Source organism: Melanerpes formicivorus, unplaced genomic scaffold (assembly GCF_026170545.1).
Source record: "Melanerpes formicivorus ecotype bairdi unplaced genomic scaffold, bMelFor1.0.p_v2 SCAF_10, whole genome shotgun sequence".
In the NCBI taxonomy this organism is placed as follows: Eukaryota; Metazoa; Chordata; class Aves; order Piciformes; family Picidae; genus Melanerpes; species Melanerpes formicivorus.
The window spans coordinates 6,713,477-6,996,383 of NW_027142362.1; the positions used below are offsets into that span (position 1 = coordinate 6,713,477).

At 48.2% G+C, this 282,907-nt stretch overlaps 6 protein-coding genes and 2 long non-coding RNA genes across 11 annotated transcripts; 5 read left to right on the forward strand and 3 right to left on the reverse strand.

The window, feature by feature from the left end:
• The first annotated feature begins 11,483 nt into the window (after positions 1-11,483).
• ABHD17C (abhydrolase domain containing 17C, depalmitoylase) lies at positions 11,484-43,607 on the forward strand. Its single transcript, XM_068143446.1, has 3 exons — positions 11,484-12,658; positions 38,230-38,409; positions 41,929-43,607. Exons 1-3 carry the CDS (start codon positions 12,123-12,125, stop codon positions 42,146-42,148), a joined length of 936 nt encoding a protein of 311 aa, XP_067999547.1. The 5' UTR covers positions 11,484-12,122; the 3' UTR covers positions 42,149-43,607.
• An 8,806-nt stretch (positions 43,608-52,413) lies between these two features.
• On the forward strand, positions 52,414-174,675 carry CEMIP (cell migration inducing hyaluronidase 1). Of its 3 annotated transcripts, none has more exons than XM_068143448.1 (29): positions 52,414-52,787; positions 115,028-115,135; positions 118,664-118,816; positions 119,477-119,615; positions 120,603-120,839; positions 121,582-121,761; positions 126,145-126,215; positions 127,252-127,347; positions 127,979-128,100; positions 130,265-130,406; positions 131,173-131,364; positions 140,646-140,821; positions 141,401-141,610; positions 146,941-147,146; positions 150,244-150,313; positions 151,130-151,258; positions 151,923-152,008; positions 153,952-154,083; positions 156,827-156,862; positions 156,953-157,108; positions 158,583-158,763; positions 162,030-162,245; positions 163,129-163,340; positions 163,812-163,997; positions 165,088-165,292; positions 166,795-166,881; positions 167,185-167,342; positions 170,205-170,305; positions 171,033-174,675. In XM_068143448.1, exons 2-29 carry the CDS (start codon positions 115,060-115,062, stop codon positions 171,158-171,160), a joined length of 4,083 nt encoding a protein of 1,360 aa, XP_067999549.1. In that variant the 5' UTR covers positions 52,414-52,787; positions 115,028-115,059; the 3' UTR covers positions 171,161-174,675. The 3 variants fall into 3 exon arrangements, with proteins under 3 accessions (XP_067999549.1, XP_067999548.1, XP_067999550.1); XM_068143447.1 differs by lacking the exon at positions 52,414-52,787 and adding an exon at positions 110,015-112,967 and having other exon boundaries at positions 113,050-115,135; XM_068143449.1 differs by lacking the exon at positions 52,414-52,787 and having other exon boundaries at positions 110,015-115,135; positions 118,667-118,816.
• Positions 52,816-107,751, forward strand: CEMIP2 (cell migration inducing hyaluronidase 2; the record flags this gene model as incomplete). Its single annotated transcript, XM_068144336.1, has 22 exons — positions 52,816-53,482; positions 53,623-54,184; positions 54,468-54,637; positions 54,929-55,117; positions 55,486-55,655; positions 56,513-56,722; positions 60,393-60,598; positions 63,382-63,451; positions 64,004-64,132; positions 65,133-65,218; positions 66,516-66,647; positions 66,755-66,790; positions 67,609-67,761; positions 69,589-69,766; positions 75,401-75,616; positions 82,265-82,473; positions 97,025-97,207; positions 100,156-100,369; positions 101,124-101,228; positions 103,400-103,560; positions 104,771-104,880; positions 107,405-107,751. Coding segments are annotated over 22 exons (4,377 nt in total), but the record flags the coding sequence as incomplete, so codon positions are not given.
• Positions 174,676-179,048: 4,373 nt separating the features above from the next.
• On the reverse strand, positions 179,049-188,252 carry MESD (mesoderm development LRP chaperone). Its single transcript, XM_068143451.1, is given in 4 exon segments — positions 179,049-182,082; positions 182,085-182,323; positions 183,014-183,246; positions 188,019-188,252. Coding segments are annotated over 4 exon segments (813 nt in total). The 5' UTR covers positions 188,184-188,252; the 3' UTR covers positions 179,049-181,906.
• Positions 188,253-198,796: 10,544 nt separating this feature from the next.
• Positions 198,797-202,043, forward strand: TLNRD1 (talin rod domain containing 1). Its single transcript, XM_068143452.1, has one exon. It carries the CDS (start codon positions 200,104-200,106, stop codon positions 201,169-201,171), a length of 1,068 nt encoding a protein of 355 aa, XP_067999553.1. The 5' UTR covers positions 198,797-200,103; the 3' UTR covers positions 201,172-202,043.
• Positions 202,044-203,469: 1,426 nt separating this feature from the next.
• On the reverse strand, positions 203,470-213,971 carry LOC137443631 (uncharacterized). Its single transcript, XR_010987960.1, has 4 exons — positions 213,378-213,971; positions 211,706-211,914; positions 205,298-205,393; positions 203,470-203,945 (listed from the first exon to the last, which is right to left on the reverse strand). It is a non-coding gene; the product is annotated as an uncharacterized lncRNA (long non-coding RNA).
• A 16,171-nt stretch (positions 213,972-230,142) lies between these two features.
• Positions 230,143-246,080, reverse strand: LOC137443632 (uncharacterized). Its single transcript, XR_010987961.1, has 4 exons — positions 245,904-246,080; positions 237,387-237,537; positions 231,791-231,864; positions 230,143-230,218 (listed from the first exon to the last, which is right to left on the reverse strand). It is a non-coding gene; the product is annotated as an uncharacterized lncRNA (long non-coding RNA).
• Positions 246,081-264,364: 18,284 nt separating this feature from the next.
• Positions 264,365-271,331, forward strand: CFAP161 (cilia and flagella associated protein 161). 2 transcript variants are annotated; one of them, XM_068143453.1, is made up of 7 exons: positions 264,365-264,451; positions 264,586-264,678; positions 264,843-265,078; positions 265,848-265,932; positions 266,690-266,848; positions 267,965-268,038; positions 269,719-271,331. In XM_068143453.1, the coding sequence occupies exons 1-7, from the start codon at positions 264,389-264,391 to the stop codon at positions 269,900-269,902; spliced, it is 894 nt and encodes a 297-aa protein (XP_067999554.1). In that variant the 5' UTR covers positions 264,365-264,388; the 3' UTR covers positions 269,903-271,331. The 2 variants fall into 2 exon arrangements, with proteins under 2 accessions (XP_067999554.1, XP_067999555.1); XM_068143454.1 differs by having other exon boundaries at positions 264,589-264,678.
• The last annotated feature ends 11,576 nt before the right edge of the window (positions 271,332-282,907 follow it).

Here is a 282,907-nt window from a genome sequence, read left to right on the forward strand (position 1 = left end):
CCTTCAGGTAAATGCCCTGGGGCTTTTCTTTCAGGCGGGCAAGCGCTGCTGCCTTCTTTCTCCTGGAAGCAATTAACATTTCAATCCCCCTTGTGTTCCAGCGGCGCAGTCCCTGTCACAGTGCTGAAGCAGTAAGACACCACCGGCACTGCCCCATGCCTCCACACTGCGAGGCTGAGCCCTGCGGCGGGGACAGGCTGGAGCTCCTCATTTAGTGAGATGCTGGGCGAGGAAACACCTGGGAGCCGGTGAGGACTTCTGGCATGCCTGTGCAAATGAAGGCTGTGCTGTGCTCTCCGCTGTTTGATGGCAATATAGCAGTTTGTATCTGTCAGTGGAGGGGGTTAATCAGAAAGCAATCAGCGTTTGCAGAGGCAGGCTTTCAGTCCTCGGCTGCAGTCAGACTGAACATCTGCCAGCCCAGCCAATTGTTCTAGCATCTTCCTGCTGAGCTATCCACTGCTGGGAAGAGGAAGGGGGTGTTCAGCCACCATCTAACCCCAAGGGTCAGGTTTCCTTGTTGGTGTAAATTGGGAGCCTCCTCTCAGTCCAGCAGAGTCAGGAACGAAATCCCCATCAGAATGGGCTCTGCTTTTGCCCAGCCAGAGCCCAGAGGGGAACTGGGTCACACTAACAGTGCACATGAAGGGAAGGAGGCTCAAGGGGAACCTTGTTCTTGCACTTCACCTTCCTCTTGCCACTTGAATTCTAGTCCTTGAACACTTCATCTCCAGCTGTGCTCAGCTCCTTTATCACTGACACCCCTTTCCCATCCTGTTTGTTCCTTTGGCCAGAGCTTTCACTGTGGTTCATTGACCTGGATTCACTGACTGCTGTGAAGGCCAAGCCTCCCAAGCTGCAGAAGTGGGTCACTGTGTATGGCCTACACCAGGGCTTCAGAAGGAGATTGCCCTGACTCCCTCTCAGCTGAGAGCCTTTCTGCTGACATGTGAAGCTGCCTTTTCACCTCTGTGTCACCAGACTATGGCTGGCTTCTGCAGGAGGAATGCCTGGGAAGTGGTGTGAGGAAAAGGAGGGCCTGGTGACTCAACAGCTGTGTGAACCATGGGTATGTTGTTTCAGATAAATTTAACTTGGGGCTTGCTCTGCTCGAGAAGCTTCAGGCAGAAAACAAACCCAGCAGCTTATAATTCCCCAATGAGGGGCTGTTGCCAAATGGATCCACTGCATCAAGTGCTTACAAGAAACAAATTTATCCAAGAGGGAAGAATAATCCTGCTGCTCAGAATCACTGCAAACAAAGCTGCAAACGTTGCCATCGCTGTGGAAATTTGAACTGTGACAGGATGTAATTTCCACCCCTCAAAAACACTGCCCTTTGGGCCCAAAGTGGGGAGCAGGAATCTTTCTGTTAAAAAAAAACCCCAAACAAACAACAAAACCAACCAACAGAGCCCAGAAGCCACAGGAGCTACCCTTTAAACACCTTTTTCTCTTTAGACCAGGCTAAAATTGTGCTTTGAGTTGTATTTATTAAGCTCAGTGATCAACTCTAAAAAGACACAGGTCAGACAAACAGGAAAGTAACTTAGTGTATGGAGACAGCTGTATTCATCTCAGTGGAGGTCCAGGACTGCTTCAAGTTAAGCACCAGATTCAGTGCTTGATCAGTGCAGAGCCAAAACTCATCCCATTCCTGTCAGGGAGAAGAAAAAATCAATCCCCTCGCTGCAGTACAACTGAAGAAGTGCATTGTACTTGGAGCAGTTTCCCTCCTGAAATATAGAGCACAAGAGCAGCTTGTGCAAACAGACACCTCCCAGCCTGAATCACAGAGATGCTTGGAAATGAACAATAAAATTCTGGTAGTGACATTCTATGTGCTGTAAAACAAAAGGGCCCCACTTGGCCCTGCTGCTCCCACAGTCCACTGTGATGCTGCTCCCCAGGGCACAGCTGCAAGTATTTTCCTTAGTGCAGTGTGAATGACTCAGCCCAAGGGGCTTTTTCCTCTCTTACCCCCCAAGTGACCAATATGCAGGAAGAGGAAAATGCTGTGTTTCACATGGGAAGAGTTCCAGGATCTCCCTGAGCTTGCCAGACTTTCCTCCTCTGCTTTGTAACTCTGCAACAGAATGGAATCATGCAATGCTTTTACTGCAAGCTGCTAGTGGCCATGAGTGGACTGAAAAGGGGTGGCTAAGTGGGCCAGCAGATGGACAGAGCTAGGTACCACTCCTGGCCCACCTATTCCACAAAGCCTTCACTCTGAAGGGAATTCCAGTGTCAATATGAAGCTAGCAGCATATTTGGATGCAGCTCCAGCATGGGAGCCAAGAGCCTTGCTGATGGGAATCAGGCTGACAGCCTGGGGGAGGGAAAAGGAGAGAGAAAGGGGAGAGGGAGAGGGAAAGGGAAAGGGGTGTGTTCTCTTGAGAACCAGTGCAGGAAGTCCTGCCAGCCTGGTCACCACTCAGAAGGCTTGTGAGGCATCACCTCCTCTGGCATTTGGAGAAGCCAGGCTTTGTTATCTGCTGGCAGAGGCGAGCACCAAATTCTCTTTTACTGCTGAGCAGAGCGAAAGCAGAGACATTTGGGTTCTGGTGGCCACGGGAGATTAAGGAACGTGTGCTTAGCTCTCAGCAAATTGTGACCCTCACAGAATTGTTCCTGTCACACCATCATTATACAGACAGTTAATACAGGAGAGCCAAGGCAGGCAAACATATGCCTTGGGGTTTATCTTCTGCATAAGCCTCTAATCTTTGCTCAGGAAATGACCACGTAGTTTATCAGAACCTTGGCGTTCCTGTTTAAAACCTCAAGGCTTCAGCTAAAAGGAACTGGCCAGGTACTGGGCTTTCTTTGTTACAAATGTAGTTGTTACTGCCTCATTAACTATTTAGCATCCTGCCAGATTATTGCAATGAGCTTAGCTTGGCAGAACCCAGAAGCTGTAAACCCTGAAGGAAAATGTCCTTGCTCTCTGTGCCCGCTGGATTTTGGTCAGCAGAGATTTAAAAGCAGTGATAACAGAGCCTTAGTAAGATGAGTTTGGCAAGAAGATACCAAATAACCATTGAGCTGGTGTACCTCTGGTTCCTTGCTCGTTCATTTTGCCTTATCTAATTGCATACTTAACATTAATCTGCTGTCACAGTAACTGGGATTATTTTGTTCCTGGGTTTAGCCTCCCCCTCGCTGTCACTGAGTTTTGCTGCTTCACCAGTAAATAAGGAGTCTCTTCAGCTGTGTACCCAGTCTCCTGCTGACAAGGTGAGGTTTTAAGTAATGGCAACAGTTGCAGGGGGTTGGTGAGTTAAAAAGCCAGAATGTGTCTTTGCTGCTGCCTTCAGTGACTGTCCTCCTAGAGAGGAACATATCTGCCCATCTGCCTGTGCCCTAAGCAGTTGTTCTTCCACTGGTCCCACACGCTCCATCCATCAGCCAGTGCTGCACACAGAGGGTACTCAGATTAACCACAGCACTCTGGCAACCTCACCTCTGTCTTCCAGGCTCATTTTGCCAGGGAATCTGTTCACTCAGTTCTCAGGTGCCAGGAGATAAATTCCAGTATCACAAGAGCAAAGAGCAGGCTTGGGACGCACAGCGGTTCTTGATGTCTTGCTGTGGTTGCCACAGGAGGCAAAAAGAGCATCACCAGCAACTAGTGACAGGTATAGTGACCCCCCAGCAGCACCACCACCAGAGAAGGAATTTGTTCCACAGTTCAGTTCCCTGCACTGAGATGTGACCAGAGCAGGTTTTATGCTGCCTTTCTAGGGAGAACAGGGGAGATAACAGCTGAAAGGGAAGGAAGCAAGGAGCAGGGAACACTTGAAAGTTGGGCTGTCTGGTTTGCAGCCTCAAGTGCATGCCCCAGGTGAAAACGTGTGACCAGCATCTCTGAGTGAGCCCAGGGATGGGCTAAGGCTGCTGTCACTTCTTTGTTCATTTGTTTGACTTGAGGAAATTGAGTTTGAGCGCCATTGAGAAGGGAAAATCGATACACCGCCCATAAACAAAATCCCACCCTTGGCCCTTCCGTGCTTGGACTCTTCAGAGATTCAATTCCAGCTGGTTCTCACAGGTTTATTCTAGCTGGAGAACATGCTTCAGAGCTTGGATGTGCACACTGCCTTCACTTGACAGGCAGCTGGAAGGGTACAGATGCCTCAGTAAAGCACTGCTCTTTCTGACAGCACACATAAGCCTAACTTATTTTGCTGTTTTAATTACATGACCAGGGCTCATGAGTGGGAGCCTGAGCTTTATTTCCACTGACCTTGAAAATCCCCTGGAGCTTTCTGAGCAAACCAAGCATCTGTTTGCTGCTGATTTCTAGAAAATGAAGAACCAGCAAAAAAAAAAACCAACAACCAACCACCACCCATGTTCTAATCTGGATTTTATCGTTCCAGGAAGCTGTGTGTTACACCACCAGAACTGAGGAGGACCTGGAAGTTCTCCACTTCAGTGCTGTGACACCCATGGGCTTTGGCAGTTGTATGCAGATGCTCAGGTCAGGATTTCACACGTGCCAGGCTCTCCTCTGAATGGTTGCAGGATTGTAAACCACATGGACAGTAGCTCTGGGTCTTGCTGGTAGATCATCTTAACAGACAGATTATTTCAGTGGATGAGAAGGATGTCTGCACCTCAGCCACAGCGACTCTGGAGCACTGCAGGCACACAATTGGCTTTTAACTGACAGCTTGATAAGTGCTCTGGGCAGAGTGACACAGAGCTCTGGCTCTGGCCAGATCTTGTGTGGTAGCAATGCCTCAGTTCCAGACCTGAACAAAGGCTCCAGTTCTAGCCTGCACAGAGAGGTCCTGAAGAGTCCTTTCAGTGCTTCTGTAGCACCCAGGCTGAAGGCATGGATGGCAGTACAGTGTGTGCCAGCTGCCCAAAGGTCACCAGTGCTGCTGGCAGCCCAGCTGGGCTCCCAGTGAGCACCCTGGGTGTCTGTGCAGGGGAACCATTCTTGCCAGGGGATAGGGTGGGAAATCAGTGGGCAAGGGCATGCGTGCAAAGGGCAGTACAGCTCCATGGATGTGCTCAGTGGGACCTGATTTGTCTTTCACACCAAATATTAGGTGAGTACAAGGTAGAGAGATGAAGTGGGTTTGATGCGGTTGTCTACAATTAGTATTCTTTTTTCTTTCCCCCCTGTGGGTTTCCTATTGTTTTCTTTTTTAATTCTCTCTCTCTCTCTCCCATGCAATCTCTTCACATCCATATCTCACTATTTTTCAGACTTCTTTTCCCTAAGGCTTTCGCTGTGCTTCATCCCAGCTCTCCCCAACACAGCTACGCAGATTTACAACCCCTTTCATTTCCCACGACACTGTTTACATTCACAGAGCAAAAATCAGCCTTTTCTTCCCAGGTTAGGCAGCCTTCCTCCTCAACACTCCTGAAGGAGTGCAGACTGCCATTCCCTTGAGGACTAAACTAGATTGGGATTTATTAAACCCTTAGCCCCCCGTTGATCAATGATAAATGGCCTTGGGCAGTGGCAGCAAGGTGAATGCACACTGCTGCTTTGTGAAGGCACAGCAAACAGTGCTACAGAGTGCACTGCCCCAGGCACTCCTCAGCTATCTTGTCCTGTGTCAGCAAGATGCCTTAGGAGCTCTCTATAGAGCTTTCACTGCTCCATTCTCCCTCTGCTCCCACCCTGTGCATTTCAATACAGTAAGGAAAGGATTTCATCCTTAATTGAAATTCCTTTCATCAGCCTAGATATAGCCTGAACAAAGATACTGACATGAAAAAAGCAGTCAGGAACATATCTTTAAAATGTCAATTTGCCAGTGACAGGCATAAAATGCAGTCACTGCAGATCCAGGCTCTAACCCTCACTGTGGATCACATAGCTGCCACCTCCCTCCCCCCCACGCTATCCCTTCCTTAGCTTTTGATGCTTGTACATCTTTGTTTTCATTTCCACATTCCTCTCATACTGTATTCACAGCAAAGCTGAGGATAGCTGGGTCTTGATTAAACTCCTGCAAACCTCAGAGCAAGCTCTTTTAAAGCCTGAATGGTGTCATTTATCTTCTGAAGAAATCCATCATTCAAGCTCTGTGGGTTTGCTCTGTTTTCCCCTTTTTTATTCATTCTGGTAAAGTAATTGATGCACTTTTGTCCACACAGACCTGGAAGTTTAATGCTACGTGGGTTTACAGGGCAGGAAATTGCTACAGCTTGCTTGGCTGCAGGAAAAGAAAGAAGAAATCAAAGTTCTTTCCACTGGCATAATGCAGGGAAGGATACACCCAACAGAAAAAACAGAAGTATGGGCCTAAAGGATTTAGCTTCCTTACCCTGGGTGACTAATTCAGGTGTCACACCTTAAAGTCCTGACAATGCAGGGCCTGGCACTCTTGCACTTGTGGAGGCATTCACCACTCTCCAGCTTCAAGACCATGCTAAGCACAAGGACCCATTTAAGCTATCTGCAAAGGAGGCTGCTGTCTTGTCCTGCTAAGGATGGAGAGGAGCCATGGCCCCAGTGCCTGTGCCTGCTTTGTTCATGGAAGCATCTTGGAAGAGCACACAGTGTGCTGCTGCCAACACGAGGCTGCTCTCTGTGAGGAGGACCTGTTAGGTCCTTGGAGTAGCAGCTGCTGATCTGACCCTCCCTTCCTCCTGGCAGTAGGAGCAGCAAGGCCAGCCTTTGAAGGCTTGCTGTCTGGCTCTCCTTCCTTGCTCCAGCCCTTCCTTCTGCTCTGTGTTCCCTCTGCAGCAGTGGCTTAGCCTTAGTCCACCTTTCTTCTTCTTCTCACAAGCACCAGTGGTGCACATCTCCAGTAAGTTCTTGATGCCACCAGCTGTTGCCCACGCATTGTCTCTTTTGGACACAGCCCTTCCTACCTCATCTGCTTCTCTTGTGTTTGGGAGGGTCCTCTTCCATCCACAGAGCAAATGATTTGTTTCTCTTTTTGGTCCTTCCTTCAAACACCTTTACCCAGAAACTGCAGAGAACTTGATAAGAACTTGGCTGATGAGGACAGCACCAACGTGCTTCACCCTCATACCTCAGTTTGGCAGACTCCAGGCCGATCTCTTGCCTCCTGCTTCACCTGGAGGAGACGTTGCCTTTCAGCATTGCTGCTGCTTTCACATGGTCTAGAACAGGCCTCTGATACACAAACACTAAGCCAAGAGCAGATACTAATTTCCATGGGCAGTAAGAACTCATCCTTGCACTCCTCATGTGTCCAGGAAGTAGGAAAAAATGCATTGAGGAACTTCCTGGTCTGCCTCTGGCATCCGTGCCCAGTCCTGCAAGCAGACGATGGTCCCACGTGTGCAGGTAGTAGATGTGGACTGTTTACACAGCTGGCAAGCAGCAGCAGGAAGTCAGGCATGGTTCATGTTTAAGATACACAATCTTCACAGTGCTGCTGCCAGGTGTCTTCTCTGGCCTCAGGCTCCCTGTTTTCTTGCCTATTCTTTTGTCTATCTGGCGTTCAGGAAAAGGAAGTGGAGTGCAAAGTGCTCTGCCCTTGCCCAAGCAGGGTGAGACTGAAGGACACAGTGGGAAGAATCAAGCCATAACCAGGCACTGTGTGCTCTGTTTGTTGTGTTTACCTCTTTGAAGACTTCCCTTGCTCACCTGAGGCATCCTTCTAGATCCATCAACAGTTAATTAGAGGCTGATAGTAAAAGTCTCACAGAAAGCCTCTTTTCCTGTGGGTTGATTCCCATCCCTTAGTGAGTGTGAAATGTTGTTTATTAACTGCTTGCATGTGCCCTTGCAGTCCATACATGAACGTTTAGTGAAGGGGCAGGCTACTTGACTCTTAAGTGTTGTGTGAGTCACAAGGCACAGCAGCAGGGCCCTCACTCACAGATCAAGAACAAGATCCTTTGGTAGCAGAACAAGCTGAAATGCTTGGGTTTCTTCAGCATTTTCAGGGTATTTGATCAAGAGAAAACTATGCAGATGCCTGCTGGCTGAAAAATGAAAATGAGAAGAGCAAGCAGAGGAAGTCTGGAGTTGGGAGTAAAGGGGGGACCACTGGACTGAAGCAGCAGTACTGAGAACACAGAGGAAAGATCCAAAACAACCAGTCTGGAAGCAGCTATTTCAGATGCCAAGCATGAGAAATCCCGGCATGCCCCCTGTCTTGTGGTCTTTCTGTGCCCACCATAGCTGAGCACCTGGACATAACAACGTCAGATTTGCACATCCTAGAAACATCCTCATCCCAGGGAAGGTGTGAGGTCTTTATCCATAGGTGGCTGAAGGAAGGAGGGAGCAAGCTATGAGGAACCAGAGCGATTTACGGTGGTGGTTGTTTGGAGGGCTGCTGTAATTAGGACAGCTCTGCCACTTCTCTAGAATGGTAGAACAAACCAAGCTGCAGGCAGTGCCAGGGACAGGGGGCATGTGAGAGGCATGAAGCTGTCTGTGCCCAGCTCTGCACAGCCCAGCAAGCTGCAACACAACCCCTCAGGACTACCATGGATCCTGGAAGGGTAAGGATGTGGCTGCTGCTGAGGCAGCACACAAATGGATGGATAAAAATTCATGGTTTTCACTTGTGCATTACAGGCCTCTCTCAGCAGCTTGGGCTGTATGACACAAGGCTGAAGGAGAGCTCAGTTTGAGTCCTGATTGCTTTACTTTCTTGAGCTACAAACTCATGGCTGCTGTTTTCAGCTTGCCATGATGGCAGCAGTATTCAGGAGCTCCTTTTTCTTATTCTCTGTCCTTCTCCTCCAAAGTGATTTCCATTTCAGTCACTCCCTCCTGCTCCTTTCTTCACTTTGTTCTGCAAGGCTCTGGCAAATGTCACCTTTCTTCTGGAGTCACCCACTGTGCAGGAACTGGTCTGTTGTATGAGAGACTGAGATTAATGTAAACTACAGCATGCATACAGTGAGAACAATGGAGAGACCCTGGTTAGGTTTGCACAGCCTGGTTCACTCGAGGAGCAAATTTCATGACATTTCCCCTTGGATTCAGAGAGGACACTTTAATCTCACCACTATAAACATGACCTCAGGAGTGGGCAGGGTGGAGCATGGGAAATGTTGCCCTTCTAATTGTCTATTCTTTGGAGCAGCAATCTACTGAGGATGTAACAGCTCTGCTGGCTGGCTCCAGGGGAGTCCTACAGCCTTTGAAAGGCTTCTGAGAAATGTTAGTTTCACGAGGTGCACCATGCCCAGATTTCAGCTCTTATCTCAGTTTCAGTGTGTGTGTCGTGACACAGACATGCAGTGGCAGCACCAGATGGGCTTTTCCCAGCCCTCATCAGCTAGATCACTGCTCAGGGTATACCCTGAGCTTTCTCAGGGCTGCATCAGTTCCTGCAGAGTATCAACAGTGCCTCTTGTCACAGCAGAGGTGGAGCAGTATCAATAGTGCCTCTTGTCACAGAAGAGGTGGAGCAGTATCAATAGTACCTCTTGTCAAAGCAGAGGTGGAGCAGTATCAATAGTACCTCTTGTCACAGCAGAGGTGGAGCTTGGGGCATTTGTAATCCTAAAGGAATTTCACAGGGGTCCTCATTGTGACAGTTTCAGGCATCACTACCACGCTCATTTATCCATTCTGTGGTTTTTTAATCTAGATTTCTCTATCATGTTGTGTGGAGTAGGTCTCCATTTCATCAGACACCCCAGTGCAGAGCATGTCAGCTGCTTCTGCCACCTGAAGGAACCCAGTTTCAGCAGGTGGGATGTGCTTCATTACCCCACCTGACCTCTGGGCCCTGCCCCTTTCCCAGCAGGACGTCCCTGGGACACAGGGAATGAACTGGGTTTGCTTTGTCCTCCAGAGGAACCACTCCAGCATGCCAGAGGCCATGCTTTCAACCTGCTTGGAGAGATACAGCACTCACTTTCTCCGTTCAGTCAGCACAAACATGGTAACTGCTGGCTGGCTTTAGGGTTCCTGAAATTGCCGCTGTGAACAAAATAAAGGACTGATGTGGATGGGGGCTGGTCTTACTTTGGACATTCCAGGAGTGTCCCACATGACTAAACTAACCTTAGAGATGGCAAATGCTAGTACAGGAAGGGAATTTTCACATCCATATTCACCTTGAGTTGTGGCAGTTTTGTTGCTCAGGGGCAGAAGCTGGGCAGTGGACACCCTAGGAGAGCACCATGGACAGCCGTGCCATGCCCCTAGCCAGGGCACTGGTCGGATGTTCATGGTGTGGTAAGCAGAGCTGCACAGGTGTCACTTTTATAGTCACTTGGGCTGTGTTACAGGGCACTTTTCATCAAGCACACGGTGCTGGTTACTTAGTCTCAGGGTTCAGTTGTGCCCTATGTTGGTTACAGAACATTAACACGCAAACATGCCCGGTTGTCTCTTGTTCAGACTTTTGCCTTCTGCCCTCCAGGTCACTGAATGCAGCACCACAACCACTGATTGCTGGGTTCTGCCACATGCCCTGAATGATTTGCTGATTTATTCAATTCGTTATCTGGGATATGGGTAATTAGCCGGATTTTCCAAGGAAATGAGGCTTCCACAGTTGCACCCTTTTCTTTACATTCTCGGTGGCATCTCCTGCAATCGCTAAGCAATTTCAGCTCAGTCTAACAGGCACAGAGGGCTGCGCAGCGCTCGGGCCTGGGATGCACAGGACACTGGCACCAGGTGAGCACAGGTCTGGGTGCCACCAGCAGCGGAACTGCTGCTCGCGTTGCGGCAGGACTACATCGGCGATTCTCCAGGTGGCCATCGGGTACCCCTCCTGCCATCGCTCTAGGCTCAGGCTTCCAGAGCCACCGTGACCAGCAGAGCCGCCCGGGCGGGACGCGCCGGGCCCGCCACGCGGCACTGGGGGACGAGCGCGGACCCAGCAGCCAACAGCCCTTCCTTCCCTCGGGCTGACCCGAGCGCTCCGGCGCGGGAAGCCTCTGGAACAGCACCAGGGCATCCCGAGGGCTGCGGCAGGTCACCGGGGTCGCCCCGAGCAAGGCACAGCGGCCGCGGCAGCCAGCGCCGAGAGGCCCCAGCACTGCGAGCGGCGCAAAATGGCCCCCGACCCCCCGCCGGCCCCTCCGCCGCTGCCCCCGGCTGCGCCGCGCGTGCGCCAGAGTGGGGTGGACGGCAGGGGGAGGGGGCGCGAACGCTCCCGCTGCACGTGACGGCGGCGGCTGCCTTAAAGGGCCAGGAGTCTGCTCCCGCGCGGCTGGCGGCAGCCCGGCCCGGCCTGCGGCTTCCTCTCCCCCTCCCCGCCCCGCCGTTCCCCCTGCTCCGCCCCGCCCCGCGCACCTGCTCGGCGCCCCGGCGCCACGCCTAGGGGGCGGCCGCGAGCCGCGCCGGGCGCTGTGGGCAGTGCCGGGCACCCGCCTCGTCCCCGCTGGCACCTGCGGCGGGCGGCCCCGCTCCGCGCCCGTAACCCGGAAGCGGTGCGGCTGCGAAGAGGGGAGAGCGCCGGGACATGGCCGCTGCCTGCTCCTGCCTGTACGCCGCAGCCGGCATGGCCCTGCCCGCAGCGACGCGCAGCTGAGCCTCGACCTTGCCTTCTCCTTGCTCTTGCTCGACGGACTCTTCTTCTCCTCCTGCCGCCGCTCGGACGCTGCTAGGGCCGGGCTGGGGGTGGTATCGCTTAGGGTGGCCCCTTGCTGCCGTGAGGGGGCCGTGGGGCCGGGCGTCTCGGGGCTGGGGCCGGTAGCGGGGTGGAGCCGGCCAGGCGCCGGGGGCCGCGTGTGGCGCCGGTGGGGGAAGGGCCCTTGCCTGCTGTGGGTGCATGATCCCTGCTGGGGGGCCGGCTCCGGCTGCGCTTAATTCTGCTGAGCCGTAGCATCTGGGACTTCATTTCATAAATGCATCCACGTACGAGCGATTTATCTTTGAGGGCATCTAGGGTGGTGGTCTAGGGCCGTGCGTTTACTGGGGCTGGGGGGATTTCAAGGGCTGGCCGTACTTGATTTGTATTTTGTGGGGCTGGGTGGGTTTTTCGTGGGCTTGGATTTTTTTTTATGAGCTCGTTGTCAGGCTCTGGAGAGCCGCGCTCCTTGTGCTGAACTGTGGTTCCTCTAAGGTTATCGTTGTTTGCATTTTGGGAGGGCGGCTGCTGGCCTTGCAGGAAGGTGCTCAGGTTGTGTTGGGGGAGGGCTCCGGGTCGGTTTGGTTTGACTTCCTTCCAGCGTAGGTTAGTTTTTCCCCGGTGTCTCTGATGCCAGAACAAGGCCCCAGAATGAACGGTTTCTCTCTGGGCGAGCTGTGCTGGCTGTTCTGCTGCCCGCCCTGCCCCAGCCGCATCGCTGCCAAGCTGGCCTTCCTGCCCCCGGAGCCCACCTACACCGTGCTGCAGCCCGAGCAGCAGCAGCAGGAGGCCGGGGCGGCAGCCGGGGCAGGGACCCCGACGGGCTCCGGCACCTGCAGCCTGCACTTGAGCGAGCGGGCGGACTGGCAGTACTCGCAGCGGGAGCTGGACGCTGTGGAGGTGTTCTTCTCCCGCACGGCCCGGGATAACCGGCTGGGCTGCATGTTCGTGCGCTGTGCCCCCACCGGCCGGTACACGCTGCTCTTCTCGCACGGCAATGCTGTGGACCTGGGCCAGATGTGCAGCTTCTATATCGGCCTTGGCTCCCGCATCAACTGCAACGTCTTCTCTTACGACTACTCTGGCTACGGGGTGAGCACCGGCAAGCCCTCTGAGAAAAACCTGTACGCAGACATTGATGCAGCCTGGCAGGCCCTCAGGACAAGGTAAATGGATGCTGGGGTATTTCTGTATCTCTGCGTAATCCTAGTAAGTCCCACGTCTGCCCAGTTAACCTGCTGAGAGGTGGAGAGGAAGAGTTTGGGGATGGTCTGTTTTGATAGCTGCACCAGATGTTCCATCAGCAGCTGCAATGAACTTTGCTGGATGGCTCCATTTTTTTTAAAGGATGCACCAAACCATCATCCTTGGGTTTCTAGATTTAGGGGTTTATTCCCCTGTATTACATGTTAGCTATTGCTTCACCGTTGAAGGTCTCCATCTTGAGCAGGAGATATTGCACAGGTTGCAGTTTGAGCTTGCTGGATCCATAAAACCTTTTGTTCAAGACTTGCCTGCCACTGGTTAGACTTGGAAGTAACCCAGGCAAGTCAGAGCTGTGACTGAAGTTGGCTAGTGCTGACCAAGAAACTGCTGGTCTTCTGAGATGCATTTGAGGTTTCATGCAAGCCTGTGCAACACAGACATCTTTCTCTTTTGGCAACCACACAGCTGTTAGTAAGTTGGGATGACGAAGTGTTGACAGGTGGAAGCGTGGGACAGGTGGAAGCATGGGGACAGGTGGCCATTCCACCAGGCTGAGATGCCAAAGTAGGTGGCATCCAGAGGGATGGAGTAGCAACAAGAAGACTTTCACAAGGTGGCCTGGCTTGTAGGAGCAGCAGTCCTCTGGTTTTTAGGAAATCTTGAGCAGAGCTGCTGCTGACTCCCTGCTACAACTGGTTGCCATTTTTGGGCCTCTCTTCTGTCCACATGAGCCTTGAGCTCCTTTTGCTGTTGCATAAATGGTGCTTCAAGTAGGACCTGCCCTGGAAGAGGGAGTTTTCAAAAGCTGAAATGGCTGCAGTAGGGCAGGAGGGAAGAATGGTGGTTGATTCCTGTGCTTCACTCTGGAGTTGTGCAGATGAACTTGGCTTACGTGAAATGAGCATTTAAGGTCTATCCTGGGGATACGTGTCAGCTTCAAAAATAGTGGCAGGAGTTGTTACTAATTTAGATAATTGGCTTTTCAAGGATCTGGGGATTGATCAGCCCTGGAGTCCAAAGGGCTTTTGAGATTGGTCTGCCCAAGTCAGGTTAAAAGCGTGGGGGTGAAAGGTACAGGGGGAGGTTCCCCTCTTGCAGCATGTGTGCTGGCTGTTTGGGGAGCAAACCAGATTCTGGGTTTGGCTTACAGGACTCTCAAAACAAAAGGGAATTTTGCTTCAGTATAAAATGACTTTGTGCAAAGAACTCATTTTGATGTGCTGTATGTAAAATCAATCACAGAATGCCACTATTATGCATGCAAATTAAATCAGGTTGAAGGGAGGAAAAAGTCTACAGCTAAGCCAAGCCTGCTTTGGCCTTCAGATGCTGTGTCTTCTGTTTCACTTCAGTTGACTTTGGTTTTTCTGTCTTTAAAACCTTCTGCTTTCAGGTTTGTCTTGACAGGCACTTAGTGTAAGGTCTGCAAAGGTCCAGTAACCAGGGGTTCCCTTCACTTAAGTCTTGAGAAGCCTGATCCAGTGCAGAGTGCCAACACATACCCAGCATGCTCGGAAAGGATTGGTCTCCTAATCAGAGTGTGACTGGAGGAAGTTTGTAGTTGTGTTTTGATGTCCTTTGTGTAAATTATGCAAGATGTAGGTTCTGCTCTCCTCCTCAAACTCAGAGATTGAAATTTGCCAACTGTTACTTGGCCATAGGTGTCATCTCAGTGCTACCTTGAGAGTAATGTGAAAGTGGTTGTCTTATTGTTAGATTCTCAGCAGCCAGAGGAATTAGTGGAGTATTTTAGGTGCCTGGTAAAGAAATTGGCTACTGCAAAATGTAAGCTTATTAAAAAGATATGAATCAATCCTCTTACAGATGACTGTCTTCATAACAGGTGGGAACTGCAACATTCTCTAAGCGGTAGTGTGAACTTAGAGGCTGATCATTTCCTATCCCTTTTTAACAGCTCCAAGTGGCTCACAATTAAGTGAAGTACTCTGCTGTAAAAACACAAATCTGCCTCTTGAGGTAAAATGCCATACTCTAGCATTTCTGCTGCAGCTCTTCATTGGTAGCTTCCAAAAGTTGGTCTGTGCTTTCATTCCAAGTGCCAGTTCCCAGCACTTGGGCTGTAGTCAAGTGGCATTGAACTGTAGCGCAAAGGTAAAAATGAAGCCTTAAAACAGGAGAGGTTCACTCCGCCACTGAAAGCATTTAGTCATCCCTGCTAACTTCTGTGGGAAGCTGCTGCTCTTCTGAAACCAGCATAAGGCCCACCTGGCAGCAGTGTGTTTTGAAAGTTGCCCTGAGTAAGGCAGGAATTAACCCATTAGCCTCACACTTGGACAAAGCAGGTGGCTGAAAGACTCTACAGCTGAGGGTGACCTGCCTGTGGTTGCAGACATGGCTGCAAATATTGACTGTATTTGGTTTTTTTTCAAGGTACTGAAATGAGGGTCTTGCTCTCACCATCCAGTTTAGGTACCAAACTTCACATAACAAATGATTGTAAGACTGCCTTGTAAGCAGTGGATGAAACCAAACATGATCCAGGGGTTTTGTCCAGTTTCATTGTCAGCCTGGCTTCGGAGAATCGGTGTCAACTAGCCTCTGGTTTTAGTCCTTGTGAAGAGCAACTTCTTTGCCTTAATTCCAGTGAAAGCATTCTGTGTCCTCATGTATAGAGTCTGCTCTTAAATGATAATGGTACTAATTATTCAGGTTGAATGCTGTCTTTCAGCCAGGGTGAAGACATTGACACAATTTTATTCCCCTGAAGCACATTTTAGATGCTCTTTCAGCCATCTAACTGTAGCATTGGTTGCTCTACTTTTTCAACATCAAGTATTAATTTGTATCTTTATTTCCACTTGATTAGCAGATTTCCATCTGGTATTTAAATGTTTCTCAAAAATAATCTTCTGTTTTGCTGCTTCAGATGACATTTTCTGTGAGTGTTTTATTTTAGGCAGGTTGATTGATTTCTGTTGTGTTCCAAAACTGGAATCAGCTTGAAGAGAAGCTGTGTTGGACTCTGTCTTCTCCAAGAGTCCATCTGGTTTTAAGTTGCTGGGTTTCATTCAGATGTGGTTAACTCTTATCCTAATACCTGGTAGACTTGGTATGACATCTGCACAGAATGATTCCATTGTCATCCTCCTCCCCCCTTTCCTGATTTCCACATGGGAAGGTTAAACTTTCTAACACTTTTATGTTAAGACAATGTACAGTGCTTAAAAACAGGATACACACCAAGGTCTGAATGCAGCACTTGAGCACAAACCCCTGACTGCTTTGTTGACTGCATGTTATGTATGTTAAAATTAACCTGTGAAATGCTTTAACATTTCAATTGAGTTAAGGGAAGGCATAGCTCCCCCACCCTGCTCCTGTAGTGCAGTATCAGAGAGGGGAAACTATTGGTCTGGCTTTTGGGTATTGAAAGGAGCTGAAGAAAATGGAGTTAGTAAATAGAATCATCCTAGAATGGGTTAGGTTGGAAGAGGCCTCAGAGATCAGCTCCTCCAACCTCCCCACCATGGGCAGGGACACCTCTCAACTAGACTCAGCTGCTCAAAGCCTCATCCAACCTGGCCTTCAACACCCCCCAGGCAGGAGGCAGCCACAGCCTCCCTGGGCAGCCTATTCCAGAGTCTCACCACCCATTTTATTTCTGGTGCTGATTATCATTCTCCTGTTAATGCTGAAGTTGGTAGGAAAGTATTAGTTTGCATTTGAGTAAAATTAGGGAACACACCTGATTGGGTTAGACTGGAGTGGTAACTAATCTGAGGTTGTGTCAGTTGAGTTTGTCTCCACTCAGCTTTGCTGAGGTGGTTACTGCTTCCTGGGTGAAGAGCAGCTTCAAGGGCTTCTGCCTTCATTTATCTAAATGCTTGATTTCTACTTTGATTCCCTTTGCAGCAGAGTCTTCTTTCACTAGCACTATTTCTGTGCATGATCTAACCCAAGCACTGACCTTTCAGTGCTGGGTCGAAGGTTGGACTGGATGATCTCGGAGGTCTCTTCCAAGCAGATACATTCTGTGGTTCTTTAGATTGAATGCTTGAAGATACTGATATAAAAGTTACCAACTAAGCTGCTGGCATGGCCAAAGGCAGTGCTGGGCAGAGCCATGATGAATAGTCTTGGAGTAAAGGGTTCCTCTTTATAGATGCTGGGAGGTTTTTCTGTCCCTGGACCTCCATAGCATATTTCCCACTCCTAGGGGTTTTTATAATGTTGCTGTGATGCCTATGGAGGATGATTTAAGGAGGCTGTTCTCCAAAGCTTATCTTCTTCTACCTGCTCTAGTCAGTACTTCAGGAAGGGCTGTCTGCAGCTTTGCTCAGGAGCAGTGGTACAGAAGAGTCTCCTGTTTGTGCAGTGAGCAGAGATTACTGCAGATGAGGAGCGGGGCAGGCACAAATAGCAGCAGCTCTTGAAAAGAGGTGCTCTGATGTTCAAAGTGACTCCAAACGTTTGCTGAGCTTGGGTGTCTATTGCAGAGTTTAGTCACTGAAGCAGAAGTACTTCTGGTAAATGTTTCCTGACTTCTGTCAGAGCTGCAAGATCAAAGCCTGTTCTCAAGACAAAAAGTTTGACTCTCAAGAGTGTTTTGCAACGGGTGCTAGGTGGGCAGAAAAAGCAGCTCCCCAAGAGCCTTTGGCCAACAGTGCTTGTGATCCTGTGTGTAGTGTGTGTGTAGTCCTGACACTCAGCTGTCTGAGCTGGAGGTGTTGGCTTACACAACAAAAGGTTGTGTGGTTCTCAGCATTGTCAGAGGTCTGTAGGCAAACATGTTGAGCGTCCCACGTGCTGTAGTAACTAAGAGTTCCTGCCTGCTTTTCCCCTTCCCACAGAAGTGTGTCCCCTTTGAGACTGAGCTGATGCTCCTCACACAGTGGCTGTTTGACCTGAGCATGTTGCTGGCAGCACTTAGATTTGTTCAGTTTGCTCTTACCAGTGGAGCATGAGCTGGGCCATGGAAACCTCGGTGGGGTTTGCTCTGAAGCCAGGGTTGATCTGCAGTCCACTGCCAGCTCAAAGCCAGAAAATAAAAAAAATCCCTCCAGAATTCAACCTCTATCCTTTATTCTCTGCTGTTTGGGAGCATTTCCAAGTGCCAGGCTAAATTTACACCAGTTTGATACTTGGGAGCAGAAGTAAGAACAGCAAAGCAATTAGCAGAGCTGTCCAGGGCTGTGGATTCCTGTTGGTATAGGCAGTGAACATTTCCAAGTGTGGAAGGTAGTTACCTGCCAGCAGCTGGTTTTGTGAGGAGCACTGACACTTCTTGAGCAAGTGGGTGTTTGTATTTTCAGACTGAGTGAAGGAAAGAGGTTCTTGGTGTGTTTGCTGGGGTTTTTGGTCCTGTGGTGCTTCTTCATGTGGACATAGCCTAGTGCAAAGGCAGTGCCAAGCTTTCTGGAGCCTAACTTCTGTAACCTATGTCTGAATGTCACATTTTGTTATAATATGACTGATGGAGAGGGCAGTGTGATTATAGTAACCTCTAAATCCTGCCCCAAAACCCACTTGTGAGCAAAGTAGAGAGCAAGAAGTTCCTCAGTTGCACTCTCTGCCAATGTTGCCTTTAAAGTCCACAAATAACATAACACTAATAAATGAAATCAGCAAAGAATATAGCCCTTGGGTTTTATCCTTAAAGCTGGTAATAAATGTAATGAAGAACTAACACTCTTTGCTCTCCCTCCCAACCAGAAATCAATTGCAAGGCTGCTGTGGAAGCAGTTGGAATGAGTCATAGAATGAGCTGTGAGTGTGTTGTAACTAACACGCCTGTGCACACACAGGCTCGCTGCTACCAATTAGCCCCTTCCAAAAGGGCAGAGATCTCTCTCTCTCAGCTGGGGGATAGCTCCAGTTCCCACTGACCTGGAGAGAAATTGAAGGCACCTGCCTGTGTGCAGGAGCAAGGACTCCTTATGCTTCCTTTCATTTAGGAGAGCCAGGTCTTCGCAGGAATGCTGGTGCCTCTTTGTCGTCTCTTGAGGTTAGTTGGAGTATTCACTGACTGTTCATACTGATCTAAAACAAGCCCCAATTCTTAATTGTTTAAATACTCAGGTTTGTGTGGTGGACAAACCTCATGGTGGGTAGCTGGGATTGCTGGAGCCCAGTACTTGTGAACTGAAGAAGCAGTTTCAGTCACCCATTCATTGCTGCTGTATCTTGGCTGTCCTGCTTTCCAGTTTGGAGATGAGTGACTTACCCTGGTGGTGCATGCTCAGCCTGACACCTGATGATGAAGGTGAATTTCATTCCTGCTCTCAAACTGAGTGTTTTCTTGGTGTGGGGCTTTTTAAGGTGGCAGGTTTTGTGATTGTAAACTCAGGGAACTCTGGATGAACAGAGGAATAAAGGTGTCTTTAATAAAAGGCTAGCCATGGAGAATGGAAAGAGCAGTGCACAGTGTCACAGAATCAATAAGGTTGGAAAAGACCTCAGAGATCAAGTCCAACCTGTCCCCCAACACCTCGTGGCTAACTAAATCATGGCTTCAGGTGCCACATCCAATCCCCTCTTGAACACCTCCAGGGATGGGGACTCCACCACCTCCCTGGGCAGCACATTCCAATGGCTAACAGCTCTTTCTGTGAAGAACTTTCTCTTCACCTTGAGCCTAAACTTCCCCTGGCACAGCTTGAGACTGTGTCCTCTTGTTCTGGTGCTGCTTGCCTGGGAGAAGAGAGCAACCTCCACCTGGCTATAACCTCCCTTCAGGTAGTTGTAGGGAGCAAGAAGGTCTCCCCTGAGCCTCCTCTTCTCCAGGCTAAGCAGCCCCAGCTCCCTCAGCCTCTCCTCATAGGGCTTGTGCTTGAGACCTCTCCCCAGCCTCGTTGCCTTTCTCTGGACACAGTCTCAATGTCCTTCTTAAATTGAGGGGCCAGCTTAAGGCATTCTGTATTCCAGAGGCTAATTGGAGAAAAATGCATCTTTGGGGAGGGCTTGCACATTAAGAGTCACAGAAAGGTGCAGGTGTAGGCCAGCTGTGCAAGCACAGTGTTACACTGCTGTTGTCTGTAGCCACATCTTTGTTCATTAGGTTTGCAACCTCCATGTTAGCTTTGCAGAACAAAGCTTCTCCCTTTGAACGTGATGGTTGGATTTGCTGACTGTGAGACCTAACAATACAGAGACATAAAGCTGGCCTAAGCAGCAGGATCTGGCTCAGTGCCCCCCCCTCCACTTTCCCATCCTTGGTTTGTGGCTCCTGATGAACACAGGCACATCTCTGGGAAAATCCCTCCAACCATGACAGAAATCCTTAACATCTCAACTTCCTAAGAGGGGAATTCCAGGTGGGTTTGCAAATGAAGGATGATGCTGGTGTGGAAGATGAGATTTTTTTCAAGTTAATACACCAGCCTCACAGTCCAGAGGGAAAAACTTCAATCAGAGGTGATGCTGAAGTATTGCTTCAGGGGGTTATTTATGTGTATGGCAGAACTTATCATGGAATGATACAGTCTTGGTGCTTGAAATTCTGTCTGGGTACAGCTCTCAAGATAAAAAGTGCTTTTTCTGACTGTTAAATTGAAATCAGTTTTTGGTTTGGACAGCTGTGGGTATCTAAATCATCATCTGTGGTACTGTGCCTGGTTAAAAATCCTGCTTAAATAGAGAAGTGTTGCTTTAAGAACCTTGACTCCTCTGGGCCTTGTTTGTCAGCCAAGGCATGCTGCTGAAACAAGCTGCACGCATCAGTGTCTGGCAAACAAGCCTTCCATGGCATGCAGTGGCACCTGCTAGCTCAAATGGTTATTATTTTTCTTTCTTTCCACTGGACACTGCCAGATTTAACAGGTCTGACACACCTGGGAGCTTAGCTTTGTGACATGGCACAGTCAGTTCTTTGTGTGTGCAGCAAATACAGATGTGTGGAGCAGTGGGTGATGAGAGCCAGCGAGCCTGAGCATTCTGGGGCCAACGTCAGCATGCTTCTGGAGAAAGAAGCCTTTAAGTAGTGTGCCTGGAGGTGTTTCCCTTTCAATAAGGTTGTTTAGAAAGGGGTTGCTCAGAGCAGAGGATCACAGAATGGCTCAGGTCAGAAGGGATATCTCAGATCATCTGCTCTAACCTCCCCACGATGGCAGGGACACCTCTCAGCTAGACTTAGCTGCTCAAGGCCTCATCCAGCCTGACCTTGAACACCCCCCAGGGAGGAGGCAGCCGCAGCCTCCCTGGGCAGCCTGTTCCAGAGTCTCACCACCCTCCTACTGAAGAACTTCTTCCTCAGATCCAACCTAACTGTGCTTTCCCTTAGCTTCAAACCATTCCCCCTTGTCCTGTTCCTGGACACCCTCATGAAAAGTCCTTGATTCTGGACATTCTGCCTCTCTAATGACTTTTGGTTAGCTTTGCTTTGGATGTTCTCATAGTACATCCAAACTGGTGTTCAGTGTTGGCAAAGAAGCAAAACCTTTCTTTTGTTGGGTTTTTTCCCCTAATGTAGAGATAAACATGGCCAGAAATGGAGGAAGGGGATTCTGCCCCCCTGCTCTTCTGAGACCTCACCTGCAGTGCTGTGTCCAGCTATGGGGTCCCCAACACAGGAAGGACATGGACCTGATGGTGCAGGTCCTGAGGAGGCCACAATGATGATGGGGAGGCTGGAGCACCTCTGCTATGAGGACAGGCTGAGGGAGCTGGGATTGTTCAGCCTGGAGCAGAGAAGGCTCCAGGGAGCCCTTAGAGCAGTCTCTCAGGTTGCTCGGGGAGGTGGTTGAGGTCCCTTCCCTGGAGATACTCAAGGTGAGGCTCAAGAAGGCCCTGGGCAGCCTGATCTAGTTGGGGATGTCCCTGCTGACTGCAGGGGGGTTGCACTGGGTAACCTTTGGAGGTCCCTTCCAGTCTGGACCATTCTAAGATTGCAGTACCTGAAGGGATCCTACAGGAAGGCTGCAGAGGGACTGTTTGCAGTGACTGTGCAGTGAGGGGCAATGATTTGAAATGAGAGCAGAGGAGGTTCAGATTGGATGTGAGGAATAAGTTCTACACCAAAAAGGTGGTGGAGTACTGCAACAGGTTGGCCAGGGAGGCGGTTGGGGTTCCTGTACCTGGAGATATTCAAGATCAGGCTGGACAAGCCTCTGAGCAACTTGATCTGGTGGAGGATGTCCCTGCTGCCTGCAAGGGTGTTGACTGGATAACCTTTGGAGGCCCCTTCCAACCCCAACTGATTCTATGAATAAATGGCAAGCCTTAATAATATGCAAAGTAAAAGGCAACAGTCAGGTGAGGGGAGGCTTCTGTTCAACATTTTCCAGCCAAAGTGGTGCTATGGAACCACCTCTATGTCAGGGAGATGCTGGGTAGTTAACTGGCTCCCTGAAGCATCTTGTGTATAGAGATCTTAATCTTTGTCCTTAGACAAAGGTGTCTTAGCACCTGCTAATTCATTGAAGGTGGCCAAGGAAATGGTCATGTTTTGGAAGCAGGTTCTCCAGGGCACACCTGCAGAAGCCTTCTCCAGCATGCTGTGGGTTCTTGATGGCTCCATTGCTCACAGCAGTGTGTGTGTGCTTGGATGTGTTGGTTCAGGGCTTGTGTTTTGTGTCTGGTTTGTAATGAAATGGCTAATTCTGTGTAATACTTATTTTGGAGGTGTTCCTTGGACAGTTCTTACCTCCAGGCAGCTGATCAAGAGGAGTCAGCCTCCTCCTTTCCCTTAGACTGCAGTGTACCCCAGCTGGCACATGAAGCTGTATCACACATGTTCCTCCTGGTATTGCTCTGTTGTCACTCCTGTGAAAGCTTGCCCGTTTTTCTAGGAAGGGGTGGGGTTAATACTGCTCCAACAGAAAGTTCAAGTTTCAGCCTAGGTCTGAGCGTCTCCCCACGCTGGAGTAGAAGCACCAGAGGTGTGGGAGCATGTGAGGTGGTGCTGCAGCTACACTTCTGTTATTCTTACGCATACTAGTTTCTGAAGGAGTGACCTTTGCCTCAGACTGGTTAATGATTGCCCTGTGAGCTAGCACAGGCTGCAGGCTTCTCTTTCTGAGGCAGGAAGCACCCTTTCAGGAGGCGATGCAGGACTTCAGGCTGTGGCTTTAACCTTACACATCAGGCTTTGGCAGCTTGTTAACTCCAGTAGTTTCAGTGGTGTTCAGGCCTGACCAGTGTGCCTGTAAGATTTGACTTCTGCAGAATCTCTGCCAGCTTCCAAACTTGCCTCTCTCTGACCTCTGCCCTGTCCCCTCAACTCTTGCTCATTATTGGTGTAATGTGATGTTCACTTCTGGAGCCCCCTGTGCATAAACCCAGTACAGTTAGGTCTGTATCCTGGTCTTTAAATTTGTGCTACAGATCAATCTAATGGTGCAGACACTGCTGCCTGGGAAGGCACAAATACAGTGCTTTAACAAAACAAATGAAAGCTGACAGTTTGTGTTTGCATTCACAAGGGCAAAGATGCTGGAATGGACTTGAATTTAACTTGGATCTGAACTTGGGGTATGGAAGACAAGGCTGTCATAAATCCTCAGCGTTGTAGAAGGTGTCAGGGTTGAAAAGTCTCCTTGGTTTACTGGGTTGTTTCCTATGCTGAGGCTGAGCAAGCTGGTGCCAAGATAGAGCATCCTTCCAGATTGGGTACCCTTCTGTCAGAGCTCATCTGAGATGGTTTTGCATAGAGCATTGGGCAGACACTACTGAGAGAAATGAGGTCTGGCACCTTCCAATTAGTGCAGGAAATCACCCTTCCCATCCAAAACTCCACTCTAATAATGTTCACAGTGAAGAACATGAAGCCTAAGGATCTTGGCTGTTTGTTACCTGGATGTAGTTCTGACCTCATTCTGTTTTGGCAGCAGGAGACTCTGAGCCAAAGATCATTAGGGTTTGGGCATGCACAGTCATTTTCTACCTTCTTATTATGAAGTGAATGGTAACTTGGAATAAAGGAAGCAATGTTAACTTAAACTTAGCTGATTTTCTTACTGAGGTTTTTGAGGAGGAGAGGAGGAGCTCAGCTTAGCAGGCATAGTTTGGCATTTCTCACTCTCTTTCTTCCTTCCGCCGTTCCCCTTGCTTCTGGGCCATGGTTTAAGGTGAGCTCTGTTCCCCCCTGCTCTTCCCTGCAGAGCTGCTCAGGCTTCCTCTTGAAAGATGTCTTTAAATTCTCATGAAATACTTCTCTTTTGCCTCTTGTCTTGGAGGCTTTGTGGTGCTCCTAGGAGAAAGGGAAGCACTCTTAGCTTCACAGTATCACCAAGGTTGGAAGAGACCTCAAAGATCATAGAGTCCAACTGTCACCAGAGACCTCATGACTAGACCATGGCACCAAGTGCCATGTCCAATCCCCTCTTGAACACCTCCAGGGATGGGGACTCCACCACCTCCCTGGGCAGCACATTCCAATGGCTAACAACTCTCTCTGGGAAGAACTTTCTCCTCACCTCCAGCCTAAACTTCCCCTGGTGCAGCTTGAGACTGTGTCCTCTTGTTCTGGTGCTGGTTGCCTGGGAGAAGAGACCATCCCCTTCTTGGCTACAGCCACCCTTCAGGTAGTTGTAAAGAGCAATGAGGTCTCCCCTGAGCCTCCTCTTCTCCAGGCTAAGCAACCCCAGCTCCCTCAGCCTCTCCTCACAGGGCTGTGCTCAAGACCTCTCCCCAGCCTCGTTGCCCTTCTCTGGACACATTCAAGAGTCTCAATGTCCTTCCTAAACTGAGGGGCCCAGAACTGGACACAGGACTCAAGGTGTGGCCTAACCAATGCAGAGTACAGGGGCACAATGACTTCCCTGCTCCTGCTGGCCACACTATTCCTAGTGCAGGCCAGGATGCCTGTGAAATGTGAGTGTGTGCAGGGCCTGACATGAAAAATGGGGGAGGGGAGACAGCAGCAGTAGCAAAAGGTTACTCTCCAAGCTGGCATTTGGCCACACTGTAGACGCTGCTACACCTACTCTGTGATCTGTTGTAGCAGAAATAGAAACTCCAGCAGTCCAAGGTCCTCTGTGCTGGGCTGTTGGGAGGCAGTTAAGTGCTGGTGTGGCACAGACTGGCATTGCTGACATTTTTTCCTGCATAACCAGTTGTTGTCTGGTGATAATGCAGTCAAGTAGGGAGCCTGTCTGCTTTACAAGGGCTGATCCCAGAGAGAGGCTGAGTAACACCAGGAAGCAGCTGCCCTTTTCCCTTTGATGGTTTTTTTTTCCCCCTTCATTTTCTGAGATGCTTCTCCAGGTCAGTTTCTACCTTTAGCATCAGCTGAAATAATGCACTTAAGTGATTGCATTAACAGTTGTCCTTGATCCACTGCTAGGTATTTCTGCTTCTTGTGGAGCAGCTAACTGTTAATGGGTAAGAGAGGCCTTTTTTTGAGGGGGGGAAAAAGGTTGCCTAGCAGGAAATCTTTCACCAAAGACTGCTAAAGCAGTTGGACCTGTTGGCTGGATGTGTTGGGAGAAAACAAAGCATGCAAGCATGTTGCTGGACTCTCATTAAAACCTCTTGATTTGCACAGTCTGAGCAAAATGTCTTTTACTCCAGAGGAGCTTGGATGATCCCAGATAAGACAGCTGGATAAGCTGAACAAGGAGATATGACCTGGTTTCAGGGCTGAATTTCTGTTGTTTGGGTTAGGAAGGCCATGAGAAGGTAGTTAGTCCTTCCCTTAGTGTGCAGCAGCACTGTTCCCTTTCCTGAGGTGAAAACTGGCTGCTTCAGAATGCACTTCATGGCCCTGCCTGGGAGGAGGTGCAGGTGTCTGTTTCTGTAGTGAATGCCTCTTTTGTGCTGTCTTTGTCTCTACAACTCCCTGAAGGGAGGTTGTAGCCAGGTGGGGGTTGGTCTCTTCTCCCAGGCAACCAGCACCAGAACAAGAGGACACAGTCTCAAGCTGTGCCAGGGGAAGTTTAGGCTGGAGGTGAGGAGAAAGTTCTTCCCAGAGAGAGTCATTGGTCATTGGAATGTGCTGCCTGGGGAGGTGGTGGAATCACCATCCCTGGAGGTGTTCAAGAGGGGACTGGACGTGGCACTTGGTGCCATGGTCTGGTCATGAGGTCTGTGGTGACAGGTTGGACTCGATGATCCTCGAGGCCTCTTCCAACCTTAGCCATACTGTGATACTGTCTTTGCAAGTTCCTGGAGAGCACAAGGCAGGTTTCAAGAGCACTTCAACTGAGCAGGAACTTTGTGCAGGAGGAACTCTCTGCAAAGTTTTGTTGTTCACAGTTCTAAGTACTATTCACTGGGAGAAGGGAGGAGGGGTTTAGCCACTTGGTTTGTAATGATGAAGGCTGTGGCTTGGAAATTTGATTTTCTTTTAAGCTCTGAACTAGTTGTCTGTGCTCTGCTGGTTTGGAACATCTGGTGCTGTTAATCCTGGTGATTGCTATATGGTTTGTTTTTAATCATCTCAGCTTTACATTGACTGCTGCTAAGGCTTGAACATTCATTGTGCTGCAAGTTCATTAAAGGAACGTGTGTGAGAGGGAGATGGAGTCTAAAACTGTGCAGGTTTAAAGGTTGGCTTGGTGATGCATTGGTTCTGTGGAGCAGCAGATCTTTAATCCTGATAGAGTCAAGACAGCCCATCACTGAGTGAGAAGAATGGAAGAACTTGTGGTTGCTCAGGGAGAAAGGGGGTTAAAAGCCAGAGTGCCAGGATAAAAATGGCCAGAAAGGAAGCACTGAGGTTTCCTTCTTTCTGAAAAGGTGCTGGAAGAATCTTTTCTAGCAATGGATTGCTTTCATGGAGTGACTGTCTTCTCCCAGGAATCATTCTTGGTATTTGTTAGTGTGTTTAACAAGTCTAGCTGAGGATGGAGACCTGAGAGAAGGCGGGAGAGACCCATGAGGAGAGTGGGGTTTCTGAGGCTGTGCATCTGCCACTTCTTTGTGAGCGGATGCTGAGGGTTGAGACTGATAAAGCTCAGTGCTGGGAGCAATTACCAAATTGGTTTGTGTTTCCCCCACTTCTCTGGGGCTGGGGGAATGTAGAGGTAAGGGTGGTGCCACTGCTCATCTGTGGCTCACCAGACGTGTCAGTGCAGTGCTGTTGAGGTTTGTAAATCAAAAGCAGAATGCTGCCTTCCTTCTGCAGCTCTGTGGGAATGGGTATAGAGAGATGCTTTGAGAGAACAGAGGGCTGTCCAAGCAGGGTCTGCAGTTTCCTGCATAACAGACCAGGACACTTCTTCACTTGGCTTCTGCACAGAGCCCTGCAGTGTGTGAGCTGTTGTATACCTGTGGAAGAAGCCCAGTCTTGTTTAGGAGCTGTTCTTCCACAGTGCTTGAGCACTCTATTAGCTGAAGGGAGGTTGTAGCCAGGTGGGGGTTGGTCTCTTCTCCCAGGCAACCAGCACCAGAACAAGAGGACACAGTCTCAAGTTGCACCAGGGAAACACATCACAAAGTCACATTAGTGTTTGATGTGAGGAGGAGTCAGAATGAGAGTGGTGTAATAAACAGATACTGTAATAAACAGATGGGAGTGCTGCAACTGTAGAATAGAATTAACCAGGTTGGAAAAGTCCTTTGAGATCATTGAGTCCAACCTCTCACCCAACACCATCTAATCAACTAAACCATGGCACCAAGTGCCTCATCCAGTCTCTTCCTAAACACCTCCAGTGATGGTGACTCCACCACCTCCCTGGGCAGCACACTCCACTGGCCAAGCTCTCTTTCTGTGAAGAACTTCTCCCTGCCATCCAGCCAAGTGTAGTGCTGCTGGACAAAAGAGCTGTGAAAGCTGGGGGAGAGCAGCAGGATTGCTTCCTCCAGGCTTGTAAACCTTCAGTCTCCCAGTGCTGAGCCAGGGGTGGTGGGCAGGGTTATGTGATGAGCCTGGGGGTTAAGCCAAGATGCTTTGGCTGACTGTGACTTTTCAGCCTCAGGAATAAGGCAAGGCTCTGGTTTGGGAGTGACTGAAGTGAGAACCAGCCATGAAAGCACAGAACTTGTGGGACTGCAGAACCAGTGCTAATATTTGCACTTGGGGTTTTGGAGTTTCCTAGGGAATCAGAGGAGGCTTCTCAAGCACAGTTTCTGTGTTAGCTGACCCTTGTTTTCCCTGTGGTCTCTATCTGAAGATATTGTCTGTGGGGTCATGGACATCATCAGATCTTGTTCTTCACAAACCCCCTCACAGGATTACACTTGCAGGGAGCAGTTTCTTTCACTTGGGTGCAGGATATCCCCAGTGAAAGGGCAGATTTTTGCAGCAGCAAGAGGAGTGTCAGATTTCTCATGTCATGTTGTTACCTGCTGTGAGGAGCACACTCCTCTGTCAGCACTCAGATGTGTTATGAAACACAGAGTGATACCTGCAGCTGAAATAAAAATGCCACACCAGGGTGCAGAGGGTACAGCAAAGGGCTGCAAAGGTGATTAGGGGGCTAGAACATCTCTCATGAAGCAAGGCTGAGAGGCTTGGGGCTTTGTAGCCTGGAGAAGACTGAGGAGGGATCTTCTCAGTGCTGATCAGTGCCTCAAGCCTGGATGTCAGGAGGATGGGACCAGTCTTTTATCAGTGGTGCTCACCAACAGGACAAGAGCTGTTGGGCACAAACTTGAACTTAGGAGGTTCCATCTAAACATGAGGAGGAACTTCTTTACATCGGGGTGGTGCAGCACTGCAGCGGGCTGCCCAAATAGGTGATGGAGTCTCCGTCTCTGAAGTCATTAGAGCCCACTTGGATGCTGTCCTGTGCAATGTGCACTGGTGGGGGTTGGACTAGATGATCTGCAGAGGTCTCTTCCAACCCCTGTCACTCTGTGATAGAGATTAGATGGGAGCTGAAGGTGAATTCCTCACTCCAGAGATGCTGTAGACTGAGCTGCTCTGTGGAAGGAACAGGATTTCCCCTGCTGTCCCAGGCTGGTCAAATGCACCTCAGAGCCTGACTGGATTTTGCACACTGGTTCCAGTAAAGAGTGTAGCATGGAGTGTAGCTGACTGAGCCTTGGTACATTATTGATCCTGTGGTCATAGAAGGTACTTCCCAGTGGCCAGTGAAGGCTTCCTGTCTTTGATTAATAAAGCTTAAGACTCTCTATTCTGTGTTTATTTGCTACAGAGCATCTTAATTAAATGCAAAATCTGTTGGTAAAGCTAACTCCAGGGTGCTGCTCTTAAAAGAGCTGCAGTGAGTGAAGCATTTTGGTGTGCTGCCTGCCAGTTATAGCTTGGGACTGAGTGATGCAAAGCAAGCCTTCTCCAAGAAAGCACTTTGGGAGAAGCAAGAGACCATAAAGAGTAGAGAGTGTGGCTGCAGCTTTGATCCATCAGCTTGTGACACAGGGCTGGCTCCAGACCTCTGGGCATTTCTGTGGTTGCTAAAGCAAAGCAAGCTGGGGGTGTGTGGGAATTGCCCTGAATGTATCCATGTGTTTAACTCCTCTTTCTGCTGTCACTAGCTGCTTGTCTTTCCATTCACAGTGGGGTTGGGTTGTATTTCCTCCTGTGATGAGGGACATGAGGTCCCAGCATTTAGGGGGACTTCATCTAGGAAAGTGCTCCCTCACAATCCCTCTGATTGTGTGAGTGCACACTGTTACCTTTTGCCATAAGGGGTTGGTCTCTTCTCCCAGGCAATCAGCACCAGAACAAGAGGACACAGTCTCAAGCTGCACCAGGGGAAGTTTAGGCTCAAGGTGAGGAGAAAGTTCTTCACCAAGCAAGTCACTAGCCATTGGAATGTGCTGCCCAGGGAGGTGGTGGAGTCACTGTCCCTGGAGGTGTTCAAGAGGAGATTGGACGTGGCACTTGGTGCCATGGTTTAGTCATGAGGTCTGTGGTGACAGGTTGGACTTGATGATCTTTGAGGTCTCTTCCAACCTTAGTGATACTGTGATAAAGGAGTGGAAGGTGAAAGGTAAGAGTGCAACCAGAAGGCTCTGCCACATCGGTGCTCAGTTGCTTTGGATGTCCTACAAGAGCCTGGTTTTACTTGTCAGTGGCCTTCTTGCTGACTTTCCCATGACAGCAAGGGATGATGGTAGGGGCAGAGTTGTTCTGTTCTCTTCTGTCAGTGTGCCTAGGGCAGGAGTTCCTGCTTCAGTTTCAACAGGCACTTAATGAAAACTCCTTCCCTGCTCTCTAGGGAAGCCCAAAGCACAGCACACCCTCAGTCAGGCACCAACAGCCCTTCCCAATCTGTTTGCTGTTTACTCTTACAACTGCTAGTTCCTGTGGTACACAAATTAGTATCCTAATGTAAACCAAACACCACAGTCCAGTGTTCTGTGGTGGGGAAGTCTTGTTATACATACAGCTGAGTTCAGCTGGTCAAGAGAAAATGAAGGAGGTTTTACTTTGTAGCTCGTGTGTGTGTGGGGGGGAAATTGCTCTACAAGCACAGACTGCATCTCTTCTGTCCCTTCTCTCTCTTGTATCACAGCATTTCACTGCTGGTCAGCTGGCTTGGGAGAGATTTCTTCCAGAATATGAGCTTGCAGAAGTCTTCTCCTGGCTGAGCATGAATACTGTCCGAGTTCTTTATGCTCTTAAGTTTCACTTCTCTTTTGATTCTTTATTTAGAATTTTAGAGTAAACCTTTATTTAGAATAAACCAAACCAGATTGGAAGAGACCTTCAAGATCATCACCTCCAACCCATCAACCAATCCAGCCCACCTAAACAACTAACCCATGGCACCAAGCACCCCATCAAGTCTCCTCCCAAACACCTCCAATGATGTTGACTCCACCACCTCCCCGGGCAGCCCATTCCAATGGGCAATCACTCTTTCTGTATAGAACTTCTTCCTGACATCCAACCTGAACCTCCCCTGGCGCAGCCTGAGACTGTGTCCTCTTGTTCTGGTACTGGCTGCCTGGGAGAAGAGACCAACCCCCACCTGTCTACAACCTCCCTTCAGGTAGTTGTAGAGAGTGATAAGGTCACCCCTGAGTCTCCTCTTCTCCAGGCTAAGCAACCCCAGCTCCCTCAGTCTCTCCTCACAGGGCTGTGTTCCAAACCCCTCACCAACTTTGTTGCCCTTCTCTGGACACCTTGCAGCAAGTCAACCTCCTTCCTAAACTGAGAGGCCCAGAACTGGACACAGAACTCAAGGTGCAGCCTAACCAGTGCAGTGTACAGGGGCAGAATGACCTCCCTGCTCCTGCTGGCCACACTGCTCCTGATGCAGGCCAGGATGCCATTGGCCCTCTTGGCTGCCTGGGCACACTGCAGGCTCATGTTCAGCCTACCATCAACCAGCACCCCCAGGTCCCTCTCTGCCTGGGTGCTCTCCAGCCACTCTGACTCCAGCCTGTAGCTCTGCATGGGGTTGTTGTGGCCAATGTGCAGCACCTGGCACTTGGATGTGTTCAATCTCCTGCTGTTGGACTCTGCCCATCTGCCCAGCCTGTCGAGGTCCCTGTGCAGAGCCTCTCTACCCTCCAGCAGATCAACTCCTGCCCCCAGCTTGGTGTTGGTGTTTCTGAGAAACACTTGAAAAAATCAGAATGGGTAGATCCAGTCTGATTGTGGCTGTCAAATGATCTCTGCTGTAAGATCATGAATAGCACTTAGAGCCTGGTCTGTGAGTAACAGCAGGCAGACTGCAGGCTGGAGCTGCTGCCTGCTGCAGTGTGTGGCTGTGGCACAGCTGGGCTGGCAGTGACTGCTCAGAATGGGTGGTGCAGGTCAGGCACATGAAGTGCTGCTGTGGTCTGGCATGAAGTCCTCTGCCAAAAGGACATTGAAGGAGGAGAAAGAACTCTTCTAATGGTGAAGCTGGGGGGAAGGAAGGAGGGGAATGGATTTGCTGTTGAGGAGTGCTTGGTTTTCCTCGGAGTCCTGAGCAGATTTGCTTTAGGAAAGATGTTTCCCACTTGGAAAGATGGCAGCTTTGGGAGCCTGTGTTCAAGGCAGATGAGCACAAGGTAGTTGGTGTCTGGAAAAGGAGCAGTGTTTGAGAGCAACTGCTATTACTTGAGGTTTATCCCCAAAGCCACTTGGTTTAAATGAGCACAGTTCAGTTGATTTCAAAGGTGATGGCATTGCAGTCTGACCACAGAATGCCAGGCAGTGGCCTGCCTCTGCCTGCCCTGGCTGTTCAGGGCAAACTCCAGAGGGCTTCACTCCTCAGCAGTGTGCAGGTCACTTGCTGCTGGCACGGCTGCTGGAGCTCACCAGGGATACTTGATACTGATAGCCTTGCTAGGCTGTGGTTGAACTTTCAGCACAGCTGTCAGTACTTTGTAACAGAGCAGCGACTGTCGCAAGGCAGCGATCAAGGAGGAGTTGTAGTGATTCATGCTTGGGTGTAATTAAGTTACTGCAGTGCAAATGATCACCCTTACAAGTGCCCTGGAGCTGCTTCCACTCAATCCACGTGTATGAAAAGAGGAGCTGGCCTAGGAGGAGAGGCTGAGGGAGCTGGGGTTGCTTAGCCTGGAGAAGAGGAGGCTCAGGGGAGACCTTATTGCTGTCTACAACTACCTGAAGGGAGGTTGGAGCCAGGTGGGGGTTGGTCTCTTCTCCCAGGCAACCAGCACCAGAGCAAGAGGACACAGTCTCAAGCTGTGCCAGGGGAGGTTTAGGCTGGATATTAGGAAGAAGTTCTTCACAGAAAGAAGACACAGCCATTGGGATGTGCTGCCTGGGGAGGTGGTGGAGTCACCATCACTGGAGGTGTTTAGGAAGAGACTGGATGGGGTGCTTGGTGCCATGGTTTAATTGATTAGATGGTGTTGGGTGATAGGTTGGACTGGATGATCTCTGAGGTCTTTTCCAACCTGGTTAATTCTATTCTATTCTATTCTATCACTGGTTAGTGCTACAGCCACACAGTCCAGCAAGCCTGTAGTAGTGTGATATTTGCAAATGCTGAACTTCCAGAGCAGCCTTTGAGAGGGCATCTTCAAGTCATGGGTTCATTCTTTAACTCCAGTATTAGTTTGCCTGTGCTGATTCGCACTGAGGTTTCCCCATGGCATAAGCAAATGTCTGTCTGGTGTGGCAGCAAAATAGTAGTGATGCAAAACTCTGAGCCTCCTCTTCTGCAGGCTAAGCAACCCCAGCTCCCTCAGCCTCTCCTCCCAGGGCTGTGCTCCAAACCCCTCCCCAGCTTTGTTGCCCTTCTCTGGACACCTTCCAGCAACTCAACATCTTTCCTAAACTGAAGGGGCCAGAACTGGACACAGGACTCAAGGTGTGGCCTGAGCAGTGCCGAGTACAGAGGCAGAATGACCTCCCTGCTCCTGCTGGCCACACTGTTCCTGATACAGGCCAGGATGCCATCGGCCTTCTTGGCCACCTGGGCACACTTTCTCTGGAAGCCACTGAAATGATTTTGAGCATGCCCACTTGTGGAATTACTTCTCTGTTGCAGTGATAGTGTGCTGGGATGTATGCAGACCCCAAGGAGTCTCTGTTGCAGCGTTGTGAGCCAGAATGCCACGCAGTGGTTCTTGCTGCAACGCAAATGTGAAGTCCAGGTCTGCTGTACCTGCACTCGAATCACAGAGGACTTGCAGACTTGCACAGGAAGGAAGAGGGGGAAGAAGATGATGACCTGGCATCACTTAAAGAATCAGTGTCAGTCTGTTCTGCTCAGTAAAACAGTGCAGAATGTTAGACCTATGTTTGCATGAATTCAGGGAAGCTGGAGCGAGGAGCTGGCACAGGCACTCTTGCTGCGTGCCAGGGCTCCCTGTGCATCTTGAAGGAATTCTCATTTTTCTCATTTGACAGTTGCTGTTGTGGTTAACACCAAAAAAAATCCTAAACCCTAAGGCCTTGCTCTCGACTTACTGTTGGCTTTCAGGCTGGAAATGTGCTGTAGCTTCTGTGGCCTTCTGGCTGCCGTGCTGGAGCGGTGCTGAAGCACCACCTGAAGCGCAGTGTTTTGCCATCAGACTGTAAATTGCCTGCAGTAACACTCCTTGACAGAGCTGCTTGTGTCGACTCTTGTTCAAGGCATACAATCTGCATGTAGGATTTTTACTTACTTGAGGCTTTTGGGGTTTCCTTTCTACCCCACCCCCCCAAGTGGATTTTTCTGTTCATGCCAGATGGAATGGCCACTTGTTTGTGAAAAGGCAGATGCCTGTCTGATGGAAATGGCTAATGATGCTATGGAAAAGCCCCTCTGTGTTTCTCAACAAGCAGTGTCAATTTCTCTGGATTATGAGGTTAAGAGACAATGCATTTTGAAAAGGGAATGGATAGCTGGTTTTGACAAATGGGGTTGTATGGGCAGGAAGAAGTAACCTCAAAGATCTTCTGAAGAAGCCCTCTGAAGATCTTGCCACTAAGCACATGTACACTCCAGTGAGAATACTGTAGGAGTCAGTGTGTCCTCCAAAGGTGGCAGCAGTTCAAGAGCAGCTCCTGACAGCACTATGAAGTGGAGTTTGTGCAGTCAGAAGCTCTGCCTAGGTGTTTGCTGTGACTGGTGGGAAAACCAGCTTGCTGCAGGTGCTGCATCCCTGCTGGTCAACAGCCTTTCTAGTTCAGGCATGGGATGCTGGGACAGCAAACCCCAGAAACCTTCAAAACTGAAGATGTGAGAGGTGTGGTTAACTTCACTGTTCCAGTAAGCCTGGCCCCATAATATGTGTTCAGCACTGTGGGGGCTTGGCACGGATGCTGTGGCTGTGAGGGCTTCAGCTGTGTGACACCTCTGTAGTCCCTGAAGCAGCATTCCACTGAGTGAGGGAAGAGTAAAAATAGCAGTGGTAAACTTTCCATCTCTGTCACTCAAAGCTGCAGCCCTGAGGGGGAGGGAATCAGTGCCTTACACTCATAGTGAAAGATGCTCTATGGTGATACATGCTCCGTACATAGTGCTGCCAGCCAGGAAGCATTAGGTGCTGTGCAGAGACAGTTAATGCCATCATCTGTGTGCTCTGAGCAAGCAGAGGAGGGGCATGGCCTAGCCCATCACCATTCAGCTAAGCAGACCCAACTAGAAGTCACTGTGTCCCACCCTCCTCTGCTGTGCTCAGTCAGCAGTGTTCCCCATCTCCTCTGTCCCCCTCACCTGCTGCTGGGACTGAGGCCTTGTGTTACTCAGGCAGAAGCAGCAGCCTGCAGTGTGGATTCTTAATAGCCAGCTTCTGAGTGCATGGCTCATGCTGTGAGGAGGGCAGAACTGCTGGTAAACCCAGGTTGTATAAATTGAGGCAGTAGCATGAGGAGTGGAAAAATCCTGTTAGTGGTAAGTGTGGAATGTGGTGGTGCCTCAGCTAGAGGTGGCCTGGGCTGGGAAGCTGTGAGTGCAGAGAGCTGTGCTGCTTGAGAAGGTAGCTGGGTTTCTTTCTGCACACATGAGGAATGTAATCCCTACCTAATCCACATGATCTGCTCCTGGGTTATGGAGAGCAGACTAGGCTGGAGAACTTTGCCACCTGGTTAACTGTTAGTGGGTAAGAGAAGCAGGAGTGCTTGCATCATTTTAAAGGGCAAGAGCTCTGCACTCCTGAGTGCTGCTTGACCCTGGGGAAAAAGCCTGCCTGCCTTGTTTTCCTTTATTTCCCCCCCTTGTCAAGTCAGTGTTTTACATATGCCCACAGTGATTGTCTGAAATTGCTTCCTGCTTTGGCTTTGCTGCAGGCTGGTTTCCACATGTCAGTGATGCCCTGCTTGTTTTGAACATAGAAGTAGGAGCATCCCCCAGACTGAGCCTGGGGCTCCTGCTCTGCTGGCTGGAGCTGTTTCCACAGAGACCACAGAGTGTGTGTGTGTGGCAGAGAAGGTATTTTGGGAAGCTGCTGTTCAGCTGGTGGAAGGAATTTCTTCCTTAATAGGAGAGCAGAGTGTGACAGGATTCCTTGTTTCTCAGAATGTCTTTTGCCTTTTTCTGTCTCATTCTTTCCTCTTTCTGTGTCACTTTCACTGCTGACTTCCAACCCATGTCTGCTCTTTCCCTGCTCTTTCACTTTCTGTATCCCTGTTGTGCAAGTAGGTAATACACAGGGGGTTTTGTAGAGGGGGAAGGGGCCTAGCCTTTGCTTAAAGGACACTGGGTGTTAAAGGGAAAATCCCCAGAGCATTCTGAACCTCAGCTGAGTGGTGCTTGCTGAGTCACCAGCTGGACCATGTTGGTCAAGATGCAGAGCACCATAGAGCCAGGCTCTGGCATTCCCTTCCAAGAACATCATACCTATCAGTTCCTCATGGCTCTGGCTTATGAGTTGTTCCTTGTCCTTTGGCCTTCAATAAAGAGGTTCCACTTGTAGCTGTTTCTGCTGATGTTTGTGGTAAGCTTGATATCTCACTTTCTGATTGGTGGCCTAATGGTAAAGGGTTATAAAGATAAATCTGGTGCAGTAACTCTTCTGACTTGGAAAGCTGGCCTGTTCCTGACTCAAACAGCCCCTGAGCTTCTTTCAGTTGTCAGTCAGCAGGAGCAAAAGACAGAAGACATCTGAGCTAATGGCAGGCTACAAGTGCACCAACTCACTGTCTGATACCCTGGGGGGGTGGGGTGAAAACTGTCACATTGCCTGCCTGTGGAGTTAGATGCTGAAGAGCTGTAGCATTTATTTAGTGATGAAGGGCTACTTGGAATTCAGATATCTCTGTGCTTTCAATGATGCTGTAGACTGTCTGAGTATTTATTGCCTCCACTTGCAGTATGAGCAGCTTGCAAAGGCAACATCAAAAGATGCGGACCCAGAGCAAATCAGTGCCATGCTAAGGCAATTGTGTGTCCTGAAGGTATTCTTGCTCCCCTCTGCTGGCCTGCTACCCTGTGGTTCCCACTCAAGCATCTCTTTTCAGATCCTGCTTAGACTGTAAATCTTCTAGAGAGGGCACTCCCACTGATCATGCTACTGCAGTTGAGGATGGTATTGCAAAACCTGCCACCTTGTCATCCCATCCCTGCTCAAGAGCCCTGTGGAGGATCTTGTCCCATTTTCACGTATCCCCTGATGTTGATGCATCTCTGCCTGTCTTTAATACCATCAGCAGGCTGGATGCATGTGCTACCTTCAAAGGTACCTGCCTCCAGCCTTCTCCATCCAACAGCTGCAGTGAAGGCTGTGAGGACAGGATTTTGCTCCAAGAGCCTCTTAAGATGCATCCCAAAACCAGCTAGGCTCTGCTGTGTGCTGGACTGTTTGTCACAGTAGGGGAGACAAAAAAATCTCCCAGAAGAGCTTCACATCTTTTAAACACCTGAGGCCATGGCTGTGGTGGCAGACCGCCACCAAGAGCTGCTGCCTGCTTACCAAGGGGGTAACATTTTCCTTCAGGGAAATGTTTCCATCCAGTTACTTATTCCCATTAGAGCAGATGGCCAAAGCAGCCCTGTGCTCAGCACTGCAGAGGTACTCATTGCGTTCCAGCTTCACAGGGGCTACAAGCCAGCCTGCTTTTGCTTCGTCACAAAACCAGCCTCAAGTTAGGTGATTAGGCCTGGATTATTCTGTTGCTGTTTTAATTATTACTAGCTGATTGTTCTCCCATTATAATTCTCTCTTTTGCACATTCCCAGTTACTCAGCAGCTTGACAGTCAGACACTCTCCAGCCCTGCCATACACCTTGCTCTCAGCTTGGCAAGGCAGTTGGAACCTTCCAGTCTAAACTACAGGGGTTTTGTGGTCACAGCAGTGCCAGCAAGGCTGTAGGCAGTGCAGGGTGGCAAAACCACATTCTGCACAGGTTATTTCCTACTGGAAACATGTCCTCTTCTGCTTTTGGTTTATCCTTTGTAGGGCTTGCAACAGCAAGTGGAGTTGTACATGAGACCTTATGGGTATATATTTTATGATTGAACAACAGCTTTGGATCTGCAGCTTTCCTAACAAACTGTGGTGGCTGGGTACCATTGTAGTCCTCCCTTCTTCCTAGCCACTATCACCTCCTCCTTTGTATTTTTCATACTTGATGTAAAATCAGAATTGGCTTCATCCCCAATCTTTTTGCAGCTGTGAAACAGCAGAGAAGCTAGGACAGTTCTGAAGACTGGATGGAAATGTTGGGAAGCCATCTAGGACTCCTTAGGAACCCTGAATTTTATGGCATGATGTGTCTGTAGTTACCAAAAAAAGCTTGACATGTGTTAAACTGGAAAAGGCAAATGAGGAGTCATTGACACTGCCCAGAAATGGAAGACAAGGAATAAAGCCATCCCCTGTCATGGGTGTCCTCCTTGGTGTCTTTGGCTACACTAACAAGGCAGCTTGGTCATCTTCTTCCAGCTGTGTGGAAAGGAAGGTGGTCAGGGCAGTAAGTGCCTTGTTTAATGGTGGAAAGGTTGGTAGCCTCCAGAGCATGGAACTGAAATTCCCAAGAGGGACTGGAATGTGTCGTTGGCTGTGCTGTGGGGTGACAGCTAAGAGAGGTTGGGGAAGGTGGGGGAAGATCAATGGACAAACTGACATTCCTTCTTTAATGAAAGCTCTCTTCAGCCTGTCTAACATTTTGCTTATTTACTTTCCTGGACTGTTTTGAAGTTGCTCCTTGTAAACTCCTGTCTCCTGGGAGGAGATTGCAAGGGCTACAGTGGGCAGCAGAGACGCTTTGGGGTGTACCTCCCTCTCCTTTTGTTTGCTGTGCTTGTGTTTTGCTGTTGTGAGGGGAAATGCATTGTGGGTTTGAGGTTTTGCTGCTCTGTTTTATTGAAAGGATGATTCTTTTCTCTGCAGGTATGGTGTGAGTCCTGAGAACATCATTCTGTATGGTCAGAGTATTGGTACTGTCCCCACAGTGGACCTGGCATCTCGGTACGAGTGTGCGGCAGTCATCCTCCACTCTCCCCTGATGTCTGGCCTGCGGGTAGCTTTTCCTGACACCAGGAAAACCTACTGCTTCGATGCTTTCCCAAGGTAAGGAATTAACACTGCCAGGGTGCTGGTTCTGTGCTCAGCACACTCTTGAGATGTGCCAGGGGACTAGCTGTGTAACTCTCCAGAGAGCTTTATCGAGCTGTCGCCTGCGCTTTAAACTGCAGCCCTGCAAACCTCCAAAAGGCAAGCAGCGACTCACCCTATGAGAAAGAGGCTGCTGTTGGTTTCAAAGTGGCATAGTCAGCTAGCTAAACATAGGGTTAGTGTTTACAGCTCTCCCTTCCTTCCTGTGCTAGGGGTTGTTAATATCAGAATTTGTATGCTGTCAGTTTGAGGAGCAGTTTAACAACTGATAACACAGGACCACACCCTGCACGCTAGTGGCCGACATATCAGTGACTCTGCACTTCCCATCTCAGTCAGCTTTGACTGAGAAGGTGGTAGGTTATGAAATAGATTTGCTGGTCTCAATCTACAGCAGAGTTAAAAAAAGGTACAGAAAATTGCAGCTTTTAAGGGAAGAAAACAAGAGAGTCAGAAGCTGGTGGTCAGGCTGGTGGTGTCTACATCTCAGCTTGGGTCTGCATTTCTTGTTTCATCTCAAGGAATGCATGCAGTGTTTCTTTGCCTTTGGTCCTTGTAAGTGAAAACCACTTCTGCACCTTTGGTGTGCTGTCCAGATAAAATCACTAATGGTGCCAGGGCTTGCATTTGTTCTTCCCTGGTGGAGGCTGTGTCATATCCTCACCTCTGTGAGCACAGTGAAGTAAGTTTGCCTTTATAGCCTAGTGCTTCATTTGAAAGCAGCTGCAACAGGCCTGACTTAGAGTGTCCAAATGTTTGGGGATGGTAGGGGTTCTGGGAATGGCAGACATTCTAGGAATCTTTTCAAGCTTCTCATTTGACCCAGTTTAAATTATGGGAGAGTATGGAGAGGAAGCCAGTCTCTTGGTAGCAGTGTCTGTAGACTGAGGGGGTGAGAGGAGACAGGTAAAAAGCTGAGTGGTCTGTGGAAGGGAGGAAACAGACTCACTCAAGTCTTATACAGAGTTTGGCTTTGCTTCAGAAAGTCCTGTTTGCAGTGAGTGTAGTAGGGATATGCATGACATCTGTTACGTTTCTTCTATTTTTGTTACAACAGATTAAAATTAGAAGGTGGGGGGGGCCCTAGATACAAAACTGTGCCAAAACAGCTTGAAGGAATAGTGACCAAGGCATAGTGGCTCTCAGGATCTGTCAAGTCCTTGTGTTTAGACTTCTTCCAAATAGGTTATTCATTAAATAATTACATTGTTGAACTCCAACTCATCCATCATCCTCAAACCTGAAACACAGCCTTAGACAGACCTGCTCCCAGAAGTGATCAGCTGGTATCAGCCACAGGTTCAGAAAGTGGGAGAGAGGAGCAGTGGCAGCAGATGCACTGTACCACTGGAGTGGTTTGTGCTTCCCCTGCTGAGCTGCTCATGGCTGCCAGGCTGCCTTCACTTGTGCTCTAAAGCCTGCACTGCTGTGTTTGCACTGAGGGGAGGGTGTGCAGCTCGACTGCCTGCCTTCACAGTGGGAAACAAACCAGTTCTGTGTGCACCTACAGTGAACTGCTATTATGTGCGTTTTATGTTGGGACTGGATGAGAACTTGGTCTCTGTAGCTGTGCCTAGCTGCAGAGCAGTGTGGCTGAGAATACTAAGTAAGCCTAATGTGCAGTTTAAATGGGGCCTTCTGAGACGCTGAGCTGGCACTGGGATGCTTTCCAGCTCTCTACCAAACACAAATATTATCTGGCTCCATGGGCCATGCAGGGCTGAGGAAAAGGAGTTTCATTATCTGAAGTGAAAGGGGTTGCTGCTTTCCTACAACAAATGGGAACTTAGTATCTAGCCCCTGAGCTGCTCTATAAACATCTCTGTGGCTGTGTGCAGTCACATTGTGGAAATGGGAGCGCACCCTTCATGGCCTGAAGACTTCAGTTGCCATAGCGTGCTGCTGATGAAGTATTGACATGTGGATAGGAGATTAGCTGGGGGTGGAAGTCATGGGGAAAATCGTCTGCGTTATTCTGATGTCTCTCCTGTGTTCTTAGGGTGCTTTTCTGTATTCAGCATGGGTGCACACAGCTCAGCTTCCAGACAGGAAAAGTGAAATAAGGCTGCATTTTCATTTTACATAACATGGAGCCTGGGGGGGATGGGGGGTGGGGTTGGGTTGGGTTTGTTGCTGTTGTTTTTAGGAAGTATGAGACAGAAATGTGTTTGCACTCAGCTGTTGCTGGCAATACCAATGCCAGTTCTCCAGAGCACTGACTGCTGAGCTGTGTGTGTGAGAGGCTCAGTGCTTCAGTCTGCCTCTTCATTTGAAATTAATTCTGTATTTTAATAAAGCTTTTTCAAACCTGTGTTTAAGACACTGTATCTTGACTTGTGTGTTTTGAAATAATTTTAAGCTGTCTTGCTCATGTGGTAAGACTCTAGTCTTACCAAAATGGCATGTTAGCTTCTGGAGCAGGAAAGTCCAAGCACCTTCTGTAGATAGTGTAGAGAAACAGACTTCTCCTTCTGTCTACGGACACTCATCTTGCCTCCCACTTCATTCCATACTCTGCATAATATGCTGAGCTAATTCCTCCCTTTGTTGATCCAAGTAGAGCTGATAGGAAGCTGAGTTAATTAGCACTTGGTGTCTGTATGCTGATTTGGAATTACTGGTAACTACCAGAACAAAGTGGCTGTCTGGAAATCAGAGCTGGTGCCTGCACGAAGGCAGGCAGAGGAAGCTGCTGTTCACCACTCTGATGTGCTGCCAGGGTGCCAGGGGCTTCCTGGCCTGAACACATAGGTTTGAAAGTGCCTTGGTTGCTTCTCTTTCTTCTGAACCTGCTGTCCTGTGGGAGGTGATCACCAGCCACATTGGTCTGCTAAGTGGAGCTGGAAGTAGAGGGGAAAAAGCTTACTTTAAGAGCAGTTTGGAGTCAGAGCTGGTGAAGAAGTTGGTTGCCTGAGGTCTTTTGGTCTGCAGTCACATCCCACAGCTGCCTGCAGTCCTGTGAACTTCAACTAAACCCACTAGCAGAGTGGTTTTCTCCAGCTAAATCTGCTGAACTTGGGAGCTTCAAGACAGGCTCAAACCTCATGAGCTGAGGCTTTTTTTAATGAAGACTTGTGACTGGGCTGTAGTTAATTAGTTCCTAATGTGTTAAGTTGGAAGGTGATAATGTGTAACGTGTGCAGTTCATGCTGGCAGCACATCCCGTGGCACCTTTGCCACCCACCTCCATGGGTTCTGTGGTAGATATGCTCACAGTCTGGGGGGTTGCATGCTGCCCATTCAAGCTTGTCACTAGAAATGGTGGGATGATGGTGGTGGCAGGGCAAGCTCCTGCTGACTTTGTGTTTTGGAAGGGAGCCTTGCTCCATGTGACTTGGGCACAATTCCAGCGTTCTGCAGCCATTTACAAGCAGGCCTTGGTAACTGGGCCGTATATCAATAGCTAAACTTTCCTTAATGGTATGGAAGTTACACCCCTAAACTGAGCTGTGTTTTTTCCTTTGCATCCTCCAGCATTGACAAGATCTCCAAAGTCACCTCTCCTGTGTTGGTGATCCACGGGACCGAAGATGAGGTCATCGATTTCTCCCACGGCCTGGCCATGTACGAGCGATGTCCACGGGCGGTGGAGCCCCTGTGGGTGGAAGGGGCTGGGCATAACGACATAGAGCTTTATGCACAATACCTAGAGAGACTAAAACAGTTCATATCCCATGAACTTCCCAACTCCTGAAGAAGCCTCCCTGGTTTTACCTCAGTTACTGTGAACGGAAGGAATGCCCTGGTTTTGCACATGCTTTAACTGGATAGCTGTCAGAGCTTTATACTATGAAGAACCACCCTGGCTCCAGGGTGTTCCAATCCAACAGCCGGTGACACTTGTCTTTTATATCTGGAAACTGCTCCCATGCACACAGAATATGGTCAACTACTGTAATTCCAATTTTTAGCTTCGTTGCCCTGGAGGAAGTGGGAATCCTAGCTGCTTATGGGGACACTTTGTACCTAGTGCTGTGCTAATCAAAGATCGGTTTTCCTCTGGCTCACTTCAGATCCTTTCTAATTCAGTCCTACAAAGACTTTTCCTCCCCCCACCCCCCCCCGCAGTGTTCTCAGGGCGGAGAACACGACTGTTAGGAGCTGCAGCTTGTTCTGAACAATCAGTCATGGGTTCAATCCAAGGGAGTGCTTTCTCTGTAAAGTTTCTAGCTGTGGTATTGTAAACTGGAAAGTTATTGTGATGAAGTTTTCCCCCTCCTCCCTTCTAGTGTTCTTTTGTTAACTCACTGATCTTCCCCAGTAAATTATTTAAATATCCCTTTTTGTTTTCCCCCCTCCCCCACCCCTGCAAACAAACAAACTACTCTATGGGGCTAAACTCTGTAACAACCTCTCCATTGTTGTATAAAGGTAACTGGAAGACTCTTAAAGGAACTAGGGAGACAAATTGCTGTTTTGTTTTTCTTTTTGGTCTAAAAATAACTGTGTAAATTTACTACTAGAGAGAGAGAGAGAGAGGAAAAAGAAAACCCACCCAACCCAACTCATTTTTACTATTCAGCTTGTCTGAATGATAGCCATAACAGCCATTTCCTTCTGTAAAGCATTCCTGTAGACTTTTTAAAAGTACTTGTACATAGTGGAATTTACCTTGTGCATAGGTTCTTAATGGGTAGTTTTAATTTAAAGAAGCCTAGCTCCCAGAAGCTGCAGAATTCCAGTTTGTATATGATTGAATACATTTTGTTAAGATATGGTTTTTAATCCCTACATTATTTTGCTATCAAGAAGTTTTATAAAGGGTTTCCAGGATGATAAATAATAATAATAATAATAAAAAGCTTAAAAAAAAAAAAAAAAAGGTGTTTAAAAAAAAACTTACACATTTCTGTTTTGATGAATTTCTGTAACTGAACTTTCATTGAGCTGATCTTTTTAGTTGAGGAGACTAAAGTTGATGTTTTGATTCTCTTGACACTGGAATCGCACAGCCGAAGCCTCAGAAATGCAAGGCACTTACCAATTGTTACACTACTAGCATAGGTCGGGTTCTACTCCAAATTTCAAGGCCTTAAATGTACTGTAAAGCCTCAGATCGTTGTATACATTGATCATGGTCGACTGCAGTCTGTGTCCTGTTGCTGGAATGCAACACTAGTGATTGTAATGGAATAAAGGATGCATGGATTAGAGCTTGGCGGATGTTTGGATCTTCTTTGGGGCGCGACCGTCGCACGCGAGGAGAAACGTGGAGTACAGCTGGGCAAGAGTCACTTGGATGGCATTAATTGCTTCCTTCCAAGGAAAACTCCCCTGCAGAGCAGAGCCACGTTTTGGTGAAGCTTGGTATGTAAATCACATGTAAAAAGAGATTTGCTTTTCAGTGGTGTTCAGCCGGTTTTATGTAATGAACGACCGTGATTCACTGCCTAGAAGAAATGCTGGCGCGCTGCTGTCAGCAGTCCTCACCAGGCCTGCAGTTAATTTCCAGCACAGTGTCTATTGTCTTTGACTGCTGGCTTGGCCCCATCGCCGTGAAAGGAGACAAACTGGTATTTGCACTTACAGTAGGGGCAAATGAGGACACCCCTCCCACTGCAGGGCATCCGGGGCCTTAGGATCTGGATCTGTGCTGTCCAGTTGTCAGTTTGAAAGGTCCCGAGCAGCAGGCGCCCAGCTGTTCTCGTGGTGACTGTTCAGGCACAACTGGCCGGTTTTGCCTCATCGTGGCCTCAGAGTTGCTGCTCCTCTCTGCTGTGCTGTAAATAAGCAGCCGGGTGTGTGTCTCACGGCTGCTGTGGTTTGCCATCTCTGACAGCTGCTGCAGCCGGGTGATGCCCTGCTCTGGCAGGGGGGTAGGATGTGGACAGCTGTGCTTCTGTCAGCAGCTGTCTGCTGGTTGCACTTTGAAAAAGCTGGAGGAAGATAAACTTGTTACAGCTTTCAAGGCCGCATTTTCCAAGGGATTTGATCACTTTGGGTATTCTGTAACTGTTACAAACTTGTGTTCACTCCGAGCTCTGTTACCTGTGTTGCTGCTGCTGCGTTGTCCCTGCTTTGTTCTTCGGTGTCATTCCTGGAACTTGTGGCAGCTCTGCTCCGGGTGCCGGCCCTCCAGCCTTCTCAGTGCCCAGAGCTGTCTTTACACTGGGTGTTGCAGCTTCTTTTATGCACTCTGCATGGTATTTCCTTTTTCTAAAGGATGCTAAAGACAGGAGTAGAGAAGCAATGCACTTTCTGCCTCTGCTTATTTATTTAGCAGTGAAACCTTGATTGTTCTCCTTTGGAAAATGTTTTCTTCCCTCGGTCTGTTCTCCTGTTGGTGATCTTGTTTAAGTCCATTTGACTGTTTTCTCTCTATCTCTCTTTGTGGAATTCAGCAGGCTCGTTTTAGCTCAGGAAGTTCTTGTGCTGGAAAGGCAGCGTTTTGTACTCGCAGCGCTGGTTAAGGGTAGGGTGGCTCTTTGCTGGTGGGCACTCTGTTCCTGGGAACGAGGTCAAGTACAGAAACTGCCTGCTTAGTATTTATTGCTTCCAAAGTCTGGCAGTCGTTCTTAGATCCAGGTAGGTGTGAATTTCCAAGCAGGAGGTTGTGTTTCCAGCTGTGCAATATTTGGGTCTCATAACTTCGCTCGTTCTGGGCTGGTTCACTCGGTCCCCTGTGCGTCGCCTGTGTCCTTGACTGGGGGCTGCTGAACCCAGAAGTGTGTCGGCTCTTCTACTCGGCGTGGGACGTGGCTCGAGTGTTTCCCTTTGGCACAGCCCAGAGCATCTCTGCTCCTCCTGTGCCACGGGGCAGCTTTGGACGTAACCGACCCTGGTGTCCAGGTGGGGAAATCCCTCCCACCTGGGCTCCCCGCCGAGAAGCCCCTCCCGCTGGGCTCGCAGCGGGGCCGGGCAGCCGTGAGAACGCCGCCAGCTATGCCGCTCCGCCGGGCGCAGCCAGGTAAGGAGCCGCCGCAAGCGGCGGTGCGGGCAGCGCGGGAGCTGGGCGAGAGAAGCTCTGCGGGGCTAACCCCGCTGTTTGTGTTGCAGGTGCCCTCCCCGGGCAGGGCCCCCCGAGGAGCTCCGCCGCCGCCCGGCTGCTGCCGTCGCTGCTGCTGCTGGCGTGCGCCCGGCGCGGAGCGCAGGCGACAGGCGTCAATAGTCAGTAGTGACACAGCGGCCGTGTCCCCGCGAGTGACGGGCGCGGGGTGGGCAGCGCTGGCGGAGGGGAGGGGACGGCGGTGCTGCAGCCGCCCCGGGGCCGAGCCCCGACTCCCGCAGCCTTGGCCCCTGGGATTTGTACTGGCGAGGCTGGGGGCGGAGGTGCCGCGCTGCAACCGTCCCGGGGAAGGGGAGGGAGCGTGGCTAGGAGGGCGCAGCTTTGCTTTTGTTCGAGGCACGGCCGGAGAGAGAACACTCTGCTTCCCGGTTTGACTTCAAGACATAGATGGCATGGCTCGGCAGTGGCTTTGGCAGTGACCGCATGCCACGGGCTCTGAATTTCTTGTCTCCTTTAGATCCTCAGGCTTGTGGGGTTTTTTTGCCATTGAAGACAAGACATTGATCCCCGGTTGTTTTGTTTATTCTAAATAACTTTTTCCACAGCAGCTTGTTCTCTAAAGCTTGCAGATCCACTAAAAGACCGAACATTGCTTGCTTTTCAAGCTATTCTGCTGCAGCACTGCCGTTAGGTGCAGTTAAGGACACTTGGGGTCTACTCCAGAGCCCTTTCCCTTTGGCTCAGCCTGGCACCAGTCAGACGGCAGTGGCATGTGCAGCCCTCTTGCGGAGACCTTCTGCCACCCTAACACATCTGTGCAGGGCAAGTAACATGGACCCCGTATTAGTAGGGTCCTCCTGGAACAGCTCCTCCATCCTCTCTCCCTGTTCCTCCGGAGGATCTCACACAAGCAGTTTGCTCCCCTCCAGGTCAGCCCATCAGGGGCAGAGCTGCATGAGCACAGGGCCCTTGCTCCGACTGACAGCCACAGTCGAGGGGCAAAATGCTGCTTCCACCATGAAGTTCTGAGTTACTCGCTGACATCTAGTCCTAGCAGTAACGGTTTTCAGTTTCAAAGTGATTAATGGTTACATCTCAGGGGTGAATTGCAGCCATAAATGTGCATTTTGATATGCACAATTCCAACACAACAGCAGAATACTTCATGCAGTTGCAATGCACAAGCAACCCCCTGCACTGTAACTCACAACTACTTCAAGCTGATCATCTTGAATCAAATTTCAAAACACATACCTGAGGCTTCTCAGGCAAGCTGGACTGGGCTCCACCTCTGTCTTTAAAATCTTGTTCTCTGCTTAGAAATGAAAGCTGCAGGCACATTCCAGGGCTCCCATGAGGTGACCTCCAGCCTTTAGCTACAACATTAACTCTTTCCAATGCTTCTGGCAAGATACTCTTAAGGGTTGGGTTTTTTGCCCCTTTTAACTATGCAAGCTTTCCTGTGTATTTGCAGCCCTACTTATCAGGAAGTCCCAGCTTACTTATGTTGCATTTGTCTGTTTTATTGATCAGTTCTCAAAGTGGAAATTGAACCCTCAGGCTCAGCCTGGGTGAAGCAGAGCTAGGTAGGGGCACTGCCTTAGAAGCAGATAAAAACCCCAGAGTCCTGTTTCTCCCAGGCTGGTACCTTCGTGTCTGCAGGATGAAGATACTGCAGGCTTTGAGCAGCCACAGCTTAACCCTGTCACACTAGGCTGATGGTTTAAATCAGCAGGCAGAGACCAGGGAGATCACCTAGAAATCAAAATGGAGCCTTTTGCTTAAACCCAGCTGATATCCACTGGAAACCTGGAGGCTCTGCTGGGCCCCGGTGCAGGACCCAAAGTGCAAATGGCCCAGGAGGAGTGTGAAAGTTGCCTTTCTTAGTCATGCATGGAAAAGGCTTTTAGAGACTCCAGAAAAAGTCATTATTTTTGTTAAGCTTTCTCTGAAAAATGTCCATGGAATAGTACCCACTCTGGTGGCTGGGGTTGTCCTCAGGAGTCTGTGCACTCTGGAGCGTGGAGAGAACTAGGAGTTTCCCTGAGCATTAGAGGAACTATTAGTTGAGCTGAAAACTTGGAAATACACATGATTGCATTGCAGTCCCTAACCCCTGGCCTATGGCACATCTGTTACTCTGGCCTGTCAGAGCACTCAGCAAGTGCAGCAATCTGCACTGTATCCAAGCTACAACAGAGCACTGATAGATGTGAGAGATAAATATCTTAAAGAAACAAAGCCCCTGGGATCCTTTGCTGTTTATGTTTCATGGCTTTCACTGTATTTATCTGATTATTTCAGAATATAGCCTGAATCCCAACAGTTCTTTGTGGGACATGGATTATGAAAGGCTGCTGCACAGTAAGAAAACCCTTCCTGGGACCACAGGCTCTTATGAACCCTCCAGCCTGTTCAGGAGCAGCTCTCTCCTGAGTCACCGGGGAAGAAGTTTGCTAAGTCAGAACCTGGGCCAGAACCCACAAGAAAAGCAGCTTTCCTGTGATGTGCTCCTTAAATTTTCCAGGTATATTTTAATGGATGCCTTTGGACCTAGCTTGGCCTGGAACCTCCTCCGGTTTTATAACTGTGATCGAGAAGCCAACCGGCCCAAAATTCAGATCCATCCTCTCAGGCTGGCCCAGCACAAGGTGAAGCCATTCCTGCTGCGCAGGGTGCTGCAGCTCCTCAGGAGCAGAGGAGTGTTGTCTGAAGCACAGCAGTCCAAGGCCGCCTCTCTGCTCAAGAAGGAGATGTTTAAACCAAGAGAAACACCATTAAAGCCCAAAGAGGACCAAAGTGGTAGGTATACAAGGAGGAAGTGTGGTTTGGGTATCTCAGATGCATTCCTGTGCTGGCTGAATGACAGGACCAGGCTCCTTATTGCCAGGGCAAAGGGTGCTGGCAAGGGTGGACATCACTGGGTGCAATCCAGTATGCAGTGGTCCTGTGCTGTCCTGAGAGCTTTCACTCAGTATACAGGCTGAGCTAGGGCCAGGTCTGAGCCCTAAGCAGGTGGTCTGTGTTGAGGCAGGGAGAAAGCAGCTGCTGTCTGTGGAAGAGGAGACACTAGACGAAGGCTGGTTTGGTGTGAGAGGGCAGCTGCCACAGATGGGCCATTATAGGGAGACTTCTGTGGCGGTCAGGCACTAAAAGCTGTATTGTGGTAATGAAGTATTTGGCTTGGTGAGGCTGCCAGACCCACGGCAGCCCTGAGCACAGCTGTAATGCCAGCATTAGCAGGGTGTTGCTTGCTGCTCCCCAGGGCCAGTGTTCCCAGCTCCCACCAAAACCATAGAACCCTAGAATCATTTCCAGTTAGAAAAGACCTTTAAGGTAATTGTGTGCAACTATTATCTGCCAAGCCTGGTGCTAAACCATGTCCCTTAGCACCACGTCTATGAGTCTTTTAAACAACTCCAGGGATGGGGCTTCAACCACCTCCCTGGGGATCCCATTCCAGTGTTTAATAACCCTTTCAGTAAAGAAGTTTCTTCTAGTATTCAATCTAAATGTCCCTTGGTGGAACTTGAGGCCATTTCCTCTTCTCCTATCACTTGTTACTATGGAGAAGAAACCAACCCCCTCCTCACTCCAGCCTCCTTTCAGAGAGTTGTAGAGTACAATGAGGTCTCCCTTCAGCCTCCTCTGCACCAGGCTGAACAACCCCAGTTCCCACAGCCACTCCTCACCAGCCCTGTTCTCCAGACCCTGCAGAGGGTCGCTGCCCTTCTCTGGACCTGCTCCAGCCCTTCAGTGTCCTTCTGGGAGTGAGGGACCCAAAACTGAACCCAGGACTCCAGGTGTGGCCTCGCTGGTGCTGAGTACAGGAGGACAATCACTCCCCTACTCCTTCTGACCTACACCATTGCTGATCCAGGCCAGGATGCTGGTGTCTTTCTCGGCCACCCGGCCACACGCTGGCTCATCTTCAGCCGGCTGCTGACCAACCCAGGTCCTTCTCCGCTAGGCAGTTTTCCAGCTACAGAGCGGGTGTGCTCCGCTCCCCTGCTCCGTGCCGGGAGCAGCCTGTGGCAGTACCCCTCTGCCGTGATGACATCGTAAAACGAATGCAGAAACCAGCAAGGCGGAGCCCTGGCGGAGCCGTGGCTGGGGACCTGGGCGCAACCCGGCAGAAGTCCCTGACCTGCCAGTCGGGGCAGCGCCGGCGCTCGGGGCCGGGCCGCCCGGCGCCGAGCCAGGCCGGGGCGGGCAGCTCCTGTGCAAGGGCGCCACCCCCCGGCCGACCGCGGCGCCGCAGGAGCCCGTGTGGCCCCGCCGGTCGCTGCCCGCGGGCGTGGGGAGCGCCCCGGGCAGCGAGGGGCAGCTGCTGCTGCGGGCACTGCTGTTGTCCCGCTGTGCCGCCAGCTCCCTGCGTGGGAATGGGATGTTGCTGGGGGCACGCTGACTCCTCGTCTCCTTCCTTCCCCTGCGGGTGAGAGGGCAACAGGAAAGCCGCTCGGCGAGGGAGTGTGCCCGGGAAAGGCACCTGCGGAGGAGGAGCCATCCTCCCTGCTCCCTCGTGCGACATCAGTGGTCTGGGAAGAGCTGCCTGTACTCTGGGGCTCCGGTCGCCCACCGTTGACTCATCCGGAGCAGATTCGATTTTCTGCCCTTGACTTGAAACGAAATCTTTCCAGGCGAGGGTGTTTGTTGCTGAAGGCAAAGTGTTAGGGGCATTGCGACACGCCGGGTGAGGTTGCCTCATACCTGGTAGCCCGTTACAGAAAATGACCCGGGTTTGTGTGTGAGGAAGGTAAATGTCAGTTTATACCCAGCAATAACACTCGAAGGAGGATTTGGGTTGGTTATTTTTGCGAGGGAGAGTTACACCAGCCCTGTATTGCAGACGGCAAGCGTTAGTCATGGTTTCCCACTTGCAGATGTGAGGATGTTTGGGAATGTTCTTGTGCTGTGGTTGCATCCTGTAACTGAGTGCTGAGGTGTAAGCTTCGAACTGGTGCTGCCGTGGAACAAAAATCGCCTTGAAAAATGGCATTTGGAGAAGAGGGGAAAGAGCTCAGCTCCTGAGCACCAGGCTGCAGGTAGCAGAAGGTGCTTTGGTATTTCCCTTGAACAGAGACAGGAGTCTTCAGGGGAAAAAGAAACAACAGAAGGATATGTCCAACCTCATTTACTCTGAAATTGTCTTTGTCAGGCTACTGAAAGCCTATTATGGGGGTCAATGGCACCGAAGTAATTCACCTGAACATTCTTTCAGGAAAAGAATGGCACTGGTGTATTTCTGTGCATCCTGAGGCTGCAGGGAGGCAAAGGCTTTGGAGGATTTAAACAGAGCTCACAGCTTTTCTTGTCCAGGAAAAGTCCATGAGAACAGGCATGACTTTAGCTTTGCTGACTGTTTTGTGAGGCCTAAGTTCAGCCCTAAGCAAAGCCTCTGTTGTGTTCCTGTGTTAGTTTAACCATTGCTGCCTTTATTTAGGTTAGTCCATGAGATCTTTTGCATGGAGTAAACACTTCAGAGATTTCTAGGGTGCTGGCAGGTGTAACATAAAGGTTCAAGTCCTCTTCTGTCTCAAGTTTCACACTTCTAGAACCATCAAATTCAGGGAATTTAGTGTGGGTTTAGACAAAATGCTCCTGTTTGTCTTGTCTTGCCTGAAACTTCCACCAGCAGATAAATTGTTCTTCAAAAAGAAGTAGAGCACAGCCTCCTATACCTCTGATAACAGCTCTGCTTTCCCATGACCTGCATTCATATATGTCATACTCAGATAAGGAGGAGGCACAACGCTGACTAACGCTGCCTTTTTGGAAGGAAAATGACAAAAGCTATTTGAGACAGGAATAGAAGTGCCAGCAGTACGTGATAGATGAACAGCCGGTAGCAAAGGTGGCAGCTCTAACGTTTCCCTGTATTTATGGAGCACTGAAATGACAAGTGTGATCCGGATTTGTTTCTCTAGGCTGGATGCTTATCTTTAGATTCGGCAGCTCTGTGGGTTCTAGGACAGGGTGTAAGAGAGTGGATGGGTTTTGTTTAGCACAAGTGAGTGCTGCTGCCTCTCTGGAGCGTGGGGTGTGGGGCATGCTGTGTCCCTCCCCAACCTCCCTGCTTACAGTCTGTTCCCATATTTTGTCTGACAGCCCTTGCTCCTTATTAACATGACTATAGCCTCTTTGTGCCCTCTGTCAGAAGAAATCCTGCACCAGAATAAATTTCAGAGGTGACAGATTGGAACGGTTTGACCAGATGATGGCACACAAATGTCTCTGAGACTGGCAGCACCTGTGGCTTTGCCCCTCTTTGGCTTCAGCCCTGGGCAGGGGCAGCAGTTGGCACTGTTGCCGTCCCACTGTCCTCTCTGGATGTTGGGCTCTGGAGTGGAGATGATGTGCAGACTAGAATGGAGCGGGCAGGGGCCACAGTAGGGAGTTACTTGTCTGTATGCCACCTGGAAGCTCAGTTATTGGTGTAGTTTATGTGATATTCAGGTTAATGGAAAGCAAACAAGCATGTAGTGGTCCTTCCATAGGCAGTGCCATGTCCTCTGAGACTGGAGCTCAGACAGGAACCTCCAGAAGCCAGGAACAGACTCCCACGCCATGGGGGTAGAAGCACATAGGTTTATTTGAGGCCATGTCTTGGCAGAGCACCTTCTAAGGCTTTTCCTCTTCCACTGCAGGCTCTGATTACAGGTTGATTTGGCAGGTGATAGGAGGTGAAGTGGCAAATACCTTTCTGCTCACCTGCTCTTAGAGCAGCTTTTGCAGCCACTCTGTTGCTGTGTTCTCTGTACATCTGCCAGATGCAGGACAGCACAGAGCCAAACGACCCCTTGCTGGAAGGGCTGGAGGGGCCACCTGCCTCCTAAGAAGGGCCAAGGTGTGCCAAACCCTGGTGACCACATCGGAGTCTGGCATGCCACAGCCCCCTGCCCTTCTTGAGGAGACAGCTGGCATCCCAGCCGCATGGAGCTTCCGTGTCCAGCCGGGTGCTGTGAGGATCTGCAGTCCCCAGGGCTGAGACTAGTCCCTCTCTCCGTGACCGCGGGGAGCCCAGCGGGGAGCTCGCAGTTCCCAGAGGCTGGGACCTGGGGAAGACCTTTGCGTGCGGGCAGCGGGGCTCCTCCCGGCCCCGGGCATCTGGGCGCCGGTCGCAGATATACGTCCAGGCTGGAAGGATCGTCCCCGGCTGGGAGGAGCCAGCAGCTCCGTTGCTGTAAACAGTGCGGGCAGCGCCAGCGGTTGGAAGATGGATATAAATAGGGAGGCGGAGGGGAGGCAGCCGGAGCGGAGGAGCGGGAGCTGCCTGCGCCTGCCTGCCCCTGCATCTGCCGCTTGCAGTCGGGGTGCCCAGCAGCCCGGATCGGGAGCTCCCGAGAGGCAGCGTACAAAGTTTGCGGCTCGGCGCTGCCGAGGATAGGTAAGCGAGCTTTGCAGCCGAACTTTGAAACCCGCCGGTGTTTCTCTTCGATCTGCCGCCGGTGTTTCCTCCTCGCCGGCTCGCTCTTCGTACTGCTGTTGTGGTTGCCTCGTCGTGTCCCGGGTTATGTGGAGCCGGGGAGGGGGTGTTCTGGTTTCGGTATTGCTACGTTAAGTGGAGGAGGGGAAAGGAGGGGAAAAAAAAAAAAAAAAGGAAAAAAAATCCGAAACACATCAAAAGTGAAATATGCTTTGGCGCCGTCTCCGTGCACAGCCGCGGCCAAGGAGCCGGCGCGGCGCACGTGTTGCGGGCAGGGGCTGCCCCGCGGCTGCGAGCAGCAGGTAGCGGCTGCGGGAAGCCCCGGGGAGCCGCGGCTCCTCCTGCCCTCCGCGTCAGACCTGGACTCGGACTCGGCTCCGGTCCCGGCGCCGCCGAGGGACGCGTCGGGCAACAGCGAGCGGCGGTAGCGCATCAGGTCGGTACCGATCCCCTCCGCGCCCTTCCGCGCCCCTCCGCACCTCACCACTGCTGCCGCCGCTCCCCGTCTCTTGCAGGGCCCTGCCCGGAGGCCGCCCCGCACCTCGCCCCGTGGCGACCTGGCTCTGACACTCGCCGCGCCGTCGTGGTGGGCCGGGGGGCGGCCCTGCGCCTCGAGAGCTCCGCCGCCTTCCACTCCCTCGTCATCCGCGATGGAGGTAAGTGAGGCTGCCCGCCCCCTCTTTCGGGGCTGCCGGCTGCTCCCCGAGCTCCTGGAGCCCGGGCTTTGAGGGAGGGCGGCCCGGCTGTGCTTTACAGTTCCCGGCTCCAAGCCCGCTCTTTCCTCCTCGTCCCCCAGGGAGGCTGGTGTTCGCCGACCGCCCCCACGGGCCGCCCATCACTCTGCGGGTCCGCTACATCCTGATCCACGACGGTGGGGAGCTGCACATCGGCTCGGAGCGCTGCCCCTACAGCTCGCGGGCCACCATCTCGCTGTACGGTCGAGCCACCGAGGGGGCGGTCGTGGAGGGCTTCGGGCAGAAGTTCGTGGGCGTAGGTCGAGGCGGCGTCCTGGAGCTTCACGGCCGACGGCCCCGCTCCTGGACCCTCCTGGACAAAACCCTGTACCCTGGAGGGCTCCGTCACGGCCCCTACTCCTCCGAGAAGCGGTGGGGCAGCCGCGGGCTCAACCTCCGCATCCTGGACGCTGGCACGGCGCGGATGCTGGCGGCGGGCCGCTTCGACACCCACCTGCGGCCCGGCGAGTGCCGGCGGCTGCGCACCTTCCTGGCCCAGCAGCCCCGCGGCGCCGTGGTGGCGGCCGCCGTGGGGGACTCGGCCGCCCGCAGCCTCACGCTGGAGACGCGGCAGCTGCTGCGGGACAGCCTGGGCAGCCGATTCATCGCCCGCCTGCGCTACAGGTGAGGTGCGGGGTTGGGGAGGGGCCGGGGCCGGGCCCGCGGCGCCACCATGGACAGCTCCGCGCCGCGGCCGCAGCGCTGCCTCTACCGCCCCCACGGAGGGGCGCGACCTGGGGCTCGGCAGGGCCCGACGAGCAGGACTCGGCCGGTCCCCTTGGGTCGTGGGAGACAGGGGTGGAGGGAGGACAGGAATGGCGAGCTGCGACCTCTCCATCTGCCCAAGTTCTTTGTGGGTGAAGTGTTCGGGATCTCACTCGCTTTGCTCCTTCCCGGTCTCCTTCAGGCAGCCCTGGGCTCTGGTGGGGGTCCTCGGAGGGGATCATCTTTCCACGGCAGAAGACAGACGGGAGTATAGCGGGAATGGAACAACGGGGTTAGCTGTAGCCCAAAGAGACTTCCTCACCTACGATGGCACCCGGTTTACTGTCACTGCTTTCAGCGGATGGTTGAAAGGTTTAAAGTCTTCCCTGACAGTTGCTTGTCTTCTGTTGCTTTGCTCTCTTTTTGTTTGTTTATTTTCCTGTCCATTGGGAATCAGTGTAGTGATAATACTGACTCTCACCAACTAATGCTTTAGCTGCCTGCACGGAGATGCCACTGACCCATTTAATGGCTAGGGCACTTCTATCCAAACCACAGTTACCTAGACAAAAATGCAATTGGTGTGCTCTTCAGCTAATTGCATGAGGCTGTCATGTGCAACTGTAAAAACAATTGATTGCTTCATTTTATTTTTTTCCCCAGGGGTGCCCCATAATGGATTTAAAGTGGAAGTGTCCAAAGGAATAATTCTTCATTTGGTGGATGAGGTTGCGAGTTGGTTACCTGGTGACCGGATTGTCATTGCCAGTACAGATTATTCTATGCACCAGGCTGAAGAGTTTAATCTCCTTCCTTGCCCTGAATGTAAAAGTAATCAAGTGAAAATTGATGGTATGAAACAATTTTATCAAGCTGCTCGTTTGTGGTAAATATTTGCATCACCTTGGTTTGTTTTACATCCCATGTTTCCTTGTCTCTTCAGCTACTTTTTTTTGTGTCTTGTTGTTACATAAACTCCTAAACACATGTGAGAACTGAAGGGCTCAATATTACATTGGAACTTGAAAGTTTGGCCAGAGGCAGCAGTCCTTTGTAGAAGCCAAGGGAAGAGCTGAGCTCCCCTGGGATCAGATACCAAGCACTGGGCACGTCCCCAGCCTTGGCTGACTGCCTGGATGAGAGATGTGCTCTTTGCTCAGAGCAACACAATAACAGAGATGTTGTGCTCACCTGAATAAAAGCATTTCTGATTTCCACAGGCAAGCCACTTTACCTTCACATTGGAGAAGTCATCGATGGCATAGATATGAGGGCAGAGGTTGGTCTTCTGACCAGAAATATACTTATTCAAGGAGAAATGGAAGAGTCATGTTATGGACAAAATCAATGCCAGTTTTTCTCCTTTGACACGTTTGGAGGGCACATTAAAGTGAGTAATTTTTAATGCTTATGCCTCTAGGTGCTTTCAGAGAGTTCCTTTCCTGGCTTGTAAACAAGTAATATAATGCATGAAAGTACACTTGCACCAGGGGGAGAAATACACTTTTCAAGGAAGAAGGAGGGAAGATTTTGATGGCCTGCTATGCAAAACTAGACTTGCACTGAGTCTGTGCCAGTTTCTTTACTGCTTATGCAAAGATCTTCCTTTCTCTGGGCCAGAGGGAAGGAATCCTGCAGCATCACTGTCAGCAGGGTCAGTGTGAGCTTACAGAGTTCACAAGGTGTCACACAAGGTGCAGAGCAGACCTGCTCCCTTCATGGCTCAGAGAAGATGTGGGTCTTGCCCTGTTGTTCCTTGCCTCTTATTCATTGCCCCATGTCTCCTTTGGTCTTTGTTGTTGCAGGGGCTTTGTGTGACATTGCTCCTCTACCAGCTAGTGAAAATTGAGGTGTTGTGCAGGTCTGGCCTAAAATCACTTTGCAGAAAGAGAGCTGCCAGGAAACGGAGGTGGGCGGTAGATGCCACCCCTTCCTGCAGCGGGCAGGACTACCTTGCCCATAGCCATGTCACACACAGCTGTTGCTCAGTCCTGCCCATGCTGCTTGGCAGCTGTTCCTGGACAGCCTCTGGCTCTCAGGTGCGCAGCAGCTGGCACACTGCTCTGCAGGTACTGAGCTGCTGTGAGTCAGAGCAGGGAGTTGACACCTCCTTCGGGGATCAGGCCCTGCTTCACTCTGCAAACATATTGCCTAATGAGAGGGGGGGTGGAAAAAAAGAGAAGTGTTTTTCCTTTTGCCTGTTTTTTTCTTGTAATACCTTACTTGGATCTGCATTTGTCTCAACAGATCCTAAGGAATTTTAGCTCTGTGCACATGTCAGGAGTGGAATTGAAAAACATGGGGCAGCAAATCCTGGGCAGTTACCCTGTGCATTTTCACTTGGCTGAGGATGTGGATGAGAGAGGAGGATATGACCCCCCAACATACCTTGACAACCTGGCTATCCACCACTGCTTCTCTAGGTGTGTTGCCATACATGGAACTCATGGCCTTCTGGTAGGAAATGTTTTATTAGTACCAAGTTCATGTCTTTTTCTTAGGCTCTGCTGAACAGTAGGAGCCATTTGTGATGCAAAGAGAAATCAGATTATTGAAATGAGCCATCTTTCCCCCAGGAAATGTCCTGACTTGTCAACTCCATTTGACTGGTGCTCAGGCTAGGACTGTTGCTCTGTTGGTGCAGCTCTTTGAAATGAGATTCAGGTTCTTAGTATTGCCTTATTAATATTTTTAATGGTGTAAAGACGTGGTGAAATCTTTGCCATGGCTATTCTGGAGGATTTGTGATAGCAGGAACTTTCATTTAAGCCTAAAGCAGTGGACTTTGAATGGACCTGACTGAAGCATTGGACCTTTAATTTGCAGAGGAGATAGAAAAGACAGGGGTTGTTTGGGTCAGAGCAGTGTGAAATGTATCCAGAAATATTCACATGACAAAGGAATGAAACATGAGAGGGTCAGACCCAGATGGACACTTCAGTGCCAGAAAAGCCCTCAGGAACTTGGCTTTGGCCTAGATCCTTGCAAAGGCATTGTGGAGAGGAGCTTAGTGGGGGGAAGAAAAGAAAACAAAACTCCCCAACAACAGAAAAAAGCCTTGCAGATCCCAGCTGGGTAAAAGATTGCTGCTCCAGTCCTGACATGTCCAGTTGCTGCGTGCTCTGCAGGACCCTGAACAGTGCTTTGGCGTCTGTGAGCATTTCCTCATTCACTTGATACATGCTCAGACACTCCCTGAGCTGCCCATGACCTCCCACGGTTTTCCTGACCCTGGACATAGAGCAGTGCCATACATGACACAGATGCACTCTGGTGTGAAAGGGTCCTCCCAAAAGGATGTGTCTGTGAAAATGTGGTGGTGGGCTTGTACACTGGGGAAAGATGTCCTGAACTGGATCTTTATTGTCCAGATGACTCAGAATCATTGATTGCCTTCTCATTATGTGGTGTGCTGTGGCTGGAGAGCCTGCTTTTGAGTAGAGTCCTTGCCCAGTGTGGGTGGATGTAGATTAATTCACTTTCTCCTCCCTTTTCTATTAAACCACTGGAATTGAAGGAACCTGCCTGTGATGAAAAAAAATTAAGCCTTTTGTTATTATTTGTCCTGAGAGGAATGATGCACTTTACCTGAGCTGAGGTCATCCAGGGTTTGTCCGCATAAGTGAGATGTAATAGTTGTGAAAGTAAGAATGCAAATGTGAGATCCAGTCCTGCCACCTGTGAGTCCATGAGGCAGTGAGCAGGTTTCATAGCAAAGGTTAAGTAGGTGATTCTGTGGAAGAATTGTCTGGGTTCAGTATGGTTGTTCAGGTAGAGAGTAATTAAAATGTAATAAAAATACTTGCTTAAAGACAAAACCATTTGCAGCTTGAGAGAAGAGCCTGTGTATGAGAGCAGGGCAGCTGAACATTATGGATGGGCACCTGTTTGAGCATCAGATGATGAAACCTCAGACCTTGAGGCAGGGTAAACTAGACAGTGGGGTTTTCCCCCTCCTGTCCTGACAGTTTAGAAGATGTAATTTTAGAAGTACATTGCCAGAGTGCTGTGGGTTGTGCCTTGCTGTGCAGGGCTCCGGCAGTGCTGTCTGGAGGCCTTTCTCCCATCTGCTGCTCCCCTGTGCCAGGCTTTGCTGCTCCGTGAGCCGGCAGCAGCGGCACTCCCAGCTTGGGTTACTACTCAGTGCAGCCAGGATGCAGGCTGCCACATGCCTCTGCTGCCCTGGCACACGCCAGGCATACACAGACTACTGTAGTCTCTCATGTCTGGTGCTGCAGTGGGTGAAGGTCAGTTCTCTTGTGTTGCTGAAGTAGATATAACTCTGTGTTTAGAGGCATCTTAATCACCCAGGGTTGGAGACCCCAGCGGGGCTGCAGCCTGCGTTGTGCACCGCGTGTCATGCTGGCACACACAGTAAGGCATTGCTGCCATTGTGCCACAGCTGGGCTCCTTTCCAAGCCTGTAGCTCGTCTGTGGCATGCCAGAACTGGTCAGTTATCCGTGATCTTTAAGGCAGGCTGTGTCTGATCAGGAGAGTGGTCACCAGAGTTTCCAGTCTGTAAGCTCTTAGGGCTGCTATGTGATTCTGAAGCTGTGATTAGTCACATTATCCAAACCCAGATGATAGCTTTAGTTAGAGGGCTGGTTTTTAATGCAGCTGTCTGAAGCACAGATTAGCTAAACCAGCTCAATTCAGAAGCATAAAACTCCACAGCTGAAATGCTGTTTAGAACAGACAGCCATTTGTTGGTGCAGTATCTTTCTCAAAATAGCCTTCTAAGGCCTCCTCAGCGCAGCTTGTGCCCATCACTTGGAAGGGTAGAAGTAGCCAGGCTTACTGTTCTTAGCAGATTGGCAAGGACACTTGCATTTTTATCTAAAGCCTTTTCCTATCTGGATTTCCAAGGCTCAGCTGGTATGGATATGCTCAGTGTGGTTGCCTGTAGGTTCTTTGTTACCCTCCTTGGAGCTCGCTGTGAGCTACTGTGCCTGTGTGCAGGGTCTTGGAGGGTTTCCAAGTCTGCATCAGTTAGGAGCTGGGTACCTGGTTGTGTTGTGCCTTGTTTTTATGTCTCTCCTGAACACCTCATTAGGGCAGAACCAAGAGCAGCAGATGACAAGTCTGAGGAGTGACTGCCAGGAAAACAAGGAAATCCAATAGAGATATACCTATGGGGACTATATTGTTTGGGACTCCAGATGCTATGTACAGTTGCAGCCTATTAAGGGGAAATTGCAGGATATGAATCCAAAATGGATTTAGCTCAAGTACCTCCCTGTATACAGAAATAGCCAAGAAGGTTAATATTGGTTAATCTTGCAGCCTTACACATACATAACTGTGACGTCAGCAGGACTTTTGTATGCCTGAGGAGTGAATAAATATGCTGACAAGGGATCACTCGGGCACACAGTTCAAGGTTTCAGTAAGATTTAGTAACAAATTGCTGGCATTTTAACCATCCTGATAGTGTATTTACATTTAAAAGAAGGATTTCTGACTTTATCTTCATGAGACTTTACATCAAAGGAGGCTTGTGCTAAGTCCTCTTGGTCAAATTAGGTTTTAATGCAATACCCCTCTGCATGTCAATTAATATTAGCTGGACTGAAACAGTCAAATACCAGCCGTGCCTGAGAGGATCATTCCAGGAATGAAGTGGCCCTGTACCTTCTGGGAGTGGAGGAGAAAAGACAGAAGTCTTGTTAATAAAAGTTACTCCACGTGGTGCATTTTAAAGCATTTCCTATTTTAATTGGGAAGTGTTGCAGTTGTGAAGAAATGCCTGGATTAAGTACCCTAACCTTTTGGCCTGTGACGTGACACACACTTATCCTTACTGGGATATTGATTCCATGACACTCAGTCAAACTCTCTCTCTTAGAGCCCAGGGCAGCTTTAAATCCAGTATTTTGCAATTAGGCTTTAATTATGCATGTGATCTTCCACAGAGTGATTTTAATAGCAGCTCCCTGTGTAAGAAGATCAGCCCACAGTTATGCAAACTGCATGCAGTTGGAGTTGGCTTCGGGACTGCTGGCTGTGCAGAGGGGTGGCAAAGCCACTCCATGAGTGTTTTGGGGGTGTACAGCTGAGCAAAGCATGTTGGTTACAGATCCTGCTGCGGCTGCCGTTGCCATCCCCCTCCTGTACTCCTCTTCCCAGGTCAAAGACACCATTGGCTATGACACCCTGGGGCACTGCTTCTTCCTGGAGGATGGCACGGAGCAGCGCAACACATTCCAGCACAACCTGGGGCTCCTGACCCGGCCGGGCACGCTGCTGCCCTCAGACCGCAGCCAGCCCCTCTGCCTGGCCATCCGCAGCCACGTCCACGGCAGCTACATCCCCGTGCCCAGCACAGACTGCATGTGAGTGCTCCAGCAGCTGCGGGCAGGCTTGGCACTTGGGTTGTGCTTCGTAGCTGGCTCCCAGGGGGTGTTGGGGCGAGCCTGTGGAAAGGTGCTGGTTGATAGCAAATGACCATTCATAGCTTTTCCTGCCGTTTCTCATCTGAAAATACTTCAGCTCCTTGGCCACGGTTTGCTTGTGGAGATACCTGTTAGCACCTGCCTGAGTCTCAGCATGGAAGGCTTGCTGCTGGGTGTTCCTGTCGCTGGTTCTTGAGAATCATAAATGCATTGGACTGGATCTGAGGAAGATGTTCTTCAGTAGGAGGGTGGTGAAACTCTGGGATAGGCTACCCGGGGAGGCTGTTTCTCCCTGGGGGTGTTGAAGGCCAGGCTGGATGAGGCCTTGAGCAGCTGAGTTTAGTTGAGAGGTGTCCCTGCCCATGATGGGGAGGTTGGAGCAGGTGATCTCTGAAGTCTCTTCCAACCTGAGCCATTCTGTGATTCTGCATAAGAGCATTTTGTTTGTTCCTGAACCCCTTATGATTCTTTTTATGTAGGATGCTGAAGGCTCCATGAAATCTGTCTGATAAATGCAAATTGCTCCAGCCCTAGTGTAGGCTGGTAAAAAATGGCACTTACTGCAAAGGCAGTTTTTTCACCAGGACTGAACTGAGGCTGGAGCATCTTGGGTACATTGGTCAATAGTCCACGAGGTCAGGAGTATCCAGACTGGATCAGGAGATTTAGTGAGCATGCAGAGGTTAGCACAAACTACAGAGAGCATCATTTAGCAGAAAACAATCCCCTGACACAGCCCAACCAGGTTAGCTTCTGTTCTGGAGACTAATGAGCTGTAACATGGGCACCTGGGACCCTGGTATTGCTCTGGTTTGTGTTTGCAAGCAAGAGCATAGTTTAGCCAGATAAATATCTATTTATCCTGGAAGGGGATGCAGTGGCCAGACTCTGCTCATTTTAATTTGTCTAAACAATCCAACCAAAGTAATTACAGTTGCTGTTGCTGAAATGCTGTGGTTGCTGGTGTGGTTAATAGAGATTTGTTTTCAGCAGTTCTGTCAACCCAAAAGAGTGTGGATTCTTGACTGTGTAATAGCTAAGGTGGAGGAAAACTGGATGAGACTCTCTGCTTAGAGTGATCAAATTAATTGGTACAGTCATGAGAAAAGGTTCACAATGTTTTTACATGTGGTCTTTATTACTGCAAAAGATGCTATCAAATTGTTGTGGTTTAACTCAGCAGGCAGCTAAACACCACATAAAGACAGTTTAACTGGGGGGGGGGGGAGGGGGAAGAAGGAAGGGAAAATAATGTAATGATAAAAGAATTAGAATGTGTAAACCAAGTGATGTATAAAATTATGCACTGATTTAGAATATGGAAAAGAAGTGATGTACAAAGCAATTGCTGATCAATACCCAGCCAGTTCCCAAGCAGTGGCCTTGACCAGTTTACCCCCAGTTTATATGCTGAGCATCACATCATATGGCATGGGAAATGCTTTTGGTCAGCTGCCCTGGCTGTGTCTCCTCCTGGCTTCTTGTGCCCTGCAGCCTGCTTGCTGGTGGGGTGGGGTGAGAAGCTGAAGTCCTTGACTCAGTGCAGGCTCTGGTTAGCAATAACTAAAAGGTCAGCAAGTTGTCAACATTGTTCTCATCCTCAGCCCAAACCCCAGCACTACTCCAGCTACTAGGAAAAAAGATTAAACTGCCCCAGCCAAAACCAGGGCACGCTGAAGTAAGACAACAGATTAGAGCTTTTTCATAGCTCTGTCTGGTTTCTGTTTGTGCCACTACTGACCTTCCCTCGAAGCAAAGCTCCTTATTTGAACAACCACCAGAATCACATCTCCCTCATCTGCTGCTTAACGAGCCCTTTGCCTCTTGATAATGACATTTGGGTTGTTTTCCACATAGAAGCTGCATAAATCTGGAGGGAATCCCCTGCCTCCTGTCATTGCCCCTAAAGTTAGAATCATAGAATCAGTCAGGGTTGGAAGGGACCACAAGGATCACCTAGTTCCAAACCCCCTGCCATGGGCAGGGACACCCCACACTAGATCAGCCTGGCCAGAGCCTCATCCAGCCTGCTCTTAAACACCTCCAGGGATGGGGCCTCAACCACCTCCCTGGACAACCCATTCCAGGGCTTCACCTCACTCACAGTGAAGAACTTCTTCCTCACGTCCAGTCTGAATCTCCCCACCTCCAGCTTCATTCCATTTCTCCTGATATCCTAAGAAGTCCCTCCCCAGCCTTTTTGTAGTCTCCCTTCAGATACTGGAAGGCCACAATAAAGTCACCTCGGAGCCTTTTCTTTTCCAGACTGAACAGCCCCAACTCTTTTCAGTCTGTCCTCATTAGGAGAGGTGCTCCAGCCCTCTGCTCATCCTCGTGGCCCTAAGTTCTGAAAGCCAAAGCAGAAGTTCACTTTTCAAACATCTTCCAAAGCTGCTTACCAAAAAAAAAAAAGAAGAATAAAAAAAACCCCAAAGGCTTTGGATTTCCTTAAGCCGCATTTCACAGAGCATGGCTTCTGTGTTAACAGCCTCATATAGTTTACAATAGGTTCAGCATGTGGCTCCACCAGTGGCCATGCCTGATGGTTTCTTTTCCTTAAAGAGTGTCATTAAAAGGTTGTGTGGAGTTTTAAAGTCGATGGGAGAGTTGTGGCTCAAGCCCAGGACAGGGCTATGAAAATGTATCCCTTCCTGTTTGGGAACTGCTCAGGATCATTTTGATTTTGATTTTCTTTCCTTTTTTTTTTTGTTTTTCCCCTTCAGGGCTGTCAGCACCTTCTGGATTGCAAATCCAAGCAACAACTTAATAGGGAACGCAGCAGCCGGTGCTCAGGTAAAACCATTTGGTGGCAGGAGCTGTGCTGTGCCTCTGGTTCCCATATATTCCACTCTTATGGATGTCATTAGGTGAGGGCAATGAGTTCTCAGTAAGCCACTGTGAACTTTAGATTTGCAACCTATGGTAAGAACAAGTTTTGCCCACAGTTTTCATGCTGGTTTCCCTCCCAGCTGGGGCTGGCAATGGTGTGTGAGGTCTCGTAGGGTTTTATTAGTAGTTAATGGTTAAATGGCCAATAAAAAATGACAGTTGTGCAGATAAATATGTACTCTCTTCTATCTTATCTTTGGTGCTCACCCAAGTGTTGTTCGTGTTAAATGTGCCTGTGTAAGGAGGGCTTACTGTTTTCTAAACCCCACACCTGTGCCCTGGGGACTTGCTGTGCATGGCAAAGGATAGCCTGGGAGGTGTGAGAGTATGGGCTGGGCTGTGTCCCCTGGGACTCAGAGGTTAGAAATCTGGCCAGCACAGTGGGGAAAGTCCCCAGGGTCACCTGTGTCAGTAGTTTGTGGTGTCCCATTTCTTGGACCTGCCTTTGTCTTTTAGGATGTTGGGATCTGGTACATCTTCCACCGGGTTCCCACTGGACAGTCTGAGGGGCGGTACCCAGAGGGACAGGCTGAACACACCCCTCTGGGAGTGTTTTACAACAACAGAGTCCACTCCAATTTCAAGGCACGTGGATGGTTTTTCTCTCAATACAGTAACAGGGCACAGGGCTGGCTGCCTGTGGTGCTCTGGAATCCAGAGGTCATGAGCACCTTACATTTTGATCACTGTATCAAACCACAGTCAGCTCTGGGAAATGATGATCCTGGTAATGATGAAAGAGTTTGCTGAGCAGAATGGGTGCCCCATTCCAGGCACTGCAGTTGGGTGCCTATGTCAGAGGGGATGCACCCAGACCATAGGCACACTTCCTGCTGAGTGTGATTTAAGGTATGGCCATCAGAACACTGAGCACTGCTGTTGGCCACAGAGGTGCAAGACTATAAGGGGATGAACAAAAATCTTGTGTGCCAGGGCCTGCTCATCACCTTGGAAAAATGAGACCGAAAATTCAAAGGTAATTCCAAGAAAAGCCCTTAGCCCCAAATATAGTGGTGGCAGGAAAATCTGGCCTGTAAACTATAAAAAGCATTTTTTAATGCTTCTCAGGATTCTAGATTGAAATGAGTGCTGTTCTCTGTTCCTTGTGTGTTTTACATCGTGGTCTATGACAGCTGCTGCTCGAGCCCAAAGCCTAGAAGCCGGCTACAGCAGCTGTGCTCTCTGCTGCCTGCTGGGGACTGGGTACCCTTCATTCAGAGCCTTGCTGCTTACCAATGCTCTTTTTCCAAGAAATTCTCAAGAGCTTGGCACAGTCTCTTACTGCTTCCTCCAAGGGAAAGAGAGAGTGGGAGTTCAGTCCCTTGCTCTGGGTCAGAAGACAGCCCAAGATGCTGATGCATAACATATGGCAGAGCAGGCTCTGTCCTGACTTCAGCGTGCTACATCCTGTGCTAATGTCATGCTGAGCAGTGCCAAGTGACACTGAAATGGAAGAGGAAGCCGAGGCTGCAGGCGCCCACTGTGCCTGCAGGCGCTGGCTGCCCACGCTCATTGATAAAAGGCTGGGATCCCTGGGCTCTGCTGAGTGATCTGTTGACATAATTGGAGTTGTGTGCATTTCCAGGCTGGTTTGTTTATTGGAAAAGGAGTAAAGACGACCAGAGCCAGCGCTGAAGATCCCAGAGAGTATCTGACTGTCGATAATGCCAGGTAAGCACATGCTGTATGGCTCGGTACTCTGGATAGTTATATTGCTTCTTGGCTTCTGCGTGGTGTTTAGCAGATCATTAATGCTTCATTATGGCTGGAGCATCTGAATAAACCAAGCTATCATCTCTGATGCGAGTGCCTCATAGCTGTGCACTGAACTGTTTGTGTTATTGCTGACCAAAAAAATGATAGATGGGCACTCGGGGTTATGAGGACTAAGCAGTGAAGCATGTGAAAGGGGATCCAGATCCCATTAGTGGGTTTGTAAACTGCAGTTCTTATTAATTGCTTGGAAGAATTTACATCTGAAAGATGATGTCAGAGCCTGCTCAGTCTGGCCTAGGATTAAGGAGGAAGATGAAGTAGCCTCAAAGCGTTTTCTGAGCTGCTTTAAAATCTCTGTGCTGACTTTGACAGAGTGGCAGCAGGCAAACTAAGGCATTCTCCTTGCTTGCTGCAGCCCTACCAGTGTGTGAGGAGGCTGTAGGAGAAGCCATCCACTGCTCCTGGTCAGCCTTGCTTTTTTTAACTCTCCCATCATACCCTACTGCTGCCACATACAGAGCTCCCCTACGGGAGGAGAGGGTGACTGTGTCTGTTTGTGAGACCTCCCTGCCAGGGTTACCTCCCTGCCAGGGTTATCTCCCTTAGAACATCAGCTGCAAGAAGTAGGAGGTGAAGTTCATCTCAGCAAAAACAATGGTGAACTGCCCTTAATAACCAGTGTGTCCTGCAAGTAATTGAGAAGCACCCAGGTCCCAGGGTGGATCCTTTTTTCCACATGCCAGCTTCTCTTTCAGCAGAGACAGAAGCACGCTGGGGTCTGGTCTGGGCATGCAAGGCAAGCAGCTCCAGTTACTGTGTTATCTTTGCTGAATGAGATTCTGGAAAGTGCCTAATGGATTTTCTAGCATCAACACAGGGATTCTCGGTGGACCTTGTAAGGACAGCTGCAAAAAGCACCCAAGTGACTTGAGAGAAATGTTTACTGCGCCTCTAAATCACACTGAATCAAATTCAGGAGTAGCTGAGGGCCCACTGAGGTCTAGTGAGAGATCTCCTGTTGATTTCACTGGGGCCAGAATCTCACCCTTATGAATGCTTCTGGTCTTTTGCTCTGTACCAGAGCACAGAGAGGAAATCAAGCTGATGGCCTGACTGATCCAGGGCATATCACCTCTTTAGGCGCAATGTGCTGACACTTGGAAGCCAAACGAGGTCTGCCAGGCGTGACCTGCCTTGTCTGGGGTCAGCTCCTCTGTCTCCTGTGTCACACTAATGGAGCTCCTTGCTTCAGGTTTCGCCCTCATCAGGATGCTGACCCCGAGAAGCCACGAGTACCTGCCGTGATTGAGGGGCTTATTGCTTTCAAAAACAATGACCACGGGGCCTGGGCCAGAGGCGGTGACATTATCTTCCGCAACTCGGGGTAGGCTGCCCTGGTTCTGTGTCTGTTGCTCCCCTCACTCACTGCAGCCAGAAAGAGGTCTGCAGGCATTCCTCATCCTTCACACTGCTGTGTTTCTTCTGTCCCAGGTTTGCAGACAATGGAATTGGACTCACTCTGGCAAGGTAATTTCTGCAAATGGACCTTCTTCCCACTCCCCCCAGGGTAGCAGGCTCGAGAATGGATGCTGAGGTACTCCCCTGAGCGTTGCTGTAAGCCTTAAGAAAACCTCACACTTCCTCCCAGATCACATCAAGTCTTCCCTGCACAGCCATTAACACAAGAGGCAATTTAGCCTTTCGTTGCCCTGGCCTCAGCATGTCTGGGGAATGCCTCCTAGCCGCAGAGTATTTCCTTTTGGACAGTAGGTGTACCAGGTGCACCAGTAGACTAAACACCTGGCTCTGCTTTCTGAGAGACTTTTCCTCTGCTCTAGCCCAATGGGGCTGTGCTGCCCTTGGGGCTGTGCTGCCCACAACTCATGTGCTGCCCGGGCAGGGTTGCTGGGATGGTCCCATGTGGTGGCACGGCACACCTCCTGCCTCCTCTGCTGGCCTCCACCGTGCTCCTACTGCCCTCATCTCAGCCCCTCTTTCAAAAGACCTGCAAAGAGAAGCCACGAGAATCAGTGATACTTGGCTCTTGCTTCAGAGATGCTGCTAAAAACTTCTAAAGCAGCTTGGTGTGGAAAAATTACATATAGACATTTACAGGTGATGTAGAGGTGGGATTAGCCAGGCCAAGGTGCCTGTATCACTGATGCCTGAGCACTAAGCTGCCTTAACACTAACTTACTTGTAAAGCTGCTGCATGCAGGTTGTTTTTTGGTTTTGTTTTTGTTTTGTTCCAAATTGAGGAAGGAATTCTATTGTGGTGTGATTGCAAGTGGCAGTTACTTGTTGGTGCTGTGCTGCACAGTTAGCTGGTGTTTCTTTGCTCGTAGTGATGGGACTTTCCCGACAGATGAAGGCTGCAGGCTGGAGGTTACACGCTCCATTTTTGTTGGAGAAAGCAGCAACTTTGGCTCCCAGGGAGGCCAAAACAGCTACTGGGGGAAAGGGGCAAATGGAGAATACAGAACACTGCCCAGAAACAAGTGAGTTATTCTTCTCCCATTTCTTCTTGGCGTTAGAGTAAGCTAGAAGCAAATCCTGGGGAATTAATGTGACTACCAAAGAGTAATTTATACTGAGTGTTTGAAGTGCTGTGCAGGCCAGAAATAATAAGCACCCGAATAAACTCACTGCTCAGGCCAACAGCTTGAGAGCATTCTTGACTGAATGTGTTTGATTTAATTTTCTGCTTAATTTATTGGTCACTGGAGAATGGATTAGAGAATGTGGAAGACACCAAATGGCTTTTGTGCAGTGCTTCAGCAGCACAGCGTTGGGCTGATGGCACAGCTCCCACACACCATGCCACCATCCCTCCTGCTGGCAGAGCTGGGCAAACTCAGCTGGCTTGACAAAGGAGAGAGAATGTTTCATTATTGCTTCTTATTTCTCTTTCAGTAGCTGTGTGCTGTATGCTGGTTTGGTAGCAGCACAGCCTCCTGGCTGGCAACCACAGTGCCCATCCACATTCCCAGAGCAAGGGGTGCCTCCCCAAGCCTGAATTCTCCCCTGAGGTGTCTTCTTGGTGGTGCTCTCCAGTTCTTGAACCCTCTAAGAGGAATATAAAATCAAGTGATAAGCAGCACTCAGCAGACATGCTGTGCAGGCAGCCCTGGCTGTAGCTACCTCAGCCATAAGCGACAGGAGTGGGATGTGTGTGGGACAGCAGGAATAATCAGCGCTATCCTCAGCTATTATCATCAGTGGTGTTGTTGTAATTACAATTGCAAAAAGGCTCCTTCGCAGTTCAAAGGAGCTTTAATCATCTGTGACATTGTTAAGCAATGTTCTCTTGGAAAGGAGACTGCCAAAGGTCTGAGATGCGTCCTCTCATTGCACCACAGTGCCAAAGGGGAGGTAGCAGTTGTACCAGACCCAGCTACTGGGGTGACAGCTCCTGCTGTTTCCAGTTGTCAAAATGCTGCTGGATCTCTGGAGCTAACCACTAAGGATGGGGAGATGGAATCTAGGCCTTGGTGACCCCCATACTGGAAAGAACCCGTGTGCCCATGTGTCCACTTCATGGCTTTCATGTCTGAACAACTCTCTCTGGACTCGGTAGGCATAGCCCTGCCCTTCCATGCCGCTGCTAGCCAGCAGCATTGCCAGCTGTGAAGCTGATGCTTGCCACCCTTTAATCAAACACAACTGGGGGCAAGCAAAACTTGACACTTTCCCAAAACAGACCATGGAAAGGGCAGGTCCTTACCTGTGACTCCAGTGATGCCTCCTTCAACGCTGATGTCTTGACAACACGTCTGTGCACTGACAGCACAGAAATGGCTTTTCTGTATAAAATGTTGTGGACTAGGTCCTAGGGATCTCATGTTGAATGACTTGTAGAGAAAGAAGAAACTGTGCTGTCCCACCTGGTGCTTGATTCCAAGGAACCTTGCCTCCAGGGAGTCTGACTGATAGAGTTGTTGAAACCATGCTGATGTCCTCTTGAGATACCATCTACCCCAGAACAGGGAACCTGATGGCAATGCTGCCACACAGCCCTTTGGGTCTTTCTTGCCTCATGGTGATGAATTCCTGGGTGGGTTTTGAACTGCTTTACCCTAGCTCACAAGCCTTAGGCAAGCTTATGAGTCTTTTTTGTTGTTGTTTGACTCATGAGCCTTACCCTGTAAAGGAAGTTCAGCAGAGTTTTCTCTTTCATTAACTGTGTGGTGCCTGTCCAGATCCTACTCTGGGGAAAGGAAAGGTGGTTTAACTCCTTGCTAATATTTTTCTGTTCCTTCAGGAGAAGACTCAGGTGTTTGGCCGAGGTTTTACTACAGGGCTGTGTCTGGTTTCACATCTTGCAGGACATTCCCTATCCGTGGGTTCCAGATTTACGATGGGCCTGTCAGGATGGCGAAATGCACTTTCAGGAAGTTCACCCCAACTGCTGACAGATACTCCAGTGCCATTGGGTTCCTCATGAAAAACCCCTGGCAGATAAGCCCCCAGAATAACGTGTCACAGATCCTGATGGAGAAAAGTGTAAGTAAGAAAGGCAGCAATGTGTGCTGTTGGATGTGCATGGCTTGGAAAGTTTCAGAAGGGACGAGAGAGATCTGTCCTGGAGCAGGAACTCCCAGTAAGTGGTGCCTGTGGCATTGATGGATGCCATCAATTTAGTTTGCAACACCTTGTTTAACATAGTTTTTTTTTTCCATTAAAAAAACAGAAGATTATTTATTAGCCAGTAAAATGTGAGGGCATCTTATGCCTGGGCAGACAGACATACAAAAATCCACATTAGAGGAAGGTTTCACCTTGTAACCAGAAGAGCCAGAACACCACTGGTGCAGCTGATACAGGCTGAGGCCCTGGTAAGGACCTGGCCTAAGATGTTGAGAGTGACACAAAAGTGATGTCAGGAGGCAAAGCTGCAGTACAATTCACCTACAGAAACAGCAACTGAAGTTAGAAGCAAAGCCATGACCCAGTTTCTGGGGTCAGCAGTGAAATTCCTGCTGAGCACAACAGGGATTTCCCTTGAGCAGTGACAGCAGAATGGGGCTCTGTATCTCTGCCTTGGCAGGAGCAATAGGATGCTGAGCAATTCCAGTCCCTGTCCTGGGTTCCTGCAGGGCTCATGGCTCTGCACACTTGGCTTGGGAATTGATAGATTCCACCTGGCTCACTCCCAGGGGTCATAACCTCTCCTTAGCTTTTTTTAAACAAGGTCCATGATTGTTAGGATGACCACGAACTGCAGTGACCTTGGCCTGAGGTTTGGCTTTATCTTGGGGAAAATTTCCATTGCTCTGGGACTGACCAGTGCCACGCCCTCTGCCAAGCAGTTAGTTTGTCTGTCCCCCTCTCTGGAATGCTTGGGACCAACAGGAGGAGGGCATTTCATGAGAGAATGCTGCTGACTTCAGTCACTCAGCTGCTCTCTAAAGAGAACACAGTTCCTATGCATTTCAATAAAGGGATCTCAGTTACCTTAGATGCTTTAGGGAACTGGGGAGTAAGAATTTCCCATGCCTCCTTTATGTCCTCCCATGGGAAAATGGAGGTCACGGAGAACATGAGTGGGAAAATCAGCCTGGAACTGGGGAGGGGAGCTTAGATAAAAATGCATGGTAAAAATGTTTGATTGGTGGAATGGAAGATATCTGCCTGCAGTGATGGCTGCAGAACTCTGCCCAGGAGCTTCAGGCAGGTGATTTTTAACAGATGATTTCAGGCAGATGATGTCTGTGCACACCAGCAAAGAGGATGAGTACATCTGAAGGGCTGCAAGTGCAGCTCTGGGTACAGTTGGACCATCTCAGGCCTTTGAGCCTTTTACATATCCCAGTGCCTTTTGTGAGAAGCAGTTTAGTGCTGCAACACCTTTTAGACCTGAGTTTTTCAAGGGAGAGATGATGACAGGACTTAAGAAATACTTCTGCAAAGCAATGTCAGCCTGTTGCAGATGAGCTGAAGACATTATCCCAAGAATTATTTATATCCCTTTCCAAGAAGGACTCATTTCTGAAGTTGGTATTTTACCAACTTAGAGCCAATTTGTGTTTGTAGACACCTGCATCTCAGCACTTTGCATTTGGGTTCTGTTCTCTCTGGGTTGAACCCAGGTGTATTGAATCTGCTTTCAGACTTGAAGGACCATGGTTAGTTTATTGTTCGAGCACAAGCCCTATGAGGAGAGGCTGAGGGAGCTGGGATTGTTTAGCCTGGAGAAGTAGAGGCTCAGGGGAGACCTTATTGCTGTCTACAACTCCCTGAAGGGAGGTTGTAGCCAGGTGGGGTTGGTCTCTTCTCCCAGGCACCCAGCACCAGAACAAGAGGACACAGTCTCAAGCTGCACCAGGGGAAGTTTAGGCTGGAGGTGAGGAGAAAGTTCTTCCCAGAGAGAGTTGTTAGCCATTGGAATGTGCTGCCCAGGGAGGTGGTGGAGTCACCATCCCTGGAGGTGTTCAAGAGGAGGTTGGACATGGCACTTGGTACCATGGTTTAGTCATGAGGTCTGTGGTGACAGGTTGGACTTGATGATCTCTGAGGTCTCTTCCAGTCCTGGTGATTCTGTGATTCTGTAATTGCTGCATGGGACACTTTGTCTTGGACTTGTTAAGAGAGGCCCTGTGGACTGTTTTAATTCATTTTCTATCTCCAGGCTTAATTTTGTTGCTTTCTGAAAGGTAACTAAGTGCTTATTCCCTAAAGGACAATTGTTTTGCAGTTGGTTTTTCTTTTAAAGAAGAAATGAAACATTACTGCAAGTTGTGTGGTGATGACAAAACTATTAGCTGTGCTGAAGGAATAATTGCATCATTAATCAGACCAATCAGCAGATTGGTTAGACCACAAAACAATGAAGCCAGGCAGGTCTTAGTTAATTCCAGCACAGAAATACCTCTCAAGGAGAACAGAAGACCTAGACATTGTGCTGCACAAAAGTTGTTCTGGTTGCCTTTCTGTTGACAAACGTAAACCCCACACCTGTGCCTCAATGCAAATATTGTTGCTGGGCTTGCTTGTTGGTTTGTTTGTTTTAAAAGGAGTGCTTTCTAAAAGTTCTTTCAAAGTGGTGGAAGCAGTTGTTGGTCTTAACCCATCCTAAGGGCATGACTGATGGCTGTGGTCCCCTGTGGATCTGGTTGCTGTCGATCAGTAGGACTTGGAGAGCCCAAAGGAGGTGGCCCCAGCTCAGAAATGAGCCATTCTCAAACAGGACACTTGTGCATCAGGACTTGGAGAGCCCAAAGGAGGTGGCCCCAGCTCAGAAAGGAGCCATTCCCAAACAGGACACTTGTGCATCAGGACTTGGAGAGCCCAAAGGAGGTGGCCCCAGCTCAGAAAGGAGCCATTTGCAAACAGGACGCTTGTGCATCAGGACTTGGAGAGCCCAAAGGAGGTGGCCCCAGCTCAGAAAGGAGCCATTCTCAAACAGGACACTTGTGCATCAAGAAGACATGACCTGTCTCTGCAGCCTCTTCTAGCTCGTTCCTAGCTCCACGTGGCCATACCTGATGAGCTAAGCCTTTGCTTCTGTGTGCTCACTTAGAACAAACCCAGGTGCCATGGCTACAACTGCAGACTCAGTGCACCTCTGTGCCACAGTGTACAGAAGTAAGGTCCCTTTGAGCCTGATGAAAGAAGTGACACTGCTCACCAACAGTTTCATCTCATTTCTGACTTTCAGTCTTTTTAGAGGAGAGTGTTGGACATCAGGTTAGTGTTAGCCCAAACTATTTGCTGCTGGGTGGAAGCACTGGGAGTGTGAATCAGATGTGAGCTGTACTGGCAGTGCCTTGGTTTGTTTTGAAGTGGAGCTGACTTTGTTCTCCTCCCCAATGAAGTGCTGTTTTCATTTTCAACTCCAGAAGTGCACTGTCACAAAGTGTTGAGAACGGAGCTCTGAGCTGCAGCTCAGTGTTTGCTTTTTCTTTTTTAACACCTCCTCTTTTATAAGTTATAGTGAAAGAAAGAAAAGCCCCACCCAACTTTGGAGATCTTCCTACTTTGCTAAATAGTGGCCTTTCGGGCAGAAATGTCCTGCAGTGCAGTAAGAAAAGGTTTGAAACCACTCAAAAATGCACGGTGCATTCCCGTGTCTTTGAGCCTCCTTTAAATGAGGCTGCTTCAGGTGTTTGTGGAGTGGAGTGGAATGGAATGGAATGGAGTGGAATGGAATGGAATGGAATGGAAGAGAATAGAATGGACTAGAATAGAATAGGTTGGAAGAGACCTTTGACATCATCAAGTCCAACCTATCACCCAACACCATCTAACCAACTAAACCATGGCACCAAGCACCCCATCAAGTCTCCTCCTAAACACCTCTGGTGATGGTGACTCCACCACCTCCCTGGGCAGCACATTCCAATGGCCAATCTCTTTCTGTGAAGAACTTCTTCCTAACATCCAGCCTAAACCTCCCCTGGTGCAGCTTGAGACTGTGTCCTCTTGTTCTGGTGCTGGTTGCCTGGGAGAAGAGACCAACCCCCACCTGGCTACAACTTCCCTTCAGGTAGTTGTAGAGAGCAATAAGGTCTCCCCTGAGCCTCCTCCTCTCCAGGCTGTATATGAGAGCTGGACAAGAAGGGGACAGAAAAATGGTTCTAAGCTGTAATGTAAATTTAGAGGACTAAAGACTTATATTCTACAAGCAGTCCTTGATTTTTTGAGCCAGTGGGGCTTTCCCATCTAGCTCAGAATCACAGGGACCTTCCCTCCTATTTCCCTAAGCTGTTCTGTTTATTAGTATTAAAACAAAGCCTTTAAAGCCCTTAGCAAACTTGCAGCCTAATCCTGCTGACCCTAATTCTTAGCCATGTGCACAGCCCAATTAAAATGATTTGGGATATTTGGAACCAGTTACAGTCCTGGGGGTCCAAGAGAGCCACTCACTCTTTATGCCTTCTGCTTCTGTACACATGGCTGCAGGACTCACTCAGAGTGCTTGACCTGGAGTAATTCTTTTCTTGATTGCTTCAGAATTTAGTTGTCACTCACTGTAATAATTTATTCAGGTTTTTTTTCTTTCTGCAGACATTGAAATATTCCATGTGTGGTTGGGATTTTTTCTTCCCCCTGAACATCTTGTTGTGCTGGATTTTCATATCAGGACGCATTCCTTTAGCTACTGAAGAGTCTTGAAAGCAGAGCGGTGCATAATGAGGATAATGCTGCTTCCTGTTAGTTCTCTTTCCTTGCAAAGTTCTTCAGGGGGTGTATTGGAATGTGCTCAGCAGCCAGCTCTGAGAGCTGCTGTCACTGCTAGGCGTTTATAAGGTTTTAGGAGAAGATGGCACTCAGAGCCACTTATGAGAGCCATTGAAAATGCATCAGAGAAGCCACCAAAAATCTAGCCCTTGATCACAGCTGGGATATTGCTCAGCACATTACAGAATCTTCCAGCACTTCTCTACCCTTTGAGTCATCCTTTTCCTTTTGCCACCAGATAATTTATTGCTGTATGATTTCAAGGAATCTGTGGTTGTGTGGGTACTGCAAAGAACCCAAGGGCTAAGGTTTTGTGAAGCTGTCTCCTGGGATAAAGAAAGGAGGGGAAACCCAGAACAGCTGGAAATCTGTGAGGGGTGGCTGAGGGAGCTAGGTTGGACTTGATGACCTCTGAGGTCCTCTCCAACCAGGTTGATTCTGTGATTCTGAGCTGGGGGTGTTTAGCCTGGATAAGAGGAGGCTCAGGGGAGACCTTATTGCTCTCTACAACTACCTGAAGGGAGGCTGTAGCCAGGTGGGGGTTGGTCTCTTCTCCCAGGCAACCAGCACCAGAACGAGAGGACACAGCCTCAAGCTGCACCAAGGGAGGTTTAGGCTGGATGTTAGGAAGAAATTCTTCCCAGAAAGAGAGACTGGCCTTTGGAATGTGCTGCCTGGGGAGGTGGTGGAGTCACCATCACCGGAAATGTTTAAAAAGAGACTGGATGAGGCACTTAGTGCCATGGTCTGGTTGATTAGATAGGGTTGGGTGATTGGTTGGACTCGATGATCTTGGAGGTCTCTTCCAACCTGGTTGATTCTGTGATCTTTCTAAATAGAGGAGGCAAGCTAGAAGTCTTCCTCAGACACAGTTCTGGCTGTGTCACTGTTTTGGCCATCTACTCCCCGCAAACCTCAGAGCTAACCAGCAATGCTTCTCCCTCTTTCCTCTGCCAGGTTGGGTTGGAAGTGTTTTTTGGCAGGCCAGGCCAGTGGTTCGGAAGCAACGATGAGGACGGTGACAAGACATCCATCTTCCACGACCTGGACGGGTCGGTGACAGGCTATGCAGACACCTTCAGTGGCAGAGCAGACAACTCCTTGCTGCAGCACCCCGGGTGCCTGGCGGTGCCGCGCTGGAACGGGCGGCTCTGCACCGGCAGCTTCGCGCAGGTAACGGCAGGCGGCTGCCGCTTGGGTGCCCTTGGATAGGAGGTGGAGGGAAGCCTGCTCAGCACTGTGGGATAAGGGCTGAATACAAAAATCTGATAGCATTTTACTCCTCTCTGTGCCATCTCATAGAATCATAGTATTGTTGGGGCTGGAAGGGACCTCAAGGATCACCCAGTTCCCACCCCCCTGCCATGGGCAGGGACACCTCACAATACAGCAGCTCTCTCAGGGCCACATCCAGCCTGGCCTTAAAAACCTCCAGGCATGAGGCTTCCACCACCTCCCTGGGCAACCTGTGCCAGTCTCTCACCACCCTCATGGGGAAGAACTTCTTCCTAACATCCAATCTGAATCTACCCATTTCAATTTAGTTTCCATTCCCCCCCAACCCTATCACTACCTGACAGCCTAAAAAGTCCCTCCCCAGCTTTCTTGTAGGCGCCTTTAAGATATTGGAAGGCCACAATAAGGTCTCCTCGGAGCCTTCTCTTCTGCAGACTGCACAGCCCCAATTCCAAGGAGTTGATAAAGCTCCTGCTGTGCAGCTGCCTGCAGCCTGTGGCTGTAAGAAGCTTTGCCACTTGCCTGTGAGAAGCTGCATCTGAGTGAGGGAAGGTTTAGTGTTTGCTAGTTCTCACTTCCAGGCACTTGTCCACTCTGTCTAGTGGATAAGCCTGGTAACTCAAGCTTCAGTAGAGGTAGATGTTGTGTCTTTGATACATTCTGTTGTGCTCAGGGTGGTGAGACACAAACCCACCTTTGAGAGTTTTAGATGTGTGTAATCTGTGCACAGTCCAAACCATGTCATTTGTGTCTCCTGAAGATACAACCAATAAAATCCTATGCATTTGCTGCAGCTGCACAGCAGAGAGCAGGAGCTGCTGTTTAAGTGTCTAGACACTGGCCTTACAATGTCTGTTTGCTATTGACTAGGCAGAAAGAGGACTGGGCTCCTATGTGGCACTCCCACTGCATTAGGGTTTCGTCCCTGGCACTTGCTTTGTGCCTCCAGACAAATGATCCTCTCTCCTCTGGCAGCCCAACAGTTAAATTCAGAACTGTAAACAAGTGGCCATTTCTATTTCTGTTCATTGCCTCCTGGTTATGGCACTCTATGTGGTGAGGCACTTTTTCCACCATAGAAAATTTCCTTGGCTAGGTTTAGGCGAGCATAAACATTTGCTGCTCTGGGATCCGTTCCTTACCAGCATTTTTCAACTAATCAGCATCCAGCAGGATGAGGAAAGTTCATATGAAATGCTTCATTTTGTGGACTTTGGGTAGGGTGATGTGCATGCATGCAAGGCAAAAGAGCTGGTGCCATGCAGCAGGGTTTGATTTCACTTGGAGGGTGTAGCCGCTCGGAGTGTTGCAGCTGAACTCTGACTCTCAGCACCTTGACTGACCGGAGGTTTGTTTGTGTGCTACATCCAGAGTGTCATACTTCAGATCAAAAGCCTCAGGAGGCGAATCTGATTATGGAAAAAGATGGTTTGCTTTGATCTGAGAACTCTATTACAAAATCTGTTTTCCTTTTCATGCAGCTCTGGTAGACCAGAGCTTTTATTCCTCCCCGGCGCAAGCAGGTGAAAATGTCCTTTCAGTGCGAGGAAACAGTGACTCCTGCATCGCTGCTGAGCTGAGCCCTAGAGAGTCAGCCTAGGGATGGGCCACTTGGCATGCAACAGTGAGATGCAAGCCCTCCAGCTAACATTGCAGGAAAACCCTTTCTGTAAAAGTGCCTAGATTCAGTGAATTCCTTTCTGCTTGGTTCCTTCCATTCCCTTTTCATGCTCCTCTTCTCCTGGATGTAAGTTGCTCAGGAAAGGAAATGCCTGGGGAAAACCAATTTCTCTGGCAGTGCTTCTAGGTCCAAAACATCCTGGGGACAGACTTCCCTGAGGTTGTTTTAATCTCGCAGCTTAGCTGTTCCCACCTTCCTATGGTTGGTTTATGTTCCTTCCTCCTCACAGTCTCCAAGAAACATCATGTGGTGTCCAAGCCCTTCCTTCATCAGGGAGCACTAAGAAATGCCTCATGCTTTGGCTCCAGTGCTGCCTTTCACTACCAAAGAAGGATTCTGGGACCAGTTTGACATAATGACATTCACACAAACAAGAACTATCAGGTTTGCCCTCCCCTTTTGACTCTGGAGGCTGTAGGGTTACTGTTGTTGTCCAAACAAGACCAGCCCCTTTGATTTTTGATGGCAGCTGAAACTCCTATGTTGTGATGTAAATACAGTGAGGCTTTGGGGAAGAACACTAAATACAGGAAGACTCACAGGGAAATCACAGGAGCTGGCAGCTTTGCATCTTCTGGCAATCTCTCAGAGTCAGACAGTCTCTGTCAGCAGGGCACTAAGGGCCTTGGTGTCCTGCCAGCCTGGCTCTCAGCTGTTACAAAGGTCAGTGAGAGAAGAAAAATGTAGAGAGAAGCTCATCCCATAGTGCTCTCCATGTAGGTGGGTGAGATTTCAATGGCACTGAACTGGAGGCTCCTCAACAGCTGCATTACTTGTTAAAATGTAAATGACTTCTGATTTTCACATAAATGATCAGAGCAGTGCCTTGGCTCCCACTGCCACTTGAAGTCTGTGTAGTTGCTGCTTCCTTGAAGGCTTCACAGCAGCTCGTAGGGTGAGGCTGTGAAGCTTCTCTGGTTTTGGTATTAGCCTTTATTAAAACAAGCAGAGTTTTTGGCAGCGTGTGCTGTTTCCTTTTGCAAGCTTACAAGGTGTTAGAGAGTCAGAAGGGTCTGCCACACAGCTACATTAGTGTCAGCTCTGAATGAGCAACAAATGAATGCCTTAGGGAATGCTGCTGGGTTTTCACCAGTTCACTTAGTCAGAGCCTTCCTGCAGGTGGCCGCGACAGGAATTATCCCACTCCTGTTAGGTTTGGCAGTCAATGCTTGCAATTGTGCTGACCCTGCATCACCTGCAGCTGCTGTGTGCCCACTACCTATGGAGCTGGTTTTGGTACTGGTGCTTCTAAAGGCAAAGCAAGCAAGAGAGAGTGAGGGATGCTTTTCTAACCACAGGCAAAGCTGCACAGTCCCAGGGTATCTGCTTGAGGATAGGTAGCACCTCGTGGACTGGGAAGAAGGAGAAGCCTGCAAGAGACTTGTCAGCACTTTGGACAAAGAGGTCCAGGTTTAATCCCTGGTGTACACCAATGGAACACCAAAGCAGTTTTGCTCATGTTAATGATGTCCTAGGACATTCTAATTGATCTTAGAGAAAGAAAGATTTGTGTTTTCTTTTCACTCCAAAGGAATTTTCAAGTTTTCACTTGGAATTTCATAGCCAGAATGTTTTGCCCAGGGAAACTAACCTTCCTTGAGCAGCCAACCAGAAGGGTATGTTCTGAGCTTCTCATTTTCAAGGTATTTTTGCCTGACCTTGACAGCTGACAGCACAGCAGGACAAAGGCAACGGTAAAGGAAGCAGAAATCAAACCTTTTCTCAGAACCCAGGGTTTTCTATTCCAGTACTTTGCCTGTGGCTTATCTCCATACTGGCTATGCAGTTGGGTAGCAGATCCCTCATGAATTGTAAAAGGCCTTATCTTCTCACTTTCACAATCTACTTGGGAAAATTGCCATGTAAGCACAGGGAAATCTGACACATCTCTTCAGCATGAAGTGTTAAGCAGCTAAAATGACAACTATGCCCATTAACCATCCAGGCAAGCAGAAAGATCGTGGTTTAGAATGTTTTAACTAGCTCTTCTTCTCCTACTACATTAAGCTGTCACCACTTCTCATGTTTTAAAGTATCTTTGTGACCCACTTTCTTCCCAAACATTTTGATAGAGCTAACTCAAAATTATGGAGGTGTTGCTAAGGAAGATGGTTTGTTCATTCTAGAACAAATTCTCTTGTTACTCTTCTTCTCTCTCCTGCAAAGACAGACATGAGGAAGAAATGTGATGAAGGCTTTTCAGGTTCAGTCTGAAGGGAGCAACAGTGCTACAGAGTAAAGGCTGAGCAAGAGAGAGGCTGTGCTGTGTTGTGGCATCCTGAGAGCAGTGTGCTGGCACAGTGATGCTTCACCTACCTGGGGCCAGTGGAGCTCAAAGAGTTCTTTTTGCTTTATTCATTGATGTCAGTGGAAATTAAAAGCAGCCTGTTGAAGGGTGGCCTCTCTGAGGTTTTGCTCTCTGAGGTCTTGACTGCAGTCCTGAAGGGGTAGCAAAACCCAAATAACTAGGACTACCCTGAGCCAGCATCACAGCTGGGAGGTCAGGATTTCATGGGCAGAAGGTGGATTTCCCTCTAGTCCCTTGTTCCCTCAGCTGACAGGTGAGGCCCAGAGAAAGGGTTGGATGGGAAAATGTGTGATGCTGCTTCCTGTGCAGCTTGGTGTGCTCAAGAAGGACCAAGCCACCAGGACTGTTGCTCCAGATCTGAGCCCAGCTGCTGCAGGAAGCATCTCAGCTAGTCCTCCACTCCCAATCAGAGCATTTAGATCACTAAGTGACCTGGGCAAAAGGAGTCTCCTCTTGCAGAATCTAGATTGCTTGGCCAGGGCATTTACCTACTGTGGCCTCCTGTAGTGATAAACACTTTGCAAAATCCACCAGGTGTGCTGTTGCCTGCCTGTGGGTCTGCCAGTCACATCCATGGTGGCTTGCAGGTCTTGGCTTATTCTGTCATTGATGGGTGTCACTTTGCAGCAAGAGCACAACAGCTCTCTGCTTGCTGAAGACATATTAGAAGGAAGCAATGTCAGAGTATAGAGTGCTAGGGCAGAAACATTTGCCTTTTATGCAGAAAGACACAAGTGAGTAGTTATTTTGCAGTATCAGAGTTCATTCCAACCATTCTTTGTCAGGAGGTGCTGTTTTGATCGAGAATACAGTGATGGGATTTCAGCTCCAAAGGGACCTTACTGATCACCTGCTCTGATCTCAGCACTTCTCCATCCAGGTGGGGACAAATGAGATTGAAAAGTGGTTCACTGCATTGCACATCACTGACCTTCCAGTCATGGCTTGAATGTGAAGGGAAAATGGGTTTCCCTCCTTGGTTCCACAGATGAAAGAGGCCTTTTATCAGTCTGTAAAAATAATTTAACCTTCTTTGATCCATGGAGAATGACCAAATGGGCTGCTGCTCAGAGAGTGTTTGGAGTGAATTACTTCATCAATAGTTTGGGCTATCAGGAAAAGAAAAACCTGTTTATTGCAGTTCTGGGATCCACTCTAATCTTTAAGGCTCTGCAGATACCATTCAGGATTGGTTCTCATGATGAAAGTGCAGTGGTGTGAAAGGAGGAATGGACTGACTATCCAGGAGAATTTGCAGCCACTTTTGCTTTGCTTCTTTGATATGAGGCTCACTTTAACTTGAGCACTCAGCATGAGGTTGTGGAATTCAGAGGTGAGGTGAGGGATAAGCAGAGATGGCCTGCCTTGGAGGTCTTGAGGAGTTCAGTCTCAACACCAGGAGCAGGCACGAGCTCAGGGTCCTTCTGAGGACAAAACAGGAGCTGTGAGCTGAGCTGGTTACAATAAGCCCATCTAGAAACCAGTGAGAGACAGCCTGGTCTTGCAGAGCTTTCAGTCTGCATAGACGAGTGGAAAAGAAGCAGATGTGGAGATGTGAGGGGCCGGCCTCCCACAGCCCTGCATTAGAAGGAGAGATGGAGTCTTGCCCTCTCTGCTAGTCTTGGCCACGCTTGTGTCCTTACCTGCAGTACTCCAATCCATTAGGGGAATGCTGTCAGCATCCTGATCTACTGCAAAGGCAGAAATGGAGTCTAAAAATCATTTGTCTGGATGGATGCTCCTGTAGAAGCTTAGGCACCTCTGAGCCAACAAGGACTTCTATGGTTTAAGTTCTTAATGCAGAGAGCACTATCCTACACTGTAGGACAGTCAAGGAAGCAGGATTAGAGCTGTCCTCACCTGTCCTGGCTGCATTTGAAGCTCTTCAGGGAGTGTGACAAGCTGTCTGCTACAGCCTTGGAGCTTCATGTGGGGAGAAGGCAGGTGAACAGCATGCATTCATCCTCAAAAATAACGTTCACCATGTGAATTGGCCTTCAGTTGAGTGATAGCAGGGCAGGAAAACAAGAGTGTAGTTTGGTAAGTGGTCAGTAGTCTGTGCACAGAGGAGCTCTCTTGGAGCCTGTGGAACAAAGTGTTTAGTCTGTAAGGTCATACAGTTAGGCCATCAACTTTTAGCCCCTGGAATTTCAGCCTAGGCTGCTACTTGAGAGCAAAGATGTGGATTCCATTAGATAGCTGGACATAACCCAAAGCCCACTGAAAAGAACTTCAGAACCTTCTGTTTTCCCAGTGGAATATACTGGTTTCAAAAGTACAGTGGTTTGAATTCATACAGAGGAATTACTCTGCAATATTTCCTTGATTATTATTCCCCCTTAAGGTTGTGAACAGTGGACATTTTTATGGCACTGTACAATTCCTATCTGACTCCATGGTGTCCCCCTGAATGGCTGCAGATGCTCTCTCTGTTTTACCTCTTTACCTCAACTGGCAATGTTTCCCTGGCTTTCCAAACGTTCTGAGCTCCTTATTGGCAAAAACTGATTTACAGGCAAGGATGATCAAATGCACATGTTATTGCTGAGCCTGGCCGGGTTAATGGATGCCTTTGTCATTTTCCTTTCACCCTCAGCTTTACATCCAGGCCAGACACCCTGAGAACCTGACCTTATCCATTGCCAGAGCAGCATACCAGTCCCATCCCCTGAGGCTACGAGGCGTGAACAGAGCAGCACCCTACCAGCAGTACCAGCCCGTCGTCATGCTGGAGCAGGCTTATATCATCCAGTGGGATGGCAGAGCACCTGAGGACCTTATCCTGTACCCCATCAACTTCAACAGGTACTGCCCTATGCTGCTAGGAAAGGTCTGGAGCTTTCAAATGCCTCTGCAGGGTTTTTTTTCTGAGAGAGAGAGGAGCAAGGTGTTAATGGCTGGCACTTACTGATGCAAAGAGGTGCTTCTGCTTTCCCTTTAGAGCAGCTCTCCTGATGTGGAGAAACCTTTCTCTTTCCAGAAAGTTTTGAAATAGAATCCAAGTAAGTCCTGGCCTGCTGTCCCTGAAATCCCTCCAGAAGGGCCCTGGCTCTTGTTGCTTTGTTTGTACTCGTTGCTGCACACATCATTTATCTCCCACATATATAAAGTGCAGAAATCCATCAGTGTGTGCAGAGAGCTTTGCATCTCCTGCAATCCAAACAGCACTGCAGTCACTCTTCCTTTTTACATCACTTTCTACACTCCTAGGGCCCAGTACAGCAAAACTGTAGGCTGTGCTGTGTTTATTTCCTCTGTATACAAGCAGAGTCTATCCATTTTAGACACTGCTTTTCCCCTTTGCACTGCTTCATTTTTTACAGTTTCCTTTATGGGTTTGTGCTGCTGGAAGGTTTCCAGAGAAGGGCAACAAAGCTGGGCAGGGGTCTGGAGCACAGCCCTGTGAGGAGAGGCTGAGGGAGCTGAGATTGTTTAGCCTGGAGAAGAGGAGGTTCAAGGGAAACCTTATTGCTCTCTACAACTACCTGAAGGGAGGTTGTAGCCAGGTGGGGGTTGGTCTCTTCTCCCAGGCAAGCAGCCCCAGAACAAGAGGACACAGTCTCAAGCTGTGCCAGGGGAGGTTTAGGCTGGATGTTAGGAAGAAATTCTTCCCAGGAAGAGAGATTGTCCATTGGAATGTGCTGCCCAGGGAGGTGGTGGAGTCACCATCCCTGGAATTGTCTAGGAAGAGACTGGATGAGGCACTTGGTGCCATGGTTTAGTTGATTAGATGGTATTGGGTGATAGGTTGGACTCGATGATCTCGGAGGTTTTTTCCAACCTGGTTAATTCTGTATTCTGTATTCTGAGTCCTGTTCTTCTTACTTTAATGAAGCTACTCATGCACTGCAGCAGTGAGTTGTTAGGAGAGAGTCCTGCAATCCAGCCAGCTTAGCAGCCGCAGACATTGCCATGGTTTGCACAGGTGGAGGTGCTGCAAGAGGGGAGCACCACAAAACCAACCTGGCCATCACCTTGTGCTCTGCAGCTTCTGTGCCTCCTCAGCTTTGATAAAAGCACAATGTGCTACAAGGGCAGAGGCATGCAAATCAGCTTTCCATGATTACACACAGCCCAGCCACATGCAGGCTCAGGTTTGCTAAGCAGGTTTTAGGCAGCTGACAAGAAGGAAGTGAGAGGCACTGAGGACATGAGGCAGCACGTACTGCTGGTGAATCTGGCAGGCTCCCAGGTCTGTTATCCCTCCAAAGCCCACACTCAGCCACTGCTGCTCCAGCAGAGTGTCACTGCTGTGGCTGTAGTTTAGGCTAGTTTCAGCAACAGCTCAAGCACTATTTGCATGCCCTGAACTTTGGAGCTGAAGAAATTTTGGGGAAAATGCTGTCCTTAGTTGTCATGATGAGGTCCCACAGGCATGTAGTTGAGAAGGTCAATGGTTCCTGTTTCTACACACCCATTAGAGCAAGTGAGACACCTTGATTGAAAGACACAGGGACTGTAGGACCATGAGCAGGTCACTGGAGGAGCAGAGCTCGGACACTCTTGTCACAGAGGAGTTGCTGGCATTACATGTGTCCAGTTCTGGGCCCCTCAGTTTAGGAAGGAGGTTGACTTGCTGGAAGGTGTCCAGAGAAGGGCAACAAAGCTGGTGAGGGGCTTGGAACACAGCCCTGTGAGGAGAGGCTGAGGGAGCTGGGGCTGCTTAGCCTGGAGAAGAGGAGACTCAGGGGTGACCTTATTGCTCTCTACAACTACCTTAAGGGAGGTTGTAGACAGACAGATGTTGGTCTCTTCTCCCAGGCAACCAGCACCAGAACAAGAGGACACAGTCTTAAGCTGTGCCAGGGGAGGTTTAGGCTCGAGGTTAGGAGGAAGTTTTACACAGAGAGAGTGATTGCCCATTGGAATGGGCTGCCTGAGGAAGTGATGGAGTCACCATCACCGGAGGTGTTCAGGAGGAGACTTGACAGGGTGCTTGGTTGCATGGTTTAGTTGGTTGGGTGGTGTTAGATGATGGCTTGGACACGATGATCTTGAAGGTCTCTTCCGGTCTGGTCTGGTCTGGTCTGGTCTGGTCTATTCTATTCTATTCTATTCTATTCTATTCTATTCTATTCTATTCTACATCTCTGCTTTCTGCAGTAAGAGGTCTTTGTGCACCTCAAGGAAGAGGAGAACCCATCAGACACCCACAGACAAGCTGAGCTTTGCAATTATTGCCTCTTACAACGAGCAGCTATTTCCTTGTGACTGCAGAGCCAAGTGAGGCAGCTGCTGGTTACTCTCTCACTGCGCCAGTTGAGACTTGCCAGAGCTTTGGCCCATGGTGTTCAAGCACAGGTTCAGATTTGAAGGCAACATTTGGGGTTTGTTTTGGTAAAACCCAGCTTGAAATTTAGCTCTTTGTAAAGCAGCAACTTAACTACATTTTACCACTGCAAACCACAGCGTGGTTGTGGTTCTCTTTGTCTTGTGTGAAACCAGTTACTGGGACAGGGCAAAGGCTTGCAGGTTTCTCTGCTCCAGAAAAAAGTTGGCAAGGTTTGTGTTTTGGAGAGCTACAGACATGAATGATACTGTGACAAAGGAAAACCACATTTCTGCTCCACTTCATTTAGAGCATCTTGCTAAGAATTAATTGGGAATGAAATGTGTGGCTGCTCTGTGTACACCTCAAGTATGCTGGCTGCTGACTAATGTGAGGGCTGAGGCTGATGCAATGGCCTTGGTGAAGTGTCCACTGCATGCAGAACCATGGAGGAATGGGATTCCTGTTGAAGGGTAAAGGCTATGCAGAGACATCTGGACAGGTTAACTCTATGGTCTGAGGTCAAGGAAATGAAGTTTAACAAGACCAAGTGCTGGGTCCTGCACTTTGGTCACAGCAACCCCAAGCAATGATACAGACTTGGGACAGTGGCTGGAAAGCAGCCTGGTGGAAAGGGATCTGGGGGTGCTGGTGGGTGGCTCAGTGTGCTCAGGTAGCCAAGAAGGCCAAGGGCATCCTGGCCTGGATCAAAACCAGCATGTCCAGCAGGAGTAGGGCAGTGATGGTGCCCCTGTACTGGGCACTGGTGAGGCCACAGCTTGAGTACTGAGTTCAGTTCTGGGCACCACAGTATGGGAAAGACATTGAGGTGCTGGAGGGTGCCCAGAGAAGATCAAGGAGGCTGGAGAGGGGTTTGGAGGGCATCCTACAAGGAGCAGCTGAGGGAGCTGGGGTTGTTTAGCCTGGAGAAGAGAAGGCTGAGAGGAGATCTCATTGCTCCTGTTGAAAGGAGGTTGGAGTGAGGCTGGTGTTGATCTCTTTTCCCAAGTAACCAGCAATAGGATGTGAGGAAATGGGTTTGAGTTGTGCCAGGGGAGGGTTAGATTCTCTAGTGAGAGAGAGGTGAGGGGTTGGAACAGGCTGCCCAGGGAGGTGGTGGAGTCCCCATCCCTGGAGCTATTCAAGAAGCTGTAGATGTGGTGCTCCAGGACATGGTTTAGTGGTCACAGTGGTTGGGTTATGGTTGGACTTGGTGATCCTGCAGGTCTTTTCCAGCCTTAGTTGTTCTGATTCTATAAAGGAACTGAGGTGCTAAGGAGGATTTAGCAATCTGAAGGAAAACAAGAGCCTGCCTAAGCAGTTCCATGTCTGACCTTCATTAAATGCTGGATTCCAATCCTTTCTGGAATGGAAGCAATCTCAGATTGTGGAGCCCAGGGTAATCAGAGTTAGAAAATCAAGGAAGACTTTTACCTGTCTCAAGTGGCTTTGTGTTTAGTTTGCTCTTTTGAATTGCAAAACATGGAGTATCCTGCCAAAAAGGGAAAAAGAGAGAGAGCTTTTTACCATGGCAACATCTGTGCAGGATAGGTGGTGCAAACAAAAAGGATGCTTCCTGAACTCTAACAGCAGCCTTCTAGGATGAATATTTCCAGCCATAACCTGAGAGAACAATGAAGCTGGTTTTGTTCTTCATAGAATCAATAAGGTTGGAAAAGACCTCAGAGATCATCAAGTCCAACCTGTCACCCAACACCTCCTGACAACTAAACCATGGCTTCAAGTGCTACATCCAATCCTTTTTTGAACACCTCCAGGGATGGGGACTCCACCACCTCCCTGGGCAGCACATTCCAATGGCCAATTACTCTTTCTGGAAAGAACTTTCTCCTCACCTCCAGCCTAAACTTCCCCTGGGTGCAGCTTGAGACTGTGTCCTCTTGTTCTGGTGCTGGGTGCCTGGGAGAAGAGACCAACCCCCACCTGGCTACAACCTCCCTTCAGGTAGTTGCAGACAGCAATGAGGTCTCCCCTGAGCCTCCTCTTCCCCAGGCTAAGCAATCCCAGCTCCCTCAGCCTCTCCTCACAGGGCTTGTGCTCGAGACCTCTCCCCAGCTTTGTTGCCCGTCTCTGGACACGTTCAAGTGTCTCAGTTAAGGGCCCCAGAACTGGACACAGTTCTTGTCACTGTCCAGTGATGGATGGAGGCTCTTGCAGCCAGGCAGCCCTCATGCTTCTGGAGCCCTTTGCACTGTGCTGGCTAAAGGGAGGTCAGAGGGGAAATAAGGAATTTGACAGGGAGATGTGTTCCAGGATTTGGATTTCTCTGGAGGTCAGGCACAGCACTGATGCTGAATGCTCACAGGGTTAACACTTTGCCTGCCACTGAAGCACTGCAGGAAGCAGCCCTGCCAGTTCAGGTGTCTGTGAAGGGCCTGGAATGTCCAGATTCCTGGGGTGGGGATGGATTCACATGACTCAGCTGAAACTGGCAGCGCTGCTTTCTGCCAGCTGCGAATCTGGGCCAGTCAGTTCAGAGGCACTGCTAGGGTGGATTTACCCAGCGGAGAAGGACACCAGTTACAGCGCAGGACCTGTGTCCTCCTTGCACTCATCCCAGCTGTGTTTAGAGGCATTCCTCAGCTCCTTCACTTCCATCAAAACATGTAGATAAACCAAACTAATCTGCTGCATCTCCCCTTGCTGCCATCTGCAACCATCTGGTGCAGATGAGCTCTTTAAGGCACCCGGCTTCCTTTCCAGTGCTCATTTGCATTCCTCGGGGCAGCTGTGTCCCTAGCTGGCTGATGGGCAGAGGTAAGGCTGTGGAGGAGACCTGTAGGCTGCTGGGAACGTTGCTGTCTCAGCTGAGAAGCCTCTTTCAGCTACAGATAGGGCTGGCAGGCTAATGGCTGTGAGTTTCCCTGGGAGGATGAGAAGGCAGCTGGGTATTGATGCTTCTGGAAAGAGGTAATGCAGGACAAGTAACTTCTAAAGTTTTGGCAAGTGAACAGAAGGAGAGTGCCAGCTGGAATTTGAATGACTAGGAGTGAAGTGTTCCTCAGAGCCAGTGCAGATCTGCTGAGGGTTGCTCTTGTCAGGCACAGAGTGTGTGCAAAGCCTTCATGAATGGAGACCTCAGGCTCTTCTCTGTGCACTTCATTTCTTTGTTGGAGTGGTTTGCCCCTGCTCAGAGCTGTTTGTATGCTTTCTTGGGTTTTATTTGAATGGGAATTATCTGTGAGACTGAGTTAAGAGCTTTCCTCAAAATCAGTGTCCTGAAGTGCAAGGGCCTGCTGCAGGCATCAAGCTTGTTCCAAGAGGAGTGAAAGCATGGCAAGCCAGGAGAAGAGGATGCAAAACAATATGTTTGCAGCCAAGCCTGTCCTTTCAGGTGCTGGCAAACAGTAAAAAGATTGGCACTTTACACAGTAAGCAAAGTCAGAAGTGAAGTCCTTCAATTTAATGACCTGGGCTTTGTGCCTGTGCAAATGTTCTAATCACAGCAGCAGCAGCTCAGGCCAATGGTATTATCAAAGCAGAGTGCTGCTCAGCAAACCAGCCAGGCTGCTTTCTGCTATCAGCACATCTACAGATAAGAGTTACATCTCCTCAAAGCACATATCTGAAGTATAGTGTAATAAGTTGTGCTGCTGAAGCAGCCTGAGAAGCAGTGGCAATTAGATTAAGCATTCCTTCTTTTGAATGAGCACAGGCAGATAGCCTCAGAGTTGGCCTGTTAAGGCTCAGAGGGAAGGGTTTTCCCATGTTAGGGCTCTCTCTGCTGTGGTTTAACAGAAGGGCTTCAGGGAAATGTGAGCAGCTCCCAGTGCAAGGAGGGTGGGTTCTGTAGGTAGATTGCCACAGCCCTGTGAGCAGGGGCTGCCCTTGGTACTGCACCTCTGCTGGCAGATGCTGGCTTTGAGGACAGCTCAGGGCAGCCTTCCCCAGGCTCTCTTTATCAGCGCCCTCTCAGCTTCACCTGGAGGGGTACACTGAGGCTCATATTTCTTTGGTGCCTCATTGCAGGAGTTGGATCCTTGTGACAGCTGACTTAAAAAAGAAAACAATGTCAGGGAAGGGCCAAATTTCTTGTCAGCAGCAAGCATCAAGGGCAGGTGTCCATGTGTGTGCCTGGGCACACGGCCAGCCTCTCCCCTTCTGTGGTGTTTGTGCAGGGACAGGCACAGGTGCACTGCTCAGCTCCTGGGTTTGCTAGGCTGCAGTTCTGCACTAGGGTCTGTTGGCAGATTCATTGGTGAATAATCTGAATGATCTGAACACTTGAGAGCCTGGAATGAGCTTGTGTCTGAATTCTTCACTAAAACCTGTGGAGCTTTTGGCTGCTGGGTGATATGAAGCCTTTAGGATGCTGCAACCCATCCAAAAGTGGAGATGTCAGTGCAAGCAAACTCATGCAGCTCATGTCTGCACTGAGGCTCTGGGGGACTTGTTCTGTTTGTGTTTGTCAGGGCTGTGCAGTAGGTGCTCCTCCTGCAGCTCTTACTCAGTGCCAGCCTGATTCATACTTTCGACTGCTTGTCATTTTTGTGATTAAATTCCATAGCAGTGATAAGGTCTGGAGGAAAACAAAGATAAGAAGACAAGGCTAGAATGTGCTTGTTGAAGACTTGCCCAGTTTATGGATATTTCCTAATTATTTTTCCCCCCTAAATGAGCTTTTTCCTCTTGCTTCCCAGATTGATGAATGCACAGGAAGGCAAAATTAGTATTTCAAAGCAGGGCTATCAGTTTAAGGCTGTGACTGCTTTCTTGTCCTTGCAAGTAAAGGAGTTCTGACCTCTGTCCCCAGATCTGGATGCAATACAAGCAACACCAGCACTATTTCCAACAATAATAAGGAAAGCACTGCTTGAGTTTCACAGGCTGTCCCTCCTGATAGCATCTGTAACACAGAGTTGATGATCAGTTGATGATCAAGCTGCACCAGGGGAGGTTCAGGCTGGATGTTAGGGAGAAGTTCTTCACAGAAAGAGAGATTGGCTATTGGAATGTGCTGCCCAGGGAGGTGGTGGAGTCACCATCACTGGGGGTGTTTAGGAAGAGCCTGGATGGGGTGCTTGGTGCCATGGTTTAGTTGATTAGATGGTGTTGGGTGTAGGTTGGACTCGATGATCTCAAAGGTCTTTTCCAACCTGGTTAATTCTGATTCTAATCTGCACAACACAGAAGTCAGCAGATAGATTTGAACTCCCTTCTGTCAACTTAATTCCCTTCAATACCCACAGGTCAGCCTGTGGAGAAAAGCCACAAGGTTTTGTGAGGTTTTTTCAGTTAGAAAGAAGCTCAAACAGTTACCAGAAGACCAGGCACCAGGTTGCACCATTTTAGCAGAGCTGGGCCAAAGTGGGTGCTGATGTTGCTGTTTCTGAGTGATCCTAAAGCCCCATCTTTGCCTGCCCACCTTCATCCCTTGCTGCTCTCTGCCCTGCCTGGCTTGTGCTTTCAGCTGGCCTGATGGCAGTGGCCAGGATTAACAAGGTGGCTCTGAGCAGAGATATCCTTTCTGATCTAATCTATTTACAGCACGAATCAGAGCAACCTGAGCATCAGACAGTCTCCAGATGCCTGTGGCAAGCCAGGCTGCTTGTCACCCTGAAACCTGACACATCCAACCTGGAGGCTTTTTGTTGCTTTCACCCTTCTTCTGGCCCATGGAGTGAGATATGGGGCTCCTCAGAGCCACCAGCCTCTCCTGACCTGATGGCACCACATCAGGAAAATACAAAATCCACAACAGTCAGCAAGAGAGTATTTGGGAAGAGGGGTGACTTCTCCATGAAAGCATGTAGGGTGGGAAAAAAAGATGCTAGGATGAGGTACTGCATTGAAATGCAGGAAGCTCTCTTTTTTGTGTGTGCTTGAATACAATTGTCTGTGAGCCAAACGCTGGCTGAGTCAGACCCTGCTTTCATGAGTATCACAGCAGAGGTGTACCTCAGGGCTGGGTCCCTTCTTTAGTTTGTTGAGCTTCTCAAAGGCAAATAAAAATAGTTTCTTTTGGCCTAAGGAGGCACATGAGGAAACCCAAGTCCTTCAATTTCCATCCAGAGGTGGCCTGTGCTTTTGTGTTTTCAATAGCATTTCCTGATGGCAGCACTCAGGACAGGCACTGAAAACCCCAGTGCACAGACCTCCAGCTAGTTAGCCTCCTGATCTGTTCCTATCCTCACAGCAAGTGGTCTGCCAGAAGAGTCTGTCCTTAACAATAAGGTCCTGAAAAACTGGCTGGATGTTCCCCCAGCGTTTGTCATTGTGGAAGGTTTAGGGGTGTGAAATGGTCTTGAGCTGCAGGCAGAAAATGAAAACCTGAGATAAAAGGAGGAGTGAGTAACAGCTGCAGAGAGCCAGTGGGAAACTGGTTCAAGAAGGAGTTTGAAGTGGGAGAAAGTGGTAATGATGTGGCCTTTACTCCACTCTCCTCAGCACCTGTGAGAAGCAGGAGTATTTCTGGCTCCATTTCCCCCACCAGTGATGCTGCTTAGAGAGGAGGAGGCTTGTCCTGAAAGCAAGTTCTGTGGCAGAGGAGATTCAGGCCAGGTTGTTGTGAGGTTGGGAGACATTGGTGGAGAGAAAAGGCAGCCATATCCTGCAAAGAGCACTGACCTCCTGGCATTTGCTCTTGGGATGGCTTGGAGGCTGAATGGTGGCTTTGCTTTTTTTGTCTTGCCTGAAGTTCAAAATGCAGCCAGTGAGAGACAACCCTAGCAAGGCAGCATGTGGGGTTTTGTGCTTGTTCCCCATACTATGAGCAGGAAAGTTTCACACTTGTAGCTGTCTCACTCTCTTTGAGAGTTCAGCTCATGTAGATGTTGACCAAAATGTCAGAGGGGTTGTTTTGAGATGTTAGCAATAACATTTGGGGGGGCCTGACTCACTGGATAGAAGCTTCTGGTTTGTCTGAGCTCAAGGAAAAACGAAGTCATTTTCAGTTGTAGTCTGCAGCATTCCCTCATCAGCTTAGCCCAGGTTGTCATCACTGAGATCAGGGAGCCTGGCTGTGCACTTCTGTGGCCACCAGCTACGTCCCACACCATGTCAAGTGATGTGGTGGAGCTGATTTCTAGAATGATATTCATCAGCTTAGAGGTGCCTTTTGCTGGGAGACAGCCAGCACTGACATCCAGCGCAGCCAGCAGCCCCAGCCCTCAGTTTAGGAAAGATTTTGAGTTGCTGGAAGGTGTCCAGAGAAGGGCAACAAAGCTGGAGAGGGGTTTAGAGCACAGCCCCATGAGGAGAGGCTGAGGGAGCTGGGGTTGCTTAGCCTGGAGAAGAGGAGGCTCAGGGGAGACCTTGTTGCTCTCTACAACTACCTGAAGAGATGTTGTAGCCAGGTGGGGGTTGGTCTCTTCTCCCAGGCAACCAGCACCAGAACAAGAGGACACAGTCTCAAGCTGCACCAGGGGAGGTTTAGGCTGGAGGTTAGAAAGGAATTCTTCATAGAGAGATTGATTGGCCATTGGAATGTGCTGCCCAGGGAGGTGGTGGAGTCACCATCACTGGAGGTGTTTAGGAAGAGACTGGATGGGCTGCTTGGCACCATGGTTTAGTTGATTAGATGGTGTTGGGTGATAGGTTGGACTTGAAGATCTCAAAGGTCTTTTCCAACCTGGTCTGGTCTGGTCTGGTCTATCCTATCCTATCCTATCCTATCCTATCCTATCCTATCCTATCCTATCCTATCCTATCCTATCCTATCCTATTTCATTCTATTCCCCCTGGCCCAGGCCTGCTGCTCCATCTGATGTGGGCAAGGGGCATGTTCACAGTGCTGAACAACTGTCGTTTGTCCTCTCCCAGGCAGTGAGTCCCAGATTTGCACTCTTTCTGTGTTCACTGCAGCCAAATCTCATCTCCAAGTTACATGACTCACTTTACATCCCACCACTTGCAGAAGCCTCCCCTCCTTTGCCTGCTCAAGCACATTTCCCTGAGTGCCTTTGCCTTTGGGAGTCTGAGGTCGAGGTGGGGGAATGTTCTGAGGGTTGTAAATGAGGTATGTGTGTGTGGATGTGCAGATCTCTATCTCCACATGGCCAGGAACAGGAAACCTTTTACCTGCTTTTTTTTTTTTCTTTGCCTTCCCCCACCCTTATTTTTTTGCTTTTGCTTATCCCAGCAAGCCTCTTCATTGCCTAAACACAAGAATACTTTTAGAACTGATGCTTTTGCTTCACCTGACAGAGCCAGAACTACAAATGCCAATATCCTGGTGGGGGGAAAAAGAGAAGGAAGAAAAAGGAAAAGAAAAGCTCCTTGGGTTTGTTTTACCCAGCCCTTTCCAGAAGGAAAGGCACAGGGTGAACACATTGATGGAAGTGCAGGGAACACACCTTGGGGACTGGGGACTGGCAGTAACAGAGGAGCAGCAGTGCCAGCTTTTGTATATGCTGGTGGCAGCAGACTCTCAAAGACTTTCCAAGTGGTGTTTGACACTCTTAGGGCCCACTGAACACTGACAGTTTGCTGCTGCATTTTAGCTTTTCTCCTTCAACTGCCAGTTTGAAAGGTATGTTTCTTTTACAAGAACACATAGGAAAATGTTGGTCTGATTAAGAACAAGGATAACAAAAGGAAAGAAGAAAGCCCCTGACTTACAAAATTAACCAGAGACCTTTGAGAACAGTTAATTTGGGGGTGAAAATATCTTAGATAGCTCAGGTTGATTTTCTCCACGCATCAGTATGGCTTTTGCTTAAGCTGACAGCTAATTCCCAAGCCAGGCTTTCACAGAATCACTGAATCATCCAGGTTGGAAAAGACCTCAGAGATCATCAAGTCCAACCTATTATCCAACACCATCTAATCAACTAAACCATGGCACCAAGCACCCCATCAAATCTTTCTTTTGAACACCATCAGGGATGGTGACTCCACCACCTCCCTGGGCAGCACATTCCAATGGCCAATCTCTCTTGTTGGGAAGAACTTTCTCCTCACCTCCAGCCTAAACTTGCCCTGGCACAGCTTGAGACTGTGTCCTCTTGTTCTGGTGCTGGTTGCCTGGGAGAAGAGACCAACCCCCACCTGGCTGCAATCTCCTTTCAGGAAGCTGTAGAGAGCAATAAGGTCTCCCCTGGGCCTCCTCTTCTGCAGGCTAAGCAACTCCCAACTTTCCACCTGGGAATGTTTTTATTTGTTGCTCTTGCAAGAAGCTTCTGTGACTGGAAGTTGAAAGGAACAAGTCCTGTGTGTTGCTGCACTGCACAGCATTTTGTGTGTCTGACTTCTACCCCTTCTGTTTCAAATGGATTTTCCTCTTTATTTGTGCTGTGCTTTAAGCGTAAAGAGTATCTAAAGCTACAGATGTTCCCAGGGCATCTGTAGCAGAGGCCTGAAATGACTCTGAATTCCTCATGTGGGATCTACTTTGAGTTCAGTGTTTTGTCACTAGTGCTGTGTGTGTGCCTAAGCCTCTAGGGCACTGGTGGAGATCCATCTGATGTGATGCTACTGAGAGGGGCAGAACAAGAGAGTTAGGCTGGTTCACATGTATTTATACTTATTCCACCTGAAAGTATCCACCCCAGAGTAGCAGCTGGTAAATGAGACAGAACTGAGAAGTTTAAGCAGAGAAACAAAGCAGAAGTTACAGTTTATTGACCACTCTGAAGAGAGGGAAGGCTTCCTGCACCTGAGATCCAGCCAGGAGGTCCTTGGTGGCCAGGGCAGTGGCTGAGGAGAGCAGACACACATCTGTTTAACTTAGAATGCAATATCCAAGACATCCCATGCCTGATTACTGCTTGTTGCTGCATTTCTCTTCATTATGGCAGTGGCTGGAGAAGAGGCACCTGACCCCCATCCACTGGCCAGCTGCAAGGCAGAGTCCTATGGACCATCCTGCAGCAGTGCTGATGTCTCTCGCTCTGCTCTTTCTGGAGTTGGTGGAGTGCAGTCCAACCACCCAGCCAGGTATTTGACAGGGTGTCCAGAGGATTTTGTGCATACTGAAGAAACAGAACTGAGGTAAAGAGCCAAACAGGAAGCTGTCAAAATAAGACTAAATTAAAGAGCCCACAACCACCCGATTCTCTCCTGGATTCACACAAAGGACAACTTCTACAACCTCCCCTTCTCACGTCTCTTCCCAAGCCCTTTGTTGTGGGAATGTACTTTTTTCCATCTCCTCCTCCCCAGGCTCAGCAGTAGGTGCTTTTCATTTATCTTCTCAATCTCCATATGATTTATTTGAGTGTTTGGCTCAGCCTGCTCGTGTGCGTGCTGGTCGCTGACAGGCCTGTTCCCAAACGCCCTGCAGCGCAAGGTGGCCACAACTGCAGGCTTTTTTCACACTTCCCCCCTCCCCCCCCCCCTTTTTTTTTCACCCTCCAGTTTTCTTTTCTGGTGCCTTTCTTATTCCCCAGGGAGGTGGCAGTCAGTGTAGCGCAGCACCAGTGCAGGCTCCCAGCATCTGAGGGAGACGACAAGTCCTTTCTGTGGCGGTGTCTTCAATGTGCTAACACAACGCAAATCACCCTTATGAAACAGCCAAATGTCTTGGGACTCTGTCCTAAAAATATTCCACAAACATGGCTCTGGTGCACTTCTTTCATTTCCTCCAGTTGGAGGCCAAATCATCTGAAAATATATCCGTTCCTCTAGCCGTGCTGTGTTATGACACAGCTGGAGTTGGTTAAAATCTAGAGGGCAGTATCTGGCTTAAGCTGAGGGGTCTTTGTGCAGCTTTGATTTATTATTCTAGAACAGCCTGTCCCTTCTTCCATCCTGCAGATAGCTTTGTTTTGGTTTAATGAGAAAACCAGAAAGAGGCTGGAATAGCTTTGCTTTTGTGGCTCTCCATGTGTAATGCAAAGTAGAGGTCTAGGCATGGCCTTTCCCCAGATTTCTCTGAGTCAAAGCAGCTTCTCCCTACTTGCTGCTCTGCAGGCAGGATCTTCCTGGACTTTGCAGAAAGAGGGCTGGTGGAGGTGGTATTTTGTCTTTCTCTAAGCCAAATAGATGCTCTTACCTGGTAACCAGGAAACTAGGTAGTTAAAGGAGTACATCTAAAGCCTGGCTGCTTTGGGTAATAGAAGGGGAGGTAACTACAGCACCTCGGTGTGGCACACGGAGCCACCTCACAGGGTGAAAGGAAAAAACACCCCTCAAGATTAATCTTTGTATTCAGTTTTTCCCTTCAAGTGTAACCTTCTTGTGGCTTTCTGTTTTGCACAGGACAGGTGCACCCCTCAGACAGGGAAGGCTGTTGGGATACTCTTCCCATCAGTATCCAAATTGCACCACGGCTGCATCTTTTGGCTCTGAGCCTTGTAAGAAGGATTCTTAGTCTGGAGCCAGTTTTCCTCTCTCTGAGGGTGGTGATGCAAAACCATGGGGGCAGGTTGTTTTTTTTTGGGGGGGTTGGGTGTTGTGTGAGGATTTTTTTGGTTGGTTTGTTTTAGGTGTTTTTTTTTTGGGGGGGTGGGGGGAGGAATATTTTGGACATACCACAATTGTGTTAGACAAGAGTTAAAAGATGATTTAACTTTACCCTTTGTTACTGCAAGCTGAAAGAGCTGGGGAGAGGGAGATTTGATTGGAAACCACGATAATAAACTTCACTGTAAAGTGGAGGAAGCAGAGGTCTCCTTGGACTGTGGCTCTGGTTCAAGGCAGAGATTACTTTCTAATTCCTGAATCTGTGCCCCTGGTGAATGTCTGCTGGCTGCTGGTTCCCTCTGCCTCACCAGCTTTGGGTGATCTAAACCAAGCTGCTGCTGCCTCAAGAGACGTGAGTGGGCCTGTGACTGGCTGTGCCTCAGCCTTATGAGGCAAGGGAGAGGAAATCTCTGGGTTTAAGCCATCCTGGCACCTGACTCAGAGTCCTCTGAGGTCAGCCGGAGTCCCTGGATCAGCCCTTCCTCATAAGCAGCCTCCCTTTCCAGACAAAGCAAAAACTTCTGATTTTCTTTGGCTTTGGGGCTTTGTTGTGGTGTTTGGTTTTTGGTGGTGGTGGTGTTTTTTAGGAGGAAGAGAACCTCCAAGGCCATTTCTTTGTTTTTGCCCGAAGACTGTACTCTTGGCTGCAGACTGCCTCTCCTGTGCTCAAGCCCTGAAGTGCATTTTTTCTCTCCCTCCCCCTGGCTTCTCTTTTGCCGGCAGAGGAGACTGGCTGCGTGTCGCCCTCTGCTACCCTCGGGGAGCCGTTTTCCAGGTGCTGACGGACATCTACCAGCGGCGGACCGGGACGGTGCACAGCGTGCGGCGGTACCTTGCCGCTGCCTCCCGGGCCAGCGCACTCAGCAGCACCGGCGAGCGGCTCTTCTACTTCGACAGAGCCTCCGGGTGAGCCCTGCGTTACCCCTGAGCGGGCAGCCAACCCTTGGCGTCCATTTAGGGTTAGGGTTAGGGCTGGATGTGGCTGTGAGCAACCTGATCTAGTGTGGGGTGTCCCTGCCCATGGCAGAGGGGTTGGAACACGATGATCCTTGAGGTCCCTTCCAATCCTAACAATTCTATGATCATTTCTTACCAGCCCCAGCACCTCCTTTCCCTTTCTCAGAGTTAAAATTCACGCCCATCCATCCTGCATGCTCTTTTCACTCATTTCAGGTCAAAATGAGCTTAGAGGCTGGAATTAGCTGGCATAGGTCAAAGTCTGTATCACCAAGCAGTGATTTGCATTGCACCCCAAAGGGCCATGGAAAGGAGCCCTGTCATGACTACTGCAGCTGCTACACTGAGGCAGTTTGGGAAGTTTCCCTTTTATCGTGTTCCCATGCAGGGAGATTTCAGCCCCTCAGTTCAGAAAGATGTTGACTTGCTGGAACATGTCCAGAGGAGGGCAAAAAAGCTGGGGAGGGGTTTGGAGCACAAGCCCTATGAGGAGAGGCTGAGGGAGCTGGGGCTGCTTAGCCTGGAGAAGAGGAGGCTCAGGGGAGACCTTCTTGCTCTCTACAACTACCTGAAGAGAGGTTGTAGCCAGGTGGGGGTTGGTCTCCTCCCAGGCAACCAGCACCAGAATGAGAGGACACAGTCTCAAGCTGCACCAGGGGAAGTTTAGGAAGATGTTCTTCCCAGAAAGAGTTATTGGCCTTTGGAATGTGCTGCCCAGAGAGGTGGTGGAGTCACCATCGCTGGGGATGTTTAGGAAGAGACTGGATGGGGTGCTTGGTGCCATGGTTTAGTTGATTAGATGGTGTTGGGTGATAGGTTGGACTTGATCTCAAAGGTCTCTTCCAACCTGCTCTGCTCTACTCTATTCTGCTCTACTCTGCTCTGCTCTACTCTATTCTGCTCTACTCTGCTCTGCTCTACTCTGCTCTGCTCTACTCTATTCTGCTCTACTCTGCTCTGCTCTACTCTGCTCTGCTCTACTCTATTCTGCTCTGCTCTATTCTACTCTATTCTACTCTACCCTATTCTGCTCTGCTCTGGTCTACTCTATTCTACTCTCCTCTCCTCTGCTCTATTCTAGTCTATTCTAAAATAATCAGATTCTAAAAATTGGCTTTTGTGACAAGAAAGAAAAAAAGGAAAACAAGAAAAAAAGAGGGAGAGCAGCACAGTGCATCTCTCACTCTGAAGGCATGAAGAGAGGCCAAGGATCTTGCACCATCTTTGTAAGACTGGAGGACACCTCTGGTTAAAAAAACATGTTACGAAACCGTCTCTCAGTCAGCTAGAAAAATAGGGAGGAAAGAAGTGCTTTGTGGTTAGCCCATGGGTCTAACCATGGGTCCCATGATGCTTCACCTGACTAAGCAGCTACTTCAGGAACCAATCCACAAATCCACAGACTTGAAAATAAGGTGGGATCTATTTATTCATTCAACCATAACACATGGGCGCTCCGGTCCCAGGGCGCTCACCAGGCCCCTCGCCGATGGCCAGGTCTCTCTCATCACAGCAATTGTGAAATAACCATTTGCTAATTAATCCTATTTTTTAATTATTATTATTTTTTTTGTCCTTAACCAAAACCAAACCCCAGAGTTGCCCCACTTCTGTAAACAGATTGTTTACTACTGACTAGTGGGGAAACTGGTTACATGTGTGGGTCTGTGGGGGAAGAGCCGTTAGCTGCCAGCAGCCATCTGGGCTTGGTACATGCAGCTGGATGGGTCGTCTGAGCTAACAATTAGGCAGCATCAGCCTTTGGCTCCTCTCTCATTCAACCATGACATTTTTAGACCTTTCAGAGCACAGAAGTTACAGGGTTAGCTTGCTTTTTTTTCCCCCTTTTCCTGTTGCTATTTTTCAGCCTTTATTTCATAAGGAGTGGGATGCTTCCCCCTGCTTTTGTTTTTTAACCCCACACGCTGGCTCCAAGCTTATTCTTCCTCCCAGGCAAATAGACACAAATATTTAGTTTTAGAAGAACTAGAATGAAAAATCCTTTTCCAAGGCCCTGTGTCTTTTTGATCTGAAGCTGAACTGAGCTGTTTATGTAATTTGCTCAGCCTGAATTGCAGAATGGACGCGACTGAAAACATGCTTAGAAACAGCTAGGATAAAAATAAAGAGCTCCAAAGGCCAGGAAATCTGGCTGCCTTTGAGCTTCTGTCATGCATGCCTAGGGCTGAGCTCTGCCACGGGCCAAGATCACCCAACTCAGAGAGCTTAACAGCCTGAGCATTGCTGCTGCTCTTCCTCTGCAGGGATGCCACCACGCCTGGGGGCAGCATTGGGAGCTTGGGGGTGTGTGTGTGTGTCTACCCCAAATGACACTTGCCTGGTGAAGGCAGCTGCCTGAGGTGTACCAGCTGCAAGTGCTACAGGTCTCCTTGTGCAGGGTGAGAGGGGAGCTCAACCTGCATCCCTTCAGGACCCGTTTTGCAGTGGGTGTGCTGTGGAGTTGGTTTCTGAGGTAGGGCAATGTGAAGGAGTTAGTGCAATTCACAGTATCACAGTATCACTAAGGTTGGAAGAGACCTCGAGGATCATCGAGTCCAACCTATCACCACAGACCTCATGACTAGACCATGGCACCAAGTGCCACGTCCAATCCCCTCTTGAACACCTCCAGGGATGGTGACTCCACCACTTCCCTGGGCAGCACATTCCAATGACTCGCTCGGTGAAGAACTTTCTCCTCACCTCGAGTCTAAACCTCCCCTGGCACAGCTTGAGACTGCCTGGGAGAAGAGACCAACCCCCTCCCAGCTACAACCACCTTTCAGGTAGTTGTAGAGAGCAATGAGGTCACCCCTGAGCCTCCTCTTCTCCAGGCTACTGAGCTTGTCCTCTAAGCACACAGTGGCTCTGATCCCTCTGTTTGCTCTCATTTGTAGGTACCTATTTGTTCGCCTGCAAGCCCGCGAAGCTCGGAAGGGACACAGCTACTGCTCGCAGCGAGGCTGTGAGCGTGTTAAAATCATGGCACACATGTCCCCAGGGGACCCCTGGAGCTGTGACACAAACCCCTTCCCGGAGAGGCCAGCAGCTGCCCAGCGCCCTGTGTCCCAGCGCCCGTCTGGGCCGTGCAGGGCCTGCGGTGCCCCTCAGGTACTGACCAGCTGAAGCAGCCTCTGAGGCCAGGCTCTCCGCGTGCAGTCGCACAGGTCAGGTCCTTCTCACTGCGTGTAAGGAAAAGCCATAGGGAGTTCTCCCTCCTGAGTCTGCCCAACAGCACATCACCTGTGTGGAGGGGAGGGGCTAGCTCTGAACTTCTGCAGTCTTTTCCACAATGCTTCACAATTAGCCTCAAAGAAATTGCCTGTTTACAAGCAGGTGGATGCACATCCATGGCACCTTCCCTCCCCCCATTTCTTTCTTCTAAACAAGAAAAGCAAAAGATTCTTGAGAAGGGTCAGCTTGGATCAGCTTTGAATTCCAAAGTATGCCATTGCTGCTGCATTTCACACCTAGGGGGGTAACTCTGGCTAGTGGAAATAACTGGACAATCAGAGCAAGGTTCTCTTCTCATTGACTCTAAATTCACCCCCCCCTCCAAGTCCTGCAGAATTGTCTCAGGCTCTTGCAAATCTGCACTTGAGGCTACAGCCAGGCAAAACAGATGAAATTCATATGAAACTTTTAATCTTACTTAGTGTCAACATGACCATCAGAGGTCTCCTCCAACCAGCACTGCCACAATTCTTTGGTGAATGGTGGTCTGGTAATGAGCACTCACTTGTGAACCAGGGGTCACAGTCTGACAGATGCAATTCTTAACCTGGGCATTGGTGCCTGCTGTCATTTTGCTGATAAGGGCCAGGTAGCAGGCCAGCTTTTCAGTCTCTCTCTGGTGTCATTGCAGCTTGCCATCACTAGCACACCCTCAGTCCAGTACATCAGGGTCCAGATCCAGTCTCTCGGCAGTGCAGACATCCAAAACCACACCTTGGCATCTGCATTCATTAAGGTATGTTGTGTTTTGCTGCTTCTGAACTGTGAATTGAGCAGGGAAAACTTCATCTCCAAGGTAAGTTACTGCAAAGTCTTGCTGAGCCCTTGCAGAAGAGGACTTTCCTCTGCAAGAGGCAAGTGCACTGTTCTGCCTTACAATTAACTCTGCTCAAGACCCTGGGAGCTTGCATTCTATGCAAATGAGGATTCAAGCTCTTGGGGAGAAGAAAGCCTTTTGTCACCTCAGAAGAAGAATTTTAACACCACCACTCTAATGTAGAGGAAGTGGGGGAAAAGCATGCCAGAAGTCATTGTTCACAAAGGATGTGGGAGAAAAAACAAGTTTGTATTGCTGATTTTTCTCTTCTGGCATTGCCCTGAGAGATAAAAATAGCAACATTTCACTACTGAAGGGGTTTGGAGCTGTCAAGGTGTTCCTGTCTGTGCCTTGTATGTCTGTCCAGGTGATGAAGGGTGACAGCAGTCATGCTTGCAAGGATGCTGTCCAGGCTTTCCTGCTGGTGTGCTACTGAATTATGATTAATGCTAGCAAATGCCAAGCAAAGCTTGTACAGCATCCCTAAGGAGTCTAAGCAGCCCAGATTTCCTGCCACATGGACTGGCTGCATCATCCAAAAATTGATTCAAACCCATTAGCAAGCAGGTGTTACTGGAGGCAGCATCCTCACCTGTGGAGAAGTGTAGAGACTTCTGTGTGCAGCACAGGAGCAGTATCCTCAAAGCTCCTTCGCCCTCTCTCCAGCTCTAATGCAATGCATCACTTTCCAGAGCAGGTGTTGTTTCCAAGATGCATGCTCCTAGCTGAAGCAGAGGTGAGGATTGTTGCCCTAAATCTTGAAAGGTGCAGGAAGTTTGGAAGTGAAGAAGTGAAGCAGAGGAACCCTACTACCAAAGCACCTTTTGTCCTTCTTTTGCTGAAAGAAATGCAAAAAGTCAGAAATGTTTTGGATTTCTGATCCCCAAGGAGTGAGTGAGGGAGGCAGGTGCGGCAGTGCCTTGCTCCAGCTCCTGTGGGGAGTTGGGAACTCTGGTGCTGGCTCCTCAGCAGGTCTGCAGCGTGTGGGCAAGGGCAAGACATACCACCGGGCTGCCCCATTTGCCAGCAGCTCCCTGCAGACCAGCTAGCAGCAGCGGTTGCTCTCTGCTCTGTGTGCAGCCAGACTTCAACACACTCCCCAGACTTAGAAGTATGAGACAGCCAGGACTGGGTCATTTAATCTGTCTTTGCTCCTCATTGTTCCCCTCTGGCAACCATGGCCCAGATATCACTTTACCCTTGACCCCCTGTTGCATACAGCATCCTCTGACATCTTGCAGAAGCCACTTTCTAACCATGGGCTCCCTCATTCGCTCTGGTCCTGTATTCCCTGGAGGCATCCACACATCTCGACTGATGGGATGTATCTTGGTGCCCGTGGGCTTTGGAGAGCTTGTGTGGATTGCAGTGCTGTTTGTATCCTGAGCTCAGCTTTCTGTCAGACTGACCTTGATGTGCTGCTGCTCTGCTTGGTGGAGGTGGTGTCCTTGCAGACTGGGCTGCCCTCTGGGATGCTGGGGAGATGCACCAGTGCCAGACACCTCAGGGTGCAAACATCGTGGCACGTACTAAGAGGTGTAACCTAGGGAAGGAGCCTTTGCTGTAGGAAAGGAGGAGAATAGGAGTCACTTGTGCTATAACCTCTTTGAGGAACTAGGGTAGCCCTACCAAGAAGGAATTCTGGAGGTTTGATGTTTACATTTACAGGAAAACACAAAAAAGGCCACGTGGTGCCTCTGCTCCCCAGTGTGCTGTCTCAGCACCTCTCCCTTGCTCTGTGGTCAAATCCTCTTTGCCAAGTGACAGACATTTCCCTCACATGGAAAGAAACTGTATTAAGAGTGAACAAGGCATTTTACTGCCAGGATTCTCGGCTTCCCCTATAGATCATCCTAAGATGAGCTCATTTCCCAGGTTGTGTATGCCACTGAGAACTAAGGGGCTTGCTTCCTCCTGCCACCAAGCATCTCTGAGTGCTGTCGCTCCCCCTGTGCCAATCACATGTGTATAATTACAGGGTGTACACCCCTGACGTTGTCCTTGCTTGTCACTGCTTTCTGGGGAGGCAGGGTGAGAGTCTGCAGCTCCCCAAGCCTGCTCCTTGAGCCTTGCTGTGCTCTCTGTTGCAGATCAATGACACCCTCCTCCCGTTCAGCCGCCGTGGCATATTCTTTGTGGTGCTGGATGCCTGTTCAGGAGCAGTCGTGAGTAGGCAGCACTTTGACACAGTTACTGCTGAAAATGCTACCAGGGCAGTGACTAATTATGTTCAAACAGCTATAAAAGACAGGTAAGCCAACTGCTGAGTTCATGTAGCCACCCATGGCTGATTGGAAAGCCACCTAACTTCCATAACCATCCTGTGCTCTGGAGAAATCTGGCACGGATTAAATCGTTAGAAATCCCAAATATCACCCAGGTAGCAAGAGGTGCAGCACCTTTCTTCCAGGATTGCAGAGATCAGAGCAGAGGAAAAACAGGTTTTCTGGAAAGCTGGCAACTCCTCCTAAACCAGCTGTGCATTTTCCAGCATGGAGTAGATAAGGTCCTCGCAGTGACATTTGCAATCCTGTGCACCTCTCCCTGTGCCCAGCAGTTTCCTGGCAGCCCATGATTCAGTTTTCCATTTCTGAAGCGAGTTGTTTTCTGTTTACTCTTACTGATTGGCTTTGCCTCTGGTGTCAAATGAAAATCACAGGTGTGCCAGATTTTCCAGTGACCAGATCTGCCTGCCTGTGGGCTCTCTCACCTTGCATGTGTCCTGGCAATGGTCTAGATCATCTCCGTTTGTGTCTGTCCCACATTCCTTGTGGTTTTATGTGTCGCCACACAAACATGGAAAAACAGAGATTTGAAGATAAATTCTTGGCTGCTGGCAGAGGCAGGTCAAATAGCCAGAAAACAGTCTTCCAGGCCAGGGCTTTTCTGAGCAGTCTGTGACCAAAGGTTTGAGCACTCCTGAGTGACTCCATCTGCAGTTGTGCACATGAGCATGGACAGGTATCCAACCTGCATGCAGTGGCCCAGAGCCATGGGACACACCTGCGTTTGGGCTGATTTTCCAGTGGTTTTGCCCTGTGGTTTGCAATTCTAGACATTCAGCTAAATGCTAAATTCCAGTTGTGCCTGGAATTCATGGCAGGTGAAATTCACTGGGGGCTGAAAGCACATCTGTGAGGACCAAAAAAAACAGGCTGAGGCTTGACTGAAAATCACCCCCAGGATCTCAATGGCTCAGAGCCTCAGGACTGCACAGCAGCTGAAGGGCTATGTACCCATAAGGGATGCCCTCCCCAGCAGCCATTTGTGCTGTGTTGGCTTCCATGTGAAGCACAGGATTAATCTGGGAACTTTAAAAAGAGGCTTAAACTTCAGGAAGCTTGCATGTGCTTGAAGGAAAGGGGTTTTAAGCACCTTCTCAAGCAAGTTCTTTGGTTCTGAATTGGAACTTACAGGCCTTGCAGATCCAGTCATCCAGCAATTACTGTCCTTCTTTTCAGGTCACTTGTTCTGGTGTGCTCTAGAGGTGCTGCAGCCATGGTGGGGAGCTCTGAAATGTCTGTCTTTACCAGGTTAGGTTCAGCAAAGCCTGTTGCATTCCACAAGGAAGGTAAATGGATTTATTCTACCATGTTTCTTTTGCTTGAGGATTACTGCTGTGTTTCCCTACCAAATAGTGGGCACATACTTGTATAATGCTTACCGATAGATTTCCTCCCACAATACTCCAGTGTCACCTAATCAAAAATCTCTTGGCTTAGGCATGGTGGGAAGCAGGAGAGTTTATTTTGGGGATTTGACTCCATCTCACCAGTGAGAAGCCATGTGCTGCAATTTTTTTCATCTGAAAGGAGACGATTTTTCTAAACCCCCAAAACATGAGAGAGAAAGAAAGAAAAAGAGAGAAAGAGAGGAAGAAAGAGAGGAAGAAAGGAAGGAAAGAAAGGAAGGAAGGAAAGGAAGGAAAGAAAGAAAGGAAGGAAAGAAGAAAGAAAGGAAGGAAAGAAAGAAAGGAAGGAAAGGAAGGAAAGAAAGGAAGGAAGGAAAGAAAGAAAGGAAGGAAAGAAAGGAAGGAAGGAAAGAAAGGAAGGAAAGAAAGAAAGGAAGGAAAGAAAGAAAGAAAGGAAAGAAAGAAAGAAAGGAAGGAAAGAAAGAAAGGAAGGAAAGAAAGAAAGGAAGGAAAGAAAGGAAGGAAAGAAAGAAAGGAAGGAAAGAAAGGAAGGAAAGAAAGAAAGGAAGGAAAGGAAAGAAAGGAAGGAAAGGAAGAAAGGAAGGAAAGGAAAGAAAGGAAGGAAAGGAAAGAAAGGAAAGAGAAGGAAAGGAAGAAAGAAAACAATTTGGTAAAGATTCCATCTCTAAAATTCAACTTCTTTGCAAGGAGTAAAATAAATAAGTTAATAAACTGAAAGGTTGGTGAAAAAGAAATAGCCAGAAGTGAAATAGGAGCTATTTGTTTTTTCAGATGGCAGGGAGGTGAAATCACTGGTTTTGGAAAGTTGTTACTACAGTTTTACCTTGGACTGTTGCAAGAGGTCCATTGGTATCACTGGTCCAGGAAATCCATGCTGGGTTTCCTACTGGAAAGCTGAGTCCAGGTTTGGATGAATAGTTTGGGTGATAAGGAAACTGGGGAGACAGGCAGCTGGCTTGCTGCAGATTTCATCTGCAATCTCACACGCAGAGAGCAGATGGCTGTATTTCCAGCTTTTCTTCCTTGGGGGTTTGGGGACTTGTTTTGTCCCTAATGCTTTACTGAAATCTCTATCAGTTCCTGGTTCAAGTTTCAAAGTTCATTGCTGTGACCACTGCAGGGAAGGGCAGTGGAATTGTCGCAGCAGAGACAGCGACTCCGCCTCAGTGCTGCATTCCCAAGAAGCTGTTGTTTCTTCCATCTTCTTTTAAAAATAAGAACTGGAGGGTTTCTTTTTGTTGTTGTTGTTTTTACCCTGGAACTTCATTGTTTCATTACTGCATCAAAGCCCTGACTACTTTTGAAAGGAATTTTTTTATTAAAGCCATCCTTTCTGTTTGTTTTGTCAAACTTTGCTCCCTGAACCACCTGTGATGCTCACATGTGTGCGGCACTTCCAGGTTGTTGGGGGAGCTCAGTTCAGCCTCCAGCATCAGCTGCTCCTGAGGCACAAAAAGCAGCAAACAGGGCCACCACCGTCCTAGGGACATGCTGGTTGAGGCTATCTCCTTGAGCTGCCACCTTGGTGGGGTGCTGGCGTGTGGCAGGGGGCCTGATCGTGTGCTGCTCCTGTCTTGCTGTCGCTAAGGGCAGGGGTGTTCACCCCCACGTCTGCCCTGGTTTCCAGTCTGGGTAGTTATGTCCTGCTTCATCAGCTTCCTCCTGTTGGTTCAGGTATGTTCATTATTTCACTTCACAGCTCCAAAAGTGATCACACAGAGGGCTGGTCTGTGCTGGGGGCAGGGGCAGGCTGCAGCTTTTCTCCCAAGGGCATGTTCCCTCCGCCAGGGGTAATGCACAAGAAACCTGATCCTTTTGACCCCAGTGGGATGGGGATTTAGGGTCTTGCTGCCTGGCTTTGTAAAACCTTATTTAAATTAGAAGTGTTTACAGGAATAGTCTCCATCCACCCAGCTGCAAATAGCCTTGGGAGTCTTTGCAATGAAAAGCAGAATATAAACAGGAGAGATGATTATTAAAATGGGAGAGCACACAATGCCTTTGTACTCTGTGACAGCAGAGACCAGAGCAGAGTCAACATGGGGGACAGTTTAGGCATAACAGGAAGAATCTGCTGTAAACTAATAAAAGAAGGATTCAAAGTGCCTAACCATTTTCATGCAGTCAAATAGGAACAAGAACCAATCTTATTGAAAACTAAGGAGCAAAACAATATTCCTGCTAACTGGCATCTGGGAACCTGTCTCAGCTTATTGAAATACCTGCAGGTCTGTGATGCAGTGAGGTTACAGCTTCAGCAAGGTTCATTCCCACTTTCATCACCCCTGTTTTTTTTTCCTCTCTCCTAAATGTTCTGTTCTTTTAATCCAAGTTAAAAAGGAAGGGCTGAGAGGTTTCCGTGATGTGTGGAGGGAGTCCGTGCTGTGCTGCTGACCAGTGAACTGACCCAGCCGGGGTCACTCTCTTTCTGTCTGTTTTTCAGGGAGTTTTGCCATGCTTGGCTATAAAGGACAAGCCAAGCCCTCCTGGATTAAAGTCCTTAATCATGCTGCTTATCAGGAAGCTGCTTCTCTACAGCATTACGTTCCCTTGAAGCTGGAGGAATATCAGTGTCCAGCTAATGCTGACGAGCCGCTGCAATTGGCTTTGTCTCAGAGCCGCTCAGAGCAGAGCTCTGCAGAGGCTGTGGCACCCCAGGGTTAGCGGTGCTGTGGCAACACCAGCCAGGCAGAGCCTGGTCCCCAGAAGCTGCTCCTGTGTGTGCAAGACTGTACCAAACTGATGTGTTCCCATGTGTATCTTCCAACTAATAAATATGCTCTCGTCTTACCCACGCTGGCACAGCTTTATTTCTCAAACTGCCTGGCAGGGCAGGAGAGGCAAAGCCTTTGGGCTGCCCTTCCCAAGAAGTGCTTCAGCATGTCAAGCAGTTGATAGCAAAAGGTAAGTTTTAAAGGCAAGACCCTGCCCTGGTATCACAGGGACTGGAAATGGAATTTGGCGTGGAAAATTCAGCAACATCTAGGGAAAGAGATGAACTTCAGCAGAGGTAGGGAATGCTGCCTTCAGTCCTGCTTTCCCTCCACTTTGCTTTGTAAAACCTGAAGGGTCCATCTGCCCTGGCATCCCAGGTGAACTCAGCTGCATGGTAAGCGTGCAGTAATGTCACAACAGTACCTTCTGGTGGAGCTGAGTAGATGGTGGGCCATGTGGAGCCAGACTGGTAGCTGATGACTGGTGAAATGATGTGTGGCCAGCTCATGTGAACATGAAGACCTGCAGGAGTAAACCCAAGGATGGTTTGTGCTGCAGAGGTTGAAGTCTGGCGTTCCTTTCAGGTAGTGCTCACACTGCTCCCACTGAAGACCTACTGCAGTGCTGGTGGGGAAATCTCTGGTTCTTTTGTTTGTGCTGCTGCTCTTTGAAGCAAAGACAACAGCTCAGAAACAAGTGGTGTCCTCACTGTAAGTACCAAGATGCCCTGAAATGCTGACAGGCTTGCTTTGGTTTGAACACGCTGTCCCTTGGTGGCAGCAGTGACAGGCCATGCGATTTCAGCCTATCCACACCTGTGTCACACAGGTTACTTCAACAGGTAGGTGAAGCCTTTGTTGCTAATGTCCTGTTGCTTCTTTGGAGCTCTCAGGAATAGCCAAACAAGTTGCTGCAGAGAAAGGTTTGTGCTGTGTTGCCAGACTTTTGCTCCCTGCTGAGTTAGTCACTATGGCATCTGCATGCTGGCCAGCTGATGCTGTGCCCCTGAGTGGGCACTGAGCTCAGCCAGGATGCTTGCCTCCATCAGACACAAACTACCTGGAGGTCCTTGGATGGGAGGGATGAGAGGATACCTGGAGTATGTACAGGTGAAGGAGACTGTGGCTCCATCCACACCAGGTAGGAGGGATGCAAGCTGGCTTTGGCCAAAGAAGAGGGCCTGGCTTGCTGGAAGGTGTGAAGAAATCACTGCTGTCACTCAGCAAAGGTAAGATAAAGCTTGATGCCCACAGGGCATCCTGGCCCTGTGTTGGTTTAGCCTCTGTGGAGAGTGATGGAGGCTAATGGCCGCAGTGGAGATGAGAAGTAGTACAACAGCCTGAGAGGCTGGAACAGGACCATCCAAGAAGCTCCCTGAAGCCCTTTTGAACTCCTGTTAGTGCCTAATTGTTATGATTTCTGAGGCCACGCAGGGGAAGGGAAGCGAGATGTTCTTGGCTTGCGAGCAGAACCCATCAGTGGAACGAGGGCTTGCAGAGCAAGCTTTTAGCTTCTTGGAGATTTATTTGATAATCTGTGACAGGTCCAGACCCTGGATCCCAGTAAAACTGTGCAGAGCTCTAACCCCAGGCTGAGACTAAACAATTGGCAAAGGAAGAGCCTGGTGAAGGAAGGAGAGGAATGTGCCTAAACCTCTGAAAAATCTCTCTTCCTCCTCCCGCCCTAGAAGGAGAGCAAATGAGGAAGGCTTGGAGCCGTGGCGAGCCAGATGCAAACAGTAAAGTACCACAAAAGCAAAAAGAAAAATATTTACATCCTGATGCAGTTATTTGGGTAGTTAAAAGCAGCAGTTTGAAGAGGATTCAGGATGCTGTGATCCTCTTCAGCCACTGCACACGCTTTCCTTACCTGGGGAGAGAAAAAAGGCTGCAAACCCAAGGACTCTCCAGAGGGTACCGTTCCTCCACGGCCCCTTGAGACACTCAGGATGATGTTTTCAAAGGCTACCATTAACCTGGCAAGCACCAGAAGGCTGGCTGTGTGAAGCTGCAGGGGTAAGTGTTGCATGTGTGTGGTGTTTGTGGGGAGCTGCTGTGTTCCTCCTGGGGTTTTCCTGAGCGGGAGGATCTCCACTTGAACGCTGGAGTCCACACGGGCTGTGCATGTCCACGTGGACCCTGTGGCTAATCCAATCATGTTCAGCACACCTACTGCAGTCAGGACATGCAGGCATCCTTGTCACCCCCCCAGAGCATTTCTGCACTGGGAGCACAGCAGCTGTGGTGCTCCCCAAAAAGCACTGTCAGCAGGCACAGAAAAGTCAGCGCACCCTGAACCTCCCCAAACGGGGTTCAGCTTCCCACTGCTCCATGCTTTGAAAACTTCCTGCAGTGGCTGAGGGTTTAGTGCAGCGAAGTGCTGAGCACTTGGAAAGCGTGTGAAACTGGGAGCCAGTCAGCTTCGGATGGGTGGAGTGATGGGAATTGCAAATGACTTTGTTTCAGCTGAGCCAAAAATGGCTTCCTTTCCTTTTCAAGGTCTGCAAACCTCTGCAAAAAAAAAACCACCAAACCCACCCCAAAACCTAACAAAAACCCCAAAAAAAGCAAAAAAAAAAAAGCAAAGCAACAAATAAACCTCACCAAAACCCTAAACTTAAAACCAAACCAAAACCCAAACAAATTAATGCTGGGAAAAACAACCAACCAACCAACAAACCCCAAAAGCAAAACCCGTGGCTTCAAAAGAACTCTCTTTGCCCTTTCGTGTCTGTCTCAAAATACCTTGCCAATATTGCAACCAAATCTGCACACACTTTAGTTTCCTTTAATTTATTCATTGTTAACATTTCCTCTTGACTCCTGCTCCCTGTTCAGAATCTGGGTTTTTCAAACAGCAGGAATCAAGGACCGTGCAGTGATGTTTATATGTGGAATATGTCAGCAGAACCTTCTTCCTTGTAGGGAAAGATATTAAGCTACACTTACAAGAAACCAGGGTTTCTTGGGAAAAGAGTCAGAGTGCTGCTTTGGACTCCAAGTGTGGGTCTCACCAAGGAGTAAAATCTGTTCCTGAGTTTAATCCTCTTCTGCTTGCAGCAGAAAAGAGCAGCTAATGGCTGGGTGGCAAGCACAAGGGCAAGATGAAGAGCAGAGGCAGCTACCCTGCTTCATGAGCTGGGACTGGGAAAGCATTTTCATTAGTGATCCCTAGAAGTAATTTGTTTATTTGTAAAGCTTTAGCTGTGCCTTTGGCTCAGTGTGCAGAGGCTCCCCCTGCACAGGAATGTCACTGTAGCAAGAGCTGGCGTGTCCTCAGGTCAGAAAGGCAAATATGCTTCTCAAATTCATCTTCCCAGCTGGGGCTAGAATGCAGAATTCCCTGAGCGGGGTGAGAGGACAGTCACTGCCGTGCCGTGTCAGTAACGAGGTGGCAGAGGTGCTAATTAAACAGCTCCTCCCTCTCTCAGAGATCAGCTTCCAAACCCTTGATGGTTTGGGGTTGGGTTTTGGGTTTTTTTTTGCATAGGAATTAGGAAACATGCAGCAAGGCTTCAGAGACAGCCACCAAACCACACAAACCTCAGCATCAGCTGTGGCAGGGAGAGAGCTCAGATTTGGCCACCTGGAGCCTGAGGGGTGCACCACAGCCCTGGCATTGACCCCGTGGGGGCTCCTGGAGCACCTCACCTTGCAGAGGTGATCCCTGGGGAGCACAGATTTTACTCTTAGGTGATCTCAAATTCCTGTACAAATCAGTGTCTGCCAAGAATCCGCTTCCCACTAGGCTGAAAGGTGCCTTTTCCATGGGAGCTTTTCTTGTTCTCTGGGGATAGGTCTGGATCCCTGCTTTGCCCCCTCACAGACCTCTTGTCTCTCTTGCTGGGCAGCAGCAGCAGGAGGAGCTGTCAGGTTTCTTGTTCCTGTTTGATGTCTTGAAGTCCAAGCAGCTGCTGCTTTTCTCCTGTCCTTTCCCTTTTTGCAATGGATGGTTAATGCTCCCATTACACCCTGCTTGGCTTAACAGAGAGGAACCTTATCTTCAACAGATGTTGAAGGTGCATCCTCCAAAGGGTCCTGAGCCAGTCTTAAACAGCACTTTCAAATACCCAGTACTGGGAGCTGCCTTTTTAATGTGGTGGTGCCAGGCTGGGTGGTTGGCACAGAGTCATGCAAGGTGGCAAGGTGAGGTTGGAGCCTTGTGTGTGTTTCTGAATGGCTGGATTTGCTGCTCTGGAGAGCTCTGCTCTGCTGCAGGGGTTTGGGGTGTCACCACGATGCCTGTGACAATGCAGGTTCATCATAGCATCTCTTTGCCATGCTGCTCTCAGCACTGCCTGCATTAAGGCCACGGGCAGGGTGGTGCACTGGGATTCCTGCCTGTGCAGCACACTTTCTAGTACAGCATCAGGGCTGACACCCACGGTAGCACCCAGCTGAGGAGTCATGGTTTCCCGTGCCTACTTTTAGCATTGTCTGCTGCTGTTGTTCACTTTTGGAATGCTCCAGCAGCTGGGAATCGTTTCAGGAAGCCTGCCTTGCCAGATCCAGCGATGCAAGTCCCACTTGTCATTGGCAAGCAGCTTTTAATGGCCAGATGAAAAAGATTTTCTCACCCAAGAGAGGAGTCTCAGATGGTATTTCAGAACTGCTGGAGGTGATTGACTTAGGACACTTGTATGGCTCTGTGCTCTCAGAGTGCCTGAATCTGCAGGGAGGTTTATTGGGTCGCTGGTTACATCAGGGCTGGAGTCAGCCACGTGGCACCCGTTCAAGAGAGCTGTCGTCTGCGCTGTGTCCCCGCAGGGCTCTGAGCTAACAGCAGGGCTGCCAGGGGATGCCTGCTCCTTAGGGAGAAGTATCACTGCTCTTACATTTAACAGTAAAAACTGAAATGCCACTATTTGTGAATAATCTTTGGGAATGATGCTTAACTGAGAGCCTTTGAAGGAAAGTTCCTGAGCTTCTCCTCGGAGCAGCACGTTAGTCAGAGCTGAATCAGAGCACTCAGAACCTCTTGGCCCTCTGGGCTCTGCCTTTCCAACCCCAGTGCCAGTTAACACTGCAGTGAACTCAGGCTTGCTGAGTGCCCAGTCAGACACCCCAGCTCTGCCACAAAACAAGCAGGATATTCTCTGGACTGCGGCAGATCAGACAGGACAAAAACATTGGAGCCTGGCACGCAGCCGAGGCCTCCAGAAGCGGTGTGGCTCTGCAGTGTCTGATGCCTTGTTTGGATCTCTGCTGATGAAGATGGATGTGGGCAGGGAAGCAGCCCCTAGTCAGCAATGGGGATTTAGAAAACCAGAAGCTGTTTTGCACAGCCTGATGGTAAGTACTGTGCAGCTCTTGGTTCTAAAGAAAGCAAAGGCTGTGCTATTTCTTTGACTAATTTCTTACCCTTTTGCTACAGGTTACTGACAGAAAGAAGATCATGAGCTAGACGAGCAGATGCTCCTCTGAGCTTTTCATGGGCCAGGACATGCTACCTACAAAGCAACAGGAGAGCAACTGCATGCCATTGCTGTCAAAAAAAGCAATCCCTTCTTTTTTGTTCCTGTGAACTCTTCTATCCTCTGAGTGTGTTTTGTGACCACCAGCTTAGCAGCTGGAATCTGGCTTTCTGCAGCACTAGCACACAGCTGTGCCCACGCTGGAAGAAGCATTGCTCATCTGCAAGCACCATCCTGTGGCATTACCACTGGTTAATGTTTCCTCTCTTATTACAGCAGAATCTAGAGACTGGGCTTGCAGGTTAGGCTGTGTAACAGCCACTAATAAATCCTGACACTGTAACGGTGACTGCTGTGCTTTGGGTGCACCTCTAATAATGTTCCTGGCTTAAACCCTGGCTTACCAAAGGGTGATGGTGAATGTTGATAAAATGACAGACACCTGCAGCCTGGTTGTGGCACAAATTCCATGGTGCCAGTGTTGCTCTCTGATGATGTGTGCCGTTCAAAGTTACAGCCTTACTAAGTGCATTCCTCTTCTCTGCTGTTCTGGAACAGCATTTCAGCACCTGATGGACTGTATCAAGCCCTGAGCCTATGCTGTTTCAGAGCTCGTGGCTGTCAAATACCCTACACCAAAGCAAGCAAACACTTTCCTGCTGGAGTATTTCCTGACAAATCTATTCCAATGCTGCTTTCAATACACTCCTTGAAGGAGATGTGGTTTGAACACATCATTGTACTTGGAGCTCTATCACTTTATGAGAAGCACAGACGTGTTCTGCATATCTACACAGTAAAATCTGCTCCAGACTGAATGCTGGCTTCTCATGTGACTTTTCCTTGTGTGTCTTTGTTTGCTTTCCATTAACAAGGGTTAGAAAGATAAAGTGGGTTTGCCATAAAGAAATGGGACACCCACCCTGGAGCTTTCTTCACTCTCTGTTTTTGCGCCTGGCTGAGCTGTTGCGCTGCGTGCGGTTGTCCCCTGCCCTCGTGGGGAGGTGACATGACAGCTACCAAGAGATTCCACCAGTAGTCCTCAGGTGCTGGCTTACATGATCAAACCTAATGGCTCCAAGGCCTAGCAGGGGATTGTCAGCAGTGCCTCATGAATACAGAGTGGGTGTCCTTGCCTCGGCGTCAGTACCTGTGTCAATAACTTGTCGCGAGCAGGGGGCACAGCTGCAGAATCGATCGCTGGTGGCTGGGCAGGATCACACCAGTGCTGACTTTGACTTTCAGGATGTTGCCTGTTTGTTGTTTTTTTTTTTTTGCTGGGGAATGGCTACTGAAAAAAAAAAAAAGAAACCAGTAGACAGACTGGTTTCAAAAGCAGGTGTTGGTTTTGCAAGAACATTCTAGGCTGGTGCAGTAACTGAACCATCTTGGGTCTGAAACCTCCGAAACTGCGCAGTTCAGATTTGGAGTGCAGCTTCTCTGGAGCTGTACAGACCAGCATTGCCAGGAAGCTGTGGGCAGTGTGGGGGGACAGAGCTGCCAGTGGAAGGTTACTTTGTGAAATGTTGTCACTCTGCAGACACCTTCTCTGTCGTGTTTCATTACTTTTTTGCACGTGTGGATATGCAGCCCTGCGAGCGGTGATGCTGGATGTGTTTATGCTGCGTTCCTAAGGCGCTTTTTGTTACATCTGGTGGTTGCTTTCTGAGCATCTATTTGAATTCCCAAGTGGCTTTGTCCTAAACCTAACAAAGGGTGAAGAGCTGGCAGTGGTTTCTTGCTCTGCTCAGCCTGTGAAGGTGTTCTCAGCCACAGAGCTGACTGAGAGGGGAAGTGCTCTGTCAGAAGTCTGAGCATCACTTTTTTTTTCCTGCAGTGAATGGTTTCTACATGAGCTGAAAGGGGGAAAAAGAAAAGAAAAGGGGAAAAACAAAGCAAAAAAAGGAGTGACATTTGCTTGATGTTCTTTCTTCACAGGAAACCATCCAGAGAATTAAAACTCCTGAAGAATGGCTCTGCCTACCTCCAAGTATCTGGCTGGAAATGTCATTTTTCTTCTGCTTGTAATCTCTTCTGTCAGCACAGGTAGGTTTTCCTGCTGTGGGGGAAAAATGCCTGGCTTGTCCCACTGTTTGTACACAAAGGCATTACTGGGTTAGATTGAGCAGCTTTTCACTCCTCTTCATATAGGAAGAGTCAAAGATAGAGTGAGAAATTCAGGAGAGAAGCAGTTCTCTGATGTGCCAAAGTCTGGAATTTCTGAGCAGGTGCAAGCACCCTCAGGAATCCCTCAGACTCTGCCATGCATTCTTAGGGCAAACCCACAGCCAGTGAACTGCCACAAAGAACCAACAAAGGCAACCTCAGCACCTGAGAGCTGTGGGTGTGGGAGGTGAAGTCAAGCATTTTGCTGTGTTGCCCAGATGTGGATAGCCAAAAAGCTTTGGAGTGGGACATGCCTGCCCTTTGGGGTTTGTCTCTTCCAAGCAGCCCTTTTCCCAAGCAGCTAGGGAGTGGGGAAAAGGGAGTCTGGCCATACACATTCTAAACCCAGCTAATTTAGGGCTTGTGTTTGTTTCAAGCCAAGAGACCATATGTCTTACCCCACACACTGCAGTTGTGTGAAGCAACCGTTGGTTGCCATGCTCAGTCCCTTTTTGGTGAAGAAGTAAAACATTCAGTGAATTCCTTGTGCTGGGTACAAGTTGCATTCTTATTTAAAAGATGACAATGAGAGTAACAATCCAAGCTGACAAAGGAGCCTGGCAGAAGATGCTCAGCCCTCTGGTGCCAGATGCAGTTGATGTGCATGGCTCCTGCTCTCTGGTACAGAGCAGTTAATGAGACTGGGAATTGGGGTCCTTTGTTCTAGATTGTGCTGGCTTTGGCTGGTTGGCATCCCAAATACCAGAATGCATTCCTCCTGATTTCCCCTTAGGCTTCACTCTCTCCCTCTCTGTTTCTAAGCAATGAATTTGAGGGGCACAAGTCATCTTTTGAGACTGCAGGAAGCTCCTCTGGGCACTAACATAGCAAAGTGGATGGAAAAATGAGCAAGCTTCTATACTGGCCACTTAATTTAGCTGATAAAATGAAACCTCTGCATTTGAATTGATTCTTTTGATTTTATTAAGCTCCTTAATAGGAGCAAATTGTTCTGTTATCCTTGCTCCACTGGAAAGAACAGCTCATTTTTAGCAGTGTGTTGTCAGTGTGTCTATTGGAACATCTCCTTACAATGCAAATCCCATCTCCTGCCTTGAAAGAGTTACTGTTTTGCAACTCCTAGCAATGCTGTCTGTCTTCTGGTAGGAACCCAGGAGCTCCTTGTTCTCCTCAATTACTGTAAACCAGATGAAGTGCCTCTGGCATTACTGCCACGCTTCCAGTGGCACAGGTGGTACCAAACCCAGGTCCTGGGTGTTTATCAGTGTCTCAGTTGCTCTGAGGTGGATTATTACCCCCTCTCATTTGATCACTTCATGGATATGGAAAAGGTTTACAGAGAGCCACTGCATGTGTTGCCCATATGCAATGCCCCTTGCTTACCTTGGATGGCTGGTATTGAATGGGCCTCTGGAGACATTAAGGCCCTGCCCAGTCCAGTTCTATTGTTCTTAAGACACGAAGCTGGTAGAGGAATCTGAGAGAAAACTGCATGCAGATGGAAAGATTTTGTTTCTGCTGTTGTGGAATTACAGATGTCCCTCAAGTTTCACAGTGCCAGCACACAACAGCTTGCTGCTCTCAACTGCACCACCACTGGGATGTGGCTCCTTGCATGGATTCCCACCATTGTCCTTTCCACTGACTGTGTGCACTAGTAGTTGTGGGGCAAAATCACAGAATCATAGAATCAGCAAGGTTGGAAAAGACCTCAAAGATCATCAAGTCCAACCTGTCACTCAAGACCTCATGAGTTCTAAAGCATGGCACCAAGTGCCACATCCAATCCCCTCTTGAACATCTCTAGGGATGATGACTCCACCACCTCCCTGGGCAGCACATTCCAATGGCTAACAACTCTCTCTGGGAAGAACTTTCTCCTCACCTCCAGCCTAAACCTCCCCTGGTGCAGCTTGAGACTGTGTCCTCTTGTTCTGGTGCTGGTTGCCTGGGAGAAGAGACCAACCCCCACCTGGCTACAACCTCCCTTCAGTAGAGAGCAATAAGGTCTCCCCTGAGCCTCCTCTTCTCCAGGCTAAGCAACCCCAGCTCCCTCAGCCTCTCCCCGTAGGGCTTGTGCTCGAGGCCTCTCCCCAGCCTGGTTGCCCTTCTCTGGACACAGTCTCAGTGTCCTTAAATTGAGGGGCCCAGAGCTGGACACAGGACTCAAGGTGTAGCCTAGCCAGTGCTGAGGCCAGGGGCACAATGACTTCCCTGCTCCTGCTGGCCACACTATTCCTGATGCAGGCCAGGATGCCATTGCCCTTCTTGGCCACCTGGGCACACTGCTGGCTCATGTTCAGCCAGCTGTCAATCAGTACCCCCAGTTGCCTTTCTGTTTGGCTGCTCTCCTTTCCTGTACTACGTGCCAGAGACAGCCATGCTGAAGTCAAGGTGTTTAGCCCATGTCCTATTATCCTTGATTTGTGGATCCTGTAGTTTTCCTGTGGTGGTTTTGTTTTAATGGATACAAACTAGACACCTGGTGAAAACTCCCAACCCATTCTGATGGCAAAGGGCTCATTGTCCCAACTTCCACTGACCTCAGCTTCCTAGGATTAGAAAGGTTTCTACTCTCAGAAAATATGCATCACACATGGGGTTCTCTTACTCACAGCTCTGCTGATTAGAGCAAGATGTGAGGCTCCCATATCGAAGGAGATTCCATCAGGGAAATATTTTATCTGAAGTAAATACTTACAGCATGAGACTCTTGGATCTGGCATGAGAGCCCTTTAGGCTGCCATGGCATGGCAGTCAGTAATTAAATCTGTGTGTGAAACCTGGGGATGTGTGAACCCAAAGGGAATGAATCCTTCTTGTTTTGGCCTGGAAATCTCAGGAACCCCGAGTCTCTCTCTCTCTCTTGTGATATTCCTGTGCTCTCCCTGTTACTGAGTGGACTGGGAATTCCTTGCTGCTTGCTGTTTTCATGGTTGGTTGAGGCCTCTCACTTTCCATCTCCAGTGAAAACGCAGCATGCACACATGGCTTTACAGCAGGCAAAGCTTTTCACTCCTCCTCAGTATTTGGGAGTCATTTCTAAAGGTAGCAGCTGTTTGATCCTTTCATCACCGCCTTCCCTGGGCTGTGCAAGGCTTTGTGTGGATGGTAGGAAGGAAGCTGGATGTCCCTGCAGGAAGGGCTTGGTCACAGCCTCTTCTTGGTAGTTTTCTGCCCTCTGCATCCCTCGCAAGGCTTCCTTTGCATCGAGCACTGGGTTTTTCCATGCTGCCTCCAGAAAACAGAACCCCACACAGCTCAAACTCTTGTTTGTTTTCTTTTGGTCATGACCCACATGTACCCTGCTGCTTGGAGATCTTGCTGTGTTCCAGGAAGTCAGCAAAGGGGAGTGCTGAGAACGATACTGTAAAGATGCCCAGATATGGAGCTTTTTGTTTTGCACCAAATAAGCACTGATTGTCTTCACTCTCCATCTCTACCCAGCAGAAGCAGCACTTGCATGTCCTGACAAGGATCCTGAGTTAGAAGACTGGAACCCAGGTCACAATGAAGAAAACCACGTTGAAATTCGTAATGGCAGGAAGCTCCTGCTGTCTTCTTCTGCGACTGTCCACTCTATCCACATCACTGATGGAGGTAAAACGTGCTGGTGGCAAGGCTGGGTGAAGTGTCCTTTCCACTGGGGCTGTTTAAATCTTTTCATCTCGTGCTGGGAGAGCTTCCTGCTTCTTGCTGAGAGCTACTGGACTTTAATCAGTAAAACTACAGCTTTAATCCAGTACAAGCGTGGGTGGGAGCTGAGATGCTATCAGTACCTCAGCTGTTAGAATCAAACTATTTGGTGTGCCTTCTGGAGAATTCACAAAAGCAGCTCAGTGTGCTGCTTCTGTGATGTGCTTCAAAAGCATTTCTTTACAGAGTCATTGTCCTGATAACATTCTGCTGCAGATGTTGTGTTCTCAGGGTCTCAGGACAGGCCAGATGCATACGTGCCTCTGTCCCCAAGGACAGAGTCATGGTGCTGCTGGTGGCTGCTAGCATGAATAGCTTTTATTCATCTTACCTCTGAGTTTCTGTCTCGGTTTGGAATGAATTCTCTTCCACACAAACCTTAATCACATTCTTCAAGAACTGGGCTGAATAAGACACACAATGCCTTTAGGACTTGTACTGAGCTGCCTTGGGGTGAGCGGGCAGGGCTTTTCAAATACTGAGATGAGAGCTCAGCACAATGGCAGCACACCCCCTGATGAGCTGCTGTGTGTCAAAGCAAATGTCACAACCCTTCCTGCCTAGGCAAACTGGTCCTGAAGGATGCTGTGCAGCCCCTCGTTCTGCGCACCAGGCACATCCTCATCGAGGACGGCGGAGAGCTGCACATCGGCAGCGAGACCTGCCCCTACCGAGGCCACGTGGCTATCATCCTCTACGGGAGGTACATCTGCATGATGGAAGACTGTCTCACAACTGCTCAGGATCCCTCTTCCACAACAGGGAACCAAAATGCTCCTTCCAGTTAGATTTTTCTCAGATGCAGTTGTCAGCAGTACTCGGTGCAAAGTTCAGTGGCTTTGGAAACAATTCAAAATGGCCTGCAGGAAAAACGATGCAGTTTTCAGGATCTGGTTTTCAGATCCTCCTGGGAGATGAATACTGGGTTGCTTGAGCATGCACCTTGCCACCATTCAGGCTGATTTTCCACAGCAGGCTTAAAATCTGAGGAATTCTATCCTGAAAATTCTACTACCTAAACAGCACTTCTTTCTGCCTGAGAGTGGTGAGCCAAGGGACAATACGTTTATGTCTTGCAGGCTGCTACAGAACCTCTCAGAATTTCAAGGGTGCAGAACCTCTCAGAATTTCAAGGGTGCCAAAGTGATATTTAACAACCACTAGACCTCCTGGCTAGGGTCCTGACTTACTCTAGAACTCAAAACCACAAAGGTGCCATTCAGCCTTGGCTTCTTGCCTCCTCTGCTGATGATAATGAGTAGACCACAGCTGATCTGTGTTCAGTTGCTGCTGGTCCTCAGCAGCTATTTTAAGATCATCTCTTTTCTGCACAATGAGGGCAGCTGCTGGTTCTTAAGTTAGTTGAAAGAAGAGCATTGAAAATCATAGAATCACAGAATTATCTGGGTTGGAAGGGACCTCAAGGATCATCGAGGTCCAACCCTCCCCTGCCATGGGCAGGGATGCTTTTCACTAGATCAGATTGCCCAGACCCACATCCTGCCTGGCCTTAACTACCACCTCCCTGGGCAACCCAGTCCAATGCCTCATCACCCATATGGTGAAGAAATTCTTCCTAACATCTAATCATGGCACTTGTCTCCTTGGACCATAGCAGAACAAGGAGAGAGGCTCCTTGAGTGCCAGATGCAAATCCTAAACTGGTTCCTTTCCTCCCTCCCTGCTGCAGAGCGGATGACGGCATCCAGCCCAATCCCTACTTTGGGCAGAAGTATCTGGGAGTAAGTAAGGGTGGCACCCTTGAGATCCATGGAAAGAAAAAGCTGTCCTGGACCTTCTTAAACAAGACTCTTCATCCTGGTGGCATGGAAGAAGGTGGATATTACTTTGAAAGGAGCTGGGGCCATCGAGGTGTCATCGTCCATGTGATTGACCCAAAGACAGGGGCCGTGGTCCATTCTGATCGGTGAGTGACTGCAGCAGGCTGGATGTGAGCATCTTTGGGAACAGGCTGGGGACAGCAGCTGGGCAAGCTCAGAAACATATTTTTGCATCCTCTTCAAATGCACAGTTCTTTCTAGATCACCAAAGAATGAGTGTGCTGTCAGCTGGAGTTTAACCAGTCTGGCTTGACAGATACACACACACCCCCTCCCCCTGATACACCCTGCTAGAGAAGTGCTTTTCATAGTTTCATAGTTTCATTCAGGGTTGGAAGGGACCACAAGGATCATCTAGTTCCAACCCCCCTGCCATGGGCAGGGACACCCCACACTAGATCAGGCTGGACAGAGCCTCATCCAGCCTGCTCTTAAACACCCCCAGGGACGGGGCCTCGACCACCTCCCTGGACAACCCATTCCAGGGTTTCACCACTCTCATGGGGAAGAACCTCCTCCTCACATCCAGCCTGAATCTCCCCACCTCCAGCTTCATTCCATTCCCCCTAGTCCTATCACTACCTGAGATCCTGAAAAGTCCTTCCCCAGCCTTCCTGTAGGCCCCCTTCAGATACTGGAAGGCGACAATTAGGTCACCTCGGAGCCTTCTCTTCTGCAGACTGTACAGCCCCAACTCCTTCCTTTTGTAATGGCAGAACATCATTAAACAATACAGAAGAGTTATCTCTTCACAGCACTGGCTTTTCAGGGCCTGCAGCTGCAATGCTCACTGAAGTCAATGTTTTTGGGGTGTTTTTCTCCCTCTAGGTTTGATACCTACCGAGCAAAGGAGGAGAGCACGCGCCTCGCCCAGTACTTGGGCAGAGTTGCCAGCGGCATGATCCTGTCGGTTGCAGTCAACGATGAAGGATCTAGAAATCTGGATGACTCGGCCAGGAAAGCAATGACCAAACTGGGCAGCAAGCATTTCCTCCACCTTGGCTTTAGGTATGTGCCAGCCCTGCCAGTTCTCCCAGCACAGAGGCTTTATTATGCTTCTGAGATGCCCAAATAATTCCGCTCTTTCAAAGGCACAAAGCTCTTTCACATGGGAAAAGAGGGAAAAAAAAGGGGAAACTTCTCCATGTGAAGTTTCAGCAGCTAATTAGATAGTTTCAGATGCAGTCAGTGCCTATATTGGGTATTTTTATTAGCAGATTGAGGAATGGCACATGCTTCACATTAGAAAAAGATGGTTTCCCAAGACACTGTTCCCACAGGTTATTTATTCCTATTTATTTCAAAGCCATCCCCCCAAAGATTTAAGCAGCACATCTCCACACACAGAGTGGATCCAATGGGCTGAGCACTGAGGAGGGCCCAGCAATAGCTGTGTGGCCCTGGCTCAATCCAATTTGACACAGACACTGCACTCTGCAGCTTCTCCACGAGGTACTCAGGAGCTTGTGCAGCAAAGAACTTAGCAATCATGACTTTCTGCTGTGGACTGTAAATATTTCTGTGGCCAATGCAGTGTCTATGTTGGCACATGCCCTGCTGAAAATATTTGCTATTTACCCAACTGCAGCCATTATATTTTTTGTGTTTATCTGAATTTATGGAGGCTTTTTTTGAAGAGGCACCAGGAGAGCCTCTACAGAACACACACACACAGAGAGAAAAGAAATGTGTTGTAAGAAGTGATTCAATGCAGTAGTCTGTGGGAACAGGCAAGTGTCAGCTGGATGCATGCAGATGGAGTAAGATGTGGGGTGGGATACTAACATGGCTGGAGAGGGACTTCCCATCAGGGTGTCTAGATACAGGGCAAGGGGGAATGTTTTGAAGCTGAGGGAGAACAGGGTTAGACTGGATGTGAGGAAGAAGTTCTTCAGTAGGAGGGTGGTGAGACTCTGGAATAGGCTGCCCAGGGAGGATGTGGATGGCTCCTCCCTGAGGGTGTTCAAGGCCAGGCTGGATGAAGCATTGAGCAGCTGAATCTAGTTGAGAGGTGTCCCTGCCCATGGTGGGGATGTTGGAGTAGGTGATGTCTGAGGTTCCTTTCAGCCTGAGCCATTCTATGATGAAAAGGTTGTGTCAAATATGAGAGTCTTCTGTGCACCAGGCAATGCATTTGAAGGAATCAACCAAGGCTGCAGAAACAGTCTCCAAACCCAGGCTGTCTCCATCAGCCCAGAGCTTGCTCTCAATACCCCGGGCCCCACATTCAACCTCAGTAGCCTGCTGGGTTTCTTTTCAAAGACTGAAACTAGGGAAACAGAAAAAGAGTTTTGAGCATTCTGCTTCTTTTTCCAGTTGTGCAACAGGAAGGGTTTGATGGGTTTTGCATATGTTTACAAAAGTAAATTGTACTTAATGTTTTTAGGCTGCTGTGGTGGTTCAATGCTAGTTTCTCATCTTTGCCATAAGTGCTTTTAATGGAAATACCACAGAAATTCATCCATGAAGTGTGACTTCAACCACTGCCATTGTTTGCAGTCACAAAGCTAATCCTTCCTGTGCTCTTCTCTGAAATCTCACAATATTTCATTTATAAATGCATTTATAAAGTTATTAGTTACAGTAAAAGGGACACTGTGGGTACCATGAAGTGGCAGTAGTTGGTGAATATTGTCTCCCACCAGCACGGGGCTGTGGGAAATACCTGCATTTTGGGGTGTTTTTAGGAATGTTCTCAGCATTTAAGGTCATCACCTCTCAGAAAAGCCCCACTGCCTGGATGGCTGGGAGCAGCTTCACAGAGGCAGTTAAAGGGCAGAGTGGGAGGCAGCAGCTTTGTCAGGCGTCTCCAAGCTTTTATCCTTATGCAACATGAAGGTGTTGGGTGACAGGTTGAGACTTAATGATCTCTGAGGTCTTTTCCACCCTTATTGATTCGATGATTCTATGAAGTTGTGCTTGGCTCCAGTGTAACAAGCCTTAGAATCCCTGGATCAGACACAACTGTAGCCGTGCCCAAGGACACACCCGGCAGGTACAGACCTAGTTTGGAAGGGTTTGGGGAGATCTTGCATAAAATGTCTTCATAATGAGCAAAAGACACACACAGGTCTGGGCTTTCACCTGTGTGGCAGAGGGAGGCTCTGATGGAGGAGAGATTTTTCTTTCCATCATGCCCAAGGGTTTGCTCTCCCCACGGTGGGTTGACATGGACAAACTCCTGACTGTCTCCAGCTGCTCCATATTCAACCAGACAGAGAAGCTGTGCAGCTGCCCTTGCTGCAGCAGAGCTGATGAGCAATGCTCATTTACCCAAGTCAGGTAGTGATAGGACTAGGGGGAATGGAATGAAGCTGGAGGTGGGGAGATTCAGGCTGGATGTGAGGAGGAGGTTCTTCACCATAAGAGTGGTGAAGCCCTGGAATGGGTTGTCCAGGGAGGTGGTCAAGGCCCTGTCCCTGGAGGTGTTTAAGAGCAGGCTGGATGAGGCTCTGTCCAGCCTGATCTAGTGTGGGGTGTCCCTGCCCATGGCAGGGGGGTTGGAACTAGGTGATCCTTGTGGTCCCTTCCAACCCTGAATGATACTATGAACATTTCTGTGCTCCTGGCATCTCTTTCAGTTGCCTGTTTGCTGAGTCCAGAAGGTTAGGATTGAGTGGAAAGTCTTGCATTCCTCCCCTATTGTTGGCCTTTTGAGAAGGGAGCTTAGTCTTTAAGTGAGAGCTTTTATTTTTTTTTCCCCTCTCCTACTAATAAATGAAAAGAAAACCTTTCTGCACTTGATGACATAGTTATTCTCTTTGGAATTCCACCCAAATATCACTGGTTTGGCTCTGGACTTACCGGTCCCTTCATTTCGTATAGCCTAAACAGATTGCATGTATCCTTATGTGTCAGGCTTGGCTGACTTGAACACTATTTTTAGAGAGTAAAATAACTGGGAGAAACAAATACTTTAACATATTAAATGGGGTCAAGCCTCGAGCTGCAGAATTGGCTGCTTATTCTTGAGGTTATTTTTGCAATTAGTTTTGGTCCATCATCTCTTTTTTTGTCATTTGCTTTGAATTTAGTGACCAAAAACTCAAAGTCTATCTTGCCTGCTGAGTGATAAAGTGTCCTTCCTGCCCCCATCCCCTTCTCTGCCTGGATGGAGATCACAGCCCAGCAGTGCCTTCAGCAGTTGGCACCCAGGCAAGTTTTCCAGCAGGAGCATCTGGCTCCCTGGCAGGCTCCCCAGGCAGTTGTGCTGGCAGCTCCCACTGAGCCCAGCCTGTGCTGGGGCTGAGGACACGCCAGTGGGACTGGCCTCCCGCTGAGGAAGCCGTGTCCAGTGTGTACATAGGGCCTGGGTATGGCATGGCGTGCACTAATGCTCACCCAGCTCCTCTGCTGCCACCCCCAAAGCCTATGCTGTGAGCCCCTGCACAGCTCAGCCCAGGCAGCGGTGATGTGTGTGAGTTTCAGAGGCTGTCAGTGTCTGCTTGTGCTTGCTTGGGAGCTCCTAGAGTGCTTGAGAACCAACTTAACATCAGCAGATAGCAAACATGTGGTGACCTGCAAGGCTCAAGGGTGAATCCTGATGCAGCTGAAATCCCTGGGTATTTATATCTACAGACATGGCTTAAGCTATGGCACTGTTTGCTGACTTCAGGTGATGGTCTGCCCATCACCCTAAAAGCATATTTCATTGTTCTGTTAGTCATTAAGGGCAGATATGCCTGGAATTCTATTCTGGAGATCAAACTCCCTCCTGAGCCCTGCTAATCCTATTCAGCTTCAAGGTTGGGAGGCACTTCAGTCTGCCTCCATCACTTACTCATTCATGGGGTCCTTCTCCAGTGTTGCTGATAGATATTGAATGTACTCAACCCATTAACCATCAGGCCATAATGAACTTGCCTCCAATGTGGGATCAGATTTGAACAGTTTGGGCTCAGAAACCTTTATCCCTGTTCAGTGTTCACACTGAAGAACCTGGGCATGCAGAGACTACCTAGGATTTGTTATTGTCCATTGCTATCCAATCTGTCATTAGGAATTCTCCTGGGTCACTCCAAAGACGGTTGTGACACAGGAGGTGTCAGCAGGGTGGATTTGTCTAAGGAGGAGTGGTTGCTTTCCACGTCCTTTGGTGCATGTGCACACTCACATCCAAAAGCCAAAGTTTCAGGCTCCCCCAGGAGCTGCCAGTGCTCCTTGGCTCTGACCCACAAACCTCTTTAAACACTCATTTAAAAGAGAAATAGAAGTGTCTTGAGTGGGGATTTGTCTCTGGATTTCCTTCTCTTGTCATGTATTTACTGAAGCACTACAGAGTGGTTATTTCTGATTTTAGCTGAGGTGCCTGCCACACTGATCAGACTGATCAGGCTGTACAGAATAGCCATCTCATACAGGACATAAGCATTCCTCATTTTCATTTTCCAGGCACCCCTGGAGTTTTATTACTGTTAAAGGAAACCCCTCCTCTTCTGTGGAAGACCACATTGAATATCAAGGTAATCCATGCACAAAATGCTGGCTTGACTTTATCTCTGGAAGCTATTGGAGTTACAGCTGAGATTAACTCGGTCAGAGGTGTTTTCAGCTGACACTGCATCACATTGGAGCTTTGAGCAGCAGATGGTTAGATGTATTTAATTGGGTTCTCTCTCTAGATATTACTTCTTCCCTGAAGAAGCTGAGTGGAATATAACCTCTAGGTTATCCAAACCCTGAGACAACTGGTGAGAGACCTGCACCAGTGTAAATCCATGGAACTCCACGAGCTCTGATATTGCCTGTCTTAGACACAAAGTTATGGAACAAACTCTGTCCACACCAGCTGAAACTGTAATCAGTGTATTCTGCATTGGTAGCCTCAAATACTCCTGCAAAACCATTTTCTTGCAAGCTGAAGGCTTTTGAGCCTGAGTCTTTTCATGCCATTTTTCAAGAGCCGCTAACAACATGGCACTGTCAAATGAGAATGCATTACACAGCACCGGGAGTTTTCTCCTTCCTTGGGTTCTGAAGATTTTCCCTCCTGATTGTCCAAGCAGTCATAAAAGTGCCTGAAGCCTCATTCCAAGATCAGTACATTTTTCTGGAAGCTGTGCAGGGCTGGTTTTAGCAGACATGCAAACACACACACATGGACCAGTACCAACTGAGAGGGGATCTCATCAATGTCTATAAATATCTGAGGGGTTTGTGTCAAGTGGAGGGAGCCAAGCTCTTTTCAGTGGTGCACACTAATAAGACAAGAAACAACAGCTACAAGCTTGAACATAGAAGGTTTCATCTCACCATAAGGAGAAACCTCTTTATAGTGAGGGTGACAGCACTGGAGCAGGCTGCCCAGAGAGGTTGTGGAGTCTCCTTCTCTGGAGACTTTCAAAACCCAGCTGGATGTGTTCCTGCGTGATCCTGCTTTGGCAGGGGGGGTTGGATTTGATGATCTCTGGAGGTCCCTTCCAACCTCATTAGAGTACATTAGAGCTGTGATACTGTGAACTGCATTCACTGACTTTATCAATGTTTGGTTTTTCACAGGCCACGGAGGATCAGCTGTGGCCAAAGTATTCAAACTGTTTAAAGCTGAGAATGGAGAACACTTTAATGTCTCTTCAACTAGTGAGTGGGTTCAAGGTAAGAGGCCTGTGTGTCATTTGGCTTGGTGGCAGACAGCTGACAAATAGGGCGAACCATCCTTTTTGTGACAATACTTTTCCATTTGGGGAGAGTGGCCTCGCTAGCTGCTATTTACATCACCACTAACCCAAGTAAGGAACACGCAGAGATTCTTTCCCTAGTTGTTTCCAGGTCTCTCTGAATAACTGGGAGCCTTTTTCCTTTCCTGCACTGGGTATGAAATTCCATCTCTGGTGATCTAAGAGATCACACACAGCCTCTGACTCCTTTTGACTGCATAGTCATCATGTCCATGTTTCAGACAACACACGGGAACTGGCCGTAACCTGATCTGAAGATCAGAGGAGGCAGCTAAGGAGGACACAGATCCACAGCCCATGCCTGTTGATAATGCTCATTCAGGGCACTCCAATTATGCAGCTTTTAATAACTCAGCCCTGCCTTGGCTGGTGACATTTCACAGTTTCATTAAAAGTGGCTGACAGACTTGGCAGGAAGAGGCAGGAAGCAAATCATCACTGAAGAAACCTGTGAATGATAGCTGAGATCAGCTCCTGCTTTCTGCATTTCTGCTGCCTTCATTACGCCTGACTTTCAAAGGCTTATTCTTGTTTGCACTTGTCTCCAGATGTAGGATGGACAGAATGGTTTGAGAAGCCTGACAAAGCGAGACCTAAGGACATGGAGAAGCTTTCTGCCTTCAAAGCTGCTCATCCTGATAAGATCTGTAGGCACCCCATTGACATCCAGGTAGGCTACCTCACCACCCACTTCAGAGCTGCAAGTCCTCTCTGGGCTGACACTGAGCCTCCATCAGGAAGTTTTCTTTCTAAACAAAAGGCCCTGATGATTTTCCTACTGCAATGCATAACCCACGAGATCAGGTGTACAGTTTTGTAGCATCCTGAGACAAAATGTATGGAGTTGAGCTCCTTTCAGTAAATTCTGGCTTCTGGCATGAAAAGAAATGCAGCTGGGGCCATGGACAGCACAGATGCTGTCAGGAGCTGTGGTTCCCTGTTGGAGGATTAGAAAGGAAAAACACATTAAAATGTCAAAGTTTTTAAATGGTCCTGGAATGGACCCTACCTAAAAAAATTATAGACAAGATGTAATGAGATGTTGAAGCTGCCAGCCGGTGTAGCTTATCAGGAATATCTGTGAGCTTGCAGCCATTTCTTGAAGTCAGTTGGGTTTTGCCCCATGGAATGAAGTTTGAATTCTGTTTGGGGCTAAGCATGACAATTATGCCAACAGGCCAGCATGCAGAGGAGAAACCATTTACATTTCCTGAGGCTGCAAAAGCCTCTTGAAGGACAAAACCAAAACAGCCAAAAGGGAAAGGTTTTTTTGCATATGTTCCCCCTGTACTTTATCTGTGTACCTGGTAAAACAACCACAGCAGAAGCACTGGCTAGCAAAAGACAATAGAATATTGATACCTGTGTGAGGCTGAACTCAAGGTTGCTGTGTACCCTGAGCCAGTGGAGTTGTCCTTCTGCACAAGAATGAGGCTATTGAAGTGACCGGGAATGCTGACAGTGTGAGTGAAAATTTCCAGGGCTAGATGTTATGAAGGATCTTCTCTTGAACAGAAAGGAAAAACCTGCCCTATAATCTTCTGCCAGCTCTTCTTAGCAAACCCACAGCCATTTCTGCTGCTGTATTAGAAGCAACAGCTCAGCTCCAAACGGAGGTGAGGTGTTTGTTACGATCCAGCCCCTTCTAGCATGTGTGTTGAAAGAGAAGACAGAAGGATGTTCTTCTCTTCCAGGAAAACCTTTCCTCTCTTCTCTTAAATGACAGTTGCTTTCCCCCCATGCATTTTAGAGGGGAAACAACATTTTTCAGTTTATCCTGCAGATCTTAGGGCACCTCCTCAGGCAGTGTAGCCTGGTGTTGCTCACTGCTTTCATAACATCACATCGATTTAGAGCAGCTGGCCTGCTCCAGCTGTGCTACACAGAAGGAGCCTGGAGAGATGCTGATCAGAAGAGAAGCGTGGCACAGCCAGAGGCATATTGTTTCAGCTGCCAGTGCCAATCCTGCACATGGCAGTGGGGTGTGTGCATTAATTAGGATGGTCTGTATGAGTGAGAGAGCCAGGCTCAGCCCCATCGTGGAGAGGTGGCTTCCCTCCTGGTGCCTTGCTGAAGTGCAGGTGAAGTTTGGACTGCCCAGTGCAATGCATCACGTTTTTGTGGAAGGCTCAAGAGAGTTGCAGGCTCTAGAGCTGGACTGTGGAATTTAGCATCACCCTGAGAGGTCATGCTCCAGCAGGAACACAGGAGGGGCTATACATCGTGCTGCTTTTCTGGCATGAGACAGCCTTTTTTCTCAAAGCAGCCTTACAGGCTGGTACTTGCATGTGAGAAAAGGCCACCTCTGCTAGTTCCAGTTGGAGCAATGGCAGTAGCTGTGCATTTTCCTTAGGGAGATTGACCTGACCCATGCAAAGAGCAAACAAGACCCCCACCTCTTCTTCTGCAAGGTTCAGACATAGCCTAGCCACAAACAATGAAATGAGTTCAGTGAAGAGGCTTGAAACCATGAGTTCATTTGGGTGCAGACATGAGTGTTCAGTGTTTGTGTCTGCCCTCAAACCAGTGGCCAAAGAAAATCGAGGGCACCAAGGCAGCTGTTAGCAAAGCTGAGAATACAGTTCCCTAAGAAAGTTATGTGGTCTTAATACAGGGGAGAAGGGCATGCACATAGCAATAATTCGTGCAGCTGAGGACAGAACAGCTATCTGAGCACCCACTGCAGTGCCAACTGGATAGCACAGAACAGTCACAATGGTTTGCTATCAGCTGTTGCACATCACCCAAAGCAAAGCAAGTGCCTCTTCTGATGGCAGCAGAGCTGTGGTGAAATCCCTTCACCTTAAAGTGTTGCATTTCTATTCTCATTCCAGGCAATGACTCTTGATGGAGCTAATTTAACAACAGAGGTTTTCTACAAGGGTGGCCATGATTACAGGTTTCTGTGCCACGGCAAGGACCAGACGGGCGAGGGCTGCCAGAACTACCGAGTTCGGTTCCTGTGTGGCAGATCTGGTAGGTGCCAGGCCAGGGAGAAGCAGAAATACTTTCTTCTAATGGCTGCCTCTTGGTTGGGGCAAGAACAACTTGAGTAATTCCCCAGGCTGAGACTTCAGCTGGGCTACTGACATGCACACAGATAAAAAGGCAGAGATTTATCTCAGGACGAATTCCTGATCACTGACAGAGACAGCAGGGTGGGGTCTCAAAACCAGGCATAGCCTTGGCCAGGGCCTTCCTGTGAATACCTTGTCTTGTGCTAAAGCATTTTGGGATGTGCTGGGATTAGTCAATCACACATCAGTGTGCAAAGACAACAGATCTTGAAAGCAGTGCTTTATTTGTTAGGTATTAGCTCCAGCACTGCGGTCCCCAGACAGGTCGGTAGGGCTTTTCGGCACTCAGCTGGCAGCACAAGCAGGGTGAAGCCTTGTTTTGGTGGAAAAAACAGTCATTATGTTAAAGACCACTTGGCTGCTGCAAATAACAGTGCCCAGCACCCACAAGTGCTGCTGCTAAGTGGGTGTGGTGAAAATGAGCCACTAAGAGCTACGTTTAAATTTAGTCCTGGGGTTAGTGGAAAATCCACCTGCCTGCAGCTAGAGGACAACACTTCCTTGATTGCTCCTTTCCCAAACTGAAGTCAGTAAAAATCATGCTTGGAAGAGCTAACTACTTTCTGTTGCACGAAGAATCATCATTTTCAGTGGTGTTCCAGGCCATACACACACAAATCCTGATAAGATTAGGTGAATTCTCCACCCTTTGTTTATCTTTTCAGTGAAACCAAAGCTCACGGTAACCATTGACACCAACGTCAACAGCACAGTCCTGAATCTGGTGGATGACGTGAGCTCCTGGGAGCCAGGAGACAGGCTGGTGGTTGCAAGCACTGACTACTCCATGTACCAGGCAGAGGAGTTCCAAGTACTGCCGTGCAAAGCCTGCAGACCCACCCAGGTGAAGGTAGCAGGTAAAGTGTTCCCCTTGGCATTCTGGCATAGCAGTTCCCAAACCTGTCATTTAGAACCATAGAAGTGTTAGGGTTGGAAGGGACCTCAAGGATCATCCAGTTCCAACCCCTCTGTCCTGGGCAGGGACACCTCACACTAGATCAGGTTGCTCAGAGCCACATCCAGCCTGACCTTAAAAACCACCAGAGATGAGGCTTCCACCACCTCCCTGGGCAACCTGTGCCAGGCTCTCACCACCCTCATGGGGAAGAACTTCTTTCTCACATCCAATCTGAATCTACCATTTCTGGTTTTGTTCCATTTCCCCTAGTCCTAGCACTCCCTGATACCCTAAAAAGTCCCTCCCCAGCTTTCTTGTAGGCCCCCTTCAGATACTGAAGGTCACAATAAGGTCTCCTTGGAGCCTTCTCATCTCCAGACTGAAGAGCTCTAACTCTCTCAGTCTGTCCTCATAGGAGATATGTGCCAAGGCCATTCCATGAAGAGCTGCAGAGCTGAAAGATACCTGAATTTGATGGCTGGTGCTTAGATGCTTTGGGGAAGCCTATGCCTTTAGTGCTTGATAGCCATCAAACTTGATTCTGATTCCTTTCTGCTTTCCCTTTGCATAGCTGACTCCATGGTCTGTCCCCAAGCATGCTATCGATTGTCATTATGTAACAGGGACAGCTGTGGGCCCTGTATTGGAAAAGTTCAGGTTTAGATAACTGTGTTTGCAAATGTCTGGCTTGCTGGTAAGCAGGATCTGAGCACAGCCAACCTGAAGAGTGAGCTCAGGCAGGAGGAGCCCAGGACAGACTGTAAGGCTGTAGGCTCACAGCTGTGGTCCCCAGGCACTTTTGGTTGGCAAGAACTGTAACTGTACAGCTTAGAAGAAATGCTTTGTGCCACTGCAGCTACTGCTTCTCATATTCTGCACTGCTTAGAGGTGAGGCAGGAGCCAAATGTTTCTGGACTCACATGGCCAGCAAGTTGACCTGAGCCACAGTGCTGGGGGGGAGATGGAGTTGATGGCTTCCTGCCTGAGTTAGCCTGAGCAGGGGAGGAGGAAGGCTTGCAGAGCCACAGCATTTTTCTCTTGAAGGTGACTAGCTCAAAACCTGAACAAATTGCTTTTGATCAGAGGACATTGTAGTGCCATGATTGTAAGGTGGCCTTCAGTTACTAAGTCAAATTAAGTAGCATGAACATGAGGGAGCCCTGACCAGTACCAGTCTGAGCATGAAAGTGAAATCCAGAGTGGGAGCTCTGCATCTCCACTTGAGTCTGCAGGGTGTCTTTCCCCTCGGGAGCTGCACCATGGCACACTGATAAGCAAAGCCTGCACACGCCATGAGCTGCCTCTTCTGTCAACAGAGGAAGATTTTTTTATTTCTAGAATATACAAAACCAAAAGTGGCTGCCTCCTGCCTGGGGGTGTTCAAGGCCAGGCTGGATGAAGCTTTGAGCAGCTGAGTCTAGTTGAGAATTGTCCCTGCCCATGGTGTGGAGGTTGGAGCAGATGATCTCCGAGGTCCTTTCCAACCTGAGCCATCCTATGGTTATTTTACAATAGAAAAGGATGTCCTCCCTGAGGCTGTGTTTCAAAGACAGCATCTGCCTGGTGGCAAACCATCCATGTTACATTATCTTTGCCTTACACTCTGGTAGTTGTCCTAGGCAGAGGTTTTGTCTGCATTTACAGTAAGATCATTCTGAGAAACCGTGAGGGCACTTGGAACACCCAATGCACTGGGGACTTGGCTCAGTTCTTTGAAATTAGCTGCTTCACCATGATCCCTGATGCAACATCTTCTGGAAGGTACAAACACACTTCCTTTGGCAGCTGCCTCCCCACAGAGCTCCAGCCATTCATTGTTGGGTGACTCAAAAGAGAGATATTCATCAAGCCAAGAAAAATGTTATTCACAGTTCGAATGTATCATGGTCTTATGACTTAAAATGAGTAGAACTTGCATAGAGGAGACATTTCCAAGTAGAATATTTCTCTTGAGCAACTTTCTTGAGCCATTGGAAAAACTGTACCAGACTATTATGATACAAGTCCCATCGTGAAGATGATCTTGGAAAAGGGTCAGTAACAATAAAGACGACATAGGAATGTTTCTCTTAGGCTTCCCATAATCGAATGAGTCTGTGAAATTCATGTAACCACATTTGTTTTCTACCAAATTGGCAACCAGGTCGGTTGAAGGAAATAAACAGAGGGTTAAAGAGCACAAAAGGTTCATGTGAATTTCAAAGAAAGAAGCAGTGGAAACACTTGTTAAAGCAATTATGCTCTTGGTCTCTGATTACTCTTTAGGAGAATTAGGACATTCCTTTTATTACCACAAATTACATGAGCACCAAGGCCAAAGTCTGCCCTTCCATCCAGGCAGCTCCATTGACGTCAGTGGGATTTCACTGATTATATAAATCAAGGCAAAATCTGGTTCAGCAACACAATTCTCAGCCAGCTTTCTTGTCACCAAAGCACAGTCACACTACAAAAAGAAAAAGAAACAAAGAGGGGAAAAAAAGAATCTTCCTTGATTCTGAGTTCAGTCTAGATGACATAAAACCTGAGCAAGGCTGAGATGTCCTCTGTCTGTAGGAACCAGAATATCCCTGAGCTGCTCCGTGCCCAGCCATGGTGTGACCTCATCCGTTGGCCTGTGCCATGCCATGCAGTTAGCCAGAGTAAGGACCACTAATGAGTCATGATCTCAATGCCTCCTCCCCTCCAGCATGCCTGCAGCTTTCTGCAGCCAGCACAGCCCTGCCTGCACTCTGCCTGCCCTGCCAGGTGGGCAGTAGTACTGGCAGGGTGGGTTTGCAGGTGTGCTCATCGCTGCAGGAGGCAAAGAACTTGCACTGAAACACATCTGTGCACTGGCAGGCATCTACAGATCCATGGGCCTGTGGTCAGGTGCTGACTGTGATGAAACTTACTGGGATGCAATTAATTACCTGTGAGACCTCTGTTAAATAAGGCTTCATTAGTCCCTGGGGCTCACCAAACACCAGAGGGGAGGGGGGAAGGACTGATGGAGGGCAAGCATGTCAGGACAGCTGGCTCCAGCTGAGCTGCCCCCGTGCCCAAGGGGTTGTGCTGTGCAGAAGATGTTCATCATCAAAGTTTGCTTCCCTTTGGCTAGGTGAGGCAGGCAAGACTGATTGGCTCCTTCCAAGAAAAGACTTCCACACAGATACATTTCTACGTGGGGGCTCAGGGATGTCATTTGCAGTAAGGGGAAGGACTTAATTCTCTTCAGAGATTCAGTTTACCAGCTGAGCATTCCAAACCTCTGCCCTTTGAAGGACACATGATAAAACCATTCCTACCCATGATGCTTTTTTTTTTTCCCTTTTAATATATTTTTTCCCCCTTTCCATTATTTTTTTAATGAATCCTAAATGTCAGGTCTGAACTGCTTAAGAGTCTCTGTGTTTAAAAATAGATAGAAGACCTCTGCTTTGGACAGACAGTTTGGTGTGGCAGCCACTTGGCATACCAAGGTTTACTGACAATTAATGCTGTCATTGTTTAATAATATTTTAATAGACATGGTTTGGTGTGTTGTGCCAAATAAGTCAAACACATTAGTTAGCTCATGTCCTAGCTGTGTTCTTTCCTTGCTAGCAGTGGATTGATTAGAGGCTGATCTTCTCCAAACAGCTTGGGAGCTTTAATACTCACTTGCCGTCTGGATCTGGCAGGATTTAATTGTCTAACTGTGGACTTCTGGAAATCTCAGTGTAGAAAGTGAGGGAGGGCAGCCAGGTGCTGCTCCTGTGCACTCCTTTCCTGGAGGCTACAGGAGGACTCAGCCCTGCAGGTCCTGCTCCCAGTCAAATGGCTGCTCACACAAAGGGAACTTTTTTCTCCCCTTGCCTCTTTGGTTTAGGCTTTTTTTTCTCCTTGTCATTTTTTGTGCCTAGATTATTTTCTCTGTGGGAACAGATGAAAACTGTTTGATGTTTTAGCTTCACAAGGTCTGGGGAGGGAAGACAGTACAGGGCAGAGGGAGGGAGGAGGAAGGAAGGAAGGAAGGGCTGTGGTGTTATGATAGAAGTGGATAGTAGGAAAGCTCAAGTAGTTTGTCTATTTTCCCTGGGAAACCAGTCTTATCTGCATCTTGGTTGCTCTGTATGAAGTTACAACTAATGCTGATAAGTTTCACATTGGAACAAAAAAGATGAAACGCTCTTTTGTGCTCCTATATGCTCTTGATAAAGCATGATAAAACCATTTGTGCCTGGCATAATTACCCCAATTATCCCATGTGCTGGTGAATCCATGATTAGAAGCAAGATAGCTGAAATCCTGCTTACTGGGTTGCAAATTCTAGGGAGAAATGAAGTTTACTGTGGTCTAGTTCATGCAGAGGGCTTCAAGTTAAAAATGTAAATGCATAGAGATCTCACAGCTTCACAGGCTGTGTCAGCACTCACGTGGTGCTGTAAGTTAGTCTGCTATTAAAATTCAGATAGTTTTAGAGATTTTGGGGGTTCTGTTTCAAAGTTGGCATAATTTTGGCTGAAACTTGCCAGAGGCTCTGTTTTAAGGCAAGCTTGGTGCTTGAGTCCTGTGGAAGGACAGGCAGGAAAACAGTCTTTTCTAAGAGCCCCTCAGAGCTCTTCTGCCTCTGGGCTTGGCCTAGAGCAAGAGTTAATAGAAACACGTTCAGGTTTATGTAGCGGTTCAGAAAGGGTCGACTTTGGGCCTCACTGAAGTAAGGATCTGATCCCTTTGTTTACCAAACCTGCCTAATCTTCCTATCCCAGCTGCAAGACCTTACATGTCAGGTTAAGGAGTGGGAAAACCTGGAAAGTTGGAGAGGGAAAGCCTAACAGTTCCAGCAGCATGTCAGCAGACTGCCAAGTAGCTGCTGCAGGAAGAGGGCATGGAGTGGGACAGGAGTGGGCTTAGGAAAGAATGAGTCTGCCCCTGGATGAAAACATTCAGAGGGCTTGCAGAGAGCTCTCAGTGCTCAGTTAATGGCAGCGTGATGCACTGCCCTCAGTGCACATCAGCCCTCCTGTGGCACCTGTGCAGCAGGAAGAGCTGCTGGGAACAGCCTTGGAGCTAACCAGCTGCAGAGGCTTTGATCCAGCATGGTTTAAGCACACACTGAACCATACCAGAGTGAACCCAAGGGTCTTTACATTCAGAAGGTGTGTTGCTGACTTTTTGTGGCACACTGCGCACAGGCTTGAGGGAGAAAAGGGATGAGTGGCTCTAGCAGGATGAGTGACTAAGCAGGAAAGTGCCCCAAAGCAGGCTTAGTTACCTCTGAACTCCTTATAAAGTTTTGTCCATTTTGTCCTTTTACTTGAAGCATATTTTTCCATGTAAAAATCAGGGATTTGAGGAATATTTATTCACTAAGACACCAAGTGGTGCTGCATGACTCAAGAAGCTGGGCAGCTCACCCAGGCTGCGCTGCATGGCACTACAGGCTTGTGGCTTAGGGTGGCAACAGCAACCCCCATCAAGATAATTCAGAATAATGAGGATTTGACAGGATGCCTGTGTGAACATTTGTGGGTTATTACATATAAGCAAGAGGGACATTGCCACCAGTGCTGACAAATGTGTGGCAAAAGTGCTAAATCTGCCAGGGTTGGCATCTGGGATGAGCTGCCCTGGTTTTTAGGGATGCCCTGAAGGATTCACTGTCACTCACACTGTGGGTTGGACAAAAAAGCTTGTGCTTAGCCCTTGCTTTAAGAACTGTTGTTTAGGAAACATTAAAAGACCACGAGGGAGAAGGTCTTAATCTTAGAGAGCCCAAAAGAGAACAAAAGAGAGAAGAAAAACAACCACCATAATTCAGGATCATAACAGCTCCAGGTTATTTTCACCAAACCCAGACCTCCAGGTGCCTGTTTCACTTCTGCCAGAGAGATTTAGCAGTTTGTGTCATGTAGAGCCAAAGCCTTCAGGAATGCCTGGCTGTACCTGGGAGGTTTTCAGAGACTCATCAGAGCTGAGCACTCTTCCACAGCTGTGGCAGCTGAAATAGTTTTGAATTTCCACCCTTCCTGGGTTTGGTAAGACCTGAGAGTCAGGTTTTATGGCCAGGTTCAAGTATGGGAGCTTTTTCTGGTGCTTTGTACAGCTTGCAGAGACTCTGCTTTGCATTATTCTGTTGACATGAGCGTGCCCTTGCTCAGAGGATCATCTATGTTTGCTTTTATGTGTCCTTTGTTTCAAGGATAACTGTGTCCTAACCAGGGACTTTAATACTCACTATCTTGAGTAAGAAGCATGGGAATGTGCTCCTATTTTTACCTCATCAAGACTTCTACCAGGCAAGGCCACACATTAAGGAAACAGTCCTTGGGATTGTATATTTTGCTAGCTGGAGTCCCTGATGTGACAAATACAGGGTGTTTGTCCATCACACAGACCTCTTGTGGGGACACATAATCTGTGTCACTGCAAGCCTGGCTCACTGGCATGGCAATGTCAGTCTGTGAGGGATGCATCAAGACCAAGCCCAGAAGAGGAGATGATGAATCAGTGCCCCCTGGGTTTGTTGGCAGTCAGGCAGCCACAGGCATTGGCTTTGATGATGAAGCAGCAGACACGATCCTGCCACGTCCAAAGCACAGTGCTGCCTTTTTAGTATCAAACCACTTCAGTGGTGGCTTGCAAACCCCTGGTTTGGGTTTGCCCATGATCAGTGCTCAGGGTGTCAGATGTTATGGCTGCTCTCTGGGCAGGCTCTGTGTGCTGGCTGCGAGCAGCAGCCTAACCTCACATTTGTAGCTCTGCTGAGCGAGACGTTCTCGTTCCCATGTGAACTCACTCACCACGGAGCAGCCTTTGTTGAGGTTTGTTCATGCCCATCACTAACCATGCCCCAGTGGCTCCCTGGAGGTGCCACGTGTCTGTAAATGCTGAACATGGTGCTCCCAGCCACATAGGAAGTACCTGGGGCTGGAGTGCAGGTTCCCAGCAGGCATTTGCAGCACTTGAGGGCTCCTGTGCCAGGTTCTGTCTCTCAGAGCAGTTTCAGGAGCACAGCCCCACTGCCATGTGGGGAGCTTGAATTTCTGGAGGCCTTGAGGGGGGGGGTTGTTTCTCAAAGCTCTGTTAAAGGAGCTATTATTCAAAATCCACTTCTGTGCTGGAAAGGAATTGCTTTCCATCTCTCCTCTTATCTCCAAACCAGTCAAGTCAGCAAAAGCAGCAAGTGAAAAACATGCACCCAAGAAGTTATATTTAGAAGCTGGTTAGTCTGTATTTAACATTCCTGTCCCTGCTCCCCCTGCTTTGCATGTCTGGACTGGTGTGAAATTCAATTAAACACACGCCAGCAGGGCATTTATTGTGCTAGGGCTCAGCGCTTGAATACCAAACCTGCCTATCTGATGTCACCGCTGCAACTGCTGGAGATGTGGCTTCAAGCAGGATCTTCTTACAGTTATCTCAGCTTCTTCCTGCATTTCAGTAAATCAAGGAAAGGTCAGCTCTGGGGGAAACAGAAAAACAACGGCTTGAAAACAGTTTCCTAACTCAAGGCTGTGCTCCATAAGAGCTCAAGGATCCATCACAGTGTCCTCATGAGGAGGACACTCACTGTGGTGGCTTTTTTATTGCACGTGAATAAGGGAAGCAAAGCTGCTTTTTGGATGGGCTGGGTCTGCTTTGGCCACACACATAATGAGGCTTATTGGCTTCATGGAAATGATGTGGGGAAGCCCAGGACTTTCATGGGAGGCAATAGCCCAAAAGGAGGATGTGGAAGCTCGTGCCCCCTTGCAACCTCTTTTTTCCTGGGGCTAAATGTGGATTGCAGAGGAACCTCATCTTCCTACTGCAGCCCCAGATAAAAGCATCCACCTGTTCTGCCTTCTCCACTCCTCTAGTCAACAGAGAGGGTTTTTTTTCACATAATCATTTTATTTTGATGGCAGAGGTGCTGAGGCAGAGGGCACACATAGTGCTGTGAGCCCTGTCCTGCAACACAGCAACCTGCAAGAGAGGCAGAGCATTCACCCTTCCCAGATCCCAATCCTACCATCAAACTGCACACTCTCATCTGCAGGAGAAGAGGCAGTGAATGATGTGTGCTTATTTTTGTTATGAAGTCAAAGCATGGTGTTTTGGTTAAAAACAAGGCTGTTTCCCTGTTCAGAATCCTCCCCTCCACTTGGACTTTCTGCTTAAGCTTAAAGCACTTCTCAGCAGCAGCCAGGCTTCAGGCTTGCCATTTGTTTCTAATTACAGATTTGAATGATTCCTCTGAAATGAAATACATGCAAGTGTAGCATTCCTTAGAGTTCAGCCTTTACTTAAAGAGTTTATTAGTTATTTTTACTGGAATCCTACAGAATGTAGTCAGTAAGATGAACCTTTCCCCAACTGCACTCGCTGCAGAAAGCTGCGGAAGGAAGGAGGGAGCAGGAATATGTTTGAATGAAATTACAGCATAGATCTGATTGTGCTTTCTACACAGCTGCACTGCCTGGGCTTCACCCCCTCTCTGGTCATGCCAGGGAAAGCTATCAGTCCTTTTAACCCCTCTGTGGAGTCAGGGGGTGTGCGTGGAGGATGTTGTGAGCAATTTGGCCTGGCAGTGGGTGGTGTAGAGGCAGATGCATGAGCTCCTTGATTCCAACTGCACCAGGGCAGAGGGAAGCATTAAGAGCAAGCAAAGACATGCAGGCAGGTCTAAAATTGAGAGGTTTGGGAGGTCAGGCAGCAGGAGGGTTTGCAGCCCATGGGTTGGATGAGGGGTTGCAGTTGTCCCAAGCCACAATTGCTACACAGTTTTGTGCCCAGTCCTCTCTTTGCTCAGATTAAAAGCCATGCTGTTAGCAGGGGCAGGCTCATGCTCATCCACAAGTAGAGCTGTGGGCTCTGAGCAACTTCACGTCTCACTATGGGAATTGCTGTGCTAACCTTGGGGATCTAGACTTTTAAGTAGCTGCATCATGAGTTTTCTTTGCATTTGGATGTTCATTCCTGGCTGATTGTAATCCAAAGGAAAAAGCTCTTGAATGATCGCAGTCCCTTCTCAAGGTGGGAGATGTGTTTTGTCTAACAGACTGCTGGCTTAACAAACTGGTTAAATGAAGCAATTTAAGACTAAAAATCCCACTTCCTCTGTTGCAAATATCTCAGTGACACCTGCCTCTCTTTGAGGTGCCAGCCAAGAGTTTTTTGCTGACTCAGTTACTCCTTTCATTATCATGCCAAGCCCACACCAGCCCCCAGCACAGGAAGCACAAGGGGAAAATGGCGTTGGCAGAGTAACCCTGACACTGGGTTCTGTTCCTTCAGGGAAGGCAGCTTACCTCCACGTTGGAGAAGTCATTGATGGTGTGGACATGCGGGCAGAAGTGGGGCTGCTGAGCCACAACGTTGTGGTGATGGGCGAGATGGAGCGGACGTGCTATGAGTACAGCAGCAAGTTGTGCTCCTTCTTTGATTTCGACACCTTTGGGGGACACATCAAGGTAGGGCTGGAGCTGCCTTCTTGCACTTTCCTCCTCTCAGCCACACCTTCACATACCAAGGACACCAGGATGCAGGAAGGGAAAAATCCCTTGTGTCAGCAACTGAGCAAAGAGCCACTCCCCACAGTACAGCAGATCCACCCCACTGCTGCTGCCTGTCCATTGGCTTTGAAGTGCACTCAAGCCCCTGCAGATATTGCTCAGCAAGCCAGGCTGCTGTTCAACCCACCCATGATAGGGTCTCCACACCTCAATGCCAATTTTCCTCAGTTTCTGGTGGCACTCAGCCTGGGGAGTTTGTTTTGACCCAAGTGACTGCAGCTCCTTAACAGTATTAGATACAAATCGTTTTCCTTCTAGAATTAGGCAAAGGATAGCCATGGTAGCAGTGGTGGGATCAAGGAGCAGCTATGCTCCCCTTAGCCCCTATGAACCCTCTTCCCTCACCCTGCAGCCATACTGCTCCCACTTGGTAACTCTTTCTAGCAGATACAGTCAACCCTTCTCTCCCTGTATTCCTCCTCCTTCTCACCCTCCACATCCTTCATGTTTCTTGACTGATGTTCTGTTGTTCTCCAGATTGGTCTGGATTTTAAGGCTGCCCACATTGAAGGTCTAGAGCTGAAATACATGGGCCAGCAGACAATGGGACATTATCCAATTCATTTCCATATGGCTGGAGATGTGGATGAGAAAGGAGGCTACAACCCTCCAACGTACGTGAAGGATGTCTCCATCCACCACACCTTCTCCCGCTGTGTCACAGTCCATGGATCCAATGGCTTACTGGTAAGAAGAACCAATGTCTACCTTAGACATGAAGGCAGCAGTCAGATGATTTCCTCCTAGCATGAATACAGTCTAATTGTTCCCCCCTACTCCACTCTGGTGAAACTGCCCCCTAGAGTACTGTGTCCAGTTCTGGAGCCCCTATTACAGGAAGGATCTGGATGTGCTGGAAAGTGTCCAGAGAAAGGCCATGAGGATGATCAGAGGGCTGGAGCTGCTCTCCTGTGAAGATAGATTGAAAGAGTTTGGGCTATTCGGTCTGGAGAAGAGAAGGCTGAGAAGAGACCTAATTGTGGCCTTCCAGGATCTGAAGGAGGCCACAAGAAAGCTGGGGAGGGACTTTTTAAGGCTGTCATGTAATGATAGGACTAGGAGGAATGGAACAAAAATAGAAATGGGTAGATTCAGATTGGATGTTAGGAAGAAGTTCTTCCCCATGAGGGTGGTGAGACACTGGAACCAGTTGCCCAGGGAGGTGGTGGAAGCTTCATCCCTGGAGGTTTTGAAGGCCAGGCTGGATGTGACTGTAAGCAGCCTGATCTAGTGTGAGGCATCCCTACCCGTGGCAGGGGGTTGGAAGTGGATGATCCTTAAGGTCCCTTCCAACCCTAACAATTCTGTGATTCTAATTACTGCAGGACATGAGGTGCCCTCCTGCCAGAGCCTGGGGCTGTCTCTTGCTGCCCTGGCTAGATGCTGCAGGTGTGTTTCATGGCCAATGTGGTGCTGTGGGCTGTGCCTGACTTGGAGTGGGCTGAGCTTTTGTGTGCAGTGATGCCTGCAGACCAGCCCACCTCTAATGAGCAGTTGAATCTATCTGTGGACTGCCAGCTTGCTATTTAAAGAGGATAATCAGAAGGTTTAACTGTGCTTCATCTTTCCTGTAAGGAAGGTTTCTGCTTGCAGTGCCATTCACACATTAAGCACTCTCAGAGCTCTGATTTGTCAGAATTGCCTTCCAAAACAAGAAATCCTTTAGAGTAAATCTGTAAAATCACCTTTGCTTACCAGACAAAGTACAGCACACAAGACGGAGAGTACATGTTCAGCTTCTCCCTGGAGGTAGGGGTGCCACCTTCTTTGGGTAAGGAACCAGAGTGAAAAAAATGATACCTTACTGACTGGCATGTAATCCCAAAAGGCTTTTCTCACTCTTACCCTACCTCTGATGGCTTCTTCTTACTCACAGTCAAGAAATATGCAGAAATCTATCCCCAAAGCAGAGCTGCCAAAGGTGTGAACCCAGCATCAGGTTTGACTAGACAACTTTTCCCCAAGTATCAGCTCAAATCTAGTCTTCAAAAGAGCAGCTGTTATCTGCTGTTTACAAATCCAAGGGTTTGGGGTTGACCTCTGTCCTTCTAGGTTTATAGCATGACCTTGAAACCCTACCAAGTGAACATGGCTTCTGAAGCAAAAAGCCATTCTACTGTCTAAGAGAGCCAAGGCATGAAGGGTGAGGTGGCATCCTCCCAGTGTGAAGGCTGCAGGCAAGGGGCTCAGTGTACAGCTAATGTGCAGGCTGGAAGGACAGCAGTGTAGGTTTCATTTGTCACACCCTCATGGGCTATCACCAGTGGCACCATAAAATACATTCTTTGGCTGCACAGAGGTTGCATAGCTGTTGATGAGCTGCAGACCAGCTAAAGCCCTGCTGCTGGATCTACGAGCCTCGTTCCCCATAGATTAACACTTGCCAAACCAAATACCCAGAGCCTGGCATTTTTCTTATCAGCCAGACACATGGATTCATAGAGAGCATTTGGAAATAGTTCTGTCTCTTGTGCTTTCTCCAAGTGGCAGCTGTGCTGTGGGGATCCACGACACAGGCATCTGTGTGCTCAGGCTTCACCAGCCAAGATGGCATGATGAAATTTAGAAAGGCTGCAGTAGCTGATGAAAGCAGCTTGATTCTCACAATAGCCACAATTCCCTACATGACCATGCTTTGCCTCCACAACAAGGCACCCAAGTGGAATCTTAGAATTGAGGACATATACAATCTGAAATGGACATTAGCCCAGGACTGTATCCCTGTTGATTTTATTTATCAAAACATTTGAACACTAAGCTCTGCTCATGGTACTTTAACAGCTGTTCCTTTTAGCCATGCAATTCTTGCTGACAGCTGAAAAGAAAGCCCCAGTCAAATAATGCAACCTGAGCAAGTTTGTTCAGTTGCATCACAGAAAGCATACTCCAAAGGCTGCATCACTTCATTGTTGGTTCAGTCCTTTGTGATAGGCATCTTCAGTCAGCAGGTCCATGCCTTGATTCATGAGGTGATCCCACCATGATCTCCACATCTGCTTTCTGACTCTATTTTCCTTCCTTTCCACTTCCTGCTACCACAGGTTTGCTCACAGACACCCACACGGGTCCCTGATGATCACAACAGCTATTCTATGCATTTCCTAGTTGCCTGCTATCTCATGACTTGGCCAACACTACCTGTTCCTACCTGCAGGAGCACCTTTCAGTTCCATCTTTCCCCACCTGACATTCCTTCCCTCTGAGTCAGGCAGATCCAAAGCACACTTTGCTGACAGAATGAGGATGTGCACACAATGCCCTTGGGAAATAGCCATGCAAAGACTCTGACTGGACTATTAAACCTCAGCACAGCACTTAATGGTGTTCTCAACGTTCACATTTCAGAGTGGCTTCTTGCATGACTGTGACTGGGTACCTGTGCAGATCCTTTAAGAGATGGGAGGGGGGGCATCAGCTGTCGTTGTCATTACAACAGGCTGGCAGTTCAGAGCCAGGCTGCCCTGCTTGCTTTGCTATTGCTTTTCTTGTGTCACTGCAGACTCACTCATACTGGAAATACCAGGGGGGAAGAGTGTCCAGGTGTCCCTGATGACAGGGATGTGTTTCTGTGGGCCTGCACAGTGTGCTAGCAGTCACTATTTCAGCATCAGCTGACTTCCATTCGTGGATTGTTCTGCACTCTTCTGCAAATTCATATCCCCTGGAAGGCACAGAGGGGCCTTCTGCAAACAGATCTGTAGAAATTCCTTTCTCACCACAGTAATTGTTTGAAAATGAAATAATTACCCAATGTTTTCTTTAACAGATTGGCCATAGAACCACTGAGTTATGCCACTGCAATCCCAGGGTTGGAACTTTGCTCTGATTCCCAATCTCTCCACCCTTTCCCAGTGTGCACACTAAAATAGAATCAGCCACTGGGGAGGTCAATAAACAGTCTGGCAGGATCCAGGGCAGAGCTCTACTTCATGAACTAAGAGGCTGTGCTAATGGCTTCAGTGGTCTCTCCTTTAGTAATCCAGCTATACTACACAACAATAGTTTTACCATGAAGAGCATTGTCTAGCCATAAATTATTCCTGGTTAAAGTAAGATTATGGACTGTTAGGAATGTTTTGATCAAAGGAAGAATTAAATCCACTTGGAACAAGCATTGTTTGCTATCCAAGCATTTCAGTGCTGGGCTTGTGAAAACACACAAAGGAAACTAAGGCAGAGCTGCCCAAGAGACGAGATATGGGGAGAGAAATGAATCAGATGGAGGGTGACAACGGCTGGTAACTGCCTGGTGTTCTGTGGGCCCTCAGGGATGAGCTAGGAGAGCAACTGGCACTTGCTGGCTTGGAGCCCCTCTCTCTGCTTCACTCCTCTCTCACTGTGCTGGCAGATGGGCTCCTCCACATACAAGAGAGGGGCTTTGCCCCAGCTGCACTCTGATCACTGCAGGCCTTCAAGTCCCAGTCCTGGTGCAGTGCTGGGAAGATGAACAACCATGCAAAGTGGCTAACATTGCCCTAGGGAAACTGTTGCCATCATCCAAATGTCACAGCACCGGTGACACCTTTATTGTCTTTCCAATGTGACTCTTGTGTGAAGGTTTCTGCGCAGTTCTGGCATCTCCCTGCTTAAAAGACTTGCTCTGTCTGTTGGAAACATCCAGCAGATCACTCACTCTCCTGCAATGTTCCTCTCTCTGTAAACCTTCAGCAATGCAAGGCTCAGACAGCTCCTTCTTCCAAGAGGGGACAGTTCCGCCTAGTACTTACCGGTTACACCTAAATAGAGAAGCCTAAACTTTGCCAGATCTAGCATCTAATTAGCTCAGGGGGCTAGCAGTGAATTCCAGCGAGCTGTCCTCAGATGCTCCCCTTTGCAGGTCGTTGTAGCTGTGTTCAGTTCAGTCTGATGCCTTGTGTTCAGAGGTTTGACTATTTATACTGCAGCACGGATGGCACAGAATAGATGTGTGTGCAGATGTAAGCTCGCAATAGGCTCAGCAAGCGGAGTGTTCTTTCTTGTGTGGAAACATATTTGTAGCTATTTCAATACCAGCCCTGGCATTTTATTTGAAATTGGTTCTCCTTGCCTTGAGAATGAGATATGAAGGTGGCAGAGGAGTCCCAGGGCTGTACAGAACAATTCAGGCAGTTGAGCATCCAATTCTCTCAAAGGCACCATAGAAAATCTGCCTTCTGGCCAGTTTAGGATTGTCTTTGCTCCTTGGCACTCGCTGCTTCACCAGAAGCATTTGTAGGAACATCCTGGGATTTGCCAGGAAGGTATCCCAAGTCCAAGGCAATTGATGGCTGATGGGAAAAGCAAAGAGACAGACCAGGACAGACCTGAATTTTCTGTATCCCAGACACATCCACTACCAACTGACATGCTGGGCACAGTGTGTCCAAGTGCTGTTGTTTCCTAGCCACATTCCAGCTGCTGAAGCTGTTTTCTCAGCTCTTTCAGCAGTGGGTAGGGTGTTGTTCTATCCAGCACAACGGTGTCCTGACGTTAGCAACATTCAAACCAAACCCAGAGCAGCACTGATTAACACCAGCTGATTTGTCTCAGGGTCAAGAAAAGCTTCTGTCAGCATCTTGGAAAGAAAGGATCAGGTCAAACCTAAACCAAGCCAGCCTGTCTGGAAAACAACTTGCTGTCTCTTTGATAGCCTGAAAATGTATTTTTCAGCTCAGCTGCATTTTTCAGCTGCATTTCATGGAGCTCCATGTGAAGGTGCATGGGCCCAGATGTGATCTGAATGTGTAACATCCTCCAATAATCCATTAACCTCATGGTTTTTTCCAGCCCCATGCTGAGATAGTCTCTGATTTCACAGGCTGACAAAAAGAGAGGAATGAGCATTTCCTAGGTGATGACAAATTCTAGTTAAATGTAAGTGCTGGAGTTACTGCTCTTCAGAGCAGAGAGTGATCTTGATTTGGGTTTTGCTTACACACCCTGAGCTCGAGAGGGTGCTGAGGTTGCCAAGAGCCATTGCTGTAGTTTCTCCTCATTCACATGAAAGGTGAATGCTGCCCTTTGTTCTGTACATGCAGGTGAAGGACGTTGTGGGCTACGATGCCCTGGGCCATTGCTTCTTTACAGAGGATGGCCCGGAGGAGCGCAACACTTTTGATCACTGCCTTGGGCTGCTGGTCAAACCCAGCACCCTGCTCCCCTCCGACCGAGACAGCAGGATGTGCAAGCTGATCACTGAGGGTGCTTACCCAGGCTACATCCCCAAACCCAGGCAGGACTGTAGGTGAGTGGGAGCCTTCCTTTTCTTCTTTCTTTTTATTGCAAGGCTTAGCCGTAAGAGATAGCATCACACATGTATGGCACAGTAACCTGTAGAGCTCTGGGCTGCATACCCCAAAGGCTGAGAACATCCTCCTGGGGATCTCCATACCTGTGCTGTTCAAATTCCTATACACACTGAGGTGTAATTTCATTTTTATCATGAAGTCAGTTGAGATGCTTCCTACCCCAGGAAAGGGATTTCATAAATGTTTGTAAATATCTGAGGGCTGGGTGTCAGAAAGGAGGGGACAGGCTCTGCTCAGCTGCACCCTGTGACAGGACAAGGGGCAATGGATATAAACTACAGCACAAGAGGTTCCACCTCAGCAGGAGGAGGAACTTCTGGAACAGGCTCCCCAGAGAGGTTGTGGAGTCTCCTTCTCTGGAGACTTTCAAGCCCTATCTGGATGCATTCCTGTGTGACCTGTGCTGGATTCTATGGTTCTGCTCTGGCAGGGGGGTTGGACTCCATGATTTCCAGGGGTCCCTTCCAACCCCTAACATCCTGTAAAACTTCTCTTTGCCACAAACCCTATATTACACTTGGAAGATGCCAAATGCTTCTCATCTCCTTTTTTGCAAGATCCTTTCCTCTAAGTAGCCTTAGAGATCTGCCAGCTGAGGTTTAGATGAGGGTTGTAAAGGCACCAGAACAGATTTTACAAGTGCTGTCTGCAGTTTGGTTGCAATATAGGAAGAAATCAGGTGCGGTGCAGGAGAAACAAATCCACCTTGGCCACACAGATAAGCTGTAGGATTGTTTTTTTCATGGAGGAATGAATGAGTTCTTCATTAGCAGCAAATTTTAAGCACAACTCAGAGGAAGGGCAGTCACTAATACTTTAGTTGTAGCTGACCCTGTCATAAGGTGGGATATGGACTCCCTTTACTCCTGAAGGCCATTCTAGCCCTTCTTTCCATTTTCCAGATGGTTTTCTGCCCCCCAAAATCAAGGTGCACAGCTTAGGAATATGATTTAATTGCTAATTACAGGGAGCCTACTCATTTTGATGGATGTCAGGCACCTAATTAGCTTTCTTCTTCTTTCCACATCCCTCTGACTCTCCTCAAAAGAGCACCAGACTCCCAGAGCAGTAACTCTGAGCTTAGCAGCTAGGCAAGCAGATGCCCAGCCACAGTCCATGGAGCATGGCATGTGGTCTGGAGCACATCTCTGGCCCCATGCTGCATTCAGAGGGTTTGCCATTAACACCTGGATGTCAAGCTTGCCTCCAAGATGCTGACATTGATGGTGGATCACCTCGGGGACAAGGCCCCTGTGCAACAGAACAGGAGGTTATCCAGGGTGAAGATTTATCTTGAGCCCACAGCAGCTGCTGGGAGACAGGAAGACTTCTGCCTGTAGCCCAGATTTTTCTCCAGGAATTTATTCTGCTGTAGGTGGGGGTGGAGGGGAGGAGGGGAACCTGCCCTTTTGAGAAAAGCTAAATTTTACTTCCACAAAAGGTCAATGAGAAAGGCTGTGGAGCCAAATACCCACCCTGAACATGAGCTAGTTAGGAGCTGATTGATGCCTAAACTACAAATCTTTGGGGGATTTCTTTTATTTGGAAACACTCTCAACCTGCTGAGACTGTATCAGTATCACCCAGCCTGTCCTCAGAGCTGGGGTTTTGTCCAAAGAAACATATTTTTAGATTGTTAGTTTGGCAAGGGGAGGAGATGGATTCATGCAATGCTCCTTTCCACATCTGTGATTGCTTAGAAATTACCCTGCACATCTCCATTCATAAAGTAAGAGCTAATCAGCTGTTGTGCTCATTGTCCCCTGAGAGTCCACCTCGTGGCCAGAGGGACATGTTTTGTGGCATTCTGAAGGCTGTTTTATGACAGTGTGCTAGGAATGCTAGGTGGAGGTGTGATGAAGAGGTCCTGTGGTACTTTGTGCCCCATCTTGCTTTATCAACTCAAGGTCAGATCAGAACAGCTCACCAGGCTCAGCCAGGCTTCAAGTGCCAGAGCACACTGGGGCTGCCCTGGGGCAGCAGCCCAGGCACCCTGCACAGGGAGCACTGGCTGCAGCTCCTTTGCCTTGGAAGAGGCAGGCAAGGAGCTGTGGCCAGCAGTGGAGACAGGGCTCTGAGGAGCAGGACAGGGCTGGAAGGCAGCTCACTGGGGAAACACAACAGCCTTGCCCCTGCCTGCAAAGCAGCAGAGATTTTGTAAATCACCTCAAATTGTTTCTTTCTAGGCCAATCCCAAGCCCAAAATAGAAACCATTCGCTATGCTTCCACGATAAAGTCACACAAAGGAAACCTCATCCTAGGAGAAGCAAAATCAGGTGGCCTAAAGCCCCTGTGAAGTCCTTCATGGCAGATTAAACTAGAGATAACATTTCCATAGGTTCACCCCGACAGGAGGCTGAATCTTACCCAGTAAATTTAGGGAGGCATTGTGCTGGGGGTAAGGTCTGACTGTGTCCTCCCAGAGCTCCTGTGCCTGTTGCTTAATGAGTGCTGCGGGACAGGGTGGATTGATCTTTCCTCCTTGATGGGAGCCTTTCAGTTAAGAGTCTTTTATGTGCATTAGGCAAATGGAGCCCTTTTATCTCAAAAGAAATGCATAGGAGGAGAGCAAATAAAGCTGATGAATCACAGCAGCCCTTGGAGAAGGCAGGTCCTGGGGTATTCCTGGAAAGCCCTTCAGAGGAATTCATGGGGTCCTGGGCTAAACGAGCCTCTGATGAATTCGAGGGCTTGTCTGGGGGCAAAGACTCTTTCTGCAAGTTGTGAAACAACACGTTTTCCTCATAATAAAACCTGACTGGCATCTGACAGCTTCATAGCAGGCTTGGAATTGCAGTCAAAATTCCTCATTTAATACTCAGGGCTTTAAAAGATAAGGGCATGCTCTCTGTCAAACCTCAGAGGACATGTGGTTGGAGAAGAGAAGGAAAACCCCATTCCCTTTTAACCCTAGGCAGGACCCCTTATCTGGGGAGTCATCAGCCCTGCCTGTACTGGGGGGAGTTGTGTGGTGGCTCTGTGTGTGTTTGAAGCATCATTTTCATGTTCCTCTTTGTTTTCCTGCCCTGCAGCGCCGTGTCCACCTTCTGGATAGCCAACCCACACAACAACCTCATCAACTGTGCAGCTGCAGGGTCTGAAGTGAGTACAGGAGTTTCCTACTTGGTAGCAGCTCAAACCAGTTACAGCCCAGCGAGGCTGAGGCTCTGCCTGGTGTTGCTGAGCCATGTGTGAGCATGGCTAGCTCCACAATAAAACCCAGCACTTGTAGTTTTGTTCCACTCTTGTTGCTGCTTGCTGTTTCTTGAGCTGGATGGCTCAACCAAAAATTCCCAGCCTTTGCCCAGTGTGTAGCCTCAGTAAATTAAATAAATGTGACTGTGGAGTCTCAGGGAAGTCTTTGGCAACGATTTTGTTGATTGCAGTACTCTAAGTCTCGGTCACATCAGGAGCCTGTATTTTCCTGCTGAGACAAATGAAGGAGTAAACCAAACCTTGACCAAAGAGACGTGGTCTCTCCAAAGCTTCCAAATCTGAGTACAGAGATTTTGGGGCTTCTTGACATGTTTTTAGGCAGCTAAATAAAAATGGTCTGTTCTTTAGAGATGGGGATGTGCAGTGATAGGAGGACAGCAGTGTGTGTGTCTCTCTGTGTGTGCGCTCTGATTTTGAAAGTCTGGCCTATACTTTCAACACAGATGCCAAAACCTACCTTGAGATACCTTGGAGAGGTGGGAGTATGGATACCTCTGTGTGTGTGTGTGTGTGTGTGTGTGTGTGTGTGTGTGTGTGTGTGAACCCTTTTGCTGCATGCAGCCGTGCAGGGCACTACTGCTGGCTGCCGTTCGTCCTGAAATCTCTTAGCTTAGGTCTGGTGGCTTTGCTGAGGAATCCTTGGCTAATGCTGGCCAGTAAGAAAGTTCCAGCAAAGCCTAAGGAGTCCATTGTCTTCCCCAGGAAACAGGCTTCTGGTTTGTGCTGCACCACGTGCCGACAGGGCCCTCGGCAGGGATGTACTCCCCTGGCTACTCGGAGCACATGCCCATGGGCAGGTTCTCCAACAACCGCGCGCACTCCAACTACCGGGTGAGTCTGCAGGCAGCCAGCTCCTGGCTCCAGCTCCTGGGGCCTGCAAGCTGCTAATGCCTTCTGCATTTCTGTGCTTTCTGTTCCACTGAGCGCTGCTGTGAGCTTGTCTGTGTCTGCAGCTGGAGCAGCCTGCGTGCTGGCTCTCGGAGCAGCCGCTTCACTTGGCTGCTGTGCATTCAGAGAGGCTCTTCCCTCTGCTCAGGCTGCTTCTCCGCTTCTGCACTCCTAAAATAGTGCCTCCAGGAGCATCTATTGGCAGCCTGTCTAATTATAGACCACAACTGCCAATGGCAGCAACTAACTGAACAGCTTCTGGAGGGATAAATGCAGGCCACTCTGTCTAATTGCCTTCTCTTTACTTATTTACCCTAGGCATGCTGTGCTGTGTGGCTGTGTCTTACGGCAGCAGGCTGCCTATGTGTGGGGGGATGTGTTTACCAGAGAGGGGTGCAGTTTCTGGAGGTTTGCAGCCATTTTGGGGGGGGTGTATGCAAGTCTGGGGAATCCTGGCAGCCCTCTGTTTCGCAAGCTACCAACAGAAGCAGTTATTAGGGTTGTGCAAGTGCCTCTGATTTAGAACAATTGGAGGCAGAGCCTGGAGATGGAAAGAGCTGTAAAATATCTAGACCTACTCTAATATTTCATTGCTTTTTTCTTCTAGGCTGGAATGATCATTGATAATGGTGTTAAAACCACTCCAGCCTCCGCCAAGGACAAGAGACCTATCCTGACGCTGATCTCGGGGAGGTAAAGTGTTCTGCACAGTTTGGTTTGGAAAGGATTTCTCTATAGCACTGACTGAAAGCTGTGAAATTGCTCCTAAGGAAGCTGACAGGAATCATTGCAATGCCTTTGGGATGGCTTGGATTGAGGGAAGGTCTTCACAAAGCTTTACCACTTCATTACCCTTCCTAAGGGACCCTGAGCACCCACAGCCTTCCAATTTGTCCTTGTTGTTTATCTCGGAGCTGAGCTGGCATGGGTGTTCCATCTGCTCAAGGGTGTCCCACTCATTTTATTTTCTTTAGATAAGCACCCAGCAGCTCAGATATCAGTTACCCTGTGAGACATCATCCCAGTGCTCTCTCTCTGGCAGCTGATGCTAAAAGATGTTGAAAAGTTAATATTCTTTACGTTATTTTCTGCTCAGTTAATTGACATTCTTGTTGCAATGACAAAAGCAACTGCTAAAAAATAACTTGTTAAGAGCATCCTGCTCTGCAAGTACCTTCAAATTCCCCTGGGAGGCTGATGCTACTTTTCCATACAGCTGAGCACCTTGGGGCACTGCCTGCTGCCACAGGCACAGTGAGTGATTGCAAAAGGCAACTTGTCCCTTGCCATACAAAGGCAGGAATGACCTCTGGGAACCCACCAGTTATAATGCAGTCACATTTATGCTCAGGGATCACCCACAAGGCCAGGCTGCAGCTCAGATTATTTGTGCCATTTTCCACTTTCCATGTGTCAAGGCAAAAAGAGTGAGTAAGTGATTCTAGCTGCACTGACTGGGGCAGGCTTGGAGGTAGGCTGGGCAGTTGCAGGGCTGGAGAGATTGTTCTGTCTGCAGCTACTGCATGAAAAGCCTGAGTCAAATTCTGTAGCCTGTGGTGTTCCCCCCACTTACACATGAATGTGAAACTGGAATCCATCTGTATTTACCAGTGCCTGGGGAATCCACAAGGGCTGATACTAAATCTCTCCATGATGGAGCTGCCAAAGCAATACTCATTTGGTGGAAGCCTCTCAGCCTGGTGCTCAGTTTTTGAGTGATATAACAGCTTATTAAGCAAAGGAAAGCACTATTGAGTATCTGTTAGCCAAGTGACAGCTTGGCCTCACTGCCCTGTGGTGAGGCATGAATTTTAATCTTTGGGCCATCCATTGCTGGCACTGTGTTGGGTGCTCATCTGTCAGCTTCTCTAAGCTCTTTAGCATGATGGAAGATGCTTCTTCAGCAGCAAATGGGAGAGCTGAGCCTCAGGACCGGCTAAATGATGGTCAAGTTCAGCATCACCACAGGGAGCCAGATCCTTGCTCAGATCCTGTAACCTGAGTGGTGGCTGACATGCAGCAGCTGAGGGCAAGCAGAGCTGCAGTTTGCACTTGTTTCTGCATCTTTTGTCTGCATCTGGCCAATATTTCATCATAGTTGAGAACTTCAGAGTTAATAGATCTCGTACGTGTGTCCTGAGTACAGTGGGAATAGTGAAGGACATACTTTCAACCCCTCTCCAAGATGTTTTGATTCTTTTCCATAGCAAAGAAGCTTTGGCAGTGGTACTCATTGCCACAGTATAGCCAAGGCTAGGAGATAAGACTGCTCCAAAGGGAAAACAACAGGAGATTTATCTAAATACCAGGGATATGCTGAGGGATAACAGTAAGGGATCAAAAAATATCTCTGACTTTTGGGAGCAATAAGGAACTTTCCATGCTTTCTGCAATATATCAGCAAGGCAATAAGGGAGATGTGGAAGGAAACTTGGAGTGGGTCTTTACATCAGCCTGGCCTGGCCTGGCCTTCCCTTGGCAGTTGGGTCTGGCCATTGCTGCTTGAGTAGACACACCACTTGGATGGACTCTTGTCCCAAAGCTGTTCCTGAGTTAGCAGAAACCAGATGTTTAGCAGGGCCATGCACCAAGCAAAGCTACCTTCCCTCAGCCACCTTCCTTCTGTCTGGTTGCAGATACAGCCCACACAAAGATGCTGATCCTTTGAAGCCCAGGGAACCTGCAATAATCGAGCGCTTCATTGCCTACAAGAACCAGGATCATGGGGCCTGGCTGCGGGGTGGAGATGTGTGGCTGGACAACTGCCAGTGAGTTTTGCCTTATTTCAACTCTCAGAGTTCAGCCTGGTGTTTGTGGCAAGCATAGCTGTGGTTCAGACTATTTATATAGCTTTGCACCTTTCTTATGGCCAAGATTGGAATAAAGATGAAAGGTTAAGTAAGCAAAGGCATTATTTTACACTCCCACAACCTGCTGTGTCTGAGCTGAAGATCCCTCAGATTCACAGAATTACAGAATTGTTAGGGTTGGAAGGGACCTCAAGGATCATCTAGCTCCAATCTCCCTGCCACGGGTAGGGATGCCTCACACTAGATCAGGTTGCTCGCAGTCACATCCAGCCTGGCCTTCAAAACCTTCAGGGATGAGGCTTCCACCACCTCCCTGGGCAACCTGTGCCAGTGTCTCACCACCCTCATGGGGAAGATCTTCCTAACATCCAATCTGAATCTACCCATTTCTATTTTGTTTCCATTCCCCCTAGTCCTGTCATTACCTGACAGCCTAAAAAGTCCCTCCCCATCTTTCTTGTAGGTCCCCTTCAGATACTGGAAGGCCACAATAAGGTCTCCTCAGAGCCTTCTCTTCTCCAGACTGAAGAGCCCCAACTCTTTCAGTCTGTCTTCATAGGAGGTTGCTCTCCTGTGTGATGCTGACCAATGTGCACACAGGCACACACAGATGCAAACAACTAGAAACAACACTTAAGTTTTCACATGAAAAACTAGGTGCTTTGAAAAGAAAGCAGCAAAATCCACCACTCTGCCTGGCTAAGCCTGGGCGTAGAAGAGTTTGTTTTATGGGGTCCACTGCTGTGCTGAATAAGTGAGCACTGACAAAGCAGACGTAAAACTATGAATCATAGCAGCAAGAAAGAGAGTGGGCAAGTGTGCTGTGCTCATTTCCTGCACTGGTCACAGCAGATATTTGTTTTGCAGTTGAAAACAGATGACCTTCTACAGCTTCATTTGCTGAGCCAGGCTCTTGATACCAACCTCAAGAAAGAGGAGAAAAAAAGGGTAAAAGCTACTTGATGAGGCATGCTGTGATAAGTCTAAGAGAAATAGCTGTCACACTGTGTTCTGGTGTCCAGCTGCCAGCCAGAGTGACCCAAACCTCTTAAAGCAACTGGTGGTAGAATCATAGAATCAGTAAGGCTGGAAAAGATCTCAAAGATCATCAAGTCCAACCCGTCACCCAAGACCTCATGACTACTAGACCATGGCCCCAAGTGTCACATCCAATCTCCTCTTGAACACCTCCAGGGATGGTGACTCCACCACCTCCCTGGGCAGCACATTCCAATGGCCAACAACTCTCTCTGGGAAGAACTTTCTCCTCACCTCAAGTATTACCTTCCCCTGGTGCATCTTGAGACTGTGTCCTCTTGTTCTGGTTCTGATTGCCTGGGAGAAGAGACCAACTCCCTCCTGGCTACAACCACCCTTCAGGTAGTTGTAGACAGCAATAAGGTCTCCCCTGAGCCTCCTCAGGTAGGAGCTGGCTGCAGTGGCTGTTTGCATTGGTGAGAATGAGGCTGCAGAGGAGCAGCCAGAAATGTAAGCTGCAGTATTGCACTTTATGCTTCTGATGAACTCAGGAACTGGAAGTATCTAGACCATTCCAGGGCCAGGAAGTGCTGCCTTTGCAGATCACACTCACGCCACTGGGACATTTACACTGCACATGGAGCAGATGCAGCACATGGGTGCTGTTGGACGACCAAGTCCTGGCTCTCCAGAAACAAACCTGAGTGTGGAAATTCGAGGCAGCAGCCACCGAGCTGTAATCATCTTTATGGCCACGGCCATTTCCACTTCCCATTGCTACAAACAGACTCGGTGTACACTGAAAAAACAGCAGCGAGTGTGCCGCGCAGTGCGGAGCTGCAGTGAGTGTGTGCAGGGCTGGAGGCGCCGAGGCCAAGGCGGAGGAGGGCTGCCACCTGCAGACAGCAGCGGGGAAAGCTGGCTTGGCCCTGCTGCAGCATCCCCGCTGCAGCATCCCCGCTGCAGCATCCCCGCTGCTGCTCTGCCTCAGAGCCACGACAGGCGTGTGAAGAGGGACACCCCTGTGAACACAGCGTCAAGACTTCTAGTATCATATTAATTGGAACCCTCTATGAGCAGGACTTGTGGACCAGCAGCTGCGATTTATCTCACCTAAAAGCTTTGGAATTTCAGCAATATGGAAAGACTTTTTAATTTTAATTTTATTTTTAAAACACCTGTTAATTTATTGTTAATAAGAAAGACCTGATCTCTGTCTTCCTCTTGATGAGAAGCCAGGCTTCCCTGCTCCTCTAACATTTCCTTTTGTAAAGTTATTTCCTGGGAGCGGTTTGTGATCTGTGAACGCAGGGGAGGAGAGAGGTGTGAGTAAGGCAAAGCACCATTGAATCATAAATGTAGCTGGAGTGAGAGAGAGGAGCCATCCTTTACCTGCCACTGAACAGAGTGTGGGCATCAGACAGAGGGGAAAAGCTTTGCCAGACAGTAAGCTCTGCCCAGTAATCACTGACTTAACCTCAGCTGGGAACTATCAGGTGCATGTCTGCTGCTTCATGTTATCTGTGTACGCTGAGGATGTGCCAGAAAAAGGTCTTCCAACACTGAGCAGGGAACAAACCTGGAAAAGCCTGAGTTCCCCATGAGACCTGCTCAGTAGTGAAGCCTTTCTAACCTTCACCTCATTGGTTAGGTTATTTTAGGTTGAGATGATAAAACAAAGCAAACCCAAACGTTTTCTGAAGCATCTATCTTCCTTTTGCAGGTTTGCTGACAATGGCATTGGCCTGACCTTGGCGAGGTAAGCGTGGGGCAGGCTGTGCACAGCCTGGGGCACGGCGGATGGGGATGAGTGTGAGCAGCCCCTTTACATCCAGCCCTTCCCTCCTAGTGGTGGGACTTTCCCTCATGACGATGGCTCAAAGCAAGAAATCAAGAACAGCCTCTTTGTTGGTGAAAGTGGAAACCTGGGTACTGAGATGACGGACAATGAGATCTGGGGACCTGGAGGCCTGGATCACCGAGGAAGGACCTTGCCCATCAGCCCGTAAGTTCAGCTCAGCATGTCACTGTTGCCATTCTCAGTGCCAACTCCATCCCAGTGTGCTTTCTTCAGAGCTGTTCAGTTTAATAATCACTACACAGGAAATATTTGGTTTCATGTCTCCCAATCCCAAAGTCCTCACTGTACAGCTGCTGCTGGCAGGGACCTACTTGCAGGCTGCCGAGACAGCATCAAACTCCTCTTTCCTTCCCCCTCTCCTTTGCAAAGAGAATTGAGAAGACAGCAAGAAGACTTAGTGCTACCTTGGCACTTCTGTATGTGTGGTTGAGCAATGTGGCAGTCTCCATCCAGGTGAGCTGCCAGGAAAACTTGTGGAAGCCCTTCCCTGGACTTGTGCTGGCCCAAATGTGGTCATAGATGTCCTTGGAACTGCTGTTGCTATTGCTGCAGTGCTACAGGGATTTGATGCCTTTGTTAGCTCTGAAATGGCCAGTAAACCTCATGTGTGGCCTCTTCATAGACCTTTGTGCTGCAGATCAGTTTGCAAGTGCAGTAATGTTTTACTTTTAATCCTGACAGCAGTTACCTAACAGCAGTTATCCTAACAGCAGCCCTAAAAACAGCTCAGCTGATGCTTTTCTGCCATGTTATGCACTTCAATGTTGCTGTCACTGGCAGTACAGGAGGCTTGTTAGTAACTACAGCAGTAATGAAAAGCCAGCCTGCTCCAGCCTTCCTGCTGGTATCCTTTATGTAGATACCTGTGGCCATATCTCACCTGGAGTGGTGTGTGCAGAAACTTGGTGGGACAGAACAAATGCACCAGAGCAGATAAGTCTTGCCTGAGGGAAGCTGTTCACGTAAGGAAGGGATCCATGTTATATATCATAAGTGGCATTTGAAGCAACTTCTCTTAGCCTTTAGAGGAGTTTAAGCATCTTGTTCACTTAACCAGTGTGAAAAATGATGCAGATGGCTGTTAGGACAGGTTCTGCCCCTTCACCTCTTTCCAGCCCTACAGACTGTGGGACCTTTCCTTGCTTTCAAAGCTATTTTTATTGCAGCTGAGTTGCTCTGTTTCTCTCCAAGTTCCTTCGAAAGACACGGTGGGACTTCTTTTAGCCCCGCTGTTGCTCAGCCAGAGAGTCTGCATGGCTCTCAAGAGTTTCAGGTTTCACTGCTGTAGAACTCATTTCTGATGGCAAACACGAATTTAGTCATTTTTAGGTCGATGCTTTGGCATTGCTGTAAGTTCCTTCCCTGGAGGAGCGCAGGCCAAACAAAGATGATCTGTTCAGACATGAGAGAACTCGAGCTGAACTTGTGAGGATAAGAGGACTTCACAGGCCTGAAAAGGAGGGAAATCCCTTCTCCTCCAACACGTGAACTGGGGAGTCATCCCAAGGGCTGTCAAACAATGCCAAGCAGCTGAGAAAAGCGCCGCGGGGCTGTGCACGTCTAGAATGCCTTTTCCCATGTCACGACCGAGTCTCTCTGTCTCCCCTGCACGTTTTAGGGACTTCCCCATCCGAGGGATCCAGTTCTACGACGGCCCCATCAACGTGCAGAACTGCACCTTCCGCAAGTTCGCGGCGCTGGAGGGCCGGCACACCAGCGCCCTGGCCTTCCGCCTCAACAACGCCTGGCAGAGCTGCCCCAACAACAACGTCACCAGCATCCGCTTCGAGGATGTCCCCGTGAGTCAGCCCCCGCAGAAAGGCCTCTCCCAGCTGGCATCCCTTTGGAGCAGTGGGCAGAAAGGGGTTAGCAGCCTGTAGCAGAAAGCACGAGGTCTTCGGCGGGCTGCCTGCTGGCCTTGCCGAAAGGTTAACTAAGAGAGAATTGGAAGGGTGGAAGAACCAGAAAGTCAGAGATTCTCTGGCAGCTTTGCAGCAAACCAGAAGCAGGCACCAGTTTCAAAAAAGAAAATAAGATAGTGGCACTCAAGTGAAAAATTGTTTCCATTTCTGTATGTCTCAGAAATCATAGACTCATAGAATTGTCAGGGTTGGAAGGGACCTCAAGGATCATCTGGTTCCAACCCCTCTGCCATGGACACCTCACACTACAGCAGGTTTCTCACAGTCACATCCAGCTTGGCCTTAAAATCCTCCAGGGATGAGGCTTCCACCACCTCGCTGGGCAACCTGTTCCAGTGTCTCACCACCCTCATGGGGAAGAACTTCTTCCTAACATCCAATCTGAATCTATCCATTTCTATTTTTGTTCTATTCCCCCTAGTCCTATCATTACCTGACAGCCTAAAAAGTCCCTCCCCAGCTTTTTTGTAGGTCCCCTTCAGATACTGGAAGGCCACCATAAGGTCTCCTTAGAGCCTTCTCTTGTCCAGACTGACTCTATTCTCATAGCAGAGGAGCTCCAGCCCTCTGATCAGCCTTGTGGCCCTTCTCTGGACATCTTCCAGCACCTCCAGATCATTCTTGTAATAGGGGCTCCAGAACTAGACAGAATGGAGAGAATAATCTGCCCCTTTATTTTCAGTGGTGGTGTGATATTAAAGCAAAAACAGAGGGAAGACTCTTGTGGAAGGTCTAATAGGGAGAAGAATAAACCTTTATTATTAGAATAAACCAAACCAGGTTGGAAGAGACCTTCAAGATCATCGTGTCCAACCCATCAACCAATCCAACCCACCCAAACAGCTAACCCATGGCACCAAGCACCCCGTCAAGTCTCCTTCTGAACACCTTCAATGACGGCGACTCCACCACCTCCCCGGGCAACCCGTTCCATAGCGCAATCACTCTTTCTGTATAGAACTTCTTCCTAACATCCAACCTGAACCTCCCCTGGCGCAGCTTGAGACTGTGTCCTCTTGTTCTGGTACTGGGTGCCTGGGAGAAGAGACCATCATCAGCCTGTCTACAACCTCCCTTCAGGTAGTTGTAGAGAGTGATAAGGTCACCCCTTTATTTTCAGTGGTGGTATAATATTAGATCAACCACAGCAGGAAGTCTCTTGTGGAAGAGCTCACTGACCTAGAAGCAGAAAGGATGATTTTGGGGAACAGGCAGTGAAACTGCGCTATGCTGGGTAGTTCTGCAACCCTGCACACCAGGGTAGGGGAACAAGGGGACACAGTCTCAAGCTGCGCCAGGGGAGGTTTAGACTCGAGGTGAGGAGAAAGTTCTTCACCGAGTGAGTAATTCCTCATTGGAACGGGTTGCCCAGGGAGGTGGTTGAGTCATCGACCCTGGAGGCGTTCAAGGGGAGATTGGACGTGGCACTTGGTGCCATGGTCTAGTCATGGGGTCTGTGTTGATAGGTTGGACTCAATGATCCTCGAGGTCCTTTCCAACCTAAGCGATACTGTGATACTGTGATACTGTAGCTCCATCATGGACTCCAGTCCTGCAGACATAAATGAGAGCAAGGCCCAGCCAGTATGAACTCCTGGGTGCTGGTCTGAACCTGCCCGGGTTACTTGAGTTATTTTTGTGTTTTCTTGCACAAATCTGTGCTGACTGGTTTGCTGAGGTTCACCTCCAGCAGCTGTCAAATCCCACTGCCAAACACTGCAAACAAATAAATATATAAAGTGGTTGGGATGAAATGATTTGGGTTGCTTAACTTTCAAAAATCAGACTTCTTCAGACGTCAGGAAAAGTGCTGACTAGAGAACCTTCTGCCAACTGGGATGGGAAAGGCAGAATTCCCCTTAGAGGGCTGGTTGGTCACTCACAGGTCACCAGGCAGGCTGGTGACATGGCATTTATTTATGCTGGATAAAAATATCAGTCAGAAGTTGTCTGAGAAGCCACTTCCCAGGGGAAGTTGCTGATTATTCCCAGCAACAGTGTGACTTTATGTGGCTTTGGGACCTTAAAAACCTTTCAGCAGAGTGAAGTGGCTGTGGTGAAACTGCCCATCTCCTGAACCTGTCTCCAGATTCTAAGAACAAACCATCTCATAGCTGAGGCTGAAAGTCTGCTTGGTTTGGCCTTTACCCCACAGTCAGCAAACAAATCTGTATCTGCTCTGTGAGACAAGCCAAACACAACTCTTAAGTGTGTGACCCAGGTCTGCACTGAGTTCAGGCTTAAGGAAGAGGTCATGTGCAGGCAGAGCCAATCACAGAATTGTCAGGGCTGGAAGGGACTTCAAGGATCATCTAGCTCCAACCCCCCTGCCATGGGCAGGAACACTTTACACTAGATCAGGTTGCCCAGAGCCACATCTAGCCTGGCCTTAAAAATCTCCAGGGATGAGGCTTCCACCATCTCCCTGGGCAACCTGTGCCAGGGTCTCACCACCCTTAATCTGATATGCTTGTACCAAATGGCACTGATGTTCCTGCCAGCATCCAGACCAGCTCAGATGAGAATTGTTTTGATGCCTCCCTCTTTGGATGGTCAGTTTCAGAAGCTCACAGTTTTATTACCATCTAAGTGCTGCCTCAGAGGTCCTGCAGCCCCAGACTTCCTCTTCACAGAAAGAGAGATTTGCCATTGGAATGTGCTGTCCCAGGGAGGTGGTGGAGTCAGCATCACTGGAGGTGTTTAGGAAGAGCCTGGATGGGGTGCTTGGTGCCATGGTTTAGCTGATTAGATGGTGTTGGGTGATAGGTTGGACTTGATGATCTCAAAGGTCTTTTCCAACCTGGTTAATCCTATCCTATCCTATCCTATCCTATCCTATCCTATCCTATCCTATCCTATCCTATCCTATCCTATCCTATCCTATCCTATCCTATCCTATCCTATCCTATCCTATCCTATCCTATCCTATCCTATCCTATCCTCTCAAGCTGTAAGAATGGTGGTCAGTACATACATAGATCTTTTCATGCACAGGTTGACCCACAGGCCCAACACTTTCCAATGACAAATGCAGTCAGAGAATGGGTCCTTTGAGCCATCCTAGTGACCAAAGGCTTCCTTTGCTTTGTACTCTAAGTTAATTCCCTTCTGGAGTTGTAAATGTGTTTTACTGGTTTGTTTAGATTACCTCCAGGGTCTTCTTTGGTGAACCCGGACCCTGGTTCAACGATCTGGATATGGATGGTGATAAAACCTCAGTTTTCCATGATGTGGATGGTTCTGTGTCAGAATACCCAGGCTCATACCTGATAAAAGAAGACAACTGGTTGATCAAGCACCCTGACTGCATCGACGTGCCTGACTGGAGGGGTTCCATCTGCAGTGGACACTTTGCACAGGTGAAGCTGCCAGCCTTGCAGTTACCACTTTGTTGCATTTTCAATTTCTTGGCACTGTGAAGCTAAACCTTTAGAAACAGACTTCCTTCAGGGTGCTTGGGGCTCCTGTGTCTGCATCCCTGCACAGGCACTTTTGAACATGGGGGTACTGTGCTACATTTCCAGATACTTTCGCCTTGACTGCTAACAGCTCAAATAACTTCTGCCTGAGGTTCCCCAAGAGCTCCAATGGGCATTAACAGATTAATACCCCTGAATCTATGGCTTGCTGGCTAGTTATTGCTCCTTGATACATGGAGGGAAGTGTTGCCCACCGTGCTATGGGAAATGTGCTGTGCAGTTGAAATCAGACATCAGCTTTTGTGGTCTTTCATCCTGTTGTGTAACCACCAAACCATTCTTCCTACCACACCAGCTTGAAGTGCTGCTGCCTTGTGAGAGTCCTCTCTTTGCTCTGATGAGTAGCTCCTGTTTTTGTCTTGGGTGTTGCAGTGGTTGCTTTGTTCTGTGTAGTGCCACTAAAGCAAATTTCTAACTCCTCAGCTGTTTTTCACACTTCTGTGCAGTAGAAGTCAGAGGTCTCAGGTAGACACTGTCCCATTGCTGAGGGGTGACACCAGTGCTGTGTAACACTTCAGCCCTGCTGCAGGCCTGTTTGAAGCCTTGACTGGCAGACACTCTTGACCTCAGTGGATGGGGAAATGATCCCTCTTTTTTTCTCTCCTGGGGACAGTTTACTGTGTTGAGAAGGAAGCCCAAGAGCTGCAATAGCAGAGCATGGCACACAGGTCACTGCCGAGGCCAGTTCACGGCCATCGAGTAGCTGCAGCTTTCATGTTTCACTGTAGTTCATTAAACCCTTGGTGACCTTTTTCAAACCTAGATATACATCCAAGCCTACAAGCCAGCCAACCTGAAAATGAAAATAATAAAAAATGACTACCACAATCACCCACTCTACTTGGAAGGGGCTTTGAGCAAAAGCACTCATTACCAGCAGTATCAGCCAGTTATAACTCTGAGGAAAGGCTACACCATCCACTGGGACAAGACAGCCCCTGAAGAGCTGGCCATATGGCTCATCAACTTCAACAAGTGAGTGATCCAACGAATTCCAGCATTCCAGTCCTGTAATGTAATTGCACAGTTTTTCATTGATGAGGTCAGCACCTCCTGAGCTCTTCCAGAATGCTTGTTCCAGAAAGTCCATTGAGCTCCCTTAGCTTTCCATTTGACATCTCAGATTCCTCTTTCCTCTGGGAAGCCTGGCAAGATAACGTGGCTCATTTTTAGAAGCCCAGGCCAGATTCATTCCTGATGCATAGAAGTCACAGGTGTGGAAGTCAGGAGCAGATCTGACCCATGCTGCTTAACTAACTCGTGGTTGTTATGTCTAATTTATGTTGCATCGATCCATCCCAAGCCATTAAAATTTTGACTGAGCAGGGGAAAAGAAAAAATCAAGATGCATTTCAGAGTGAATTATTTGGTTTGGCTTCTAGCATGCCCAGGAAAACAATAGTCCTGTGTCAACTTGGTCTTACAGTGTGTTTCTGCTATTCTTAGGAATGACTGGATCCAAGTAGGGTTTTGCTATCCCCGAGGGACGACCTTTTCCATTCTCTCAGACATCCACAATCGCCTCTTGAAGAAAACCTACAAAACTGGAACCTTCTACAGAACCTCTCAAATGGAGAAACTGGAGCACAGATATCCTAACAAAGGATACTACTACTGGGACGAGGACACTGGGTAAGCAAGCAGGCTGTGCCTGTTTGGACAGGGCTTTGGGGATGCTGCTGGAATCGTGGCTGCTTCACTGATGCCGTTAGGGAGGATCACAGAAAGCCTTTCTGGGAATGTGACCAGTGTTTAATTTTCCTGGGACTCCCACAGCTGCCAGTCATCTGTAGCCTCTGCTGTACTGCCAGCTTCTCTGGGAAATGGTGTGCCAAGTGAATACAAATTAGAGGGGGGGAAAAAAAGGAAAAGAAAAAGCCAAGTGTAGATCATGAAGGTGAACTGGAGACACAGCCAACCTTTCTTGTTTGGAACACTAACCGTTTATAAACACCAGGACAGGGATGCACAGCAGCTAGGAGTGCAAAGCCTGTTATTTTCTTTCAAAGAACTAAAATAATGGGAAGGAAAGAAAGGAAGAAAGACCTAAAGTACGAAGCATATATTTCTGCATAAATGTATCATGATAAAATAGAGCTCAAAGGGTTCCCTGGCCTCCTCAAACCATTGCTGAGACCATCCTGGGCTACCAGGATGATTGAGGGACTGGAGCACTGCCCTATGAGGAAAGGCTGAGAGACCTGGGGCTGTTTAGTCTGGAGAAGACTGAGAGGGGATTTAATAGATGTTTATAAATATCTGAGGGCTGGGGGTCAAGGAAGAGGGGACAGGCTCTGCTCAGTTGCACCCCAGGACAGGACAAAGGGCAGTGGATGTAAATTACATCACAGGAGGTTCCACCTCAAATGGAGGAGGAACTTCTTCACTGTGAGGGTCACAGAGCACTGGAGCAGGCTGCCCAGAGAGGTTGTGGAGTCTCCTTCTCTGGAGACTTTCAAGCCTCATCTGGATGCATTCCTGTGTGACCTATGGTCCTGCTCTGGCAGGAGGATTGGACTTGATCTCTGGAGGACCCTTCCAACCCCAAATATCCTGTGATCCCATGTGTCCCCTTTTATTTGCAAGGACAGACATCAGCACTGGGAATTTGCCCTACACATCGTGCAAAGAATAAGGAAGGCACCCACCAAAGCTGGGAGCTGAGTACCTTTTTTGCACAGAGGTCTCATGGATGCTGCTCACTTTTCTCTCCTACCTGCAGGCTGCTGTTTCTGAAACTCAAAGCCCAAAACGAGAAGGAGAAGTTTGCGTTCTGCTCGGTGAAGGGCTGTGAACGGATCCGGATCAAAGCTGTGATCCCCAGGACCGCTGGCGTCAGCGACTGCGAGGCCATGGCCTACCCCAAGTACATCGAGACGCCCATAGTAGAAGTGCCAATGCCTAAGAAGCTCTCTGGGGCACAGCTGGTAAAGTGGAATAGAATATAGAATATAGAATATAGAATATAGAATATAGAATATAGAATATAGAATATACCAGGTTGGAAAAGACCTTTGAGATCATCCAGTCCAACCTGTCACCCAACACCATCTAATCAACTAAACCATGGCACCAAGTGCCTCATCCATTCTCTTTTTAAATACTTCCAGTGATGCTGACTCTACCACCTCCCTGGGCAGCACATTCCAATGGCCAATCTCTCTGGAAAGAACTTCTTCTGGATGGTAATCCAGCCTAAACCTCCCCTGGCACAGCTTGAGACTGTGTCCTCTTGTTCTGGTGCTGGTTGCCTGGGAGAAGAGGCCAACCCCTACCTGTCTGCAACCTCTCTTCAGGTAGTTGTAGATGGCAATAAGGTCTGCCCTGAACCTCCTCTTCTCCAGGCTAAGCAACCCCAGCTCCCTCAGCCTCTCCTCACAGGGCTGTTCTCCAGACCCCTCCCCAGCTTTGTTGCCCTTCTCTGGACACATTCCAGCAACTCAACATCTTTCCTAAACCGAGTAGCTGCTTTCTTACCACAGAATCATTGCCAGTGGGCTTGTTGTGCCCACAAACACACAGTAACTTTCTACCAGGGTGAGCATAGCCTGGGTCTAATTTTCTGGTATGTTTCAGGCATGTGAACTCATATTTTAGCCTGGAGAAGAGGAGGCTCAGGGGAGACCTTATTGCTGTCCATAACTACCTGAAGGGAAGTTGTATCCAGGGGGGGTTGGTCTCTTCCCCCAGGCAACTAGCACCAGAACAAGAGGACACAGTCTCAAGCTGCACCAGGGGAGGTTTAGGTTTGAGGTGAGGAGAAAGTTCTTCACAGAAGGAATTGTTGGTCATTGGAATGTCCTACCCAGGGAGGTGGTGGAGTCACTGTCTCTGGAGGTGCTCAAGAGAGGATGGGATGTGGCACTTGAAGCCATGGTTTAGTTAGTCATGAGGTGTTTCGTGACAGGTTGGACTTGATGATCTTTGAGGTCTTTTCCAACCTTATTGCTTCTATGATAATAAACAGATTCTAGCATGTGAAGAGAGCACAGGTCCTCGAGGGACAGAGTCACCCAAGACATTGGCTGAAGTTGAGTGCTTAATCTTTTGGGGCTCTGTCATGCTGTGCTGTGCTTAAAAGCTCAAGGTGAGAAGTGATGAGCTGGGAGATACCACTTTTTTTTCCACTCATCACCCATGAAGCAGCAATGCACAGCAAAGCATCAGAGAATTTTGTGTCAGCTCTGCAAAGTGAGGATCCCTTCTGTTCTGCCATGTGCTGAAGCAACTCAGACACTGACAGGACAAGCAGGGAGGTTCCCGATGTGCCCAGTCTCTAGCAGTGTCATTTAGCAAGTCAGTGCTTATTATGTAGCTCTGTCGTTGACTGATGTTCAACTCTGAAAATGCTTTCTGAAATGCAGGTAATGGCCATCCTCACCCTCACCAGAAAAACCTCTTTTCTCTCTCTTTTGTTTTTTGTCAACAGAAGACTAAAGACCACCTACTAGAAATGAAAATAGAGACCTACAGGAAGCAGTACTTCCACCTGAGGGATGACTTTGCATACATCGAGGTGAGCAGGTCCTCTCACTGAGCTTAATGGGACAAAACTTCCTTCATTTTCATGCAAAAACCTGCTTATGAAGCTTCCATGGATTCAGTTAGATTCAAGTCACTTCTGCTTTTGATTTTGCACCCAAAAAAAAATGCCTGTAACTTCCCCTTAGCTTGACCTCCAAATTCTGGCCTTGGATTCAAAGATCAGCCTATGACTCAAGGCTCCTTACAGGAGCTCGTTTGCAATTGACAGATCAATAACCACTGCTTCTTACAGGTGCTTGTTTGCAATTGATAGATCATCTCTCACCCCACACAGGTTGATGGTGTCAGGTTTTTCCTCACTGATGAAGGTATCCAGCTGGTCGTGATTGATGGACACCAGGGAAAAGTTGTTGATCGAGTTATGTTCAAGAATTCAATCCTGCAAGGAATCCCAGCACAGATAGAGAACTATGTCAACAACATCAAGGATCAGTGAGTAAATAACTTGTTGTGACTGAGGTGCAATGTACAAGAAAGCTGTACAAGGCTTGGCTTTTTCCTGGGTCCTGTCACCCAGCGGGAGCAGGCTGACAGTGTGCTTTTGTCCCTGCTGACTCCAGTGGAGCTCAGATGGGAGCAGGCCGTGCAGCAGCAGCAGGATGCAGACCTTGAGTTAGGAGCTGATCAAACTGCAGAGCTGCATTTGATTAACAAGCTGCAAGTCTGCATTTCTGTTGTGGGTTTCAGCAAACTGCAGACTTCTCTTCACGGTGCACTTCTTGAAACAGTTGTGCACAGGTTACCTTTTCTCTGGCCTGCACACTCCTCAAATCACAGAAAATTCCTCTAAGGAAATGGATTCCTCTTTGCACCTGCTCCCTGCCCAGACCTAAAGGCTGCCTGCTTTTATGTTTTTAAGTATGGGCAACCAGAAATGCAGAGTTTTGCAAGTGGGTGGTGAGCAGCCAACACATGTCCCTGCATGCTGGAGGACAGCAGCTTTGTCTGCTGGAGTAAGAATGAGAGCAGCACCAGAAACCCTTTAACCCAAGAGGTAGTTCTCATGTTGTTTTGTGAAGTGCTGTTGGGAAGTGAGTGTATTTCATTGTTAGTAAATCTGGCTTGGTTTGCAGCGTTTGATGTGAGTGGGATTGCTTGGTTGATGAGCCATCAGCTGCAGGCTGACCACAGGATATTGGTGTGGCATTTTGCTAGAGACTTGAGGGCTGATTCAGCAGAGGGCCAGGCAGGTGGGCACAGAGGAGTTTCTACTATCTTGCATCATTCTGAAGGTTGTAATTACTGTGCATAAGTGTGATAGTTGCTCACTTTGCTTTCATGAAAAAAAAATCAGAGGGCTTTTCAGTAAGGCCAACATCCTCCTTTGCAAAAATCCAGTATCCCTCCCGGCTAAGTCCAGCTCCCAGGTTCTTTCTTACTTTAGAAGAGCAAGTCATAATCAGACTTTAGATGCATGTAAGTCTTCTCCATTAGGATTAGGACCAGAAATTGACCCAACATGGTCATCACCTCTCAGGTCTCACTCAGTGTCTTTGCAAGGGCTGAACCCTCCAATTATTGTCCTTCTTTCACCAAAAGTTTTCCTAGCCCAGGCCCTGCAGACCTTTCCCATTAGCTCAGGAGCAGGCTTCAGCTATAACCATGAAGCATCTCTTGCCTGTTTGCTGAATGGAAGTGTTGTCCAGGTTCAGATGTGTCCGCTGCAGCCAGAGGGACTGCACAGTTCCCTGTCAGCTGCCCTGCTGTGATGCAGAGTGCAGGCTGCAGAGAGTGCCCTGCTGACCCAGGGCAAGGGGCCAGCAACTACTGCTGAAGAGACTGCTGAAACAACTTGCAGGTTTATGGATCTGGGGTACAAGATGTTTCTAGCAAGAACAAGCCTCTTGCTTCATTTAAGCAACTCTCTGTGGGCCAAATGCCTTTCTTTTATTTTAATCCATTTTTCTGATGAGTTTCCCAGGGATAAGGAAAACAAAACGTCTGCTGAATTTATCCTAGCAGGAGAGGCTTAACAGAAAGTAATGATTTTAGTGACCTGAAAGAAGAAAAATGAGGTGATTCAGCATGCACAAAGCAGTCAAACCCAGCTCAATCTGCTCTTGTAAGCACTGCAGCATTTTAACACCTCAAGTTTATTCTAGGAGAAGTCCTGACCGGTCTTAACTCTTGCTTCTCTCCTTTCCCTGCCACCACCTGTTGCTCTTCTGCCCTGAGCAGCTGCAGTTCCAGCTGAGGTGTTAAGAAGTAACTGCTGCACTCAGTAGCTCAGAGTTTGAGCTCTGCAGGAGCTGCTGCCTAATTAATTTTAGTGACTTGTGTCCACTGTGCCGCTGGAAAGCAGACCCAGCAAGGCTCTCACTCTGCAAGACTGCAAATGCTGTTTGAGTCAGGGAAGTTTCATTCATGGAAACCCTGCGAGGTGGAACAAAATGGTTTCATCTAAGTGTTTGCTCAATTACTCACACGCAGCTTTAATTAAGAGGTGAACAAAGATGACATCCCAGCCCCACTGAATCTAAAGCAAAACTTACTGGAGCATCACTCTTCTTGGACAGACAGTGGAGGTGTCTGTGTATTGTGGAGGAAGTGATGATCTTAACTCCAGTGGGCATCCTGTGCTTCTCCCAGGAAAGTGTCACTACACAATCATCTCTTCAGCTTTAAGTTGGGTTTTTATTCTACCCATCTAGAATTAAGCCTAGGCAGGTAGCAAGTTTTACCCAGGGTTTTACAGATGTGAATTATCTCAAAGCAGGCAGGTAGCAAGTTTTACCCAGGGTTTTACGGATGTGAATCATCTTAAAGCAGGCAGGTAGCAAGTTTTACCCAGGCTCTTACAGATCTGAATTATCTTAACGACTTTGCCTCATGTCTTGCTTATCACTTAGTGTTTGTAGAGGACAGCAAGAATGTTGAGATGAAATGCAGTACATGTAAGGAAGGCAGCAATGCTGATAATGATCATAAGCAAAAGCTCCCAAAGAAAGCAATTTCTTCAGGTCTAATCTAGGAGTGATAAAAGAACAAGAGATTACCTGAGCCTTGTACCATGTTCCTTCCTGAGCAAAGAAGAACTACTTACTGATGAAACTGCTGTTTGAAAGCAGTTAAATCACCCTAGAAAACTGTGCTTACAAAAACAAACCCAAAAGAGGTGAATTCTCTCTGCTTCCTAATGGCTAAACTGTTGGAAAGCATTGACAAAGCCATTAAAGCAGAAACCCCAGGGGATGTGTCTTTGAGTCCCACAGGCAGTCACCAGTGTTCAGGAGAGCCAAGCAAGGAATGTGTTCTGCCTCTTCAGCTGGTCACAAATGGCTTTGTTTCTTTCAGCTCCATAGTGCTGATGACATCTAAAGGCAGATTCATTTCAAGAGGACCATGGACTAAAGTACTGGAGAAACTTGGAGCAGAAGAAGGTTTTAGGTTAAAAGGTAACCACTGTTTAGAAACTTAGTTGTAACCCCCTTGATCTGTTCCCCAGCAAGGAGAGATTTGCTCTGCTTCTATCAGCATGAGCTCAAACATCCCGGGAGAGGTCCTTTATTTATTCAGTAAGGTTGTATCCACTGCAGTTTTGGATCACAGGCCTCAGCTGAATACTGGTTTAGCTCTTGAAACAAAATTCCAGCTTGTTGGCACAAAGCACATGGATTTCAAAGCATCAAAATGTTGCTGTGTTGTGCACCTTGAGCTGTGATCAGCTCTGTGAGCTTTTGCAGTGCTTTTCTCTTGTCTGTGTGTTACACTTGCTAACACAGGTCTTGTTTGTTGTCCTGTCCCTCATCATCCCCCCACCTTTCCCAAGCAGGAAAGGGTTTGGAGTACAACCACCAACCAAATAATGATAGCTTCAGCAGATAGCTCAAGCTGCCTGCTGGGAAGGGCTTTCCCTTCTCTCTTTCCCCTTTGCTGTGTATCACACATACAATGGAAGCATGCAACATGTAAACAGAGCTTCAGCTGAGCATCATTAGGGAGTGATACTAATAATTAGGATTATTTCTTTAATACCTGGAGAATGTATAATGGGCAAAGTCTGTGTGCACATATGTGGTCTTGTGCACCTGCATCCACCCAGCCACTGGCTGTAGCCACAGACAAGGGTGGTTTTCTGGTGCAGCCCTGGCACCCTCCTAATGTATTTGCTTTGATTTGCAGAAAAAATGGCTTTTGTCGGCTTCAAAGGCAGCTTCCGCCCTGTCTGGGTGAAGCTGGTCACTAATGAGGACTCAGCTAAAATCTATCAAGCACTGCCAATTCCTGTGGTGAAGAAAATGAAATTATGAGGACAGGCTGCTCTGCTCTGGCTGCCAGCACTGCCCCGTGGGATGCACTACTGACTGCTCACCGCAGGCACCTGGCCAGCCTGTGCCAGAGGTGGAGCAGCTCCTTCTTCTTGTTGTTGTTCCAAAAGAAATCTTACTGTAAGTAGCTAGAGTGGCCACATGTGACAGAAAAGCCTTCCTCTGTGCTCAGCCTGTGTTCTGCCACCACCAGCTCCTCACTGGCTGACTTGCTCACTGGTGCCATGGTGACTCTCCTGTTACTAAGAAGATTTAACCTGTTCTACAAGGTGCTGGTTTTATCAGCACCCCTGGGACAGCCTTAACTGATGTCCTGCCTCCCAAAGGGGGAGTTCTAGGTCTGAAGACCATGGAGGATTATTGCTTTGACCAGCCTCTAAGTTATCAAAACACCATTTTCTTTTTCCCAACCAGCTGCTCACATAACCATGGAATGGCATTTGGGAGGCTGCTTGGAAATCTAAGCTAGAAAGAGTACAGCTGAATGGATACCTAGGTGCTGGGAAACGTACCTGGACAGTGAGGATTCATCCTACAGACTCTGTGATGTTTGGGATGTTTGTACACATTAACCCATGGCACATAGCTGGGGAAGAGATGATGGAAGGAGCCAGCAGAGACTGATGAACTCACAGACTCCTGCTTGCTCTGATAGCAGCACTGTCTGATGGATGGAGGGTCAGTGGTGTTTGCTCAGCCAGGAGGCTTTCCTTCAGCAAGCAGCTGTAGGAGAAGGAAATCTGTGCCAGTCAGCACATACATTTTCTCAGCCTTTCCCACACAGTCCCTCCATATAACAATGTTGAGGATCAGGCTGGAGGGTTTAATGGTGGCCAGTCAAAGCCACCCCACTGGGGTCTTCCAGTTTTTAGCTGGGACTCATGCCTTATTCAGCCTCCAATAGGGTGAGTGGCCCTCACTTTTACAGGGAGGTCAGAGGGAATGGGATCAAGCTTCTGATCCTGTCTTCAGGCTTAAAGGCATGAGTGCCTTGGTCCTCCTGGAGGAGTTACATGAGATCTGGACAGAAGGTGACAGAGGTTTTACCCCAGGTGGCAGAAAAATGAGAGTGGGAATCCCCACACAGCAGCTGGACGGTTCGTACCTCCTTTCCCCCTTCTTCAAAGCAGCACCTGGGTGGTGAAGGCAGGACTCTTACAGGGACCTCTTGAAGCTGGGAAATGAACCATTACCTTGTCAAACATTGTGAGCTCCTCCAGTGCTCAGAGATTCTTCTTCCTGGTGCTCAGAAATGCCATGGAGGCATCTCTGGAGGCTGTGGCTATTCTAGGGTCCCCAGGGGGGGCGTGTGGGTAGAAGATCATCTGGCGCCGCTCTCAGAGTGCACAGAATGTTGATTTTGCCAATACCTGGGCTTCTTCCCTCATTTTTGTCTCTGCTTGTCCCCATTGCTACATAAATTATTCTAGTTGCTGCTGGTTACTTCATTTTTCTCTGTTTTAATTAAATCTTGTGTAATTAAGTTGCCTTTTTTTTAACCACAGCATCCAAAACACTCTCTTGCAGCTAGAATGAAGGAGCAGAGACTTTGTGTCATTCCAAAGGCTGGGTTCCTGTTGTACTCTCTAAACCTGGTTTGGATCAGTTGCTCTGGATGTCAATGCAGCCACCAGCACACCTTAGTACTGTAGGCTGCATTCCTCTCCAGCCTCTCCTGGGTTTTGAAACTGGAAATCTTCTTTTCAATCTTATTCTGTAGTCGTTGTGAACTGACTGAATGTTGTGTGGATTGTAGGTGGGAAAAAAAAAAGAGCCAAGCTTTCCCTCCCTTGCTTCTCAACAGGACTGCTGTTGCCCTTTAGGCATCTGTATATGCATGACCAGTACTTGTGAAAGGCAAGCAAGGTGGGGGTGGTTTCTCCCACAGTGGCTTAGGCTTTATTGGGGGATTATTCCTGGAAAAATTCAGTCTCACTCTTAGCTCAGCCATGATTATCCAAACATCATTTATCTGATGTTCTCTGATTGCCAGAAGAGAGCCAGATCCCTGGAGCTGAGCAAACAGAAGGAAGAAAAGTCCCCTGAGTGTGTTAGGCTGGATTGTGCAAACCTCTGCACTGTCCTGAAGCAGCTCAGTGGGTGTCACTGTGCCCATGTCAGCAGAACACACTGACAGGTGTCACACTGACTCTGGGCCAGGAAATGGAGCAAAGCAGGACACGTCTTTCATGAGCACTTAACAAGCACTGGGCAGGAAAGCTGGGCTCAGAATGTACCTGGTTTGGGGTTTGGCTTTGTATGACCCCCAGGGAGGGGTTGCCCCCTGTCATGCTCTGCTCCATGGGCCACCAGCAAGTTACCTTCTGCTCTCTGTGAGCAAGTACATGCCCAGGAGGATCATGCCAGGTGGGTCTATCCCCTAGACTGGTCTGTTTAGCTTCTCTGAGCCTGCAGTCTTTGTGCTGAAGGGTAGCTTCTGGCTTTACTATTTTGGGAATTCTCAGGGTGAAATCATAAGACTTGGCTCTAGGAAAAACGTTGTATTTGTTCTTTCCTTAAGAAATCTCATCTTATTAGGAGAAGAAACTTTCAAGTAGCTTGTTCTATCATGCAAAGCTTGTCACATGGGGCCTGTTTTGGAGCTAGGGTGGGTCTCACGCTGCGTCTGCAAAGTGCAGGATCCCTGCAGGCTGAGGGCTAGCAGAGCCTGAGGGCTAACAGAGCACCGCAGCTGCCTGCTGGGGCAGCCACAGCTGTGAGAGGCAAAGGGCTGCTGCCTTCAGCCTTTGCGGGGTGAGGTCAGTCAGGGTGCAGCTCTGCAGGCAGAACCAAGCCTGCCACCAGCGCTGGTCAGCAATACTTTTGTGCCATGTGATTACTTTCTGGCCTTTGACTGTTGTAGAAGCTGTCTGTGCACATTCTGACCAGTGAGTTACCTGGCTGCTCTTCCTCTGTATGTCCTGCACGGAGCCTGCACAAGCTGCAGTGCCTCTGTGTGAGGTTTGGTCACTGCACGTTTGCCCTGGGCAGGGCAGGGCAGGGCAGAGTGTTACCGTGTGCCCTTTGTCTGCCTATCTGTGCGGTTGTTTGGATGTTTGGGTCTGCCCCCGCCTGGCTGCTGGCTCTCCCTGCTGCCGAAACAGCTGGTCCTCTTTCGGATTAGAGCGTTGTACATTTCCTTAGAGACTTTCCAACGAGAAAAGAGAAAAAAAGAAAAAAAAAAAAAAGATATATTTTCTATTAATTTATTACAGTGGCACTAAGACAACTCTTGCAGACATTCTTTTTCCCTGCAGTTTGGCATTGCCCAGGTTGTGGAGGAGGTTGGCAATGTGTCCTTTTCTGATAATCTGCTTTGCACTTGGAATCTCTGTGCCCACCGACCACGGTGAGGCATCGACTGTCTGGTTCATCACGACAAGAGCTCTTGGGATGTTGGGTCCAACAGACTGTGGCTTACAACTGAAATAACCTGTAGCTGTTTGGAGTACACAATGGTTATCAAAATAAATAGTCCATGCAAATTTCTTATTTTATCTTTGCCTCTTCAGTGTCTCTCTGCAGCAATGAACCTGCGTCTGCTGGGGGGGAGGCACACACTCAAAACCCAGAACAGCATATGGGGGGAGGAGGGGGGGGGGGGGCATTTATTTGTGTGTATAAAGAAAAAGGAAGGGTGCATATGTATATCACAGAATCACCAAGGTGGGAAGAGACCTCAAAGATCATCAAGTCCAAACTGTCACCACAGACCTCATGACTAAACCATGGCACCAAGTGCCACGTCCAATCCCCTCTTGAACACCTCCAGGGGTGGTGACTCCACCACCTCCCTGGGTAGCCCATTCCAATGGCTAACAACTCTCTCAGTGAAAAACTTTCTCCTCACCTTGAGCCTAATCTTCCCCTGGTGCAGCTTGAGTCTGTGTCCTCTTGTTCTGAGGGATATATACACATACACACACCATATATATATATATATGGGGATGCATATATATATAGGTATATATAGAGATAGATATAGATGATATAGATACAGATATAGGTATAGAGATATATAGATAGATATAGATATGGGTGGGTGAGTATTTATGTGTGTGCCTACAGAAGCAGGGGGTATAGGGGTATTTGGGTTGCCTGAGTATTTGTGAGTCGGTGTATAACAGGGGTGGGTGCACCTGCGAGGATACTTCTGTCTTTGCCTGTGTGTGTATTTGTGTGTGTGTCAGCTGTGTGGATGTGTGTATTTGAGCTCATAAGGCATGGAAGACTAGGACAAGGGGCAATGCTTTTAAGCTGGAAAAGCCCTGATTTAATGTTAGGAAGGTCTTTACTAGGAGGATGGTGGAACAGGTTGCCCAGGGAGATGGTGGAGGTCCCATCCCTGGAGACATTCAAGGTCAGGCTTTGGCTGGGGCTCTGAGCAACCTGATCTGGTTGTGGATGTCCTTGTTGACTGCAGGGGTTTGGACTAGATGACTTCTAAAGGTCAACTCCAAGTCAGTGAGGTCCATGCTTGTGTGTGTGCAGAGGTGCATGCACATACAGCTGTCAGAATCATAAGCAGAGACAGGTGATTGCATTAGCTCTAAAAATATGACATAATTGAGATGTGGTGCTGAGGGACGTGGTTTAGGAGCAGCCTTGGCAGAGCGAGAGAATGGTTGGACTGGATGATCTGAAAGGGCTTTTCCAGACGAAGGGATTCTGGGTCTCTGTACAGACATTCTGTCCACGAATACAACAACTGCTCGCAGTGTATTCTCCTCAGTGGGGTTGCTTTGTTAGCAGAGGTGACAAGGCACAGGCCCCTGGCGATGCCACACAGCGTGAGGCTGGGGATGAATTTCATGGGCGCCGTAACCCCGACCCAGGGGACCCCCCACGGCCCGGGCAGGGCCCGCCGGGCGCTGCGCCTGCCCCGCGCCGCAGGAGCCGCCTTTGCCGCTCCGCGCCCGCCCCCTGGTGGCCAGCCTCCGCAGTTCCCCTGTTGCCTTCGGGCCCCGGGCAGCGAGAGGGCTCCGGGTTTCACCGCTGGCTGGAAAAAGAGGGTGTGGGTTGGATCGCAAACCCAGAAAGAACCGGTTCTTATTCCATCATAACCATACTCCCAGCTGAGTGGCCTCTGCTGAACAGCAAGCGCCCGAGTCGTTCCAGTGCCTGATCACAGCTGCCAGAGGATGGGATGCAGGGATGCTGCCCTCTCTGCTTTGCACAGCTTCACTGCTTGGTAAAAGTAACCCCTGCAGATCTTCGGACCAGCCTGTCCATCACATCCAGCAGAAGCTGAAGTGCTGTGAATGTGTCCAAGCTTTTTCAGTTGTGGCTCTTTTGCCATGACACCTCCTTTCCGACCAGGATGTGTAGAACCTACCACTGCAGCTCCACCCTTCCTTCCTCTTGCACACCTCCTTCACACACCACACCTTTGAGAGCTCCTCCCTGCAGGGATCCCTTAATCATAGACCTAAGTCCAGCATGCAGCCTTCAGAACAAAGCCCAGGGCAGAGCTTCCCCCCTTTGCAAACAGAACAGCTTGCAGTTTCTGAGTCTCAGCTGGAGTCTCTCAGCAGTCACGAGTGGAACCAGGACACAGAAAGGGGACAGTGATAAGGAAGCAGTGTCAGGATCAAGGGGAACTGTTCTGGAGAAAGTCCATCTCTTCTCCTGTGGCAGAGGGTGTAGGGTGACATCCCGCTGACATCCCCAGCACAGCCGTAACCTCATCTCATCTGTGGTGTGAGTGTTCAGTGAGTGGCACAGGATAATGTTTCTGAACGTAGAGATGCCTCACCTCAGCACCACCTCAGGAAATGAATGCAGCTGACCTTTTTTTCCTGTTCTCCTGCAGTCCATCAGCAGTGTTCAGCTGGTACTGCTACATCCCTGGGGCATCCTTTGAGCTCAGTCTTTCCTGTTACAAATCCAAAGTTGATTTTGTTCTGTCCTGAGCCCACTTAAATATTAATGATTTGATGAGTGCTCAATGAGCTGCTTGGTGGTTCCCACAGGACTAGCAGGCACATCACCAAGACAAAGCCCAGCCTGTTGTCATACACTACTGAAAATGGCCTTTAAAAGCAGCAGTTGTAGGCAGTCTCTTGGGGGGAGGTGTGCCACTCCATTAAAACCCAAATAGATTGAAAAAACAAAAGGGGGTTGGTTGTAACACCCCAAAACCAACAATTCTTTTCTGTCCAACTGCAACAGAGGCATAATAATTGCAGAATAAGAGAGAAAAATGTTCCTGAAGAATGTCAAAGAAATAGCACATTCTTTCCCCACTCTGTTCCATGTCCAGGCCCTGGATGTCACCAGTAGGATGATGACAGCCTCAGTGGGCACTGAGTCATCTCAATACTAGAAACTCCAGCACAGGGCACACCTCTGCACTGCTGTTCTGGAGCCAGGGGACGTGCAGACATCCTCCTGGGCTGAATTACAGCATTGAAAAAAACAAAATCAAAAGCAGCCCAAAGTTTGTGGCTAATTGCTGTATTCTCACTGTTCCATGGTAATTAACTGATCCACCTTCTGTATTACAGAAAGCCACTGATAACTGAGCCCCAGCTGACACCAGTGTCAGTACTGCTGTGTGCAGTGGCACTGCACAGGGAAGCCAGCAAGCATTTGCCACTTGTCTTTGGATAAAGGCTGGATGGTGATGTCACCTCAGCTTTTCAAACACTGATCAGACACAACACTGCACAGTCCTCTTCTGGTCCAGATGTCCAGCACCCCTCACACCATCCCCCTTCTCTAGTGGAGGAGAAAAAGCCACCACCAAAAATCCTCCTTCATGAATCCAAACAGCTCTAACCTCCTGGCAGTTGAGTATTATCTGAATTCAGTGGATTTTGTCCTTGTTATAATGGCACAGTATGAGAGACTGAAAACAGCCACTGCTTTTTATCCACCAGTGAGAATGCCTAGATGAAAGCATATCCACAGACATATGGGATAGAATCAGCAACATGAGAGCACAGGTCTTTGTAAAAAGAGGCATTGCCACACCTCTGACTTGGGCATGGGCTCTGGCAACTTCTATAAACATCCAGTGCAGTAAAAGAAAGCCTCTGGAAAAGACAAAACTCTCTTCCTCCTTGAGGAGAAAAGGAAATGAACCACAGATAAAGCATTGCCAAACCTCACTGCAAACTCTGAGAGCTGTGGCCAAATATCAGACAGAAGTAGGCTGCTCCCTATCTTAGCAAAACCAGATTTTAATTTAGGATTTCCTTTACACACAAAAATGGAAAGAGTTCAGAAGCAGTGACAGGAACCTGAAGTGTTTTTGGAGCCAAGGCTGACCTGGTGTCCAGAGCAATGCTTTGACCACTCCAGTAAAGACCAGAAATCCTGCTGCACTTTGCAGTGCATCCAAACAGACTTCAAGGAATTTTAGCACTGTGTACTCCACTGAGTAACAGGTGCAGCAACAAAGCCAGAGACAAGCTGAAGCTGCAAGAGGAATAGGAACCACAGCCTTCCCAGCCAGCAAATGATGTGAAGAGAGGCTGCAGCAGCAGCCAGGGAAGAGATGTGTTACCACAGGAGTCTTGATGGTACCAGCACATGTAGAAGCTCAGTGCTGTAGTAACAATGACACCTGCAGCTCTCAGCTTGTTAAATGGTTATGGAGACTGCTGGTAGCTCCAATTAATAGGAGGTAGTAGTTGATGAGGATGATGTGTTATAAACTCAACTGACAGCACTTAGTTCCTGCCCACGGTACTTCTGGCCTTGGTCCTGGTAATTTACATGTTGAACATCCTGCTTTGAAGAAGCCAAGCCCTCAGATGCTCTTCCAGCTAGTCACTGACATGGTGGGGTTCTCCAGCAAGACAGATAAAGCACACAGCACACATCAGGATTCTCTCTAAAAGCAAAAGCAAAAGCCACCAGGATGTTTGTTACAGGCTTTTATTACATAAAAAGTTGATTGTCCATTGGAAATGTCTCACAAAGTGCAATCACATTGTGTGCAGTATCACTGACAGTGTGTTTCTTCTGAGGACACCTGGGTTATAAAGATACCTTAGAAAACTTAGTTATGGCACTAGGACAGAGAAAGCACTCAGCTGAGTAGAGAAAGGCAGCAGCACATTTAGCTGTCCTGAAAGCAGATTATTTGCCATGTACCTCTGTGTAGTACTGACAAGAGCTACAATCACCATCCTGCCTCCTGAAATGAGGTTTTAAAGGCTGTACCTGAACTGCCTGTACTCAGAGCCAAAACTCTTGTATTGGAAATCTGATGAGCCCTCAATGCACACCAGCTGGACAGCAGAGCCCAGCACCTGCTGGGTACCTCTAGAACATTCATGGCCTTATGGAACTTCAAGATTTTTTTAATAGACAGAAGTATTCAGGCCTTTCAGTTACTGCAAAATAGCCTCTGCAGAAGCAGCACTGCAAGGGTCTCAAAGGCTTAGAAACTTAAACGGCAGAGGAAGTCTTCTTGCAGTAGGTATGAACTATGAGAGTAGCTGAAGACTGGCTGGTGGTGAAGTTCCTGCTAGACTGCCTCCTTCTACTTACTAAACATTCAATATCTGTTGACTGCAAAGCATGAAAAGGAAGAAACTGGAAGACAAAACAAAAACCCCAAGTGAAGGCAGTTATTTTGTATCCAAAAGCAACCCTTAGCACCTTACTTACTATTTAAAAACCTAACAAAGCCTCCCACAAACAGACAAGCCCCAACACTTCAAAATGTAGCTACATTCTGCGGCACAAAAGGCGTCTGTGTTTGGCACAGGCAACTTTGTGGCTCCAAACAAAAGCCTGGTGAGCTGTCTGGCTGAACTGCAACAAGGCTGCTCTCCTCCCTTTGCCTTTAAAAGGGACAGGCCCAGCCTACTGCCGCTGTAGCACTCGCTGGCTAACACCAGTACCTCTTCTCAAAAGCTGGGCTGCAGCACACTAATTGTTTCTCCTCCTTGGCTAATTTCCTTTTGTATTACTTGGATGCTGCTTTTCATTGCTTCATTAATTTAGCTCAGGAAGAACCCAACTGGATCACAAAGAAATCGTGTTTAAGTCTGATAACATTAGGAGCAGTACAGAAACTGCATTCCCATGCTTCTGATTAGGACCTCAACTGTCACAGCACAGCTGTAAGCTGTAAGGAGAAAACTCCTCATTAAGAGTTCTCATTTGAACAGCTGTGCCTGACCTCTGTTATCTCTTGAGGTAAGAAGCAATAACATCTTTTAGCAAGAGGTGCAAGCCCAGAACACTTTACAAAATGCTGCCTGAGTTCTGAACAAGAAATGGCTTGCACTTCTCTGCTCCATGCAAGGCAATATCCAAACACCCACACGGACCCTTCAACCCCACTGCACATTTGGATTAACACTGGAGTACAACAGTAATAAAGTTAAACCTGTAAATTCTGTGTTTCCTCCTTTTTTCCAACCAGGCAGGGATTTAACAGTGTGGCCCAAAAGGATTAAACCTAAATTCATACAAATATTAAAATCAAATAGAAGTGATCACCTGGAGCCTTCATCAACATCATTTAGTCCTCAGAAAGCAGCTATCTTAACTGTAGTTTTACTACTCAGCAAGGCAGTAAGTTTAGTGACAGCTTTTATTTTAGGAGCACTCAAAGTCAGTTTCTCACTTTTGACACTGAAGTATTCCCCCAGCCCAACCACGATGATTCAGTTAGGACCTCTTCTCCAAAACATTTGCAATTTAGCACCTGAAAGATTCAAAATAACACCTTAGTAGTACCAAATGAAGAGTTAACACTGCTCCCCTCCTCTGGAAAATGGTGTGGACCATACAGATTAGGTGCCTTTAGTCCTCAACAGAGAGCAAGGCAGAAGGGAAACAGTTCTGAGCAATGCATGTAACTGAACAGTAACAAAGCCTCCCCCACTTGACCCAAATCTCTCAAGAAGAAATGGTGTTTGCTCCCATACATCACACTTCATTCACCATCCAACATGGCAGTCAGGAACCTGTACCCAAACCCCAAAACATACTGCTTGCTAACCCTCAGTAAGGGCTATGTCTGAGTTCCACTGTAAGCAGTACTCTTTCAACCATTTAAACACATAAACCAGGAAAACAAATTGATGTGACAGGGAAAGCTTGCTTCTAGCTCAGTCTAGGCAATGGGACATACATAACACCTGCTTCCACAGGCACAGCTCTTTGGCAGCAGTAGCAACCTGAATGGCATCCATCTGACTCTTCCCATCACCCCCACACAGCTACTGTGGGTACTGTGTAATTCATCAACATCCTGGCATCACTTCTGAGAGGTACAGAACCTCCTTCCTGCAAGGATTTGGAGTGCATTAGTCAAGTATCTGTCTAGCTTCTACTATACCTCTGAGTACTTCCACAGATTCCTGGGGGCACACAGAATGGGGTTTGTTTTCAAGAAACATGCAGGCTAACCAGACAAGTCCTAAAGACCATCACCTCAGGTATCTTTTGCCACTGTTCTCTGCCATTTCAGGCAGTTTTGCCAAGTGAGCCCAGCAAAGTGGCCTCCCAGAGAATCCCTTAGCACTGTACTCTGCTGGCTAACAGCAGCTGTAAATCAGTGACCAACCTGCACAGCTCCTGCAGACGAAGGTTGTGTATTCTGAGATTGCATTTCTTCTTTGCCACGTTGTGATGTTAGACACACACATTTCTATGTTAATTTTAAACAACAAAGGCATACAAAAAAACCAAAAATGAAAGCAGTCAGTTGCTGCTATTAAACATTACCTTTCCTGTAACTAAACAAATGGCCAATGTTAATCAGTAACCTGGTGAATTTCGACACACCAGTCTTTTAACCTCAGGAATCTCTGCTTCCTTCCTTCCTCCCAAAGTGAAGCCAGGAATTGTATGGAAAATGAGTTTCCCTTCCAGGAGCAGCAGAGCAGCATTCAGTCTGGGCCATGCCTCCATCATAGATCCTCTCTCTGTTTGGTGGCCCTGTTGTCCTCTTGGATGCTGCTGGATTTCTTCTCTGCATCCTTTTTCTTCTTTGCTTTTTCAGGTTTGGTTTTGTTTTTCCCTTTCTCACTTTCTTCTGCTCCTTTCCCAGGATAAACCTGACCTTCCAGAGTAACATCTGCACACCTTTCCTGGCTGATCAAGAAGTCTTTGATCTCCCAGGCATAGCCCCCATCACGCAGCATAAAGATGGCTCTGTTGGAGCCAACAATGAACCTAGAGGACAGAGAGAGATTTTCCCAGTTAGCTCTGTGCCTTTCAAGCACTGCAACACTTTGCTTAATGCAGAGCACCACCACAGCTGGGGGATTTAGAGTCAGGAGCTGGCCTTGCTGTTGTTGCCTGGTGATGGCAACAAGAGAACAGTTTTCTAAGCAAGAATAAAATGTATGAAGGTTACAAACAACCAAACAGGAGGAAGAACATGAGGAAACTGAAGAACTCGTTTGGAACAACCGAAAAATCCACTCATGGGCATTAAATTGGCTTCACACACTGCAGCCCTCCCCAGCCTCAACACAAGAGCACAACATTCTGCTGCTTCACAATGACCCTCCCTCTCTGGAAGGGAAAAAAAAATCAATCACATTTCCAAGGCAGGGGAACAAAAAGCCTTTTGTGGCGACAAGTCTGCCAAGTGTGATGCTTTCCATCAAGCACACAGAGGCAAAGTGCTGCAGCTAAACCTGATCAATAGCTGCAGCATGATGAGACAAACAGAGCAAGGCTATGCAGGCTTCATGCAGGAATGCTGAGGAGATGTGAGCAGCACTCCAGCGTTTGCAGCCTGACGGAACAAACTGTCATAGAAACAAGGAAACGGTGATGGAGATGGAGGTGCAGAAGGGCACAGCGCGAACAGGTTCAGTAAAACCAAGGACTGGATCCCTGCACACAGCAGCTTACCTCTGCACATCATAGTTGGCATTGAAGAGACTGCCCTGCCACAGGCTGGTAATCTCCTCAGTCTCCTTTTCTGTGGGATTTCCTGACACCGTGACAAACATCATCAAGGTCTTCCCCTTTTTTGTCAGCTTCAGGATACTTTCAGGCTTGCCCGGATCGATTTTGGAGAAGTCGATTGGTGCAGAAGGCCTTTTGTGTTCAGGAAGATCACCCTCTTCAATGTCATCATCTTTCTGTTTTGAAAAAGAAAAGAAGGCTTTAAACTCAACTGTTCCACCAAGTGTCCTTTTTTGAAACTCCCCACAGCTTAGAGAATCAACTCTGCAGTGATAAAGCAAAAGCATTGTGTAGTCTAATGATGGAGATTAACTCAGATGCTCCTCTCTCCCTACAGAATGATGGGACACTTTGATGCCAACAGGCAGAATCTCACTTTACCACCTAGTGAGCACTCAAAGCTGATTTAATACACCTCAGGACTTTTTTTTTCCCTTCACAGTTTCACAGAAATTTATTAAGCATACAAGATGGACGGAGGAGGATGCACGAAAAACTTTCATACACAAAGATAGGAGGCCATCCAGAGGGACCTTGACAGGCTGGAGAGGTGGGCACAAGCCAACCTCATGAGGGTCAACAAGAGCAAGTGCAGGGTCCTGCCTCTGGGTCAAGGCAACCCCAGGTACAAATCCAGGCTGGGCAGGGACTGGCTGGAAAGCAGCCCTGAGGAGAGAGACTTGGGGGTGCTGGGGGAGGAGAGCTCAACATGAGCTCTCAATGTGCACTTGCAGCCTGCAAAGCCAATCAGATCCTGGGCTGCATCAGGAGAAGTGTGACCAGCAGGTCGAGGGAGGTGATCCTCCCCCTCTACTCCGCTCTGGTGAGATCCCACCTGGTGTACTGCGTCCAGTTCTGGAGCCCCTATTACAAGAGGGATATGGAGGCGCTGGAAGGTGTCCAGAGAAGGGCCACAAGGATGATCAGAGGGCTGGAGCACCTCTCCTGTGAGGACAGACTGAAGGAGTTGGGGCTGTTCAGTCTGCAGAAGAGAAGGCTCCAAGGTGACCTAATTGTGGCCTTCCAGTATCTGAAGGGGGCTACAGGAAGGCTGGGGAAGGACTGCTCAGGATCTCAGGTAGTGATAGGACTAGGGGGAATGGAATGAAGCTGGAGGTGGGGAGATTCAGGCTGGATGTGAGGAAGTTCTTCATCATGAGTGGTGAAGCCCTGGAATGGGTTGTCCAGAGAGGTGGCTGGGGCGCCGTCCCTGGAGGTGTTTAAGACCAGGCTGGACGAGGCTCTGGTCAGCCTGATGCCGTGTGGGGTGTCCCTGCCCATGGCAGGGGGGTTGGAATTAGATGATCCTTGTGGTCCCTTCCAACCCTGACTGATACTATGATAAGTCACCCATCTGCATGTTGCTTCCAGAAGTCAAAACTCTTCTGGGAATCATGGAATCACTTGGGGGACTTAATTTCCCTTACTGTGTGTCTTTAAATAACTAGGCAAGAATTCAGAGTTTAGATGCTCATACCACAGAGAAAGTTTTATGAAGGGCTTCACAAGTTTTCTAACGCAGAGATGAAGAGCAGCTCACATTGTGACAACATAATCACCAAGAGGAAATGGCTGTTAGAGAACAGACAAAGCCCCCCCTGATGCATCTGCTGAGGCTGACAGGCATTTAAATATTTGGAAAGGCAGAATTCATCGGCTGCCCCTTAAAACAGCTCCCAGCAGAGAAGAGTGAACGCAGTGACAGCTTACACTGAGCTGGAACTTGAGTTCCTAAACAGTATTTGTGTAACAGAATTTAAAAGGAAAAGAAGAGAAAGCCCCCAAAGTCTTTCCCTAGCATGCACCCAAGCACCGTAAAGCAGCAGCAATTGAGGCAGATATTTTAGCTATTGTTTTGACTTCAAACACTCAGTGCTTATATGCATCAATCCGTTAGGAACATCAACTCCAGCAACAGCTACAAACACTCCCTTCAGAAACCTCCAAGGTCAGCAGCAGTTGATTTGTGGCTCTGAACATGCACTGCCCTCTCTTCTCTGCATGTGCAGCACACACCAACGTCACCCTTACAACACCCCACTGCAGGCAGTGCCACATGGCCTTTAAAGGCTAAGGGTTCACACAGGTGACCTTTCTTCTTTTCCCATCCCAGCTACATTGTTTCCTGTCTTCCTGACAGTTATGACAGAATCAAAGCTGTAGAAGCCTTAGATTTTATCCCTTCTTATTAACTACCTCTAAGTCTCAATTTTGCAAGGCTGAGGTAGTTTGCATGCCACTGAAAATTCCATCCTGCACAAACCACCCTGCAGTTCTGCAAAAGATGGCAAGCATGAGCTTTGCTTTTAACTCCCTAGCAGTCACTCAAAGAGTAACAGGAGGCTTTGGAGGGAAAACAATCCACAGATGCAGCAGTAACGGCATGTTCCTTCTCCTTCTTCTCCCTTCAGCTCCCATTTTCATGTATTTCTCATCACTGCCTGGGAGTTTTAGTTTTAAAATATTAGCAACATATGTCATCTAATTCCTCATCTTATTCAATAATCCTAGCTCAGAGTCAAGCCCTGAGAAACCCTGAGCATCTAACATCAATGACCTATTAAAAGCAGACAACCTTTCAGTAACAGAAAGGCCTCTGGACTAGATTCTCAGTTCCATTTCCAGCTCCTCTGGAATCAGGGCTGCTGGAGAGTCCCTTTCTGTGAGGGAAATCCCTGGGTGGCTTCCCTCAGGCTCTAGCTGTGCAAGAAACTGAAGATAAGCTGCTGAAATCTCTGCCTCTTTTCCCTCTTTCTTCTGCTCCTTTTCCATTAGATCACTCTCCCAGTTCACAGGGCAGCTGTGCACATGGCTGCACCAGCCTAGTGCAAGGGGCAGCACAAGAGCCTGAACAGAGGTGGAACCACAGCCTCAGCCCCGCCAGGCTTGTGGCTGAACACAGGGATGGCACAACCGCCATCCTCCAATGCTTTCAGACTAACTACCAGGGAAACTAAATATTAGGAGTCATCTCTCTCAGCTGCACAAAATGGCCCTTGATTCTGTACAGATCTGTGCCTGTGCCCCTCACTGCCCAGCAGAATTCCTGCTCTTACCCAATTCACAACAGCCTCTTTGTTTCTTATCCCACTCCATTAGGTCTGCTCACGCCCCTTCTTCTTTTCTGTCCTCCAGCCACCACCCCCAAGGCTTTCATGTTCCTTCTATGTCTCCTGACCACCACCAGGCCAAATGCCATGCAGCTGACCAGCTCCAAGACCAAACAACCATTGATTGTGGAGCCCCTGCTTCAGTCTTTCTTTTCTTGGGCAACCCCAGCAGCCAGCTCCCCAGCTGCTCAGCCACATCTGCAGCCGACATGGCTGCAAGCGTTTGTGCAGCACATGGGGAACTGGATCAGAGACCTGCTTCAGCCACAGGAAAAGCTCTCAGCAGCCACCAGACCCTGCCTGCCACAACACACAGCCAAGGTCTCAGGACAGCATGAGCTCCAGCATCCCTCTCATCAAGGCAGCCAATTCAAACTCAGAAATACCTTTTAAGATTTCTCCTATAATGCCAAATGTGGCTGAAGCTGGCCAATATTATCATTTAAGCCTTTACTTTTCAGCAGCTGGAACTACCTGGTCCTTGGCTAACACCTCTAATAGAGAGGTAAACTGGGTACTTTAATGTGATTTTGAAATTTTAACTCAATTTTCTAAGAATCTGCCTTCCTAACGGGAGGTACACAGTCAGCCACGGGATGCACAAGGGCACACCCTGCCAAGCAGGTCCAAGAGGCAGCCTTGCTTTTAAGGGAAGTTACTTTACCTATATTACATGGACAAAATCTGCTTCTCCACCTTGAGCCTACAGCTGTAGCCAGTGTTAGAGGATTTCCACTCTATTATTCTCCCTATTTTTTGTGCAAAACATTCTGGGCAACAGCCCTCATGGGAATGAGCAACAGACACCGATGAGTTTCCTGGCATGGAAGACAAAACCAGTGAGAAGAACTGAACAGTGGCATGACAACCACATGGAGAAAAGAGCGATGAGAAACTGTCAAAGAAAGTTGAGGCAGAAGGCTGATGGGGATGAAGGGGGACAAGAGAGAGTTACAAGTCACTAGCGTGAGGAATGGCAAGGAAGAAAATACCAAACAAAAACCCCAACTACATAGCTGTTCTGTAAACCTGAAACGAGTATTTCTCCTGCTCTGGTCACAGACATCACCGAACACCCTCAAAAAGACGATATTCAAGGCAAACCAGGCTGCTGGCCTGCAGCGACAGCACATCTGGCAGGCTGAGGCACTAGGAGGCGGCAAGGGGACAAAATGTTGGCCCTTGGGATGAGGGCAGCTTCCCCAGGAGCCCCTCCTGTGCCCGCTCGCCCCGATGTCGTAACCTCCCAGGCACCCAGAGCCTCGGAGGAAGGACACGTGCAGCCCAACGCCACCAAGCCTCGGGCAGCCCTGCCGCCCGCTCCAGCCCAGCCCCGGGGCAAGAACGGCCACACCGCGGGTGCCATGCCTCCCAGCGGAGGCGCGGCGGGGCTGGGCAGAGCGGCCGCCCCACCGCGGGCACCGACCGGCAGGGCCTGAGCCGGGCGCGCGGCCGCCCCACCGCGGGCACCCACCGGCAGGGCCTGAGCCGGGCGCGCGGCCGCCCCACCGCGGGCACCCACCGGCAGGGCCTGAGCCGGGCGCGCGGCCGCCCCACCGCGGGCACCCACCGGCAGGGCCTGAGCCGGGCGCGCGGCCGCCCCACCGCGGGCACCCACCGGCAGGGCCTGAGCCGGGCGCGCGGCCGCCCCACCGCGGGCACCCACCGGCAGGGCCTGAGCCGGGCGCGCGGCCGCCCCACCGCGGGCACCGACCGGCAGGGCCTGAGCCGGGCGCGCGGCCGCCGCCCGCCCCGCTCCTCGCGCCGGCGCCACGGGCTGCCCTCCGCGGGCGCCGGGAGGCGCACCCCCACCGCGGATCCCCGCTCCCTGCCCGCACCTCCCACTGCTCCAGCAGCCGAGCCATGTCCGCGTCGTTGTAGTCCCGAATGTCCTTCTTCTTGGCCGGCCCCGATCGCCGCTTCCCCTCCGTCTCGCCGGCCCCGGCTGCCGCGCACAGCCATAGCGCTAGGCCCAGCAAGGCCCAACCCGCGGCCGCCGCCATCTTCTCCCAAGCCTCGCCGCCGCTGGAAGCGGCCACGACCGCCTTAAGGGGCGGGGTCAGCGGCGGCTCGGCGCTGGGGGAAGGAGGAGGAGCTGGAAAGGTCGAAAGAGCAGCGGCAGGGGCCGTGGAGCGGGCTGGGCGTCACCGGGGGCAGGGACCAGGGGATGGGCTGCGGTGGGGGCAGCAGCTGCCTTCTGCGCCGGCGCTGGCTGCTCTGGGCGCCGTGGCTGCGGTGCTGCTGGCCGGAGCGTGCCCGGGCACCGGGCGCCAGCCGGGGCGGGGGGATGATGGCGAGCTCCTTCCTCCCCTGTCCCCCCCTCTCCCCGCCGCGGTGTCGCAGCCCGCTGTGTGACGCTGTCCCGCGGGGCACACTGGGGCCGCTTCCGGAAGCTTCCGCCCGGCCCCGAGCCGCTGCGCTGCGGCCGCACCGGACGTGCTCCCCGCAGGGCTCGACCCAGGCAGCGCAATGAAAGGTGGACATTGTCGGGTGGCTTCCTTTTAAGAGAGGCTCCGGGAACATCAACGATGTGATTTCTTGGCTGTTTTTTTTCTAAGCAGAATGACAAGGTTGCTTTCGCTAACCGATGTGATGGGAACTGCGCTCCTTGCACCGAGTCTTCTGGTTTTAACTAGGATCCCAGCAATGCTAGGGTCTTGGAGATGCCTTCTGAAAGTAAATCTGCTTGTTACCCTCTAGAACATATTAGTACCACAAGACATTAACGATACGTCTTTGTACGGACTATTACTCAAAGCAAACCAAATCACGCTGATACACATCGTTTTATTTCAGCTTTCTTTCTTTCTTTTTACTTCATGGAAGCTTTTGGGTTTATTATTATAAATAGCCATTTGGACCTGGACTCCAGGCTGTTTAAATCTGGGAATTCAAGGAAGCAGCACAGTAAGTGCTACTGGTAGATACTAACTTGTGGTCAGGCTGCCCAGCGAGCAGAGGGGCTGTAACATCCACCTGGAAGCGCTGAAGGGAGCACAGGTTCAGAGCAGAGGAGTTCATATCATGGAGTGAACACTTGGGCCACAGTTCTGTGACTGGATAGAGCCCTGTAAGGAACGAGGAGCCCACTGCCCTTTGGGGCACACTGTGCACACACAAACCAAAAGCAGTCAGCAGGCAGGGGTGTGGGCTCGGGAGACTTTCCGAAGCCTGGACTGCCTCTGGAAATGATAAGGCACCGAAGGGCTAAGCAGCTTGTGAACACCAGGGAGACATGCCACATGAAGCAGCAGCTTGCCAAGTGCACACATAGCATGAGAAACGGCAGAGGAGGATGTGGGATCCAAGATTTCAGCACGCTGATAAACACCCAGCCTGGTCTGCCACCCCCAAACTGAGGTTATCATTTTATAACGTTTCAGACTTGCTGCCAGAATGCCTGAGAAACAGGAAGCAGGCAGCCCGTAGCTATTCATGGAGCTTGCTAAGGGTACAGTAACACACAGGGCTCTAGTCAACTGAAGTTCCTTGCACAGAACTGGCCAGTGAGTCACTAAGGAGCACATTTTCCCAGTGATTCCTCATTAACTGTCCTGTCCTTACACTGCTAGACTACAGCAGATTGCCCTGACTAACGAGGGTTTACTAAAATATGTTTCTGGCAACTTCTGTTATTACTGGATCATGCATGGGAAAAAAACAAAGCCTAAAGATTCAGTTCTGGAATGCTAGACTTGCAGCATAAAATATTTTTACTGAATTTCTACTGGGAAATATTTTCTTCAGCTTTCTCTTACTAGAACAAAGCAAACTGGCTTTGACTTCTTTTAGCATCTGGTGCTATGTTCAGATGTGGATCTCCAAAGTAATCCAATTCCCTTTGGTAGGTGCACAAGACATTCAGTACATGCAGCACTGCACCAAACAGCACTATACATTTCCTTGTCCTGCATAGAAAAGCTTTCATTTGAAAGGGAGATAGCTTTCATGCTTGGCTCTGACCTTGCAGCTATCTCTCTTCAGGCAGCAGTCTGTGTCCAGGAAGACCGTGTTCAAAGCATGCTCTGTGTGGAGACAGCTGCAGGACAAACACCTATTCAGCCTCTGTGCTCTGCTGGTCTTTCCCATGCAGGAAACAAAAGCAATGCAGCTAGAAATACACATCCCTGACAGGGCAAATTAAATTGCATTTTGCTTTTACTGAAGCACACTGTGCTTTGTCCAGAGCATCTACAGCATCATCCAAACGTGCTTTCAATAGCTAAAGCAGCTTCATGTTCCATCACAGTTGTTATCCTAGCAGCTTCCACTACTATGATTACAGCCCAGAACACAGCTGATAATTCATGGCTGCTTTCATTGCAGGCTGCAAAATTAAGGTGGCTAAGGCTCTAGCTTCCAGCTTCCCATCTGCTCATGCCAGTGGCTGTCATCTGTACTTCTGCAGCACACAAATGTCATGAGCAGTACTTTCAATGATAAAGTTACCCTTTATCTGAAAGGCAAATCTACCTCCTCTGCTTATGTAAACTGTTTTCATTATTGAGCAGGGCTGGGTCAGGCTGTAACAGGAGAGGATTCAGCCTGTTCTAAATTTCAGGTAATTAAGTTTGCAATTACTTCTATTTTTTTTTTCCCTTTCATAACCTGTATTTTTGGAACTATATTGTGCAAAATCCATTTCCTGTTTCCATTATTTCTTACAATTAGAAGAAGAACGTGCACATACTATTCAGCTGCCAAGAGCTCTCTCAAGGCTTTCCTGGTGGTAGGGTTTTGTGTGCAGTTTTTCTATTCTGAAGTGGTTTCCCTGTGTTACTGTTCAAGTTTCTCCCTTGACATTCCTTGGTAAGAACAAGGATCTTGACTTCATCAAGAGGATGGCAATACCTCCTTGGAAGGACATGAAGATGAGCAGAGGGACAATGAACATGCAAGGGCCACCTGCTACCAACACCTGCTGTGTCTGGAAGAATGAGTTAGTGTCAAGAACATGAATGAGGCATGGTGAAAGGCAGCCTCTTAGTGATTACTTTGCGTATCTAGAGTCACCATCCCTGGAGGAGTTGAAACAACATGTAGCCATGGCACTTCAGGACATGGTTTAGTGGCCATGGTCGAGTTGGGTTGGTGGTTGGACTTGATGATCTTAGATCTTTTCCAACCCAAACAATTCCCTGATTCTATGATTGAGATCTGCTGTGCAGCTGTGCTCTTTATACAGCCTGACAGAACTGCTCCTGCACCTGTCAGCTGACCAAGGGACCAGGACAATACTGTGTTAAGACAGTCCAGATTTGCTAAGTAACAGAGCCTAGAAGACCTGAAGCAGGTTTTGAGAGAACCTAGCATTCAGAGCATTCATAGAATCAGTAAGGTTGGAAAAGACCTCAGAGATCGAGTCCAACCTGTCACCCAACACCTCCTGACTAACTAAACCATGGCCCCAAGTGCCACATCCAATCCCCTCTTGAACACCTCCAGGGACAATGACTCCACCACCTCCCTGGGCAGCACATTCCAATGGCCAACAACTCTCTCCGTGAAGAACTTTCTCCTCACCTCAAGCTTAAACTTCCCCTGGTGTAGCTTCAGACTGTGTCCTCTTGTTCTGGTGCTGGTTGCCTGGGAGAAGAGACCAACCCCCACCTCTTTCCTTACCCCATTCTTCTTACCCTCTTTGAAGGCACTGTCATCCATTCCACAGAACATCAGGATATTCCGAGTTACTCTCAGAAAAGCACCCACAGTTACTGTTTTCACAGGCAAAGTTGTCTTAAGTGTCTTACACGTTCCCCTGCAGAGACTAATGCAGAGCTCTCATGCACAGACCTTGTAGGAGTTAGTTCAGACCTCTGAATGCCAGCAGAGAGAGAGACAGCCTGAAGACTCATGCTGACTTTAACACCAAGGCTACTGCTGAATCTCAAGAAGAGAAAATAGGCTTTTGAACACCGCTCCTAGCAGCGCAGGAAGCAAACTCTGCTGTCATCTGGAGCAGGAACATTTGAATGAGTCAGAATCATTTCAGTCTTCAAATTAATTTCATGCACAAACCGTGCACACTCACTGCTATCTGTTGACAGCATGGAGAGTCTTGTTCCAGAGACAGTCAGCATTTCTAAGTCAGGTTTGAAAAATTAAGCCTTTAATTCAAAGCTCTCCCAGATTAGGGGTTAATTATTGAGATTTGGACATACTCTGCTACAAGGATAGGGTAAGGGTGCTAGGGTTGTTCAGCCTGGAGAAGAGAAGACCCTGGGTGGACCTTAGAGCTGCCTTCCAATGCTTGAAGAGATCCTACAGGAAAGCTGCAGAGGGACTTTTCATCAGGGTCTCCAGTGACAGGATAAGGGGGAATGGTTTGAAGCTGATGCAGGGCAATGTTAGACTGGATCTAAGGAAGAAGTCCTTCAGTAGGAGGGTGGTTAGACTCTGGAACAGGCTGCCCAGGGAGGTTGTGGATGCCTCCTCCCTAGGGGTGTTCAAGACCAGGCTGGATGTGGCCTTGAGCAGCTGAGTCTAGTTGAGAGGTGTCCCTGCCCACAGTGGGGAGGTTGGAGAAGATAATCTCTGAGTCCCTTCCAACTTGAGCCATTCTAGGATTCTATGAAATTCTGATTCTGCTGCTAACCTTGAAATTCAGATTCTGAATTCAGTTTCGACCACAAAATGTATCTTTACCCTAACTTTGCTATCCTGTGAATGTGCACTTCACAAATGAAAAGTTCCTGACCGACTGAAGATGTTTGACACATGAGATGTTAGCTCTGGTCAGGTTCAGGCAGGGAGCATGAGGCTGACTTGTCTAGTCAGCTATTCACTATAATCCTTACATTCACAAACATCACAGGATGTTCCTCTTAATATCTACTGCAAGATTAGCTACAAATCTGTACTGCTTAAAACTCTGCACTGGTTACACAATTGAGAGCTACCCTATTAAGAAAAGATTTCCATTCAATCAATGTCAAAGAAAGGTTTACACAGCTCCCACAGGAATTCCATTTATAGTCTAATTTCCACAATCTAAGTGAAATTAATTTTGCAGTTCCAGTTTAATTTTAGGTTTACAGGTCAATGCTGGCACCTACATCTCATGTAAGTAAGACATTATACCAACTTCTGATGCGTTAAAGTTGCTAAACTGGTAGTGATCAACAGTCCCCCTCAGAAAACAACCCAGGACCGTGAGTGAAGTGCAGGCTCAGAGCCTCCTATTAAACATCTGTTAAATTCCTTTCTTATCTATGTTAAAACAAAGGGGGGGTTGTGGGGAGCAAGCCCTTCTGCAGAGTTTGAGGGCTGCAGGACAGACCACAACGGAAAGTGCAGTTCAGGAAGGGTGGGCCCTTGCACATTCTGTTCAAGATGTTGCCTTCTCCTTTGATCTCCAAACATCCCCCTGGACCTTAAGAGGGTTTAGATTCCTGTTTGTGCTGGACCATTCTAATCAACAGCATTTCCCACTCTTTCCACTCTGAGTTTCAAGCCAACTGACCTACAAACCTGCCCCACAAACCTGGCCCTTCTTGCCTGCTCCAGGGAGGGAAGGAGCTATCTGTGCTGCACTTGACACTCTCCTAGGCACTAGCTTCACAAGGGTAGGATGGATGGCCATGTGCAGATGGCAGATAAGAACATGAAACACAACACCCTGACTGGCTGTACCAACATCAAGTACAGCACAGCCTTCCATTTTGTGCAAGAGGAGCCTGTAGCTGCCTTTTCCTTTTGAGAAAGGTGTGCCTCTTTTCCATCTCAGTGTACTAAATGGCCATGGTAACAGCAGGGGAGAACCCATCGATTATCCATGGGAAATGGTGAAAACAACAGTACAAGAAATGGTGAATGAGAGGAAAACAAAACAAACCCACTTTGGCTGTGTTATCTTTCAGCTGAGCGACGGGAGCTGACTAATATTTTGAAACTGAAGTCTTTACATTACTGCTAGCTATGGAATGCATTTTTTCTTGCCTTTGATACTGTGTTTCTGAGAATGCCACATTAAAGAAAAACAACCCAGTGCATGAAAACTCAGAAAGCCCACCTATTATTCTAAAAGCTACTTATGGATATACACAATAATTTCCACAGATTTAAAAACAAAAGTTGTGACTGTGCATGCATTTGGCAAGTGACCAGTTAAGTGTTCCTCCAGATCTCTTTAGCTGCACACTGATAGGTTCTCAGATTGCACCCACAGTGTATCACCCATGATTACCTCTGCAGATCTGAGACAGACCCAGACCTCACAGCTTTTATCTCTCGTGAAGCAATGACTGTAAGTACTGACCACAAAACACTTACTTAGCACCAAACCATTTAATGCAAATAGCTCTTAAAACAATAAACCAGTCACCACACTTGCTCTCCTTCTGTGTGCCCTACCATTTCCTTGCTAGAGAGATAGAGAGGCCCAGCTTCTTCATAGTTTCATAGTTTCATTCAGGGTTGGAAGGGACCACAAGGATCATCTAGTTCCAACCCCCCTGCCATGGGCAGGGACACCCTACACTAGATCAGGCTGGACAGAGCCTCATCCAGCCTGCTCTTAAACACCCCCAGGGACGGGGCCTCGACCACCTCCCTGGACAACCCATTCCAGGGTTTCACCACTCTCATGGTGAAGAACCTCCTCCTCACATCCAGCCTGAATCTCCCCACCTCCAGCTTCATTCCATTCCCCCTAGTCCTGTCACTACCTGAGATCCTGAGAAGTCCTTCCTCAGCCTTCCTGTAGGCCCCCTTCAGATACTGGAAGACCACAATGAGGTCACCTCGGAGCCTTCTCTTCTGCAGACTGAACAGCCCCAACTCCTTCAGTCTGTCCTCACAGGAGAGGTGCTCCAGCCCTCTGATCATCCTTGTGGCCCTTCTCTGGACACGCTCCAGCACCTCCAGATCCCTCTTGTAATAGGGGCTCCAGAACTGGACACAGTACTCCAGGTGGGGTCTCACCAGGGCTGAGTAGAGGGGGAGGATCACCTCCCTCGACCTTCCAGCCTCTTCTGCAAAGTCTGCCTCTGTGTTAAATTATTCCTTCCATCAGTTTCTGCCAACCTGATCCTCCTCTGATTTTCAGTTCTCAGCTTGACAAACCAACTGCATCCCTGGGAATCGGTGCTATCATTCTTGTAATTACCACCTCATGGGTTTAGTCACATAGAGTGGACACAGGGGAACCACTGAATTACCTTTTATCCCCTCATCAGCCAGCTCCCTATTAGGCTGGATCAATACAGCTACGCAGGACAGAAATATCAAACAGGAGAGCCCAGCACAGAGCAGCTTCCTCCCGCCAACCTGGCCACATACAGCGCTCAGAAAATTATCACAACCTGTGACTCTGCAGCTATTACTCAACACTGACAACACTGGAAAAAATCAATTCCTCCTTCACAAAAAAAGGGAAAAAAAAAAGATTTTACTAAGTAATAACAGGGCCAAGCCCTGTCAGATGATTCAAGGAAGAAGGCTTCAGCCCCCAGTTCTGTTGCACTAAGCACGATGCAAAATAAAGATGGATGTGACAAGAGAGAGACTCCCTCAAGTAAGCCCAGCTTCTGCACTCTGCTGAGCCACACTGAAAAGCCTTTCCACCCCGTGGGGCTGGCAGTGCCTGCTGCTCTGAACCCCACAGACTTAGTTCACTCAGTCTCTTGTCAGCAAAACTTTTCTAAAGCCAAGCATGGCCACCTGATTTCTCATATCCTCCAAATCTTCACACCAGTTCACAGAGCTGCCCAAGGCCTGCAGGTCACCTTCAGCCTTCAAACAAATGGGCATATACAGAGAGTCCTTGAGGGAGACGTGCAAGGTTTGTGAAGGAAATACCCACCCCAAACCACAAAGTAAAGGTTTCCTCAGGAACCACACATACATCTACAGGACCTTCAAGGCATGTAACTAGCTGATCCTTGGTTCTACTCAAATTACTGGGCCCAAAAGTATTTGACTTCAAGGCTGACTTTTAGACATGCACTCCACAGTCAGAACTCAACACCCAGGGCTGCCACTGCAGGAAGATGGCATTTGGCAGGACTGCCTGGGAGGCTCTCCACAAGCAACATCTACTACAGGACAGCAATTGCCATTTTTGCCCCTTGCTAGAACTGAGGCTTATGAGCACTGAATCCATCTTATGGGCAGCTGGCAGAAGCTCAAAGAATATTTGTTTTATATCATAGCAGGTACCAAGAGCTTTGCTGGCCCTATCAGCTGCCATGGGTTAAGGCCTAGCTGTGCCTCTGGTGTGGGTGGCTGGTGGAGGAGCCACAGCAGGAACTGTCCAAACCCTTTGTCCTTGGGGATTGGCACAAATCATACAGAGCATCATGGCATGCAGCAGCACCTAAAAATGGAAACTACTATTAGGTCATTTAACACCTCTTCCAGCCAGGGGTGAGACCCACATTTGCTGCAATGAAATCTTTCAAACTGTATCTAAATGTAGTCAATCCTCATTAAAAACAAACTAGGTTAATATTTATGAGAGGCACTCCTCATGCTACATAATATCTCACTGCCTCATTTAATAACAGAGTTGGAAATATTCTGAAACACAATTCATCTGGCTGCTTCTGCTCATTGATTTTTGTATTTTCAGAGCACTCTGAAATCACTCCTATTTATAGTTTTGAAACGGAGTTGCTGGCAGTAAGCCAAAATTGCTTAGGCCCAAATCATGACCTTCCTTTAAACTGCCATGATCTGACTAAAGTCACCAGAACTTCCCTCAGGCTGTGCCCGTGAGGAGGGGTGGGTGGAGAGCTGCCCTATTTTGGACATCCCCAAAGGCCAGTATCTGCCCCTTGCCTCAAGCCTGTCTCTGGCAAGGGTTTCCCCCACCCCCGCAAGTCACACCAGCTCTTAACCCCCCACTTTCACATCTGTATTTGTCATGCTCACGTCCTGCTCAGCAAATCTGTGGCAAAGGCCAAGGGCTCCTCTAACTAAGGTGTGAGAATCTGTACAAATAAACCTGTCCACAGCTCTGTCATTGTATGGGCTCCCTTTGTGCCAGGACACCATTGGCTCTGGCTGCAGGTGAGGAGTCTGGTTCAATTCCCATCTATTTCAAAGTCACTTATATCCCTGCAGCAGTACAAATGTAGCTGGGAATTGGGACAAACGTCCTTCTGGATGTCTGTAGCCTCCTATATGCATCGTAAGGGTCCAGAATGAAGAGGCTAACTTAAAAGGGAACGTCTGACTGAAAGGAACAAAAGCAACTTGTTACTATTTGGCTGCTCCTTAAGCCACAGCAAAATATGTAACAAGCACAAGACGTGGCTCCAACACAGGTTCTGAGTATTTAGGGTTATGTTGATGGAGATACTGCGTAAGAGGAGAATCTGGGACATGAACATAAATATTCTCATCACCATCATGTACCAAGCTGTATATTCCCTTTGGAAGCATCCCTGGCAGCATTAAACCCATCTTCTTATAACTTGTTCCAGCCCAATTAGTAATTTTAATGTTTAATGGCACTTACTTGAATGCCTCCGATTTACAGAGCATAACATCTTGCTTTTGACAGCAATAGCCTAGCAAAGTTCTTGGTGTGCTGCAGAATGGAAGCAGTCAAAGGAGAAAGTCTCCTTTGCCGAGGCTTCCATACCCAGTTAGCTCAGCAGGTTTACATTTTCCCTGCCGAATTCCAAGGACTGGTAACCTGTGCACAAAACCAAGGACAGGACCATGCAAGACACGTTATGAGACACATAGCAAGTTCATCTTCATTGGTTTAAAAAATGGGGTCAGGGCCAGTGCTGAGGGAACATTTATATGTAAATACAGATGCAGTCATAGCCCACACCGTTTGCACAGCACCACTTAGGGCTGGCAGGAGCTTGGGCTGTTGACCAGCGCAAAGCCACCCTGAGCCCCCCGCTGCGGCAGGGAAGGCCCCGCTGCCGACACCCCTGTGAAGCTGTCTTTGCTCCATCGCCGCACCGACGGAGACGGCCACTGGAGACTTGTACCTAAAGCCTGGCGGTCGGCAAAGGGCGCTGGGTGCGGCGGCCCGGCGCTGCCAACCCGCTGCTCCGCGGAGCCTCACCGGTGCCGAGCGAGGTGGGAGCCGTGACCGGGGCGGGCGCGGTGACCAGGACGCCGCACTCACCTGGCGGGCTGCCCGGGGCAGCGGGCCCGGCGGGAAACGGCACCGAGACGCCTGTGCTACGGCGGGCTGGGACGGCTCCTCAGCTGCCCCCTCGGCAGCTCCTCCGTCTCCGGTATCCGACTGGACGACGCACTCCCGCCCAATCGGGGCCGTGGCGGCCCACCCGCGCTGAGCTCATCCGGCGGCCCCGCTCCGCTCCCTTTCACTTTCCTCCCACCGGCCTCTCCCGCCCTGCGCTCCCCCCACGCCGTTATTTTTTCACTCCTCAGGCCCCCGCCCGGTGGGGTGGGGGTTCGCTCCACGCCCGCAGGGCATCGCGATCGCGGGGGTTGTCGGGGCCATCGACCGGTGCCTGTCGGGGGCTCGCGGCCGCCGGGCAGGCGATGCCGAGCGGGTGATGCCGGCCGCGGCACGGCGCTACTGCCCCCTCCGCCGGGGAGGAGCGAGAAGGCGGCGGGCGTAGAACGGGGCGGCGGGGGGAGGGCAGGATTTAAACGAAGGGCGGTGACACCGCACAAAAGATTTCGATAGGCTTAAGTGAGGTTACAGCAAAGGCAACGGGGAGGGGGGGAGCCTCCCTCAGAGCCATGCAGCGTCTGGCTGGCAGATCCGCTGCAGCCGCCTCTTCCCAATAGTTTGTCTGAAAGCCTGAGAAAGGGGATTTAAAACAAGATTTCCTCCCCCGATTTATTTTTTTTCCCCTTCTCGTTTCGTTTCTTTTTGTTTTTATTTATTTTTTTTTTTCCTCTGGGAGTTGGCGACTCAGCCAGAAAACATGGCAGGAGGAGCGCAAGGCCGGGCGGGTCGCAGCATCCGCGGCTGCAGCCTGGAGCCACCACCCTTGTTTGCGGGAAGAGCCTAAGTTGGTGCGGCGGAGGTCACAGCGGGAGCCGGGCGAGGAGGAAGCGGCGGCGCCGAGTCTGCGGGGCCCTGGACGAAAGGGCATGGACCGCGGCGGCGGGGAGCGAGCTTGCAGCGGCCGCGTGAATGATCGAGGCAGGAAGGCGTGAGGCAGCAGCAGAAGGAAGGGGAACGGATCCCGCCCGCCCCCAGCACCCGGATCCGGTGGATTATTTTTTTTTTCCCCTCCCTCTTTAATTTTTTTGCCTTTTCCGCAGCGGTCCCCCCGTCCGGCTCCTTGCGGTGCCCCTGCTCCCCGGCCCGGCGGCGGGGTGCGCGGCGGGACTGTGGCGGCGGGCGGGCCACACCCTCCGCGGCGCTTCCTGCGAGCCGCCGGCGCGGGGCCGCGGCAGGCGCGCCGGGGGCGGCACATGGTGCGCAGCCGCCGCCCCTCCGGCCCTTGCGAGCTGCGCCCGGCTGGCGCTCGCCGACCGGAGGAGCCGGGGGCACCGTAGCAACTTGAAGGGCTGTGCCCCTGTCCCAACTCCGTGCGGCTGCTGGGCGTCTCTGAGGTATTCCGTCTGGTAAAGGGAACTTTGCGCAGGATCCCGCACGGCCGGGAAGCCGGAGGAGGTGGTCAAGGGAGGGAAGCCACCGTACGAAACGGAAAAAAAAAGAGAAAAAAAATTATATTGAGCTAAGCGATGCTGGAACGGGGCCCGGGGGCTCCCGGCGAGCGCCGACCCGCCGCGGGAGCGCCGTAGGAGCGGAGGCTGGCGCCGGAGTGGGGCGGGCGCCCCGGCGGAGCTCGCTCCTCGCAGCAGCGGCAGCCCCGGCGCCCAGAGCCTTTTCTTGCCTCCCGGCGATTAATGGAATGATGTTGCGGAAAAGGCAGAGCGATCCTGCCGGGCTCAGTCGGGACTGCTCGGGCGGCGGTGGCAGAGGCGGTGGCAGCGGGGTAGCGAGCGGCATGCGAGTGCCCCCCCGGCGCTATGGCTAGCGGTGGCTCTGGCAAGTCCAGCAGCGAGGCGTCTGGCGGCGGCATCCCCAGCAGCAGTTCCCTGCAGAGGAAGAAGCTCATCTCTATCTGCGACCACTGCAAGATCAAGATGCAACTGGTGGCTGATCTGCTGCTGCTGTCGAGCGAGACCAGGCCAGTGAACACAGAGAGCCTGTCTGTCTTCGGTGAGTCCTTTGAGAAGTGCAGGGACACGATCATTGCCAGGACCAAAGGACTCTCCATCTTGACCCATGACGTCCAGAGCCAGCTCAACATGGGACGCTTCGGGGAGGTGGGGGAAAGCCTGATGGAGATGGGGGAGCTGGTGGTCTCCCTGACTGAATGCTCTGCTCATGCTGCCTACCTGGCTGCAGTGGAGACTCCGGGAGCCCAGCCTGCTATGCCTGGCTTGGTGGATCGCTACAAGGTGACCCGATGCAGGCATGAGGTGGAGCATGGCTGTGGGGTCTTGAAGACCACCCCCTTGGCTGATATGAGCCCTCAACTCCTGCTGGAGGTTTCTCAGAACATGTCCAAGAACTTGAAATTCCTGACAGATGCTTGCGTGCTGGCCAGTGAGAAATCCAAGGATAAATTTGCTAAGGAGCAGTTCAAACTCAGTGTCAAATGTATGAGCACCAGCGCTTCAGCCCTCTTGGCGTGTGTCAAGGAGGTCAAGACTTCACCCAGCGAGCTGACCAGGAACCGCTGCGTCCTGTTCAGTGGACCCTTGGTGCAGTCTGTCTACGCTCTGGTGGGCTTTGCCACTGAGCCCCAGTTTTTGGGTAAAGCTGCCACCATTAATCCGGAGGGCAAAGCTGTGCAAACTGCCATCCTAGGAGGAGCCATGAGTGTGGTATCTGCTTGTGTGCTCCTGACCCAATGCCTCAGGGATATCGCCCAACACCCCGAAAGTAGCACCAAAATGAGCGATTACAGGGAAAGGTTGAGGAACTCGGCTTGCGCCGTCTCAGATGGCTGCAACCTGCTATCTCAGGCACTAAGAGAAAGGTCTTCACCCAGGACTTTACCGCCAGTCAACTCCAATTCTGTGAATTAACCCCCACATCTTCTGTTTAGATCCCAGTCCTTGCTAAAGGAAAATAATATCCCACCTCCTCACCCCCTTTTGTATACCAAAGAATTTGCTTGGATGAGCCCAGTCCTGTGATTTCGTGTGGTGGAGGAGCGGAACATCTTCAAACTCAATGTACTAGCAGGGGTAGCCAGTTGGGGGATGCTTTTTGTTTTCCTTTAATGCCAAGCAAGCATCTGCAGATCAGTTTGTCTTTATTCAGCAAGGTCTTTCTTCACACAAATGGTAATAACAGCTGTTTAAAGAGGTTTTATATTTGGGGAGGTGGGGGATATCTTAAGAAGGAAAAAAAAAATGGAGAAGAAAACAAAAAAGCTTTAATCGCGCTGGGTGCGGTTTGTAAAGTTTGTCTTCCGAGATTGCCCTTCTAAATTCCACTGAAAAAAAAAAGGTTACCTCAGTTTCTCACTCACTTTAAAAAAAGAGAGAAAAAAAACCCAAACACACACAGAAAAAAAAGACAAATCCCAACACCACCACCTGGAGGATGGATGTAGCTTTGAGTTGGTTTGCTTTTGTTTTGTCTTGACTCTTTTTCTTTTGCATCAAGTGTTTAGGTTAGGAGTGCGTTCGGTGTGTTAGGAGTGGCAGGGCTGGAGGTTGTGATTATGTTTGCCATGTGTTGATTTCCAAACCGGGGGAAAAGCTACTGTGAGTAAACAAACAAACAAGAAATTACACTATAACAAAAGTGATTTTTTTTTCCCCCTTTTCCCCCCCCCCCCCCCTTTTTGGTTTTGTTGGGTTTTTTTTTTTCTTTCCCCCTCCAATGTCAGTTTTTATCTTGCATGTACTGGAGTATTTATTTCATCTATTAAAATGTTATGTTTCTCAGATGTCCTTCTGTCAATCTCTCCATACTGGAATCCTGGAACGGCCAGGCCTGTTTGCATTGTATGTCATTTCCCCCAGGGAATGGGTGGTACAAGTGGAGCTGTGGTTCTAGGCAGCAGCCTGCAGGCTTCAGTTCAGTTCTTTGCCTTTCCTGAATGCTGGTCCCTTCCCCCCCCGGAGCCCCCTGCTCCTCAGGGCCCCTCTGTAGCCGTGTCTGTGGGAAGCTGGACGGTGCTGTGCCTTGGGATGGCTCTGCAGAGCAGGGCATGGGCTGCCTTGATTTGTCTTTATCAGTATTCTGTGATAGCTTGTCAGAAGGTTTTGTGGTTTAGCTCTTGCAGATGATGTGGGCCATCTGTGTTAAATTTGTGAGTTTCTATGTTAATTTATTATGGGTTTCTTTAAGAACTTTGCTGGCTAGCCCTGCTTGTTCTGTCTGTCTGCTTAGCACTGTGAAGGTTTGCTGGAGTGTACCCTTTTGATGCTTCAGAGGTTTGTGTTGGAGCTCCTCAGTACAGGTTTCTGTCAAAGCATTTGGAGTTTGATGTCGTAGAGAGCAGGAAAAATCGATTAACTTCCGAGGCCTGGTCCACCTCCAGTTGAATTCCCTGGGAATTGAGAGTGGACCTTAAGGCATACTGCAGTAGTTCCCCTAATTGCAACGATTATTGTCTTTTTTCAGACTGTTCTTTTGTGGCCCCGTGGGATCTGTTGCCTTCTGTGTGTTCCATGAAAGGTAAATAGAGGAGCAGGTCTTCTGCCCAGGAGGCTTTGTTTGTCTTCCCAGCGCTGTTGCAGGTCTGCAAATGGAACAATGTTGAAAGCTCTTGGAGAAATGTGCCTTTAAAATGTTGTTACCATGATTTAAACATTTGCTATACAAGTGCTGTCCTATTTATCCTTTGAAGAGGCAAACCTTTTGGGTTTGGATGTGGAGCAGTCCTGGAGCAGTGGGAGTCCTTCCTTTTCCAGGGTTATTGTTTCTCTTGCACGTGATGCTTTGACTGAGTTTGGGAGGGGAGTGACCATTGCTGTGCAGTAGACAGATTTGGCCTGTTGAAGGAGACACAAGCTAAGCTGTCACATCAATGTCTTCAAAGTTAGAAAGAAATCACTCCTTGGCCCCACCTAGAGTGGACCTCAGCATTGGGTTGTGTTTATTTTTCACTGAAACTTTTCTGACTTGAGGGAGTTGTATGATGAGGACTTCTCTCAGCGGAACATCCATTCCTCTGGGCTGTGACTTTCTCACGATGGTGACTCGCTGTAAGCCTGGCAGTGCATGCTGCAGAAGCACACTTGTCTGCATCTGTGTGGGCTGCTGTGAAAGTTCCCTCACTGTTCTTTCAGAGAGAATTAAGTGCACACAGGCTGTGCTAACCTGGGCTCCTGTGCCCCCGCAGCTATTTCGTCAGAGGCTCTCGTGCATGCACACACAGGTTTCCCATCTGGATGGTAGGAACAGCTGTAGGACTCCTGAGGGATTCCTAGGAGGCCAAGGCCATCTACACACAGGAAGATCCTGTGCCTCTGGAGTGTTTGCTGTTGTCTGCTCAACTGTCCTTTGTATCTCCCTTCTTTGCAGCATGTCTGTGAAACCAGGATCCCACCCCAGTCTCCCCTTCCCTCTTTTCCGCAACTGCACTGAGGGGAAGGAGGAAAAGGGGACTGAGCAAATGGAATGCTTTCAGGATGTGCTATCTTCTGTGGCTGCAGACAGGAGGTGAGGAACTGGCTCCACCCTTCCTTTGCATAGATCCTAGATGGTGCAGAACTTCGTGTGGGACGTGCAGGGATGGTGCTGAGGAGGCTGCAGGGCAGTGCTGCTCGGGCAGGGTCTGGGTACAGGGCGGCATCCTTCAGCTCTGCTTCTTTTCAGGGGCTGTGACCTGCATTTGTGAGGGCTGCTTCCAGATAGAAAGCAGAGGGTTCTGAAGGGCAGCTCTGCAGGGTGTCTGACCAAAAAACCTAACATCCCACCAGCTCTTTTGATGTTCCTGCTTAGTTTTTGGTGCTGCTGAACTTACTAGATTCTGTGTGATTCGTTTATACATTACAGAGGTGGTATGGATCACAGTGCAGCCACCTTGTTGCCTCTGCATATGAAAGGCAATCTCACTAATGATGGGGGTGCCAACTTCTCTGTAGATTCTCCCTCCCTTTCTGGTGGTATTTTGAAGTGAACCACGTGCATGTGTATATATAAAGACAAGTATGGATCCTGCTACTCCTTTTGGAGACAGGAGGAAAACAAACTGCTCTAGATCTCTCTTTGCCTTTGGGGGCAAAAAAAAAATATCATAAAATATAGCCAGGCTTTGAAACAGGCTGCTTAAATAAATAAATATGCACATACATACACAAATAGTAAATCATCAAAGTACCTTGCTGCAACACTTTAAAATAACAGCAATTCTAACACTTCCAAATCTTCAGTCCCTTCTTTCTAGACTAAGGCAGCCATGCTCTCCCTGGCCTCAGCTCAAGAAAGTGTCAAAACCTGTGCTAGTCACATCATTAGCACTGCAAAGTTTTGGGTGTTTTCTTGAAAGAAAAAAGCTTTTGATGCAAGCAAGTCCATCAGTTTTTGTGCACTGTTAGCAAATGATTAACAGGAGGCAGTCTGTATGTACACATCGTGCCATTTGCTGAGCTGGGGGGGGCGCTTCCCCTCCCAAGCGTGAACACAGATCTGTTTTCAGAGCTGTGGGGCCACATTTAGATCCAGTGTATGTTGTGAACACTTCTGTGGGTTGTATTCCTATGGCATATTAATTCTGATATTCTGTCAGTAGCTCACTTTGTGTGTTTGTTCACTTTGTGCTTTTCTGGGACAGGCACAATCCCTGCTGGCCTGGTTCTCAGGGTGCAGCTACAGGACACATTGAGGTCACTGATCATCTCCTGGCATTGTACATTAGACTTCTGTTGCCCAAGTGCTTACTCAATTGAGGGCAGCAGGCAGTGTGACTGTCTCAGCACAGGCTCAGGCAGCTGGAGACATGTTGTGTGAGCTGCAGCCTTGGTGATCTTGGCAGAAGAAGACAGAGTGTTTCGGGGTGCTATGTCATGTGTGATCAGATCCAGTAGTGTGTTTAACGAGAGGGTTAACTCCTAAACATCTCAGGCAATGCACATCTGTAGCCTAACCCAACACTATCCCTACCAAAAGAGAATTAAGCTTCTTTTCCAAATGTACCAGTTTTTAACAGGGCAGAAGTTGTCCCTTCTGTATTGTCTGTGTGTTTGATCTTACCTTTGGGCTGTGGCTTCATCCTAGCGACGTTCACTGTTGATTTCACACAGCAGCTGGATCTCCAGATTTGAGAGGGGAGCAGTGTTTGTTGGGATTCTAAAAAAAAAACAAAACCCAATAAAATTTTGTGTAAAGGAACCAGTAAAGTGACAGCAAAATGCTGCTGAAAAGCAAGTACACTATTTAAAGCAACTTGCAAATGTAAATCCTTGTTATTTTTCAAAACTAAGGGGGGAAAAAAAAAGACCATGGGTCAGATAATTCCCTTCACTTTTTACCACAGGAAATGATCAAAGTAGCAGAAAATCTGCTCTTTTTGGCCAAGCTTCTGTCAGAGACAGAAGGGGTCGAGCCAACACATGGTGTATGCAGCCTTGCAGCAAGAGGGGATGTGGCTGATGGGAAAGGAGGTGGAAGCAGGGAAAATCTGTAGGGTGATACCTCCTGTTAAACCCACAGGAATTTTCCTGTTCTAGATAAAACAGAGGCTGATCCAATAAAGCAAATCTCAGGCAGCACAAGATGTCTCTCCAGGCTGTTAGATGCTGACAAATGAAGACCTGGAGCTAGGAGAGTTTGGGATACTCGACATCGAGCAGCTGTGTTGCTGCAGGGAACCAAGGGCCTCTGGCATTGCCCTAAGGTGTGCAAGCAAAGAGGTAGACCTGCCAGGAGGGGCTGGTGGGGAACAGAGAGGTTTGGGGGTTTGCTTTGTTGTTTTTTTTTTGTTTAGGGGGGTTGGGTTTTCCCTTCTTCACTACGAAGCTCTTTTCTAGACTTTCCAAGCAGAAGCAGATGGTAGGAACCAGTACATTTTACTTCTTTGTTCTTGCTGTCTGTGAAAGGTGCCAGATGGGCAGTGAAAAAGAGAGAAATTCTCTTCCTGTAGCCCAGGGAGAGTGAAAATGCAGAGCCTGAAAGCTGCCCTGTCCTCACAGGATCACTGTGGCATGTTTTGTGGGTGCCCACTGGTTTCACTTTTTGACTTTTTTTTATTTTTAAATCCCAGTGGCAACTTGACAAGGTCCTCAAGACCATGAACATATTTCATGCAGGACAGCAAACCGCTGCTGGGTTTGGATCATTCGCAAACGGGCCAAAAAAATTACACGGGCTAGGCACGAGGTGCAAGGTCAGAGCCTTCACAGGAGTGACTTGGAAAAGGAGAAGCTGTGTGCTCCAAGAGGTGTTTGTTTACTTGGGAATGATGAATTACCACCTTTTTACAGAAGGGTAGTTCAAAGCTCTGTTTAATTAACATAATTAGCAGCAGTATTTTGAGCCTCTTTCTTAATGAAGATGGACATCCCTGGATGTGAAGGGCCTCATCCGTGACTCAGTGCAGCCTCTGCAATTAGATATTAAACTTCTCCACAAACTATTGTAACATGTTAGGGGTTTTGTGTTCCCAAGCAAGGTTTTATACACTGATTTTCATTAATCTGCATCTTTTTCTAGGACTGGTTTTATTGTCCTAGAGAGTCCTTTGAACCCGGGGGGGTTTGTTTGGTTTTTTTCAAACCCATACAGTGTCTGATGCTATATTCCAGCAAAGTCAAAAGCAGCATTTCAGGATTAGTGCAGAGATTCCTGGGGTCTTTTGTCAGCTTGCCAGACCCTTGTTGCTGCTCTAACTTAATTTTTTCTAATTTCCTTTTATGTTAATAAAGGCTTCTTGTGGCTGTAAAAAATGGAAGCTGCCTTGCTGCACAGCCAGCCTGGTTCCTATGTAGATACTGTTTGGATTCTTTAGAAAGCCTGCTGGTTGCCAGATGGAGCTCTCATAGGTTTTATGTTAAATACTTGGAAAGCTAAAGAGCTTGATTTTTTTTCCCCTCCTCCCTCCCTTCCTCCCCCAACAAAATAAATAAATACTTGAAAAGTGATTACTAACAAGTTCCTTCACTTCAGTTTTAAAATCAAATTAGTCTGAGGTGAAGTGACTGCAAGTCCCAGATACCTCTGAGCAGTTGGGTTTTGGCAAGACTTGACTCACTACCAGGATGGTAAAGCAACAGTTTCCAGGTTTGTCTGAGCAGCAGGGACCAGAGAATCCTAAAAAGCATAGAACACAGCCCCGAGTCCTGTAGCATTTCTTACAGGCTCTGGGCTTCAGATGGAAACCCCAAGACGCTCTGAGGCTGCAGTGGCTGCTAGGCTTGCTGGAAATAACTTGCAGGGTGTGGTTCAGTGGTATGCTGGGCTGCTGCGAGTCGCTCCTAGCCCTGAGTTGGTTTACCCAGCCTCTGGATGAGCTCCTGTGCCTCCTGCCTCCCTGCTCTGAGCACTGAGGTGAGACAGGGAGGAGAGATTCAACATCATGCTCTCCATCACCAGCTTGGTGCCTCAAGGCTGTGTACAAGTTACCCTCCTGGCACTGAGAGCCCATGCAGATGCTGCGGTGGACTCCTGATGGGGTGGTTTGCAATGGCTTCTATTCCCTGACCTTTGAGGGTGCTTCACTCTTCATCCAACTCAGCTGAGTTCACAAGGCTGGCATTAGTCAGCAGAGCTGGGCCAGGCCAGGCCTGGTTAGCCTCGGTCTATGTTTCAGCAATTGTGAGGCTTCATGTGGTTGAAATTCAGGCAAACTGCTGGGCCTGGGGATGCTTCTCAAAGGAGCAGTGCAGGTTGGGCACTGTGGTGTTGATGAGCTGAGCATGAAATGCTCAGTGTATGGTGATGAACAAATATATCCAAGGTGTCCCTCTAGTTCCTGCAGAAGCTGCTTGGGAAACACTGCAATCACTAATCACAATTCTGTTAGCACTGGTTGCCAGGTGGTCAAGACAGGAACTCTGTCCTCTGAGGTTATCTTTTTAAAGTACTGAGTGAAAAAAAAACAAACCACAACCACACAATACCCTTTCCATAGTCCTCATTTCCCAATCCCCCAGCACATAGTGATTCTGAGTGGTTCAGATTAAGTGTGGGAAGTGCCTTGAATTAGCAGGTGTGTTTTGGCCCCTGTTTGCTTTCTGAACATGCTCACCACAGAAGAAAGTGTGAACCTAAGTCATGTGCAGTGTGACAGCTGATGGGCACTGTACCACCTCTGAACTGGCATGCAGTTAGTGCTCTGCTCTGATTTAAATGCTTCAGATTTAGCTGATGTTTAAAAATTCACTATGGAATCAATCTTGTCTGGCAGTGCTAGACTCACAGTTTTCATAGTTCAAAAAGTTTATCCCCTTTTATCATATTAAAGCAGCCATTAGGCTGAAACTTTTCAATCTGTGTGCCTGGCTTAAAAAAAATAAAAGGGAAATTGAGCCCCAGGTTTCAGTTTTAATATTTTTGAGAGATTTGAAGCTAATGGGTTGACCTATTTTTAAATTACAGAGCCTGGAAACCAGTGGGTGTGTTCTTTTTCATGTTGAAATGAGCTATTGTTTTTCTGCTCGTAATTAAAAGCTCCCTCTTTAGCAACTCAGGTTGGTCCTGCACTTTGTGAGAAGATCTGTGAGCAGAACTAGCTGCATGGAGTTTCCTTAGCCCTGACTTCAGGCATGAGCTCCTTCAGAATCTCTCTTCTTTCATGACTTCTTTTGGGACATCGAGACACTTGAACGTGTCCAGAGAAGGGCAACAAGGCTGGTAAGAGGCCTTGAGCACAAGCCCTATGAGGAGAGGCTGAGGGAGCTGGGATTGTTTAGCCTGGAGAAGAGGAGGCTCAGGGGTGACCTCATTGCCCTCTACAACTACCTGAAAGGTGGTTGTAGCCAGGAAGGGGTTGGTCTCTTCTCCCAGGCTACCAGCACCAGAACAAGGGGACACGGTCTCAAGCTGTGCCAGGGGAAGTTTAGGCTGGAGGTGAGGAGAAAGTTCTTCACAGAGAGAGTCATTATTCATTGGAATGTGCTGCCCAGGGAGGTGGTAGAGTCACCATCCCTGGAGGTGTTCAAGAAGAGATTAGATGTGGCACTTGGTGCCATGGTCTACTCATGAGGTCCGTGGTGACAGGTTGGACTCAATGATCCTTGAGGTCTCTTCCAACCTTAGCGATATTGTGATGACTGTCCCAACAGCCTGGAAATGGCATCAGGACAGGCTGAAGAGCAGTTGTTGAAGTGAGTGGTACAAGCTCCAGAGATGTGTGAGTAATGTCTTTGACTCTTCACAGCCAGGTGCTGCTGGCCAGGGCACTGCAGGCTGCAGCATTCCTGAAGAGATACAGTGAAATACAGGCCTAGAAAAAACAGCCTGGGAGCAAGAGAAGGCTTTTTCCAAATGAGGGTGAAATTTATGGTTTTAGTGAAAGAAAAGCTCATAAAATACTTGGTCAGAACTATGAGAGTATTTAGAGGCTTAATTCTCCTGGATTTTCAGTGGGAGCTGCATGTCTAGATGTGGACCTGGTCATTTGTGGTGGACTTTGAAGGCCTATGGTTTTAAAACTAATTATAAGATGTTATGGGAGAGTTTTACTGAAGCTCTGTAAAGCCAGGGAATTGGCAGTTCAAGTATGAACAGGGAGCATAATTCTGTTGTTGCCACCCTGACCTTTCTGGATGGGTTAGAAGCTCTTGCTGGCCCTGCATATGCCCTGGCTGGCAAGCTGCCAGAGCCCCAGCTCGACCTCACTTGTTTTATGGTTGCCAGATGCCAGCATCCAGCACTTGCTTTCACAGCAGCATCACAGACTTCACTTCCCTCCCGCTATGCTGCTCCTGGTGCAACACCCAGCTGTGGAGCAGAGCTCCTTTTGTGCTCTGTGCCCGTTACCCTCATCTAGGCAGGGCACACGTATCACAAGCTCGCATTAGAGACATCCTTGTGCCCTCTGTGTGCAAATCCCAGCTACCTGCCACAGACAACCTGTCAAAGTGGGTCTGGAGGAGCTGCCTGCAATCCATATTCCCTGGCACTGTTTTACACAGGTTGTCAGGGCTGTCCAGAAGGAGTAATCTGACATCAGGTATTTATGAGGTGGTGGGTGAGCTGGAGACCATGAGATGTAGGTTAGTGGTTAGCTTCAAGAGGTATCAGCTCTAGGTACCACTTCCCAACAGAGCAGCATCTGGGCTTCATGTGGCATTTTCTGTCTGTTTTCAGTCACTGTCCTGTCCTGCTAACACTGTATATCCAGTTAATCTGCAGCTTTTGAGTTCAAGAACAGAGGAGGCATCACCAGGGTTTATACTGCTCTGCAAAATCTATTCATTGATCAACCTTCTACAACTTTTCTATACTGCACTCTGGGCCATCTCTCTCATCAAAATGATCTCATTTTTTCTCTCCAACTGGAAAAAGACAACAAAAGGGCAAAGCAAACTTAACTAACCCCTTTTACTTGGTGTGTCTATCCAGTTCCCTGCCTATCTGCCTTTTACAGACAATTTTAAGATAATGAGATTAAAATAGCTGGTTTTGACAAATACTTTTACTCCTAAATGTCCAAGTCATGGTCTGCAGCTTGTAAGCATTTTGCTTTGTGTGTGCTTGAGCCCACATCCGTTCACTGGGGCAGAGGAGAGGAAGAGGCCAAAAGGGCAAATGCTCTCCTTTGGTTCACTTCCAGGATTGTGCTGGAGCACAGCTGCTCTGGACACTGAGCATCCTTTGGATTACCTGCCCAGCACTTTGCAGTCACTTGTGCTGGGGAAGAAAAGCTGTTGAAGGACCCTGTTAGTACATTTGAATGTTCTGCATGATGTTTGGTTCTGTTAAAGACAAGAAAGCTCCAGAACAGAGTTATCTGCCAGTTCTTTATAAGACCCCACTTATCTGGCAAAGGAATTGCATTAATTCCATCTTGTTTCCTCTACTGTGTCATTACAGAACAGAGAGCACAGGCTGCACTTGTGAGGGGGTGAAATAACTCACATCTTTGAAGCCTTCCTTCTGAAAATGATTGGGGATTGTGGGAGGCTTTCCCTGGGTGCTGAATCATAGAGTCGTTAGGGTTGGAAGGGACTCCAAAGATCATCGAGTTCCAACCTTGCTGCCATGGGCAGGGACACCTCACACTAGATCAGGTTGCTCAGAGCCATATTCAGCCTGGCCTTAAAAACCTTCAGGGATGAAGCTTCCACCACCTCCCTGAGCAACCTGTGCCAGTCTCTCACCACCCTCATGGGGAAGAACTTCTTCCTAACATCCAATCTGAATCTACCCATTTCTGTTTTCGTTCCATTCCCCCCAGTCCTATCACTCCTGACACCCTAAAATGTCCCTCCACGGCTTTCTTGTAGCCCACTTCAGATACTGGAAGGCCACAATTAGGTCTCCTTGCAGCCTTCTCATCTCCAGACTGAACAGCCCCAATTCCCTCCTCTCTGCAAACGGTCAGTGGTGCTCAGAAGCTCGAGGAGAGCAGAGTTTAACAACTAGTCAATCTGATAGACACCCCATAAAAAGTCCAAGCAGTTTTTCCAAGCTGTGTTTTCTCTTTCACCACAGTTTTACCTGGTTTTGTTGCTGCATTCATTTTGTGTGACTGCTGGACATTGCCTCCCCTAAAAGGTGACTGATGTCACTCACGAGGATGCGGTTGATGGTTCTGGATCCTCCTGAAGGCTGTGATCTGTGAGATGTTGCACACCCTTCGTTGTAAGGCTGCACTCACTTTACTGGAGAGGTCTGGGGTGGTCACTGATGTCCAGGGAAAACCACTCCTGTCAGGAGAATAAAAGAATTAAGAATCCCTGCAGAATGATCAGAGCACATCTGTAGGAACGTTCTGCAAGATGGGTAACATCCCATAACTCTGAGCTAGCCCTGCTTCCACAAGAATCTTATTTTACACTTAATGAGAGCATTTAAAGAATTCTGGCTACCAAAAAAAATTGATAACCTGCATGATGCCTGAAAGCCTTCCCTGATGTTCTGTTTCTGTTCGTAGTCTAACAGTTTAAATGCATTTTGATGCCAAAACAAAGAGAGCAGGGTGTTGTGGTTTTTTTAATCAGTGGGGAGAAAACAAAGTGACAGCATCTGTTTTGGTTTTCAGACATGGACTGCAAGCCAATCAATATCCCTTTTGCTCCTTACCTGCTGTGTAGCTGAGTTACTCCCCTTCTTATTGCCCTCTAAAGTGCCTTTTGGCTGTTGATTTGCATTGACATCCTCCAGGTTTATTTTAGAACAGCCTTCAGCTTGTGTCTGTGCTTCAGTCCTGCTGACTGTCTGTAAACTCCTCCTCAGAACTAAACAAGCTGGGTAGTGGCAGAGTGGCACCACCTTCCCTGTATTGGAAAGGGAAGAGCTGGCACTCTGCACAAGTTGAACCTGGGCATTCCAAAGGCTGTTGAATTCGTAGCAGTGTGTTTGAGAACTCTTGCAAAGCTGCAGCATGCTATTTTCCAAGGGTTTCGTTTTATCACCGTTCCAGGCAGTACAGAATTATCTTTGCTAGAGCAGGTTATTTGGGAATTAAAGCCTTTTAGAGTATGCTTGGCAAAAGTGATCCCTTTAGCTCCAGTTTGCAGGCTGAGTCTTACCTGCAGATCTGAAACTGGGGTGTAGAGGTTTAGTATGTTGAGGGCGGTGGGGGGCAGGTGCTGGAACACCAGGTGAGATCTGCAGTAACTGACATTGGGGTTGCTGACATTTGGCAAAGGAACAACCATTGACTGATTTTCATAAGCAGCCTATTAAATTTGGCTTTGTGGGTGCAATCCCCCCTTTTTAACTCCCCTACCTTTTCTTCTCTTGGTTTGTACTTTCTAAACACACAGCAAATACTCCATGCAAATGTGACCCATTGAGGTTGGTAGCAAGTCAGCTCTGCTGTTCAGAGAGGGCAGAGTTTGTAGCATGAGTCACTTACCAGATTGTGGTGGGCTGAAATTACCCTCCCCAAAACAAAATTGCCAGACTAAAATCTAGGGGGTGGAGAGGAGGAAGCTATTGAGAGTCCCCTGGTTTTGTCCAGGGAGGATTCTTGTGTTGTTTATAAATTGTTAATACAAATACTGTATATTTTGTACATATTCATTGCCTTTCACATTCCTAGATTTTAGTTTTGCTTGTAAATAGAGCTTGCTTTGCTTTCCAACTGAGCTAGTCTGGCAGCTTTATGTTGGGGAGTAATTTCAACCCACCACATGGATAAAAATCTTTGTCTCTGGCTTCCTACCTGTACATTTGGCTGTGATGGATGAACTCTGAAAACAACAGACTTTGCCTTGATCTCAGTAAATGCTGCAGCCATAGGAGTTCTCTCAGAGAAGGATCAGTTGGGGCAGGTGCAGGTAGGAGGTACATAGGTGCAAACACACACAGAGGAGACTCCTTCTGAAGACTTCTGTCCTCCCTTGCTCACAGGCTGCTCTACAAAACAGTTTCTTGCCTCGAAGAATAGTAAGGACTGTTGGGAAGACCGAGTCTGCTGTAAAGGCAGTTAACCATTAAACAGGAGCCCTGGGTAGGCAGCACATCTACCAAATTACTACTAACTAATTATTAAATTACTAAATTGCTAAAAATCTGTGTCTGAATTAGCAGCTAGCTGAGAACTGCTGTTTACATGCAGGGACCCACATGAGGATGCATTTGGTAACAGGGTAAATGCTTATCGGCGTGCCTTGCCAGTGGTTCTGGGTCTCTGCATGTTAGGACTAGGGAGGAAAGTGGAAACTTGTTCACTCAAAAAAGTCAAATCAGTTCTCAGGAAAGAAAAAGGCCCTTTCAGAGTCAGCTTGCATTAAACTGATCTATAGGGAGATGCAGCTCTCTGGTAATTAAGGGATTTGTAGAGCATTGTGAGTCACAGTACCTGCTAAGGGCACTTGGGCCGAGTCTACTTACAGTGAACCTTTCTTCTTCATTAGAACGAAGGTTTTATCATCCACCCTTAGGCTATGACATATCTTCACCTTTCCAGGTGTAGGGGGCTGTGCCTTGTCTAAAAGCAGAGATGAAAAGCAGTGCACCTCATGCCCCTGAAGGACATCCTACCAGTCATCACTTTCTGGTTGCTGGCTTGGCCCTGTGTCACGTGCGGTGCTTTTGCCTTGTTTTTTGCATTGTCACTCACATATTCCTTGGTGCACGTCATCAGACTAGGAGTCATTCCTCACCTCTGTTTCTGTTTCTCCTCTGATGCTTCCAAAGATCTCTGCTGCTGACTTACAACAGCTGGAACCGCACCATCACTCCATTTTAAGCTCTGTGTTGTGTTAGCCATTACATTGGTTCCACATGCTGCTTGGGTGGAGACATCCCTTAAAATTCCCAACAGGGCCGGCCAGGCCAGCAATTGCAGCGCTGTGTAAGCACTGGTGACTCTCTAGCTCTTGATTACATTATGCTGGAGAAGAGGATTGTTCCCAGAGCAATTTACCAAGAGGGGAAAGATGGAAATGCTGTTCCAGGATGACCTTCCACCCCAGTGATCTGTTTGGCTGGTGTCTGCTATTGCTCAGCTTCTCCGTCATGGGTTTTGCAGCAGTCCAGTGCTTTGTCATTGCTAACAAGTGGAGAACTCCTGAGCTCACTGAACCGTGTGGGAGGGGTTTGGGTAATGGCAGATGGGTCTGGGAGTGCAACTGCAGAACCAACTGTTCCTCAAGGTTATCTGAAATAAACCTGACCCTTGTCTGAGCAGACCTTAAATGCATCGCTTCTAAAAAGTTCTTCAAGCTAAATTGCTTCTAAAAAATTCTTCAATCTGAATTGGTTCTAAAAAAGTCTTCAATTGAAAGCGCTGCTCCTAATCCCAAGATCCTGAGATAGCTAAGGGGGAGAGAGGAAAAAGCAGGGAATTACTTAGTGCTGCTCCAGCAGCGCTGTTGCGCTCCAAGAGAGGCAGTGCTGTGACCCTGTTTCGTTTTCCTATGCGGGACTTGGAAAGATTTTTCCTAGAAATGTGTAATGAGGCTGTCAGGACCAGACCACTCCCCTTCCCAGGAGCTTCCTGCTGAAGTCATCTAAGGCCTCAGCTTTCATCTGTGTAGGCACTGAGAGCTCCTGGGCCAAGATTTTTTCTTTTTTTTTCTTTAATGGAATACAAGCAAAAGCAAAGCACTTTAGAAAGAGTGCTTAGGAAAGAAGGTTGGAAGTTCGTGTGTGTGTGAGGCTGGCTCCGGGCTCAGGCAGCTGCTGGCTTGGTGCTGGCCCCAGCAGCCCCAGTGCAGAGGCTCTAGGTGCTGGGTTAGGTATTGCTGAAGCACGCTGCAAGCTGCCCAGAGGGGCGGAGAGAAGCTGCTCGGTACTTGACTGCTGGGACTCTCTGTGCAGGGCTTTCCACGGGAGGTGACTTGGAAGGGCTCGTGGATTCCGCTGGCTGCACTCGGAGATGGGGAATGGCAGCAGGCTGAGCACACAGAACCTGCTCTGCAGGCAGCAGCCCCAGAGCAGTAGCTGCTCTGAAAACCATTTCTTGTGGAGCTGGCAGACTGCCTGCCTTCAGAAAGATGGGGATTGGGCTTGGTGTCTTTGCCATGCTTAGCACAGCTGAACAGGGCACTGTGCTTCTAAAGAAGCCATTGCTGCCCTCAATCAGTGGGTGCTGCTCAGCATGCATTTTCTGCCTGGATTGCTCCTAAGCCTCCCCTCCTGAGATGGATAGCTTGTCTGGCTTGCACTCACTCGTCTCTCAGACAGCTCTGTGGCGTGGGTTTGTTCCTTGGATGAATGACACACATTCCATCCAGGTTCTTTCAGACTGAACTCTGCCTGGCACAGGAGTGATGAATGTTTTTTTCTTTTTTCTTTCTCCCTCTGTCTGGAAGCCCATGTTGTGCTGTGAAAGATGAGCTTCATTCCCAGGACACATCAACTGCATTCAGAAGAAGATTTGCTGATATCTGACTGTAATGCTCCAACAGTGCTGCAGGCAGCTCAGCCAGGCGTTGTGGCAGTGTTGAGCCTTACTCACACACCGTGCATCTGCCCCTTTGTAAAGCTTTAACTGGAACTTTGATGTCCTTGAAGCCTGGAGGAGCCTTCTCTATAGGGAGGGGATTTTCCTTCTTTCTTGTACTGTTAAACTTTGAGGGTGGTGATGTATAGAGAAGTGTTTCAGCCTTGGAGCATGAAGAACTTCATTAGGTTAGGGAACCACTATCGATTACACAGGTGTTTAACAAAAGAAAATGCAAGTGCTTAAGCAGGCTGCCAGAATGCTATGGATGCAACCCAGTGCACTGCTGTGACACTGAAAATGTGTCTGTGCATTTGCTCCAGAGTTGTGTGTACCTGATGTGGCCTTTTCTTGGACTTTCCCTGATCCAGTGGATAGGGAAGCTTGGTGAGACAAGTATAGCCTAAAGAACAACTTCTTGATTGCTGTGAATTAAACTGCAGATCAGGTCCCAGCATCACCTGCTGGCATGCTTGGAGAAAACTTCAGTTTGCACCAGGCATCTGACCTTTATCCTGCAGTGCTCACAGGCTCTGAGTATTACCTGTCCCAACACCTCTCTCCCTCCCATCTGCCCTTGTGCTGAGGCCATATGTTTGGGACTAGACACACAAGGCATCCTGATAAGAGCTGACATGGCAGGATGAAAGGACACGTGGGATTTTCAGACAGTCTGGATGCAGGCTGTCTGCGAGGGCCACCTGGAAAGAAGTTTGGGTTGCGTCTTAAAACCTGTTTCTAGGATTGGACATCTCAGGTACAACTGAAGCAGACCTCCAGGGCTATGGCTTTGGTTCTCTTAGTGCTGAAAACTAAGCCAGCATCTCCTCAGGCTTTAGATCCTTACCTCCTTGCTAAGGTGATTTTGTTTGCCTGTGTCTTGCTAGGGGCATTCTTCTTGCTGCTTGACCACAGCATCAACAGAAGTTCTGCTCATACTGAACCCAAAATCTAAGGCTTGAGCAGAGGCTAAAGAGTGTGGAGCCAGTACAGCTGTGTGGTGGGAAGGAGCTGGGACTTGCTTTCAGAGATGTGAAACTAGTGAGGACGTGCTGAAGGAAATGGCATCTGAAATGCTTTTGTTTCTGATGGTAACTAATGATTTTCACCAAGTAGAGCTTTGATTCTAGCTGTAACTTCTTGCATCAAAATCTAAGAGTAGCCATCCCCAGTGCTCACCAGCAGTGGCAATTAGAGATGCCTGGTCTGTCTGATCCTGATCCACCCATCCACTAGTGTCTGGATGTGCTGATAATAGACATGGCATTCAGGAGCTGTTCTACCCAAGCCCTTGTCTGCTCTTTGGCCTCCTGTGTCATGGATGGCACCAGTCAGCACAAGCCACCGGTGGTGAGCTAATGGTCAGTCACCACCAGTCACCACCTGGTCCTAGTGCAGCAGCACTTTTACACAGAATCCCTTTCTGTGTATGAGAGCCCTGCTAAGAATCAGCTGGCTGAGTCTCTGAGGCATGCAAAGAGGAGGTAAAAACCTACAGAAGCAGTGTAAGGCTCACTGCCTAACCATAAACCAGTTAGAGAGTGCTAAGGGTGTCAGTGGCTGTTTGGATCAGGGAAGCACTGGGTGTGTTCAGCAAGGGGACAGTGTTTGTTTGGGTTTTCCCTCTTGGGACTACTTTAGTATTTCAAGCACGTTTGGGAATGTGGCTTTTTTTTTTTCCCCTAGTAAGCTGTGAGCTGGGCAGTGTGTGTGGATTTGAGAGGAGAAGACTTACCAGTGCTCCAGGAGAGGTGACTGCATGTCTTCTGTTGCTGGGTGCCTGTAGAGACTCTCAGCATTTGTTTGCTGACTTTTCTTTCAGCTTCAAACACACAAGAAGATGCCTGTTTTAGCCTGTTGGGGCTGACAAAATACTAAAGATAGACAAAGGCATAGAGTAAAATGTAGCTGATACCAGCTCTGTACAAGGAGTCCCTGTGTGTGCTCTATCAGAAGGAACAGCTGGGATCTGCTACTTGACAACACAACTGAACCCACGGGGCTTTTCCATCTGACTGTAGGCTTAGTGTGCATGCCCTGTCCAGCACAATGGAGAGCTGATACATGTCTCCCTTTTACTCGCTGTCTGTGGGAAGGTTTAGAGCAGCATTCCCTGAGTCATTCTGTCACAGGCTAGCTCTAAAGGCTTGTGCTGTAGTAAAACTGCTGCTGCAAGATGAAGAGCAGCCACAAAGGGACATACTGATGCAGACCACTGTTCAGAGATTTGGAAACGTATAAACACATAGCTTTGAAAGAAAAGGCCAGGACCCTGCAAACAATTGGCCAGAGTAATGGAAATTGTTAAAAGAATGAATGGGAGCAGCCACAGCCATTGCCAGAGTCATTACAGTCGTCAAGCTGAAAAATGAGCCTGGCGGCAGCAATCCCTACAGATGGCCAAACCAGACTTGGTGGTAACATATCCCTGTGCCTGATGGGAATCTTACCCACCCACCGGCTCAGGGAGACACTCCAGAGTAGTCCCAAGGGGGTTCCCAGAATCACAGGCACTGAGGACCTCTAGGTCTGTGAGAAGGACTTGGCCTCCTCAGCTGCTGGCTGACCCCCACTGAAGCCACAGGCGCGGTGGAGCCCTGGGAGCAAGCCTCTGGCATGGTGATGTTAGCACAGGTTACTTCTTAGCACTGCAGAACCTGGATTCCACGTGGCTGGGCTTGACTGCACTGTGTGCTGCCAGTGTGGCTAAACGTGTCAGCAATTAAGGACCCCAGGAGGTCCCTCTGCAAACTGATGTACAAGCTGGTGCAGTTTGCTCTGCAGCGTGGCTTTTCCCAGCAGAATACCATTGCTGTGCTCTGGAAGGCAACTTTGCCCTGCACATCCTAAGCACCCTTCTCTCCCAAGGGGCCTGGCTGGTATAATTAGATTAAAGTAAGAGGAATTGGGCCTACCCTTGCCTCTGCCCTCGGTTCTGCCGCTCCTTCTCAAACCCAGAGAAAGCACTTTAAGCCACAAAGCCTGCCTGTTGTTTCCAATTATATTAATTGGTCTAATAAAAAGTTTATGTGTCTGTTCTCTTCCTACAACCTCTCTTTCTCCCTTGCCACAATAGAAGGATTGGTTTCATCCTGGAATGATTGGCACCTATGCAAATCAGAATAAAGGGATTTGACCTCAACCGCTAACTAAGTTAAAACCCCCAAACAACAGGAAAGCCAAAGCTGCTGCATGTTAGTGTCAGAGCCCAAGAGCCCTTAGCCAGTTGTCTGAGGAAGAAGCCCCCTCCCCAGCATTAGGTTGAGAGCCTGAAGTCCCTGTCACACAGAGGCTGTGGGAGTACACAGAGCTTGAGACCTTTCTTGTGAGCCAGCCCATGGCTGTAACTGTCATGGAATTTGCAGCTTTTTGTTACCAGCATTAGGGGTGGTGCCTGGCTTCTGTGGTGTGGAAGCAGCCCTGGTTCTACTTTCCAGGTAGAACTCGAGGAGACTGAAAGGAGTCCTGGGAGTCATGATACAAAAACACCCAAGTTCACACTGGCAGAAGGTTTTGAGTTCTTCTGAAAGTTGCCATTAATGTGGCAGTGTTTTTTAATACAGTTAAAAGTCAAATCCAGGTGGCTACCATCATATTTTTAATCCTCTCCATGATTCACTAATCCTCTTAAAAAGACAATTTTCTCCATACATCATCTGCTCTATTTTTAGACAAACCTGGAACCATTTATTGTCTACCTCATCTTAAAAACTACTAGCAAGAAAGACCAGTGACACTACAGTAAACCCCAGACTTTTCCTTTCTTTGTAACCTTTCCTATGATACCAACATTGCAATGTTTCTTCTTTCTGCTGACCAGCATCCTGACAGCCAACTGCAAAGACTTGATGTGGTGACAACAAGCAGTAGAGTAGTCAAAACTGTCCTACATGTCATTCTGAAGCGAGGTGTGTGTCAGCTACAGTACCAAAGCAAAGGTGCCAGGGACTACTGGCTTCCTCTCTTGTTTAAGTAAACCTCTAAAAGGCAAACAAACATCCCCTTCAGCGTGGAACTGAAATGTACTACAGAAGGGTTCGCAGCAAATAAAGAACTGCAAATAAAGAGCTGCTCCTCAGCTGCAATCATCCCCTGTTGAATGAGCTGAAGTGGTCTTGTGCTGCTTTTAATCTCATCACACCCAAATCCAAATAAATTATTTTAACACTTGAAAAGGGGGAACTGCAGCTTGCACAGAGCATCCAGGAATGATTTTATGATGACTGAGCTCAAATCTATGCCAGTTTACATCTTCTCCATTCCTGAAAAATCTGCCCCACATAAACACAACCCTCAAACATTTCATCTACCTGCAGTTTCCATGCTAGTTCCCACTGAAGAGCTCCAAACATAGACCTCTTTGCCAGTTCAATCTGATTGCCACTAGCTCCTATCTATGAGCTCCAAACACAGACCCCTTTGCCAGTTTAATCTGATTGCCTCTAGCTCCTATCCATGAGCTCCAAACACAGACCCCTTTGCCAGTTCAATCTGATTGCCACTAGCTCCTATCCATGAGCTCCAAACACAGACCCCTTTGACAGTTCAATCTGATTGCCCCTAGCCCCATCCATGACCTCATACACAGACCTCTTTGCCAGTTTAATCTGATTGCCACTAGCTCCTATCCACCTTCACTTCTCCAGTCAGCAGCAACACCAATCCACCTTGAAGGCTATCAGTGAATACATGCAGAAACCCTTCAGCTGGTCACCTTGGGCACAAGTGCATGCATAGGAACACTGCTCACCTGCCACTGAAATGCAGCCACCTCTGTGGTGAGCAGCAGAAGGAACATGGCAGCTTGTAGCAACACTGCATTATCATCTCCTTAGCCTAGAGCAAAACTGGAGCAGTGAGAATGTCCAACATTTGAGTCAGCAGTTGCTGGGAACACATTTCCATCGTGACATAGAAACCTTTTTGACTGCACATACCCAGACCTTGGATAGTGCTGAGCTTGATGCTGGTACATTCAGCAAAAATTACTTCAGCAATAGGATTCTGACAGAGATTCTGTTAATAGCTGGAGAGAGCTGTCCACACGAGAGCTGACCACTGTTCTGCTGATCCTACCTCTGCACTTCTGGGAGGGTTTCTTCTCATCAAGTCTTCTCACCAGGCTCCTTCTCTGGGAGAACTTTCCACGTGTACAACAGGGAGCTCCAGTCCTGCAAAATACTCTGATGAGATTGTAGCCTGAGACAGTGCAACAGTCATGACACGGATTTGTCCCAGGTTTCCTGTGTTCTGTCTGAATGAATCACCCTAGACTCACTTCTGCAGTGAAAACACCCTGAGGTCTCAATTTGTTCTTTCTTTTTATTCATTAATATCCCTGGAGTGGTGAGGTCTGATACTGCTGTCCACATGGAACAGCACCTAACTTCTGCAGCTGAGTGTCCTGCTGATTGGAACAGGATCATTTGGTACTGGACACAGCATGCAGCTGTTTCGCTCAGCAGCTCAGAAGTTTGTCTGTGCTGACACTTCTGCCAAGGAGCTTGCTCAACTAAAACAAAAAGCAACTCTAGGTGAGACCTGAGTGCATTTAAATTAAGAATTTCAATATGCTTAAGTATCAACAACAAAAAACATTAGACCATTTTCCTGTGTTATCGTTGATTGCACCAAGGCGGATTGCTAACATTTAAAGTTCAGGGTTTCACTCAGTTTGGGATCTATGGAAAGTCCTTAGTAAAGGAAAAGCAAACAAACAAACAAACAAATCTTCATGTTCCCAGTGGTGCTCATTACTGATGCAGACTTGCCACCACATTGCCACCACACTGCAGAAAGAGAAACGTATCAAAGCCTTCACATATTGGAAACTCGATTTAGCTAAGCAAAATATACAGTTCAGATAGAGAAGAACAGAGAATAGGCACCAGGATAAGAGGAAATACCTTGTCAGTTTGAGGGATTTTTAAATATAATTGAATACATTTAAGAACATTGTCTTGTTTTTATTATTATTGTACTCTTATATGCTGCCAGATTATCTGATTTCAGTTCTACCACTCTAGCTGCATTCTGCTTGGAAAAAAACTCCTGGCTCTACTCTGCTCTGGTGAGACCCCACCTGGAGTACTGTGTCCAGTTCTGGAGCCACTATTACAAGAAGGATCAGGAGGTGCTGGAATGTGCCCAGAGAAGGGCCATGAGGATGAGCAGAGGGTTTGAGCTCCTTTCCTATGAGGACAGACTGAGGGAGTTGGGGCTGTTCAGTCTGGAGAAGAGAAGGCTCTGAGGAGACCTAATTGTGGTCTTCCAGTATCTGAAGGAAGGCTACAAGGAAGCTGGGGAGGGACTTTCTAGGGTTTCAGGTAAGGACAGGACTAGGGGAATGAAAACAAAATACAAATGGGTAGATTCAGATTGGATGTTAGGAAGAAGTTCTTCACTATGAGGGTGGTGAGGCACTGGCACAGGTTGTCCAGAGAGGTGGTGGAAGCCTCATCCCTGGAGGTTAAGGCCAGGCTGGATGTGGCTCTGAGCACCCTGCTCCAGTGTGAGGTGTCCCCCCTGTCCATGGCAGGGGGGTTGGAACTCGATGATCCTTGAGGTCCCTCCCAACCCTAACAATTCTATGATTCTATGGTTAAACTACTGTAATTATTTCCATCTTTGTTCTTTCTTTAATCAGGAAACTGCACAGCACCAGTTGCAAATATAACCTTTCAGTTGCAAATATAACCTTTCAGATCAAACTGCTTAAAGTGTAATGCTGTAAGTATAATCTCTGTATAAAATCAGCAACTCTGAGGAGCCTGAACAGGGAGTTTTTGTAAGAGCCAGTTGTGCAGTAGTAGATGTGCTCACCTCTCTACTAGGCAGCAGCAGCTGAATTCCTGCAATTCTCCTTGTAATTCTGCTCCAACTCCTTCTGGAGCCAGTGGAAAGTTTTATATTAGGACAGCTTATTAGGACTTTGTTTTACACGTGCTTTGCTGCCTGAGATGAGTGCTTATTTCAGCTGGTTATTTCAGGGCTCCCAATTTCACCTCTACAGCCTATAAAGAGTTGTGTTTTGTCCTTGAAGTTGAGATAGTGTAAGAAAGAGGCTGCTAGTGGATGGCCACAGACATTTGTTCCTGCTCCATGGCAAGATTCCAGATTGTACCAAGAATACACTGCCAATAAATTGTGAGGTAACAAATCATACTGACCTCAAAAAAAATATCCTTGGGTGACACCAATAATGAAGGAGAGTCGCTTTTGACAGGCAATTCTTGCCCTTGCAGGTGTGCTGGGGAAAGTCTTTGTTTTTGGGAGTTTCCATGGCAATGTTGGCAGTCCTAAATGGAAACAAAAATATTTAAAAGGAGATGAAAAAGGAGAAAAAAAGAAAAGGAGCATGATTCAAATGTGAACTGAAGTTTGTCTTGTTCTCAGAGTAGAACCTCGAGTACTGTGTCCAGTTCTGGGCCCCTCAGTTTAGGAAGGATGTTGACTTGCTGGAACGAGTCCAGAGAAGGGCAACAAACTTGGTGAGGGGTTTGGAACATAGCCCTGTGAGGAGAGACTGAGGGAGCTGGGGTTGCTTAGCCTGGAGAAGAGGAGGCTCAGGGGTGACCTTATCACTCTCTACAACTACCTGAAGGGAGGTTGTAGACAGGCGGATGTTGGTCTCTTCTCCCAGGCAGCCAGTACCAGAACAAGAGGACACAGTCTCATGCTGTGCCAGGGGAGGTTTAGGTTGGATGTTAGGAAGAAGTTCTATACAGAGAGAGTGATTGCCCATTGGAATGGGCTGCCTGGGGAGGTGGTGGAGTTGCCATCATTGGAGGTGTTCAGGAGGAGACTTGATGGGGTGCTTGGTGCCATGGGTTAGCTGTTTAGGTGATTGGTTGATAGGTTGGACGCAATGATCTTGAAGGTCTCTTCCAACCTGGATTATTCTATGTATTCTATGTATTCTAATGCTGTTGCACATGGCTTTCAAAATTCCAGCAGTGTTAAATCCAAGGAGGAATTCAGGCACGTTTTAACTAACTGTTGTGGGTTTGGCATCGTGAAAAACAACACCACACCAAAAAACACTTTCAAGGAAGGCCTTTTAAGAAGGGGCAAACACAAAGTGACTCCTTTCACAGTCTGTTTTCTGCAGCAGGCAGCCCTCTTCTACAGCCTGAACCTCTGCACGACCAGAGTCATCTTTGCAAGGCCAAAGATGGTTGCTGCCAAAAGCACGCAAGACAAAAATCCAAGCGAGTTTCACTCACTTTGGAAATAGCCTTTAAACATTTTGAGTGCTTAGAATGAAATTTGTACCACCAGCTTCCAAAAGAAGCCTGCAACACTGGAAAGATGTTTTTTTTAATTCACTTTCTTTTCCTCCTGAAAATGAAATCCTGCATCCCTCCATTGCGGCAGCACAGAGAGCTTCAGTGTGTGCCAGCCCCCAGCAAAGCAGGGCACAGCTGTGCTGCCCTCACTGCATGGCACAGGCAGAAGGGCTCTGCACAGCCTCTGCAGCTCGGAGTGGGCATAAGGCCCAAGCCAGTGCTGGGCAGTGCTGTGCAGTGCCCTCAAGCATGGGAGCCACAATGGCTGATGCCAAAGTGAGGGCAGTGCTGGCAGGGCACCAGCAAGCCTGCAAAGCTGGCACAGGTCCCCAGAGACCTTGGGAAGAGGTGAGGGGAAGCCACCCCCTTTCTGCTCTCACAACAGGCTGGGAAGGAGGAAGATGTAGCTGTGCCATTCCCTTTGCTGGCAGAAGGAAGATGTGGCTGTGCCATTCCCTTTGCTGGCAGAAGGAAGATGTGGCTGTGCCATTCCCTTTGCTGGCAGGAGGCCTGGGAAGGAGGAAGATGTGCCTGTGCCTTTGCCAGCTTTTGCTTCAAGTGGCAGAAGAGGAGCCAGGTGGCCAAGTGCTGAAGGCGTTTTCTGAGACCTGCTGGCAGTGCTATTTATACACCAAGGTTGAAAAATAGCACTGGAAAGTGCCTCTGTTAGAAGGTCCTGGCTGAAAGAAGCCAGTTCCGGATCCGAGCAAGCTTCCCAAAGTCGCTTTCCTGGTGCAGAAGCCGGATGTGTATTTGCTCTTAATGAGGTAGGGTACAAAGGGCTGTCTGCCCCCCACCATGCTTCCTGCTCAGCAGCAGGGTACCCCTGCCGAAATCTGATGGGGGTTCTCTTGTTGCTACCCCCCAAAGACACCGCAGCAATCAGCAGGTCATTTCCTTCCCTCTCCCTTTTCATTTCCAACCTTTTTTTCTGTTCAGGCCAAATTTCTCCTGGCTTTCTTGGGCTGGTCCTGCCATTAAAACAAGTTCTTCAAATGACCCCCAATCATTTGCCCTTCCTGTCCATTCTTGGTCATGCCAAAACTGTTAGTTCACAACAGGAAACCAATAGCTCGTGCTATCAGGAGACGTTTCCTTCGCAGCACAAAAACGTCTGAATAATAATTTCAAGCAAGGCTTCACCCATTTCCTGTGAAAGGAGGGAAGTTTGCCTATCCCAGTCCCTCAGAGCTCTTTGTTTCCATCCCTTCATGACGTAATGCTTTCTGCAGAGGGAAGATGGATCATTTTCCCTTACCAGCACTAAAGCCAATATCCTGTGTAAAGTTTTGATGCTGCTCTTCGGCAATAGAAGATGTAACATTGACAAATGCTAAGCAGCCGTGCTCCTGTTTATACTTGTGGCCTTTCTTTCAGTGTCTGGAAAATAGCTATAATGAAAACAAGAAGGCTAAAGACAGCCTGCTCTATTAACCATTTTAACTGCAGGCTGTTTAGTGCTAGAGCTCCGACTACTGCATATCCTCCCAGCCTGCCTGCTCTCAGCTCTCGCATGTGCCAGCCTGAAATGTCCATTGTGCATTTCACAGATGAACTGTCCCAGGCACTGACTCAGCACAGCAATGAGGCACACACTTACTCAATCTCTCTACAGCAAAGCTCTCACCTAAGCCAGCACTGAGGAGTGCCTGATTTCTTACAGTGATGTGCTGCACCTTAATGTAATGTGCTTACCTTAATGCAATGGCAATGCTGAATCATTGCTCAGGGCATTGTCCGGCAGTACACTTTAGCTCTGCAGTGCTGGAATGTTTAGGGTGCACAATTTTGTGCATCCTAATGTGTTAAGCTAGCCTGTATCTAAACAAAGCAGGCACAGAAATTGCGATGTATGAGCTGTGGTGTTTCCTAACCTATTTTTGTGCAGCCTGGAATCAGGGTCTGTGTTTTGTTTAATTTTCTGTAGTTTGGGTTTGTGGTTTTGTTTGTTTGTTTTCTTTCTTTCTTTACCAAGCTTACTAAGGGCTTGTGAATTTGATTATTTCCCTTTGTTTGTTTTCAGTCACCTGTTGCAGGAAACAAGAAAGCTTAAAAGGAGAATTTGTCAAGGAGTTCGAGGGCCTTAAAAATAGTTCTTGTCACAATTGTTTGTATAGTTCAGTCTTAATTACCTCATTCCCTGCCACAAAACCCCCATAATAAATCTCTTTCTCTATTATTCTGAAGACAATGCCATTTTTTTATGACACTTGTGGCCTCTGTGTGGCTGTCATGCAAAATGTTTGAGCCAACATGAAATGCTGCAGCTCTTGTTGTGGTTCACTCTTTCCAGTCAAGAGGAGCAGCAGAGTCACCTTTCCGTTCTCTCCCCTCTTTTAACAGCCATTGGCTGCATTGCCTGCTCTCTGCCTCCTCAGCTGGGATGCCCCAGGTGTATGCACCTTTCCTCACACAGATTCCAGTCGTGCTTGTGTTTGCCTGACAAAGCATCTGAGCTCCTCTCCACTAAGAGCTGCGTTCAGTAGCTTCGTGTATCAGTGCCTTTGCTCGAAGGCAGGGGTGGGGTTTCTTGCCGAGGGTCAGCAGAACCTTTGCATTTCCTATTTTCCAGTCCATTTTCAGAAGTGCATTTGCCAGTTCTGGAGCCATGCAGCAGAGAGTCTGCATTAGGCAGAGTTTCACAAACCCCTTAGCACCTTTAGTCTCCTTCCATCTGTATTTTTAAGATAGGGTGTCAGTTTATGTATCTGTTTTAGAGGAACTGAGAGCAGCTATTCCAAATAAGTGCTGGGGCTTTAGGGCAGTTCTGTGGGCACTCAGAATAGGTCCTCTACAGCAAGAGCATGAGCACTGCACCATACCTGACCAGGATGTTAGTCTCCTCTGTTGGAAACTGAGCTAGCAGGAAGTCCCAAACTCTCCCACTGCAGGGCCACGGTTCAGCACTTTAGCAGCACTCAGGGATGGTTTCTCTGGTGAGGAGAATGTGAGTTTGTCTCCTGTCAAAATGAGAGGCAATAATTAGCTGGAGCATTTGCAGAAACTTAAGCTGGGAGAAATGCTAAGAGCCCATGAAGCCAGCAGAACTTTGTGCTCCACAAGGCAGAACTGTTGGAAAGGGACTGTAGTGCCCAGGGCATAACCTGGCAGAGTGTTGGCACATCACAGTTAATGTTGAGCAAAACCCTGCTGACACAGCTGCATTGCTCTGCAGGAAGCTTGCTTGAAGCCAGAACAGGTATTTGACATAACCTCAGAGCCACTGTGAGCAGATTACAGCAGCCTGGATGCATCTCAGAGAGCTGGGGTGAGGTTTCTTCCCTCGGTTCACAAAAGACAGAGAGAAACAATCAGTCTGCAAATGCCAGTCCCACCTAAGACTCACCTGATTGAGAGTTTCAGACAAGGGATAAGCTCTCATCTGAGCTTAAGCCTTGCTATGCTGCAGCTTTATCTAGTGCTTACCTGTTCCCTCCTAGAGGATTCACTGCAAAAAATAACAGTGGGCTTTCACTGGCAGGAGTGATGAGGAGGCAGAGCACCATACGGCACTTCCCATAGCAGGGGCCTTGTACATGTTTACATCTCTTGACCATTGGCTGAGCCCAACCTCAGGCTAACCTTGAACCTTGCAAAGTAAATACAGCTCTGCTAAGGCAGCCACAACAGGTGGAGAGCAGGTAACAGAGAAAAAGCTCAACCACAGGGGCTGAAGAAGAGAAAGGAAAAGATACTCTCAGCCTCTGTGCTGCTAGAGCTACCTTCCTTGCTACACTGGCAGCACTTCACTCTCAAAATCCACTGGAGTGTGTTCTCCCCCATATGCCATGGAGCTGAACATAGAACTCTTACAGGTTTATCACCCAAAGTACATGCAGGATGCCGACATGCTAAGGACAGAGCCAGCCCGCTGCCTCACCCCCCCTTGCTTCCAGCTGAGCAGCAGCCTCGGGGAGCTGCGGAGCTCTTGCTCCAGAATCTGCCTGCAGAAAGCAATCAGGTATTCCCCTCCTGGCCCTGGATGGGGTCTGCTGGGATCAGTGCTAATGCTGTCCACCTCCCACAGAGACACATCCATGCTGCAGCTCCCAGGGGAATATTGCAGCACCTGTGGGAATATTGTGCTACAATTCTCAGGAGCAGGTTCACCTGGGGAGCCGAGGACTGGCATCCAGGCTCTGAGCCTCCATGCAGCAGTCCTGTTTCAGCAAGGTAATTAGTGCTGTAAATGAACTGGCAAGAACCCTTTTGCATGAAAGACCAATACAACAGCTCCTAATTCTTAACACATCCTCACAACCCAGAGGTGGTATAGAATCTTGCTTTTTCTTTAATTAGCTTTATTTTTAAACAAACAGCATTTCCCCTCCCCACTGCCCCTGCAGTACAGGGAACCTTCTGTGAAGTATTTTGGCAGAAGACACAGATTATTGTATTGATTGGTGACATCATAATGAATTACAGTGAAAGAGGGGGGGGGGGGGAAATTAGAGCTATTAGGAAGGGGTCAAATTGCAGCCTTTTCTCTGGAGGAAGGTTCAGTTTCAAAGTGATTTTTTTCAAAAGGGGGTTTTGCATTCACAAACTCTAAGGAGGTTAATTTGGATCTGAAGGAGCTGATGGTTGGTTTTGATACCCCAGACGCTGCAAATGTGTCACTTCCCTTAGTGTCACAACGTTCTTGATCTTCTGTTTTCTGACACAGTGTCGAAGGAATGATTCCAATCTCAGACAGAGGCTCTGCTGCCAGCTCTGTGGGAGCTGGTGCTGCTCTGCTGCCTCACAATCTCTGAAAGGAGCACAGCAATTGGTGGGGAGGGAAAGTGAGTTGCTCCCAGCATCCACACCACCCGTTCAGGGTCCCTACGCTTAGGCTGGGAGTCCTTCAGGAGAACTGAGCATGAATTCTACCTCTTCTAAGTTTTCAGTTGCTTGCTTGGTTGTGTTTCTATTTTGTTTCTTTCTGTGGCCTTTTTGGCCTCACTTACAGAACAACTCCCCAGAGGTGTTCAGCCTGAATATTTGCAAAATGGGCAGGCTTTGCCCTGTGGCTCTGCAGCGCAAATACATTCTACGAGGCAGAAAAGGAGAAAATAACGGCTTGCCTTCCACCTCCGAGCCACTGAGCTGAGCCAGGCTACCTTGTAAGAGTTGCTCAGTGGCATATTTGAGTGGTGCTTACAGTTTCAGCCCAGTTCCTAGCTCAGGGATATGAGCTCCTCTCCCCTCTAGCCCTACACAGCTGGGGCCCTCTGGCAGAGCTTAAAAAGAGAGTGGGAATTGAGAGTGGCAGCAGCCCTAATGCAGATGGCTACTATTCAATTAATCAGCTCTGTGCTGATATTAATCACTTGCACATTCATCTCACAGAGAAGAAACATACAGAAGAAATATAACAGAAACAAAGCACAGGCACACACACACAAACTCCATTTCAATATTTATTGAAAGGGGGGGGAAGGAAAATTTAAATCCAGACCTCCTGTGCTCTGCCCACAACTCAAAAGTGACAAAGCCCAGCTGCAGTACTGCTGGGTTCCCTCTTTGCCCTGCAAACCAACACATACATAGGCATTACCATGGAGAAGTCCTGTAAAGACCCAGGGTAAAATCCCACCTCCACCCAGTTCACACAGCTCAGGGCATGTTCCTTATCAGAAGGCTTCACCACTACACAGTTTCCCCCTTTTCCCATTCCTGTCCAGCACACAGAGCCCTGTGACCACTCCTGAACCAGCCCACATCCCCTCCCACCCACCTCCTTTCAGAAGCCTGGTAAGACACATGTGCCCACATGGAGGAACTGCTGCCCTGTTGGGTATTTTACTGCTTGCACCACAATGCTTCGAGCTGCTGCTTCCTACACTGTGAGAAAACAGCAAACTTAACACAATGGTTATCCCCACCCTGGAGCCTGTGGTTTCCCAAAGCCACAGACTGCCTACATGGCAGCCAAGTTCCATCCTCTTTTGCTGTATATTTACCCAGAGATGTACCTATTTCTGTTTCTAACTGCACACACACACACACTGCAGTGTGCTCCTCCAGTGGAGAATGGATTTGTTACTCATTCTGCCTTGCACACAGAAGGTGTCAGTGCAGGCTGGTTTGGGTGCAGGCTGCAGAGCTCCCAGAGCTGTGCTGAGAGGAGATCTCTGTTACACAGCTAAGCACACTGACCAAACTCTGCCTGACCAGCGACTCCTGAGCGCTGCCCTGCAACTCCAGCTGCAGGCTGTGCGAAGGAAGTGACGACAGGATGAAAAGGACTGGGGGGAATATTCAGTATGTACTAAACAAAGGTCTGAGCTCCAGCATGTGTCCAGTCACACCACAAGTATTTGACAGAGCAGCTCTCTATGCTTGGGCAGTTCAGAGAGTCAGTGCTGCAGTTCTGAAGTGCTCATGCAATAAATCACCTTGCCTTAGTCTACTTGCAATAGCTGAATTCTTCCTCCCCTCTTAAATGATGAATTCAAGCTAGAAAGACTCTAGCAAGCCAAAAAGCATTGATAAATACTGGAACAAACCCTGAAACCTTGAGAGACCCATGGGCATTTTGGAGAAGTTAATTTCACCTTGTAGTTGTTCAAAGGAACTCTCTTCAGAAGAAGCATTCCCATGCTCCTGATCTCATGTTGAAAACACCAACCAGCTGAAAGGGATCTAAAAACTTCTCTGACTTCTGGGGTGACAGCAGAGCTGTCCAGAACATTTGGAATAGAATAGAATAAACCAGGTTGGAAAAGACCTTTGAGATTGAGTCCAACCTATTATCCAACACTATCCAATACTCAAGCTGTGCCAGGGGAGGTTTAGGCTGGATGTTAGGAAGAAGTTCTCCATAGAAAGAGAGATTGGCCATTGGAATGTGCTGCCCAGGGAGGTGGTGGAGTCACCATCGCTGAAGGTGTTTAGGAAGAGACTGGATGGGGTGCTTGGTGCCATGGTTTAGCTAATTAGATAGTGTTGGATGATAGGTTGGACTTGGTGATCTCAGAGGTCTCTTCCAACCTGGTTAATTCTATTCTATTAAATTCTATTCTATTACCAGATGAGAGCTGACACTTAAACAGTATTATGTCTTCTCCTTGGGAACTGCAAAGGAGCATTCAAATCCTAACTCTGTATGGACTCTGCTATGGTGTTGGCCAGGTGACTGTGCAAGGGGCCCCCCCAACTCCGATCACACTGCACAGAGCTTAGGCACTGCTGCCTTGGAGGAGCCTTCAGTCCTCCATGGAGAGGCAAGAGAGGCAAAAGGTGGGATATTGTCAACCCCATATTGGAATGCCCAAAACATCCTTGAAACACAGCTTGTTCTCCTTCTGCCTTCCTAGACCAACTAATAATGAACTCTGACACAGGTCTCTTTCTGTTCAAGCCAAGCCTGGCTCCTGTCTAAGGTGACAACAGGTTTTATACCTTTGCACTTACCATTCAGTCCAGAGCCACTGGAAACTTCTCCAAACTGCCTGCAGACCTTTTCTTTTCTTTCCCCCTATAGGGAGCTGCAGGAACGACAAAAAAAAAAAGTGCTGTTTGGTTTCCCTGCAAATTTCTTAGTGCTACTTATCTCTGGAGAAGGGTTTGATCTTTTCTTGCTGTGATCAGCAGATGACACAGCTGGGGAAGTTGTGATACTTGTCCCATTAGCAGCACTGCTGATTTTTGCAACTTGACAGCCCAAGGCTAGGTGAGAGGTTTTTTGTAGGAGGCCTTTGGGGTCTTTTTCAGTACCTGTGCAAGGTATGGAGACAACAGAAATAGCTGCATAATATCTGGCAAACCTCAACAAAGTCACTGCCTTCAGCTGTGTTTGATGCTGCTGTACAGGGAAGCCAGTCATTACTGGGTAGTTAACTTGCTCTTTTCTGATCTCATTTTCCCTTGCAACGGTGCAAATGAAAGGGCTTTGCTTGAACCTACATGCTTGTTCCAGCATCCAGGAAGATTCCTTGCATTATTGAAAAACACAACAACATGTCAAGGGAAAGAAATGAAATGGCTCTGTGGTGTCAGCTTGGGAAGAAATCAGATGAAATATTTTTTTTCCACATGCTGAATGAGCCCAGACACAATCTGTCAGGACCCTGGGCTCACTACAACCTTCTGGTAGCATTTCTGGAGGAGTGAATGCTCTGTCTTACGGCAGACACTCAACCATGCTACACACTCTGAAAAACATTCCCTTTTCTCAGAATAAAATCCTTCCTAGCTAGATAAGACAGGGTGGAAGGTATTTGATTAGTGTCTCTGGACCAGCAAAGCACATGGGCTGTGGCTTTATATAGCACTCATATTTTTTCCTTAGGTTATAACTCCTCTTGAGTCAGAACTGAATGAATAAACCCCAATAAAAAGAGAATTCAAAAAATCAAGTGCCTGTTCCAGGTGACCTCATATGTTGGAGAGCAAGTGCAGGGTGACTGTGGGTTACTGGAAGTCTGCTCTGGGTGGAAGTAAATGTGCTTTGTTTTTCCAGGGCTAGGATGCCTCTGGTTTCTACTGACTTGATTTCAGGTAAATACACATTACTTAACCCTGAAAGCTGCTGTTCAGAGCCCCTTCAGACTGCCTCTTTCTAACAAACAAATCCAAACCAAAACAAAATATGCAAACAACCAACCTCCTCAAACAACAGCAACAAGCACAACCACCCCCCCAAAGAACAGGGAGAATTATCTCTGTAGAAGACCTGCATTTTCCCCTCCCTGCCCTGCCCACATCCCTGTGAATTTCCTTTACTGTCAACCCACTGTCAAAGGGGGAGGGCAGCGTTTTCTGTACCGAGCAGCCTGTGAGTCCCATTTGAAACACTGAAACCATCTCAGTGTCGGTTTTAAGTACAGCAAATTGAGCATGAAGAAGAAATTCTCAGGGTAAGAGGGTAAGCTTTATGTGAATAGCCTCGCAGTGTCCTTGGGGGAACAAAGGCAGGCTAAAGAAAGTCAATGGCTTTTTTTTTTTTTGTCACAAGCAGGCAGCAGTTCTTGAGGCTCCATTCACAACTTCTCCAACATTAATACACCAACGCTTATTCCGTGGCTAAATTCCAGCTCCTAGCAGGACACTCTATTCACTGCAAGAGCTGAAAGCGCCACCCCCTCTGTATCTCCCCGGCCAGAGTGGCTGCTGTCAGCTGTGTTTCCACTCCCCGGGCTGGCTGTGGAGGTGGTAAGCAGACAGACAGCTTTCCCACCCTTCCCTTCTCCCAGGCATCTGACGAGCCACGGCCGCAGGGTGGCCACACCCTGCTTGTTATTGTTGAAGTCAAATATTAACGGGGGGCTCTTTTCTATTTTCCGTAGCCTTTCACCTTTATTTAGAGCAGAGAGCATCCAAGGGCCATCTGTGTGCCTGGCAGCAACCTGAGGTGGAGGAGCCGTCTATAAATAACAGCACTGCTAAGCGCAGGGCTGCGGCTCCGGGTGCAGCAGCACGCTCCAGTCGCTGTGCTATTGTTTGTTCTCGGTAGCTCTGCCTGCCAGTGCAGCAAAGTCTCCATTTAGTTTCATCTCAAAGCCAACGTGTTTTAGGTGCAAATAACACTGAAAAGCAAGACTCAGAGGATGTCTTGCCAGAACTGCTCAAATTTGCTAGGAGACACTGGCAAAGTGAGTCAAATGCAAAGAGTGGCTCCTGAATTGCTGCACTTCTGGGGTTTAAAGGCACCATTTGAAAGTGTGGTTTCTGGTCTCCCTTATCTGTTTTTCAGCTTTAGAATGGGGCTAATAACAGGTTCACAAAAACTACTGTGATGGTTAAAACATTCATGGGAGTAAAGTACATTGAGTTTCTCTAAATGGGTGACTACAAGACAGAAATTATTTCAATTTGAGATGTTTGGCATGGGAAGGAGCAAGGTAAACACCAGAACATTTTCTTCTGTTTTCACAACTGAAATAAATGTGAGCTCTATAAAAGAGAGGCCAAACTCTCAAAGACCTACAGCAAAATCTATCCAAGCATGCATTCACAGCATAACACAGACATACCTCACACCAGCCCTAAACTGGGCTGATCAAGGTCTAGTCAAAGCTGTGGAGGTTCCGTGCAGCAGCCAGGCAAACTCTTTACACCATCTCTAAACTATTAATCTTAAATAAGCTAACTAGGTAGACCTAACTGGAATGTTCCTGCTCTGAAGGAATTACTGCAGTGAGGACAATCTAATTGAAGCAAGCAACATGTTCAAAATTAAATCTTTCTGAGAGAAACAGGGACAAGAAAAGAGAACATCAGAAGTGATAGGAAGCAGTAATAGAGATGATTTCACCAGGAGGGCCTAGTAGCAGCAAAGAGATTATGAAAGAAAACCTTCAGAGCTGATTAGAATACTGGAGTTGTGTAGCTATTACAGAATCACAGTATCACCAAGGTTGGAAGAGACCTCAAAGATCATCAAGTCCAACCTGTCACCACAGACCTCATGGCTAAACCATGGCACCAGGTGCCACGTCCAATCCCCTCTTGAACACCTCCAGGGATGGTGACTCCACCACCTCCCTGGGCAGCACATTCTAATGGCTAATGACTTTCTCGTGAGGAGAAAGAACTTTCTCCTCACTTCGAGCCTAAACTTCCCCTGGTGCAGCTTGAGACTGTGTCCTCTTGTTCTGGTGCTGTTTGCCTGGGAGAAGAGACCAACCCCCTCCTGGCTACAACCTCCTTTTGGGTAGTATTAGATTCAACTTATATTCAAGTTCAGATGTCTGCTTGAAAATTGGACTCACAACTCCAGTGATTTACTCCAGAAAGCAAACTGTCTGGTTTCTGAAGGATACGTGGGTAATAAGGGCATCTAAGTCTTACTATGCCCCAAACTCCTCAAAGCAGGCCCAAAACACTCACCAGTTTTCTCACTTTTTTTGTTTGCAAAATACTCCAATGACCTAAGTCTTAGAACTCATTTGAGTAGCAGAGCCTAGGTAATTGGAATCAGGAATGAACAGAGAACAAACCAGGAAATATCTTTTTGCCAGCATGCCTCATCCGTGACTTAAACATGTGCAGTTCTGGTCCCCTCCTTTAAGAAGGCTCTGTTTGAACTGGCAAATATTCTGAGAAAGGGAGCAAGGAGAAGGAACTATTTGTAAGAGCTTTCATACAGACAGTTGCTAGGCAGGCTGGGAAATGTCAGGATGAAGAAAGAGAAGGCTGCGAAATCATTAATGGCAGAAAGGAGTTGGATAAGGAACAGCTCTTTGCTGTCTCATTCAACCAGACATAAACAAATGAAGATGCAAAGAGCCAGGTTCAGAAGTGTGGATTTTCTTGATGCAGCAGGCAGTACTGAAACTTCCTTTTGAAGGATGTCATGGATGCAGGAAACTGATACGAGTATTTGACAAGTAGGAAAAGTACCTGGAAAAGAAATCTTTTAGGGTTCCTCTACAGACAAACTGCTACAAGTTCTGGAAATCCCCTGAACTAAAGCTGAAACACAGCTGAAACACAGAAGGGCACAGAGCTATCAGATATTCCTGCTCCATTCTTGCTATTCCCTGATTCATTTATTTCAGCAGGTCTCTGTTGCTGGCCCTTGACATGCTGGCACTCAGTGCTCTGTCTCCTGAAGCAGCAATGTTCTCAACAGCCCTGGATATTCTCTTGATGTTTTAATTCAAGCAGTTTATTGACTACCCCACTGGCTGTGGTCTTCTTGTTTCTGCCATCCTTCTTCCTGACAAGGCACAACCATGGATCCTGTGCTGCCAGGGAAGATGTGCTCCTCACCTTCTGTCAGCTGCCCTACTCTCTTGGCCAGGCCTTTTGCCCTCAGTGCCATGTGCCTGACGCTGGCCCACCACCTTGGATGGCAAAAGGATTTTATGCCAGCTGTTGCTATTGCTGTTCTGGAGATCCAGAAGTCATGGCAGGTTTAGCTGTAACGCTCCTCTGTTGGGGACAGTTGGCCCAGATGCACTCAAGGGCTCTAAGGCCATTCTTATTTTCTAGGCAATCACATCACCTTTAGCCCAAAAAAGTGCAAATGCAAACATGCTGTGTTAGCACAAGCTCATCAACAAAGAGATTCCCAAGAAAGCACTAAGATGATAGTTGTAACAGTCACTTAATGGCTGCTATTCAGTACATTTTTTTTTCATGGACCTATTGTGGAGACATGAAATTAGATCTTCAGAGGCCAAGTATTTGGCAAAAGAAAAAGGTCTCCTGGGCCAGTTCACCAGGAATAATGCCACAGTGGACGTCACGTTTGCACTCTTTTGCAGGACTGATGGTGTGTGCTCCCAGCTATCTTTCACTGAGATGCAGCATATTTAGTGCTGAAATCAGTCAGGTTGGAGGAATGCAATTGCCAAGTCAAATAAAACAGCATTAAATGTAAATTTCTACTGTAGAGCTCCCAGGTGTTGGTGAATGAGCCTGGGGAGAGGAGCAAGCGGGCTGGGTCTAACAGAGACTTGTTTTCTTTGGCTGGTAAACAGCTAATGGCTCTTGTTTCAGCTGTCACAGTCTGTGTTGTTCCCCTCTTTTAAGTCTCTTGAGTTTCTTTAATATATTACAACCTCTTTTAATTCAGTATCAGGGTTTTTTGTTGTTTTTTTTTTGCTTAGAACAAGATGTCAATCTTCTGTGCAGTACATTAAAGAGAAGCTAAATATTTCTGGTGAAAACACCTAGGGGTTCAGATCCATCACAGGCCAATACTGGTTACCCTCTGCTGTCTCTCTCTCCAACAGTGTAGGGTTTTGATTACAGTGCAGCCACAGCCTTCCACCATAAACCAGTCACTGAGTTACAACTGCACTAATGACATATTCAGAAGTGTCACTTGTGGCATTCAGCCATCAGTCAGGGGTCTGTGGGGAGCTGCAGTACCCCAGGGAGGGAGGGTGGAGCTGACACCATCCCTTCCAGGACAGCCCCACAGGGCTGAGGACAGCAAAGTGTGTGTTGTCTGGTTTAAGTTAAGCTGACTGTCAACTTGTTAACTGGCATGACTGCAAAAACCCCATCAGAGGCACTCAGCAAAATGTCTGTTCAACAGCAAACTTCTATGATTTACCTCAGCCTGAGAGTCCAAGCTCCAGTGGTGATATTCTTGCAAACTCCTCCAAGGTACTAGGTTGTGGTGAGAAGCTGGTTCTCCTCACCCTCTTCCAGAGCTGCACATTTCCCAGCTTGCCAGTCTGCTGTGGGATTTCCCTGGAATAAGGCTGAAAAGAAGCCATGAAAAGAAGATGCCAATCGTTTCACAAATTGCCTTTCAAGTGACAATTACCCTTTGATCCTTTCACAGCCACGGTCTGCTGGCTCCTGGCACCCCTGCAGATGCAGGCTGGAGGCAAGGCACTGTCCTGACAGCAGCACTGCTCACAAGGGAGATCATTTGTCCAGACTCAGGGAATTCTTTTCCAAGTATCATTTTTAATAGGTACCACTAAAAAAACCACAAAATCAATACATCCACACAAAAAATACTCAGTGCCCTTGTATAACACCTTCACCACTCCATCCAGCTTCCATATGGTATTCCAGTGACAGGGCTGGATTTGTAGGCTTCACATCTATACAGCAGTAAGGTGGCTGTGACCAAGTGTGTCACACCAGCAGGTGAACTCACTCAAAACCCTGTGGGTGTCCAAAATGCATCCCAAAGACCATATTTCATTTGCAGCTCTGTGCCTGTTCTAAAGGCAGATGCTGAAAGACCTCAGATGTGCCCTAGCTAAATGTCCCGGACTGGTACAGAACAGGTCGAGAAAAGCCACGGTATTTCTTGAGACACATCATTAAGTGGGTGAGGTTTCAGTCAGTCATATCACATGGGAAGGAGTATGAATATGCAAAACACTCAAACAAATCAGAAGTGCAATTTTAGGAGCCATCCACTATGTTAGACGTTCCATAAGTAGGGAATTGCCGTGGCTTAAAAGGCTACAGCAGAAACCACCCATTTAAAAGAGCAGTTCAAACATCTCAGACTATATTTAGTGCTCATAAAACTCGCTGCAGTTCACAGACCTGTTTCTTCCATCAGTTCAATTCAAATCACTTTCAAATAATGACTCCCTCTTCTTGGGTTTAATAACCCTGGGTTGCTACTAACTGCACTTGCAGTGAAAGAGAGCAGTCTCTAAGAGCAGCCTGGCACAGACATTTCTTTGCATTAACATCTTAATTTTCCCCTTTTGCTGCTTTACACACAGGCTTCTCTTGATTCATTTTTTATTTCACTCTTGACTCTGTCTGCATTTTCATTGATTCCCCCCCCCCCCCCTTCCCCCCCTCCCATCTCATTGAAACACAATGAAAACCTGCTGCATTAAAGCAGGCTTGGAAATAGCATAACAGGATTGCTCATCTCCAATCTAAACACATTCCCTTTTCTACAGTTATCTGGCACCTCCTCCTTTCTAAATTAAAAAAGCAAGCAAGCAAAAAAAATAATTCCTTTAGAGACCCCAGGCCTACACATGGGAACTGCAGAGTGCCTGGCACTGTGGCCAAGCAGCTTTAATGTCTGACAACATTAGCCTGGAGAAGAGGAGACTTAGGGGTGACCTTATTACTGTCTACAACTACCTGAAGGGGGGTTGTAGACAGGCAGAGGTTGGTCTCTTCTCCCAGGCAGCCAGCACCAGAACAAGAGGACACAGTCTCAGGCTGCACCAGGGGAGGTTCAGGCTGGAGGTCAGGAGGAAGTTTTACACAGAGAGAGTGATTGCCCACTGGAATGGACTGCCCGGGGAGGTGGTGGAGTCGCCGTCACTGGAGATGTTCAGGAGGAGACTTGACAGGGTGCTTGGTTGCATGGGTTAGTTGATTAGGTGGTGTTGGACGTGGTGATCTTGAAGGTCTCTTCCAACCTGGTCTGGTCTAATCTATTCTATTCTATTCTACTGCAGAATTAACCTTCCCCTGTATACACAGAAGGCTCATTTCTATGCTCATGTCTCCAGGCACACACACAGAGGTACGTGGGGAGCTACCTGTGAACTGAATCTATAGCTGCCACAATCCCAAGCCAACAAAAACTGTTCCTCAAGAATGAAGCTGACAAGCTCAGAATCTTTCCCTGGGCTTCTTTAACACCAAATATAGATGCTTGCAACAAGCTCCTCAGGCCAAGTGCATCCCGATGGCAGGAAGGACATTTTCAGTGGGCTGCTCAGCGGGTGGCCTGCACAGATTTAATTCACAAATTCATTTCTAATACTGTGTTGGAAAAAGCTTTTTCAGAGAAGTTGGAATGTGCATAAGTGAATGAAAACCAGCCTTTGTTGGTGAGCAAGGACAAAATAGGATGGTCTGCAGATGCACAGGTTTTCTGATGTAAGGTAACAGGGTCAGGTGAACATCTGACTGTTGTCATTTTACAATGGTCAAAAATCTATGTCTGGATTTAAGTGAGGTTGCCCAGCCTGTTACAGATCTTACTGCATACAGGAAAGACAGATTTAGCAAAAGGAATTAAGTGGTTGCTCTTGACAGGGCAGCCAGGTTGGAATACCAGACAAAAATGCAACAGGAGAACTCTGGCCTCAAGCAGTCCCAGATCATTCTAAGCTGCAATCACACTTACATCAGAAGGAAAATACATCACAGACATAATTATGCTTGGAGCAAATTTATTTAACCTACTTATACCGAGTCTGCCTTTGACTCTCAGTGTTCTAGCAGACAGGATTTCATTAATCATGAGGACCTGACACCGGCACTGAAGATTCTCAGATGACATCCACTACCAGTGCATGAAAGACACTTCCTGATGGCCTTGCTGGTGTTAAACACAGCACTATCTGCAGCCTAACTGCTGGGCTCACACCAACCACTTCCCAACTGCACCCCAACACACTCAAACCCCAGCATCAGCTCGTCTTGGAACTGCAGCAAAACATCATTTCAAATACAAGCACACAGAGCTCAGCTAGTGTGTGTCAGCCTAGCAAAAACAACCCAGAGAACAGTGCTCTAAAGAATAACTAAACAGTACTGATAGTTTGAATATTGAACATCAGCAGTGTCTGCTTTTGCTCCATCTTCTGTTTCTCCCACAAGAAAAGGTGAAACCCTAATGCCGTAAAGTGCAAAAGCCCTGTTTTCTCTCCCACCTAGAGCCAGCTCTGGCAGAAGGTGAATGGGATTTTGGACTGTGTCAAAGGGATGTGTGGGGAGGAAGAGACAACAGCCCTTCTACCTCATTCACTGAGCTTGCTATAGGAAGGGCCAAGAGCCAGTTTTTGTTGAACAAGGTGATCCCCTCAAAGAAAGCTGGCACCTAGTAGCTAACCTGCAAGTAGCCAAGTCAAACACCGGTGTGCCAGGTGAAAGCGGCTGTCCCTGTGCCTCTGCCAACCCAGCTGCTCCCTTTGCCTCCCACTAGTGGGCTGAGCTCTTTCAGTACATGCACAGTTCAGATTCAAGGCTGGGACTTTTTGCCTGTTCTTTTCTCTTCCTTACCACATCCATTTTCAAAGCATCAATCGATCAATGACAATGCTAAGACAACCTTTACTAGCACCAGCAGCCTGACACCAGCTCAGTTTTAACTGGCTACTACAGAGTCTAGGTAACACAGACACTTGAAGGAGTTACCTGCTGTCCCCTTCAACACACTGTGTTGCTCACACTTCTGCCAAAAGACTTAGCAAATTAGGGTAAGATTATGCTTTCAAAAAGTTGCTTTTTTCAAAGGATTCAAGAAGGGATTCTACAAGGGACTCTAATTAGAAGTTTCTCTGGGCTGTGTCCAGCATTAAGTCAAACAGTACCTCATGGAATGAAAAGAAAAGTAGGTTGGCTTCTACTGCAGCACACATTTATTTCAGAAGGGATTGTACAGCTGCTGGACTTCAGGAAAGGAAAGGGAAACAAACTGCAATTGCCTTTCATCTACAGCAGCAGCTCCACAGTCACATGGACAGCAGGCACCAACAATGCCAGAAGCTGAATTTCTATTCAGGGAAGAAATGCCACCCCCAGCTCCCTTTCAGCGCTGAGCTTTTCAAACACAGCCTCACAAAAAGAATTTTGTCCAACTAATAACAAGGAACAGGTTCTTGTATTGCTCACTTAGTGTCACAGCAGCTGTAGAGAGCCCCCATCAAGGTCCCAATCAAGCTGAACCTTGTGAGCAGTCTCTGTTGTCAGGCCAGCCCATGGCCCTCCTCTGTTCTATATATACACAATACCATTTATTTTCCCCTCCTTGCCTAAGGATTCACTCTCTCCACAGTTCCCAGGTTAGCTTCGGGAGGTCTGTCACCATTTGTCTGAGTGAAGGGGATCGTTTAGGAAGACAATTTATGATGGCTTTCACCTCCCATTCCACTCTTTACTGTGCCACTGTTCCTAAGGGGGAGGAGATGTTACATTTGTACCGCAAGAGCAGTGACTGGGTCGTGTCTGAAGAGGAAGGAGGATGATTAGAGGGTTGAAGCACCTCTCCTATGAGGACAGATTGAGGGAGTTTGGGCTATTCAGTCTGGAAAAGAGAAGGCTCTGAGTAGTCCGAATTGTGGCCTTCCAGTATGTTAAGGGGGGATACAGGAAAGCTGGGGAGGGACTTTTTAGAGTGTCAGGGAGTGCTAGGACTAGGGGGAATGGAAGAAAAAAAACAACAAATGGGTAGATTCAGATTGGATGTTAGGAAGAAATTTTCCCCCATGAGGGTGGTGAGACACTGGCACAGGTTGCCCAGGGAGGTGGTGGAAGCCTCATCCCTGAAGGTTTTTAAGGCCAGGCTGGATGTGACTGTGAGCAACCTGCTCTAGTGTGAGGTGGAACTGGATGATCCTTGCGGTCCCTTCCAACCCTGACACTTCTACGATTCCATAAGGACTGTGGTGCATCCACCTCTGAAGTGTTCCTCACAACTTTGCTCCCTGGTGCAGGGAGGCTTCTCTCCACAGTGAATTCTCCATTCCCTCTGTTCAAATAGACTGTCTGTCTGCACACTGGTGCTGAATGGGATGTGCCTGACCAGGGAAGCTAACACAAAGCAGCAGGACACCCATGGCATTGTGCACATTCCTTCTTACTGCTGATGAGGGGGAAGCATTTCTATGGTTTACTGTTCTAAAATACATAGGCAAAGTACAGAAAGTACTTGAAAATTGTTAATTTCAATGTATTTCACCCTCTTTTCTGGTTCCCATTACACTGGAAGAACTAAAGTAGAACAACATCCTCCCTTCTTTCCCAACTAGGAAATGTTTGCTGTCCATGTTGCCACATGTGGCTATCCATGAAGCGCAATGTATACTCTACCTTTAAATGTAGATAAGCTGATGCTTATTTACAACCAACCAAGGGTAGAAGAAGCAGCATCAATTTCATGCTCAGTTTGGCTCTAAATGATGGTTGAGCAGCTGCCCCACACATCAAGAAGGAAAGGCAGCAACCATTGCCACGTGAGCTGTGCCCCTCATTTTAACATCTGCGCTGACTTTGGTGTTCTTTGCAAGCCTGGCTGCACAATCCTTTCTTGTCTGTCTTTTGTTGTTGCTGGTTTTGCTGAAGAATGTCTGATGCTAACCCCCCAGCTGAATACCTGCTATAGGAGTGACTTATCTTAGTGGTACAGAACTGCACAATTTGCTTAGCTGTGAACTGATCCTATTAAACATCAGCTGGCAGAGCCCTGAAGAGTCAGGCAGTCGGGGGAAGTTCTGCTGTCTTTAACCGCATCCAAACTAGAGGTAAACACCACCTTCTTTTCAGTTTGGACTCACAAGCAAAATTGTACTTTTGGATTCAAGTCCAGAGATGTGATTCTACCCTCTGCTCACAGAATGGTTCAGAGTAGGAAGCTACATCTCAAGTTCCACTCTATTTTTAAGTAATGTGCACCCTATTTAGAGCGGTCAGCGTGGCAAGAGCTAAACCAGAATATCCACATCAGGGTCAGGGTTCACCCCTCTGACTACTGACTTGTGTGAGGGAATGTGAAGAATTCAATACAGGCTGCAAATTGTTCCATTTCCCTTAATTATTTTCTCTGTGTCAGATGCAGCTCTTTGGAGGATGTTTTGTTTTTGCAACCATAGCGATGAGATATATTTGCTGGCTGCGGCCAAAATTATTCCAAGCAGTTATCTACTGGCATCATTTTCTTTTTTATTCAGCAAACCCAGACATCTGCCTGCTTTACACCCAAAGGGTCGGAATCTGGAGACTGGGCTCCCAAAAATAGCTCTGCAATGATTTTTCTAGATCAGAGCAATAGTTCATTATTTTCATACATCCCCGCACGGAGTCAAGGTCACTCCTCACACCAGCACAGAACTGCAGCCCTTCCAAAATTCCTTAGTATTCCATCCTTAAGGAAAAAAAAAACACAACACCAAACCCAGGATGATCTCATCTGAATCACAGACATAAATACTGCCCAGAGTGACCTCCCTGATAACACGTGTGCCATAATGCACTTTTCCCACCAGCTGCCTTGCTACCACATCTCGTGTGCAAACCTGCCGGTGTGGGACCTGAGCACCTGCTCACAGAGCCAGCCAGCCAGCACCAGGCAGGAACCAAACCTTCACTGGGAGGTGCCAGCTGCCTGGCAGCAGGGTGTTCATAGGCACGTGTGGACATGCACACAAACACACACTGGCTGGGTGGCTTTGCTGACCACCTCAGCCATGACTTTGGTAGGTCCATGCTGATCGCAGAGTTTAAGCCCTGTGATTAGCTTGGAGCCTTGTGGGAAGAGGTTGGTTTTGGATAGATTATAGTATTCTATAATAGATTTTAGTATTCTAGATATAGATTATAATATTCTCTAGTATTCTATTCCCTAGAGTATTCTAATACTATAGGGAAGATTTGCCTTTGCTCAAATCAGAGAAAGCTCTGTTCTGTCTTTGACCCTGAGAGTAAGGGAAACACTTTGGAACTGAAGGAGAGAAACTAGGCAGAATTTGGTTGGATGTGTTAAAATATTGTTTTGTTATATTGACCTCTTGTATGCCTTAATTGCATGTATGCCAGGAGAAAATGACCAAATGAGCTGTGACACATGTGCCTTCTGATAGACTACAGAACTTTGCTGTATCACGTAATAAACGTCTTCACCTGCTTACATCTGGTCCAGAAAGCATTGCTCAGGTTAATGACAACAACTATACTACAACAGAGCCTGACTGCAATTTTTGCTGGAGTTGTGAGTGGTAGTAACCTATGAGGGACAGTAACTTTTTCAGCTGTTGAACTCAAAATCCATTAAGGACCATGGAAACTGACCTTCATGGCAGCTTGCTCTGCTCCAGCAGACTGCAGCTCTCAGGTCAGGAATATTTGTCTAGCTGGCCACCCCTCCTGCTGGCCTGAGCGCATCCAGCAGGAGGACAGGCAGAGAGCTGGAAGCAGGAATCTCTTTAGTCATGCCAGGAAGAATTGGCAGAGCTTGGGATTCCAAGCACGTACTCACATGAGCAGCCTTCCTCCCAGAGCTGGAACAGCCCCCTTGATTCAGTGCATCCAGAGTAACTGGATTATGAAACAAAAGTAAATCCTGTCCTCCTGTTTTCTCTCCATCACTTCCTGTTGATGTGCAGTGCTCTTGGTTCTGTTTCCAGAGAGGAGGCCATGGCTGCAATCTGAGCAGACCCAGAGTGTAGTCAGCCAGTCAGCAGTGCTGGGAAGCCTGTGGTGGTTGAGAGCTGAGCGTGCTGGTAGGAACGGTCTGAGGGACCTGGATTGGGGAGCCCTCAGTGGCTAATCTTGTTTCAAGTAACTCTGGGCAGCTACCCAGCTACTCTGCTCTTCAGAAGAGTGATAGAGCAAGCAGTCATTTTGCTAACACTCACCGGCCACCTCCAGGAGCTGCTCTGAGCCAGTTCTGGGAGTAGCAGAGGACTAAAGGTTCATTTTCTTTTGGCCAAATTACAAAGTGAGATTGGTTGCTGAAAGGAAACTAAGGCAGAATTTTGCTCCCATACACCGAAATCAGCAAACTACTTTTCATCTCTGGCACACAGTTTGAATCCAATCCAAGGCCAGGGATGATTTTAGGGGCTTGAGCCTGTCCCCTGACGGACAGCTTTGCCACAGACTCACTTTCCATCATGAAGAACTCATTGTCACAGTGACTGTAAGGAACCCTTTGTGCTGGCCCGAGTTTAACAAGGCAGGATTGTCAGAGCAGTTTGTTGCCCTGTCATTAATGAAGATGTACAGGACATGAAGTGCTTTCCCTCCTTGCTGTTAGCAGGGATGGCATCTGCTGCTCCCAGCTCCAGCAGGGGCTGGGAGGCTGTCAGAGCAGCTGATGACCTCCAGGATGGGTGTTGCTAGTGAGCATTATTGTTTTAAAATAAAAATAGTGTCTAAACAAAATGTTGTGGGAGGATGAAAGTTCAGCTAAAGCTGGGCAGTGGCCAGCCCGGGTTTCATGGAGTAATTGCTAATTGTGTAAGCCCTGCCCAGCGCTCTGTTTACCAAGGATGTTTTGCCCATTTTAGCTGAGGTGGGGCTCGTTTCCTTAACAGACACAGAACAGAGCTGCAGGCTGCGCCGTATCCTGCTAACAGAGCATGCTCAGAGCCTCAGGCTCTCACATAAAGTAAAAGTGACTTACCCCCTTTCCTGAAACGTGGTGGGCTGGGGTAAAAGCATCAGGATGCCCCTCACATTCCGTGTTTACCTTCTCTGACTTGGATATTTCTGAGCTGTTCAAGGCCAAGTGCAGTTCAGGGCTTGGCACGTTCAGGGCTTCCTGCTAGCCTCAGTTTCCGTGCAGCTTTCCCAGTATTCCATGGTGATCATTAGTGCAGGGGAGCAGTGGAAGGAGCTGAGTCCACAGTCCCTGCCTCGAGCTGGCTCAGCAGCTCCTGCTCACAGTCATAATGGGGCAGCAATGCTGCAGTGTGCTAGAGCTGTGGGGTGCTGGTGTTGGAGTTGTAGGGTGCTGGAGCCATGGGGCACTGGAGTCATGGGGTGCTGGAGCTGATACTGCAGTTGTGGTGTTCTGGAGCCATGGGGTGCTGGAGCCGTGGGGTGCTGGAGTCATGGGGCACTGGAGTCATGGGATGCTGGAGCTGGTACTGCAGTTGTGGTGTTCTGGAGCCATGGGGTGCTGGAGCCGTGGGGTGCTGGCACTGGTGAGTCTCAGTCCCTTCTGTGGGCAAAGGAAAGCCATCACTTAGGTACTGCAGAAGCTGTTGTGGGTTACAAGCTCTGTAGTGGCCATCAGTGCATCCATGTGAGGGATCTCATCAAAGCCACCATCTGGAAAGCCACAGAGTATAAAACCACTGCTTTGTGTGTGTGTGTGTGTATGTTAATGAGCTCTTTTTGCCTTGGTTATCAAATTTACCCAAGACAGTATCAAACAAAGAAATCTTTTAAATAAGCTAAAACTTACAGCATGTGGTGTCTGACTGAAGGAATGGGTTCAGGATGCACAGAATTCTCTGCCAAGGGGTCAGAAACAACAGTTCTAATACTGCTGTGAACCAGTGCCAGGGCAGAGGATTATGATGATCATTCTACTGTGATTACTTTTCTCATGCCACATTACACTGGTAATTTCTACCACAGTGGCACTTAGGGCACCCACTTCTTTAGAATAGAATATAATTAACCAGGTTGGGAAAGACCTGCGAGATCATCAAGTCCAACCTACCACCCAACACCATCTAATCAACTAAACCATGGCACTGTTGCAGGTATTTCAGGTGAGGTTTTACATAGGGGAGGTTTAGGCTGGATGTTAGGAAGAAGTTCTTCACAGAAAGAGAGATTGGCCATTGGAATGTGCTGCCCAGGGTGGTGGTAGAGTCACCATCACTGGAGGTGCTTAGGAAGAGACAGGATGAGGCACTTGGTGCCATGGTTTAGTTGATTAGATGGTGTTGGATGATAGCTTGGACTTGATCTCAAGGGTCTCTTCCAACCTGGTCCATTCCATTCCATTCCATTCTATTCCATTCCATTCCTCATGCTCAAATTAGGCTTCTGAGCCCATCACACAGAACTGGATGGGCATTGGAGGGCTGTATGGAGCTGTGTCACTGCATTACATGGCATGGCACTGGTGTTAACTGTGTGCCACAGCAGCCTGAACTTTGCCAAGTTGCAGCCTGAACTTTGCCAGTTTACACCCAGAACATGGAAAAGCTGGCATGGCTCTTCCACAGGAGCATAAGCCACAAACCTCACCCTTAAAGAGCAGAATAAAAGACCCAAGCACGTCAGTCTTTCACTTTTCACAATGACACTGCACTGGAGCAGGCAACAGATACCAAATAAAGCAATTCCTTGCACCCTGTCCCAAACCTGAGTCATGGCCCTAGGGACCTTAAGACCTCTGAATAGTATTTCCTTTGCCTGTTGTCTTTAGCTTGTTAGCACACCCATCTGACTGAGAGGCTGCTACTGATTGTGCACCACCTCCAGCAGTAAGACAGGGCGGGTCCTAGGGGGAAGGATGTGTGAAATGCCATGGAACAGCAACCGTGCAGCAAAGACTTCCAGCAGGGTCATTCCCCAGGGTCTGGACACTCTGAACTGCACACCAGCTCCTGAGGCTGTGGTGAACCTGCTGAAAAGAGGTGATTGGGCAAAATCTGTGGGAAAGCAGAAAAAAAGTCCTGCCTTCCAGGACAAGCTGCTTCCTGTCGACTGCTCACAGCCTTCACATGCCCCTGGCAAGTTCTCCTTACAGAAAGGGACAGGTTTTGTGCTGTGTCCTGGCTCACTGCACACACTGACACTAGGAGTTTTGTTTCCACTCTGCCCACAGCAGTCTGCCACATTCCCACAAGTCTCTACAGAGGGCTTGGCTGTCATGTTTCACAAGATCTCATGAAAGGTGAATGCTGCAATCTCCTTAGGAAACACCAACTTCAGCCCAGTGCTTCCGGATCGTGTTGGAACTACCCAGAAGAGTCACATTAGCCCCAGGGCTGGCTGCTGTGATGCTGCCCAAAGCCCCTCTGACTTGCTGCAAATGCTCTCTGCCTTTCTTCTGGGCACGAAGCATGAACTACCTGGAGGCTGCAGGCTGTGCAGTGTCTGTGCCTGATCTGCTGAACATCCATAAACCTTGCACAAGCATAGGACAGGCTCAAATTCCTCCAGCCAACACATTTCCAGATGGAAGAAGACGACACACATGGGGAGATCAGCCACTAATTCAGTGCTCTCCATTGTCAGGGAGGATGTGGACACACACTCTCCTCCTTTTCTAAGCCAGCCTTCTGATCCTTCAGTGTTTCCAAACACTGCCATTGAGTGGGAGAAGAGACCTTGCCTAATGAGCTTGACACCTATTTAAAAAGGATCTTTACTGTAAGGCAGGCAAACAAGAAGCACCCACACCAAAACATCTCTGCTTTTCCAGTACCTTCTGCTTTCTCTCCACCATCAGAGTGTTTTCCAGTGAGCTGAATTTACCCTTCTATTTTCCTCCCCCATAAAAAAAGCAATCCAAATCGAGAGCAGCCATATCTCATGGTGCAGTTTCACAAGACCCTGAGTAAAACCAAGAACAGAGCAAAGCTTCTCTCATGCCATTCCTTCCACCTCTGCCACGGTCCCACTCTTGCCCCTTGCACCACCCACAGCACTGCTGAAATATTTGCATGCAACAACTCAGTTTGTGAACTCAGGAAAATCCTGCCCTCTCCATGCCAGGTGAACAGGCTGAAGTGGCTCACAGAGGAGTCTAGCAAGCGCTGGATCAGAGGCAGGGTAAGCACTGGGTGTGGTGAGCTGGGAGCAAAGGAACAAGATAATCCTTGCAGCTGTGGTAAACTACCAGATCAGCTCATCTTGCCTCATGGAACTGCAAGCTTAGAGGTTTCCCTCTGAACACTTCTAGCCATGTAGATAATCCACTTCACCCAGAGACTTTGTAGGGACTGTGAGGGAAGAAAGTGCTTAGCCAAAAGGATCAGACTGTATGGACGCAGGGAATTTACCAGCCATGCAGAGCAACCTTCTCTGCCACAGAAGGAGGACACCATCCTGGCAGACCTGCAGACAGGACTGCATTGACATCCCAGTATTACAGGGGACTCCTCCTTTGTCAGCCACCTAGGAGGAGGAGAGGGAAAAACAACAAAATAAGGACCCAAACAAGAAATGAAATGCATCTACGTTTCTCTGCTTACTTTCTCTTTCTGTACATCTTCAGTTCACATTTCAGCATTCCAAGTGGCAACTTGCAGGAAACTTGATAGGTGATAGGGTGCTTGGTGCCATGGGTTAGCTGTTTGGGTGGGTTGGACTGGTTGATGGGTTGGACACGATGATCTTGAAGGTCTCTTCCAACCTGGTTTGGTTTATTCTAAATAAAGTTTATTCTAAACGGTGAAGCAAATTTACTGCAAATAAATTTTGAAGGGTTTACTTCAAGGGTTTGCTTGCCAATAACAATAACAAAACAAAAATCAGCTCTAATTAGTGAATGAAGGGCAGCTTAGGGCAATATTTCACTGACCAGCTAGTCTCTGATTCTCCCACCCCACTCGCCTGTCTCTTCTCAAACCAGGCAATAATGCAAACACACAGCCATGGCCATAGAGAAGCTGCTGCTGTTTGGTGATCTTTGGAAGTGAGCAATAGCTGAAATCATAATTAAAACCCATGAAACAGAAGTTCTGACATTTGGGTGAATCAGTGCACACCCAAGGACACCACAGCATCTCCACACTGCTGCTTCTGTTTGTCTCACCCTATACCATACACCAGGCGCCCAACCTGCAGCACTCCCTGTGAGTTCTTTCCAGACAGAGCCACCTGGATGTGTAGTAGGTGACACTGCAGAAGGGCTGCTTCCCAGACAAACCTGCCTTGTTAGTGTACTGAGGAGCACAGCTTCCCAGAGAAGAGAGCAGCATGCTAACAGAATCCCACTTCATTTTGTGTGAGATGGTAGTGGTTTAGTTTTTTCACCCTAGACTGACTTTACATTTCCTCACTCAGGAAATCCTTTCAGATGTCAGAAATTCATCTATTTTAGCTCAACAGGAAGTAAAACCATCTCCCAAAACTCTACAGAAAGTGAAATACATGGAAATAGAAGATCAGCCTGCAGCAGAACTTAGGGTGAAACTGTTTGGGCTGTAGCCCTGTAACAGATTAATACAAAGTAAGACACAGCCTTCATGTTTCTGACATCACTTTTGTTACTGGTGCTTTATGCAGAGCAACAACAGGCCTAGGCCAGCACACACTGCTGTCTGCCTTACTCCTGAAGCTTATCATTTCTAAAATGATGGTCCATAATTAAACAAGACCAAGCTATTATATAAGAGCCTTAGTTTTAATGAAAACCAGTTACATAGCAGTGCTCAGCTTAATTTGCTCTTCACAGAGCCCAGACATAAAGGGATTAACTACTGCAAATCCTCCTGGTGCTTTACATTTAATCACAAGCAATTTATGATAATTTATTCCACATGTCTGATACTACTGAAAAAAAGTGTTTTCAAACGAAGCTTGCTGGTGCCTGAGGAAGCTGCTCCTCTTCTCATGTCAGCAGCAGTGCACTGTGGAACACTCACCCCTGACCCCAGCCCCTGAAGCCATCCTTTTACTGCACCTACCAAGCACACAAGTGGCTGAGGCTGGCTGTCACATGAGCACTGCAGGACCATCAAGAACTGAAAAAGAAACTATGCTGATGTTTCAGTCCAGTAGTAGAGGAGTATCAGAATTAATCTGCTTCTGTTTTCTGCATTGAGTAGGTCTCAAAAGTGAGAAAGCCCTGCTAAGGACAGCACACATTTGACATATGACCTTCTCAGTGTTTCAATCACTCACAGTCTGGGGATTTTCTGTTTCTTTTTTGTAAAACTCTTTTTTTTTAGCCAGCTAGATTTTTGAAAGGCAAAGCTTCCTTTTTAACCCCAGGTGCTGGAATGGAGAGGCTGACTTCCAGGGTACTGTCACAGGATCACAGGATCCTAGGGGCTGGAAGGGACCTCTGGAGATCATCAAGTCCAACCCCCCTGCCACGTCCAATCTCCTCATGAACACCTCCAGGGATGGTGACTCCACCACCTCCCTGGGTAGCACATTCCAATGGCTAACAACTCTCTATGGAAAGAACTTTCTCCTCACCTCAACCCTAAACCTCCCCTGGTGCAGCTTGAGACTGTGTCCTCTTGTTCTGGTGCTGGTTGCCTAGGAGAAGAGACCAACCCCCACCTGGCTACAACCTCCCTTCAGGTAGTTATAGACAGCAACAAGGTCTCCCCTGAGCCTCCTCTTCTCCAGGCTAAAGAATCCCAGCTCCCTTAGCCTCTCCTCATAGGACTTGTGCTTGAGACTCCCTTCAGGAGTTCCAGACCAAAGGATGAGCACTTGCTTTTACTTTTTCAAACTAAACTGTAATTTATCAAGGCAGATAAATCTGATTTATCAAATTTGTCCTCTCATAACATGCTGCAAAATGGAAAGTAAGCAGTTCTTCCTTTGAATCAATTAATTGAGAACTGCCTGGGCTTCTATAAATTCACCGTCAGCAGGGATAAAAGATCAATGAATGAACTGAAAAGTACACAGAGATGGGGCAGGAACTACCTCAGTTCTGATTCCTGGGGACTTGAAGCAAATGCATTTTCCATAAATTTGCAAGGCTAAAAAGCTTTGAAGATACCTGTGCTCACTTCTTATTTGGCTCATGTTCCACCAGTGCTCCTGAGCTCACTGGCTGCTTCAGCACAGAACATGCTGCTCACCCAGGGACCCAGCCCCTAGGATCCACTGAGTGCAGTGACTGAGTTATCACTTTGGTGGGAGAAAAGGTTGGAGGGGTGCAGGCTTAATAGGCTTACTGGTTCCTTCTGAAGATAGTACAGCCATGTCAGACTGATCTGAGGTATGAAACAAAACCTTCCACGTATGCCAGACCCTTTTCATTACCCACCTTGGCAGCCTCAATGCAGCCAAAGCTGGTGCAGGGCAAGGACACTGTAACTCCATGTGCTTCACCAGCTTACAGAGGGCCTGAAAGAGACAGCAAAAACATTCACAGGCAGAGAAACTTTATCTACTGGGGAACTGTACTGCTCTTGACAATGATGCGAAGCATTTGTCCATAAGGATTGCTGAGCAAAGCTCCCAGGTATCCACTGAAGGCAATGGGCACTGGGTATCTGCCTAGCTAGCTGCTCAGCAGAGCTTGGTTTTCACTTGACTGTACAACAAAGAATCCACAGGTGGATGCACATTTTTATGTAGAATTTATGATATGTTGTGTTCTCTTTGTGACAATATTGAAGGGGGAGGCATTGCTGACATAATATAACCACTGTCCCCAGGAAAAAACATGAGTCTAAAGAAGGTGTTTTAGCTCACTGAGAAAACAGGCAGCCATCCTGGATTCCTTTTAGTGAGCTGGCCTCACTAATGGTGGCACGATGACACATTTGGCACACATCAGTGCTACAACACTTACCTGCAAGACTGACTGCCACTACAAATGTTTTCCTACTCCTGCATTCAGCAAGTCTCTAGAAACAATCAGTGTAACCTGCAGCACAGATCAATTTCCAAGGACCAGAGTGGAATATCTACTGCTATAAAAGAGCACCAAGGCACCCTTGGCCACACAGAGAGAAATCATTGTCTCACTACCTCCTCTTCCTTCCTGAAACCCTTGCCACCTTCTCCAGTGTATCCACAAGGTTGCTGGAATTATCATTTGCTTTGCCTGACACTCAGCAGATTTCATCTCCCCTTTGAATCTCATTTGCAGGTTTCAACTTTCCTTCACAAACTTCCTGTCTTTACCCTTCGTGTCCATACCACACCTCTGCCACTGCCCCCCATGCCTGCTCTGTCTCTAGCCCTTTTACAGCTGAGGTAAAAACACACCTCAGTACTTCATTAGAAAATGTGCAAGTGTGTTGTAGAGGGCACTGCCATGTCACAGCCTGGGGTTGAGGACAAGGCAGGAATACATGGGAGTAAAGCAAAAAGAGTGGTAAGAGCACTACAAGATCCCCTCTGCTACCACATGGAAGCTTCCCCTAGTGACATGCATGAAAACACTCTGGATAGCAGAATGAGCAACATCAGTTCCTGTAGGGATGGTCATTTGTTTAAATTCAAGGCTTTGAATTGCCTTCCCTCTCCCTCCCTCCCCCCTCCTCCACCCCCTACCCCCTTTTTGGGGATTTTTTTGCATTAGTGACTGGTCTAAGCACATCAGCAATGTTAGCCCAGCTGCAACAGAGAATACCTGCACAGCCCCAGGGACTGCTCAGCCATCCTGTACTGCAGTGCCTGTCTTCAGTCATGGAGCAATTACAGACTGCTCTGGAAGAGAATTGCCCTTGAAGTCTTTCTTCTTGCTAGTTCGCTTCTCTTTCCAAGCCTGCAAGTAACCCTAAAAAGGGAAATGGTAACACAGAAGTGAAGTCATTATACCTGACCCACAAATGAAAAATGTATCAGCCTCTCTCAGCAATCACTGCAATAACTGCCAATGAAACCAGCAAAGTGCCTCCCAAGGACAGCCTCTCTTACCCAGTGTGCCCAATGTCCTGGGCTTGGCTCAGATGGAAGGAAGGCTGGAGCTAGAGCTGGCCTAATGGTGTAAAGATCACAGAATCACAGAATGTTAGGGGCTGGAAGGGACCTCGAAAGATCATCCAGGCCAACCCCCCTACCAGAGCAGGATCACCTATACCAAGTCACACAGGAACACATGCAGGCAGGTTTTGAATATCTCCAGAGAGGGAGACTCCACAAAGATGGCAGTGCAGAGCTGGTCCTCTGTGGTGCCCTACCTCAGTCTGAAAACACCAGCATGGAGGAATGCTGAGAACACTCACTGGAGTTCGGTGTCTTGGTCTCTGGTCCCCCAAGGCCTGGAGTTTCTAATATGCATAACATTTCCTCTCTATTTTCCAAATTGTGATTTCTGGGGCTATAAAAACTGTTTCCCAACTCTGAAAGATTACACATCTCCCTGGTATGTTATTGTTAGAGGAAGACACAATAAAGGAGGACATGTTATGAAATACATAGGGGAAATGTTCGGGTAGAGATATAAAGGCAAAAGAATACTAAGCACAGAACTAGAGTGAAGTATTTATTAGTGAGGAAAGGAAAACTGGGAGAATGATTAAAATACCAATTACACATTTATACTTCCATAGACAATTAGAGATTTGTTCTGCCCAGCTGCAGCTCAGTGTAACAGACTGATGTGAGCATTGCTGCAGAGTAACTCTTGACTGCTTTTATCACTGAGCATGCTGAGAAGGCAGAGCATTTCTATTAGCTGCAGAACCTTCAGAACTTACTTGGACTCTGTATTCTTGAGCACAGGCCCCCAGAGTTCATGATAAACTTGCATCTGTTCACTCTACATGTACAGCACAGACACTATCTCAATTTCTCTGTACTCTGTTTTAATTTCTTAGACCAGAAACAACCTACTGTCTTTTTTCAGCTGAAGTTCCTCTAGCTACTCTTGAGCTACAAGCAGATCATTATTAGATTTATCTGCCTTTAAAGGATGAAGGATATCATAGGGTAGTTAAATATCTCCTTTACTACTTCTTGAAGAACAATCTAGTTTACATTTTGGCACATTTGATAGTCTTTGCTAGGATTAGCAGCTCTCCAGCTGGCCATAGGCTAACAAAAGAATACATTAAATTAGTGCCTGGTGCGTGCCAGGACACATGGAACAATGGGAACAGTGAACCCTAGCAGTGAAACAGGCATGCTAGGTTGGCATGCAAACCTTTTAGAGGAGCAGCAGAAGTTACTGCAGCAACAAAGCTGTCCCTCAGCTTCCCAAGTTTTAGTAGAATTGTGCAGGATTCCTAACACCACAAAATATGATGTGCAAAAAGAAATCAATCAATCAAGAAGCAAGAGATGCTGCCAGGCTTCCAGAATACTTCCCTGCATCATGATGGATGGGAACAGAACCATCCATCATGATTTTGCACACTGAAACCCACTACTGTGATCAGCTTCACCTAATTGTGGCCTTCCAGTATCTGAAGGGGGCCTACAGGAAGGCTGGGGAAGGACTTCTCAGGATCTCAGGTAGTGATAGGACTAGTGGGAATGGAATGAAGCTAGAGGTGGGGAGATTCAGGCTGGATGTGAGGAGGAGGTTCTTCACCATGAGAGTGGTGAGACCCTGGAATGGGTTGTCCAGGGAGGTGGTCGAGGCCCCGTCCCTGGAGGTGTTTAAGACCAGGCTGGATGAGGCTCTGGCCAGCCTGATCTAGTGTGGGGTGTCCCTGCCCATGGCAGGGGTGTTGGAACCAGATGATCCTTGTGGTCCCTTCCAACCCTGAATGAAACTATGAAACTATAAGTTCACAATGCCCAGGGCTGTTGTTCACAACTTCTTGTGCAGGTCTAGGTGTAAACAGAAAGACAAATCAGAGAGATTTTATGTTGCAAGCACTTCTTCCTTCAGACCCATCTCTAAGTCACTCTGTTTTCTTGCTGCTTTTTTGTTTGTTTGTCTGGTTGGTTGGTGGTGGTTGTTGTTGGGGTTTTTTGTTTGGTTGGTTGGGTTTTTATGGCCAGGCTTCACAAACATTTTTGGGGAAGAAAACCACATTTAAAGACCATGACTGTAAGTCAGTGCAGACTTTAGAATAGAAAGACTTTTACTGAAAGTGGGAAAGTATGTGATCATGTTAGGAGTCAAACTAGCCAGACTTCAGCCAGCCATGGGATGTATTTGCAGCTTGTGAGAGGCCACAGCTAACTCCCACAGCTCACTGCTCCTTTTAGTCTCTCTCATTCTTTACAACCTGCAGTCTGAGTGCACAGCAGAAGACACTTGCTCCAGAAATGGTGTTAAAAATATCCTCCCAAATGGTATGGATTTACAGAAAATATACAAGGAATCTCAGGATTTTCAATATGCCCTTCAGAACAGAGTGAGGCAATGTCCCTGCATTCTGTTGTGGTCTCTATTTTAGACAGGGTCTAACAGGCACAAGAGGAGAGGAAAAGAGAGCAGTGGTTGCAAATAATAATGGATACAGTAACAGGAATCTGTATGGTGTTCAGCATGCACCTGTAGGAGTTGTTCTCAGTAAAAATGCCTCCAAGAGTAGAATCTCATCTGAAGTGCTCGTGAACTCTCAAGGGACTAAGCAGCCTTGGTGGATCCCATGAGATACAGGATTAAGAAAAAGAAACAAAATGAGTGAAGAAAACAATTTGGGAGGCAGTAAAAGTAACTCAAATGGAATTTGAGAGGAGCAGAATAATGCCAGAAAAGAGAGCAGGAGGCAAGGAAAATTTCTGTTCATTGCAAAGCTTCCCTGTGTGTCATGCTAACACCATTGTGCTCCTTATCAACCAGGATCAAAGGCTCAGATCTGATTTTTCCTTCAAGCCCTGAGTCTGAAAGAATTAGAAGGATGCCATTTATTCCTCCATCAACTAAGGTAAACTTTCCCCCCTCTCCTTACTGCCAGTGTTCAGATCCAGCTGGTCTCCCAAAGTTACTTCAGCTTCCTCCTCTCTGAATTAATTCTCAGTTTCTGGAGGTCATACCATGCACAAATGGTCCAAGTTACCACATGAAACTTCTTTGATAACTTATCCAGTTCTTTGATGCTTCATATTTTGCACATTCATCAGTATTTTGATATAAAAGCCTTAATCATCACCATGCCTGCACATTTGTACTCTTAAGCCTTGGGATTTGCATTCTCACACAGCTGCCTTCATTTAGAAACGTACCTCAGAACTGATCCTCCTGGATCCTTTCCATACCTTGTTACATCATGGGGAATCAAGGCAGGCTTCTGTGAGTCACCACTGCTGCTCTGTCTGCAAAGAGTGCTGCCAGCATCAGCAGAGATTGAAAAGACCTTTGTGGAGGTAGTGATTGTTCTCCAGAGAGAGCTCCATCCCCACATGGCTTCTGTAAGACAGAGAACAATTCTGAATGTCAAAAGAGTAGGTACAATGGAGGGAAATGTAGTTGTCTTCCCTCTCTGACTCTTATCTTACACAGATCTGAGACCCCTCCACAGCAGTGGTGCACTGCAACAAGAAGAAAACCCTGTCAGCTTTTCTCTCACTGTCCACGGCCCATTAGTTCTTGCATCACCAACTCTGTCCTTTTATTTCTTGTTTCCTGCAGTTAATTCTGATTAAGGGTGCTCAAATATAATTGGAGTTTCACTTTCCATGTGAAGGCACCAGTTTAAAAGCTAAATAGTCCTGAAACTTCTGCGTTTATTTGATCTTACTTACTCCTCAGTAACTTCTACCTAGATTAAAAGAGGGTTTTCTTTTTTAGGACTATGGAGGAAATGAACAGATTGTATGGGTTAGGACAACTCTGTGTGTTCATTTGAATGTCTGTCTCCTCCCTCTTAGATGGGCTCTCAAAGCATAAATGATGGCAATGCACAAGGCCCTTGATCTTCACAGCGTACCCATACCTTCTACTTACTTCTGCAGGTATTACTGAAATCAGCTTTCTGTTGCCGGAGACCCTGCTGAAGGAGGAAGGGAAGCTGCAGGTAAATGACACATTTCAAACACATCTCGCTCTGAAATGAGCCTTAGGGCTCCCTGCACCTGAGCCAGACGCGCAGCTCCGGCGCTGCCTTTGCAGTACACCCCCTCTGGTGGAGCGCTGGGTGAGCCCTGCGGGCACCGGCGCAGCAGCTCTCCTCTCACAGCCCAGGTACTGGCCCTGGGAACAAACATTCTGCCTCCCTTCCTTTGTTTTTACACTAATCCAGGCGCTGTTTTTTTTTGGTTTGTTTGTTTTTCAGGCCAATTCAGGTAAAACTTGGAGGAAAATGGCCAATTCTGTATCATTCCGCTCCACTGAGAAGAGCAAGCAGGAGAACACCAAAAGCTGAAAGTTATTTCGGCAAGAAAGTGATTTCCCCCCGGAAGAGGTGTTCAGAGGATGGCTGCTCTGGCACTAGCACACACCCTGAGCATTGCAGTGACCACTACAGTAACCGTGGCATTTATTACTCTGTGCTCTGTTCCTTAAGTCCTCAGCGTTACCCTGAAATACAGTTTGTCTCCTGCAGCTCAGAGAACACTGCCAACTAAAAAGTGCTATTTTACTAAGCAGTACCAATAAAGAAATACCAAAATGTCCAGAGTCTCAAACTGGAACAGTTGCCAGGCTCTTCAGACATATAAAATATTTTCTGTGGGCCGTGCTGTCTGATATAAATACAGTGCCAGAATAAGGTCATCCAAACTGCAGCCATAAATAGCAGAATGGTGGCAGAAAGCGTTCAGAACAATTACAATACACATGTTCTTTCCCCCTCAGGACAAAGGATCCTCCTCATGTTCCTTTTTGTTATGCCAGGGCTATTTAACTGGTTCATGCTCTATGCAGACATATGTAAGCCAGTTTCTCTTCCTGTTCCTCAGCGGTTCAGTTTGTGCAACACACAGATTGAGCTGAACAAAACCAAAGTGCTCTGCTCTCTGCCATCTCTTTCTCTCTGTACATTATCTCCCACAGATAACCTTCTGCTGTGGGTCCAATGGGATGCAGCTCCTACCAAGCACAGGTAGCAAAGGTGTGCAGGTAGGCTGCCACATCTTTGTTGTTGCTGTGCTTCAGAAGACTGAAGCATTTATTTCCACTATGGAAAACTAAGGGAACAGACTGTTTGCTGCCTTAGCACTATCATCAAAGGGAAGGAAAATCCAAATGGAAAGCATTGAGATAGCAGGGCCATGCCTGATGCACTCCGACAGTTCACAGCAGAAGGTAAGGAGGAGCAGCAGGCAAGGCTGCAGAGGGCAGCTAAGACAGCCATATGCACTGTGTGTAGCTGGCCCTGAAGTGGGGAGAAAGAGACTGGTCTGGGTTCAGAAGAGGTCATGCAGAGTTGTTGGTTTTCTGTTTGAGGGGCTGTAGGCTGACACTGCAGGGCAGCATGCTGGAACAGCCCCCAGAGGCAGGCAGCTAACGTCATGGAGTTTGGGCCATTTTTTCCCCTACAGGCAATCACATTCTTAGTTTTTATACCAAAATTGCTAACAAAAAGCAAATTTCAGAATCTCAAGCACGAGTATTCATGGAAACCAAAGTTTAAACAGATCAGTAAACAAGAGAGAGTGTGACCTGATTTCCACCCATTATAAACAGGACCACGCCTCGCCCACAACGATTTTCTGTCAGTGCCTGTGGGTGAGGACAGAACTTTGCAGCTCAGCAAATGCAATGCACTCCATATATTGGAAGTAGGGTGGAACATCACTCAAGAGGAACCTCTTCCAGTAGCTCCTGGGGAAGCATTACTTAAAAGAAGTCAGCTGAGATCATACCATGTAGATTAAATACTGAAAATGTGATATAAAACTGTCACCTAGCCAGTGGCATGGCCAGTCTCATTGTTCTGGCCACGACACCTTGGCCAAACAACTCCATAGCTTAACAAACCCAGGATTTATGAATTGCCTGGGGGTACCCATGCATCCTGCACAATCATGTGAAGATAAAGACAAGCAGAAATACAGCTTGGTTAACAGTGGTCCTGCCTGGTCTAGCAAGCTAAGCTATTTCTTAACCAATGAAAGCATTCTAGCTTCTCCAGAGTGAAACCAAAGCTCTTTGCACAATGCAAGGTTATTCCTTGGAGACATGCTTTAACATTTCTATATTCTTTTCATAAGTCACTGGTCTGGAAATGACAACATCATTCAGAGAAGTTCAGAGCTCCAGGGAGTCTTTCAAGCACACCTCTTGAATGAGAGTCAGCCAGGCCCAGGATAAAACTCTTCTAATAGGCAGCCTGCCCAGTCATGATGAAATAGCTCAATGTGAGGAGAAAATGTTCTATTGGACAACCATTACTCATAAAAGCAATCTTTGTGCAAGTCTCAGAGACCAGTATAATGAAAATGCCAGGGAGATGTGGGTAACTCAATCCAAACTTTATCAGGCAAGTGTTTGGTGGTCCTAAACACATTGCAAATGATCCTCTCCCCCTTCCCTCTTTCTCTAGCAGAATCTTTTGGTTATAAAACACCACATGGGCAACCACAGCACCTCTGGATGTCTTCAACCAGGGAGGTGGTGGAGTCACTATCCCTGGAGGTGCTCAAAAAGGGATTGGACATGGCACTTGGTGCCATGGTTTAGTAGTCACGAAGTCTTGGGCGGCAGGTTGGACTTGATGATCTTTAAAATCTTTTCCAACCTTATTGATTCTATGACAATATCAGGAAAATATCCACTTGTCTTCCTACTTATGTGGCAACTTACTGCCAGTCAGCACGTGAGCATCCTTCTCCCCTTTCCTGTAGAAGGTAGACTGTGGTCTCTTTTAATGGTTTAACACATTTCAGAAACTACTATAGTATGGACAGGTTGATTGCTCCTCAGCAACAAGCAGTACAGGAAAACTCCACACTGAAATTCACAGCCAAAATGGGAGACATCAGCACAGGATCCTGGCAGAAAATCAGTCCCCAAACCTTATCCTATAAACTGCTGAGTTCCTTCTGTATCATAGTATCATATTATCAGTCAGGGTTGGAAGGGACCACAAGGATCATCTAGTTCCAACCCCCCTGCCATGGGCAGGGACACCCCACACTAGATCAGCCTGGCCAGAGCCTCATCCAGCCTGGTCTTAAACACCTCCAGGGACGGGGCCTCGACCACCTCCCTGGACAACCCATTCCAGGGTTTCACCACTCTCATGGTGAAGAACTTCCTCCTCACATCTAGCCTGAATCTCCCCACCTCCAGCTTCATTTCATTCCCCCTAGTCTTATCACTAATAGATGTGATCACTATCACTATCTACCTATCACTAATAGATGTTCTGTGCTGTGAACAGATCAGTGTTTGGGGAACAGGTTAGAATGAGAAACTGAGTTATATCATTAACTAGCAGATTAATCATTTTAATAGCCAGAAAGCTAATAACAGCAAAGAAAAATGATAGCTGTGCTCTGATTCATAGCACGTGTCAGAATAATCTTAGCGTGAAATAACAAAATGAAAGGAGACCAATTGTCCCAGAGAACATGCTTCACTCCTGTGCACTTAGTTATGTTAGTCAGATTGGTCACATTTCTGACTTCCAGCAGGAAAAAAAATAGAAGGACTCAGGAAAAAAACACCCCACAGAGATACTTTCCCCAGCCATTAAATGCAGGTGTTAAAAATATTCTCATCCAGCCTGCGTGTGATGAAGCATTATGTGTGTGGGGTTTGTTCAGTATGAATAGAATTCCATACCTTGACAAGCAGCAGGCACATGAGTGAAAAAACCAGTGTTTCACCATGAAATAAGATGACACACGAATGGAAGAGGTCACAGAAAAACTTACTGCTCTGCCACTTCCCCTCAGTGAAGATGACATACCTTTTTCTTGGACTTAATGTTGATGTTCTCACCCATTCAGAGCTTGTCCTCTCTGCCAGATGTGACCGAACTGTGACACTGGTACTACTAATAGGCACCAGTGCACTTCTGCAGTCAAGTGTTTTAACCAGGCTCCATCTCACAGACTACTGATCTTAAGGCAGTAAAGAGCCTAACCAGCCCTTTATGTCAACTCGTGGCTCAGCCAGGTCTGTCTGGTATCTTGGATCTTCTCAGGCACCTTGCTCTCTTTCACTGAAAAAGAGAAAAGAGAACAGTAAAGAAGTCATCTCTGGAAATACACTGCCTGTCATTTGATTTAACAAAGGGTTAAAGATGAGAAGGGCAATGCTAATGTTTCCAGTAAACCACAGTTACCTTCAAGCCCAGGTAAACAAAACACAGACAAGTTTTTTCACAAGTACAGCTTTCTCTCACACCATTCAATAATGCAGCCAACTGTCAGGAGTAAATACAGATTATATCTGCTCAAAAGGAACCTGAGCAGAGTTGAACAGACCTGTAGCCTGTTCTGAAGGAAAACTGCTCCCTTTATTACACCATTCACAGAAACCTCTTTTTGTTTGTTTGCATGGAATACTGCAATTCAAAAGCAAAGCCTTTCAGGTGACAAGAACAGGCACAACACACAAGGATGATGGCTGGACTTGATGATCTTAAAGTTCTTTTCCAGCCAAAATGATTCTGTGATTCTCTAAATCTACAAAGAGGTGCAGGGAAATATTTCTTCAGACAGTTTCATTCTGAGTATAAAGACTTCTTTCTGTCTAATTGCATGAAAATCTGTAACTAAGTCCAGATGGTGCATAAGGCTACAAAACTATGCAAGTTTAGAGTGAATTCCATATATTAGCTACATGCACAGCAAGATAGAGTTGATGTGTTCTTAATAACAGAGCTGAGTAGAATACATTGGTTTATATCAATGATTTATTAATGCATATTGATTTAATTCTGAAACAAAAGAAAACTAAAGAGATTTGAAACTTCCTAGCCATTGCACATTGAAAGAAACAGAAGTAAATAGTTTAGGTTCCAATACGTGATGCAGTGTTAAATCCATGTTATCATTTGCATATAGGTGTGATTAACCAGTCAGCCTAATCAACACCTCAGCTCTGTGAAAAGCATGAACGCCTCTTAAGTGCTTAATAGAACTGACTGCCAACACAGGGAAATAATTACACCCATTTTTTGTTTCTGAAGACATTTCGGATTTCAAAGCACATCTGATTAGTCCACAATTTGTTTGGCTTTCGATATTGGGCCAAGATAAACAAAGTTTCTTTCCCATCTTCGGTAATTCCAGGATTGGCTCTGGCAGGGCTCGGCGCAGGCGAGCGTCACTTAGCTGAGTTGACCACGAGGTGGTGCTGTTGGAGCACCGCAGGGCTGTGGTCGGGGCTCCGAAGAGCTGCGCTGGTCTGAAGAACTTGTGCGACGACTTCTGGGTTTGCGAAAACAAAGGCAAAAGGATGAGGTTTGGTGTGAGTGGTTGTCAAAACTGGCCAATGATAACACGCAGCCCAACTGTCCATACAGCAAACATTTTCTGTTAAGCCTTTTAAGTTGTGCAGCACCGAAACGTTACAACGGTAAGCTTGCAAGAATACCACTGCAGTTGCAAAGGGATTAAATGGTCCGTTTAAGGGTCTACAACAGCGCTGAAAACCATTCTCTTGATCTGTCTGGGAAGCAAACAGCATACTGAGCCTGCCTTGGTGGAGCAGATTTCAAAACGAAAACGACAATAAATGTAAACATTTGTTTCCAAAACATTCACCTAATACAACCCCTCAGACTAGATTTAAGGAATTAATTCTTCCCCATGAGGCTGGTGAGGCAATGGAACAGGTTATCCAGAAAAGTTGTGGATGTCCCATCCCTGGAAGTGTTCAAGGCCAAGCTGGATGAGGGTTTAAGCAACCTGGTCTAGTGGGAGGCATCCCTGTCCATGGCTGAGGGTTGGAACTTGATGCTCTTTAAGGTCTCGTCCAACACAAATAATTCTACGCGTCTACAATTGATATTATGCAGCAACACTGTAGTGTTAATGGCAGGAGATCAGTTGTTGCATTGAACTGATACATCTTGACCAGTACAGAGGAGGAAAAGCCACTGGACTATAAAGAAAGCCCCACGCTAAAGCTGCAGCTCGACTCAAATTGTAGAATTTCAGCATCTTGCCCTGGTGCAGCTGTACCATCATGCAGCTGTACCGTCATACAGCTGGACCAGGTACAGAAGTATTTTCACCTACAATGGCTCCTCAGCCAGGTGTGAAGAGGGGCAGAGATGCTGCCCTCTCAGCACATGGCTGCAGGAGACAAGGGGCACAGCGGAAGAGAAGGAGCTGCTCCAGGAGCTGTTAGGTTGTGCAGAGTCTCACTTGTGCCTGCTGCTGCTGCTGCTACATCTCGGTCTAGCAGGTAGGTACCTTCCGCTCGCTACCGTCCGCCCGTTCTGGCACTACCCCCACCCCGCGGGCATGCCCAAGACGCTGCAGCCTCTTGCATGAGGCGCTTTTAACGTCGCCTGCACTGTGCCCCTCGGGCTGCCCCCGCTCACCACCCCACCCCGCTCCCTCCCTCGGCTTTCATGCAGAGCCCGCCCCGCTCCGTCCCGCTCGCCGCCGCTCATTGGCAGGCTGCGCTCCGCCGCCGCAGTCGCTGGCTAATCGCGAGCCCGGTGATCGCCATGGCGACGGCGGCGTCTCGCAGCCATGGCCGGCCGCAGGCCCAGGGTGCTCATCGGCAACTGGAGAGAGGAGGCGCAGCTGGAGGAGGTACGGCTGTACCCCGCTGTCCATAGGCGCCGGGCGGTCGCGCTTGTCCCCTCTCCGCCTGCCGGAGCTCCCCCGAATGTTTGAAGCTGCGGCTGTGGGCGCCGGGTAACGCGTCTGCCCCCTCTCTCTGCAAGCAGGAACGCCTGAGGGACTTCATGCTTAAGAGAGAACGCGGAGAACTGCTGGTGCAGAAAATAAACAGCCTGCAAGAGAATCTTTTACAGAAGGTAATTGCTTAAGGAAGATTGCGTCAATCCTTCGCGGCTCCACACAGAACGGCATAGCCACGGCACAGTGTTCTTTACGCGTTAAGAGGGCTGCGGGATAAGCATCTTCTGTGCTGAAATACTGCTGGTATGAGGTTGAGCTCATTCTGTACGTTTGAATTCAGACAGAGCTGTCAGTATCCAAGGACGGATTCGTTCACTTCGGAGACGCCGTGCTGCTGCTGAACCCAGCCCCGGCGGCGCCGGTGGAACGTGACCCGGGGGCGTGCGGCAGCCTGGCGCTGGCACTGCCCCTGGATGACAGCTACCTTTATTCGGCCGCACCGCTGCGGCCCCCCGGCGGAGTCAGCGCAGTCCAGGGTGTGGACCCTGTGCGCCGAAATACTTTCCATATTTTAAGGTTTGAGCCTTTATGAACCTTTTGGGTTGATTCGGTTTTGTTTGGTCGGTTTTAATCCAGTAAATTGACTTCAGTTAACTCTTTTAGCTTGCAGTATCTGCTTGTGAGAAACAGGCAATAAAGCTTGCTAGTATACAAGGGAATTTGAGTAAGATTAATTAAGATTAATAAAGAGATTTTTAACTTGGGTCACACATTAAGCTTGATTCTGCTCTACCTATTACTGTCAATCATCCCAAGGAAGTTTAAATCATCTTAGAAGTGGTGTGAAAGCAGAAGTGAGTTCACTAGCATTTGGTAAACTGCAGGCCATGGTTCAGTTGCAGAATACAAAACATGGCCTCATATCACTTAGTATTCTTGTAAAACATCAGATCAAATCAACAACAACAAAGAATAATAAAGCTGATCATTTGAATGTGAGAAACATGCAATGAAGCTTGCTAGTATACAAGGGAATTTGAGTAAGATTAATTAAGATTAATAAAGAGATTTTTAACTTGGGTCACACATTAAGCTTGATTCTGCTCTACCTATTACTGTCAATCATCCCAAGGAAGTTTAAATCATCTTAGAAGTGGTGTGAAAGCAGAAGTGAATTCACTAGCATTTGGTAAAATGAAGGCCATGTTTCAGCTGCAGAACACAAAACGTGGCCCAATACCACTTAGTATTCTAATAAAACATCAGATCAAAACAACAACAACAAAGAATAATAAAGCTGATCAATTGACTGGCTCCTTTTTTCCCCTTTTCACACTCTCAACAGTGTGGCTGGAGGTGCAGTGGAAGAGCCTATTAGATTTGGGCAAAAATTTGGTCTTGGGACAAGAGGAGGCTTTTCTGACCAAATGGTAAGGCAATACAGTTGCAAATGGAAATGGCAGCTCATACTGATCCTGTGCTATGAGTAAAGCTGTACAGGGGTTCAGCACCTTAGCTTTCCAGGACAGATTCAGAATCATTCATAAATTGAGAGAAACAATACCTGTTCATGGCCTTTGTGCAGGTGGCCTGAGATCAGGTGTGCAGGCCAAGGGGGCTGTCAGCCAGAGGGACTGGATGAAGGAGATGTTAGAAGAAGAAAAGGAAAAAAAGGAAATTTAAGTTACCTTGTGAATCATGAAAGAATTCATCATTAGAAGATGATTTGTTTTCATTTTTGTTTTACTTTACATAGATCCAAAATGAGAAGATTTCATTTCTTGTGAAGATAAATCTGTAGTAGGTATATAAAGTAATAAACTATCATTCTGAGAAGAGGTCTATTAAATGTTGCTGCTGCTTCCCTCTGCCAGTTAGAAGCAAATGAGATATTCCATGTTACACACACACTTAAAAGAAATTGCCACAGCTTTGCAGACATTTCTCCCTCTCAGCCACCACTTTGGTGAGAGAGAATCTTTGGAATGTAAAGTCAATGTAAAGTTGGGATTCTTCGGTCTGCATACAGAGTAGCTGCTGAATGACCTTATCAAGGGTAGAGAAGCTGTGTTGTGGGTTTGCTGTGTGTGGCTTCAGCTTGGCAGATGGATATTTTCAGGAGCAGAGAGAAAAAAATGTGGGTTTGTATTTATACTGTTCTTAACATATAGTTTTTTTTCTTTACAGTTATATCTAGCAAGTGACCATAAATCATTTCTGAGATTTGCTAAAAAATCTCACCTTCAGCAAGTGTTTCTGACAGAGGAGATGTCCTATCTGACTTGCTGGCAAGCTGCCTTCTGGGATCCACAGCTGCGCCTTGAGCACGAAGGACTTCCAGTGCCTGTAAGAAATTAGAGCTGTAGAAAATGTTACAAAGGTTGAATTGAAACAGTGGTGGAGCACTTAGAACTTACTTATGTAAGTTCTGACAGTTCTGACCTGTGACTTTTGGAAGGGGGAAGAGAGAAGGATCAATCTCGTTAGCCAGGGCGTGTAGCTGTTAGGCTCTGCTGGTCATTCTTAGGTGGGTTTGCTCAGTTTTACTCAACAGAATTTTTTGTAAGGTCAGCATTGTCATGTGAGGATGAAGGGCTTGGGATCTGCTTTTCAGGACTTGTGAGCACTAAATTCCATTTCCAGTATTAGGAGCTGTGATTAATTAAGAACTCCTGAATCTGGGTAAGTGGATGCATTTCCACAGGCAGGTTCCAACCTTTTGTAAATACACTAAGCAGTGTTTTCCTGTTCCACAAAGCTCCTAACCTTCCTGCAGTGCTGGCTGTATAGCAAAATCTCACAAATACAGCCGCTCCTCTACAGCCTTGAACTGTAATGAATGGATATGAATCAGCTCACTGATCAACACAGTCAAAATTAGGGGATTGTCAAAGACAGCTTTCTTCAGTCACAGCCCTGATAATTGAGTGTGAGATCATCTACTCCAACCTCCCTACCTTCGGCAGGGACACCTCTCAGCTAGACTCAGCTGCTCAAGGCCTCATCCAACCCGGCCTTCAACACCCCCAGGCAGGAGGCAGCCACATCCTCCCTGGGCAGCCTATGCCCAGAGTTTCACCACCCTTGCACTGAAGAACCTCTTCCTCAGATCCAGTCTAAACCTACTCTCCCTCAGCTTCAGACCATTCCCCCTTGTCCTGTCTCTAGACACCCTCATGAAAAGTCCCTCTGCAGCCTTCCTGTAGGACCCCTTCAGGTGTTGGAAGGCAGCTCTAAGGTCCCCCCAGAGTCTTCTCCAGGCTGAACAACCCCAACTCCCTCAGCCTATCCTGATAACAGAGGTGCTCCAGCCCTTGCATCATATCTCACTGTAAATATACAGCAGTCTCAGAGTGATACAAAGTGATGCAGGCTTTACACTGAGCATTTCATTTGAATGAGAATTAAAATCAGTGCCAAAATACCTGTCAAGTGTCTCTTCTTGGCTCTGTTTCATTCCAGGCAAACTCTAAAATCATTATTACTCATTGCCACACCAATCGCAGCTTAGCTGTTCCGAGGAACTTTTGGACAAGGTAATAACTTCTAACTGGTAAGGTCATGCATAATAGTGTGCCAACATCAGGAGTTATCATAGTATCATAGTATCAGTCAGGGTTGGAAGGGACCACAAGGATCATCTAGTTCCAACCCCCCTGCCATGGGCAGGGACACCCCAACTAGATCAGGCTGGCCAGAGACTCATCCAGCCTGGTCTTAAACACCTCCAGGGACGGGGCCTCAACCACCTCCCTGGACAACCCATTCCAGGGCTTCACCACTCTCATGGTGAAGAAGCTTAGGTTTTTTTCCTTTGAGTGCTCAACACAGGCAGCTCCTAGTGGAACCTGAATTTCAGTTACAATTGTGTCTGCCCAGAACATTTGAAGACACTATCTAAAAGCCCATCACAGACACAACATGTAATTCATTATGACAGGGAAAAGAACAGCAACTGAGCCTACAACTGAGTTATTGTAAGGAGAAAGACGCTGTAGGGACACATTGAGGAGATGGGAAAGAGTACAGGGTGCAGATTCTGCTTTCTCTTGTGGCTGGGCTGGGCTGGGTGCCACTTCAGCTCAGTCTGAGTGGTGCTTTTTTTTTACTTTTTTGTCATCTGTCTGGGAATTTGTGCATGGGTTTTCAGAATGAAACAGAGTCTGAAAATCTAAGGCTGAAGCAGTTACTGAGTAGCTAGACTCTTCCTCGGTTAAAAATCATAGAATCAATAAGGTTGGAAAAGACCTCAAAGATCATCCAGTCCAACCTGTCACCCAACACCTCCTGACTATTAAACCATGGCACCAAGTGCCACATCCAAGCTCCTCTTGAACACCTCCAGGGATGGTGACTCCACCACCTCCCCGGGCAGCACATTCCAATGGCTAACAACTCTCTCTGGGAAGAACTTTTTCCTCACCTCCAGCCTAAACCTCCCCTGGCACAGCTTGAGACTGTGTCCTCTTGTTCTGGTGCTGATTGCCTGGGAGAAGAGACCAACCCCCTCCGGGCTACAACCTCCCTTCAGGTGTAGACAGCAATAAGGTCTTCCCTGAGCCTTCTCTTCTCCAGGCTAATCAACCCCAGCTCCCTCAGCCTCTCCTCACAGGGCTGTGCTCCAGACCTCTCCCCAGCCTCACTGCCCTCCTCTGGACATGTTCAAGAGTCTCAATGTCCTTCTTAAATTGAGGGGCCCAGAACTGGACACAGGACTGAAGGTGTGGCCTAACCAATGCTGAGTACAGGAGCACAATGACTTCCCTTCTCCTGCTGGCCACACTATTCCTGATGCAGGCCAGGATGCCATTGGCCTTCTTTGCCACCTGGGCACACTGCTGGCTCATGTTCAGCCAGCTGTCAATCAGTACCCCCAGGTCCCTTTCTGTTTGGCTGCTCTCCAGCCACTGAGAACCTAAGCAGCTGGTGTAGCAGTGCCTCATACTGATGGGGCTGCTTTGGCATCACTTTGGGAAGGTGGCATTGCCCTGGGATTTTGCATTCCTAAATTGTTCCTTAGAGCCAAAGCAGGCTGTTGAGTGGCTTGCAAGGGTCTGATATTTGCAAGTGCATGGTAGTGCTTTGAATAAACCATGAGAACATGAGAAAGCCTTAAACAGTTCCCCAACAATGCAGATTTGCTGGGTTTGTGTATATATATTTATATATAATTGTATTAATTCCCTCTGCCCTTCCCCTTCTCTTTGACTTTGCAGGTCTTATTTTGGCAAAGAATATGAAGTGGTTTGTCACACTTACCTGGACTCCCATAAAGCTGAAGAAGATAAAAATTACTGGGAAATAGTTACAGGAAATCCTGGCAATAGGGATGGTTCAATGCTGGACAGACCTGACCCACAGCCAGGAGGTATCAGAAAGGAGCTTTGTGAAGAGGCATAGAATTGAAAAATCCCAGAGTACAGCTAGCAGAGGTTTGATGGGATTCTGCTTCTTGGCTTTTCTGTTCAGATTTTAATGTTAGGCATGTTTGCTTTACACATAGAAATTAAAGCCTACCTTTAGTAATATTGCATCATCTCATTAACCCCTCAAGGTTGTACAAATACAGGCAGAAATTAATCACAGTGGATGAGCCATGCACAGCATCCACAGTGTTGTGTGGAATGCTTCCTTTTCCCATTTCCACCTCCAAAGATGTCAGAATCCAGGAAATCTAATGTATTTTCACTACATTACTGGTTTTCAGAGGGTATTTAACCAGCTCTTCAAAAGCAGAGCAGTGTCACTTTCAGTGTAGTTTCCAAAACATGGAAACCCAAACTCTTGCAAGCTGCCATGAGACACTTTGACATTTAAAGTTCATCTGAAAGGAAATTGATTGGTGAGCTTGCTTCACACTCTGTCTAGCACAGTGATGCCATTCACTAAAAAAACTCACAACTGAGGTCTCTTTTTAATCTCAAAATTGGCTCCTGGTGCATGGGAGTGAATTTCAAAAGGTATCATTTGAGTTTTTCCATGCATTCTAAACACTTAAATGGCAAGTATTCAAGAACCTGAGCACAGTGATACAGCGTTTCCTATGCATCATCATGCTCCATTTGCCTCCCACCCACAGAATTTTTCAGTCTATACTCATTTCCCCCAAGTTCCACAGCAAGGTAAAGTTGTTAAAGACAACTAAGCCCTCCCCCAAGTTTCATGAAAGTAGATGCCCAAGTAGAAAAAGAATAAGAGACACTTACAGTTCATCCCACAAGAAAAAAGATTGTGGTCTATGTTCTTACCTAATTAGACACCAGTAAAAAAAAATAGGGCCTAAGAATGGTAAAAATTTCATCTGGACCTCACATTTTCATAAACAGCAAAACCATCCAAGCATAAAGTGCAAAGAGGTGGAAAATAGATGTCACGAATTCATAGGGTTCCTGTCTTTAATATGGAAAGTGAAACAGCATCACAGAGAATCTTCATGGGTGACATTCCACTTTGCAAAGCCACAGGCACACAGGGTCCATTTCTTACTGTGCCACCACACCAGGCTCCTTCTGCACAAAGCCAGGGAGGGTCTGAGTAAAACACTGAGGCATTACAAAGAGCTTCAATGTTCAGAATGGCCAGATGAAACTCCTCGAGTTTACCAGAACAAACCCACTAATCTTTCATGAGAGAAGACAATCCAAAAGGAGTGGAGAGCCTGGCTGAGTGAAAACCAGCTTCTGTAGAGTCTTAGAGATAAGCAGGTACAGAAATGAGTGCAGCAGCAGGCAATGCTGGAGTTAGGTGCTGTTTAAAAGTGGTTTGGAGACTCGTGTGTGTGTATTGATCATTCTGTGCTCATGGGAAAGGACTGGCTGAGGTCTTGGGAAATAAACAGAATGAATGAATCAAGTTCAGCATCACTTTTTGTTCTTAGCTAATAGTTTCACAATATCACAGTGCATTAGATGTTGGAAGGGACCTCCAGAGACCATTGGGTCCAACCTCCCTGCCAAAGCAGGATTACCTAGGGCAGTCTGCACAGGAATGCATCCAGGTGGGTTTTGAATGTGTCCAGAGAAGGAGACTCCACAACCTCTCTGGGCAGCCTGCTCCAATACTCTCTAACCCTCATTGTAAAGAAGTTTCTCCTCATATTAAGGTGAACCTTCTGTGTTCAAGCTTGTACCTATTGTTCCTTGTCTTATAACTGCACGCCACTGAAAACAGATTGGCCTCCTCCGCTTGACACCCACGCCTCAGACATTTATAGACATTGATCAAATCCCATCTCAGCCTTCTCTTAACATGACTAAACAGCCCCAGGTCTCTCAGTCTCTCTTCATAGGGAAGGTGATCAAGTCCCCTAATCATCCTCCATTGGACTCTCTCCAGCATGTCTCTGTCTCTCTTGAACCAGGGAGCCCCAAACTGGACATAGTATTCCAGGTGTGGTCTCACCAGGGCAGAGTAGAGGGGAGAAGAACCTCCCTAGACCTGCTGGACAAACCCACAGATTTGTGCACGCTTCGCGTATCATATACCACACGATATCAAATACGGACAGAAGATAGTCCCTAGCTGTGCCCCTCAAAACCTGTTTTTTTAACACTGCTCAACATTGGCCACACGATGGCGCCACACTGTTCTGCGCAGCTCGACTGCCGCTGCTGCTGCAGACCCGCCCGGAGGGTTCAAAGCCAGGCGAATCCCCGGCGCATCCCCGGCGCAACGCAAGCCGACCAGGTGGCATCAGGCAGGAACTCTGGGCTGGGAGATCGCACCAGTGGTTTGTCATGCCGTGAGAAAAATCTAGTTAGCCACAGAGGTAGACAGAAGAACGTGGGACTGTGTACTGCATACAACTGACTCGTTGCTGGTGCTGGTCTCTTCTCACAAATAATTAGTGATAGAACAAGAGGGAATGGCCTCAAGCTACGACTGGGTAGGTTTAGATTGGACAAGAGGACACAGTCACAAGCTGTGCCATGGGAGGTTTAGACTGGATGTTAGGAAGAAGTTCTTCCCAGAAAGAGAGATTGGCCATTGGAATGTGCTGCCCAGGGAGGTGGTGGAGTCACCATCACTGGAGGTGTTTAGGAAGAGACTGGATGGGGCACTTGGTGCCATGGTTTAGTTGATTAGATAGTGTTGGATGATAGGTTAGACTCAATGATCTCAAAGGTCTTTTCCAACCTGGCTAATTCTATTCTATTCTGAAAGTTTTTTTTCACAGCAAGAGTGGTCAGGCATTGGAATGTGCTGCCCAGGGAGGCAGTTGAGTCACCAGCCCTGGATGTATTTAAAGGTCATTGGGATGTGGTGCTTGGGAATGTAGTTTAGGGAGTGAACTTTGTAGAGTAGGGTAACCAGCTGGACTTGGTGATCCTGAGGGTCTTTTCCAACCTGAATGTTTCTGTGATCCTGTGACTTACAGCTACTTGCAATATGAAGTAATCTGTGACCAAACACACTGAGAGCAGATTACCTTTAGGAGCTTTTTCTTTCATTTTCCTTGTGAAAAATATGAAACCTGATGTGTGACACCATTGTTACTTACTACAGCTTACAGAGATTAAAATGCTGCATTTTTTTCCACCCCACAGCAGATTAACATCTACACAACCAAAGCAGAATTAGTTTAAACTAGAACAAAAAACCAGGCTGTATAGAATGCACTGCAGTGTTTGCCATCTGACCACTGTGGACATTTACTGATAAACACAGGACTATAGCACTGAATATCAGCACAGTCCGAACAGTCCTGCAGCTGCCAGTTAGAGACATGAGGTGGTCCAGTGCATAGAGTAAGGGAGGTCTGAACCATACTCCAGCCCCAACCATTCCACAGCTAAGGGCAAGGCACTGCATTTTGCTTGGCCTAGTGTTGCATATCATGAAATATGGGCAGTGATGCTGGCCTCGTTTGCAAAGCACTTTGCCATATACAAGTGAAAAGCAAACCCAGGTATTAAGAAAGCTTTTAATGCTTGCTCTGAATTACACCCAGGATGGATAGCTCCAGAAATACCTTGTGGGAAGATAAATGCATGTTGCCTTCATCCCAGGCAGCTCAGAAGCTGTTAGCGTGAGGCTGAGCCGAGCCATTAGTCCTTGCTGAGGGTGCATTAGCTCAGGTTTAGTGCTGTGCCAACAGAGCTGAGGCAGGAGACAGCTCACATCTGCACACTTTGCTGCACAGGTGTCAGCAGCACAGCACTGAAGTAAAGGACAGGAACAGAGAACTCAGAGCCAGAAAAGAGCTGTCTAGATAGCTGGGTAACTCACACACCAGTGCCACCAGTCCAGTTTGAAATCTGCCTCTGCAGTTCCCTCTCTCTTGCAACATTCCCAATTCATCTTTCACATCACAGCCTTTGCACTCTGCCATGTCACCTAGGCCAGACTTACTGATTTGTGGTGGTAAGAAGATACTCTTCTAGCACTCAGCAGCAGGCCCTGGCCCCTCACCCTGATCACATCAGTACCTTCAGAGGCTGCTTTTCTTCTCAGTGCTTGGTGCAGTATTGTTTTAGCTCAGACAGATGATCAGAGGAGAAGGCCATATGGAGGGTTAGCAACTGGATGAAACATCTGAGGGATAGAGAAAAAAAAAAAAAAGGCACAGAGAACATTACAGTGAGAAATTCCACACAGCAGGGGAAGAAAATATCCAAACACTACAAAGTCTGGTGGAGCTGGCAGGTGAGAGTGATTTTGATGAGCTCTGCACCCACTCACCCATACTGAATCTTGCGTGTCTGTTGTAATTTGAAGGGCAGTGAAATGTGCTTTTAAAGCCATAGCTGCTTCTTTAGAACCACTTTAGACTTTTTCATGGGTGAGCACTAAACCAAGGGAGCCACAAAACAAAAATACAGAGGGGAACTGCAAAGTAACATTACAGACCAATGGAAGTTAGGACATCTCTATGTCATCTTGCCAGCTGCACCTCTGCTTTAGGTTTGTCTCAGGTCTTTCCTCCATTCTCTGACCTGCCTTATTTAGAATCATAGAATCAACAAGGTTGGAAAAGACCTCAAAGATCATCAAGTCCAACCTGCCACCCAACACCTCATGACTACTAGACCATGGCACCAAGTGCCACATCCAGTCCCCTCTTGAACACCTGCTAATCTGCTGTGGAAAAAAAAATATACAGCATTTTGACCTCTGTAAGCTGGAGTAAGTAACAATGGTGTCACACATCAGGTTTCATATTTTCACAAGGAAAAATGAAAGAAAAAGCACCTAAAGATAATCTGCTTTCAATGGGTTTTGGTCACTTTCAAACAAGACTGAGGGGTACCTCCCCATTTTGCTTTGGCTTTGTTTGCTTCATGGTTGGGGTTTTTCCCCAACAGTTTGCACAGAAGGTAAATAACCATTAACTCTCTTCTTGTTTTTTCCCTTTTCACTTCTGGGCTTGTACAAGGCAAAGTCTTTTACACAAGAGAGAGAGCCTCAGCACAATGCCAGAAAGCATTGCTACAACAGAATCTTAGCTTTCTCCTGAGAAGATTCTGTCTTTTTTTTCCTGGCAAGGGGTGCTCCAAGTGCAGCAGAATAGGACAAAGATTACGAAATGCCTGCTGACACCAATACCCACATTCAAGGATGGAATTATTTCATGCACATGCATCTCTGCTGTGTGTTTATAAGAGAAGCTGCGAGGGCTAATTTCCCAACATCTGTTAGATGCTGCTTCATACAGTATGTCAAAACAAAACTGAACAGCCCATCCAGCTACAGCCCAGCTAGCACATATGTTTCTGTAATGCTGCTCTTGTTTCCATTATGGGCTCCTTGAGGCAGGAACCTTCTCTTCATCTTTTCTTTCTTTTCATTGTTGTTGCAGATATGAACAACTACCTCAAAGCAGCTCAATAAGGAACAGCATAAAGTGGTTGTAAAATGGCAAGAAATTGAAGTAGCCCTGCAGCAAGTAACCAGAGATATGGGCATATGAAATCTACACACAAGCTAGCACCAAAGAGTAAACTCTTGCCGTGAGGTATAAAGGTGCAGCTGCCCAAGGGATTGTGATGTTAACAGGAGTTGCTACAAGAGCCCACGAACCACGTTGCTCTCCCTGTGGGGCTGACAAATCCACAGAGGGGAATAAGAATCCTACATGGCAGGATTTATTTTCATGTGTATATTTAGTTATTTAACATGGCACACCAGTTAAAAATACCTCACCAGCTGCTAGCACAAGTCCCACTTCCAAGAGCATCCCCAGGACTGTGACACTGAAGAGCTTCCTCTGCAGCTTGTGCACACAAAAACTGTTAGGAATTGTGTTGGGCATGCTTTGGGAGACCTTCTGACTGGGAAAACCACTTCCAAAAGTGATATTTAGCTGCTTTTGAAAATGTTTCCCATAGCATTCATAAAAACATCTCTAAGCAATACAAAAGCTAAAAACTAGTGAATGAACAAAGCACTGCCTTGAAGTGTGAGTTGTCTTTGCTTTGTGAAGAAAACCTCTTCAAACTCCTGCAAAAGGCAGCTAGTTGTTGGAGGGTCTCCAAAAGATCCAGCACAACAGTTTGTGAAATCCACACCAGTCATGGATGTCCTTCCTCCCTGGTTTCTTACCACTCCTCTTCTGCCTCTGCTGTATCCTGAAGAAACTACTCAGAGCTGTTTGGGGAAAAGTTGAAGGTTCCTCAGCTTTTCCAACCTTTTTGCTGACAGGTTTGGCAGCCTCAGCTGAGCCAGAGCACCCAAGATGTTTCAGGTACCTAGGGACTTGGAGAGAGCCACACTCTGCCCTGCAAAGACAACCTGAAGTGGATTGGTGCTCTCTACATCCATGCACACAGAGGTGAAAAGCAACGAGTCTGCCCAGACCAAAGCTTCCCTATGTCTGAACCTTGTCTCTCCAGTCACCTTTCCAAACACAGACAGCACTCTTCCCCTTTCACTGGCTACTACAGGCAGTAGTTTTCTGTTCTGCATTTTCTCATACATCTGCTGCCTGTCTTTTCACCTCACATTTAGAATCAGAGAATCACCAAGGTTGGAAGAGACCTCAAAGATCATCAAGTGCAACCTGTCACCCAACACCTCATGACTACTAAACCATGGCACCAAGTGCCACATCCAATCCCCTCTTGAACACCTCCAGGGACGGTGACTCCACCACCTCCCTGGGCAGCACATTCCAACAGCTAGTAACTCTCTCTGGGAAGAACTTACTTCTCACCTCGAGCCTAAACTTCCCCTGGTGCTGTTTGAGACTGTGTCCTCTTGTTCTGGTGCTGGTTGCCTGGAAGGAGAAGACCAGCCCCCTCCTGGCTACGACCTCCCTTCAGGTAGTTGTAGATGGCAATAAAGTCTCCCCTGAGCCTCCTCTTCTCCAGGCTAAGCAACCCCAGCTCCCTCAGCCTCTCCTCACAGGGCTGTGCTCCAGACCACTCCCCAGCTTTGTTGCCCCTCTCTGGACACATTCTAGCAAGTCAACATCTTTCCTAAACTGAGGGGCCCAAAACTGGACACAGTACTGAAGATGTGACCTAACCAGTTATCAGTTTATCCAGACAAACCCCCCTCTGGACCTGTTCTCTTTCCCCTACATTCCTTTTTCAAACACAAATGACAGCTTGTTTAAGAAGGGGTCCATGCAGCTCTCTCAAGAATTACAGTCTCTGACCTTTGGTACAACACAGCTTGTTGTTCTCACTGCTCATTGCAAATTTGGATGCTTCCAGAAGGGCTTCTCATTCACTATCTCCTTCTGTCCCATGCTAATTCACACCCCCACTGATGGTACCATGCTAGGCAGTTATGGAATGCAGTTCTTAAGTGCTGATTGATTTTAAACAGTGTCACACTCTGGGACTAGCAACTGGTTGCTGCTGAACGCTGGGCTTTATACAGCATCCAGAAACACCAACACAAATTCCTGCTCTCTATGAAACTGGCTTAACAAGGACTTGGGGAGTAACCATTCCCACTGTGTGGCTGCTGTGTGTAACCTTTTCATCCAGGCAGTTCTTTCTGAGAACAGAATGTTCATTCATCAGGGCAAGAACTGAGGCAGAGTTGATTTACACCACAGGCATGGCCTGCACCACAACACAGCCATTGGCTATTTGTTTGTAGAAGGCAAGTGTTACACAGAAGCCAACAAGTGGTAGGGTTTTTTTTTTTGGTCAGCCCATGTAACCTATAGCAACTTTGGGCTTTCTGCAGTAACACAAGTTTTTGATTGTGAAGAAAGGTGTCAGAATTGGTACAGAATCATAGAATCAACAAGGTTGGAATAGACCTCAAAGATCATCAAGTCCAACCTGTCACCCAAGACCTCATGACTACTAGACCATGGCACCAAGTGCCACATCCAATCCCCTCTTGAACACCTCTAGAGACAGTGACTTCACCACCTCCCTGGGCAGCACATTCATATAAATGCACAGGAATGACTTCCCAAACATGCTTGAAGCAATCCTGCCAAAGAGAACTTACCAACCAGCTGAAGCAGGGCAGCAGCTTTCCCCAGAGGAACAGTGGAACTGAGTGAGCATAATCCTCCTGTACAACTGCCATGACGAGAGGATTCAGCATCTGCAGCTCAACAGCAATGTTGGCCAAGACACACATCCTGAGGGTGGCACAATCAGGCTGAAAGAGAACTGATAGGCACTGAAAGGACATCCTTGGAAAAGACATCCATGAAAACAAAATTCTAGAGAAAAAGAACACAAACTAAAGCTATCCAAAATGTATTTAAACAGGCAGGGCTGCCTGTCCTTGTGGAGAATTCAATGCCCTTGAGCTGCTGCAGGTGAGTTTGAATTTCCTTCCCCACAGCCACATACAATGCTCATCTCTAAGATCTCCAGCCACAGTTTTATTCTTCAGCAATAGCCTGTGAGGTTTGGTGTTGATACTTCACTCCCTTGTTGATCCAAGTTTAAAAAGTTCACTTGCAAGAGTGTTTTAGAGATGAAAAAGTGGAAACCTTTATCACACTTAAAACCACTTTGCCTCATACAGTTCCTGCTACTGCAAAAGCATCCTGGCATGATAAACCCATTGGTTTGGAATGAAAAGTGTGCTGGGTTCACCTCTCAAAATTCATCAGTCTAGCAAATGTTTGCATGTTGAGTACAGTCATGGCAAAGCCTAATAAGATGAAATTAATAGCTTCACTTAGGTAAAGCAAACAAACCATTAGTGAGGTGAGCCTCTTTCACCTGATTGTGCCAATTGCTACACTACACCCTCCCAACCCAGGACCTTAATGCAAGAGGTGGATGGCTAGAAAGGCTGTGGAAAGAAAGAGCTAAACTGAAATGCAGCTCCCAGAATTGTTTATGAGAGCATTAACTGTTGGAATGAGATCAGCCACTGTGTCCTGAGCAGTGCCTGTGGTAAATTGCATAGAGCAGGCTAAACATTCCAGGAAGTTCCAATTACCTTAATGATGAACTTCATTTAGCCATAGTTCTGCCTCCACATCCCAGTCCTCTGTCTTCTGTCTCATGAAGCTATGTACATGGACGGTAAAGAAATCACATTGCAGCCATCTGCTAGAAGAAAAGAAACTAAATTATTTGGTTTCTTACTGCAAAACACACTCCTCAGACATCTTAGAACTGTTTTCTTTCTTTCCACCATGTTAACATCTGTATTAAAAAGAGTGGATGCCAGAACTGGGCAGAGAGTTGCTCTGTTCATGCTTTGTTCACCAGTAAGGATGCTGTTCCTCCTGGATGCTTTATGTCACATGCATCCATTTTTTTCAAGTGAGAGTGGGTGGCCTGGGGCTGGCTGGATCTGCATACTTCAACTCCCCTCCCATTCTCATGTTCCTTTGAGCAGCCTGAGACCATCAGAAGCTGCTTCCTCCGGAGAAATGGCAGCTTTCTTGCTCCCACCATCCTGCTGCTCTAGATAAATGCTGGCTTTGCCTACAGCTGCACTTATCCATACAGGGGCCATAATTCCCTGTAACAGCCAATTGTCATAAAATTCTTCCACAAAGACATTCCAGTAATGGATTGAAAGTATAATTTTAGAGTTATATCCCAGCTGTGTATTTTAAATGGCATAAGATATTTAAGGGTAAAGAAGATAAATACTGTGACTCAGAAAGTAGTGAAGACCTAACAACAAAGTTCATGGTTATTTTCACCTAGGAAGAGTAGCAGAGGTCCCAAAACCTCCCAAGACCAAAAATGGGGTTAATTTTGTATGGTTACTGCTCATCTGCAAAGCAAGCACCCAAGAGCAGCGACAGCAATGCCAGGAAAGGATTTGTGATGGTTTAGAAAAGCCACAACTGTAAAAACCAATAGGAGCCTAAAAGAAGGGACCTGAGGTGCAGCGCAGGTAAGTGTGAAGTACCCTGGGCTGCAAGGAACAAGCTGAACTATTCACACATGCTGATGGCTTGCAAATCACTCAAGAGAAAGATCCAGGCGTTCCTGTGGACAGCTTCATGGAAACTTCAGCTCAGCTGCACAGTAGTGGTCAAAAAAGCAAACAAGATGTCAGGCTGTGTTAAAGATGGATTAGAGAATAACACTGGAAATAATAACAGTGCCACAAAACACATCAGGAAAGCATTCTCCAGTTTAACATTCACTTGGTTTACTGTCCTTATCTGAAAAGAAATAGGAATCAGCTGGAAAAGGGAATTACAAGGGATTTAGGGGCACATATAAACTTCTATAAAGTGAAAGACTTTTAAAGGGTGTCAGAATCATGACATCCTTCAAACCGAGTGGTTTGGTTCCTCCTTGAACAGCTTCTCTGCTCCTCAGCCCAGCAGTTTGCAGACAGGGATAGCAGGTGTCACTGACCTTTATCATATCTACTGAGATGAAGGGATTCAAAATGGCAGTGATGCTGCACACTAGCTCCTTGTGAGCACAAGACCTGAATGGAATTCTCCTGTTGCTCCAGAGCAAAAGGGAAAAGGTTACTTTCTCACCCAAACCAGCCTCTGCTCTCCCCTAAACCCAGTCTGCAGGGCCCAATCCAGCACCACATCTTACCCAGCTTAGACTCAGCTCATGCCTGTACCCAGCACCTTCTATTCAATCTTCACCCACTTACTCAAATCCTGCCTAGCACCATAACATGAAACTTTTCCTCCTCTAATCCCTTCCCTTTGTGCCCCACAGTTCCATCTGAACTACCTTTTGGCTCTTTGCAGTCTCTCATCAGTTACTGCCCCACTGCACAGGTTGGGGATTAGCCTGATTTCCCTTCCTGGCAGGCAGAGCTCAGCAGCTTTATTCCTGCAGTGCTTGCTGGTAGGATTAGCAGCACTGTTGGACATCCATTCGTTTTCCTCCCTTGCAGTGCCTGCAAAGCAGGCCACTTCCCATGTCCTGCAAAGCACTAATGGAAGTTCATGATGCTGTGGACATTACCCAATCAGAGAATCACAGAATACATCTGATTGGAAGAGACCTCCAAGCTCATCCAGTCCAACCCTGGACACAGCACTGAAGGGTCAACACTAAACCACATCCCTAAGTGCCAGGCCCGCATGCTGCTTGAACACCCCCAGGGATGGTGACTCCACTACTGTCCTGGGCAGACCATTCCAATGTTTGATAACTCTTTTAGTGAAGAAATATTTCCTAATATCCAGCCTGAACCTCTCCTGGTGCAGCTTGTAACCATTTCCTCTGCTGCTGTCACCTGTATTCCTCTTCATGATAAAGGAGAACTACAACCAGAGGTTAGCTGCCAGCAGAGGAGCACTGGCACACCACCCAGCATAGGGCTGCAGCATGCCCCAGTGCATTGTAGATTTTGGTTTTTCAGTCCCCTTCTTTTTCAAAATAGTATCTAGCTAATGAAGTCCAAGAACATGAAAAAGCAGAACAGCCTTCAAAAATTTGGGGAATAAACATAAGGAAGGTCATTCTGCCCCTGTACTCAGCACTGGTTAGGCTACACCTTGAGCACTGTGTCCAGTTCTGGGCCCCTCAGTTTGAGAAAGATGTTGACTTGCTGGAACGTGTCCAGAGAAGGGCAAAAAAACTGGTGAGGGGTTTGGAGCACAAACCCTATCAGGAGAGGCTGAGGGAGCTGGGGTTGCTGAGCCTGGAGAAGAGGAAGCTTATGGGGAGACCTTATTGCTGTCTACAACTACCTGAAGGGAGGCTGTAACCAGGTGGGGGTTGGTCTCTTCTCCCAGGCAACCAGCACCAGAACAAGAGGACACAGTCTCAAGCTGTGCCAGGGCAAGTTTAGGCTGGATGTTAGGAAGAAGTTCTTCATAGAATGAGTGACTGGCCATTAAAATGGGCTGCCCAGGGAGGTGGTGGAGTCACCGTCCCTGGAGGTGTTTCGGAAGAGACTGGATGGGGTGCTTGGTGCCATGGTTTAGTTGATTAGATAGGTTGGACTCGATGATCTCAAAGGTCTCCTCCCACCTGGTTTATTCTATGCTATTGTTGCTACATTGTCAGACATTAGGGCAGGAGGCTTCTCTCCTATCCTTACCATGCCATGTTGAAAGCTGTCCGGAGGGCTATGGACAATGGTAAACACCCAGCCTCCGTGGATCCTCGGGTAGGAGGCTTCCTATAAATAGCTACCAGAATTGTCCATTTGACATTGTTTAGTCTGAGGATAAGTAAGGAAAATAGGAAGCTAATTTGCCCAGCAGTGGGGGGGGGGGGGAGTGTTGTTTTCTACTGAGGATTTTTATTTATATTACTAAACTCCTGAGCGCCTAGAAATGTCACCAGGTCTTTTTACTGTTCTGGGCTGTGAAACCAGGAGGGGAAAATATGAAGTGAAGCAGTTTTATATAACTTACAAATGTGTTTAGCATTTTCTGTGACAGTGAAGGCAGTCAGAAAACTTTAACTGTTTCCTTTGTGAACTTTATGTTGTTGGTCTGGAAGTTTGCTCCATTCCAGTAGAACTGGCGATGGTCTTGTCCGGAGCAGGGGCAAGATATCTCCCCCCAGAAGCAGAATAAATACTAATTGCAATAAAAAGGGGAGGCAAAAAGAGAAGGCTGTGCTGTGGAATGGCATCATTGCCTCTCTAAGAGGAAGCATATGGAATAGTAGCATGCACGCAGGTCTGAGAGCCAGGAATAAATCAGTGCTAGTCTAGACATGCTGATTCCAGCTGTGGTCCTGAACAAGCTGTTAGGGCTAGAATCTGATTAAGCCTAATATCCATCTGGAGAGGATGATGAACAAAGGCAGAGCCACACTGTCCCATTAGAGCTGTGCTCCAGGTACTAACATTATTGCTGGGGCACAGGCAGGAGGATGAGAGCTACTCATTGCAATCCCCTCTTCCTCACAGTGATGGGATCCACAGCCAGTATCAGAAAACAGAGGTGGTATCTCCTGCAGAACAGTGATTTATCCTGCAGCCCCATTGTCTCCAGGACAGGAAAAGAAACAGAGCACTGTGTTTTCCACCTCTTGGTATGGCCATCACTCATGATTTTGCTCCAGCTTTCTCTGCTGT

Coding starts and splice junctions, on each gene's coding strand:
- CFAP161 (XM_068143453.1), top strand. CDS start 264,389: ATGGCCGGCCGCAGGCCCAGGGTGCTCATCGGCAACTGGAGAGAGGAG. Junction 265,933..266,689: donor GAGGCTTTTCTGACCAAATG/GTAAGGCAATAC, acceptor TTTTCTTTACAG/TTATATCTAGCAAGTGACCA. Junction 266,849..267,964: donor ACGAAGGACTTCCAGTGCCT/GTAAGAAATTAG, acceptor GTTTCATTCCAG/GCAAACTCTAAAATCATTAT.
- ABHD17C (XM_068143446.1), top strand. CDS start 12,123: ATGCCAGAACAAGGCCCCAGAATGAACGGTTTCTCTCTGGGCGAGCTG. Junction 12,659..38,229: donor TGGCAGGCCCTCAGGACAAG/GTAAATGGATGC, acceptor TTTTCTCTGCAG/GTATGGTGTGAGTCCTGAGA. Junction 38,410..41,928: donor TGCTTCGATGCTTTCCCAAG/GTAAGGAATTAA, acceptor TGCATCCTCCAG/CATTGACAAGATCTCCAAAG.
- TLNRD1 (XM_068143452.1), top strand. CDS start 200,104: ATGGCTAGCGGTGGCTCTGGCAAGTCCAGCAGCGAGGCGTCTGGCGGC.
- CEMIP (XM_068143448.1), top strand. CDS start 115,060: ATGGCTCTGCCTACCTCCAAGTATCTGGCTGGAAATGTCATTTTTCTT. Junction 118,817..119,476: donor TATCCACATCACTGATGGAG/GTAAAACGTGCT, acceptor CTTCCTGCCTAG/GCAAACTGGTCCTGAAGGAT. Junction 140,822..141,400: donor CCTTTGGGGGACACATCAAG/GTAGGGCTGGAG, acceptor GTTGTTCTCCAG/ATTGGTCTGGATTTTAAGGC.